Genomic DNA, 288,358 nt, shown 5'->3' on the forward strand with positions numbered 1-288,358 from the left:
ACGTAATTAATCTAGCATGGTTCTTTTTTTCTTACATTAAATTATGTTAAAAAAATGTAACCTTTTCACAATGTCTGAGCCCCCTGCTGTACTCTTTGTACACCCACGACTGCGTGGCCACTACCAACTCCATCGCCATCATCAAGTTTGCTGACGACACTATCGTGGTGGGCCTGATCACCAACAATGATGAGTTGGCCTACCTAGAGGAGATTCCGATACGTCGGTGTTCACATCACGCAGGACCTGTCATGGTCCTGTTACATCAACCCCGTGGTGGAAAAGGCCCGACAGTGTCTCTACCACCTCAGACGCTTGAGAGACTTCAGACTGCCCTCCAAGGTGCTCAGGGATTTCTACTCCTGTACCATAGAGAGCATCCTGACGGGAAACATCACGACATGGTTCGGGAACAGCACCATGCAGGACAGACGAGCTCTACAGAGGGTGGTGCGATCAGCTGAGCGCATCATCCGCACCGAGCTCCCTGACCTGCACCCGATCTACAGCAAGCGGTGCTGGACCAAGGCCAGGAAGATGGTGAAGGACCTCAGCCATCCTAACAATGGATTGTTCTCTCTGTTGAGGTCAGAAAAGCGATTCCGCTCCCTGAAGGCCAACACAGAGAGACTGAGGAGGAGCTTCTTCCCGCAGGCGATAAGGTCTCTCAACCACACCACCAACACTGATTGGACAATCATGGACACATTCATACACACTTGCACTACATATTTATATTTTCATTTCTGGACCATTGCACAAGTCACTTTAATAAGTCACTTTTTATGCATATTTGCACAACTGTCACTTTCAAATTATATATATATACTTTTTTTCTTCTATATTTTATAATATTTTTATTATGCACTTATCTGTACAGTTTATTTTACTAGTTACAGTTATTTTCTTTAGTATTTCTCTTTATCCATATATAATTATTTTTTTACCTACGTTTTTTTATTTTTTATTTTTAAGGTCAGTGGCGGTCGTATAAGCATTTCACTGCAGATCGTGCTGTGTATGACTGTGTATGTGACAAATTAAAGTTTAATTTGAATATAATTTTTGTGAATCTGTGATTACTTATAAAACCCAGAAGTCCTTACGACTATAGCAAGCTGTAGCTGTGTTTTATTTCTACGGTATTTGTTTGCAGAGTTAAAATTCTTGCTAAAGACATCTCAATTTAACTGTAATATAATACAACTTAGATTATGATATCTGTAATCAGTCTCCTCAGAACGTTTCCTAGATACAGTATCTCACAAACTGCCTCTGCTATAACATTTGTCATGATGACATGAGCACACACTAGCAATACATAAAAAATAAAAAAAAAACACGTCGTTCAGGTGAAACTAGTGGTTTGAGTGTGCCTATCCTATTTGGATTTTGGATATTCTTGGATCAAATAGCACACTAAAGGAAGAGTGTTCACTCCAGTTTAAATCTACAAGGTCTAAGAGGCAACTTGCATGGGATCCTGCTATTATACAAACACCCTTTTTGTCAATTCCTCTGTTTTATATTGGTTATTATGGATATGAACATGTGATTTTTGATATATACTGTAGTATAATAGATTAGTTGTAGATTCACATGGGAGCAAATATTTTAGCAGTCCTAAACCACCCAAAGCTTTAGTTTTATTTTGTTACTTCATGCTTATTTCTACCAAGTCATAGGAGGATATTATGCAAGTGTTTTTCTAACTAAAATTGTGACCATGACTGCACATTCAGTGATGAACCTTTCCTCTTGTGTAATAAATTAGAAACTCATTGGTACAGACACTCTTCAGAGGTGGATGAGTGATAAGATTTACATTAACTTCAGAGTAGTTATTTATGTTATGACATAACTAAATAAAGAAACTAGTGATGTTACTGGGACATAGAAGCTCTGAGGTACGTATCGAGCAGAAGAGGACGTATCCAAAAGAAGCCTCGCTTCAAGGCGGGTCACTTTCCTGAGAGTCACGTGACAGCAGGCAAACACAAAAATTGTGTTTTCCAGAATCACATAACTGACTCATTATTGGAGATTTTTGTTCTTAAATTCATAAAATCAAGATTTTTCCATTTCACACTGAACTTTATATTTACTTCTTAAATAACATATGAGGAAGGAAAATGCACACAACATCTTTTGGTTTCTATTAATGACATCAATTTATCTTATAAAAATGTATGTTATTGTACTTAAGTTCTTTTATATTTATTAATTTTCTTTCTCTCCTGCATTAATTTTCTTTGTGTTTTAATCATTGATTAATGTCTTAATTTCTTAACACTGGCTGTAAGATTTATATATTGTGTTCAAAAATTTCACAAGGTGGCTTGTTAGTAGTTGTAGTCATGTTCGTGTTTATACTTACAAAGAAAGAAAATGCCTTTGCTTTTTGTTTTTCACATTTTCTTTCTATTCTAGATCTTTAGTAAATTTTCAAAAGATTCAGAGATGGTGATTATGTGCATAAACATTCCCTTGAATACCACCCCACGGTCAATGATGAACGAAACATTACAGTATTTGTAGCTGCATGTCCATATTAATTGTGCAGCTTGCCATATTACGATCTGGTTGCTACTCAAAATTCGTCCACTAGAGGTCAGTAGAATAAACCCTTCAATAAAGCCTCATTAAATTAACCTTTAAGTAAAATAATCAGAAACAAGCCTTGACACCTAAACGAGACTACTTTTCACCTCCACTAGCGTATAAAAATCTGATTTCACTGTCTTTCATCGCTACAAACCCATTTCAAACATAAATCAAGGAGAAACTGTTTAAAATCTGACTTTAGTACAATAGAAATCAGGGGAGAGCGCGAACGCAGTCCCCCACTACCAGAAATTATGCAGTCGAGATTCCCACATTTGGGGAATTCGCAGAGGTCAACACAACCGAGAGTGCAATGGTTGAGCCTCGCCCTGGGTGAACCACCTTCTTGATCATGGTATCTCCCCTGCCAGGTAAGTATGAATTGCTGGACCATCGCCTAGCGACCACACCACAACACACACCGTTTACCATTATGGTGACAATTATACCACTGACCATTACACAAACATCCGAGTGTAAATCGCCACAACCTAAAACAAATGTAAAAATCGCTAAAGCAATGTTAACTTAATGACACACAAAGCCGTGCGGAAGTCAATTCTTTAAGCAACTGGACAGTTCCCATGATGCACTGCTGCTGAATCTATAATGAGGGGTACAAATTTCAGGAAACTGCTTCTGAAATCGCAGCATGTCCTCGAACATCACATCAGTCGGTCCGAGAGAAGCCACGTGGTGCTCAATAAGCGTCAGAAAAAACATTTCTCGCATATATCTATATACTATTTTATTAGAGTTGTTTAATTCAATTCAATTCAATTTTATTTATATAGCGCTTTTAACAATGGTCATTGTCCCAAAGCAGCTTCACAAAAAAAAAAAAAAAAAAACAGTTAGCCCCGCCCCCTGGCTTGCAGTTCAGTTACGACCTCTCTAGACATTTAAAAAGACATTAAAAATAAAGAAATCTGACCACATTTCTTCCTTAAAAGATAAATGATTATAATTTTTTTTTCTTTTTTACAAATTAGGCAAGATAATGGTTAAACTAAGTCCTTCTATGTTTTAATAATGCATTTGACAGTTTGTAAGTTTGAACAGAGGAAAAAGGCGGACAACTGGTATGTTCTAAGTGTTAGAGATTTAGTGTACTCATTAAAAAAAATTCCAAAAGCATGGATCAGCAAATTAAATAAAATGGACAATGTTTACCAGCTATCTCCTGGATCATAGAATAAACTCCTTTCCAGAATGGCTGAATGAAGTCACAGAACCAAAATACATGGGGAAATGTGTCCTTTGATGTGTCTTTTAACAGTCAAAACAAAAATCTGAGCAATTGAACATTCTATGAAGGTGAACAGCTGAAAAATTCCATTAAAAATTGTAAGAGCCATATTTCATTTTTAGGATTCTGTTGTGTTTATTTAAAGTTTATTAGTTAAGCATTCATTTATGATAATCGTAAGTTGTTCTGTGACGTCATTCCATAATTGCGTAGTTGCATGACTATTACAGTAGTCATGGTAGAAGTTGTTAGGATACGAAAGTTGTGGAGAACACAAGCTTTTGGCCGTAATAAAAAATCATAATAAGATGCAGCAAATAAGTTGTTGTAACCATAGTGGATTTATGCAAGAAAACTGTAAGAAGTGTTAAACGTTTGACGTTAAAAAATAAACGAAGAGACAAAGAATTCATGGACGTCCGAGTCGCGTCAGAACTTGTGGAATAAAATGCCCGTACACAAATGTTAGCCCAATCTATTGGACTGAATTATACCCCCATATTATTTGCCAAACCTTTGGTCACTTGTGCCAATTCCAAACGTCAGTTTCAATGGTGCCAGCAGCAAAAATCTTGGGATGTTTACAACGTGAAACATGTATTGTTCTCTGATGACACCACCTTCACTGTCTTTCCCACACCCGGGAGAGTTACTCCCATGGCCTGCACAGTCACCAAATCGAAATATTAGTGAGCCACTTTGAGGGACCGAGTCAGGAATCATTTTCCTCCAACAGCATCACGTAGTGACCTGGCCACTACTCTGCAAGAAGAATGGCTCAAAATCCCTCTGGCCACTGTGCAGGACTTGTATCTATCATTCCCAAGAGGAATCAACGCTGTATTGGCCACAAAAGGAGGCCCTACACCATACTAATGAATTATTGTGGCCTAAAACCAAGCGTTTTTAGTTTCATTGTCCAAATATACATATTAATATTTGTTTTTCTTCACTTACATTAAACTAATAATACATTTAGTACATTTTTCTTTATGTTGTGATTCAGAATAGAATGTGCAGGGTGTCTAATGCATTTATGTGATTTAAATTTAAATGTTTTTATATGGATATGGAGCTTTACTCACTTTTTTCAACACACTGCTATTATTTTGAACACCATTGTACATATATACACACATCCAACTTGTATATATACAGTGGAAATGTTATATGGTACTCAAATTTCAAACGACTCCAAGAATCAGAAATCAAGTCTGAAAAGTGCATAAAACCTTACAGCTACATTCCAACAGGCCAATACTCCTAATCTGAATTAGGAAATCTGGGTTCCAGCAACACTAGACAGAAATAACTGGAGTAATATGTAAAAAATATTTTATTATCCCTCAAAGCCAATAATGCATTATAAATAATATAATTATAATATGCTACATTGCTGATGAACAGGAGGGACTCTGCAGCAACAAGATTAAGATTCAAGATCAATCCATACAGAGTCCTAGCTGTTCATAAACCCTTATCATCATTTGAGATAAGCAGTACAATAATAGATTTGTAAATAGTAATTTTAGCACTTGTTTTCTTTGCTTAATGCAGGCCAATAATTTGACCCTTCTGAAACTGAGTTACATCAATGGCATAACCACATGTTTTCTGACATGGTTGCTCAAGAAATAAAAAAAACTACTCATTGTATCAGATAGGGTTAAATAACTTGCCAGGTAAAACAATCACTATTAAGCAGTATGGCACGTTGATTTACAGGTCAATCTCATATCACAAGCTATATTGGGGTGGGTGTCTTTAGTTTTAGTGTACACTAGCATACATTTAAAACAACAGAAGCCGTGTGGGAGAAAATTCTTCCACCTGTTGATGTTGCTGTATCAATATCAATCAGTTAACAAGTCATTAACAAAGAGAATTAAAGAAGAATTAAAGAAGATTACGCCACGCAGAGCTGGATGAAGTAAGTCAGGCTTTTATTGCAGCAATAAGAACCCAGATGAGCCAGCCTAGCCATGCCTTGGATCAGAACCAAAGCAGTGCCAAGTCCAGACTGAATTCACAGTTAAAAGCACGCTCCTTTTATACAGTTTCTGAGAGGGGGGATCTCCAGTCTCCTCCCCTGTACCTTCACCTCGTTTGACTACAGGAAAATTATAATCCATTATAATTCAGTTTTTATCAATTAATTTTTATCATCATTAAAATTACATTTCTCTTATCTTGTACCATTATGTCATACACCTCGCTATCTGACTCCTCTCCATGCTCATAACTCTTTCCCTTTATATTTACACCTCGTTATTTGACTTCTTCCTGCGCTTATCTGACTCTTACTATGCTCGAAACTTCTCTCCATTATAATTCATCTTCTTTAATAATTATTTTCTATTATCTTTACACTTTTCATATCTTTTTATAAAAATATAGGGGTGCCGCTTGTTTTCAAGGCTTTTTCCTTGTTTTTCTTTGGTATGTTCTCCATTTTTCAAGAGACCAGCCATGGGTAAGCATCTCCTTTACACTATTTTACTTATTTGCCTTATGTTACCCCATTCAATGTTTTTATACATTTTATTCTATTTTATAGCCAACTGCGACTTCTCCATTGATGACTTCATCCCTTTGGATGATTTGGACAGCCAGGGCAGTTCAAACCGTGTTCCTTCTAAGGAATTTTATTTCTATTGATGCTTTTACCCTGGCCCCTTATGTTTTGTATTTTACATTGGGCTTTTATACTTTGTATTTTATATTATTACCATGTAGAAATGCCTTTTTATTCTGTGTCTACTCTTGTTAAAATATTTTATTCACAAGACTAGCTCTGTGTCTCTGATTTTTTTTCTATTTCTTATCTGCCCGTCCAGTCTGCCCACATGGCCATCTTCACACACACACACTGTCTCGCAGGGAGATCCCCTGATTCTTTCAAGTTTAATTTCAGTGTATAGTTTATTACATAGTTCCCCGTACACCTCGTTAGCCCCTCTTTTTATCTGGTTTCTAGTGCCTTGTGCTTATCTGGTGTCTGTCATCTGATTATTTCTTCTGTCCTTGGTTTTTTTTGTTGGTTGTTCCAGGATTTTTCTATCCTCCCTTCTTTGCCCTTGGTTTTTTCTATCTGTTGGTTGTTTTTGGTTTGTTCTACAGTTCTCAAGAGACAGACCATGTATGAGCATCTCTTTATTTGGTAGATGCACATACTAGTTTATTTTTGTGTCTACTTTTATTAAACTCAGTATTCTTAAAACTGATTGTGTGTCTTTTGGATATTTGTTTATATTTTTACTTAGACATGTATACGTGTATCCAACACTTGTTTCAATCCTTCATTAGGCCAAGTCCGACACCTGGCACATTATCTTGTCTTATCTGGGTCACTCTAACCATTCCCTTACCGCTATGTTTTACAACCTGTCTGCTTTTCTCACTTAACCTTTATATTATTTCACTAAGATTAATATTATGTTGATTAATATTATCATTTTGTTACATTGCTGCATACACAAATATATTTAATTAAAATATGCTTACAGCCGTATAATAAACATTAATGATAAATGTTTTCTTGTTTCCAAAAAATTTTTTTTAACTCAATGTAAGTAAATAAATAAAGGCTTAGATTGGAAAGCTTAGAATATAAAACGTTCAAAAAGAAATGTAAAAATATAATATATAATTATTATACAAATTATAATATATTAAATTAATATGGCAAAGTCCTCATCTGGGTTTCTTGTCACTGAAGCCCCAATAAAAACGAACAGATTTTTGAAATTCCTTTATTGTTTTAGTTTTTGAAACTTCCCAATCTGTTGTTTAGTATGTTGACTGTGGTTGGTAATTATGGCTATATATAACATTAAAACGTGAGGTTTATGGATTTTTAGTGAAATATGCATTATTTTATCCATCATTCATTTAATCTTTTCAGCACTAATCAATGTATAATATTTAAATCAACATGTAGCTAAAACAGAGAATTAATGCTGATAGTGCAAAGATCGCAATATTTTATATTATATTTTGAAAAATTAAGATATTAAGCACTAAGAATAATACACTTTGTCAGGTTTCTGTCTTTATCAAGTGAAAGAAAAACAAATATTAGTCTGTTAAAAAAATAGTGTGGAGTTCAATTAGAGAGGTAAATTATTCTGTAAAAAACAGGGTGTCAAACAAGTTCCCCTTATTTAAGGATAAATGCAGAAAAGGTTGTCCTGTGCATTTCTCTCTGAAAATCAGAGTAAAATGGGTCATCCAGACATTGTTCAGAAGAACAGTGTACTTTAATTCAAACGTTGATTAAAGATGGGAAAACATACAAATAAGTGCAAAAATGATTGGCTGCTCTGCTAAAATGATACCAAATTTTTAAGCTTTAAAATGGAGACCAAAACCAGAAAGAAGTGGAAGAAAACGGAAACTACCATTCGAATAGATCAAAGAATAACAAAATTGACTCAAAGAACATCTAAAGTTACCTGTGAGTACTGTTACTATTTGAAGACAACTATGTGAAGTCAAGCTATCAGCAAAAAGCCCCCACAAAGTCCCATTGTTGGAAAAAAGACGTGCTGAAGAGGTTACAGTTTGCCAAAAAACACACTGACTTGCCTAAATAGAGATGGCGCAATATTTTGTGGACTGATGAAAGCAAGATTTTGGGTCTAGGGGCCGCAGACACTTTGTCAGGTTTCTGTCTCTTCAAGTGAAAACTAAATTGTCCAAGTTGCATTTGAATGACAATTAATATCATTAATAGATCTGAATTCAAAAAAGAACATGAAATTGTATTTAGCAAATGTTTTTATTTGGTAAAAAAAATAAAATAAAAAAAATTGAACTGTGTATGTATACCCACAAAAAAAAAATCAAAAGCATTGTTCGGGAGATAAAAGTCATTAAGTATTATTTTAAAAAATTATATATATTTACTTTTTTTTACCTAGGTGTGACACCTTAGCACAAATGTCATGTTTTGGTTGTTTGTGGAAAAGCTACGCTTTGAGGGCCATTACCCCCTCATGAATTCACACCTGTTTAATCATGAGATATAACTGTGTGCCATAGTGTTGTTTACCAAGTCATATGAGGAAGACATGGAACATGGAACCGTACAAAGCTGCGTCATATAACGTCCAGAAGGCGGTAAAAGAGGCGAAGCAGCGCTATGGGAGGAAACTAGAGTCACAGCTCCAACAGAGTGACTCTAGGAGCCTGTGGCAGGGACTGAGAACAATAACAAGGCTACGCACTTTGAGGCTACAGCTAAAGACGCTAGCGATGCTAATGCTAGCGGCGCTAACAGCTGCAGACAGGAAGATACTGCCAGTACCGGAAACGCGCTCATCATCTCCGAGCATGACGTGAGGAGAGCCTTCGAGAGAGTGAACACCAGGAAAGCAGCAGAACCAGACAACATCTCAGGCCATATCCTCAGAGCCTGCGCAGACCAGCTAGCACCTGTGTTCACTGAGATATTCAACATCTCTTTATCTCAGTCGGTGATCCCCACATGCTTCAAAGAGTCCATCATGGTTCCTGTCCGAAGAAGCCCCACCCTGCTTCTCTCAATGACTATCGCCTTGTAGCCCTCACCTCAGGAGTGATTAAGTGCTTTGAACGCCTGGTCAGAGACTTCATAATTCCTTCACTACCAGACACACTGGACCCAATACAGTTCGTTTACCGTCCCAATTGTTCCACAGACAATGCCATCCTTCATCTCCTCCACACATCACTTACTCACCTGGACATTAGAAGGGGGAATTATGTTAAAATGCTCTTCATTGACTACAACTTTGCATTTAATATCAAAATTCCCTCCACACTCACCACCAAGCTGGAGCACCTGGGACTCAGCTCATCTATGTGTCAGTGGATCTCCAACTTCCCAATTGGCAGACCACAGGCAGTAAAGATGGACGGACATGTCTCAGCCTCACTCACTCAGCACTGGAGCCCCCCCAGGGGTGTGTTCTGAGCCCCCTGCTGTACTCTTTGTACACATATGACTGTGTGGCCACTACCAGCTCAACCACCATCTTTAAGTTTGCTGACGACACCGTCGTTGTTGGCCTGATCTCTGATAACAACGAGACGGCCTACCTGAAGAAGATTAGGAATCTGGAGAACTGGTGCCAGAGGAACAACCTCCTTCTAAACGTCAGTAAGACAAAGGAGATGATAGTGGACTTCAGCACTAAGCAGGAGAGGAACTACCAGACCCCCGTCATCAACGAGAGCCCAGTGGAGAAAGTGGACAGCTTCAAATACCTCGGTGTTCACATCACACAGGACCTGTCACATTAACACAGTGGTGAAAAAGGCCCAACAGCGTCTCTACCACGTCAGACGCTTGAGAAACTTCTCAAGCTGCCCTCCAAGGTGCTCAGGAACTTTTACTCCTGCACCATAGAGAGCATCCTGACAGGAAACCTCTCAACCTGGTTCGGGAACAGCACCATGCAGGACAGACAAGCTCTACAGAGGGTGGTGCGATCAGCTGAGCGCCCCATCCGCACAGAGTTCCCTGACCTGCACTCAATCTACTGTTTGTGCTGATCAAGGCCAGGAAGATGTTGAAGGACCTCAGCCACCCCAACAATAAACTGTTCACTATGTTGAGATCAGGAAAGTGAAACCGCTTCCTGAAGGCCAACACAGAGAGACTGAGGAGGAGCTTCTTCCTGCAGGCGATATGGTCTCTCAATCACACCACCACACAGTACTGACCCACACATATGGTTTTTACACACACACTGGACATTATGGACATTCGTTTACACTAGTGGGCACTGCAAAACTAAACTTCGTGGTCATCAAATCACTCTGTCATAAGTCACTTTAAATAAATCACTTTTAAGCATATTTGCACTGCACAAGACACTTTAAATATGTGGATTGCACAACCCTGGACATTACCATTCTTTTATTACCATTTATTCTAACTCCATTCCACTCAAAAATTACATAAATATATACCTACCTACTCGTACAGATGCTTTTTTTGTTCTATATTTCTTTATATATTCATATATTGTGTATGTTTGTTGTACAGTCATTTTATTTTTAACTTTAGTTTTTTTATATTTTATTTCATTATTTCCTAGTTTAATTTACCCTTTATTTTAATTTTCATATTTATTTCCTATTCGTAGTCTTTTATTTTTAAGTCACGAGCAGTTGTCTAAGCATTTCACTGCATATCGTACTGTGTATGTGACAAATAAAATTAGAATTTGAAGAGAATTGTAATTTTCTAACTTAAGCCATGACAATTTCTTGACCTTTTTCTGACTTTAGTACAATAGAAATCAGGGGAGAGCGCGAACGCAGTCCCCCACTACCAGAAATTATGCAGTCGAGATTCCCACATTTGGGGAATTCGCAGAGGTCAACACAACCGAGAGTGCAATGGTTGAGCCTCGCCCTGGGTGAACCACCTTCTTGATCATGGTATCTCCCCTGCCAGGTAAGTATGAATTGCTGGACCATCGCCTAGCGACCACACCACAACACACACCGTTTACCATTATGGTGACAATTATACCACTGACCATTACACAAACATCCGAGTGTAAATCGCCACAACCTAAAACAAATGTAAAAATCGCTAAAGCAATGTTAACTTAATGACACACAAAGCCGTGCGGAAGTCAATTCTTTAAGCAACTGGACAGTTCCCATGATGCACTGCTGCTGAATCTATAATGAGGGGTACAAATTTCAGGAAACTGCTTCTGAAATCGCAGCATGTCCTCGAACATCACATCAGTCGGTCCAAGAGAAGCCACGAGTTCAAGACATTCATTTAAATATATTCACTTTATAAACAATTAACCTAATAGTCCAATATATATATATATATATATATATATATATATATATATATATAAAAATTACACAACCGAAATTAATAAACGACTTTATAAATTGGGTTTAATGCGGGTTTGCACAGCGAAAAAAATTCTTAAATGTGTAAAATCCCAAGCTATATTCTCATATAATTACATTAGCCCTGAATAAGCCTATCTCCCAAGTAAAATCTGGAGGCACGAACACGAGTTCACTATTTTAATCTTACATTGACACAGAGAGAAGGGGTGCACCGTTCCCGGAAGTACTGCAATACCGGGTCGATGCGTGGAGTGGACGGAGCAAGCCCCTATTCCATCTCCCTGTTCCAAAAATCAATTTAATATATGGTCCCCGGGTAGGGGACGTATCAGATATTAAACTGATAAGAACAGATACTACACTTGATCTTAGCCAAAAGGCCGAGAAGCGATGCCGAAAGTAGCGAACAACAAACGTGGGGATTCTACAGATCGGTAATCCCGAGGAAGGAAAATTATAATTTCTCTGAATATTGTATAAGCAATAGTATAAACAAAACAAAAACAGTATAAATTATGATAATTTCAGTACAAACTGAAATATTTAACAGGCGAAAGAGGCTATTTAAGTGAAACACAAGCTGAATGAATAATTAATGCACACACGAGCCAATCACAGACCGGAATAGAAAAATCCTCCTCAGTACATACTCACATTGGTTTAAATAGTAATTTATAAAACAAACCTTTAAAATGGAGTAAAATCATTTGACCACTACCAACCAACACTTCAAACTTAATGTGGGGAAAAAAAAAAAAAAGTTAAACTTCTGGTGAATTATATACCATTGCCTCTCAGTGGGCAAATGTGGCATTGCGGGAGAAAATGAGGGAAAATTAAACGCTTAAATGCTAATCACCTGGGCCCGGTTTTTCAAAAGGTTTAATCCAGATAAAATTGATCCGGATTTAGTAATCCTTTTTTTTTTTTTTTTGCGATCCGTGATCACGTAATTCAGCTTACTTTGGAGCCAGTTTTTCAAAGCAACATTGGATAGGATCAATCTGATGCAGATAGGAACATTTCAGGATCACCAAATCTGGATAACCAGTGCTAAAACAGTATAGGAAATCACAATGTAAAATTATATATATGTAAAGAGCAACAAGGAGAATAGCCAGTGTGGGGTCAATCTAAGTTTATTTTTATTTGAAATGAAAACACATTTAAAAAAAAAAAAAAAAAAAACTAAAAACAAGAAAAACCCCACCCCACCCTCTTCCAGCAGTCCGCTCATCTGAGATCTACAACACAAACACTGTACATTGAGGATATTTTATAACAAGTTTCAAATAAAGATGTATTGAATAAAAAAAAGACTTAATGTTAAATACTTCACAATAATGTGAGGATTACAGGATGGATGTTGAACGTACCAAGCCACTGGAGCAATACACCACTGAGGAGCTGTATATCCGGTTTTGCTTCCGGAAGGCTGATATAGAGTACCTTGTGAACCTTCTCAGGCCAAAACTTCAACACAGAACCCAAAGGAGTCACAGTCTGTCTGTGGAAGACCTGACCCTCATTCCTCTAATTGATTTTATGCATGTGGGACTTTCTATCAAGTTATTGGTGACTATATGGAAGTGGTAAAATCAGCTGTGTGTGATGTGGTGAGAGATGTGTCAGTCGCACTGGGCAGCCTGGTCAATGAATTTGTTTCTTTTCCAAAGGACAACCAGATTGCCCAGGCCAAGCGCAGCTTTTTTCTTTTGGGGAATATGCCCAATACTATTGGAGCAATCGACTGCACACTTGCATATACAAGCAGCTTGTGAGAATGAATGGGAGTTTATAAACAGAAAGGGGAGGCACAGCATTAATGTCCAACTTGTGTGTGATGCAGACCTCATCATCACCAACTGCGTTGTCAAGTGGCCTGGGTCTGTCCATGATGCACGCATCCTGAGGGAGAGCGCTCTATATAGAGACCTCCAAACCAACCGACCGGATGGCATAATATTAGGAGACAGTGCCTACCCACTCCTACCATGGCTGATGACTCCATTGCTTACAGCAAATACACTGACGCAGGCACGCTTCAACACTGCTTATCGCAGAGCAAGATGTGCAATCGAGCATTTAAATGGAGTTCTTAAGAGGCGCTTTGCATGCCCTAACTACCTGAGAGCGGAACCACCGAAAGCATGCAACATAACCCTTGCCTGTATTGTCCTGCAGAACATCGCTACTAAGCGCAATGTCCCTCTCTGTGCTGACAATGATGCACCTGAGCCCCTTGGAGAACCTGACCAACCTGCTGCATTATGTCAGAACGAGCAAACAGGACATGCAACGAGGGACGCAATAGTTAGACTATTTCTGATTAGGATTTGTTTTAGATTTCAAATATCAATGATTGCCATTCTTTGGTTATTTTGTAATCATTGCATGCATCACTAATAAATATTTAAAAAAACAAATATTTTCGATTGTGATGAATATATACACTCACCTAAAGGATTATTAGGAACACCAGTTCAATTTCTCATTCATGCAATTATCTAATCAATCAATCACATGGCAGTTGCTTCAATGCATTTAGGGGTGTGGTCCTGGTCAAGACAATCTCCTGAACTCTAAACTGAATGTCAGAATGAGAAAGAAAGGTGATTTAAGCAATTTTGAGCGTGGCATGGTTGTTGGTGCCAAAAGGGCTAGTATAAGTATTTCACAATCTGCTCAGTTACTGGGATTTTCACGCACAACCATTTCTAGGGTTTATAAAGAATGGTGTGAAAAAGGAAAAAACATCCAGGATGCAGCAGTCCTGTGGGCGAAAATGCCTTGTTGATGCTAGAGTTCAGAGGGGAATGGGCCGACTGATTCAAGCTAATAGAAGAGCACCTTTGACTGAAATTTTTACTTGTTACAACCGAGGTATGCAGCAAAGCATTTGTGAAGCCACAACACGCACAACCTTAAGGCGGATGGGCTACAACAGCAGAAGACCCCACCGGGTACCACTCATCTCCACTACAAATAGGAAAGATAAGCTACAATTAGCACAAGCTCACCAAAATTGAACAGGAAAAATGTTGCCTGGTCTGATAAGTCTCAATTTCTGTTGAGACATTCAAATGGTAGAGTCAGAATTTGGCGTAAACAGAATGAGAACATAGATCCATCATGCCTTGTTACCACTGTGCAGGCTGGTGGTGGTGGTGTAATGGTGTGGGGGATGTTTTTTTTTTTGGCACACTTTAGGCCCATTAGTGCCAATTGGGCATCGTTTAAATGCCACGGGCTACCTGAGCATTGTTTCTGACCATGTCCATCCCTTTATGACCACCATGTACCCATCCTCTGATGGCTACTTCCAGCAGGATAATGCACCATGTCACAAAGCTCAAATAATTTCAAATTGATTTCTTGAACATGACAATGAGTTGTCTGTACTAAAATGGCCCCCACAGTCACCAGATCTTAACCCAATAGAGCATCTTTGGGATGTGATGGAACGGGAGCTTCGTGCCTTGGATGTGCATCCCACAAATCTCCATCAACTGCAAGATGCTATCCTATCAATATGGGCCAACATTTCTTTCAGCACATTTTTGAATCTATGCCACATAGAATTAAGGCATTAAGGAATCAAGGGGTCAAACACCGTATTAGTATGGTGTTCCTAATAATCCTTTAGGTGAGTGTATATCAATTAGTAACAATATAATTTTATGTTTTTGGTCAATTTTGACAGCTGTTTAGGGGATTATTTTATGAGGCCAAACTCTTTCCACTTTGCTGTAGGCCTATACTGAAAGGCTGAATACGTTAAAGCCTATGTAATCATTGTAGCCTAATGGATGAACAAATAAAATTAAAACCTTATGAATAAATAGGATATCTTGTAAGATACTGCATGATCCAAATATAGTATTATTTAATACATGTTTAAAGTTTTCATTACATTTTGGGCATGAAATCCACACTGAATCCACCCTTCTGATGGGATCAGTTTAAACCAGATTTTTTTGGATCAAAGTGATGCAAATCCTACAAAAAAAGTTTGGAAAAACCCAAACTAAAGGTTTGATCCGAATCAAAACCAAGATTGGATTACGTGATCTAATCCGATTGTGTAATTTATTTTTTCTTTCGAAAAACCCATTTTCAAGATTTGATCCAATCAGTTATCCAAAACCCTAGTGGATTACTTTTGAAAAACTGGGCCCTGGTGCTTCAAAATCCAGGTCAGCTCGACAACACCGCCACCTAGGGGTCAGATTTAAAACAGCGCAGAAAATAAAGAGTTTCTTATGACGTTCACACTGTTTTTAAAATGACTGCAGTGAACACAACCCTGGTCCGTGAAGCTCACCTGTCCTGCACATTTTAGTGTTTCCTCAGCTCTCAGCACAACTGACGTAACTAATTTACTAATCTAAGTAAGGCTTCAGTAAAATATACTTATCTAAATTGGGCTCAAGTAGAACTAAGTCATATGGTAGGCTCTCTAAATTCTCTCTGAGGTAGTCTTTCACCCAATGGTTCACCATGTCTGCTTTTTTATGTTGGTTTGTCATCTCTGCTGCGTGTTTGTCAAGCATGCTGAGTCTTTTTTTTTGTAGTTTTTTTTTTTTTTTTTTTAAGTTTTTTATTAAAGTTTTTTTATTAAACCACAAAAAATTACAACAACAATATGCAAAATATGAAAGTACCAGATTCAGGTATAAAAGATTGAATTCAACAAATAACTATTCAAATAAACAGTTGTTATACAATATCTTATACAAAATAAGCGAACTTAACACTCACCATCTATATCTCTTTATCCTGTGTTCGGGGTCACGAGGGGCCTGGAGCCTATCCCAGGAGGCTTAGGGCAAGAGGCGGGGTACACCCTGGATAGTGTGCCAATCCATCGCACACTCATTTACACACTAAGGGCAATTTGGGAACGCTAATTAGCCTAATCTGCATGTGTTTCAGTGGCGATTTCTTTAAGACTGCAAGGGAAGCTCAGCTTCCTCTATAATGTCACAAAATTAATGGTCAAATTATGTACTATTGTATTTACATTTTATTGACTAAAAATGCGTTAGAAAAAACGTTCATCTTAAAGACGAGTTCATTCAGAATCAGTTAGATATACAGTAGCGGGTCGGCTGACTTGATTTTCTTCTCATACATTCCCGTAGCGTCACAGTGCATTTCCCCGTTGAAGCCCAGCGTCCATTGACTTCAATGCGGCTGCTTTGAACGTTTTTTTTTCAGTGCTTTGAAACTAGATGGTCATTGGATAAACGCTGTGATTATGTCCCGCCCACGGACGCTCAGCGTCTCTGGGGGTGAATGAGGAGCAAATGAGGAGTGGGCTGGCCTGGACTCCGAGCTTCTGCGTTATGATTGGAGGGTCTGTCGAAGGTTGCATCTCCTTTTGACTGACAGTGATTTTGTACTATAAGGAATCGCTGAAGCTATTCGCGCTCAGTCCCATCGCGGATTTCTCAAGTTCAACCTATTTCTTTATATTTGCTTGGCGAAATTGCTTGATTTTCATTATACAATTCACACAATTATACACCACATTCCTTGTTTCACTTTTACAGAGTTAAATATTTTTTTTAGATCGTTTATTCATTCATTCATATAGTAGGCTAGGCTAGCGTTGTGGGTGAAACTGCACACGATGGCAGACAGTGCTAATATTGTCTACCTGATTTTGGCGAAGCCATTTAAAAGTGTTCCTTACGAGGAAAAACTTAGAATTAAACAGCAGGGCAGATCAACACCCAAGATTGATTTAGTGCAAAAGATAGAGGAAAATAACAGGTCTTTTCAACTCTCCTGGTATGACAAAGTTAGCTGGCTGACTGGAAGTGCTGTGACGAATAAAATGTACTGCTGGCCATGCCTCTTGATGAAACCATCTCACGGATGTGTTTGATCAAAGGTGGGGTTTGGAGATCTGTCCAACTTTGACAGGGCATATAAAAGACATGAAAAGAGCAATAAACATGTGAGTGCATGTGCAAGATTAAGTTGCATGGGAAGGATCAGGGTTGAGTATGCAATAAATGAAGGCGCTCGCATTCAAGTGGCTAAACATAATGAAACAGTCAAACAAAACAGGGCCTTCCTAAACCGCCTTATTGATGTGACATCCTTGCTAGGCCGGCAGGAGCTGTCATTTAGGGGACATGATGAGAGTAGTGAATCATCCAACAAGGGGAATTACAGGGAGTTTACAGAAAGATTAGCTAAATATGACTCTGTCCTGTCCACACAATTCGAGTCCTCAACTGTGTTTTCTGGTATGTCCCATACTATTCAAAATGACTTGAACTCTGCTCTTGCAGCCACCATTTCTGATCAGTTCAGAGATGAAATTCAGGATGCTTCCTTTTTTGGATGGCAGGTGGATGAAACAACTGATATATCCTGCCGTGCCCAAATCTCTGTCATTGTTCGCTATGTGTATAGTGCAGGCAAAATTCAGGAGTGCTTTATTGGATTTTTTGATGTTTCTGGGGGGCGAGATGCCAAGTCCGTTTTTTAAATATTAAATGAGAACATGCAGGGCTACAATTTTAAGGATAAGCTCGTGGCACAGGCCTATGATGGGGCTGCTGTCATGGCTTCAGATCTCAATGGTCTGCAGGCCAAAGTGAAAGCAATAGCCCCCAGTGCAATGTTTGTGCATTGCTATGCACACAGACTGAATCTGGTGCTGTCACAGGGGGCTAAATGCTTGCCTGAGTGCAGAATCTTTTTTTGCATCACTCTCTGGATTTGCCACATTTTTTTCAAAATCCACAAAGAGAACATCTTTTCTGGAGTCTGCAGGCTGCCCTTCAAGGTTGCCCAGAAACGCTCCTACTTGATGGAATTTCACATCACGGATAGTGAGCACTGTGGCAAACAATTATGATGGCCTCCTGCAGACATTTAAGAACATCATTGCAGATACAACAATGGATGATGATACACTGGATTGTGCCAAAGGCTTTGTGAGAAAACTGGAGGATTTTGAGTTTGTGTTCATGTTGTACACATATGAACAAATCTTCTCTGAGACTGATGTGGTCTTTGATATTGTCCAGCAGAGGGCGATGGGTGTTCTTTACTGCACGAAAAGAATTAAATCTCTTCTTGCATTTGTCAAAGAGAAGAGGTCGGAGGGGGCTTTCTAAGCCGTTTATGCCAAAACAGCAGATCTCATCACCGTCAGCACCATCTGACCCAATTACAGGATCCCCAAGAGCGATACAGAAATCTGTACATGGCCATCCTTGATAACATCTTGGAGCAGATTCCTTGACGTTTTTCAAATTTGGAAAGCATGCTTTTCTTAGAATTAGCCAATCCAGAGAAATTTGATGAGTATTTCCAGAGGAGGCCTTTCAAAGTGTCCTGAAAAGTTATGGCCATCACTTTGATTCAGGGAGACTGAGGTCAGAACTTCAAGTCCTGTATTCAGGTCAGGACTTGCAGGGTAACAGGGGAAAGCTGTGTGACTACTTGGTGTTCCTTAAAGACATGGAGTTGGACAGTGCAATGCCTCAGCTTTACAAACTGTTCTCATTAGTGGCAACAATTGGAGCTACATCTGCAGGTGTAGAAAGGAGCTTCTCCTGTTTAAAGCGGCTCAAGTCCCACACCCAAAACACAATGGGCCAAGGCCGTTTAAGCAGCCTAGCTCTGCTGGCCATTGAGAGGACACTGGTCAAGTCACTGGAAAAGACGCCTAGTTGGTACGACAGCATCACAGACCATTTTCTTGAAAAGGAACGTAGGGCAGAATTTACTTTTAAATAAATAGACAATTTTTATGATGTAGGCCGAAAATGAGCTTCCCCTATTTGCCAGACCAGCAGCCGCCACTGATGTGTTTGGACTGTGGAAGGAAACCAGAATACACAGAGGAAACCCATCAAGTACGGGGAGAACATGCAACCTCCCTGCAGACAGATGGAAATCGAGCATGCCCGGGAATGGAGGTGCAAGGCGACAGTGCTACCACCACCACCACCACCATGCGCAAACTTAAAAATATACAAATAAATAATAACAGTAGACAGATTAAAAACAAACAAATAGACAAATAAAGAGGAAAAAAGAAAATTATAAATAAATAAACTACGAAATAGCAGTCAAAAATCACAGTGTTCAATTGACTACATCAGAATTGAGACATTAGCAGAGAAGATTTATAATTTTTTATTAGATTTTAAAAAATTCAAAAGGTTTTGCCATGGTTTCCACAAAGGAAAGGTGTCAGTTTAGCAGATTTTTAAACAAAAACATTTATGAATGTAAAACTTTGGCATCAAATATAGAAGTTAGTGATATCAGTGATATCATAATTTATTGTGACAGATAATTATGTTCTTTAATGTGAATTTGTAAGATTCATAAATAAATTTTAAAATATAATTTCCAAGTTGCTGCCGAAACGCTTGTACACTTTCACAAGTAAAAATTATTTCTGATGGTTGCAGAATGTACAGTACATAGGTGCATAATGTCCACATATTTTTCAATTATGGAATCTATGTCAGAGTTTACCAATCAGAATGTGGAACTGCTCTTTATGCTTGCTAATTTGCATACATCAACCTAGCCAGCAAACTCTAGCTGTATTTATCTACGATCATCACAATGCAAAGGAAAACAATGCTACATCATCCAAATAAAGTATATGAATTTTGTAGAGAATGTTAACGTTATTTGGACATTTTTAACACTGTGCATGACGTGATTTAAATCACTTTTTATATCAGTGCTTTAAAGGATGTTGTGTGACAACGATCTATAAGTCAGTGTCCAAAGTAAAGCTGATTCATTCACCTTTAATTGTTTTGGTTCTGCTTTGAATTAATATGTTGTATTAAAAGCTTGCTTCATAAAATAAGCAATAATAATTGCTTAATAATAGAATTGTAAATAGTAGTTTTAGCACTTGTTTTCTTTGCTTAATGCAGGCCAATAATTTGACCCTTCTGAAACAGAGTAACATCAATGGCATGACCACATGATATGTTTTCTGACATGTTTGCTTAAGAAATAAAAAGCTACTCATTGTATCAGATAGGGTTAAATAACTTGCCAGGTAAAACAATCACTATTAAGCAGTATGGCACATTGATTTACAGGTCAATCACGTATCACAAGCTGAATTAGGGTGGGTGTTTTCAGTTTTAGTGTACACAAGCATACATTTACAACAACAGAAGCCGAATAATAATTAACATTAAAGATAAATGTTTTCTTGTTTCCAAAAACAACTAAAGACATGGCCAAAACCAATTTTTACCTTACAATGCAAGGTAATAAACAAAGGCTTTAATTGAGCTGAAACAGGATTGATGCTAATTTTGTGTGGGCCCAAAGATGGCAAATTTTTCAGTCTTTTAATGAATATATTGTCTCACTTTAAACAATAATAATTACAAATGCTAATTATTCATATTCCTTTGAGTATTGATAATAAAATTGGTATAAGCTTATGCATAAGCTAAGCATATGGCCTGTAAAAATTGTTGATTAAATGAAAGCATTCCAGGTTTCAGTAAATGCTTAAAAAGCAAAAAATCTGTAGTGCCCATAACCATATCAAAGATCACAATAATATAATTTTGCAAAATTCAGATATTATAAACTAAGAATAATACACTTTGTCAGGTTTCTGTCTTTTCAAGTGAATTCTAAATTGGCCAAGTTTCATTTGAATACCAATTAATATCGTTGATAGCTTTGAATTAAAAAAAAGGACATGAAATTGTATTTAGCAAATGTTTTTATTTAGTAAAAAGATTTTTTTTTTAAAAATAGAACTGTGTATGCGTACTTACAAAAAAAAAACAAATAATTGAGAGATTAAAGGCATTAAGTATTATGTAAAATAATTTATAAATATTCACGTTTTCACCTACGTGTGACACTTTGACAGCATTACTCCCCCACACTCAGCCAAAACATGGCATTTGTATCAATTACCCCCTCATTAATGCATAATAATGAGATAATTGTGTGCCATAGTGTGTACAAGTAACAAAATCTAAAGTTTTATCCTGACCCAACTCCTCTGTTAGGCTTGCTATGGACAGTTTTGCATATGGAAAATTGTAAAAAATGTAAAAAAAAATAAAAATAAAAAAAATTTGGATAGATAAATAGCCTGCTTTTTATACTTTTTTGTAACTTTGTGCTTTTGTTTGCCAAGTCATATGAGGAAAAAGAGAACTGTGATTTTCTAACTTAAGCCATGACCAATTCTTGAACTTTCTCTGTATGTTAAATTACGCCTTATGGATATATAAACACTTTTATGTTTATCTCAGTGGACTGAGGAACAGGGGTGAGAAATTCTGATTTTACATGAATATACTTATTCATGCTCTAACCTGTAAACTAAACAATTAATGAAATGAATTACTAAATATTGTAGACCATTTCTATAGTGACATCCACTCCCAAATAATTGTACACAACCGAGTAAAACAAAATCTGACTTTAGTACAATAGAAATCAGGGGAGAGCGCGAACGCAGTCCCCTACTACCAGAAATTATGCAGTCGAGATTCCCACATTTGGGGAATTCGCAGAGGTCAACACAACCGAGAGTGCAATGGTTGAGCCTCGCCCTGGGTGAACCACCTTCTTGATCATGGTATCTCCCCTGCCAGGTAAGTATGAATTGCTGGACCATCGCCTAGCGACCACACCACAACACACACCGTTTACCATTATGGTGACAATTATACCACTGACCATTACACAAACATCCGAGTGTAAATCGCCACAACCTAAAACAAATGTAAAAATCGCTAAAGCAATGTTAACTTAATGACACACAAAGCCGTGCGGAAGTCAATTCTTTAAGCAACTGGACAGTTCCCATGATGCACTGCTGCTGAATCTATAATGAGGGGTACAAATTTCAGGAAACTGCTTCTGAAATCGCAGCATGTCCTCGAACATCACATCAGTCGGTCCAAGAGAAGCCACGAGTTCAAGACATTCATTTAAATATATTCACTTTATAAACAATTAACCTAATAGTCCTATATATATATATATATATATATATATATATATATATATATATAAGTTACACAACCGAAATTAATAAACGACTTTATAAATTGGGTTTAATGCGGGTTTGCACAGCGAAAAAAATTCTTAAATGTGTAAAATCCCAAGCTATATTCTCATATAATTACATTAGCCCTGAATAAGCCTATCTCCCGAGTAAAATCTGGACGCACGAACACGAGTTCACTATTTTAGTCTTACATTGACACAGAGAGAAGGGGTGCACCGTTCCCGGAAGTACTGCAATACCGGGTCGATGCGTGGAGTGGACGGAGCAAGCCCCTATTCCATCTCCCTGTTCCAAAAATCAATTTAATATATGGTCCCCGGGTAGGGGACGTATCAGATATTAAACTGATAAGAACAGATACTACACTTGATCTTAGCCAAAAGGCCGAGAAGCGATGCCGAAAGTAGCGAACAACAAACGTGGGGATTCTACAGATCGGTAATCCCGAGGAAGGAAAATTATAATTTCTCTGAATATTGTATAAGCAATAGTATAAACAAAACAAAAACAGTATAAATTATGATAATTTCAGTACAAACTGAAATATTTAACAGGCGAAAGAGGCTATTTAAGTGAAACACAAGCTGAATGAATAATTAATGCACACACGAGCCAATCACAGACCGGAATAGAAAAATCCTCCTCAGTACATACTCACATTGGTTTAAATAGTAATTTATAAAACAAACCTTTAAAATGGAGTAAAATCATTTGACCACTACCAACCAACACTTCAAACTTAATGTGGGGAAATAATTTTTTTTTAACTTCTGGTTAATTATATACCATTGCCTCTTAGTGGCCAAATGTGGCATTGCGGGAGAAAATGAGGGAAAATTAAACGCTTAAATGCTAATCACCTGCTCCTCTATGTAAAACCTTTCCACGTTTATTTATTGGTGAAAGGAAAAGTGGTATGCAAAATTTTATTATGTGCAATCTAAACAGTGGGAGGTTAGAATCACCGAAAACGCACTGAATACAGAATTTCAACAAAACAATTGTAGTAATTACCAAAATACATTTTTGTCGTAGTTGCAAAAGGTGAACATTAAGAAAAAAATAAACATTCAAACTAAAACATAAGCCTTATCCTCACTTCTAAATCTACGGCAAAGTAAAAGAAGTGCATCTTTACCACATGCGTCACTGAAGCGCCATTTCCCAGCAGCAGTGTATAGAGGCCTGCACGCTCATATACAGCGCTGAATAACTTCGTTTCGTTTATTCGGGACGAGCAGCATTTCCCACCAAAATGCATTAAAAGACATCCCTGTTTCCAAAATTATGAAATATATAAAATTGTCATACGTATTCAAAGGACAGTCTTGTGCGCGCGAGCCAAACTCATTTGGCGGTGAAATTATGAATAATAAAAACATTTTAAAAAATGAGTTTCAAGGTTTATCTCACTTACTGTGTTTATATTAAAAGAATAACTTTAACTACTCTTCTTATTAATCCGCGTATGCCAACATTTAGGAAAACCTAGTCTTTCGCCAAAATTGCAATCACCTGGTGCTACAAAATCCAGGTCAGCTCCACAACACCGCCACCTAGGGGTCAGATTTAAAACAGCGCGGAAAATAAAGAGGTTCTTATGACGTTCACACTGTTTTGAGACAGGGGTAGCTGCAGATCGGAGTAATGGGCGTGTCGAAAGGTCGGGGCGTGCCGAAAGGGAGGGGGCGTGCCGAAAGCTCTTCATGATTGTTTGCACAAGTTGCCTGTTTAAAGGCTAATATTAAACGCTATTGTTCTTTCTAATGCGTTTAAGTAATGCAGCCAACATAATTCTCTATGTTTTAAATTCTCTAAAATTTTATTCTTTTCCTGTAAAATATCGATATTACAAATATTCCTTTCTTAAAATTCTACTGCGTTGCCACGGGTTACTGACGTCATCCTCGTGCGTTTGAGTCATGGTCGTAGCTAAAAGGGATATATAGCTCCGACCGGAAATTAACAATAAAATGAGTTGTTATACCTATTGGATCATTTTTCACGTGTAAAACTATTCCTTTCTGTAATACGAAAAGTTTTATTGTTGTATAGTGAGAGAAAAAAAAACAACGTTAGATTGATGTGCGCATGCCCAATAGAGCTCGAGCTGTATTCCTTCTAACCCTAACTGTATTAAACCCATAATCAAAATCAAATTACAATTATTTAAAAGAATATAGTACCACAAGCTGTTCATAAAATTATTATGTAATTTTAATATTTTTGGAATATTATTAACTTTGTATTGGTTAAACAAGACCAAAAAAAGTTACAGAATTAGTAATTTAGAATGTTTTTTTTCTGTAGTTTTACTAAAAGTGAATAAAAACTAAAAACATTCTTGTTTATACTGTTTTGGTCACTGTTTTGGTTTTATATTGCTCTTTATAATGTCACTTTAATCAACTAAATGGAGAGAAATGTAATTAAAATTTTCTATATGTATGCACTGTACATGTAGAAGAATTGACAATAAAGTTGACTTTGACATTGCCTAATAAGGACAAATATGGTGTATATATATTATACACCACAATAAAGAGGAGGAATGCTAATTCATGCTGTATTAATGAATCGGTTTCTTGTAGTAGCAGTCCATGGAACAGAATCCTTCAAACTCTTGGTCAGAATAAAATGACGAGGCCTAAAACATCTGTAGCGCAAAACGGACACCGCTACAAACTGCCAACCCTTACTTTAAGGGAAAACCTGTTCGTGTTTCGTCTCACAGTAATATGTGTCTGTCGACAACAATTAAACGAACAATTAAATGAGGAAAAAATTATTTATATTGACTAACCACACCAAGCCTTACCGCCGCCATGTTCTTCCACGCTAAAATAAAGGTACTTAAATATAAATAGGATTACCGCTGATTGGCCAACGCAGAAGCTCCATTCAACAATGAGAAACCTTTTGGCACACCCCCTACCTTACGGCACGCCCCCTACCTTTCGGCACGCTGATTGGCCAACGCAAAAGCTCCATTCACCCACCAGTTTCTTTAGACATGCCCTCTACCCTTCGGCACGCCCCAACCTTTCGGCACGCCTATTGCCCCAGCCTGCAGTTATCCCTACTTGTACTGTTTTTAATGGCTACTTTTACACTGTCAGGTAAATGTGACCCAATTCCGATTTTTTGCTCATATGTGACACATATCGGATCTGTTCTATGTCCGTGTAAACAGGAAAAAAACGCATGCATTCCGATATTTCGAGATCGGACTGCAATGAACACAACCCTGGTCCGTGAAGCTCACCTGTCCTGCACATTTTAGTGTTTCCTCAGCTCTCAGCAAAACTGACGTAACTAATTTACTAATCAACAGCTTTTTCTAAATTGATGTGGGTGTAATAGAGCAGGGAAAACACTAAAATGTGAAGGGTCCTCCAGAACAGAGAGCATTTTAATAGCAAAAACTAAAAAGAAAAGAAAGTATTAAAAGCACCTGAACTATCTGTGAAAACCAAATGAATTCATGAAAAAACACACAGTTTAAACATCTGCTGTACCTTAGTCTTAAAAGTTCAGTACAACATTCTACACATAATATATCGGCTGTTTCTTGCGAATATAATTTGGCTGGTAAACAAAGAGGTGTCCACATACTTTTTTAAACCTTCTCTGGCCATAGATACACCTGTCTAGTTTAGGCTTAAGTAAAATATATTTATCTAAGTTGGGCTCAAGTAGAACTAAGTCATATGGTAGGCTCTCTCAATTCTCTCTGAGGTAGTCTTTCACCCAATGGTTCACCATGTCTGCTTTTTTATGTTGGTTTGTCATCTCTGCTGCGTGTTTGTCAAGCATGCTGAAAACACATTCACTACATCAATTTATGGTCAGAGTCTTTTTTTGAAGTAGTATTAGTTTTTTTAAGTTTTTTATTTAAGTTTTTTTTATTTTTATTAAACCACAAAAAATTACAATATGGAAAATATGAAAGTACCAGATTCAGGTATAAAAGATTGAATTAAACAAATAACCATTTAAATAAACAGTTGTTATACAATATCTTATACAAAATTAAGCAAACTTAACACTCACTTAATTACTCACTCACTGTCTATATCTTTTTATCCTGTATTCAGGGTGGCAGGGATCCTGGAGCCTATCCCAGGAGGCTTAAGGCACAAGGCCCTGCATGTCTTTGGACTGTAAGAAGAAACCGGAGTACCAGAGGAAACCCACCAAGCACAGGGAGAACAAACTCCATGCACAGAAGTCTGGCCGGGAATCGAACCCAGACTCTGGAGGTGCAAGGCGATAGTGCTAACTACTACACCACCGTGCCGCCCAAACCCAGACATACATGCAAAAAAAAACTTAAATGGGTCTTGTATGGCCTCCTGGCATGAATTTTGTTGAAAATGTTTTTCAGCAGGTAAATTTATAACTGCAAGAAGCCGAAGATATTTCAGGTAATGGAGTAAAAGAAAATCAGGTCTCACAAGTAATAAAGAACTGGTGAGAACTAAAGAGCCATATAGTATGATGTACAGTATATTATATTAATATCAATAATATTATCATATGTATCAATATATAACATATAGCAATAAATATAGTATTAAAATATTTATACAAGTTTTTCTTTTCCTAAATTATGTATAATTCTTTTTTTTAAACTATTTTTTAACGACTATAACCATGATGTCCATTGTTTTTATCTTACACCCATAGCACAACTTCAAAAATCTCTTCAATTTATGTGAAAAGTGTCAGGACAGTTGTTAAAGCACAGAGCATTTTATCGTTTTTAAGGGGTTTATAAGGTAGACTTTTTATTGAATGAGTGCTTTGTGTTTTAGAGAGTGGGAGCAGATATTAAGTCAGGGCTCTTCACTTTCAAGTGTCTCTGAATTTAACAAGGTGGGCGGAGTGGCCATTTTATTCAAAAAGCTCAATATTTCTGTTGAAAGGCTGGTGAGTAGTGAGTGAAGTTGTGATTGGAATATAAGGAAATTATATAGTTTTACTTACACACAGAACAGCCACACCCTTATAAACAACCTACAGTCCTAGATGCAAAGTTTGTATGATTTTAAACAATGAGTTAACAAAAAACAAAGGATAGGGAAAAGGTTGGTGAAGACACAAAACTAGATGGAACATTGATCATACTGCAGTTAGTAATGTTAAATTAGTTGACCCATTCCAGAGAGGAAGGCTACATTTGCTCCCGTGGTGACCAGTGGTTGGAGATTACAGAAAGGAGTACTGGCAATGGCAGACACCATGAGACATTTAAAGCACATATGTGGGTTAAGACAAACCAAACGTCAAAAACAGATTCTATTGTTATTTTATACTGTTTGTTAAATGATAAAGCCCAGAACTGAAGAAGTTAGAAACTATAGAAATGTATAAACCATTCAAAAAGTTGAAAGATTCAAAGAGGAGCTGAAAAGGGAGTCTTTTGGTAGGAACAATCTTTTTATTTTTACTTTTCTTGTGTAATTTAAAACAACCTGTCTGGCGATCAGAAATAATTATGACATTAATATTCCAAGTATATTTACAATAATTTCCTGCAGAATTGTAATGTTTTATTATGCCAGTTAAAGTCGATTCCATTAGAGCAGACACACATCTCTACAATTAAATTTTACAAATCAACAGGACATATACCAAGCAGCCATAAAATTAAGACCCAAAACATTATCCCCAGTATTATGTGCGTTCCCTTTTGCAACCTGGGCAGATCTGGTCCCTTGGGTCATGACTCTACAAGACCTCTTGGGGTGTCAGGCACCTGGATGTTTAGCAGCAAATCCTTTGGATGTTGTGGGTTGAGGTCCATATACCTGTATGTATGGTACATTCAGTGGATGCTTGATTGGACTGGGATCTGGGGAGCTTGGAAGTTAGATCATCATCAATAAACTCTTTCCCTGCTTAGCCCCTTACAACACAGGCTGTGATGCATTGAGTGTTCTGATACCTTTCTATCATGGCCAGTCCTGCCTTGTTTTTTTTTTTTTTTTTTAGCAATTTGGCTTTTCTGTGGGATTGGTCCAGACAAGGCTGGCTTTTGCTCACAACAGGCATACATCCCGTTTACTGGTATTCGATTGATAATCAGTGTTATTCAATTCACACAGTGGTTGTGGCTGATCGTTGTGCAAACTCAAAATCAGGATTGCGTACTTATAGGCCTGAAGTGAACACTAAAATGCCTTTAACCAAGTAAACATATACACATATTGACTTTATCTTTATACAATATGTTTTTAGAAATGTGTGAACTTTTTATGAATTGTTCATTTTACTTTACAAGTAATTCAGTAGTAATTAAAAATCCTGTCCTGCCCTTAAAATAAACAATCTGTCCACACCACAGGGTAAAACTTCTGGGAACAGGAGGAGGTGGTCTTACAGTGGAGGCAAGCTGAGGGGCAAGGAAAAGGCATCAGTATACCTCTGACCACATACTGCTTTCAATCGACTTTGAGTTGAGAGAGCGGAGAGGCTGAGAGAGATGCTTTGCTACTTTATATAATCAAAGGAAAAAGGAACTGCTTAACTGTTTTAAAGCTATATACCGGGGATTTTAAAAAGCAAACCTTTTTTCAAATTAGCAATTGTGAAACCACTGGGATTCCTTTTTTTTCTCAGAAAGATATTATAGAAAGGCTTAATCTGCAGGATTAACAAGGATTTATTTAACAGAATCTCAACTAAACAAAACCAGCAAAACTTGAAGAGGACAACTAGACCCCATACCACACAGTGAGTACTTGCTGGGGAGGAACGTGATGAAGTGCAGACGATGGCCACCTATCTAATCTAATTCTCATGGAATGTGGAGAATTCCTACTACAAGGCCAGGGGTTTATGGGTCATTTTCACTTATAAAGATAAAACATTTTGAACTGCCATACCAGTCTCAGTACAGGGTCTGAAAACTAGGGGAAAACAGTAACATTATATACAGACTTTCTAGAGTCTATATATGCTTCTGAATGCTTTATAAGGCTGCACTTTAGGAGACTACAATACACAAAGCTATTAGAGAATAGAGTCTGAAGTATAACAATGAAAACATTACGGGAATTTTAACATCATATTATACCAGTGTGTCGGAAAATTATCATAGGCCAAGAATTTAGCATCAAAGATTGAAGCATGACCAGTTCCCTCCCATTAAACCTTACGCAAATCAATCGAGAATGTTTTCTGGGAAAAGAAAAGAAATTGTGTGGTTCCCAGCGGCAAAATATTGTTTTTTCTGACTGGCACGTCCTGCTACATGCACTCTCAAAATGCGTGCCATTATCCAAAAGAGGCACAAATGCAGGAAATCCTTTGTACAGAATTTTTATGAATTTAAAGGTTCCTTATTTGTATTTTACCTCTTTAAAGTATCACAGTGTTCCTGCAAAAGGGATCCAACCTACTGTAGTCCCAGCAAGTGATATAAACAAGATATCCAAGATATAATAGTTTATGCACAATGTATATATAATATATATGCCTAATGTTACATTTACATTTAAAAGCAGCTTATTGTCTCAAAGAAGGGAGGTAGGCTAACTCTTACACCGCTCCATTAATTTGTGATAAGATTATATCCATGTGAATAATAGCAATTCCAGGTATGGTTTTATGTATTTATATATTTTTAAAAAAGAATTATGAATATGTCAATCACTCTAAATCTTTATTTATTTTCTCCTTGTGTAAGGTAACATAGATATAGGTGAACCACCTTAAGAGGGGAATAGAGAAACAAACATGATGTTTCATGATTCATCCTTAAAAAGAAAAATCCTTTGGTTCAATTTCTTAAAATAAATAAATAAATAAAAAGAAATAATAATAAAATAAACTGAAAAAAATAAATAAATACATAAACAAATTATCAAATAATAATAATAATAATAATGCTTTTTGGTTCCTTCTATGCAGGTTACCATGAGTATGACTAGCACCCTAGAGAAAGAAGCTCACCACCATGCTCTTGACCTCTCTGAGGAGCTCCCATCAAGCCACCATTTCCAGCACAGCGGCTCCACAGCCTCCACACCTGCAGTTGGAACTCCCATCAGTGGCTCCGATTTGGTGGTGCCTCCACCATATTCTGCACCAGGGGCTGGAGTTGGTGAGGCTCCCCTTGAGCTCAGGGGCTCTCTGGACTGTTGGGCTTGTTCAGTACTCGTAACAGCTCAGAACCTGGTGATAGCCACGATTAATGTTTGTCTGGCTGCTCTGGTATTTGGCCTGATCCTCACTCCTGTTATAGTCATGGTGGTGTTTGGATTTCTTTGCCACTCCACTGTAAGTATTTAACAATACATCATGTGACATAAGACATTAGAATTAATGATAAATGTAATTAATAAATAAATAAGTAAAAATACATGAGATTTTTAAAAATATAATTAACTGAACATTTCAGTTACATTTAGATAACTATGCTTAATTACAACAAATCTTAATTACAGTAATCAGGGTGAACATTAGTGAGGTCAGGAGAGTTCATGTCATCACAGGAGCCTACTGCAAGCTGTTCAGGGGGCCTTATGATCAACTGAGCCACACTTAGATAGACAAACAAGTAACCAAATAGCTGCATTCTTTATAATGGCTAAGTTCTTAATCTTTGCTCCTCCTTTTCCTGGTATCTGTTTAAACCTCTTACATACAACTGGCTTTATCTTTATACCCTTGCATTTCACCACTGTGTCTTTGGCATCACAAAATTACCAAGTCAGTAAAAGTCTACCTGGAGATATAGAGCTAAATGATTTAATAATAATTTTTTTTAAAAATCAAATAGTGATTATTTATATAATTTATATATTATTTTTGAGCCTAACAGCCAATAATTTGACAAATAATCTCATTAAGAGGAAGCTTATAAAAATAAAATAAAGACAATTATTTAAATTCCATCTCTGCATAAATAATAAAAAATACTATGTATATATAACCTGTAATACATTTACTCACTCACTCATTGTCTATACCTCGCAATCCTGTAATACATTTTAGCCTTTCGTGATTAAATAACTCTATATTATTTAATTATTATATATAGAGGCCCATTTTGAGATTTAGATTTTTAGAAGATTAATTAATTGTGCAGCATTACTAAAGTTACCCTTGCATTGACATAGGAATCTAATTTATATATAGGTGTAAAAGTTCTGTACAATCAAAAACAAAGTCAAAGTCAAAAATGAATACGAACATTCTTTTAATTATTTCAATTGACATTAATTTAAAAAAAGAAAGGGAAAATAGTCTGAGAAATTATAGAGCAGCAGGACATGACTACTACAAAGATTTAACCTTACTCTAATTCTAAGGGTCTTTATGGCACCAGCTCATAAGGAGAAAAAAGAAAGCACATCTGGGTTTAGAGAAGTCTTATCAGTTCACCTCCTCTCCTGTCAACCCCCACCGAGAGACATAACAAAGGATTTTGGGGGACAGTTAACAGGTTTTCTCTAACATGGTTTCACTAAACATATTCACTCAGTCACAGTTTATAATTATAAATCATGATGACATTCAAGCTCTTAAAGAATTTTGTCAAAATATATTCTAAACCTTCCAGTTCATAAGGGATACCTAAATGGCAATTTAGGACTGGTTTACTGTCTATAGCACACACAGATTCTCAGTCAAGTCTTTTTACAGTCAGTGTGTCAGGGTGCATGTAATAATGCAGCAGATACGTGTGCCTCATGTGTCTGTTCTTCGTCTGTCTGCACTTCAAAAGCACATTCTTTCAGCTGCACCTCACCTCCTAACTTCTCCTTTAAAAACATTCTTCGTTACCTTTACCAGTCACCAAGCCACACTATGTACTGAATCTAATGTAAATCCAAACACACTGTGATGTGGTGATGAGGATATTAACCAAAGCCCTTTATCAAGCTAATATATTTGTGTGAATATTTAAAACAAACTGGGTAATGTATGGTCATTAGAAAATGATAGAGCAAAGTAATATAATGGTGCAAGTATTTTAAATAAGGCTGTGCATCTCTTAATGACAATCCTGGCACAATCATTCACAAACACTACTTGCACATTACACAAACTCTGTTGGGAGTTATTGCCACATCCCGCATACATTCCTGACCTCACTCCATGCCATTTCCGAATTTTTGGGTTATTAAAGGAGTTCCTGGGAAGCCAGTGTTTCAGACATGAAGCAGGCACTCTGAGGGCTCGAGCACACTGAAAAAACTTTCTACCTTGATGGTATCCAAGCATTGTGTGAAACTGAAATGCTCTCTCTCTTTCTCTCTCAAGGTGAGTCCACATGGTACATCACCCTACTGTTCCGAACTGCTGAGTGATGGAGGCTGTGTAGCTTTGTTAATCGTGGGCTTCCTGCTCGTCACCCCACTGCTCGTACTGGCATTGGCTGCCTATTGCAGATTGGCTCGTCACCTGCAACTCAGCCTCTGTTTCATCCCTTACAGTCGTGCTGTTTACAAAAACCTGCCTGCTACATACCACCATGGCCTGGGAGGAGGCTGCTGTGGACAAGATGATGGTCAAGACAGAAAGAAGGGAAAAGTATGGGTATGACTGTGGAACTCAGTGATGGGTCTCAGCAAATTTGTCATTTGCAATATGTTTAAAAAAACACAAAAAAGCAACTGTTACCAATGTACAACATGTAACATGTAAAATAAAAATAAACATTTTACAGATCCTAGAAAAACTAATTTTGCAAGTATTTAGAGTGTATTAAAATCAATAAAAAAAGGAGAAAAATATGTACGAGAAAAAGGATGTCATTGAAAGTCTATTTTCAAATCAAATCAAATCCACACCTTAAAAATTGTCTAAGAAAAAAGGAACACATACAGTATGTTGTGTATATAATGAAGGCCAAGGACAATACAGTATGTCCATATTTCTCATTTTATTGAATTTGTAATATTGCTTTCTGTCTAGTGGACAATCTAATCCTGGCCCTTTATTACATGCTGTGTACTTTTGATCCTCTGCATTCTGTCACATTACTATAGGATGTTTTTTCTTGGAAATTCAGGTGGTTTGCAGTACAGCAGAAAACATTGGCAAGGTTTATATGTTATCCTTAATTTTACAGTCTGTTATGCCTTGTTGTTTGCAGTAAATTGCTTTTATAAACCCTGTAGCAGTGTAGTCATGTATTTGTGTTTACAAATGATCTTTTTGTTGATTGTGTTTTAAAAATATAAAAAATAATTTAGTTTCAAAATTCATTTAAAATAATGAATATGTACTTACAGTATTACACAATTAGTACACAAGTATGTTGTGTCACTTGTGGTCATGACTACTAAATAACTACATTTTAACTAATCCATCACAAGTGCCCCAAAACATTCACTTGCTCACACATAACCTGAATAAATAAAACCAAATTAATTCACAATACGTTAATTTTGTTAGAATCCCCACGGCTGCACTTGAGGCAGGACCATAAAGAAAAATATTTGAAGACACATCTGTAACAGAAGACAGATGCAAATACAGCTTACCAAACATAAAGCCATAGTAGTAGCTTTAGAGTGAGGAAATCAAAACCAGTGAGTTTAAAGACTTCTGAACTGTGTGTAAATGCACCTACTGAAGCCCTCTTTTGTTTCACTCGTAGTACAGCTGTATGTTAGCAATTGCACCAGGTGGCGCTGGCTTCCCTTTTTATGCAATATTTCTGCTCCCTGGAACAACCATCCATACAAGTAAGAACAATTTTTACCAACCCAAGCTGAAGACCAGCAACTACATGAACATTCTACAAAAAAAATCACAAAAGTCTTTCATTTACAAATTTAAAAGAAAGAGGAAATGATAAATATCAATTTCATAATTTGGTGCAAAAAATTTAATAACTTGTAGGCCTTTTTTTCCCACACTCATTTAGTTGAACGTTTGTAGTTTGTATTGGAGATTTGATGTTCAAGTCTTTGGACTTTTGATTGTGCCGAATAACAGTTACAAGAAAAAAAAACTCTTTATCTTAGTGTTACACTAGTGCTTGGATACCCTTAAGGTGGAAGACTTTCTCAGTTTGTGGGAGACATGGTGGAAATGGCTTGGTTAGGACTGTACGGGTTGTAACAATTAAGTGGTGTTTGTAAATGAATTGAGTGTACAGTTCCCACAGAGAGGTTTGTCTCTTCCGAGGTCGGCAGCAAGTTATCCACTGGTTTGTAAGGATCAAGCATCCGCAGTGGGCTCTGAGCCACATCGACCAGAATGATCATTCACAGTCTCCTTTTTTAAAATGTTTCCACTTTTACACAAACCTATCAGCTTGATAAAAGGATTTAGTTGATCATTTTTATTCACCACATTGTGTGTTTTATTTTGGATTTATATTAGATTCAATGAGAGTTTTATCATTGTACTGTGCCTTAACAATCCTATACAGGTAGAAAAGCAATATAGAAAATGATAAATGTGTTGTCTTTTATTAACTTTTAAAGAACATCTTGATATGACCATTAATCTCCTAAACTAAATGGAAACAAGGTATTTGCTTTTGTACGGAATTCAGTGAAAGATGGGTGGGCAGGCATGAACATGGAGGCTGTACTTTAAGAAAAACAGCTTAGCCCTCACACACATTCTGCTTGTGAAATTCCTCAGCTTACTGATTTTCCTGTGGCATTTATGGAAAAACTGACTTATAATCAGACAACTACCAGCCAATGTGACTAGACTGTATTTCTATCTTTCATCCAAAAGAAACAATTGGAGGAACTCTGCCCATTTCTTTCGACTGCAGCTTACAGTAGCATACACTGTCCCTATTACTGTGGCTTGAGAAGAAAGGGGATTTTTGAAGGAATTTATTCTTATCTAAGGCCAGCAGTAGACTGGGAATGCCTGTCAGTGGGAATACAATACTGAGGAGGATAATTTTGAATATTACTCAGATGAGTTAAATCACTGTCCCTTTGTTTTTATTAATACAAGATAAATAAAATGATTCAAATCTAAGATGATACTTTTTCCTTGAATCAGTATGTCCTAAAGGTTTGAAGAAATGCAAAGCCTTGATTATAGCCTTCGGCCAGAAGTACACATAAACAAGCGATTTACCATTAGCTTGTTTAAGATCTAAGACACTATGATATACAAAGTTGAAAGTTTAACCATGCCATTGGCATAAATACTGGAAGAATGTGCAAATATAAAGTATTTGCAAAACAGTCTTTTTTTCCCTTGGATAGTAGCATAGTGGTTAGCACTGGGGAGATTCAGCTCCGGAATCAAGGGTTCAAGTCTCGCCTTTGGGTCTCCATGTGTGGCGTTCTGTGCTCCCATTTCCTCCCACAGTCCAAAGACATGAAGATTAGACTAACTGGCTTTTTCAAATTGTCTATTGTGTGAGTGTATGTGCTTGTTCCCTGCAAAGGACTGGCACCCCATCAAGGGTGTATTCCACTTAGTGCCAGAGTCCCCTCTGATAGGCTCCAGGCTTTCCGTGACCCTGTACCGGATAAGTGGTATAATGAAAGAATGAGTGAGAAAGATATTTCTGACCCCAGGTAAACCCTTTGACTCAGTGATGAACTACAGACACCTCGCTTTAGTTTGACAGTGGAAACAGGTGTGACCGCTTAATTGTTCTTGCTTTAACGCCACCCGTAAGAACTGAAACACCCTAAACCTAAGTGAGTCATTCTGGATTAGTAGTACACTCATGAGCTAACCAAAGGAAGGAAGGATGAGGAGGAGAAGTGTTTTTGCTTCAGAGATAAAGAGACATGACTTATAACTTGACCTTGGCCCTTAATAGCTTGTACAGTATAAAGCATGTTATATTACATTCTTCATTTCTACTGAAGAACAAAATGCTTTTTGAATATGTTATTAATACATAATACAAAACAAAAATACTGCATGGAAAACATAAAAACACACACACACACACACTTAATGACCACAGAAACCATGCATCTCCAATTAAAAATTAATTTAATTTTAACTTATATAAAATAAGTCTTGTCTTTGTCCAGCAAAAGAACTTTAGATTTGACAAAGTCAATAATATCTTCATCCAAAACATCAACCTTTACATTTATTCTAGCTGGTTTATTTGAGTCCTTGGCCTGCTTGGACTCCTAGACTATCAACACCTTCAACAAAATATATTGTTGCTTCAATCAAAATTATAGTTCATACTTAATATAGTTTCTCAAATCCAGGAATCAAGACAGCATTTATGGTAATGTTACTAAATAAATAGGCTCCAGGCCATTTTTGAATTAGTAGGCCAAAGGAATTGTTAGTGCGCAAGTAACTACAAAATAACATGTTTAGGCTGCCATTCTCACATTCAAATGAACAATGTACAAGAACATGACAACCATAGACTTACTTAAATACAGCCAAGCTAAAAGAATCTCTTACTCAAAAAAAAAAAAGAAAAACCTGCCCGATACCAAATATGATTCTAAGGATGACTCTCATAAGCATAGCTTTTCCTACTTGCACAGACATTCTTCAACTTCACAGTAAAAATGAAACAATTTCACATTATCTCACTTAAAACTCTCATAAAACTCTTTATCCTTCACAAACATACTGTATACGTTTTTATCACTTTTTCGTTGTCCATCATATCGCATTTCAAGATCTCTCCCATTAAAAAAAATTTCATTTCTTCTTAATCTTCTTTGTTATCCATACAAACTTCTTATACATACATAAACCTTTAATCTTACTTTACATTACCATAGGAATCTAGTAAACTGAAATATTTCTTGTAGTTATGCTACTCCAAGAGTAATTCCAAATTGTAGGTTACTTGCAGTTTACTGTTGAGAAAACGTCATTGATAACATAACAGCATTCTTTCCATTTTTCCATTTTACATCCCTGTCTTTTGTCTATGGATTTTTTATGGCCATTTAAAAACCAAAAAAGACAAAGCTCACTAATCCATGTAAATAAATAATATATCATAGGAAAATATGATAATTAATAAAAAGTCAGCACGTCTAGTGCAGGAGAACAGCATTCCTGGAAGGAGTTTGTCTGTTGTGATGTATATATGCTTTCCAGGAATGCAACACTCCACCTCATTTTACTTTACTAGTAGTTTCCTTGCCTTCCTTCCATTATGGAGTAATTGTACACCTTTGCCTACATCAGATGTTACAGAGTGCTAACCTGGAAATCTGAGTATACTAAACCCAATCAGAATAATAAGAAGAGGTTACATTTGCCACTAAAATTTTCCTGGATAGAACAGGAAATTAGAAAACGGGTGACGATTGTATTAAATCCTTCAGGAGGCCTGCAGTATGACTGGTCCAGTCTGGTAGGGGTCACCCAGGACTTTATAGCGGATCTTGGTGTTTGTAACAGCTCCGTGCTTCTGCCTCAGATGTAGCCTCAGCTGGCTCTTATGACGGAAACGCAGATCACACGTCTCACACTGGCACAGTCGAAGGGAAGGAAGCAATAAAAAAAATAATGACAATAGATTTATTATGTTGTTATTATAGTTTTGCTTCCTTGGTAATCTTATAAACAAAGTACAACAAAGGACTACTTTACTGATCGTTTTTGCCTCAGTGTGTGTAGGCAATACTCACATTGTATGGTTTCTCCCCTGTGTGAATGCGCAGATGGCTCTTCAGCGTCTGCAGGTGACGGAAACGTGTTCCACAGATGTGACAAGGGTATGGCTTCTCCCCAGTGTGGATCAGAACATGGGCACGCAGGTGAGCCACCTACACACACACACACACACACACACACACACACACACATAAGTGTAAAGGCATACACAAGTTTTGAAAAATATCTATGGCTTTGTGCATGAGTTCTTTATCATGTAAGGTTTCTGTATGTAGATTATGGTAAGTGACATTCACAATGCTTTAATAATAAAGTCTAATACATTCTTAATGCTAATGTTTTTATATAGCTTTTTAAAATTTATATAATGCCTTATTTGAGTATTTAAACCTTATTTAATTATTAAAATATGTTATGCCAAACGCCAATGTCCAAAATGTTACCATGTCCATCATCTTTGCAAATCATGGTATTTTAGTCAAAGCTTGCAATAAAGTTATACCAGTACCAGAATTAATATTACCATTAATGCATATGTATGTTATTGTGTTTTTCACTAGAAAGTGATCAAACTACAAATCAAACCTATTCAAAACATGCTGTAATAGAGAAGTCTTGTTAATTACCTGGACAAATCGAGCACCACAAGTATCACAGCGATACGGCTTCTCTCCTGAGTGAATGCGGGAGTGGGTCTTTAAATTGGCTGGGCGATTAAATTGCGCCCCACAGACGTTACAGCGGTATGGCTTTTCTCCTATAGAAGCATAGTGAAAAGGCAGAGTAGTTTAATTTTTTATATCATAATACTTAAATCTTTAAGTCTTTAAGTACTTAATATAATATGTGATTTTCTTGTTTCTTGTTCTTCCTTGCTTTACCCTTGCATTCATATCTGTTTTCTAACAGTTTGCATTGCATTACTGAGACAATTCCTTGTATGTATGTGAACAAACCTGATTCTGATTCTGTTCTGAAGTCTTAACACATAATACTTGAAAGTTTGTATATGCAAATGATCCCCTGTAATTCACTTTGCATAAAGTCATATGCTAAATCCAAGTACTGCAAATGTGTCATTATAGTCCTGCATTTCACATTGAGATTGTCTGAGTAGTAGTCACCTTACCTGAGCAGGCAGTCTTTGCGCTCCCTTGAATTCCTGAATAACAAATCACTGGAGAGTGATTCTCAACCTTGACTGGAAGCTTCCCAAAAGGATGAGCATTCATTTTGGTGCTGTCTAACACAGGAGGACATGCGTCCTGATACACAGAGCAGAGGTCTAGGGACAAAGATGGATGCCAGACATTGTTATTTTTTAAATATTGTACTGTACATACATTTAGCAAGTGTTATTTTTTTATTATTAAAAAAGTAGCTTGCGCTGACCTCTAGTATCTTGTCCAACAACTGCTGGTGGTCTCTTGTAAGTATCTGCTGTTTGTGGGGCGAGTCCAGGATGGGCCATGAAGGGCATTTGGCTGGAACAAAAAATGATTTGTCAAAAATATCGTCAATATATATACAGTATATATATATATATTTTTTTTTTTCTTTTGCATATTTTATATTATATTATATATATTTATATTTTATGCAAAAGCACATAGAATCTTATAGCATGTATTCTCCAATAATGAAGTATTCTATATATTTTATAGTTCATCTATTAAAGATAATTATAATATGCAGAAATATGAATGGATGTCTTATGAATTCCATTATTAAATTGAACCTACGTTTCATTGAGACCATGTCCAGCAGTTGACCATGCCTCATCAGACAGTTTGGGTGTCATGTCTGTCCTGTCACTGGAGGAGGAGTGGTCAAAACCATGCAGCTCCTCCCCCAAACCTTCCTCTTTAATGGATGTAGCACAGAGAGGATTCAGGACAATATATTTGTATTTCTTCCAGTTACAGGCCTTAGGGTCAGGGGTAGGTCTGGATTCAGAACGTGGCTATGAAGAAATCACACACACCCATTAACATTGCTCTGCCTATACATTTCCATAGTGTTAGTTCACAAAAAAACTTTAGGCCTTAGTTACTGATTGTCATTTAAGGATTTTTTTGGCTAAACACAGTTAACTACATATATTAACACTCATACACAAAATCAACATACCTTTAATTTAGGGGAAAGACTGCAACCACTAGATTCAGCTGGTGAGTTCGGCTGACCTCTGGACTGACAGGGACTGCCTGGAGATGGAGTTTTTGGAGTGTTTGGAGTTCGGAGATCTGCTGATTCAGAGCTAGGAGGAGGACTTTGACATGTCACTGGCTCTACTGAGACTAAGGTTTCTCCAGGAACCCTAAATAGGAGCCAACAGTATGTGTTGATGTAACATAATATACCATATGTAAATTTTAACTGCAGAATACTTTTATAGGTCATTCATATTCAATATTTCAACAATTACACCTAATATTCCACTCTTTTCCCCCTTCTTCCTTTTTTACCTGGCTCGGGCGGGGTTGGGCTCCTCAATCTCCACTTCAGGTCTGGAAGGGGAGGAGGAGAAGGAGGGAAGGGCTGGAGGTGATCTACCACCAGTGCTCAGCGTGAAACTCATATGGGTATTTTTAGATGCCAAATCAACCAGATGTGGGCTTACACAGGCTTTTTCACTGCAAAGAACAGAATGATCAGCTTTCATAGTCTACAGAAAAACACTGTATAATACAGATATTAGAATTCCATGTGCAAAATATGTACATTACAGTAAATCACACTCCAATGTATATATATGTGGTAACCCTCACTGGTATTAAGAACAAATTTTCATTATTAATTATGCTTTTCTGAAGAACTGTACTCTATAATTACTTATACTCTCTACTCTTATACTCTGCATCTTGAGCCAAGTCATACCTCTTCTGTAAAAATGCTCGGCAGGTATCAGCAACATGCTCCATCTGGAGGTAGGTGGCAGCGGCGAGCACACCAGGCGCAGTGCCAGGGCTGAGAGGAAGGCGGGAAGTGTACATGAAGTCCAGCAGCAATGCCACACTACCCGCATCTAGCCCTTCTGGAAGAGACAGGGAAACCCCACGTTCTCCCACAGCTCCGGTCTTGTGGCGGGAGAACAAAGAATAGAAGAAGCCACTGAGAAGAAAGAGACATAAGACAATAAGATACCCTTCTTTTCAAGATATGATATTCTCGAATAAAGTAAAAAAACAAATTATTAGAAACATGTTCAGAAAGTCGCCTACACAGATTTTCTAAAAATAAATAAATAAATAAATAAATAAAAAATAAACCTTGCCCTGAAAACAATGAAGGAAGCATACAAAGATATAAATGGCCTCTGGAGAGCAAAGAATAATAGAACCATCTTAAAACAATAAGGCGTTTTGGTGAAAACAGGATCAGCAGGGGAAGGAAGGAAGATGAGAAAAGGAAGAAAGATGATTGGGAGCCCTGCAGATGCCGGCAAACTGACCTGCATGCTATGAGCACTGCACAGTGGGCATGCAGCCGGGCACTGCCCACCAGAAGTGTGGCATCAGTTAAGATGTTGCGATGCCGTAGCTCATTTAGATTGAGCAGAACATCATTGGAGTGGCGTGTGAATTCCTTTACGTATCCCTGCACCTCCACCACCAAGTCACGTCTGGAGGAATCCTCCTTAGCCAGCTGCATTTTGCTCATTGTCTATTACAGGAAGATATACATACATGTAGTCTCACTTTACACAATAGTGCTTATACATTTTTACAAATTTGGAGAAAATACATTGGGTAAACTTAACTTCCTTACCTTCTATTATAAATGGAGAGAAGAGAAAAATCTAGACAGCTCTGTCTGGGGAGACCAGCTCCCTACTCGTACCTACCAATAAACAGTTGTTGTTTTTTTACTGAATCTCCAATCAGTGCATTGCATACTCCAGATAACACTAACAACTTAATTTGGAACTCTTTAATGACAGAATTTTAAAGTAAAAACATTCAATGTAATCCTTTACATGTAATGAACAAAATAATAAAACAAAACTAATGAATGACAATTTCAACAAGTGGATTGCTTGTTAAAGGTTCAGAAAGCTCCATGATTTTCTTGGGGAAAAAATAACTGCAAAGCATATCATGAAATAAACCGATACTAAAGAATTATGCAGGACAATGCCACAAGACAGTCATGCATTCATCCTGAAAGTAGCAATGACTCTTAGCATCTGATGGGCCCTTAAAACGTTTACTACAGATTCATGCAAAAGCACAAAATTATCATTTAATCTTTTAAAATAAGATTTGCACTTTTCTTAACATTCTTGGTGAGCAGTATTCCCGATAGAAAAAATATACTCACTGAACTACACAAAAAAAATGTAAACATTTTTGGTAAATATATATCAATTGTTAACTTACCCCGACCAGCAGGGACGAGAACACACACCACAGTGTCTTTGTGACCTCTCTCTGCCACTGCCAATCCAAACCACACACACAGACTTCTGTGCTCTCTTCTCAGATGTTTATTACAACTGGCCAGTTCAACTGGAGGGAGGAGATCCTTTATAATGTAATGCAGGAAGTTCCATGCGGCTGGGCTGCTCATTTCCTGTGTTGGTAGAAGGCATTCTATTTACACTGATCTCGAAACAGCTTCCCAAACTCTACATGCTGATTTTAAATCATGACAATAGATTTACTAAAACTGGTCTCAAATCAGGGCAAAAAGTTAATGCCTTTCTGGATCTTTGTTTCCTTTTCCCCAGGCAGCCCACGCATGCAGTGGAAGAGCCACAGGAAAAGAAACTGGACCCCAACGTGCATCAGGTATTTATAGTTGTTTTTCTCTTGCCTTTTCTGTTTTACCTGTCTCCAATGTAAAGTGATGGCAGGAAAGGAGGATTGTGTGTTTTGGATCTGTAGCCTACCTGTTTATTTGTGTGGGTGGGTTTATGCAGAAATTGTTTTAGAGTGCGTGAGCAGCCAAACAGCAGGGTGTATGAGTGCGTGCTTGTGTACTTGTGCGTGGGCACAAATGTATTGTCAGTGGGTCACAAGGTCTAATAACACTGTCCAGGAGTTCTCTTAACCAAAGCAAACCTCCACAACCATGTTTAAATCTCTCCAGGACACAGGACCTCGAGCAAAAATACAAAAAGATTTTTATAGACCCACCAGCTCCTCAGTCTGCCATGCAAACACAAACACAGTATTATGATACACATATCAGCCAATAAAGCAACATTATTTTGTTTAAACTGATATCAGTACTTTACATTAATGCATGTGCTTCAGCATTAACACACCGTGAGTAACACAGTAAGTAACAGTTGTGTTACTTTCTTTATTTTTCAAAAATACACTAAATAATCAAGACCTGCTTAACATTTATCCGATCCATACTATACTAAAATATTTGTGGTTGCGAACTTTAAAACTGAAATTTAAGTACGTTTTTGTGAAGACCAGAGTTTAGAAAGTCATTATTACTTAAAAGTATGTTGGAATGTAATTTTGCTAAAATATGTGCACTTTAATATGAAATGAAAAAGCATTACCATGTATTTCATTAACATTTAAAAATAAAAAATCCTTATACATGTTAACCTACTGCTTTACTTGAGTAAGATTGCTTACATAAGCTACAGCTGATGGCAAAAACTTATTTTGGCAAGTCAATTAGGGTATTTAATTAGATCACATTAAATTATTTTAAAGCAATTGATTAGGGAAAGATTCATTTCAGCTTTGATTTAGTATCATAGAATGGTTTAAAAAAACATATAGCAAGTCTCTGGACAATTACAAGCTTCTGATGCCATGGGAAAATTCAACAATTCAAACAAGACCACAGGAAAAAAATTGGATCTCCAGTCCAAATCTAGATTTTCAAATCTAGATTCATCTTAGGAGCAATTTAAAGGCAACTAAATGTCTGTACAAACTGTTTGTTCAAACAATTGTACAAATGTTTTATTTCCAAATTATTTTAACCCTATTCCAGTTCATTCTCTTTTGTTGTGCCACCAAAAACATATAGCCAGAGTGGATAAATATAGAACCCACCTTCTTTGTTGAACATGAAGTCTGAAAGTGCATCAGAAAGACTGACGAAATTGATAAACAGCAAATCACAATAGTTGGTCTATGTGCTATGTAGTACAATCTGCATTCTTATTAACCAATAATGTGGTTTTACGGACATCTCACACTGAGGCAAAGTGCATGACGGCGATATTATACACATTTTCAGTTATGTCTGAATGAATATATTATTTGTTATGAGCAAAAATTTTATTTTAAAGAGTAAAACTGTTGACTGAGAAAAATAGAGTTTGAACATGAACTGGACCAAGGCTTGTCTAATGCATCATTGATAATATCCTGAAATTCACACTGGCTAATACTAGATTCTTGTTCTTTGATCCAGGTCCTGCCCTCAGACTAGAAAATCCTGTGCAGAATTGTTGCCAGGTCAGTGGGTGAAGCAAGATTACACGCCCTGCTCAGACTGCTGACATGGACTGTCGGCTGTATCGGTCTGGCTTCCTGTGACTTTGTGAATTTGTGTGTGTGTGTGCATGTGTGCTTCATGGCCCTTGTTATGGGCATAGTGAGGAAGGAAACGGGAGAGTGAAAAAAATTATACGGGGTAATACCCTTCTCTCACAACTTAAAAACAACAACTAGAGAAATGCAGCACACAGATGTACAGGAACCATGGAACCCCCTCTCCGCCCCCTACAACCTCCACATCTCCTTGATGCTTCCTGTGAGCAACACACACACACACACACAAGCTCACACTGAGCCAGGCATGAAACGCCTGCACAGGACATCCGTCAATAAGGTTCAGCAGAGAATGAGAATGGAGATGTGGGGCCCTCTTAGGTTTCCAATAGTTTGAAAACAAATGGGAAGTTACCTCATTTTGAGGTACTACATAGTTCATGGAGAGGCTCTGGCACATGGACACTCCTGGCACATATTCATTTACACATAACATTCTAAGATTGATATGGCCATTTCATTGTATATTGTCTCACTTGTTCCATTCTGCACACACACAAAATCTTTTGTCATTTTCCAAAATTATTGCACTAAACTCAGTATGACATTTATGTAAAGTTTATATATTTGAATATTTATCACACTTAAAATGATTTAGATTATTAAACAAAAAAATAACCAGAGTAAATTAACAAATGTAGTTTTTAAAATTATGATTTCATTAATTATAGGGGAAAACGATATACAAACCTAATCCCCCCCCCCCCCCCAGACTTGTTGAATCAAGAAATCACTTAAATAAAATATTTTTTTAAAATATAACCATTATATATTAAAATATAACCATGTAAAGCAGGCCTAAAATATGGCGCAAAACAAACTCTGCGTAAACACTTTAATAAAAAAGAACATCATACTAACAGTCAAACATGGTGGTGGTAGTATGATGGTCTGGGAGCAGCTACAAGGCCTGGATGACTTGCCATAATTGATGGAACCATGAGTTTTGTGCTCTACCAGAAAATGTGAGGCCGAGGCATGTTGTGCCTGAAGCTCTTGGGTTATGCGGCAGGACAATAATCTTTAACACACTAGCAAATCCACTTATGAATGGCAAAAAAAAATTTTATTAAGGTTTTGGAGTGGCCTAGTCAAAGTCCAGATTTAAATCTGATTGACATGCTGTGGCATAACAGGTTGATCATGCTAAATAAACAGAAAAAAACAATGTGTCTGAATTAAAACAATTCTACAAATAGCATATTTACATATATGATTAGTATATAACCATACGGAAGAAATACACTCACAGGGCACTTTATTTGGAAATGATCCTTTCAGATCGTGGCCCATGCTGACAGGATTATATTAGACAATTTTGCAGATTCCTGCAATTCTATGCAGAAAAAAACCCACATTCTACCACATTCCAAAGGTGTTCTGTTGTGTTTTCCCTTTTGTGATGGTTGATGTGAAAATTGCCCAAAGCTGTTAGTCCATGTGTGATTTCATGCATTTCATTTCCTACACAGTTACATGAAAAGTAGGCGTACAGGGGTGCATAATAAAGTGTTCATTGAGTGTATGTGGTTTCGTGCACTACCATGATCACTGTAATCTCAGATTGTTACTGCTCATGTAAAATATAGGCAACATCCTCGAGCAGAAACTTAAATTCTTTAACCTCTTGTTTACCTTTAACATTTTCTGCAATTAGCAAAGATGTGCTCGTTTTTTTAAAGGTACAAATAATTTAAATTATAGAGAAATTGAAATGCATGTCAACAGTAAATTCTTATCAACCAGAAAACAAATGTGATTTTCTTAACTTTAATTTGGCTAAACATGCAGTTCCGACAGTACATAACATGAGTCGGAAGTATCTTTTGGATTGGGGTGTAAAGTGCATGTGTGTCTTTGTGCTCATTTGTTTTGAGAGAGCGCAGAATCAATTGTGTACTTTTCTGTGAGAGGGATATAGAAAAAAGAGAGTAGGAAAACAACAGAAGAAGAAAAATATAAGGAGATGTGGGTCTAGGCGACTTCCAGGCATTGTGCGAATAACAGAAGAGAGGGGGTGGTCTAGGAAAAGTGAGAACATTACTGAAGGAGGTTCACCAATTAGCGGAAACTGCACAGTCTGTCTGACTGGCAGCAGCAGCACTTTTATCCAGAGCTTTGTGTCGTACCTAGTATCCCACAGCAATGGGTGGGGTAATTCTATCTACTGTATGTAACTCTGCTCCACGTCTATAACATGTAATATAATAGCATAACATATTCAGAAACATATAATCTCTATGTCTTATGCAATGTTAAAGACTAGAATATTACTAATCATATAGTTTAAACCTAGTCTTGGATTTAACAAAGTCATGCTTTTATGAATGTGACTTACAATATAGTGTAAGTCTAGATTAATGGTTAAAAATAGCTTATTACTGTATAACTGGATAACTATATAATGTGCAATATAATGTGCATTTAAGTAGTGATCACTGCAAAGCCCTAGTTTATAAAGATGATTATCTATATTGTTTGTCTAAAGAACCAGAATATGCACCAATCCAATAATTATAGCAACTAGAAATGCAAGGGGGGGAAAAAATTATAAGAATTTTTTAATGTATGTTATACATAATTTTATATCCTGGCAAAATACCACTATTGCAGCTGTTAAAACAATAACTGCAGCCAAGATACACAGCTCCTTCCTGTTGAAGTTGTTGTGGACATATAAGGACATACGAGGGCTATCCGGTAGGGCTGAAGTGGGGAGGGGAGTTTGTTTGTCCTCTTTAGGAAGGTGACAGGAGGCCAACACTTAGGGGAAAAAACCTTGACAAGAAAAACAACAAAGAGAAATACTGAAAATGAGCTTCCTTTGAAGTGGAGATGAAGCAGTGTCTATTAGCGTTATGTAGAAGTGTGTGTGTGTGTGTGTATGTGTGTGTGTGTGTGTGCATTTTGTTTTTTTATATTTTGATAGGGATCACTGATTTTTAACAACTGTAAAACAATTAACTAAAATAAACGTATCCAAACACGTATCTTGAGAATTGAGCTGAATTAGGGTTAGGTATAGCATACTAATTATTAGCTGTATTATTTATTTTGTGAGTGGAAGATCCTCACAAGGATAGGAGGATGGCATGTGTCATAACCATGAATAACATACTATTCATTGTCTCTAGAGTTTCTTAATTGTTGGAAAGTGTAAAAGTCCTTGTGGAAACTTATGAATCATTCAATAGTGACTACTAGTGACTCTCATGGGAAAACTAGAAGCAAGGTATCCACGTCAACGTGTTGTGAATTCTGAGATGTTTTTCTGCTTCCTCAGTTGTTATCTGAACTGCTGTATTCTTTTTGTCAGCTTGAACCAGTCTTGATTTTCCCTGTTGTGATAGTTGATGTTCAAATTACCCAAAACTGTTGGTCCTTATGTGATTTTATGCATATTGCATTTCTTCCACACATTTCCCTGATAAAATTAAATGTCACAATTGAAAAAAGTGAAGTAAAAAAGTGAAAAAGTGTTTATAATGAAGTGTTCAGTGCATGTAGGTGGTTCTGTGTTAATTCTGTCTGGATTCTTAGTGTTAATGAAAAGTCATGTCACGCGACGTTTAATAATAAATAAACCTAATGAGAAATCAGTAAACACATCAGAACTTTCCCCCTCAACAGTCACACAAAAAAGGGGCTGCATCTGATTGAACCTGAGGCAATCCCTCAGGATTATTGTAAGTAAAGATCCAATGGTCCACAATGGTACACTATTGCCATTTAAATAGAAAAATAAACAAATGTCTTTACCATGTGTATTTTTAAGGCTGTATTTATTTTAGTTTATTTTGGGCCCAGTGTAACAAGTATTGGCTCTGGATCCGTCACAATCTTGACCAGATTTTTTTATTCTGATTTTAAATGAACTATTTCATTCTCCACTCTAGTTTTAAATTCAATTGCCCTAATAAAAGAAAGGCAATTTATTTTATGAAGCAATTACTTTAAGGGTGTATTAAAAGACTAGATAACAGTTGATATTAGACAGTAATAGTATCAGCTCCATATACTGTATGCTGTACCAAATACATCTTTATTTTTCTACAATAAGGTAGTCAATAAATAAGTCAATAAAGTCCCAAAGTTCATGTATATACTTACACTGCCTGACCCAAAAAAGTCACAATTTCTGAAAGGTCAGATTACTGGGCTGCATCATGCAAATGAAACAACTAAGGATATTTGAAATTACTGAAACTGGATTACAAATTGTTCAATGCATTATCAAAAGCTGGAAGGATAGTGCTAAACTGTCAACTTTGTTGATAAAATGTGGTCAGAAATAATCATGAATAGAGATCTCCTAAACACTTGGTGAAGTCGTGTATATTTAATAGTGAAAGTAAGAGTATTTACATACACACACAATGTGATAAAAACTCATAGGACTGGGACAAAACCGCTGTGTGCCATTATGGTGATTCAATTCAATTCAAATGATTCAATTCAATAGCGTGCATAAAAATTGGATTTTGGAGCAATTTAAAAAAGTCATTTGTTCTGATGAGTTCAGATTGACCCTATTCCAGAGTGATGGGTGTGTCAAGGAAGCGCATTAAGTGGTGCACTTATCATGTATAGTTCCCACTGTACAAAGCCTCTGAAGGTTGCTTCAGTTGTTCAGGTCTAGGCTCAACAACATTATGTGATAAAATCATGTCATCTGATAAAAAACAATAAAATAATTAAAATAATGTCAACAATAAAAAACAATAAACAATAAAAATAATGTCATCTGATGACCTTAATCTACTAAACCAGGTTATCACATCTATGGCGTTTATCATCCCTGATGACTCAAGCGTATAAAGCGCTCAAATTGTGAAATAATGGTTCTGGGAGCATGAGGAATCATTTTTACACATGAACTCGCCACCACTTTGTGTGACTAAATGAAATCTTAGATTATGTGATGTTTTTTGTCCAGGCAGTGTATTTCTTTTTTTTGTGTGTGAATGGCAAATTATATACATGGTATTGCCTTCATATTTACTTAATGACACACCTAATTAAATACATAAATACCCTAATCTCTATTTTAGTCTTTTTAATACATTAACAACTGCAATGACATGTATTAGCTTAATCAATTTCTTTATATTTCTGGTATAGCGTTGAGACTTCTGTGAAGTCTAGGAATTATCCCAGGACGTATGATATATCCCTGACATTTCCTCCTTATATGTTATCTTTTCTTTCAGCATTTTTGAAGAGCCTATGCAGTTGATTGTTAGTGAGAAATTTCATTTTGTCCCTACACCTTTGACCATAATTTAAGGAATCTTAAAAAAAAAAAAAAAAAAAAAAGTCCTACTCCAATGAGGAATAAGTTTTACCTACACAAACCAGTGTCTTTGCTTTCTGCTGTTATGCAGAACTTTCTGCTTTACCATCATAAGACATAAGTGGTCCAATCTCTGCATTGCAGTGACTTAGGGTAACTGACATCTAGCCCTTTGTACATCCACAGTTTCTGCCCACTGGACTGCTGTTGGAAAGATATTTTTGGTTGGTAGAATATTTTCAACCCAGTAGAGACACTGAGTTGTTTGTTGAGTATGGGGCACACTCAGTAATTTTATACAGTAGTCACAAAATCCATGTCTATGGTATGTTTATCTAAAAAAAATGTCCTGGCGTTGTATATACTGTACATTACACTGTTTTAAAGAATGATTCTCAGAAGAAGCCACACGATCATAAATTTATCAAAATATTAAATGTCTAGTTGACAAACGCAAAGAGTAAGCTAGACAGAGAAAAAATAACAGTTTTAACCCCCCTCTCTTTGTCTACAGTGAGTAATCTTTTCTAGTGAACATAATAATGCCGACAGATACTATATAATACAATACATGAGAATCAGAGAACCAGAGAGTCAGAGAACCACAATTCAGAAGGGTCAAAACATTGGCCTACATCAAGCAATGATATTATCCAAACTTAAAAATGACTGGAATTAGAGTGAGAACTTGCACACATAGTATTACATCCTGAAATGAAATAGTTAACTTTTTAGTTAGGTTAATTGAAAAACAGGACTACAATTTGCTAGGAAGCATATGGATTGGACTTAGAGCAATAGAAAAAGATCATGTGGTCTTATCCGTTATCAGTTCAGATTAATCCTATTCCTGAGAGATGGCCGCATGGGTAAGAAGGGAAGAACATAAAGCGATGCACACATTATGTGTAGTGGCCACTACAAACCACTGTGATAAAGGGTTACTTAATTTGGTCAGGTCTAGACTCAGCAATGTTATGTGGCAATAAAATGAAGTCAGCTGATGACCTGAATGTACTGAATGACCAGGTTATCACATCAACTGAGTTGTTTCTTCCCTGATTTCCAGATATTTTCCAGGACTCAAATTATGTAAGAGAGGTTCTTGGAGCATAAGGAATCATTTTTCACACATTAATTTACTATCAAGATGTAGTATTTTTTTTCTTCCTTTTTTGCTTATCTAGACGTCAGAATTTGGCCCTTGCCACATTAGCTACAGTTACAATATCTTGTTAAAATTGCACCTGGAAATGTGTGGGATATATTGGGCAGAAAGTGAACATTTTGTCCCTAAAGTTGATGCGTTGGAAGCAGAAAAAATGGGCAAGGGTAAGGCTTTTAGTGACTTTGACAAGGGCCAAATTATGATGGCTGAATGACTGGATCAGAGCAACTCCCAAACTTCAGCTCAACAATACGGGGGAACCAGCAGTGTGGTAAAGGGCAGCCAAAGCTCACTGATGCACATTGGGAGCGAAGGCTGGTCAGTGTGGTTCGATCCAGTAGAAGAGCTGCTGTATCTCAAATTGCTGAAAGTTGGTCCCAATAAAAAGTATCAGAACATCACTGTTCAGGCAGCAAAAGGCTACTCAATTTTAGGTGGGTGATGATAATGTTTTATATATATATATATATATATATATATATATATATATATATATATATATATATATATATATATAAAGCCGAGAATATATTATATTAAATATATATATATTTATAGATCAAACTATCTCTGTACTCTTTAACTTCCCTCTCTATGGTGGCTGGTTTTTATTTCTGTGGATGAAGATATCTGCCATCTGTCATTCCAATACGGGATTCTGACTGTACGGTGCAGCACGCGCGCCCCTCACCGAACTGACGTCACAGGTTTAGCGCGTCGCTACGGGCCCCGGATCCACGGTAAAGTCTCTCACTGGGAGGAAGTCGATGCTAATAGGGAAAAACTCATAAACTTTACCTGCGCAGCACATCGAATGCATGGCGAAGTAACGTATGCCGTTTTGCTGTTGTTTCTCTGCCTAAGTGAGGATGTGTCCCGGAGGTGAGGTGTTATCATCATGATGGTGGTGGTGGTGTTGTTAAGCTACTGTTAGCAATGCATGCTTATGAAAACAGACAGAAGGGTCTAACAGAGATTATACTCTTTCCGATTTTGCTCATATATGCGGGACGACGAACGACTATGGAGTCTTGCGCCCTTTGTATTAGATAACAACAACAACAAGAAAAACCAAAAAAAATTAAAACTTGTGTAGTAGCTCGACGCAGTGGACTTGTAGACCTACATACGCACCAGATTTAGAAAAATTCCAAACCGAATGCGGGAGAGACAGGAATATATGGACGCATGCTATCGCTTAGGATGACGAGGCTTACACACGCTTACAGTCGGTTTAATTTCCTAGATGAGAGTCGCGTCGCGTCGGTGCGGCTGTAGACCTGGTGGTGGAATAAAGCCAGCGTTTCGAGCAGGAGGCACGGCCACGGGTAACAACAACAATACTGCATTGTTCCGATTTTACACAATAACCTCGGCGCTGATACAATCTGGTCGTGTTGCGTTGGCTTTAATCGATTTATAGCTAAGTTTGGTTTGCTAAACCCGAGCTGAAAGTGCTCCAGTGTTTCCTCCCACTGATGGTAAGAGTGGAGCGGCGACTCGGATACACACTCTCCCGGCGAGCGCAACATGTTGTTTCGGGTTCTTTTTTTTTTTTTAGGAAAGGTGTTATGGAAAAACCTCGGTCTTTGTGGTGTGTTTGTTGGCCAGCAGTCCTCGGAAGTGAGTTTGCGCCTGAGCGGCTTCAGTCGGTGCGGTGTTGGTACACAGCTCGGTTCCATACACTCCTTCTGCTTGGCCGCTTGTTTGGACGCAGGCCTGTGTCACGAGAGCAGACGTTAACCGTGTTGAAATCATTTCATAGGAGGTTATAAATCCTGTTGTGACCACATACACTAAATGTAGATATCACCTGTCGCATGTAGTCTTGTCAGAAACTGAAATGTGATACGGTTATGTTGCAAGTTTAGGCCATGTTTCCCCAATAAGCCTCACTGTTCAGATCACTGCACTCTAGCTAACAGGCTCCCAGTATACAGAATCAGAAAGAGCTTTATTGCCAAGTACATTTGCACATACAAGGAATTTGTTTTGGGTACAGAAGCTTACACACACAAATTAACAATAAGTGGAATAAGATGTAGGTATTATCAAATAAATATCAGTGGTATTGCACATTAATATCGGACAGTGGGGAGAACATTTAACTGGTAGGTTGTCTGGGCCACTTCTGTTCTGTAGCACCAACTAGACAGCAAAAGTTCAAAGAGAAGATGGCCTATATGTGAAGGGTCCAAATTGATTTTCTGAGCCCTTTTCTTCACTCTGGATATATACAGTTCTTGAAAGGTGGGCAGATGAGCACGAATAATTCTTTCGCCTGTCCGAACCGTCCTTTGTAGTCTTCTGAAGTCTGATTTTATAGCTGAGCCAAACCAAGGGAGTAAATGAAGTGCACAAGACAGATTCAATGACAGCTGAGTAGAACTGTGTGAGCAGTGTGATTCCAGGTTTTACACACCATTGTGAGAGTGGATATTATTGTACTGGTCCAGATGGATCGACAAAAAAAATATTACACAATGTTTCCGATCTTATTTGGATGTTGAGGTTTGTACACAAAGGGTCATGTCTAAAAAACAGGACAATAGCTATTGTGCCAATGGGGGATCTAGAGGAACTTTGCACCTGTGAGAGAGTTGTGTGTAGTAGGCTGAAGGCTGGAGCACCCCTGGAATTCCCCCTTTTGCTTGAGAATAGTTCCCTTTTCCTGCTTTTTTTCACCAAAGGTTTGTTGTAGTAACAACACTTTGCAAGAGTAAAGCTGATAACTGTTTACAGACATCTACAAAGCTTATAACATCATCAGGCTTCCATTTTTTATTATGTACACAGGCATAATTGATGTTTGTTTGATGACATCACACCAGAGTGTTTAGATTGTTATTTATTCAAATACTGTAATCATCAATCTGTTTATGGCTGAGAGATTTATTTTATAACTATCCACTTTTTGCACTCTTATCATTCAGCTAAATCTTTAGAACACTAACATAAACCAGATATAAATTTTTTGATGTGTTGACCATTTATCATGCATTTTAAACATTAACTCGCAGGTATTTTTCTTCTTCTTCTTTTACAACTAACTATATAAACAAATGATCTTTCAGTGTCGGTAGAAGCCTGTTATGTCCAGTCCTACCTGGCTTCCCCCAAGAACTCTAAGTAGCCCAGAGAGAACAACAGCACAGATGTCACACACTGGACCTGCTTTCTACAGACCACCCAAAAAAGGTCCACCTGACCAGAGAGCCAAATATGGTGTGTATGACCAAAATGGAGCAGCAAGTGGAAATGGTGTGTCCTCAAGGTACATAGCCGCTGGACCCTCAGGTGAGAAAGTCTTATACTTTATGTTCTGGATGCAGTTTAGGTCTACAAGATGGTGTTTGGTGAGAAATGGAATATATCTGTTTGGACCATCTGCATTACAACACGATAATAAAAAAAATATATTTAAAAAATGCACTGTATTTATTAACTTGAAAGTTGCGATTACGATTAATGAACGATAATTTTATTAATTTTTTTGCCCTCATAACACGTGATTGTGCTTTAAGTGTTGAAACAAACTGGTGGTGTTACCTTTGGGCGTCGAAACTGTTTTTCTACAGTATCTTCATCTGACTTCATTTTGTTCAGTGTCATCCTTACTGAAGCCAAAATGTGTCCAAATAACGGAGACTGCATTTTTCTTTGGTACAAGCTGCTCTTGTTGCTCAGTTGTCTCAGTGTTTAAGCTCTCCATGCTCGACATGTTGGCGAAATAACGTAACGGAGCAGGGTCACGTGACTCCACACGCGGTAATGTTTTTAAAGGGAAAGTAATCGAAATAATCGGCCTGGGAAAATTTAATCGATTATAGGTTTTAATTGTCGATTTCGATTACTTTTCGATTAATTGCCCAGCCCTATCCACACTGATAATCTCATTCTCTAAAATTTTAACATAGACATGTTGACTGATCATACATAAAATGTGTGACTGTATAAATCAGCGTCAGGTAAAAGGTCTTTTCCATTGATCCAAAAATCTGTTGTCTATAAATTCTAAGGAGCTAAGAGGCACGTTCAAACTGACTTTTTTTTTGATCTGGTGGTGAATAAACCTGTTTTGGCTTAAAGCCTCTGTCACCTCCTTTTTGTTTTCTTTGACAGTAGCACAGTGGGGAGTGGAAAACAATCAAGAATACACTCTTGTTCAAAAGTTAGTACCCTCTGTTAAATTCTATTTGTTTTTGTATAAAAATGTAATAAAAATAATCTGATCTGGCAAAGACAACCTCAGACGAACAACATAGAACTTTTTTCACAGTGCAGTTATTTATTTACAAAAATAAAAGCAATCGTCAATACTAACTACCTCTTTACTGCTTCCATTGGATTTAAGAGGGTAAGTTGTGGGATGGTGCTGCTAATAATCAACTCTGGATTAACTGTTTATCATCAGCTGTGTACAGTAGGTGTCTAAAAAGCAGAAACCAGTTTGCTGGTCTTGAGCATTTAGGTGTGTTAACCCAATGCCAAAGGGGAAACCATTAAGCAAAGGTCTTAGAGAAGTGATTATTACATCTGGAAAGGGTGGTGAAACCATTTCCAAACAATTTGGAGTTCAGTTTTATGCAGTGAGAAAGATTATTCACGAGTGGAAAGCATTCACGACAGTTGACGATTTTCCCAGGAATGGATGTCCCAACCCATTCACCCCAGGGTGCATTGCTCATATTTATTGCTCATATCACTCATATGTTTGGAAGGGTTGCCAGGAGAAGGCCTCTTCTGTCAAAAAAAATAACAGAAGCCCAACTGAGGTTTGCAAAATTGCACCTGAACAAAGCACAAGGCTTCTGGAACAATGTCCACAAGATGTCCTGGGCACCTTGCAGTGATTGAGTCGACCATGAACTCCCCTCTTTATACCAGAGTATTCTTCAGTCAAATTTGATGATATCTGTTATAGGTTGTGTGAAACAGCTGTATTAGGTCATGCAACAGGACAATGATACATTTTTGTTGAATAAATAATAGCAAGGTAAAAAAGTTATGTTGTTTGCCTAATACTAAGACTTGCTATGATCAAATTATTTTTATGGTTTTTACACACAAAAAAAAAACAGAATTAAAAGAGGATGTACTAACTTTTGTATATGATAGTATATGGACTTATTTTTTAAGGGTGATGGTGATTGTTTAACTTGACTTCAATATACAGTGCTACTAATAGATACTACTTTACTAGTTTGTTTTCTCTCTGTAAAAACATAAAATAAATATGTTGGCTGTTTAAACAAGTAATTAGTGGTTAGATAAAATGGAAGACATTGCATTACAATTCTATGTGTATATGTGATTAATTAGGTGGAATCATGCATCACCAGCACCAAGAAGGTTATTCAGGGGCGTCATCATATCTTTCTCCACAAGGAGAGCATTATTACCCCCCAGGTCATGGACCCAAAGATGACCATCTTTTCTGGAACACTCACATGACCAGCTATGATCACCATGTGAGTCCAAACCAGAGCATAACAAACTAATGGTTTACTGTATGTGAGTGTCAGTTTATGAAGAAAGACACCACTGTCATCATTTGCCTCACGCATAACTTGGGGCCAAAGCTGGTCTTTTACCCCTTTTCTAGGCCTAAGAAATTGCTTCATCTCAAATGTTAAAAAGGAAATGATTTTTAAAAAGGAAATGATCTTTTCCTACCTTATTACTGTAGATTATTATTTTAAAAATAAAATGAATAGTGTAAAATAATGTTTTATAGACAGATCTCTTTTTATGCACTGCTAAAGGTCAGATTCTGAAAGCACATTCCAGATTTTAAAACATAAAATTGATTGGTCTCTGAATTGTGGTAAGAATTTGTGCATTATGAATAAATATATTGTTTTGTCACTATTTGTTATTTTCAGAAATGTGGGCCTGATAAGCATCTTTCTAGTATTGATGCAGAGATAGATTCTCTCACGTGCATGCTGGCTGACATGGACAGCCATCCTCAGAACACAAGCACACAGGTAGCTTAGATCCTCTGTCTTATCTTTCTGACCTTCAGATTGCAATAGACATTTATAAATAATAAGAATTTTCAAAAAAAGATTCTCCCTGACTATGATTGTAACAAGATTTGCAACGGTGAAAGATTTACATTTCCTTTTGATCCACACAGCTGTATGACAACGTGCCTTACAACATGCATCTCCACAGCGAGCGCTACAAATCGTCCAACCAGGCAGGTGCTCCATCCCAGACTAGACCCTCTATGGGTTACCCTCCTCATCCTCAGAGTCAGTACCATCCTTCTCCACCTTATGCATCCACCCCAAAGCCTGAATACACCTATCCGTCCCCATCATCCTCCGCCCACAAACCTTACCCCCAACCAGTACCAGCCTCCTACACCACTGCCTCCACCCCAAGTGGGCCACGCTTTACAGTGCAAGTTAAAACCGCCCAGCCTGTCACTTATTCTCAGAGCGGGAGACAGGCGGAGCAGGCCTACACCCCACCCCCTCCTCGTCAGCATGCTACCTGCCCTGCTCCACAGGACCGCCCACATTACTCTGAAGTCCCAGGACAGGGACAAGGATGGTATCCACCACCACCCCCACCAGCTCAGCAAGCCTATGGTGATCCAGCAGCATATAAGGCAGGTTCCGGTAGTGTTCAGGTGCCAAGCAGGGTACAGGGACCACCAGGAAAGAAAGGACAAGAGCAGAGCTACCAGGTTGGTAAGGTAAGAATTTTGTAATGGACATAAAAGATTAGTTCCTGTCTGTTTTCCATTCTAGAATTTGTCCCCTTTTGCGCTTATACAGCAATAGCATCCTCTCTCGTCAGACACTAATTTTGGGTGAGGAGGCCTGAAATGCATTCAGTGTTCTGATTCATCTCAAAAGGTTTTAGTTGGGTTGGGTTCAGGGCTCTGTGCTGGCCCTCAGTTTCTTTCACTCCAAACCAGATAAACCATACTCCATAATTTTTATGCTTGCTTTGAGCATTTTTATACTGGAATTATGTTCTGGTTCCTTTAGGTCAAGTGAAAGGAACTTGTAATGCTGCAGCATACAAAGACATTTTATACAATTATGTGAATTCAGCTTTGTGGCAACAGTTTGGGGAAGAACCACACATTTGTGTGATTGTCAGAATCCACAAACTGACAATCACAAGTTTCAGTACTGATTTAATATTTCTTGTATGGTAAAACTGTTGTTCATGTTGTACCCACAGGGATCAGCGCCAAGACCTGAGGAGGAGCTGGACCGTCTTACTAAGAAGTTGGTGTATGACATGAATCACCCCCCCACAGAGGAATACTTCGGTATGGAGACTCGTGCTCTTAAAACAGAGTCATTTGTTGATTTTATAAACTTTAAACATTGATCTTGAAGCCTTTTTTACACCATTATTGTAATTTGTTTATCTTTTAGGCCGGTGTGCCAGGTGTGGAGACAACGTGCTCGGTGATGGGAGCGGCTGTATTGCTATGGAGCAGGTGTTCCATGTGGAGTGTTTCACGTGTATCACCTGCCATGCCCAACTCCGTGGCAAGCCTTTCTATGCACTGGACAAAAAGAGCTACTGTGAGAGTTGTTACATTGTGAGTCCAAATTTTTTTGTTATTCTGCACATTTGATTTTTTTTCCCCCTCTTTTCCTTTTTTTTTTCTTTTACAATACACCCCCAAAACTCATATTACTAATTTGTCTTGCATGGCCCACCACCCTCCGTCATTCTCCCAGACATTTTAACTCCTCATTTCTTGTGGTGGTTTGCCCACATTATAGAGTTTTACTCTTATCCACTGTTCTGATTTTTAACTTTGTTTTCTCATTTTCTCTTCTCAAGATCTTACTCTCTGTCTTTTTGATTACTTTCAGTTGCTTATCTGTAAAGAAAATTTTCAATTGATTCATTATCAGCTCATTGTAATGCTTTCTATTTGGCCCTTGTTTCTCGAATTTTTCTCAGAGCACGTTGGAGCGCTGCTCAAAGTGTTCGAAACCAATCTTGGACCGGATCTTGAGGGCAATGGGGAAGGCGTATCACCCGCGTTGCTTCAATTGTGTAGTGTGTGGCTGCTGCCTTGATGGTGTTCCCTTCACTGTGGATGCCACTTCACAGATTCACTGCATTGAGGACTTCCACAGGTAAGCACAACTTTAGTGGCAATGTTTGTATTTCTGTCTCTGTTTACCTCATTGGTTTTGAAATGAAGCAAAGAAAAAAAAAATCTATATATAATTTAATACATAATGTGGAACAGGGCTGGTAGCATGTTGACGAGGAGGGGCTGGGGTGTGTTTTTAATGTGATGCAATTTAGATAGAATTTAGAGTTTTAGTAATAAAATGACTGCAGTATACCTGTGCTTTAGTCTTTGTTCCCTTTTCTGCCACTGGTTTAATGTAATATTTAAAAAACAAGTAAAGTGCCATCATTTTATTATTAATTTATTTTTTTAAAACAGTCCTTTGAAACTGATCAGGTACAAGAACCAGACTGAAATGTAGAGCCAAAAACTGGCCAAACATACCAGAAGCATTAGCCCAGTACACATTTGATGATTTCTGTAGTAAATACTTGGATCAACAGGATAAATTGTTCTGTTACCTTAATTGCAAAAAATAAAAACTTTCTGGTACAAGAAACATGACTACATGATTATCACAAGACCACATCGCAAGACCAAGTGAGACATATATCCTGACATTTTTGTATCATGATATGTTGAATTTGGATATTTTTTCCCATTCCTTGGTAATCGTTTTTTTCCTTTCAAATTCGTAATACTGACTTAGATTAATTAGACAAACTATCCTAAATATTAGGTTCATTTTAAACAATACTTTAGGCAAAAAAGTTTGTAGTGAACAATTGCCTGAAGTCTGGAACTTATATAAATATCACCGCTGATATAACGCTGAGTTCTTCCCTTTGAGAAGTTTTGCCAGACTATTACTGCAGCTTCCTTCAGTTACTGTTTGTATGCACCTGTCTTCTGTCTTTTCTTCAGTAAGTTAGTTAAGGTGTTGAGGTAAGGTGCTGACTTTGCCCTTTAAAGCATTTCCTTTCTTGGTTACTTTCTGGCACATTTTGGTGCATTATCCATCAGTTTTGCAATATTTGACTGAATCTGAGCAAAATGTCTATCTACAATTGATTGTTACTTTCATCAACAATCACATCATCAGTAATGGCAACCAGAAAAGAGCCATCCCTTTCCTTTAATATGTTGTTCTCCTCCAATTATTGTGGTACAACTTGTATCTTGTTTAAGAACTGGACAGTTTTTAGAGGTTGTTTAAGCCAGGTCTCATCTGGCCTCTCTGTTTTGGAGTTTTATCTGTCTCTTTGGACTTTTAAGCCTAATTACTTTTGAGCATGAGAAAATCTTTTTTTAAACTTTTTTCATTAAAGCAGAACTTCTACACTTCACTCACCTTGACTGATTAATTTTAAGTACACTGTGGTGGTGTACAGAGACAAAAAAACAAAAAAAAATGTGTGCCTCTGTCCAAATAATTATGTACCGGACTGTACACTTGCTTTAATCCTCCAAAAAGGTGCAAACCCTTCTGTCAAACCATGTATTCCAATTAATTCAGCATGTGTAGGTCTATGGGATTATATGTGTATGTTAACCTTTTATTTTTGTACAATGCGTGTATTTGTGTGAACAGGAAGTTTGCCCCAAGGTGCTCTGTGTGTGGGGAGCCCATAATGCCTGAGCCAGGTCAGGAGGAGACCGTAAGAATTGTGGCTCTGGATCGCAGTTTCCATGTCAACTGCTATGTTTGTGAGGTAAACACACACTGTTGAAATTAATATGTTCAGCTGCTTTCCAAATTAAGCTACTTATGGGCCGATTGCTGTGACTGTGTTGCAGGAGTGTGGGTTGCTTCTATCGTCTGAAGGAGAGGGTCGAGGCTGCTACCCTCTGGACGGTCACATTCTGTGCAAGAGCTGTAGTGCCCGGCGAATCCAGGATCTCTCTGCCAAAATCTCCACTGACTGCTAACAACCACCCTGGCGTTCTCTTTTACAGCTTTTTGCGTTTGTTTATTTTGAGGGATATTCAAAGGTAGTAGGGTTAAACTATCAATTATTTGGTTTCCCCTTTTTATTAGCAGACAACGAGGCAATGAAACCATTTCACATACATTATAGCTGAACTGTATATACTCAGGGTTTATAGTTGAGCAGATAACAATGAAGTGTTTTGCATAGGCCACTTTAAGAGGGCAAGTAAAGTATAAACTTGAATTGAATAAGATGGTTATCTTACTAAGTACTCATTTTGAATATCCAGGGTGTGCATGCTCACACATGTAGTTGCTCATACAAGTTGTTGATTTCTATGAACAGTTTAAAGGGCATGATCAGGGTTTATTATTCTTACACTTATTCTTATTATAGTTTTATAGCTAAGACAAACTGTCACTGAGAATCTGTACTGTAGCCAACTATATATTTGATATCCTCAAAATGACCCAACAGAAATCATGACCGTAATGAACTGAATTTCACTAAAAATGCTCTTATTGTTAACATGTTCTCAAGTTAAGACCTGTCTTGGTTGATCCTGTGTTCTACAAACCACAGGGGTCACATGACAGTTAATTTAGCTTCTATGTTGTAACACTCCTAAGACTAAATTAACACCTTCTCTGCTGGTCTTTGGAGGAAATTTTAGACATATCAATGAACTAGAATGATTAACACCAACTTATCTCTGCTATTAATGGATGTCAACATTCTGTTTAATTCCTGAGAAGATAAATACAAGCTTTGTGTTTAGTCCAAGTCTATGCCGTATTGGCTCTTTGTCAGGATACTTTTTGCTGATCTTGGATTATTTTCTTTTGTACCCAACACTGTACCTTATTCATCTAAGATTAGCATGATGGTACAGTGTTTAAAAATAATTAAATGAAGGAACTGCAATAAGATTTTTTTTTGTTGTAAGATTGAGTTGTTCTTCATGAGAGGACAACCCCAGTGTACTGTGCAGATTGATGTGAAATATAAAATAGTACATTAGTAGTAAAGTAGCTTTAAAGTGATTTAGAGGGGATGCGTGAAAGATTTGAAGGTGATGTTTGCAGTGAGCTTAATGATGAGATATAAGACATAAGATTGGTGGTCTACAGCCCAGTGCCTACTGAAACTAAGGTTGCCACATGCTGCCGTTAGGGCAGACATTTAAAAAAAAAGAAAAGAATATTGTTAATAGCTGTTGTTTAAAAGCATTTAAAACAACAAAGAGCACCTTGATTGTCAAATATCTAATGTTGGAGTAATCAAATATTATTCAGGTACATGAGCTTTAAGTATTACAGTTTGTCCTTCTTGGTTGCGGGGCTGTTATTTGTTCAACACGTATTGCTGGTTGTTGGAATGTCATCCTTTTTGTTACTGAACCATTTTTAGTATAAATTGCTCTTGTCATTGGTTAAGCTTTTCATTTTGTCTTTGTTTAAATAAATAGATTTTGATTTGATTAGCTACCTTCTGTTTCTGTAATTATTCTGTTCAGAATAATTAATGTTAAGTCCAATATCTATTCACTCTCTAACAAAACCAAAAGCACAAAATGTCAGTATTTATTGAGTTTTAGGCTGAAAAGTCTTTGAATGGTTGTGATATTATTGACCTAAATTGAAATTTTCTTTCTAAAGCTTACCTTTGTTTTCAAACAGTTCAAGATATTCAGTATTTGCAGTATTTCATTATATTTCTGTTTTTGCTTATTCTTTGTTGTACCTTCAATTTTGTGCTTCTGCTTATCCAGTAATGTTCCTGTTTAATGTGAACACTCTTAACCCTCTGCATATGTTTTAATTTTTTTCTTGCCGCTCAGTATACAGTAACTGTAACAGTGACATCTAAATGTTTAATCCTAAATGTTTTATGGATATCCACTGATACTAATGAACAAATGCTTTTTATGCAGCAAATGTGGACCTTTTGTCTGAGTCATTACTTGTGAAACCAGCATTCATTCATTAATTATGAAACTTAAATTTATAAATCCATCCACCTGTAAAGCAAGTAATTTTAATCAGTCATGGGTGTAACCTATCATTTAATTATGTTAGGAAAAGTTAGTTATGACTTAATTTTTTTACTGGTGTCTGACTGTGAATAGAACCAATGTTTATTTACCTGTGGGATATAGGCATAAGCAACAGTTTTTGCCACAAATCACATATATACATGCACATATACACCATGATAGCTCCAGATCCAGCTCTACAGAAATCAGACTCCACCAAGCATTAGGGTTGAATAAACAGCATAAGCTAAAGCGAAAACATTGTTTTAACAATAAAACCACCATGTAACCAAAACTGCAGAGTGGCTAACAGGAGGTGAATGTCTTCCAGAAGAAGTTCCTGCAGCCAGCTTTCCGTTCCCGCTGGGTTATGGGCAGATGGCGTAGAATGCGGTTCAGTTCCATGTCATTATCAGAAAGGTTGTCATTCTCATCTGGAATCTCCAGCTCAGAAAGAAGCTTAAGTAGAAGGTCCTGTTTATAGGAAAGGCAAATTATCCTGAAAAGTGTAAGGAAACCAATAGCAAAACCAGCAGAACATTATCATATACCAAAATATTTCCTGTAACTTATATAATTATGTCCTGGTGAAAATTGTTAAATATATTTCAAATTGAAAAAAATATCCAGCCATTCATGTAAATTGATTACCTATTCAAATTTGTACATGCAGAACAACAGTCAATGTCAGAAAAGCTAAGATTAAATTAAATTAAATAATAATTAATAAAATGTATTAAACTAAAAAAAGATACAAGTAATTCTTACCTCCTCATTTCCCTTGTTTTGGAGCATATGATCCAGTAGGTCGTATCTGGGAGCTGCTCTGACTCCACTCACTAGAACAAGGAACACAACCAAAACCACTATCTGCATTTGAGAACACATCCTTGTGTTCATCCCAGAAACTCGTACGTATTACCTTACCTGGTTTACTTAAAGCAGGTCCCAGTGGTCCAGAAGCAGTATGAAGTAGGTTATATACAAATCTGACAGAGGTGGGCGTCTGGTGACATACTATTGGTCTAGAAAGTGAAAGACGTAAAAGGATGGGGTATGCACATATAGATGTGTATATTTTCAAGGTGAAGGCTTTGTGTTTGTGGATCGAGCTGTACAAGTGTGTCTGTGATTGGGTGTAACGATGAAAGTCGGTATGAGGCATATCTCAGTAGGGTAAAACCATGATAAGGTAAGTGTTTTCTGACAATTTTTCCGACACCTCATCATTAAAACCAATAAGCAACTTTCAAAATCAGCTACCTTAAGCCAGTGTCTAAAGGGAAGTAGTCTGCCCCCCCGCGCGCCAAAGAAGTCTGTGCCTGTCACACTGGATGCCAAATAAAGTCCACTGATGCAAACCCCTGTTAAGGCTAGAAGAGTGTCACTTGTGATTAGGTGTGAAGCACATTCATGTTTCTTGGTCTCTGCATGAGGCCCTTGTTACAAAGACCTGCTAATGATGAGAAGTGACTCAAATGTTAATTGGTCTTCTTTACCCATAAAAGTTATCCTGTGCCATAGGCAATACAGGGCACACACATGCTGATATACACACCTATCACAATTTAACAAGCCCCTTTTTAAAATTAAGTAAGATAAAATATTCTAATTATATCATCAAATGGATGTCAAAAGATTACATCTGGCCAAGTGTAGTTACCTTTTTTCCAATATTTCCTATAATAATCATACATTAAATGTCTGACTATGCAGCAAGACCACTAAAGATATGTTTTTAATTTCTGGCACCAAGACAGTAGGAGATCCTTTAATTTCTGAGGTGTTTTTTAAAGTGAGGTGTCCAGCACATCCCACAGATTCAGATATGGGGAAATTGGTGGTCAATTCAGTATCTTGAATTCTGTGTAATGTTTCATTTTTGAAGTGTGTCAGGGCGCATTATCCGGCCAACAGAGAGAGTTAGGGAATGCTGTTGCCCTGAAGCGATGCACTTGGTCTGCATGGATGTAGAGGGGATATATCTCAAAGCAACTTCCACATGAATGCCAGGCCATAAGGTTTCCCAGCAGATCATTGCTCAGAGCAACAAACTGCCTCTATAGCACAGGTGTGAAATCATCTGAAGAAAGGGCTGAAGTGTGTATGTGTATTTGTGTGCAGTTTTTCTTTCTAAGCAAACAGAAGCCACACCTAAGCACCACCTGCTTAATTTGTTTTTCTTGGCTTTTACTAGACTATCAGGTGTGTCTTCTGCTTGGTTGAAATGAAAACCTGTACCCACCACCCACAAAAAGGGATTCATCAAAACATGCCACCATCTCTTCTATTTCCCTGTTTCTTCTACTGCCCCATGGTCTAGTTTTGATTCGTGTGTTCACTTTGTGGGCATTTTTGGTTGTGGATGGGATCAGTATGGACACACTGACAGGTCTGAGGTAATGCAGCTCCATTCGCAATAAACCACGATGCACCATGTTTTCTAACACCTTAGAAATCAATGCCATCATTAACTTTTTCACCAATTTGTAGCTCTTTTATGGAATTAAACCAAATGAGCTAGCATTTAAATAAACCTCTATCCCTGTATTCTGATATAAAAATAGCAACAATATTGGTTTGTTATAAGTTCAGCAATAGAAGGATACATTTAGAAAATATTTAGCTTATTTTTCCAATCTCCATGTTCTGGCTCTCATGTCGGACATCACTATTCACGAACAGGACCCTGGTCCAGGTCAAAGCCATACCATACTGGAATCTCTTTATTGTTTTTTTTTCTTCTTCAGGCCTTGGGTCAGTGTGTGTGGAGTTTGCTTGGTGGGTTTCCTCCAGGTGCTCTGGTTTCCTCCCACAGTCCAAAGACAAGCAGATTAAGTTACTTGACCTTCTCAAGTTGCCTGTAGTGTGTGTGTGGCCCTGCAATTGATGTCCACCCCAAGAGCAAAACAGTATAAGCGGGATAGAAAATGATTAAATGAATATTAACGGTAAAGGAGAATACAATATTCTGCACTGAGGATGTACAGTATGTACAGTAGTTGCAGTGCTCGGTCCCTTATTTTTCTTCACTGAGGCACTCAGCCACTAGATGGCAGCAATGGACGAAAACTAAAACTAAGTCGTAAAATTAAAGCAGCGTTTAACCATTTACCAGCATGTATGACTTTGTATATATTATAAATATACTCTAAATACACATTGTATTAACCAGGCTGATCAACTAGCACATACACATCCGTTTTTGTTTATTTTGTTTTACATTTTCATTTCCTGTATAAATGTAAGTTTCAATACAATCTTACCATTGTAGAACATAAACTAATGAATAAACCAGTATGTAACTAGAATAAAATTATGTGTAAAATCCCAATCTCCAACACCAATCAAACTACGAGTATTACTGGTTTAATAAACTTTTATACTAGAAGTGTGGACTTTTACGCTAGCGGCAACCGGCTTTCAGTTTCCGGTGCTTAGCGGAAGTCGATTGCCTGTGTTTGGCTACAGTGCAGGAGTTTGTTAACTGTTTGTTGGCGCTAGTAAAGCGAGTTATTGAATTATTTTAGTTTTAAATTGCGCTAGGGTTTGTTTTTAAGATGTCTGATACATGGAGCGACATCCAGGCCCACAAAAAGAAGCTAGACTCCCTGAGAGAAAGGCTGCAGAGAAGAAGGAAGGACCCAACACAGCTGGGAGTCGGTAGGGTCGCGTTACTGTGTGAGCCTCACGCTGTGTTACCATGGAGAGTAATGAACGAGCTTACATAGAGGTTACTTATTTTACCGCATTCCCAGCTTACTTAGGATAAAACACGCGTTTCAAGGGAACGAATAGCTGTCCTGTGTATGTTCTGCGTGATCCAAATGGCCTGCAGTGTATAGATATAACCCATTCCTGTAGCGAGATGGTTTTACTCTGTGCTCAAAAATGTCTGTTCATTTCAAACATCAAGGCGTATTACGGGTATTTCATCCTCCTTAAGACACTGGAATCTTAACTCAGGATCTGCATGGCCACAAGACAGATTTGTCTCTTCCCACTTCGTACATAACAAATCAACTCCATGAAGGATTATACCCCATGTTTTGAGAGATAGCTCAGTGGTTAAGGTGTTGGACTACTGATCAGAAGGTCCAGGTTCAACCCCCTGCACCACCTAGTTGCCGCTAATGAGCCCTGGAGCAAGGCTTTTAACACTCAAATGTATGATCAGAAAAAAAGTCGCTCTGAATAAGGGTGTCTGGCAAATAATGCAAATGTACAAATGTAAAATTTGTTTAACGAGCATGAACGATAACCCCAGTTCCCAAAGACTGGCATCAGACATGCCCGCTTAAAGGTAACTAGGAAACCTTTAATATATTTTTGTGGCAGTGGTAGCTCAGTCAGCTGTTAGGGCTCTGGGTTACTGATCAGAAGGTCAGTGGTTCAAGCCCTGGCTCCACCAAGCTGCTGCTGTTGAGCCCTTGAGCACGGCTCTTAACTCTTTCTGCTCCATGGGTGCTGTATCATGGCTGAAGCTTTGACCCCCAACTTCCTAAAAGCGTTGGGAAATGAGTAGAAAAGCATCTTACTGTGCTGTAAAGTTCATGTGGCTTGTGTGTTTTGTTTGTCCCACAGGTTCCCAATCCTGTTCCTGGAGTTCCCACCTGTACATTTTGACGTTATTTTCTGCTCTAAAGAAGAGCTGGTAGTGGGTTAGTTGAGGATGGCAAGTACTCCAGGACCAGGGTTGAAAACCCTGCGTCATTATCAAATGTGCCCTGGATATTCCCCAGAGCTAGAAAATATTAGGACAATATCAGAAAAACTTTAAAATGGTTCAATATATATATAGTTAATGTGATGGTTTAACACATATTGTCAACTGAAGCTCAAAAAGCTGAACTGAAATTGAGATCCTTAAAGATACTGATTCACGTCCATTCATAATTTGAGGTCATGATTATCAAGCATGCATTTTTTTAATAAACTTAGAGAATTAAAAGTATTGCTGTTTGTCTATTGTGTGTAAATATGTTTTAAACAAGAGCTCTATTTCTTTCCCGCACTATTTTATCAGAGGTTGGTGGTAGTGATGGGGCGCCCACACGAAGTGACAGTCCAGGACCCACCATCCAAACCCCAACAGAGGTAAAGGAGGAGCGTCCGCCCGACCCTGAATTAGAAAGAAGACTTCTGGAGTACCTGTCTGAATTGAGCCTCACACTCCCCACTGACTCACTGGCCATCACCAACCAGCTCAACTCTGTATGTGTAAACATTTAGTCAGTAAGTGTTGTATGGAGATTCTAAATGTTCATTAAATATGTACAAGAGTAATATATTTCTCCCTCTTCCTGTCACTATCTCCCTATCTCCATTTTTTTGTACAGTCTGAATCACCAGTGTCCCAAGGCTGCATCCAGAGTCTTTTACTCAAATTTTCGGCTCAGGAATTGATCGAAGTTCGACAGCCAAACAACAACAGCTCGTCTTTGTCTACATTAGTTGTCTCTGTTGATCATACCAAACTGTGGGCGATGATTAGTAGTTCTACACCGCAACCTCAAAAGGCTGGTGTAAAAAGAAAAGGAGATGAAATTATCCACCAAAAGAGGGCTCCTGGCTCGTCCCCATTGCTCCAGTCGGCGACTTCCCCATCCAAAACATCATCAATCTCCTCCGCTTCAAGTTCACAGCTGGGTGGGACTTCAGACTGGAAGTCAGGATCTGTAGGAGCTGGGCCCGAGAAAAAGAGTCGGACCAATAAGGGAAAGACATCTCACTTGGATATGGAGATCGAGAGCTTATTGAGCCAGCAGTCAACCAAAGAGCAGCAAAGTAAAAAGGTCCAAAGCACTTCTTCAGCTGTTAAAGCATTGTTGACCTGTGCTATGAGAAAAACTTGATTGTTAGTGTGTGTTCATGTGTGTTTATGTAGGTGAGCAGGGAAATCCTTGAGTTATTGAACACCAGCTCAGCCAGGGAACAGTCCATTGTCGAGAAGTTTCGTTCACGCGGTCGAGCACAGGTGCAGGAATTCTGCGATCATGGGACTAAGGAGGAGTGCATGCGATATGGAGACACACCCCAACCCTGCAACAAACTGCACTTCAGGTAGGTCCAGTAGTAGACTATAGTACAAAATCTGTAGTCTCACTCTCACCTTTTTTTTTTTATAATTTTTTTTTTTTTTTTATAATTTATTTAGGCGGATCATCAACAAGCACACAGACGAGAGCCTTGGAGACTGCTCCTTCCTGAACACCTGCTTTCATATGGACACCTGTAAATATGTACACTACGAGATTGACAGCCCTCCTGAAGCTGAGAGCGGCTCCACAGGACCTCAGCCCGGCACCACTGAACTCACTCTGCATGCCGGAGACGGAGACAGCAATGTGGGGAAACTGTTTCCTTCTCAGGTGGGTGACCAACTGGTTATTTTTACAGAGATTAATGTGTGTTAAATAATCGTTGTTTTATTGGGTGCATTTCTGTCCTAACAGCTGAAGCACTTGTGTCTCTCTCTCTCTCTCTCTCTGTCTTTTTTTTGTGGTTTTCTCAGTGGATCTGCTGTGATATTCGCTACCTGGATGTGTCCATCTTGGGGAAGTTTGCAGTGGTGATGGCTGATCCACCATGGGACATTCACATGGAGCTTCCATATGGAACTTTAACAGATGATGAAATGAGGAAACTTAACATACCCATTCTGCAGGATGATGGCTTTCTCTTCCTCTGGGTTACTGGAAGGTAAAATGATGACAGTATGTAAATTACTCTGTGTGACACGAGTGCAACTTTTATTTTTGCAGTTTGAACATATGTCCAGCCATGCAGTTATAGCAAAGTCTAATTGGCCTAAACTTTAAGTGAGGGCCTTTTTTAACTTGGTTTGTGGCTGTAGTAAAAAAAAATGACAAAACCTGCAATAGCCAAAACTTAAAAATGTGTCTATAATTGAAACTAATATTGTAAGAATAAGGTAATATATTATTTTCTATTTCCATACATTGTTTTAAACCACAAAATGTGGCATTTATTTTTTTTAAACTGTGAGATTGGGAACAACCTTGAACCTGGTTGCTTCATGCACTTTTTATTCTAATATCACTAAGATTTTATTTATAAGCATTTATATTTGTAAAAAAAAAAAAAGTCTCTGCGTAGTCAGTTTAAATGCTGCTTGCTGTATTTGCTCTATAGTTTAATGTTCCTTACTAATAAAGTTATAGTACTGCCAAAGCTTAGAAATTAGAAATAAAGAAATTATGAAGTATGAACATTTACTTTTATTTAAAAAAAGGAAAGAAACAGAAACATTCAGTTGACTGGTCAGTCAGCGCTCTCTCTCTCACACACACAAACCTCAGCCACATAAAATGCTCACTTGTCTTTAAAATTTACAGCTTCTATGAATAAAACTTTGTCCTACAAATATGTTACAGTGAGCAGCTATGCAACCGATTCACAAGATGTATGAAACACCCAGGTGTAAATTCGTTGGATTTTTCTATGCATTGTAATGTATCAATCATTTTACTGTACTGGCTTTCACAGAGCCATGGAGCTTGGTAGAGAGTGTCTAAGCCTCTGGGGGTAAGTACATCTGGCTTATACTAAATGTTGTATTATCTGTTCAAATACCAGTAAAGTTTCAGTTTGTTTTTTATTATTATTATTAATTTATTTTCTCAGGTATGAGCGTGTTGATGAGATCATTTGGGTGAAGACAAATCAGCTCCAGCGTATTATTCGGACAGGACGAACTGGACACTGGCTGAACCATGGAAAAGAGCACTGCTTGGTGTGTTTCTGTGACCTTATATCCATCTGTGTTTTTATTCCTGCTTTTAATTTTTAAAACACATTTCTCTTTCTCACTCATATTAGGTAGGGGTGAAAGGAAACCCTCAAGGATTCAACAGAGGCCTGGACTGTGATGTGATTGTTGCAGAGGTAATAACAGCAAAAAATGTTATCAAATACAGTCAAAACATTTTGTCATCAGATAGTATATTCTCCATATTTTGTGTTTTAGGTGCGCTCTACTAGTCACAAACCAGATGAGATCTATGGAATGATTGAGCGTTTGTCTCCAGGCACTAGGAAGATCGAACTGTTTGGGAGGCCTCATAATGTCCAACCAAACTGGTAATAAACAGTTAATTTGAAAGTTTACTGTACAGTCTTATTGTTTTTCCCTTTTTTGTCAAAATTTCCTGTTGTTTTTATACTCTCTCTTTTTAGGGTAACTTTGGGGAATCAGTTGGATGGAATTCATTTGTTGGACCCAGATGTAGTCGCCCGCTTTAAAAAGCGCTATCCAGATGGAGTTATTTCAAAACCCAAAAACATGTGAAGACATAACCAGCTCAGAGTGATTGCTACATGTACAGTCCTCCTACAAGACTGTCAGGATTATAGAATAATTTGAAGTCAGGAAACCTTTTGTATTGTCAACCATTTTTAATAAAAAGAACTAGGAGAATTATTTCTTTTTTTTTTTACTCTTGTTTTACAAAGGGTATTGGAGTATTCTTAATTTATGTTTAGCAAATAAAACATTATACAACACAGAACATAACAGCTCATAGAACATAATAGCTCTAGCATTCTTATTATTGTTGAAAAGATAATTTAAAATGAATAATTTTCACAATCTGTTAATTGTTTAAAAAACTAAGAGGGAAAAAATTACATTAGTGTCTTGTTTAATTGCCCAATGTAACTAAATACATTAGTGTCTTGTTTTCATAATTGAAAACTATAACCGCTGAACAAACATTATAATACAAAATGCATACAAAGTGTTGTGATACACATGTTCTGGGTAGGTTTAAACACACTACTTGTAAAACAAACTTTTACCGGCTTGCTCAGACATCATGGTTATAAGCTAAGAAAGCTCTACTGCATATGGAGTTTATGCGCTAAAACAGCTGGTGTGTAGCGTTTAACAACTTTACAACTGATTAGCTTGTGCCTGTGGAGTAATTAATGTGAACTTTATTTCTGTTGAGGAAATACTTAGAAAAGGACACTTTTCCGACTGAAGTAGAAATAAAGAGATAAACATCACCCTTAAAAAGTAAAAAAAAAAAAACTTTTAGAAATTCTTTAGCAAAACACAAGAACAGACTTAAGTAACATGAGAAATAATAGTGTTATCGGTTACATAGTGACGGGCGAATTTAGCCTCATAAAGCACTGGGGCTTTCTTGAATTTTTTATACAAAGCATTGATCTCTGGAAGAACAGCGACATCTGGTGGTTTGCAGAAATTAAAAAAGCCAGCCACTGAAGCACTGCCTCTACCTATACTGTATGACTGAAATAAAATGTTTAAAAAGTCATTCAATTTTGTGTTTATGAAAAACATTAATGTAATTTTAACTTCTGCAGCAGTAAATGCATACATTGCTGCACTTGTGTTATTATATTATAAATTTGTTTTTCTAAAGTTTTTTTGATATATTAAATTATCAAGTAGCTTATAGGCTTAATGTCCCTTTGGGTCCATGCGTATTTATTCCTTAATATAAGAATTTTGTGGCTGGTGAAGGGCAGCAAAGATACCCATCTTATTTGGTGGTATGCTGAACTGCGCCCAGACTTTTGATTATTATTTTTCGGGGGCAGTAGTAGGTCAAAGGGTTAAGGCACTGAGTTACTGATCAGAAGATCAGCAATTCGATCTCCAGCTCCACCAGGTTGCCACTGTTGGGCCCTTGAGCAAGGTCCTTAACCCTAACTGTTTCAGGGGCGCCGTATCATGGCTGACCCTGCACTCTGACCCCAGTTATGCGAAGAAGCAATTTCCCTCTGGGATTATTAAAGTTCTAATAATTATTATTATTATTATTATTATTAATACTCATGATTCTTAGATAACCCAACGTTGTCTTGTATCAGTAAATAATTATATGGATGGCATTTTAGCGCTAAAACATTCAAAGCTATTAAACCAACACACTAGAGACGTCAGAAGCTTCAGACTTCATTGGTCTCGTGGTATTGGCCATGTGACAAGCTCTGAGTATCAAAAAAATTTTTACAAAAGATTTACAAAGGTGGATCAAGCTTCGGTATTGTCCGCCCATCACCACTGTTACCTACATATTGCACTGCTTTAACAGATATAAGCATACAAGCTGTGACTCTCTGTGTGTCAGAGAATTTAAAAGGAGCCGGTTCAGAAAATAATGTGATAAATACAACATACAAAGCACTTTGTGTTATCTTGTAAACATTTTTTTCCTAAATGCACACCATACTCTCTTCTTGCTTCTTCGGTCTTCCCATCCATTCATACCAGCATGAGACGACTATATTGAACAGAATTTAGGGCCATCATCTTGCAAGTCCAGTTTGTGCCATCCATGACTTCACCCAGCTGTATCTCAACAAGGGTCAGAGTTCATTTGACAATGGACAGAAGTTAGTATGTGGCATCTATTGCGTTGAAGTTGCTATCCATTTGGTGTCTAAAAGAGAGCCGAGCCTTCTGGGAAAAATATGCTTGAGGACTGCCCACACTGTCACACTCACTTGATATTGATGTAGTTGAGCAGAGACGTTGCTTTGGCTCCACTTTCGGTACTGCAGGTTCTTTAAGAAAGAACATTGGAATATTAAATAAAGATATAAATATATGGCATATATATACACAGTGGAATATATATATATATATATATATATATATATATATATATATATATATATATTCGGTATTTAGATCATCTAGAGGTTCCCCAGAGTAAGCAGATTAGTCTTTATACTAAATCTATAGCAATCTGCCATAACATTAAAACCATTAAAAACTATTAACAAAAAAACACCTAGGTGCCAGTTGGGGCACTCTGGCCCTTTGGAGCATGGCTCCACGGGGCCTTTGGTGGTGTGATATGGTGTCTGTCACCAAGATGTTGGCAGCAGACCCTTTGGATGATGTGGGTTGTGGGGTGGGGCCTCCGTAGATCTGACTTGTTTGTCCAGAGCATCCCATAGATGCTTATTTGGAGTTTGGTTTTCAGGGACCCTGGGCTCTTTGCCTGCTAGCCCCTTTGCTTGGTGGGCTGTAGTGAACACCTAGTACACTACATGTGGCTACAGGTGGCTTTCTATCATATTCAGCATTGACTTTCCTATGAATGTTTGTGCTGCCTTGGCTTTTCTGTGGGATCAGATAAGGCGGGATGGCCTTTAGTCTCTGTGGCATGGGTGGGCCCTGAATTTACTGGTATATAAATGATAACCAATGTCATTCAATTCACCTGGCAGTGGTCTTAATGATATAGTTATTTGGAATATAACCAATGAAGAAATGAACTATATATCTCAACATTACTTACTAGCTTTGACAATTTTTTCACTTATAACAAAACAGGGCATTGATTAAATGTATAATATAGTGTTTTTTTTACTGTTATTATTATTATTTCTTTATAGAAATGTTTGAGGAGCTGACATCACTGGAGGAATTGAGGCTAGGCATGTCTACTGTTAAATTTAACCTTTATGGAATGTTATAGTTCTTATATTTTTTAGTTAATTCATAAGCTTGCTTCATATCCAAACTTCCCAGGGGTAAACCCTTAGATAATATGCTTACAACATAATAAGCATGATGCCAAAAGAAAATTAAACTTCCCCCATGCTATAAACATGCCATAACGTTTAAGTAGGATTACTAGTTGGATTAAGGTGAGGCAAGAGGCAAAAATGCTATTATGCAAAAGCTGTAATATGTAAAACTATACAATATTCTGCAGCCAACACAGGGACATAAATCATGACTTTTCCTTTTACCTCATACAGTATATTAGTTCGACATGATTAACAGTTCTGTTTTAAATAATTCTAAGACACTAATTAAATACAGTTATATTATACATATAGCTCTCCTACCTGTTTCAGGAGGACACTCTTTGTCCTTGCACCGCTCTTTGCAGCGCCTGTAGAAGGGAAAGCACAGGAGCACCTTCACACCCATTCCTCTAAGCGACACCGCACAAAGAAAAGACCTGAGTAAGAAAGAAAAGAGACACCTTTAGTGAGTGTTTTGTAGAATTCTGATAAAAAAAAAACAAAAAAAACGGTCACATATTAAAAAGACCATTCATTTGTGGTGAATAAACAAAAGGCTATTCAGTCCTGATCTTATAAGAACAATTGAAATGTTTAAGGCAGCAGCACCGTGTGACCATAAATTTTGTGTTGCAAGACAATAATAAATGCCATCCAGTGTACAGTCTAGCAGTTTGCTTACTGCATTTGATTGCCAGCAAAATTTTCCAGCCCAAGTATGTCTCTAAAACTACATCAAACTAAACCTAGCCCTTAATCCCGCTTAATCCCTCTTTCCCTCTCCCAATCTTCACGAGAAATCTTAGCATAGTAATCATTCAAAATAAACTGTTCTTTTAATCTTGTTCTGGGAAATTTTTTCTTAGTTTGATGTTCTGATTACTTTGCCATAACACAGGATATTTTTGGTAGCAGTGTATTTTTAAACTATGGCCCAATTGGGGAAAAATATGTAAATCTGGCAACTCTATCAGTGATCGTTAACCTAATGGGCCTCTATTAGTGCTTGCTGCAGATCCCTTTTTTGTCCCACAGGCCCAATAATACAGCAATGGAGCAGAGTGAATAAGTGAGCGTACTAACCTTACAACTGTGCCGCATTTAGACTTACTTCTGTCACTTAGCGACTTGGAAATGTACTTCTTTGGCCATTGACAAAAGGTAAATTATTACTTTAAAATCCACTTTCACCTATGAATAAGCTACTGGTTAAGAGTAATAGTCAAATCTTATCTCTCTTTGATTGGTACGTCAACACGCTGCTAAACCCTTGATTGGCCTTACTCTACAGAGCATGACGTGTTCCCATAGTGGGCCTACTAATCTTGGTATGATAGTCTTGCAATGTTGAGAGCCATAACGTCAAATGCCTTGTGATATAAAGTAATACAGTGATTGTCATCGAAGAATCTGTAATGTGTTGAAACTTGAACCGCAAACCAGTTTTACTGGTTTACATTCAATTTACTTATCGATAAGGACACATAACTAATGCGAAATGAATCCAATTCTTTTGGATATCTCTTTCTAATTCACGCAAACCATAAACAATCTCAAGCTCTCTTCTTAGGAAATGATACAATCTATGTCAGTAATCAGGAAATCAAAACAGCTTCTTCATACTATATGAAATGTCTCTTGTTTTCTTTAGAGCTGGGTAGAGTAATATTGGTTTATCTAAAAATATACAGTTTCCCTGTAGAGTCTTGTTTTTTCCTTTCCTCTGTACCCCCCCCGCCCCTCCCCTCCCCATCCTCAATTCACCCTAGGCTATTTGGTAACCTCTCATATACCTGGCAGCTTTCTCACATATCTGATAATCTGGCACTTGATGAACTCAATTCATTCCCAGCCTACAAAAAAAAGCAATCTGGCATAATGTCAGTTTCTTTTAAGGCAAAAGTGGTAATTGTTAATTTACATTTTACATTTGACTGATGTCAAATGACTGATGACAGTCTTTGAAACTGGCAATATTACTGCAAGGTGTAGAAGGGTAAATTATTTCTCAGTACTATGCAAACAATAAAGCATAGGCTTAAGATTTTACAGTATTCTTGTAAATTGTTGAACTAAGATGGCCATATGCGCTTTTCGCATTTACATGCATCTACCTTTGCCTTTGGTATTTAATAAAAGAAAGCATTGCAGTTGCAAAGTGTTAAGGATTAGCATAGAGTGCAAAGAAGAATAGTACCATATACATATTCTACATTTCCATACAATTTTCACGGATCAATAAACATTAATAGGAATGTGACTTGTTGTCGTTTACTGCAACCCTGCGGTCATGAGATCATGCCTAGCTATTAGGACCACGGGGAGCATTTAATAATCACTAGATCCAGCAAATTTTCTATAACTATGGCTACAAAACAACAGTAAAAACATACAAAAGTTGAACATAAATGTTTAGCACCTTAACATCTTTGTTATAAATTAAAATTATTTAGGTTTTTCTTAAGCCCTTAAGTTTGAACTGAAAAGCAAAAGCAGCAAAACACCAGTTGCAATTCTTCTCTTTCTATTAGAATAAGACTAGCCAAAGTGCACGCCTCTCTGTTCTCTCTCCTATCCCACCCATTATTTAACACAGACATATTGTGTACAGTGGCTGGTCAGTGGTAAGGTATTGTAAGGCCTTGTTCATTCCCTGGCAGGACACAAGAGGGATATAGTCCAGAACACATTTGAGAAGGAGTAAAATAAATCACAACTGAGGACATGAAGTCCATAGTGAGCCAACTTTCAATTATATCTCTGTAACTTGAGTCTCGGTATGACGTGGGAAAGCCATGGCTCTGTGTTGAGCTCTTGCTGCTCAAGTAGTCATTTCCCCCCAAATTTAACTACACATCCAAACTGTTTATAAACAAAATGTCTACTTGTCTACATAACTTTGCTATATTATTGAACTAAATGGATGATCAAATTAGATAGCTTGGTCAATATTTGTTCTGTTTCCATTACAGGTTATGCTACCACAACCGAAAGAAATCAACTTGACATTTTCCAAGTAATAAGCAAATGTTTTGACTTGCAACACAACGCCACACCTACTCTCTAGTTTTAAGAATGTTCTGCAAGTTTCACTGGCTGCACAAAGTTTATACTTTTGCAAATCTCCTGCTCTGCATCTTGTTTGCATCTCTAGGACAGGATTTACATACCAAAACCATCCAATTATTAATTATACAATCAGAATTTGTAAAATGCTGTTTGGACCATGGAATAAAAAATACATTAGAATGAACTATTTAGGGATTCTTTTAAAATTTAAATTGTATTTCCATATTCCTACACTGATTACTGATTAAACTGTTTTGCATTAAGATTTTCTTAGCTATAACATTGTGTGCATGTGTCTCTTGGGAATCGAGCACTGAGCCCAGTACTGTATTGGTCTGGCTGCTATTTAAATTTTACATAATTATTTGGATACTTGCATACTAAATTTGTTCTGTTAGAAGAGAGACTTGGTGACAGTGAAACATAGGGTAGTGTTGCTACCACAGAGTTCCATGAATTGAAGTTCGGTTTAACCTCAGTTCAGGTTACAGTTTGTGTGGAGTTTCACATGTTCTCCCCAGGTTTCCCCAAGGGAACTCCAATTTTCTACCACCTTCCAAAACTCATGCTTGCTGTGTGTGTGTGTGTGTGTGTGTGTGTGTGTGTGTGTGTGTGTGTGTGTGTGTGATGGCCTGCAATTTACTAGCATCCCATCCAAGAGTATGATTGCCTTTCACTCAGTATTCAGAGAACAGGCCAAAAAAAATAAATAAAAAAACTCTAAGCATCTAAGTTTGAGTCTCGTTATGCAAACTTGCCTATGTTGGTTTGAGCTGGTGCATACCTAAAGTAAAGCTTTTTAAAGCTTCAGTTTTATTTTTGTCACTGAAGAATTTGAAACATTTCCAAAGTAATATACTCAAATAGAAATAACTAAATAACAGCACCTTCTTAAAGGGGTTAACCTCAATGCAAGTACTGCACATTTTTACAAGCGCAGAGCTCCTATCAACAGTTATTGTTATTAATACTCAATAGGTTTAGATAGGCAGCACGAATTAGTGGTTTAGTGGTTAGCACTGTCACCTTGCACCTCTAGAGTCAGTGCTCGATTGCCTGTGTGGTCTGTGTGCATAGAGTGTGCATGAGTTGTTAGGTAGCTTGGTGGGTTTCCCCTGGGTGCTCCGGTTTTCTTCCACATGCAGATTGGGCTAATTGGCGTTCCCAAATTACTAGTGTCTGAATGAGCATGTGACTCTGTGTATGTGTGTGTGCCCTGGGATGGATTGGTTTCCCACCCATTGTGTACCTAGCCCCGTGCCCTAAGTCTAATAGGATAGGCTCCAGGTCCCCAGTGACCATGTGTAAAGGACAAAGCGGTTTAGATGATAAGGTTATAATAGCAATTAATCTCGCGTGATATTGAAACACACTCAGGACTGCGATGAGTGTGTTTCAGTATTATGGTAATAACTGTCCAAAAACTGTGGGCTGAATGGTATGCATAACAAGTCAGAAGACAAACTGTCTGCATTTTCATGTTCTTTACAGCCTGCACTCGAATTATTTGAAAACGCAGGCTAAGTGGAGTATTAAACTAATAATAACAAGTGAGACGAATTGTAAATTGGAGATTCTGGAGGCACTTCACTTCACAAGCTTCTGAGCAAAAGATGATTTCCGTGTGGGCAAACGTATAGCCATGGGATAGGATGTAGGACCCATATTTATGCAAAGAAGAAGTTTTTTTGTTTTGTTTTAAAGACCCATTGTGTCTTAAACAAACACAGCACGGCGATAAGCTCATCAGCGTGTCGGGTGAAAATGTGCGCGCGGCTCCCCGCTCCATTCACACTAGCACGCGCCTCACTGCACGCGTGCTGTACGTGACGCTCGAGCCCCCCGCAGTAATGAAGGTGATTTATGCATCACGGCTTACAGTACATGCGATAAATCTAGTAGTTTTGCAATAAAACTCATCGCCTGTAATCTGAATTCACAGTCAGACCTATCGTCCAAAGCAGTTTTTTATGTGCATGTGGGTAAAGCCTGGAACATAAACGTGTCTCAGACAAACAAATCATGAAGATAGAAAAAAATAGGTCAGTTAACCATCTTATCTTATCCATTGCTATAAAATTGCTTCTATATAAAGGATATATAACAGTCACCTAATAATAAAACAAACCATCTTCATTGTGAGCGGTGTCTTTGACTGATTTCAAACATACCTTTCACAAATTATATGATAAGATTTGTTATTATTGTTATTTATATAGTAATATTTCATAAATATTTTCTATGTAATACAACAACCTTTATGTTTTTTATCTAGCATAATATTTTAAGTTACCATATTAAGTTACCAAAGACTTTAATACTTACTATGCAGTTTGACAGATTATGGATAGATAGATAGATAGATAGATAGATAGATAGATCAGTTAATTAATCCAAAATGAAAATTATGTAATCACAAATTATACAACCAATAAGCAACAAGTAAGAATTGCAGTGAGGAAAATGACTACTCTTATTTCTATGCTATAAACGTGAGCTGGTTTATAATAATGTTTTTATTTTTACAATAGTGTTTATTACTGCCCTAACCCAAATACAAGAGCAATATGATGATATGATAAAGTTTCTTGTTTGACAGACACTCCCACTCGGACACACCTCCAACAACCAACGCGAGTCAGGAATCCACAAAACACGCCTTGTGTTCCCTTTACACTACGCTTTTCATGGGCGATTGAGCAACTTTTAGGGTAGAAACAGTCATTTAAATATACACTTACCAATTTTAAGGAGCAGTCAGCAGACAGAGGAATGTGAAGTATGAAATGTGCGTCACACCGAACCAGGCTGCAGGTCCTCAGGCTGTGTGTCGCTGCGCTCAGGTCCCTCAGTGTTCCCGCTCGGAGATTACTGTCGGTCCACAGGACAACCAGCGAAAGCGTTAGGACAAGATGTCGAGTGATATAAGTGTCTGTGTGTGTGTGTGTGTGTGTGTGTGTGATCCCAGCACGGAGAGCTCTGGCGCTTTTTAAACGGATTTAGAGCGACCTCAGGCTCCTGCCCTCCCCCTCCCCCTCCTCCCTCCTCTCAATGGCGCTGTCACACTCTGGCACGCCTCCAAAGTTAAGTGATAAACATTCCCATTTCTGACAACATTCACCCATAATTGTGCTACTACTGATCATCATTTCTTATTACATAGTCGGATGTTTTACGTGCATCTCTATTTTTCTCAGCATAAGAAAGAAAGAAAGAAACCTTGTAAACTGATGTGACTGTAACAAAGGTATGTAGGTACAACTTTATTGCTATTACATAGTACAGGTACTCAGCAATGAAATGCAGTTAAGCATCCATCACAAGTGCAAATAGTAGTTCATATACATCAGTGCATATATATTTATTGTGCAAATTGTGAAGTGCAAGGTGTGTGTGTATATATATATATATATATATATATATATATATATATATATATATATATATATAGTATATGCAGATGATATTGTGCAACATGGCTAAGCAGTGAGACGTAGAACTGACTCACCTTTTCTTCCCCAGACAAGTTTTTTTTCAAAATGACCCAAACAATCAGAGAAAAGGACTTTACCCTAATCCTAAACAGTCCAATCCCTGTACCTTTTGCAGAATATCAGTCTGTCCGTGATGTTTTTCCCGTAGAAAAATGCTTTTTTTATCACTCACTCATCTTCTATACCGCTTTATTCTGTATTCGGGGTCGCAGGGACCTGGAGCCTATCCCAGTAGGCTTAGGGCACGAGGCAAGGTACAGGGTGCCAATCCATCTCAGGGCACACACATACACATACACACAATTTGGGAACGCCAGTTAGCCTAACCTGCATGTCTTTGGACTGTAGGAGAAAGCCAGAGTACCCAGCGGAAACCCACCAAGCACGGGGAGAACATGCAAACTCCATGCACACAGAGACGGGAACCAAGTCTGGTCGGGAATCACACCCGGACCCTGGAAGTGCAAGGCGACAGTGCTGACCACTACACCACCGTGCCGCCTGGCTTCTCCTTTCACCCTCTTTTTAAAATGTATTAAGGTGAGTGCTACCATCAGTCCTGTGTCATGCTTTTTAACAGTTAAGCATCCTGAGACCATTCGCGTGTGAGGTTACTTCTCAGCTAGAGGAATGAGCTTACTCAAAATTTTGCTTAAGAACACAAAGAATGCTATAAAAACATCCTCTGAGAACAACTTCTTCCAACCATTCAAAAACAGTTTGATGACAAACAGTGCATTTGGAGCATGATGGAGCACCAAGGTACAAGACAAAAGTGATAACTAAAAGGCTCGAGGAACAAAACATCGTGCCCATGGCTAGGAAACTCACCAGACCGTAATCCAATTGAGAACATCTTTAAGAGGTAGGTGGACAATCAAAAACCCACAAATTTAAACAAACTCCAAGCATTGATTATGCAAGAACGGGCTGCCATCAGTCAAGATGTGGCAAAGAAGTTGATTGACAGCAAGCCAGTGCGAATTGGTAACATCTGAGCCTTACATTGAGTTCCCTTATACAGTACCTAAATTAAAAAAATGTGCATTTTGAATTGTTTTTTGCATTCACGATTTTTACTAAACCAATGTGGTCATTTAAAAGGTGCGGTAAAAAGTACATGTGCAGTAAACATTTATGTACTGATATAGTCTTAGGCTAATAGTGTTAACCTGGAAGTGTCCATTTGGTTGTGAGGTATAAAAACAGACAATGAATTTTATTATGTTCCCTGGCATAAAAATAAGAGAACACACTGCATTCAGTGTATATTTCGCTAATTTATTTACTTCAGTAGCACCATTAACTGACAGAAAGAAATCATAACTGGAAGGTCTTGCATGAGATTTGTAAAAAAAAATGTACCAGGTTTACAAACTGCCCTTGTAGGCTCATTGACATTGTAATTCTGGCCAGTCTCACAGGAACATTGCCAATGGATTTAGTCCAATGGAAATTTTATGGAGTTGATTTCTAAAGGAAAAACTGATTAGAATGCACGCCAGTATGCCTGCTGCACAATCTGGGGTGCAGTCCAGTTTCCCTTATGGTGAGAGCCATGCTAAGGGTTAGAGCCCATTTTTAAATATTAGCTTCTTGTTATAGGAGGACAAAATTGCAATTATTTTTAACGTAAACCTTACAGATACTAACAATGGTCTAAGAGTAGCAAATTAACTGTAGTCCACTTTTATGATACAATCATTCTTCCGACATTTTTATTCTGTCTGATCTTCCACCAATCTCTTTAATATTGCGCTCTCTCTTGGTTGAATTTAATTGACAAGAAAGAAGGATGTGGTTTAGACAGTTCTGGCATGTTTCTGTACACTATCTCTAAGTGATATGCAGCAAATGGTTAATAATTAACAATGAGCTGTGGGTCCTTGATAAGGTGCAGGCGGGCCCAGTAGCTGAGCTTTATGGGTTCACTCTGGAAAGATAATAACCCTTAGGTTAGCTTTTAGAAACATTTCAGGCTTGGTCCTTTTTGATTAGAGTTGGACACATGCCTGGTTGTTTGAATACTGACTATGGAGTGTATAAACTATTAATTATGTCATGAATGTACATTAATTAAATGTAGTGCGAAGAAAGTTCTGTTGTACAGTATATTACTACAGTTTATCGGTTACCTCAGTCACCTTTAAGTGGTTGGTACCAATGTCTGAATATGGAAACAGTCTCTCTTTCTGATTTCTGAAAGCTTATTGGTCAGCTGTCATTGTGACATAATTTACAGCCCGCAAAGGACCAATCAGTCTGTCCAATATTTACCCTAGGGAGAATCTTTGGCCCTCATGTTATTCAGCAACAGGCAACCAATGGTGTCGGAGAGCAACAGATAAGAATAGCAACTGCATAAACATAGGTAGCAATGTTGGCAGTCATAATGTTGGCAGTGATATTTAGGAAATGGTACAACATATAGTCGGGCAGAAAATTACACTTTTCCAACATTCTTTCTCATTAATAAATCATCTGTTAAATAAACAAAATTATTATTATCAGCCTTACTCAATAAGCAAATCATATCTAGCTGCATCATATACAGTAGAAACCATATTTGTCTTGATATATAAATATCAACAAAGCAGAAAAACTACATCAGTAAGAAAAAAAAAGGTTATGGTTGTCGACTGTTTTTGACAGAAGAAAATGGCATGTTTAGTCCTGCACGTAATAGTGTTGTAAGAAGGGTTTACACCACCATGCATTCCTAAGCCTTAAGATTGAACCTCTGCTGAACTCAGAAACATACAGTAATTACTGGCACACTCCAGTGCAAGTCGCCTTAGACCAGTTTTTCAGTCCTGTTACCCCATCCTCATTCCCCATTCCCCCTTCCCAAGTCTTGCATTCCCACCCCACTTCCTCCTCCTTTAACCCTATCCCTGCTTATTCTTATAACCACCTCTTTTTACTTGATTGTACATTCTTATTATATACAGTACATACAAACATGCATAGATACATGTCAGATTAGAAGACACATGATATACGTTTCCTGTTCGTCACAGTGATGTTGCAATAGAACCAGTGCTGGCTTGTTTTTTTTTTTTTCTTCACTTCCTGAAAGTCTGGGTTGGCTTTTTTTTTTTTTTACCCTGCCAGAGCTTATCTAACACTAATGATGTGATGTCTCTTTAGAGGTATTGAGTCACATCTCAAGGAGCCGTGGTTACTGTGTGGTAGGCGTATTTGTGTACTACCTGTCAAAAATAGACAGGTTTGTCAGTGCATATAAAAATGACATGGACATACTGTATGTTTAGTGTGTATTAAAGCAGATTTCTCTAAATAACACTAAATAAGAGTGTATTTGTTCAGATTTGATGCAATTTGTTCAACATAGAAACGACTGTTCACACAACACCGGGCATTGTTTTCATCAGATTCATTCATGTGTGCTAACTGGACTGCTCCAGTTCTGTTCTGTTCTGTTCTGTCCTTGGATTCATCACGGAGGGTTGTGTACGTTTTGTGCCTGTGCTTTACGTGCATTGAAAGACTCCATTATTGGCAAAATAGTGAGTTTGCATTAGTTCCTTTTAGTAAACACCATTGACACTGCCAGACCTTTTTTTTTTCTCACCCTGGGCCAACATTTCTAAGCTCCCCTTTCCCTCACCTTGTCACTATTTACATTTACTGTGTGGATGTATGTGATCTGCATGAGAAAAAAACAAATAGTGATTCTTCATGTTAGCTCTTATTGACCTGTTTTCCATATATTAAAAAGAAATGAAGATATCCATATGCAAAACCAGACTACAACTCCAATCCTGACGATCAAACTAATGAAACTAAAGAACGTCAAATTAGTTTGATGGTCTAAACTAATTCATTTATTCAGATTTTACCAGCATGTAACATACAGCCATGCATTCAACTAAAATCCTTTTCATAAGGCGAAGACTCCATTAAGACTTATATCTGATAAAATACACAGAACAAGTGCACTCACAGTCCTCCTCTCCAGATATGGCTAAAGCATGCATGGTGTGTTTATGTTTCTCAGTTTGTGGAGCTTATTTAGAGTGGATACAGCTAGACAATATGTCACAACTATTAAGTCACTATTAAAGTTTGTAGCTTCCTCGAAAGTATGACTTCATATCTATAATGTGTATTTTTTCCTGGCTGTACTAAAGTCTATAAGTGCTGAAAAACATTAATTATCCAGGATTAGTTCTTATTATTCTTTATGATTACAGGCCCAGTACTGTACTTGTTTAAGCTGACCTAAATACCAAGTAAGATTTTGTCCACAGATGATTAATAACGCTGAGTACAAGATGATGTTTTCAAACACCTTACATTCAAAGTCTCTTCTGAGCTGTTTGTACAGCTGTCGCTTCTTCCTCTAGGGTGCTGCTAAACCTGCTTTCACACAGGATCTAGCCCAAACTGGTGCAGTGTCCCAGTCCGCAGCAAACACACAAACACTATTTTTGTATTATTGTTAGAAGGACTCACTTACTCTCACTCACTCATCTTCTATTCCTCTTTATCCTGTATTAAGGGTCATGGGGACCTGGAGCCTATGCCAGGAGGCTTAGGGCACGAGTCAGGGTACACCCTGGACAGAGTGCCAATCCATCGCAGTGTTGGAAGGACTATTATTGTTAAAAGAAAACCAATTGGATCAAAGGTAAAACTTATTTTATTATCCAGCCTGAAAGCTTCAAGTGCAATGTAAAGATATTACTCAAAGTAATTGTAGTCAATAATTAATAAATGTGTATGCCATATCAGGTTTAATAATTGATTACAATAGCAATATAAATAGCACAGAGTACAAGGTTAACATGAACAGAAGATTTGATCATGTAGATTCATGTTAATAAATAGATATGCTGTTTTTTTCTTCATAAGGTCTTTCATTTACAATCCTCCCTCATCCTGCAAAAAAGAAATAAACATGTTCCATTTAATGTTGATAGATAGATAGACAGACAGACATATAGACACACAGACAGATTAATTAAGCCATCTACTTGTCTCCAACCTCTTGAAAAACAACCAAAGAAATTTGATGAAATACTGTAATAACATTTACCTCTGGGGTTTTTCGACAGTCCCCACAAATACAACCCATACATCCATTAATGACCTGAATCCCAAGGAGCACAACCTGCACGACACCCAGGCCTAATATGATAGAAAAGAGAACGATGTGCCACAGGACAGCATTTTCCGGGAAAGCACAGACTGACCATTTAGATTTATCCACCAAATAGCTGGAATTACTGCAGCGAGAGAAAGAGAGAGAGAGAGAGAGAGAACTAACATGAGTTGTGCTTAATGAGTTTTTGCATTCAGGTAATTAAAATTCAGTCATGATGATTCAGAGCTTAAAATTTTAAAAAAGTGTCTACACACAAATAAAACATGTTTGTGCAGTATGTGTAAGTGTTTAACCAAAATATATGTAAAATTGTGTTTTTGACTTGAGTCCAGAGCTTAGTTACTCTTGGGGGAGCTTCTCAAATGGAGATTCCCAGTCTCCTGAGGCCAGACGGCATTTTGGTCCAATAGCTAGTGCTGCAGATGCCACGCTGGTGCTGTATACCGCCCCAATTAGACCAAACGCAGAGGAAAAGACCGAGTTCAGCATCTAAAAAAACACAGGCAGTCAGATATTAGCACACATTTGGATTAATAATATTTTAGTACTGTTCTCAGCAGTATTTTGTTCAGTTAATTAGTGCTATCCCTTTACAAATCTCAGTAACTAATATTTTGGGCTGCATTAGGTCTCAAAATTACAGATTTGCACAAGCTTGCAAAAGTAAAAGGTCACACTGAGTAATTTACTGATTTACAAAGTTGATTGATTTGTGGAATGTTGTAGGCTACATTTTACTCAAATAGCAGTTCACTTTGTTTCTGATTTTACAGCTGAAAATATTTTCTTTTTCCACAGATTCACTAAAAAATCACAACTCGTTTGGGGGGAAGTGAATCTTCTCTCCAAACGAGTTGTTTTACTCACACGGCAACGATTTCCACAGCAGCCCTTCCCACAACAACCCTTTCCACCAGCTCTGATAGCCGAACAGCTTGGACACAGCATCTTATGGAAAAAAGAAATACTAGAAACATATATATCAAAGAACATATACAATGAGACTTGTTTTATTAATATATTAATATCCATTAATACATCTAGCTTTATATTGGGTATTACTGATTAATTGTATATGACAAGTGAGATTTTATGACTTTATGACATTGGTCAAAGTTTAAATTATGACCTTACATAATTCACAAGGTCTACAGTTTAATAATTTGTTAATCATGCAAGAGAATAATAATTCAAAATCAATAAAGGAAATATAAAAAACATATATATTAGTATATTTATAATAATAATAATAATAATAATAATAATAATAATATTTAGTTAATTAATTAGTGTAAAAAGTAATAATAAATAATGGAGTGTATTTAACTCCATTATTAAATATTAAGAATTAAAGAAAGTGTAAGACACAGGAACACTTATGAGATATGCCAGTAAATAAGCAGTACTATACATATTCAAGTTCATAGCTAAGATTTTTTTATACGGCCATGGAACAGAAAAAGCTTTTTACTTACAAATAATCCTCCACCAAGAAATCCTCCCATCAGCCAGACTTGTAAAGAGATCTGATCATTTTTCAAAACATTGCCATCGGGGAAGAACAACAACAGGTTGGCTATCATACACAGAAATGCAGAGGGTAACAGCATCAGACCCACTAATCGTGCACACTTTCCTGTACACATTTTTGCCTTGCTTTAAAATCTTAATTCACCTTCTTTAAGACCCTAAAGATGGAGCCAAGACTAATGTATAAACTTCAGAAACTATCTGTGCCTCTGTGACCAAATGGTGAACAAAGTCATAGAAAGGGGAGTGTATTACAGAGCAAATGAATCTTTGTGCCCCAATGATACACAGCGGTGATCCAAAACTCCTGCATGACCTTTGATACCTGTTCATATTTACTGATCTACTATCAGTGTCATTTATGGTTTGTTATCACAAGTGAGTGTGTGTGTGTAATAAAAGGGATGCGTAGGTGACGTTACTTTAAAGTGAGTGGGAACATGGGTTTTCCTGCTGATTACTATAGCCTGCTGTTATTTTCCTCTAAAAGCTGTATCCAAACTAAATTTTTTTTTTTTTCATATGGTAACCAAATACATTTTTCAATCGTTTACAAATAATGCAAATTAAACACTATCAATACCGGAATTGTACAGTAGATAGTAACATTAAATTAAAAGTTGATAGGGGTAGCTCAGTGGTTAAGGCATTGGACTACGGTTCGGAAGATCCCAGGTTCAAACCCCACAACCACCGAGTTGCCACTGTTGGGCCCTTGAGCAAGGCCCTTAACCCTCAACTGCTCAGATGTGTAATGAGATAAAAATGTAAGTCGCTCTGGATAAGAAAGTCTGCCAAATGCCTAAATGTAAAATGAAATGAACTTCGATTCTTGTTGCATATGCATTAGGGTGGCTTTTATTGCCTAGGAACATTACAGAGATGAAATATCTTTCCTCAATGGTTAAATATTTTAGATAAAACAAATATTATAACATAATTATGGGCCATCATATTAGCCTAAAACTTTAGGAAACTTTAGTTAGGAAAGAACTTTCTTCTTTCAATTGGCCTACATTTGAATTGGCCTATATTGCATTAATTAGTTTTCAACTCTGACCGCTTTAGGTTTTCACATGATCAAAATTTTTATTATACATGCTGGTTCAAACATTAGCATGAAAATGTAATTAATTATAAACTGTAGTCTATGCCGAAATAATTAGCTGCATTTGTTTCCCTATTTTACAGAAGGCATACTTTTTTTTCAATGTTTTAATGAAAAGAATGAATATCTAAACATAAGGACTGGTAGTGAACTTCACAGGTCTGTAACACAATCTTGTCTCTGTGACTAACGATAAATAATAAGCTACAGTTCTAGCTTTAAATATAGCTGCAATAGTTTATTTACTTAAACTTTAAACTTGTCCTTCCCTTTCCCTCGACTTTCCTGAATGATTTACAGCCAGAGCTTTCCCCTGATGATTGCTGTTGTTCACAACGTGCTTGTAACTCACCTAATAAGGTAAAAGATTTACTTTTTTTTATAAAATACATATGTGTTTAATGCACACATTATAATGTTAAACAGTGCATTATTCTTTCCCTAGCTGACCCTGGCAATTTGCCTAATTTCATATTTCTATTAAATGGCATTTTAATATGAACTTCTCCGTACATGTGCCTAGTTCTGTATTAGTAAATTATTGTTAGAGCTTAACCTATGGAGTTATTTATGTGCCAAAATTTAACAAACAAATCCAGCGTTTTGCCAACAAACACAATCTGCTTTGCAAAAAAAAAAAAAAAAAAATCGACTTTCAGACAAACAAAAAGTAATGTGTACAAACACAAGTCAATTTGAGAGAAAATGCAGAGGTATAACAAATATATGCATTGTGTGTTGCAAATATATATTCTCTTTATGTTTCTCACACGTGTGCAGACAGATTTTCTTACGAAACAGCAGATGGCGCTATCGGTCAATTTACTCTATTCTCCCGAGGCCTCAAACAGAGGATATGAGCGAGGAACAGATGAGTTTCTTCCTTTAATGAACCCCTTTAGAGGTGTCTATTATATATCCAGACAGCCAGAAATATAAACAATCCACTTTCTTTAGGATAGAGCCCTGTAGGGGAATACAGTTATATCAAACCACAGTTGCATTTTAATTAACTATTCAAGGCTGAAAGAACTGCCATCATGTTTGGCTTTTTATATCCATTACGGACGTACACAACATGATACATCAGCATCTTTTATAATTAGTGATCATCATGTCGCATACGTTCTATATAACTGTATTTTTATAAGTTACAAAGTTCAGTGTAGCTAAAATAAATGTGCTCCCACAGTTTAACTTGCCCTAGAATGCATGAAAAGAAACATGGAAATTTGAACCTGTTCCAAATGGCACTTATGCCCTGCAGTCAGAACCAAATCCACATACCTCCTATAATTCATGACATTTCCAGGGTATTTCTGATTAATGTCTATCACACGATGTCCAGGAATGATTTTTCCCCAACCTCAGCAAAATTTGATGCACCAGTCTACTGGCCTGGCCCACTAAGACCAGCTCCCACAAGCAGAGGGGATCCCTGTACCATCGCATCTACAGTGTCTGGGAACGTTGGTGTTGCCATTTGGCCAATATGAGAATGCGCCTTTCCACTAGCTTGTAGAAAATTATGTGAGATACATGAAATTAGTATGCATATTTCATTTGATACCTTCATAGGGTATGCATTTTAAATACAAATTCAACTGCATGCTTTAAAAGAAAAATTTATGTTTGATTGAAAAAACATTACATTTAATCTACCATTAATAAGCTGAAAGGTCCTGCATGGATGGACGAATGTCGAGTGAGCCTCTTCAAAACACCTGTTAAATAAAAGATCTTATATAAAAAAGTTGTATGAATGTACATTAGGGCAAAAAAGTATTTAGTCAGCCACCAATAAGTGCCATTTGGAACAGGTTCAAATTTCCATGTTTCTTTTCATGCATTCTAGGGCAAGTTAAACTGTGGGAGCACATTTATTTTAGCTACACTGAACTTTGTAACTTATAAAAATACAGTTATATAGAACGTATGCGACATGATGATCACTAATTATAAAAGATGCTGATGTATCATGTTGTGTACGTCCGTAATGGATATAAAAAGCCAAACATGATGGCAGTTCTTTCAGCCTTGAATAGTTAATTAAAATGCAACTGTGGTTTGATATAACTGTATTCCCCTACAGGGCTCTATCCTAAAGAAAGTGGATTGTTTATATTTCTGGCTGTAATTTTCATCATAGGTATACCTCAACTATGAGAGACAAAATAAGAAAAAAAAAATCCAGAAAATCACATTGTAGGATTTTTTGAGAATTTATTTGCAAATTATGATGAAAAATAAGTATTTGGGCAATAACAAAATTTCATCTCAATACTTTGTTATATACCCTTTGTTGGCAATGACAGAGGTCAAACGTTTTCTGTAAGTCTTCACAAGGTCCACATGTTGCTTGTATTTTGGCAGATTTCCTCCATGCAGATCTCCTTTAGTGCAGTGATGTTTTGGGGCTGTTGCTGGGCATTACAGACTTTCTATGGGGTTGGGTCTGGAGACTGGCTAGCCCAGTCCAGGATCTTGAAATGCTTCTTACAAAGTCACTCTTTCGTTGCCCAGGCGGTGTGTTTGGAATCATTGTCATGCTGAAAGACCCAGCCATGTTTTATCTTCAATGCCCTTGCTGATGGAAGTAGGTTTTTACTTAAAATCTCATGATACATGGCCTCATTCATTCTTTTCTTTACATGGATCAGTTGTCCTGGTTCCTTTGCAGAATAACAGCTCCAAAGCATCATGTTTCCACCTCCATGCTTCACAGTGGGTATGGTGTTCATTGAATGGAACTCAGCATTTTTTCTCCTCCAAACACGAAGTTCTATTTTGGTTTTGTCTGACCATATGACATTTTCCCAATCCTCTTCTGGATCCAAATGGCCTCTAGCAAACTTCAGACGGGCCTGGACATGTACTGGCTTAAGCAGGGGGACACGTCTTGCACTGCAGTATTTGAGTCCCTGGCGACGCAGTGTGTTGATGGTAGCCTTTGTTACTTTGGTCCCAGCTCTCTGCAGGTCATTTACTAGGTCCCACCGTGTGGTTCTGAGATTTTTGCTCACAGTTCTTGTGATCTTTTTGACCCCACGGGGTGAGATCTTGCGTGGAGCCCCAGATCAAGGGAGATTATCAGTGGTCTTGTATGTCTTCCATTTTCTAATAATTGCTCCCACAGTAGATTTCTTCCCAAATAGCTCTTCACAAGCTACTTATCCAGCCTGGTGCAGGTCTACAATTTTGTGTTCTCTTTGGTCTTGGCCATAGTGGAGTTTGGAGTGTGGCTATTTGTGGACAGGTGTCTTTTATACTGATAACAGATGCCATTAATACGGGTAACGAATGGAGGACAGAGGAACCTCTTAAAGAAGTTGTTACAGGTCTGTGGGAGCCGCAAAGCTTGCTTGTTTGTAGGTGACCAAATACTTATTTATCACCAAAATTTGAAAATAAATTCTTAAAAAATCCTACAATGTAATTTTCTGTTTTTTTCTTATTTTGTCTTTCATAGTTGCAGTATACCTATGATGAAAATGACAGGCCTCTTTCATCAAGTGGGAGAACTTGTACAATTGGGGGCTGACTAAATAATTTTTGCCCCACTGTATGTACCATATATATAATTATACAACAGTTCCAACCGAGGAATCTGATTAGAAAGAGGCAAGTGGTGACAGTGGATGGTAACATCATTGGGATGTTTAACTATATGTATAACTCTTAGTTACAGGTGTTCTAGTAATGCTATTTGGGATTCTTTGCACCTCTGGAAGTTAACAGAGCTAATATTCTACATGAAATAAGTGTGAATGGAAAGAAAAACTTTTACAGGATTTACAGGACTGTGTTTTATTCTCCTCACCTTTTAGCTATATAGTACCGGTAAAATTTTTTTAACTATTTCTTAGGCTGCTTAGGCTGGAAATGTCCTACTCCATGCTGGTGGAGATTGATCTAACAGATGACAAGCAATTACCTACCACTGAGCAGACGAGCAAGGTCCTTGAAGCCTGGAATGCAGTGGAGGAGTATGATAAGCAGTCACAGAAGTTTAATCAGCTGTACAGAACACCATGTGGCAACACCAACCCAGAGACATACTTTTAATTTTTATTGCTTTTTACACTTACTTATAACATATATCTTTTAAATGATCTTCAATATTATGTTGTGTTGGTTTTCTCATTTATGCATGTTATTTAATAAAGTGAACAGTGCTACAGTAAAAGTGAGTTGTTAATTTTATATATATATATATATATATATATATATATATATATATATATATATATTTTTTTTTTTTTTTTTTTTTTTACTTTATATATTACTATTTACTGTACTTATGTATTTTGTTTTTATTTGATTATTATTATTATTACTAACTGTATATTTTTATTTTTCTTGTTCCATGGCTGCATTGAGCATGTTTGTGACAAAAGAATTTCCCTCGGGATAAATAAAGTTCCTCTTATCTTATCTTATATATGAACAGTGATACAGAAAATGTACAGAGTATTAACGAGATCTGATGCCGCTCTCTTGTGCTGAATGTACAGCGAAATTTGAATACTGGCCTTCTATAAAAATGCTCATCCAATACGTTAGTAATAACTGTTCGATTACTTGCAGATAAGGACACCAACTATGGTATACCAATGATATAAGATGCTTAAAGCAACATAAAGCACAATTAGCTTTTAAGGTGTAAGGACCTTGATTAAAATATGCGATTGATATATTGCATTTAGGAAGACAAAACATTCTCACACAAATCTTTCTTTGATAAAGTAAACTATAGTATTTAATTGATTCCATGCAGGACTGTTACAGCCTAAAACATTAAACTAAGAACAGAATGAACAGTGTAATAGCGCCATCGTCAGGGCACTTTGGCACAAAAAAACGTGCAAGTAAAACACAGCTGTGCTCCTATAATAGTGGAGCATGGTATAGAGTTTCCTCATCTAGCTCTTGTATTTGATTATATATACACTACCAGACAATAATTTTAACACTAAATGAACTTTTCCTCCGCAGCAGAGGGAGGTTTTGGCCTTGCTTTTCAGGGATAGTCTTTATGAAAGCTAGTTTCATCATAGTGCTTGATGTATCACCACAGTTAGAGGGTGTTTAACAGATTTTTATTATTATTTGTCGCAAATATATATATATATATATATATATATATAAAATATATATCGATAATTATGGCAAATGAAAATCAAAAATCTAATACCTCAAAATATCATAACATTACATTTTGAATTTAAGTAAATTACTATTCATACATTATAAATACTTTGTGTCTATTAGACTAGTTTAATACACTCTACCTCAGTCATGAGGAAGACTGCTGACTTGACATTTATCCAGAAGATGATCATCAACACCCTCCACAAAGAGGTAAGCTACAGGTGATATATGACTCTTGTCCTGCAGGTTAATTCTAGTGCTGCAACATTTCAAGGAAACTCTTAAGGGGGTCACAAGAGCTTTCATTTCATTGGCACTGATAATATATAATATTTCCTTACAGCCTCAGCTCGGCTAGGAATCATTTTTCATTACTACTTCAGTTTTTGTAGGAAGTGCTCTAAAGGTCATACCATGAAAGAGGAAATTGAATCATGCTTCTGAGAAAAGGCTAAGAATTACTGATCATTTAGCTTGCACACATTGTGAGATGCAGCATTATTCATTTTATTACTGTGGTTCCTAAAACCAAGAACTTTGCAAGTTCTAGCCTAAAAATATGAAGCCACTTGGAATTCTTTGACTTTCTTCATAATCATTAGTTAGTTAGTTTTGTTCATTTATGTTGTTCATTTATGTTGTATGTAACACTGTGGTCCAGAAGGAACATTGGGTTTTTTCCTGTGTACTAAACTGTATATGGTTTAAATGACAATAAAAGCCTACTTGAACTTGGATAAAAGGGTATGCTTAGCATGAAGGTCAATTTCATGCCAAGAAGCTGCACATTCTGTGCAGAAGTCAAATGGTTCTTCTTGTAATCGACTTTCCTTGTACACAGTAAATCAAAGAGTAAAAGAGTTCTCTGTTGTCACTTGCTGCTAGGCTGTCAGTATATTAGTTGGCCATGTAAACAGGTAAGTACATACAAACATGGCTGGTGCAGGAAATCCAGGGCATTGGTTGATTTTTCTTTCTGTTAAAATTTACAACCCACTCTTATTAAAGTTGTTATATTTACTGCTGACATCCTGTAGTTATTAACCAGCTTGAATTGGTCTGGTGAGTGCAATCCAAACCTGAAAGCTTATAAACAAGAAAACTTTTAAAAACTGTTACATTGGACATGTTGAGTTTGATCAGAAGATATTTAAGGAATAAAAGCATCTAAGGCTGCAATAGATGCCTAAATATTAATTTACACATAAAGCACACTAATGAGCCTGATATGTTAAATGGCTGGTTTGTGTGCACAGAAGTTAAATGTACTAAAATATTAAAAAGTAAAATGTTACAAAGGGTCAATGTAGAATGAACAGGACAAAGCTCCTGCTCCTTAAACACACACAAACACAACACAAACACACTTTATACTGTATGGTTGCCAACTCGTGTGAGACAAAGAAGCAACCACAGCTTCATGAATGAGCCTAGGATAATAGGCATAATATAGGCCTACTATACTGTAACTAGAGAGGTACATTTTCTGAAGAAAATGTGAGTGGAGCTTGCCGTGGCAAAACATTGGAGTCATGCTAGCAACATTCTACTCACACTAGCATCATGTTAATATGCTAATATTGTTAGCATTATGCTAGCTACATGCTAATATAATTAGGATAATGCTAGCAATATGATACTATGCTGTAGTTATCATAATGCTAGTAACATGCTAACAGCATGCTAATGATATTGCTAGGGGCGTGGCTTATGAGCATCATGATAAATGCGAAACACTGATACCATTGTGCTGGGTATTTTCTGACACACTGTGCAAGCCTCTTCAAATGTGGTCAGTTTTATCTTTTTACGAAATTCTCGGTCTGTAATATAATCCGACAAAAATTTTCTCAATATTAAATTTATATATAGGCTTTTTAGGCTGATACAATTCATCCCCCACCTCCTAACAAGAATCATACCACCCTATTCCCAAATGAGCGCACAATTTACCACCTTTTTCATGGGTCTATGACAAATGGTACGTAACTTGTTATGCACCAAAATTCCAATTATAATTCAATGGGGTAAATTTGGGCACCTTTTGGGCCCCGGGAGTAAAACTTATACCCTCCTGCAGAGTATGACACAGTTTGCAAACCATTTAACTTGTGGTAAATTTGAGATTTTAACAAAATTCTTGTTCTGCACCACAATCCATCAAATTTGGTCTATGGGATTTTTTTCCCATTGTATGTCAATGGGGCAAATTTGGGCGCCTCATGTGCCCCAGGGGTACAACTTATACCCTCTAGCCGGGTATGTTCTGACAGAGCTTGCAAACCTATACAATATGGTGAATGTTATCTTTCTATATTATTTACTATTTTACTCTGCGCTACAACCCATCAAATTTGGTCTCAATGTTAAGTCTAAGCTCGCTTCGCAAGCACCACTAATAATAATAGTATGTTATGGCCACAAATCTAACATTCACAAGTGTTATCTATGCCCTTTTTTAAACTTAAATTGAATTATGGTAGTAATGTGTATTATTATGTGTCCTTTGAAGATGTCAGTAGTCACACTATTGTTGGTGCCATTATGTGACCGTCAGAAGAGAGTCATATTATTTTACATGTTGAAGTGTGTATTTATTTTTTTATTTATTTTTGCCCCTCTATGTGTGTGTATACTGTATATGCTTTCCCTAGAGCCCTAAACTAACCCTAGGGTTTCCCCCGGGTACTCTGGTTTTCTACCAAAGTCCAATTGCAGATTAGACTAACTGGCATTCCAGAGTGTGAATGATCGTGTGATATGAGTGCGTGCTCTGTGAGGGATTGGCACCGCATCCTTGTACATCCTTGTGTACAAAGTCTTCTGGAATAGGCTTCAGGGCCCATATGACCATGTAAAGTGGTATAGAGGTTGTGCTGAAACCTTAAAAGCTCTGGGGGGCAAGGCGATGGGGGTTACAGTGCTGATAGTGCAAGAAATTCTAGGAAAGGAGAACAGAAAATGCAAAAATAAAATAAACGGAAGTCGCTTGTCAGGCAACCATATATATATAAAAAAAAAAACAAGACAAAAACATGTCGATCTTCAAACGATTTTAAAAAAGTATTATAAGTGGAATTGGCAACTACGTAATTCATATGTCTTAGGGTTAACATTTAGTGAGTCTGCTCTCGCGCCCCCTCTGGTTTGGCTGTCTGAGTTTCTAAACCCATTCAACACACGTCTCTACCCTCAGTTACAACGCACCTTTACCATAGTCGCTTCATAAAGCGGTTTACAAACCCTTCGTGATCATTTCATTTATACTCCCTGTTACCCGGGGTTTACAGTCGGTGATAAACTCGGACCCTCACGTGACAGAAACACTTGCACTCTGATGCACGCGCGGCGGCACTCCGGATGTGCGCGTGCACCAGAGCGGCACCTTCGCGCTCATACAAAAGCAATAACTCCTCTATGTACAGTTACAACACCATTACAAAGAGTAACAGTCCTACCGGGAACACCTGCGGACATGTACTCTTAAAGTATCATCATCCTAATCAGGTGAGTACGCTGTGTCCGTTTATCGCTTTAATATAAAAAGTACCGGCATGCAGCCATTACTAACATAAATAGCTTCGCTTTTACGGTAAACGCTCAGGTAAAGCTCGCCGTTTGTTTCGCTATAAGTAGAATGAGATGGAAACCATGACAACCGTCTCGTACAGCTGTCCTAAAGCGGCGCGTGACACCGCAGGTTAGAGAAGTATCGAGTCCTGGCGCTGTTTAATGACATAGACCGGTGTTCTGGGATTTTATGCTCCCTTGTCACAAAATGCTCCCACCGCGTGAATTGATAGATTCACACAACCTTATCGCAAAAATGGTACGTGCTAAGGGGTATAGTACATGTACAAAGGTGGGAGGGGGTGTATATAGAGAAATATATTCTGATAGACAAATACCCCATTAAATAATGCTTCCAGCACATTGTGGACCAAATTAATGAAACAATTCCCAAGCTTGTCGGTCACTGCATGCGCAGAACCCTTAAGTAGCAATAAATAGTAGGTAGCATGGATTGGCAGAACACCTGCTAAGAGCAGGCACATTCTCGGTGTCAAAATAAGAGCTTTACTTGACTGTCGTAGAAGAAGCAGACCAACGACCAAGACCTGCATTTTCATGCTTATTTGTTTATTTGGTCAACTTTATTGAAAATGCTATTGCAGCTAATGTTAAGCGTACAGAAATCGATCATCTCTCTCTCTCTCTCTCTCTCTCTCTCTCTCTCTCTCTCTCTGTAAAATATTACAAGTATTCACACTTTGCACTGGTAGATCATAACCAGGTTGTACGAATTGCTTTAAAATGTCAAAAGAAGAGAAGAAGAAGAAGAAAAAAAACCAGAGATTAAAAATTTATTGAAAACTGCATTTAAACTTAAACAAGCTGTCATCTGATCAAATGTTTAAGACCATAGCCCAAAAATAAACACAACAGAACTAAACATTTCAAAAAGGGTCTCAGTAGAGAGACTCTTGTAGATAACCTGAAAAAACTTGTTTCGGCATGCTTGATGCAACTGTTTCCAGGAGGCTGGTGGGAATGTTGCTCCATGTGGTGAAGATGGCTTCACGTCTGTTTTTGTAAACTTTCTTTCCCATCTATTCCCAAACATTCTCATGGGGTTCTAGATCAGCGAAAGACACAGGGTGGTCCAGAAACGCAATGTTATTGTCCAGGAAGAAGTCCTTCATCAGGCGGTTGTTGTGAACTGCAGCATTGTCCTGTTGAAAGAAGCTATAGCGCATCGCGAGAGCCCTTGCTTGTGCAGCTCAGCAATCCTGCCACGCTTAAAAACAGAAAGTCTTTTTGCTTTTGCCATCAGGAGATCATGACAGTGTGACTGTCTAAAGAACAATAACATTAAAGCCATATTTTTGCACAGATTTTAACTTTTAAAGGCTGGTCTTAAACTTTTGATCAGCTGATGACCAGCCTGTTTTAGTTCAAATGCAGTTTTTTATAAATTCCTTACTCTCTATTTTTTGTCTCTTGCTTTTGTTTATTCTTTTGGCATTTTAAAGAAGTAGTTACAACCTGGTTACTATCGACCAGTGCGAACAGTGAATACTTGTAACTTGTAAGTAATACTTGTGAATATTTGTAATTTTCCCCGGTCTTAAGATTTTCTCCAGGGATGTACTATGACTTATATATAGTATATAAAATATAGTATTTTGTTTTACACCATGTGAGTGTGACGAATATAACATCTGGGATTGTTACCAGTTAGGAATGCAGCATGGTCTGAATGCAGGAAAATACATGTAAGTGACTCGCTGTCATTCAGAAATTATATGGCACATATGTTTGAATCGAGATCCTGATTTTTTTTTCTTTTTCCTGATTAATTGTGTAGCCCTATTCCTGAGCTCCCTGTCAATCTTAATACTGTATATGTCAACACATGGCATCATACTTGACTTGGTGTCAAATATTTATTTAATTTGTGTAAGTTTCAACATTTTTATCCATAAAAAAACAAGCAATTTTCTTGGTTATACTTTCTGTACTGCATTGCAATATACACCAGCAGTTAAATATTATGAAGAAATATAAATAGGAAATTTAAATATTGAACATGGTCAAAATGAGAAATAATAAAGCAAGTCCTACTTGTATTAATACCATAAGAAAAACCAGATTCATTATTTAATCATTATTTTACAATTGTTCGGTGGCTGTACAAATGTTCAGCCAGCGTAAATCTGACATAAGTCGTCAGTCTTCTTGATGGCACACAGCATAGAAAACATGTTATTAGTATACTTACTTAAACAAAAATTTGTGAAGGTTACATTTGTGCTGTTTTTGACCTAGATCCTAATCAGTGTACTTCTATCAATGTCATAACTTTTCTTTAAAATACTTGTCTCTGTAGTGTCGGAACAAAGGTTTAAACAGATTGATTATTTAAAGAGGTTGTGAGTGGGGTTAGTAGGATAAAGGTTGTGTGAAATATTGTGTTTAATTTTTTAAAAGGTTTTGTCGTTGTGCACAAACAAAGCAAGTTTAATAAAGTTACTTTTTTGCACAGGCAATAAAATTTTGCTATTGAATATTATGAGCATTTTCCAAGAGTTAGTAATGACAAATCTCAAAAGCTAATTGAAGCTGGCATCTAATAAGTATAGTGTGTGTGTGTGTGTGTGTGTGGTTATGTGTATGTATATGTGATGCAATGAATTGTTATAGAAATGTTTATTATTATTGTTGTCATTATTATTATTATTATTATTATTATTATTACTATCATTATCATCTTTTATTATTATTATTATTCAATTCCAGATTCAAAGAACTTTATTAATCCCAGAGGAAAATTGCTTATTCTTTGTTGCAGATGCTCACAGTTGTTATCTAAAGGAAAAGTAATAAACAACTAAATTTTTTTTAAATAAATATAAAGAGTCCTTAAAACAGTAAGTACCAAAAATATGACCCAAAAGCATTTGTAAATATTGCACAGTATTCTAATATATGTATGTAATATTGTATTATTATATGTAATATAGATTACATATTTTATTGAGAAGTAATATTGATCATATTATTAATACAGGTAAGTATTAATGTCCTATTGTGTTACTGTTACTGTCAGTGAATATCCACTTAGTGGATGAGTTACAGAGAAGAGTTGTATAATTTTATGGCTGTTGGAAGAAAAGATCTGAGGCTGAAATTGCTCCTCAGGTCAGCGAGAACACTGGTCAAAATGGATTGTACTTTGGACAGAATCCTCCTCTTCGCTACTACATCCACAGAGTCAAGCTCCATGCCTAGCACAGATTCGGCCTTTTTAATTGCCTTGTCGAGTCTGTTCCTGTCAGACACCTTCATGTTACAGCCCCAACAGACCACAGCGTAAAAAATTACACTCGCCACAACGGTTTCATAGAACATCCGCAGAATGGTGTTACAGACATTGAAAGACCTGAGCCTTCGAAGAAAGTACAACCGGCTCTGTCTTTTCTTGTAGAGTGCTGTTGTGTTGAGTGACCAGTCGAGTATTATTATTATTATCATTATTATTATTATTATTATTATTATAAAGAAAAACAACAAAAATGTGAAATCACTAATATCTTAGTTAGTATCTCAGAGCATAATTCATTTATTTGTTTTAATTGAAAACACATTTCCACTATGTCCACATTTGCATGTAGATAAATAATAACCTTAACTTGTAGTTAGTCTATGTCTTTAATTGGGACATGCAGGAAATTCTTAAGCTTTGAAAACAGAAGGATTTACAGACAGTTAGATGCTTAACAGCTTTTCACCTGAATGCTTTATCTGGTGACATCATCATTTCTGGAAAGGTTTTTGATGCTATTTTTATATGTAACACTTGTCTTTTACCAGTTTAGCTTTTCAGATGTAATCCTGGTATGGCTGTGCAATGACAGTGCCATAAAGTACTTAGCAAAAAGATGACAGCACAATAATTAAAAAAGAAAAATCTATACCTATATTTATTTTTCATGGCATTCATTGAGGACAGCAAAGGAAGAATTATTTTGTACAGGGAGAACATGTACATTTAATGTGCATATGACAGTAAAACTTGAAACATTAAACTTTTAATGTATATTATGCACTCACTGGCCACTTTATTAAGTACACCTTCCCTAATTCTTAATGCCATAGACTCAACAAAGTGCTGAAAATATGAATTAAAGATTGTGATCCATACTGACATGATAACATCACGCAATTGCTGCAGTTTTCTAGGGTGGTCGGTATCATGTGAAGGCAGGATTTTGACCCACTTTTCTTTGCTGATCTGTTTGAATTCAGCCACATTACAGGGTGTCCGAGCATGAACAGCCTTCTTAAGTTCATGCCACAGCATTTCAATCAGTTTTAAGCCCGGACTTTGACTAGGCCACTACACAAGCTTTTTTTTTATTTATTTTTTTTATATTTGAGCCATGCAGAGAAAGACTTGCTGTGTTTCGGATAATTGTCCTGCTGCATAACCCATGTGTTCTGAGCATGAGGTCACGAACTGATGACCAGACATTCTCCTTCAGGATTTTCCAGTTGAGAACAGATTCATGGTTCCATCAATTATGGTACGTTGTCTATGTCTTGAAGCTATAACGCCCCAGACCTTCACACTACAATAAAAAGGGCTGTTGGTATGATGTCCTTTTTATGGAACACTGTCTTAGTTTAACTTAAAAATGTTAAACTTTCATCTCATCAGTGTACAGATATCAGGGTCAGGGGTAGCTCAGTGGTTAAGCCATTGGACTACAGTTCGGAAGGTGGAACGAATCTCACAAATTAACAGTATTTCAGGAAGCCCAGAGTGCTATTCAAGACATTAAGTAAATAACTATGTACCTAACTTCCTATAGGTCATTTTTTGTGGAAATAATTTCATTCTATCTGTTTCTCCTCCACAGTAGAGATGCCTACGCAGCAGGAGAGAAAACACCAGCCAGTTGGGCAAGTTGAAGCTCCAGATGGAGGTTGGGGCTGGGTGGTGGTATTCGCACTCTTCATGGCTTCAGCCCTAGTCTTTGGGCTCATCCGTAGTCTGGGGGTTTTCTTTGTGGAGTTTGTGCAGTACTTTGGGGAGAGTGCGCAGGCTGTGTCCTGGATCACCTCCATAGGAGTTGCCATGCAGCAGTTATTGAGTGAGTAAAACTACTGGTACAAGTGCAAACATGGACCTCTTCTTATGCTGGATATAAATGACTTCAGCCATATATCATTTGTACAAACTATTACACAGGACTATTTGAGTAAGATTTGAAAATGTTCTTAGATTGATTAATTGGAACCTTAAATTAAAATCATATGATTTGCATGAATTACTGCCCTTTTAGATTCTTTTAGAGCTTTTAAGCTGTTTGTGAAAATCAATCGTTTGTTATATTATTGGTGTTTAATTAAAAAAAATCTGACACTACATACTCATACATTTAAGAAAAATAAATGAAGTGATTTAAGTATGACAATTATAAAATGGCTGTTTAATTATTAAACATTTTTCTTGGTATAGAAATGATTCCAAATAATTTGTACTTCTTCCTTTTAGCTGTTACATTCATTGTTGTTTTGGAGTCAAAATAATTTCCACTTCTGTTTTTTAACGTTTCCATTGTTCTTTCGATGATTCCAACTGTCAGTGCATTTGAACTGCAGATGAGCTGTGTCAGGAATTGCACTCTGCACTTTGCACTTTATCGGTGATCAGCTTATTCACATTAACATAAAAAAGCCAAACTTGCTTTAAAATTTGGGAACAGACTTTTATTGTTGTTCAGTTCTGCTTACACAAACAGTTAAACAGAATTATACTAAAAGATTGAAAAATGAAGCCAAATGTTTGCTACAGAATTCCAGCTGTTATATCAATATACACAGTATAGTCTCGTCTTTGCTACAAAAGCTGGATGTGTGTTTGTGTGTGTGTGTGTGTGTGTGTTTGTAGGTCCTATTGGCACAGCTGCTTGTAATGCATATGGAGCTCGTGGTGTTGTTGTGTTGGGAGGCTTTCTTTCCGGACTAGGACTCATTCTGGCATCTCAGGCAACAAAACTCGCACATCTCTACCTGACAATGGGAATTATTTCAGGTAACCCCATAGTCTGCACAGTTTAATATATGTTTCCTTTGCACAGCTAAATATCTACATCATGTTCTTCAAATTCCCTCTTTAGGGTCAGGCTGGGCGCTGGTCTTCACCCCTACAGTAGCTTCTGTGATGCAGTATTTCAGCACACGGCGTTCTCTAGCTATGGGTCTTGGCTTCACAGGTGTAGGTTTATCCTCCTTCGCATTCTCTCCACTTTTCCAATACCTGGTGCAGTTATACGGATGGCGTGGGGCACTCTTGATTCTCGGTGGTCTCAGCTTTAATATTATGGTCAGCGGTGCCCTTATTCGACCGCTCAAACCCACTAAAGTTGTGGAAAAGGTACTTATTAATTTTCCCTGCTGATAGATTATCTCTCTAAAAGTTTTCATTAGTATAATTCTGGCCAGGTCATAGAGACCTTGTTTGGGTGACTCTTTTAGAACCTGTGCCCTGGCACCCTTATTTTCAGGTCTCATCCTTCAATGCACACATGGAAATATGAATGCAAATGAGATTTATTGGTTAACCTTGTACAAGTATAATCTGTCCATATAAAATATCTGTATATACAGATTGAATTGCAGAGGCACACATGGATGCCTTAAAGACGTTCTGGTGTTGCCTCTTGTAGCTATTCTTTTGTTGTTAAAATCTATAATTCCTACCCTTTCTTATTTCTTTCTCAGAGTAAAAGCAACAGCGTATCTGAAGGCTGTATGTCGTATTTTGAGCTGTCGTTGCTCTTGCACCGTGGCTTCCTCACCTACAGCTTGGCTGTCACATGCTTCAATGCTGGATACTTCATTCCATATGTCCACCTTGTGGCCCACAGCCGCCACGTGGGCTTTAGCGAATACCAGGCTGCGTTTGTCATTTCCAGCACTGGTGTGACGGACATTGTGGGGCGAGTGGTGGCCGGCTGGGCCTCAGATTTGCGACGTATACGCTCCATTCATCTACTGACCATATGGACAGGTTTAGTCAGTCTGTTCCTCCTCTTGCTGCCCTTCTGCTCCATGCACGGAAACTATGCAGGTCTACTGACAGTCAGCCTGGCATATGGCTTCTGTGCCGGTGCTATGACCCCACTGGTGTTTTCTGTGGTGCCAGAGATTGTGGGCATGAAACGCATGGTTGGTGCTCTTGGACTCCTGCAGCTTATTGAAAGCGTCGGAGGCCTGCTTGGAGCTCCACTGTCAGGTAAGCAGCCATTTCTAACGTCTACTGTAGAATGATCACTGTATCGGCTAAGTATTGAAGAGACTTTGTTGGTGCTTGTTTGTGTCTCATTATTACCTTTAATTAATTTTCAGTTTTGCAGGTTTGTAGAATTATAGCTAGTGTAGTATCTATAATTAAGGATTCAACCATTACAACGAGCTCAAGCTTTAATAGTACTGTACAGTATTATATACAGTATAATAAATTTATTGTATTTTCGGCACACTAGTCGAGGCATGACATATTTTAAATACACCCTTGCCTAAATCAAATCGTCCTGGAATGGCAGTAAAAAATAATTTAGCAGCTTTTTTATTTAATCTGACACTATTGTTATGAATAGGTCTATTGGGTTAAATCTCAGAGATGCCATAGATATCTGTGGCTGTGAGTCAATGAAAGGAAAACGAAAGGTGTGTATCCTTAATAGGTGGAATGAGTACCTCTCTTTCTCTGTCAATAGAAACTGCAGGCCAATCAAGAGCATTTGTTGTGTATTTTGTTAGGTACTTATGATTCGGGGTGAGAATTGGTGTTAAGAAAAATTATAGTATTGGGGGAAAGAAAAATGTATCATCTGGAATAGTCTCTGTGTGATGATGATATACAGTGCTTTAGCTATGCGTACCCAGAACAGCATTTTACCTGAATTAAAGATGAGTGTTTTAGTTATTTCTCTCTCTGCTCCTCTCTTAGGCTGGTTGAGGGACTTCACAGGTTCTTACATGGTTTCCTTTGGGGTAGCCAGTGGATTTCTCTGTTTTGGTACTATATTAACCACGGCTCTTCCCAACTTCTGTTCCTGGACTGATCCCCCACCCCTATCGTCCAAGATGATCGGAAATGAGTTCACTGATGATGATGATGAGCAAATTAAGCAGACTTTATCCTCTTCAGAGGATATACAAAACACAAACTCCACGTTTCCCGAAGCACTTCCATCTCAGAACCACATGATGGAAACGAATGTGGACATTGAAGATGCACTCCTCCCTGCAGATCAGACAGAACATAAGCCTACTTGCTGATCGGCTGATCGGAGGAGCGATATAGGCTTGTCATAGGAATAATACTGACCAAGGATATTGATGTTATGCAGCTTATACTTTTTATGGTAAAAAGAATGAACTGTGGGACACTGTTTACAGAGAAACTGTCAGTAGCATGTAAATGTCAACCTGACAGAAAGAACCATCAACAAAACTTTTTACCACCTCAATTCCCTTTGGGAACAAAGATCAAGCCAGAAAACACTTTGTGTTGATGGTTATTGTTTGAAACAAATCTGACTCAGATGCAACAGCGCCCATCAAATATGGCAAAGGAAATGGAGGAATTTACATTAAAAGTGAACCTCCCATTGGTGAGCGTGTATTGATTAATTCGCTGGCAAATAACATTTAAAGGACATTTTTTCTGAACATCTCTCACTCAACTGGTTAGCTTAGCAATAATCACTCTGTAATGCACACAGCCTGGTTCTGTATCTTTAAAGAGTATAATATCTTATGCCAACACTGAAGAACAGTTTCACAGTCTCAGGTTATACATAGTGGAAATACCAGTGAAATACTATCCAGTACAAGTGATTCCCTGAAAGCAGCCCAGACATTAGCTGAGATGTCTGTTGTATGGGGTCCTACCATGGCGTAGTAATTGCGGTCAGAGTTACATGATGCACTTGTGAGCAAATGTGAATATATATTTGAAGCGAAGCTTTCATCATTGCAGGTTTCAGTATTATACTAAACCGGCATCAAGGACACGAATTCATGCACAAAATAATTATCTAATGAATTTTCAATATTAGACTTGGTACTAAGAATAGCAGCTGAATGTACACTACCTGAATATGACAGCATACATTTGCACTATTTTTCCACACTGAAACGGAACACCCCCCACACACACCTTTAGTTTTATTTTCGGGCAACTCGAAAAAAAGAAATGCTGCCTTTGTGGTCAGAATTGTAGGCGTACAGACATGATGTGAAGATGACCTTTACTCTGGCTTTGAATAGAGGCATGTTCAGGGAACAAGGGAACATTAAGTACAATGGGTAACTTACTAACCTAAGTTTGTGTAAAAAATGTTTTGTTTTGTTTTTTTTCTTTTAAAAAGGATAAGCCAGATGGTGGCCTAAATTTTTTTACCCAAGATGTGTGTACTGCATTATGGTTTAAGCTTCCAAGACATCTTTCATTTTGGCTTAGCTGGAAAGCACACTTAATGCGCATGACAGTATTTCACGGACATTTGAAATTCTGGCACTATTTAAAAAAAAAAAAATGACATCATGACAAATAAATGTTTGAAGTCTAAAGGTAAATTAAAATCAGTTACTCATTAAACATTGTTTCAGCTTCTCTGAGGTTACTGTGACAAATCTGTCGCAATCACTAAATTAAACATTTATATGTGCTGAATGGCCCAGCTAAGCTGACTCTTTTTCAGCAGAGACATGGCGCATTAAATTTTCCAATCCTGTCTCTTTCTATTCAGTGTAGTCCATCTACTCCCATGATTAAATGACACACATGATTAAAAACCAGAGTGCAGGTGATTATATGATGTATACAAGCAGCCTAAATTTCCATGCCTGGCCATAAAACAATCATTGGATCAGAGTCTACTTCAGGTGTGCATCCTAATAGATTTTAGTAGACGCTAAACCCTAAGATTTAGTAACCCGAAAATGATCTGAAATCCGTGTCGGTGTCTAAGTGCTTTTAAATATGATACTTTAAATTAAAATGAGCTCCTTAACATATGAACCTTAATCTATTGCTCTACTCTAATCTTAGCTGCTCTACTGAAACAACTACACATAGGAAATTAGTAAACATGACTGAATCTGGCACACAAACCAGAAACTTGACAAAAAATTTTTTAAAAGGGTGGATTTTTTTTCCTTCTTAAGCATTCCTCCTAAAGACTGCTGATGGAACACGTGTGCTTGCTACTGGAAATCTTTATGTGCTAAATGATTCAATTTATCATCATTTAAAGTTAAGTTTAATTTCTTTCATAATTGATCATGTTTGTGTGTCAAGCTAATGCATTACAAGGATTCAATTAGTGACTTTTTAAAGTCCATATACAAACTCCAGGTGAGTGGAATGCAGTTGACATTTAAAACGACAGAGTCATTTGTTTGTCCCTCGCGTGCCTCTACTTTTGACTGGTTTGATGATTAGGTTATTCTGGGATCATGCCTACACATACTTGATTACATTTGATTACTGTGCATTATGTTTAAGTGTGTTTGAATTAATAATCAAATGTTACATAAAATAATTTTTTTACATTTTGTATTGTCAGACTTTATACTACTCTGTGCTCTACAAGTCTTCATATATAGGGGTAATTAACACTTTTTAGCAAAATCATTTTGGTTAGCTTTTTAGAATGCGTCAGACGAAAGAAGGTTTTGAAATCCTTCTCATAGCTGGATCGATAACGCATTTGGAACACATTCGAAGTGCAAATCCATATACAACACTCTGTGTTAACACAAGCTTATCATGATTGTGAGATACAACTCCATGTGTGTCATTTTCATACGAAAATGTAATTCCCCCTATGTATGGAGTCTTCTGAGATGATTAAATTAAAACCTGATAAACATTTTTTGTGTTTGTATTGTTTGTGATGGATAGCAGTGGTATTACTCTGATTACTAACAATTTTGAGGATCAGTCATTTGGAAGGTATATATCTTCATCATAATAACTTCTGGTACATCTCTGAGCTTAAAAAGACACATAAGCAAGCAAGTTTATTTTTCTACAGTTTCCCCTTTAGAAAATATTGTGGAAATAATTCGCTTCGGGTATGGAAACATTCATAGATAATACAATGCTTATGCAAGGGAAAAAGTGAGGAAAATAATTTTCCAGTTTTGGTCTTTAAGAAAATAAAACTTGGTGTTTAAGGAAATAAAACACTTGAAGGGAATCAACAGTTCATCTACATTGAATGCATGGTTTGGAAAAAAAAAACTGCATGTCCCAAGAAAGTGCAATTAAAACAAACTGTTTAAACTGAATAATAATCCAGTCTCTGAAACTGAGGGATAGCCGATATCTCTCAAAACATATAACAGAATTGCTCTGTACTACTTCAGATAAAAAGGAAAAAAAGAAAGAAAAAAAAAAACATGATCAGAATGATGGGACGATAAAACCAAGAGTTAACCGGCTATTGCATAGTCCTAATACCAGTGCAGTGAAGGAAAACACTGGTGATCACTGGTGAGCAAAGCTAAAACTTAAGCAGTGTTTTTTTTTGTTGCACTTTTTGCACACTGATAAACTCAGATGATCTGCACCCACTGGCCTAGTAATCATAATGGGGCTCAGGAACTAAGATCAAGGTGATAAAACAGCTTATAACATTTAGAACTGTTTTCACTTTTTGTGTCACAGTCAAGTGATCACAAGGCAAAAAAAAAAAAAAAAAAAAAAAATCAATACACTTCCAGCACATGTGTGAGAGAATAATAAGAGAACTGGTACAATCTTGCATCTTCTGGTTATGGGGTTTTGATATCAGCACTGCGTCGTTTCAGCTTCTCAGGGTTGTTGGAAGCCATTTGAGAGAAATCCCTAAAGATATCTTGATAGGTCTCATCACCTGCAGACAGTCAGAGAGACAAGAAGGAATGAGGGTGGGGGGTGGGGGGTGGGGGTTGGATTGAAAAGAAACAGAAGGGATTGAACTATTTAGCATGATCAATTTCGCAATGTGTTTAAATATCAAATTTATAATGAACATTTAAACACACTCCAGTGGGCTTCACAGCTCCCTTTCTACTGATGCCCCTGCATAGACTTTTATTTCCTCAACTATCCAACAAACCTCTCCCCATTTCAAACCTGACACCAAGTCCAAAAGCTTGGTAAAGAGTTAAATCAGGTGTGTTGGATGGAGAGACTATATATGGTTTTTTTTATCTGCTTGCAGAGTGCCACGAGGACTGAAGTTATACAGTCAATAGAATGATACACTAGTGCTTTCTTCCTCATTGCATCCAATTCACTGCATGCTTCATACTCTAAACATCTGATACTCCCATCTGCCTTGTAAAACACTCCGCCAGCACACATTAAGCAACATCTCAACCTTCATATTGTAGTCTTCTGTTACTGATTGTCAGTATGTCAATGACACAAAAATGAACACAATTATAAAAACATGCAGACATTCAGATGCAAATGCTAACACAGACAAAGACACACATTCAACATGCTCTTTAATACAACAGATGTTGTATTAAATGTTAGCGTCAAAAAAAGCATCTCTAAAGCAGCATGCAACATACATTGAGAGGCAGAAAGGCACCATGCAGTGATGTACCGATCCGTCATTTAGTATCATTCCTTAACAATACTGGTCTAAAATCCTAGACCAATACTGGATCGGATTTGTTGGTGCACTGACAGAGACGTCATCACAGGTTTGTAAAGAATTCAGCCGGGCTATTTTAAGGATGTCAGTACCAGATATTAACCAATACTCAGAGGTCTAATATTAGCATTGTGTCAGTTTATTATTAGTTCAGCTTTTACAGATAAGCTGGAGGAAAAGGAAGGAAAGGGAAGTAAAGGCGCAACACCTCGCAGGATCGATTACCTGTGACGCAGCGCAGATGACACACACTGCAAGCATGGAAACTTGGCCGTCCATCTCAGGACAAACACAAACATACGCACAGAGACAGCGAGACAAACATTTACACAGAGAGACACTGACATAGAGACAAGCTGCCATTATGAAGCTTCTTGGCAAACAATAAGAAGTCAGCAAAACTGCAAATATTTCCCCAAGTGCGTGCTTAAGAAGCATCTGCTAGTAGGACAGCCCACAATGCTTCAGCATGTTTCTCTATTGCTTTTCACCAAAAAAAAAAGTGCATTAGAAGCATGAAACAGCAGCTTATGACTATGTGACATTATCCCTTTTTTGACTTTGTTCCCCTATTCCGAACCTCATGTAAACATACCATTAGGATTTATTCATATTTACATAATGTACATAACTATATATATGGACTATGTACAATTATACAGGGCTTAAATTATACATATTAAATATTTATATTATTTTACACAAGAACTAAAGGTTTAATAGCTTTCTGTGCTGGTCGAAGGATAATAATCTACAATATAGTAATTCTGTCCAGCATTCTCTTGATTCACAGTAAAACAATGTTGACTTTGTTTGCTTGAAATGTTTTACACAACGCACAGAATTGAGAGATGGGGCAAAATGATTCAATGATATTTTAAGCATTTTTTAGGTTACCAAATTGACAACAAAGATGATTACATCCTTGAACAAATTATTTAACGGGAAATACATACCCAACGTCTGGATTTAAAGGAGCAGTGATGTCTCCTGCTGGCTATACTGGGAATTGTATTTACAATAAACCAACTAAACACTTCGGCTTTTCCTTCACTCCACACAGCTGTAGACATTCTGCTGACCTAAATATTCCTGGCGTCACTTGTTTAGGGGATAGGACCATAAACATTTTATCACCTTAGTTCTGGATGCTGGCTAACACAGCCTAGGCAAATTAAATATCTTGGAAATTTAGAAGACATTATATGATAGAATGCTCTCATGTATACTTATAGTACTGTGCAAAAGTCTTAGACACCATGTGTTTCTTAGTAGAAACTTTTCCTATTATTTTTATTTTGGGACTACTATAAAAATATTTTTATGCCAGAAAAGAATCAGCACATTATATAAGCAACCACTTCTTAGATGAAAAACAAAATGGAAGCTGCTGGGTTTGCATACTTGCAAAAGTTGTTCTGCAGAATGCTCATTAGACTTGGTAGCTAATTTCCTTAAAAACTTCATAAAATGTACCCACCACTAACAATTCCTCAAAATGCTGACACATCAAATACTGACTTTGTATAATTAATTACTTTTTACTGGACTTTATAGGTTTTTCCCTTGTTGAAGACATCCTTGCTCTAGGGAATTTATTTGCATGTGCCTAAGACACAGTACCTTTTGCACAGTACTAACAGTACTGATGATAAGCACAATCTTCTAACATCACAGTTTTTATATACCATCATATCACCCAGCTATTTGCACATATCCCCTGAAGAAGTACAGAACTTCAATCAGCATGACACATAATTCTGATTCGGCTGAAGAAATGGGTCACCTATTCGTTCTGCCCTCCTAAACCCCAACCACTAAGATGGTTTTTCAAGGCCTGAAAGCTTTTCTTGGTCTGACCAATAAGATCCCCAGGCCCGCCTCCCCCAGCACCACCCAGCCCCTCAGAGAGACCTGATTGAGCGAAGCCGTCCATCTCCCGCATCTCCTTGTTCATCTTGGCTATTCGGAGGCTGTGAAGAAAAGGAAAAATATATTTAGTCATCATTTATATATATTAACTTTTAACATCTTGCTCGGACTGAAATTATGTTCTAATGGTTATGATTCACTTTGTTATTACTTAGTGAGAGCTCTCATTTGCAAAGGTTAAGATAGATGACATTTTCCCAGAATGAAGTGGTAATTAATAACCACAAGACAGGATGAAAAAATTATAATACTTAAAACCACTTCTTGACTTACAGTGTAACAATATCAGCGTTGGCACTCTCTACAGCTATGGTGATTGGGTCTTTTTGGCTGACATCCTTTTTGTTGTAGTCAGCACCTCTTTTCAGAAACAAACACACCAGCCTGGCACAACACACACACACACACAGCTGTCAAATACTAGGAATTGAGGAGGTTAAAGATCTGTTGGACTACAATAGAGTTAGAGCTTTGTAGTGTGGGTACATTATTGGCCGAAAGCATTAAGACAACATGTCATGTGCACAAAACAGGCGACTTCACTAATAAATTATCGACAATCTAGATTTGTGTTACTAAAAACTAGTGTAAACTGGTTACATGACAATGTTATAAACTTCTTTAACCATGGTCTGGGCCATCTGTAGACCTAAACCTAAAACTGTTGGACAAGGGTGAAGAAAGCAGTCAAGAAATTATCTTCTGTATGTGATTTTCAGGAAGCAATCAAGCCGGCATGGATTAAGCAAGTGACACCAGAGACGTACAGACGCCTTTTTGACTCTATGCTCAGTCGGATCCAGCAAGTTTTCAAGAATAAAGCAATTATTCTAAGCATACTAAATATTGATCTTTTGTAGAGCCATTTCACTGCATTAAATAGTAAACTATTCTCATTATCTTAATTGTCATTATAAAAAAAAAAAAATGCATATGCATGTGTGGGGGCGCGTGTGGGCATGTGTGGGCGCGTGTGGGCATGTGTGGGCGCGTGTGCATGCGTATACCCTGTATGTCCCAGTATAGTAGCATGGTGTAAGGGTCCTCTCCCGTTCGAGTCAGCCTGGTTAACATTTGCACCGTTCTGCAGCAAGAACTCACATGCTGCCAAAGAATTCTGCAGAGACAAAGATATGCTCTTAAGGCCTTATACTCTAAATAACCTGATTACACACAAATGTGTGCATTTTAAACAGACACAAACAGCCTACCCCACAATACGCACTTTCACACTGGTCAAATGTCAGTGCTACTTCCTGTTACACCACAACTGCAAAGCCCACGTTACATTTTTTTCTGCTTTGCTCATGACGCCGACACCTCAAACTGCACAAATAAACACTCGCACACTTTCTTATAATCACTCGCTCTCACATATATGTGCACTCACCACAGTCGCTGCCTGTATGAGTGGTGTTTTGCTCTCCTCGTTTACGTTAACCCAATTAACATCAGCCCCGTGAGCTAGAGCATCGGCCATAACGGGAAAATGCTGGAGTGATGCAGAGCGGTACAGAAGAGCGCCAGGGTGAAGACCACTCAAATCCTCCTCCTCTTCCTCATCTACACACACACATGCAGAGTAAGAGGGAGTTTAGACAGGACGTCTTCTGTGTGATAAATCTATTGGAATATCAATATGTTAATGTTACGTGACAAATTAAATAATAAAATGAACCATTTTTTGTAAAACTGTGATGCCTAAAGCAAACAACAAAAGAATAGCTTCTTCTGTGTTGTTCCAATTTTAACTTTTTTAATTTTTTTATACACTTTCTCAAATAAGTATAAACATTTCTATAAACCCAAAAGAACATTAACATTTGTGTGTTAAAGCATACAGTGAAACAAATCCTACTCAGTAATTGCATCTCACTCGTTTTAGCTAAATCTACAGGGAAGTGTGTAAAAATACACAAGTTTTTCTTTTGTTGCATTTTGCATAAAAATCTTATAGTCCAATCTATTCTAATCTATTATCTGAATAATTTTATATATTTTTTTGTCAATGTGATTTCATAATTATTTGTCAAACATGAATACATTTCATCTTGGTCAGAAGAGTATGAAACATGGACATGTGAGCTACAGATTGCTTTGAAAAAGGCTTAGTGTAAATATTTTTCTGGAACTTGCAATTTCTGAGGAAATTTCACAACAAAGTCTGCATAGTGGTGCATAGTTTGCATAAAACAACATAAACTCTTTCAAGAGCCTGTATTTTGGAATTGACCATTTGCACATTGAGAGAAATTAAGTAATTCAGTTTTTTTTTTTTTTTGCATTCAACTGGAATGCAAAGGACATGTACTCATCCTCATGACATGTTTAAAAAAAAATGTAAAATACCTACAGGGATATTTTAAAACTTCCTAAATATTACAACTTAAGTCAATATAAATACATAGCACTAATCATTCTAGTTTTCGGGCTTGACTTATTTTTCACAGCAATGACTAAATCAGTATAAGTACTATACCAAATGCGGTACTTTACAAAGCAATAATAAAAATAATAACACAACAAAAACAAAACAATTGTGCATGTGATTTATCTGTGTATGTGTATATATGTGTGTGTGTGTGTGTGTGAGTGTGAGAGAGAGAGTAGGGAGAGAGAGACCTTTGGAAGAGCCAGTACTGTTCATTATTTCACTTGGGGTCAAGCCTGCAAAAAACAACACATAAAAGTTCTTCACTTGAGTATTTATCTGAAGCACCACAGATATCTTTACACATCGTACATTTTTAATTTAAACAGTTTTTGTTTGTGTTGGACAGAAACTTAAATACAGAAAATACACAGTCAACAATAGCCTCTTAACCTCTTGCAACGTTTGATATAAAACATGGTGTATTTATATTCACAAGTGAAGTGTGTGTGCATACATGTATCTTTGTATATATAACCTGTGTTTCGTGCCAGAGTGGCTCTGCTGGGTTTAGGCTTAAGGGGAGGACGTTGGCTCAGTTTGTCTTGTGTCGTTGATCGATGACGGCGTGCACTGGAGCGACGCAGCGGGGTCCCACGCCCTGTTTCAGGAAGCTTGTGGATAAATTTTTTCTCCACATATTTTGAACGTATCCACGACTCTTTATCCTGCCTAAGGAAAGGATAGAACAATGCAGTCTAACAGTCTGTAACAAAACATGCAATCAGCCACCTTCTATTAACATCTTCATAATATATGCTTATTGTACAGGGTGTCCCAAAAAATTTGACAATTTCGTAGAGATCTGTAAAAACTAACCAAATGATTAGCCAGTGATAGTGACAATGTGCTGTTGAAATTACCACCACGTTTACGTGATTTGACACTTTGTGATTTTTTTTTTCTATGGGGATATGTGAAAGAACTGGGCTTTATCCCACCTCTTCTAACAAGACTATAGGAACTGAGACAATCATGGAGGCGCTGGAAAATGTTAAGCAAGATATTGTACAGTGTGTTTTTGTAGGAGCTGGACTACCGACTTGACGTGTGTCGTGTCACAGGCGGTGCACGTATTAAGCATTTGTGAAGCTTTGGAAAATTGGTTATAATATATATATTACACACACACACACACACACACACACACACACACGTGTGTATATATATATATATATATATATATATATATATATATATATATATATATATATATAGCATATTCAAACGTGTGTGTAATTAATATATATATATATATATATATATATATATATATATATATATATACACACACACACATATATACGTGTGTGTAATAGTGTAATATATATATATATATATATATATATATATTAATTACACACACGTTTGAATATGCTGTTGGGAGTGTAATAAATACTTTTATCTTTTATTTAAACTAAATCGTTTATTTTTCAACATAAAGCCTATTTAATTTCGTTTGCCTAGGACATGTAGTTACTTAGACATTCATATTTTAAAATGATGTCAAGTTTTTTGGGACACCCTGTATTTTAAACAGCAATATTTAAAATTTAAACTCGTGCTCAAATTCACATAGTGTATTTATTGATATTCATGCCAGCAACAGCTTGTATCACTGTTACCTGCCATGTCTCTCTGATATGCATGCAGGGGAGGAAAGCATAAAGAAAAAAATTTTCATGTGATAATGTGTGTCTTGTAATGCAAGTGAGAAGGCAGCAGAGGGCACTGTAACAGTCCACACATGAAAACAATTAAATATTAGTAAAGTCTTAAATTTACGATTGCTCAACTAGCAAACACAGCAAACACATCATCATGATTCCTCACTTATATCTTCTGCTATCCGCCATTTAAAGACACTGCTTTTCTTACACACTGTAAAGCACAGCAGTATTTAAGGACACTGAGATGTTCTGTTTGCTGGTCTGCTTAATGTCTCTTTAATTCATTTGTAAATGATAACTTGGACATAAAAATAACGGTTTTGTGTTGTTGTTGTTGTTATTTTTTTTTTTTTTTTTACCTCTAGAGCGACATAGGAAATGATGTCACCTCTCACACTCCCCAGTAAACACGTAATAACATTATAGGTACCATTATTAAATAGGAACTATACTCAAAAGGGTACAGATGATTCATATTCAGATTCAACCATCACTGTTTTGCACTGAACCCATGTTGGGGTGTGATGGGTGAAGCAGAGTATAATACAGGATACACCAAGTACCTGGGACTGGAAGGGTGTGGCTTCTTTATCGTAATCTCATCAATGCGTGCCTCGTAGATCCGGTTGATAGCAGTGTTTCCCAACTCGCACATCAGCTACACAGAAAGAGCCGGAAAGACAAGGAAGAGAGTGAGTGTGGATCACTGTGTAAAAGTGTGAATAATCAAGGTCACACCTCAAACACTGACATGACACTGTGAAATGTTTTTTCTGGTGTGTTTTCTTTTTACTTTTATAAGTTCAGGCTCCCACGAGTCCAAGGTTAAAGAGCGTACTTTAGAGAAATGGACACCCAGACTCCTACAGAGACAGAAGAGATAGGTGTCTGTTAGTGATTGGATGATAATGTGCATCAGAATGAATATAAAAAAAAAAAAAGAAATCTATTAATATACACCTAAATTTATATGTAGTGATATAAACACAAAATACACTACAAAGTTGACTAAAGGTGGTCATATTTTACTCCAAAGAATCGCAATAAATACATTTTAATAACTGAATAATTAAGCACTAATTAACATTTAAAATGTGTTTAAAGTACTGAATTTATTTTAATATGCGCATGTGTCACAAACATTTCAGGAAAGGCGTGCTTAGTGACTGGACTAAGGATTGTTATAATATTTGAGGAAGAAATATGGCTGATAAACTCAAAAGAGAAGCAAGCAAACTGTAACAGATTTTGCAAACAATAGATATGAATTGGCACTAAACTCTAAATCAAATTAGAATTCACACAGAACAACAGTTTAAAGACATTCGCATGATTTACATAAACCTTTTTCAGCAACACTTCTGGGTCTTGTGCAAAAAATAAAATAAATGAACAAATAAACTAAATAAAATGTGTGCATGTTATTGAAGTTTTTATTTTGTACCTGTACAGTACCTTTATATGTTCAATTTTTTGAAGGACCAAAAAGTTCTATAAGGCAAGACATCCCTAAATGTTGTTTGTTGCAGGATTGTGCGAGTCTTTAAATATACATATACCATGTTGCCAACATTTTGGTAAAAGGTAAAGGATGTTAGCTGTTTTGAAACTGTTCGGTTTCGTACTAGAACCCCTGAATGATAGTGAAAGAGGCAGAGTGCCTTAACTGACAGACACTTAGAGATACCTCCACCTTCTGGATGTGTGTGGTCGATATCCTTTTTAGCTCATTTACAGCATCTGGGGCACAGAGTTTTAACTTCAAAATATCCGAACAAAGCTTTAATGTTACCCTTTAGCTTTGTGAACAAAAAAAAAAAAACGCAAAACTTTGAGGGTTAAAAAGAAGTTTCCACATGCATCTTGCACTAAACGACATACGCACAACAAAGCTTTTTGTCATAACTACCATGATTACACCATATTGTTACTGCATCGAACGCTAGAGTGAGGCTCTGACACGCAAGCAAATCATTGGTTTTTGGTGATTGGCTATTTTTAAACTGCCACTGAATTGTTTGAATAGTTTGCTCACTTTTTGACAGTTCACTATAAACTAGCTTATAAAATAGTTTATGATTTGTTTCGCTGCAGTTTACATGACTGCCCAAATGAAAAATGATTGTCTAATTGTTTGTGTGAAAAATATAGTATTGCAGTAGTGTTGGATTTCAATTTAAACAAAATGTGTTCTGGTTTCCATATTGACTTCTATTTTTACATATACAGCACATAGACATTAGCTCTCTATGAAAGTTAATTCAATTCAATTTAATTACATGTTATGTCATTATCACAATTAAATTAAATAGAAACAGTAAATTAGGACATGTAAAAAAATAAAAAAGTAATAGACCATGACTAACATATTGACCGTGATGATCAGGCCAAGTGTGACGGTAGATGAAAACAGGAAGAAACTGTTAGAGGTACCAGGCTCTACAGGGAACTCATTCTCATTTGGGTGACATCAGATAGTATGATCCTAAATCAGTCCCTGGTATATCTGTGTGCTATGAGATTTAAAAGTTTAACATAACATGATAGGTTTTTTAAGTTAATATAAAGTAATAATACACAGCAGGTGTTCATTTGTAAATGTACTGTAAAATGCTCGGACATGTACTGTAGCTTGGAGCATATTTTTTACATATGAATGCAAATACCATTGCATACGTACTTTGTGTGAGCCTCGCGTGTCATCGTTTGTATTACCTGTGTATTCCAGAGCAGGTGATGCAGAGTGTTATGCCCAGATTAATGGAGGCCCAGTCCGGTCCTGGTTCTCCACAGTCACAGCACTGGTTGTTCCCAGGTATAGCCTGCACCTCCTCCAAGGCTTTACAGTCCTTTCGCTCGACACCTTGATTCAAACTGCCTGACATAGAGCTGCAGCGCTCCCTCTGTCACAAACATACACACCTTATAATCATCATACATGTATATACTGAGATTGAGTCTCATGTCAAAACAGAAATGAGAGCAGATCTCTGTAAATGATATGATGTAATGAATTTGATTAAGATTGTTAGATGATTACAGCATGAATTATGAACCAGCTTTAGCTCAGTGAAAACATAAGCAAACAAACCTCAAATTTCTGCTTTATACAGAACATATGTAATTTACCCAAAATGTAGCTCTAATGCCTTGCTCAAGCTGCAGGCAAATCTGATTAGACAGACCACAAATCTGATCTTTAGGAGTGACTGTCCACACTGTTATTTGAAAGTGATCAGATCACATTTGGCTTTGTTCTGAATGGCAGCCCAAATCCCACATACTGTGTTGGTTGCTGTGGTAGCGACACTGGCGGCATGAGTACACTGTAGCGCGTGTGTTGTGTTACGTCAAATGCTGGAGACTTACAACAACAGACAGATAACAAGACAGTTAAGAATGGAGATATCACATCTCACCCTTCAGGTCATATCAGCGTCTGGTCTCGTCCAGACAATATCGGCATTCCCTCTCGTATTTCAACCATGAAACCCATAAGACATGATCATGTGGACTTGAACTTCTACATTAGGTTCCAATGTAGACAGTTTAAAAATAAGTGAGTGTGAGACACGACCATAGGAATCAAATTTAAATCTGATTTCAATCCACCTCTTTACATGGTTCAAATGTGCACAAATTTGATTCTGTGTAGTTTTTCACTGTTCAGACTACATGAAAACAATCTGACTACAAACTGATTTCAAGCTGATTCCAGTCTGATATGGCACAAAAAAAAACCATGCAGGTGCTCTGCCAGTAAGCCAAAAATCAAGAAACCATTCAACAATTGGGGGATTGGAGAGATGGAGGTGTACAATTAAAAAAAAAGATGAGCTAGAGGCACTTATCCCGAAGGAATTTTCTAATCACTTCTGCAGGTCATTAGATGAAGTCTGTTTACAGGTAGGTTTTTATTCATTTGTGAATTAGATGTAGATTTCATTAAAGCGTCCATTCAAGATTCCTAAACAAATAAACCAATCCAGAGATCAGTGTGGACTATTGAGATGAAAAGCATTGCATTTGATAATTTGGTCAAAAACAAATCTTTTCTGTATTTTGTTACAAGTTCCCCCTTTTTAATTATTACTTTATACCATGTTATTTACTGTAACTGCTATACTTATTGACAATATTGCACTTTAGTAAAATACAAAATCTGACAATTTCAGATAATAATATGCTCAAATGTACACACACTGACCTGTGTAAGCACAAGCAGAAGGTGAAACAGAGGAATAAAAAAAACTTGCGGTGGAAATTATGCATGCTCTTATCATTTGACCACATAGGTTAATAAGTCTGATAAATAAGGGCCATAGAGTGTGTAGTAAAGATCAAGACTTGATGTACGATGTCTTGAGATATTTGTCAGTGTAATCATGTAAATAGATCATCTATTGAACTATTATACATTCAATCTAATTATCTAGGAACTCTGTAGCCCGTGGAGGCCAATAGTGACCTGTGTATTTATTCCCAACCGTTGTAGGACCTCCAGTCAACATTACTATTTATATATATGATAAACACATATATTATATGTTTTTGTGCTTCATTTACAATTTACCATGTGTTTACTTCATTTGTGCAATTTTATTTAATAAATTATGTGTCATCTCCATGCCAAATTGTAAACAAATGCAACCATATTTGATTATTCTGTCATTTTAATTTCATATTATACTTAAGCCTGGGAAACGTCCCTGAATTTCTAATGATGTTCATAACAATTGGTCCAATCCACTGTGTTCATAACACTAGTATCTGTGTGCATGTGTGTGTGTATGCGCGTCTTACAGGGCTGCATGTGTCCTCTCTCCTTTCCTGAAATGCTGAAGCAATGCTGTTCTGCACAGCACTCATCCAGCCCTGCTGCTGTCGCTCTGAATCAGCCTGCAATAAACAACTCCTATACACACACACACACACACACACAATCATGCATTTATTAAACATTAAATAGCAAAACACTAACATGCACAGACAATGTTAAAATTACATGCAATGTATAAAGTGTGTACAAAAATATTTTTTACAGCTTCAGTAACACTTGACCATCAAACACAATAAACTGACACCACAGCAAACATGCTCATCACACACGCACACTCACTTGGAGGGTGAGACAACCTCAAAGCAGAACCTTCTATCCTGTTCAGCACAGGGTTTCACTGTGCACAGGCGCAAGTCTTCCACCACCACAGTGGGCTGCTCCTACACACAGAAACAAAATAAAAGGAACATTTGTGGGTGTCAAGTCAAGTCACAAGTGCTGTTATTGTACACATACACAGTAGTAAGAAAAATGAAAACAGACTTATGTTTTACCTACTTTGAATTTCTTTTGGTAGACCAGTTGGTTTTTTTGAATGGTAAACCAACGCCTAGAAAAATGAGATAGCAAACATTCATGACATTCCAACACAGCCATATCAGGGACGAGCATTTAGCACCACAAGTATTATGCTGATTTATGTGCAGTGTTACTACATTTATAAAGCCCTGCATAAAAAAAACCTGCACTGAAAAACTAGCAAGATCCTTTGCATAGCAACATTTAGGATCACAAGAACATTTTAAACATGTACAGACTGCAGCATTTAAATTAAATTCCATTCTAATAGGTGTACAGATGTTAAGGGTAATGTTAAATATCTAAAAAGTAGAGCATTGTCTTGTACCTGCTCCATGTTTTGAAGGCATTGCTGGCTCTCTTGTATAGGTAGCCCTCCATGGCAATTCCACTGTTTGTGTCTGGATTGAAGTCCAAGATCGATTCATCATAGGACTCATCCTGATACATTATTACAGTAGAAATACGTTACTATGATATTTGATCCAGAATGTTGGGTGGTTTGATGTGTGTTTCTGTGGGACTACCTTTTTCTTGATGTCACAATGTCTCTGCTCCATGTCCCTCTTTTCTCTTGCACAGTTTAAAACTAGTTGTGTACACTGACACAGAGAGAGACAGAGTCATTCTCCTGACCATTCTTTATTTTATGCACATATAACATATGACAGATTTTAGGTGATGTATTTTTTAACATTTGTTTAGGTGATGTATTACAGCTAACTATATTCAACTGCAAGGCAAAAGAATTTGGCTTTTAATACTTCCACAAACAGGAAGCAGGAAGTGTTGACATTTGGTTTCCTGTCCAGGTCAAAAGGCTTATGAGGCTTATTACTCATACATTTTCATTAACTCTTAATTTAATAAAATATATATTTTTTATTTTTTATTCAAAGATTTCACAGGATCTAGTTGCCTGACTTATTATTTCTGATAATTTTTGTTGCACATTTTTCCAATTCGTTTGAGCGAGGATGATCTTTTTCTTTTAGTGAAACCTATAAAACAGTATCTCAGTGTCCTCCTTTTTCCTGGATATTATCAAGCCATAATATTATTTTTTTCTTCTGGTCTGTCTCACATGTGTTATATACTGTATATATATATATTAAAAAATCTCTTTTCAATAACAATAATAATCAAATATATCATTTTCTAGCTTGTTACAACAGTCCATGTCAATTTTAAAGTCATCTATGCTTAAAAGATGAAGCACCATAATATAATCCTCGCACTGAGTCTGTCACCATTTCCTGTGTAGGCAGGAAGTTTTGTAGCAGGTTTTGTGGCTTTCACAGGCCAGTACAAGGTGACTGTGCTTCCTGTCTCAAACGACTTACTTGTTAGATAACCACCTCTGTAGGAAACACTGCAGCAGAGAAGAAATTTGTTGAGTTGAGAGCTCATATCTAATGCTTTTATCTTAATTTAGGGCTCTAAATTGATGGCGCTAATATGGAGTTAACTATTATTCTAATGCCATATTTAGCAATAATCTCAGCAATGCTTATTTAATTATATATATATATATATATATATATATATATATATATATATATATATATATATATAGCTTAGAATTAAGCAACATCTATGAATGTGAGACAGATGACAATACTTTGTAAAAATGTAACAGTTCCACCAAGTACTAATTTATTTGGAAGACAATGGAGTGGTTAGATGTTTGACGTGCACTGTTTCATGCTGTTGCTCAAAGCCTTCTTTCATAACCGTGTCTGATCAGGCAAAAAAACATGACCCCTTCTCCCAAAAACATAGTCTTGTTAAGAATAAATTTCATGCATGCACAGAAATGATCGATCAAAAAATAATCTGTACAAAGGTCAACCATCTTTTGGTGATCTTTGCTTCTTACCTCATCGTTTAGTTGTTTGCGATATTCCTCTAGTTCTGCGAGGGAGTGGTGACCCTGCTGGAAGAAGGCAGCCTGGGATTCCATCAGCGAGATCATCTGTTTCAACCACATAAATAAAGGAACAGATTAAATTTTAAAGAATTAGGTTATTTCTCTGGCCAGATTCTGTTCCGTTTGTATTTAATAAACATTACATCAGTAATGACTTCGTAAAGAAACATACCGACATCATTATATCAGTCTCCTTCTTGGACTCAATAACTTTAATCTAATTTGGGGAGAGAGACAGGGGGGAGATACAGGAAAGAGGAATAGAAAAAGTTAGTCATAATAGCAAAAAAATTTAAGACAGCTGAGGTTTTAGCATATGTTTATCATGTAGTTAGTGTGACACTCTCCTAGTCCTGAGACCTGAGTTCAAAATAGGTGTAAAATATCTGAAGTTTCCTAACACAATTACATCCACAGTACGGAGTCTGGCTAATTTTATTATTTGGACATCTGCAAATTGTAATGTGCAGATATTTGGATAGCTGCTATGGAGAACAGGAGATGGGGAAATATGATGTTAAGCATTGTTTCCACTGTAATTAAACATGTTTATGATTTGCTTAAAATGTTGCCGATAAAAAACGGACAGAAATTTAAAAATATATACATTTTGTAAAGGTGTACTGAAACACAGTGGCAATGCAGACATTTTCATGTTAAATATATTTACTAACAATTGAATAAGAACACAGAATGCTCTGTGCAAGCAATAAATAAGAGATGATGTGTCTGGTCCAATATGGGGTTAATCTGCCAACCAAGTTTACAGGATGTTACAGTAAATGGTTAATTTTTCGTCTGTCCTACAAGTTATATCAATATATATAAACTATGCACAAATCTATAGTGATAGTGTGAATTAGTTAACAATTCCCACTTATTAAAGTCTACACATTACTGTGCAAAATTCTTGAGCCATCCCTCATTTCATCATAGTTTGCCTTAAAGCATCATATGAATGTTTTTGTTTAATAAGCCACACAGTAGAAAAAATATCTGACTAAATCCCCAGGTGATGCTGTAGCCTCTAGCAGCCAGAGAGCCTAGAGAGCTGATTGGCCGAGCTCTCTCAGGGGAGGGACGGGTGGCATTCTAGCACTGTAAGGCATCTTTAAGCTCAAGCAAACGAAAGAGTGGATAGCACTCTCCTCCTGTTACGCCACTACCTATGGTACACGAGCAAAAGGTTCAAAAACATCTGGCTGATTGGTGTCATGTGTCTCAGGGGAAACTCATGACAGACTTCACCCTCGCTGGTGGTGCTTGGGGCCTTTATGGGAGAGTCCCCCAGTGACAGGTGGGAATTGGCTACGACTAAAATTAGAGGAAGAACAATTTGAAAAACTGTTTTTTTTTTTTCTTTACTGGTTATGCTAAATGGTTGGACTAGACGAGAGGGGAAATGAGGTTGCTGCTGTTAGATAAACAACCAAGTTTTCAATTGTATCTTTAAGCATTATGTAACCTGTTGCAGTAAATTATTTGTTTCAATTTCTTTAATTTAATTTCATATGAAGAAATGAGGGATGGCTTAAGACTTTTGCACAGTACTCTATGTCTGTAGATGAATGAACACTGTTTAATGAGAACTGTATGTGCATAGGTACTAAAATGCCATTATGTGAAAACCTGTCATTATGTTGGGCAGGATAATGGGCAGGATCAGGTGTGATAAAAGAAATCTAATAAATATGCAGTCATTTTGGATTTAAGATGAACTATGTGTTCTGAGTTTAAGATAAAACATTTTCACATCCAGGAAATGTGGTACCTGCAGTACATAGTCCAAGGTCCCTGATCTGAAGGCTTTACGGGCTTGAATAAGGGCTTGACTGGCTTCCTCAACCTCATGTGTCTTTCCCCGAGGGGCCTGAGCATTTCTGCCCAAAGCTGCCTCCAGAGTCTCACTGCTGCGCTCAAATTCCTTGCGTGCATCTTTAAAGCGTTTCACATCCCTGTAACAGACAGAAGTACCAATTTTATGACCCTATGTAATGTAATGTTCAAGGGCTATTCATATTACTGACCAAAGACAGTGTAAGCTGAGTACTGAAACACTGAGTAGAGCTGACTGGATAGGATCTCAGACATGACTAGTGCAACAGGATTGAAATAACCCTAATAAATCAGACTCAGATTGAAAAGGTTATGTGCCTTTGTGCAAGTTGTGCTAAGTAATGCTCTTATGCATAAAGTTCAGATTTCCATCTCATTGTCAAACACCATATGTTCATTTTTTAGTTCTTTTTTTCCTCCATTTTTTAGCCATGGGTCATTGGATGACACAGTATATTTCACAGTATGACAACCTATCGATACATGTAGTTTGAAACTAATGCATATGGTCCTTTTGACCAATGAGCCAAATTTTATTAAATTAAACTGATCAAACATTTGCGCAAGATCAGCAGCTTGGTCAGCGATGAGGTGGGAGGGTATATTACACCAAATCAGCATGAGTCATAAACTCACTTCAATAATGCAAAATCTATGTATCTCATATGCTATAGTTGAACACAAATTAATTTTTTTTTTTAAGATTTTCAAAAGATTACTCACTCTTTCACAAAACTCTGCAGCTTCTGTTTCACTGACCTCTGTGTGCTTTCAATGAGCTCCTGGCAAGAGAGAGAGGATGAGACAGACGGAAAGAAAATGGTAAGTGAACATGGAGACGCATCCTGAAAAAAGTGAGCATTTTTGTTAGTTACCATCAGCGACAGTGAAAAGGAGTAATGTGTGTGTTTGGCTTTACCTCCTGAGCCATGAGGATGGTGGACAGCTTCTTGGAGAATGTTTCCAGACACTTCTGCAGGGTTTACCACAAGCACACAACAACTCCATTACAGACACCTAAACTCTCACTGACAGGAAATTCATTATAAAATGCTCTAAAAATGGCACATACAAGGAGCATCCTGTTGTTATAGCTAATCTACATTGTGGTATAGTTGCTGCAGGCTATGTGCAAAACACTTACTGACCAAACATATGGTCATAGTAACATTGAAGTTCCTTTTCTTGCTAATAATGACGAATGATCACATCCTGATATGCTATTGTGGGCTACACAGTGTGGTTAAATTTGAACGAGCCTTTCCATGATGTCTGGGTTGCTGTGGAATTTATGAGAGTGAAATGCTAACTAGCTGTGCATGCCATAATAAAAATAAATAAATAAATAAATAAAAAAGGAGACTGCAGCAACTCCACAGAATGCTCCAACAGACGATGCATACCTTTAAGGTACTAACCTTAAGCATAAAGAAAGGGCTCATTTTTTTAGCCATGCCTCTCTTTTTCTTCTTTAATAATGAAGTTGTATGCTAAACCTGAACAGATTACTCACCCGCACTGTTGTGTCTTCAGGGAAGTTGTATCCAAGCTCCCTGATTCCACTTACAAAGCTCTTACTGCTCACGCAATATGTTCGGCCTGCATCCAGCATAGCATTACACTGCTTCACCAACTGTACACACCCAAACATTAACCCGGTTATATTTTCTATAGAAATCTGCTTTCAGTTAACCACAATGAAATCTGACTATGTACAGTGCATCTTGAAAGTATTCACCCCCCCTACCCATGCTTGCTTCTCTTTATTTGCTGTTTTACATGATCAGATTGTGAGGTGTTTTCTTTCCTTGCTTCTTTAATTTCCACAGAATTGAAACTAAATAAAGTATTTACGTCATCAGATTTTTTTTTTTGTTTTCATTAGAAACATCAAAAAACTGCTCAAATGATAATTATAAAACAGCTAGTTCTTTTACACTACTTCATTTAGAGAACCAGCGTTACAAGAGTATTATTTTACTAATAAAACTTTATCACTGGTATTCTTTGTCTGTATTCACTATATAAATATTTCCATCCTAGAAATAGTTCTTTACAATGACACCATTATAATACTTATTATGACAGTTGTTTTAACAGTATGTTGGAATCTCAATATGGAATCCTTTTTCCAATTGTGGTTTCTTTGGTGACCATTTTTGGTCTGAGCAAAAATAAACAAAATACATGGTCAGATTGTGTCTAAATTGTCAGTTATTTGATATAACCCTTCAGTACAATTGCTACCACCAATGTGCTTCATCATAGAAATAGTTTCCGTGGTGCTATGATTTATTAGGTTTGTGCCAAACATTATCCTTTAGCTTTAGACCACAGAATCTTTTTCCAAATTCGTTCATGTTTTCTGTAACAGTCTTCTTCAGCTCTGTAACCTAATCAGTGCTGTAGCTGGACTTGTGGATACTTCTTTAACAAATGCCCAACTCAATTTTGCCTTTGTAGTATCTGTGTTGTTCCATATTTTTCTCCACTTTGTTATAACAGTTTTCACGGTGCTCCTGACAAGGTTATGATGTATAAATCCTTCCAACAACTTCATCTTACGGCTCCACAGTCAGTTCCTTGGCCTTCATGACAGCAAAAATAATCTGATCTGCTATTTTAGCTATGTCCTCTTAAAAGTCAGAGATATTTATTGTGAAAGAATACATAGGTACAAACTGTTTACCATATTTAGTGCAAGCTTTAAATTAATTACATTTAAAAATACTATCCCAAATTTCTAGTGCTAAAATATAAATACTTATCCATTACACCATTTTCAAACAGTTCTGAAATCAGCAACAGAAAGATATCCCACTTAAATGTACTTAAATTGAATGTCGCAATACAGCAAAAGAAAATTAATCACTACAGGCCTATGCTTTCTGCAGGCCCTTTATGTAAATTTAATCGTCTTGTTACACCTGACCACAAATTTCCTGTTTTGTTCCTCATTTTTGTTTGAATTATTAAAAAAGCTAGAAGTTATAAAAGCTAATCTTTATTTTTTATTTCATTACAGTATCCATCTCAGCCGTCATGGACCACATGTGTTATGATGTAATGTCTTAGGAGGGGTTTTGTTTGTTGAAAGTGGCTTAGGGAGACACATGCCTTTACAGTTGCATATAACTTGGCATAGTTAAGTCCTCTCAGCCCCCCACTGAAGTCTTAAGCAATCTGTTTTTAATGCATTTTGGAGCATTTATACTGGCATTTCTATGTGGAAAATCACTATCCAGGTATAATTCTGAAACTCATCATGATAAAAATACAAGCAGTTCTAAACAGACTCACTGATCGATCACTCACATAAGCTCACATAAGGCTCATATATATATATATATATATATATATATATATATATATATATATATATATATATATTATATATATAAACTCAGACAAAAACATATCCACCCACAACCACAGACAAACAGATCCATGGACACACTGATACACATCTTAAATAGTTTAAACTGTCTGATGTCAGGCATACAATATCATGAATATACTCCATTGCAAGCATGGAAGTTTACACAGTCAGTTTATCCTTAGTGAGAACTTTTACCTTGATGAGGAATTGGACAAGGGACTGGTTAAAAGCCATTGAAATAGCCATTGAAATAGTAATTCCTCTTTCAGTTCATGTAAACATGTTTGAATACTATCTCTTTGCACCAAACTGGGCTGTTGAAGAGGAACGAGGGGAAAAGTGACGCTTCTCATAAATGGAGCAATTTGACAATAGGAACACAATGATTCATTAAGTTTACAGTCAACAGTTTATCTTTCATTTAAATAAAAATCATTTGACTCATTCTGGATCCACCTCACCTTTTCGAGTCGTGACTCCAGTTCATTCACATTCACCTCTACTCCCTCAATTTGCGACCTGATAACAGAAAACCATAGTAAGCATATAGGGCATGTTTTTTATTCTCCCTCTCTTTCTCTCTGTCCCTCTCTCTCACACACACACTTCAGGAAATTCACTACCTTTGCAGTACAATTCCAAACAAAACTGGTAAATTAAGGAAGGCTGCTATGTGTTTGTTTCTATGTATAACTTGGATATGAATCTACATGCGTGTGCAGGAAAGAAAGAGAAAAAGAGAGAGAAAGACTCAGTATCTTCTATCATCTAACTTGCACATGGGTTTTTGAGCATACACACAGTATTTCAGACCCTGTGGCTTCCGCTAGCACTTTCACGCAGATACACAAGCAAAGAGCAGAGCACGAGAGGAGAAAAAGAACGCTATTTTTTCCCTCTGCAATATACAGGCCTGTGTTTAACATTTTTAGACAGAAAGAATAATGGAAACCGATGAATGATAACTGCAAGCTACAATGCATTGCTTGTGTGTTTGTGATGGCAGCCCTCACTGCACAATACCAACTCTATAATTAATAACTATGGCATGTTTAATTGACTTAGCTTCTTGTTTTTACATACACCAGTGTACTCGAGATGTTTCCGTAGAGATCCACCCCTAAAAACACACTTCCTGTCTCATGTTTATCATGTTGGTATCGCTTTACTTCCTGTCTCTCCCATCCCCCACACTGGCATCACCTAGCAACGGGAGGCAGCACTTTATAGAGAAGTGGCCTGGATTATGTTTAAGTCTGAGGCTTTTCTTAATCACTATTCCAGCCATTCCATTGTCCTATCCAAATAGGCTGCGACAGGATGCATATTTGCTTAAAATGTCTTGGTGGTTCTTTGACAGAAAACAAAGAATGCAAGACACTCATATCCAAAGAGATAACACAGTAGAATGCATAGAAAGATAAGGAAAGAAACACGGAAAAAGAGAGAATGTGAGAAAGAAAGAGTATTTCTGGATTTCTTCCTTGTTGTGACCTAGTTCTATAACCCACTCCACCCCATCTCTAACTCTATCTAACTGCAACATGTCATCCACAGGACTGTACACTCACACTTTCCGCTGGGTATGATCACCAGCAAGGCAAGGGTGAATGTGTGTGTGTGTGTGTGAGTGAGAGGGGGGGGGGGGGCCCTCTCCGAACTAACCACACAGAGGCCTTGAAGAGAACAATTTAAATGATTGAACAAGGGCTACTATCCTGCATTTATTGTAGATAATGATCAAAGCAAGCTGGAAAGAATTGATGTCAGTAGTACTGTCACCATCACTTTTGTGCAATGCAGCCACACCCGACACAACATCAACTACAACCTAGTATTAGATCTTTTTAGTCACTCTCTCCTTGGCTCGAATGAACCTATAATTTGACTAAGCAGGAATGAAAAAGTTGAGCCTCCGTTTTGTCCCCACCACAAACACACAGCCAAAACTTTATTTATCAAAATCCTATTTGTCCTTCTCCTAAAACAAAACACTACTTAAAACTTTAAGCATACATCGGGGACAAGATGCTTTTCCATGTCATCAGTGTTGAGTAAATTTTTGTCCTTACAATCCCCACAATCTCATCCTTTCCTCTAACCAAACCTATTCTTTCCAGCGCCGGGACGTCTGGACCTCCCGGAACTTTGTGTGTGCGTGTGTGTGTGTTTCACTCCACTGCAATCGTAATAGTATTACCAACAGCTCCAGCAAGCTTTGCAGTCCAAAGTTACAATTTATAATGACAAAGCCACTAACACGGAGGAATATTTGCACTAAAGATTAACCAAGAACTAGAAGGACGGGGAAGTTTGTTAAACTGATTAAAAACATGCTTTAATGAGATTTAATGGAAGTTTTAAACCTATCAATTCACATTTACTCTGGTCTTAAGGAGTGACCTTCTAGATCCTGAACCTTTGCCAATATTTGTCCCAGCAAGGTGATCTTGGTATCATTAGAAAGCCCTTTCCATTGTTTCTCTAACAGAGTTATTTAAAGGCTTACCTGAACTTTGGGGAGTCCTTTAAGCACTCTTCAAATTCCATCTGGATAGTCATTCTGTCAGTGATATGATGTTTTTAAAAAATAAAAAATAAACGACAGATATGATTACTCCTTCTTGTGTCATGAGCTGTACCAGCCTGTAGCTGTCCTCCTGTATTTCACCCTAAAATCAGTCCTATTTAAACTGTGTCCAGAAATGTCGCTCTCATTATGGGCTCTCCGAATTAACCACACAGAGGCATTTACAGGCGCGTTTGGAAACTTAAACACAATCCCAGCTGAATCCTCGGATGTGCCAAACTCATACTTATGTAACAAGTACCTGACCTTACTATCCACACGTCCGAAACCGTCTGGAAATACATACATACATTCATAAAATACAACTAGTTTATATGATAAATAAAAATAAATAAATAAACGCCGAGTGCGAGTCGTCAAGAGAGCTGTCGTTCTCCTATCCAGTGCGCGAGATCATTCGCTCCATTGCGCGCCAAACTTCCGACTATTTAACCAGACTAATTGCGTGCACGCGCATTTACCGCGCTGATCTTGATTTTGAGTAATACTAATAAGAATTAAAAAAAAAACTATAATGACGTCTCCTCGGGGAATAATTACAGTCCTCACTACAGGCACTCTTCTCTCTTTCTCTCTTGAGCCTAGGTTGGTCGTTTGTTGGTCCGCCCCCCTCAGCTCGAAGCACGCGCTCCGCTTCCGGGTTTCCGCAAGTTGACGGTGAACCGGACATCACGCCTCAGAACTTAGCAAAACACACAAGAAAACGAGCCTCTGTGTACAGCATTTAAACTCTGTTTCAAATTTTACATTGCTGTGTGCTCCTATAGATTTTAACCATTTAACTAATGATCTTGATAATGATTATTAATCTTGTTAGATAGAATGCTTCAACTGTGATTAAAATATGCAATCTCATTGATCCTACTCTCTGTGACATTGGATCAGGTGCTTATATGAGGGGATGCCAGCTTATGATAGGTGACCACACACACACGCACAGAGGCAAGTTAACCTGACCAATCCACCCACACTGGCATATTGTTTTGGGAGATGGGAGGAATCAAGTAAATTTGAAACAGAAGATGAGAATTTACCCAGAAGGCAGTAACCCAAGTGCAGGATCACACCTGGGACCATAAGGCTGTGGCAGGCAGCAGTGCAAGCTTTATGATCCACCACCCAAAAATGTGGTCCTACTGTGGTCCCTTTTCCTCTAACGGATGTAGCAGACACCTTTGCCTACTGTGTACAGGGCCAGCACAGCAAGTCAGCCCACATCTCTAATTAGCATTGCAATAATGCAATGTAATGAAGACGTGCTCATCAATAAATTGTTAGTTTTGTGTAGTCTATTTGGAGATCGTTCTAGTGATCCTGGCCCAAGATTTTAACTCATTCCCAAGTTTCCCAGTTTGACATCGTTGTCATGGGAACTTTAACAGCCAGTATGCTGCTTAATGTCACATTGTTTAACGACTAACAGGATTTTACATTCTATCCTGCGGACATGGAAAAAATGAGACTTCAGAGTCTTCTGTCAGTGTACATTACGCCCCCGGTGCTACTAGGATGTCACGGTCCAAATATGCAAAGAAAAGCTAAGTGTCTCCGCCTAGCAACCACACCTTTTTATGTAACAAGGTTTAGGTAGTTAACTAAGGTCAGACTGTGTCATTTCTCAGACTAGGCTGTTTGTATTTCAACTGTCTCCGGGGTAGCTCACGTGTTTTGCGTGCTAAATTTCATCATTTTAAATGGAGAGAGTAGAGAGCGACACCTTTGCGACACTTATGCGTTTTCCTAGCACGTCCACGCCGCAGCGAGTTGTGAAATCCCAACTTTTCAGAATGCCGCAAGTACACAGCAGGTTATGTGACAAGAACCCACAAATCCAAAAAGCTTCACTCTTTTTGTCCTCCTGGATTAGCTGATGAAGTTCTCCATGTTTTCTTCACGCTTGAAGGGTGATGAAAAGCGCCACAGTAGATGCCATGACAGAGAAAGCCGGCGACTGCATTTGAAAGGAGGAAAAAGAAGCATGTCTAGCGTTTTCCATATGTTTTTAGACATAACATGTGAAAGGCTTGTTAAGACATCATGTAACTTTTACTTTAAAATCATCTTGTTATTACAGTGTCTTGTGTTTTTCATCAAAGCCAGTTTGTTTAATCAGCAGTTTGTTTATTCTGGCATGAAAATACACTGGAATGTATTTTGAATATTTATGACACTTGCATGTAAGTTGCTTTAAAGTTAGAGCTGCTTTGGTTTAAGCATCTGATTTCACTCAAACTGTGGCATTTTTTCTACTAGGTTTGAATGTATTTTGTCTCAGAGCGCCTTAAATGTAAATGTACATTTCTTGTAAGTTATAATGTGGTGGTCAGTTTAATAAAAGTCATTTGTTCATGGCTAACTGTTCCAGGGCTTTGACCTTTAATAAAAATCAGATCCCCAGATTGAAAACCCCTGGTGAATGACAATTCCTGGTGTATAGCAACAAAAAAGCTTAACAGGCATTACAGTAATAAAAAAAGCCCACCTATATATTACATTTACCTGGTGAAAAAACAAGTGAGTATCTACAGAAGGTATGTGTACCTAATTACGTCACAAGAAGCTTCTTTATACTGTCGGGAATTATCCCTATTCAGAAGCAATATATAATTGCTTTAGAAACTGTTGAGACAGGTTGACTAGCATCTACAAGTGCAAGTGTAGGCCTACCGGTTAAACCTGTTGTGCTGCACCTGACACTACGCGCAAAGAGATTATAAAGGCACTTTAAAAACACAAGGAAGTTGGAGCTGCTTGAGCCATTTAAAAACGTGTACAAATGTAAAACATAGAAGTCACATTACCCTGTGTCATCATCATATTTTTAGTCCACTTTATACTATTTGTTATATATTTAGACGTGTCTAATAAATGTATGAGAAACAAATGCATCTGTGTGTGTGTTTGTGTTTTGGTTATTTGATAGACTATAATAAATAATGTATGTCCTATTCACAATGTGCAGCTGTTATAATTGAATACTTAGTTATAAACACGACCGCATAGTGGTTAGCACTGTCGCCTTGCACCTCTGAGGTCGGTGTTCGATTTCTTGCCTCAGGTCTGTGTGCATGGGGTGTGCATGCTCTCCCCATACATGGTGGGTTTTCTCTGTGTACTCCGGGTTCCTCCCACAGTCCAAAGACATGCAGATTAGAAGTTAATTGGCGTTCCCAAAATTGCCCCATAGTGTGTGAATGCACGTGTGAGCGCTTATATGTGTGTGTGTGTGTCCTGTGATGAATTGGCACCCTATCCAGGGTGTACCCAGCCTCGTGCCCTAAGTCTCCTGAGATAGCCTACAGGCTTGTATACAGGATGAAGTGGTGCAGAAGATGAGCGAGTGAGTAAGAGTCAAAAACGCAACAAGTAGCGCCATCTGGTGGTCATGCGACAATTTGACATTTCTTTTTTTTTTAGTTTTCTTAACCACGTGACAGGCAAAACTGACTGATTTACTTTGGTTTTCTATCAAAATAGATTATCATTATGCCAGAGGTGTCTAACTAAAATCTATTCACATTTGTTTATTTCTTTAATCAATGTTTCGGCATCAGTGTGCCGACATTATATTCATATAGGCTATTCACCATATATATAGGAGCAGAGTTTATTTTCAAAACTGCGTGGTGACTTCTAAATAAAGCGATGGCATGATAAACATTAGGCAGTAAAACGTGTCTTGTGGATCGCACTAGATACGCAGGTGAAAAGAAAACCAAAAGCGTTTCACGGCCAGCTCTATTGCGTTACTCAATTGTTTTTGGCAGCTGCAGCATCCTGTTGCTGCTCGTACTGGGTTTTTTGTTTTTGTTTTTTTAATATCAGCGCGCGGATTTCTGTCCTCAAATCCCAGCTTTCTGTCATCGCTCCAGCAGAGCGTCGTGTCTTCGTGGAAGGACGGGCGGGTTCTCATCAGCTTAGACCATGTAGTAACACGATGGTCATGAATGCGTGGCAAACGCAACACCAGCACAGCGCAGGACAGGGTTTAGGTCTGGATGTGTATTAAGGCGCGCTCTGATCATGGACAGCAATGGATATAAGTAAATGTGCAGGGATAATAATAATAGTAATATTAATAAGAAGAAGAGAGAAAAACTCAAGTGGACAGCAGGGTGACTACGCCTGTGAAATATGCATGCGAGATCCCTGAGATAAATCGTCTGAAGATTATGCAGTCGCAGAAGGCGGACGTGAGAAACACGCAGGAGGAACCGAGTGCAGATTAACGGAGCACCAGTTCACGTCTCCCTGCTGCAGACTATACAGGCGCTGTGCACGCGTGTGTGTGTGTGTGTGTGAGAGAGAGAGAGAGACAGAGAACTGTGTGTGTGTGTGTGTGTGTGTGCAACCAAGGCAGGAGCATGTCGAACCGAAAGCACCGGGATAACCAGGAGATTTGCGCACGCAAGGTCCGGGAGCTGGCGCAAACAGGCCCCAACAAACACTGCTTCGAGTGCGGCCAGCCTGGGGTCACTTACACCGACATCACGGTCGGCTGCTTCGTTTGCACATCATGTTCCGGAATGCTGTAAGTACCCTACTATCGTGTTATGTTATCTTTCAGATCGCTATTACAACCACGCACAGGCCCAGTAGTGGAGTAGCATTAATATGCGCATGTTAACTTCAGTGCTGTAGGCAACAGATCCGTCTGATCAGACCTGATCCTCATGTAGTAGTAGATCACAGTATGATCATGGATAGCCAGGACAAGCCCACCTCTCACCCTGCCTCACACTGAGCTCCAGCAGACTCGCAGAATGATTCGTGCGTCTTCATTCAAGCGGTAATTTACTACATTGTCATCTTTTTCAGGCGTGCCCTCACATCGCGCCCGTGCAACGTTTCATTTCGTCACGGTTGCAGGTTTTGCATCATTAAGCCCTTTTTCCCTGCATGTCAGCAAGCTCGCTTAACGCAGCACAAGATTAGACACGCAGATTTCACATTCCCCGTGTCTGATAGTGCCATCGCAACTGTTTCACCAACATTAATCACATCATAGCTGTAATGCATTATGGTTCATTTCTGTATCATATTCCGTTTGACATTTTCGTTCCATCCTCTTCACACATCCCACACCCACCCCAGCTTGTCACTTTCCTCCTTTAATGCACTTTCTTCTGTTTCCGGCTAGTCTAACAATCCAACCCCAGCGTTTTTCCTCTCTTTTATTCCTTCCAGGAGGGGGCTCAACCCGCCCCACAGGGTCAAGTCAATCTCCATGACAACCTTTTCCCAACAGGAAGTAGAGTTTTTGCAAAACCATGGCAACGAGGTAAGTGGAGGGCGCTCTCGCGCGCAGATGATGGGTTGTAAATCGGAATGGGCGTGGTCATGTTATAGACACGCCCCATATGGCCTAATTAGATTGCATAAGACGAACTTTAAATTAAATCTATGGGCTGAAAGGGAAATTGGAAATCTTTTCTTGTAAAAAGTGTCATCTTGTGTGGGAGTGTGTGTGTGTGTGTGTGGTTTTAAACTGTTTTAGTCTGCTGCAGATTAGATTTAGCAAGATGGCCATCTAAAGAACATCTTGTATGTTCCTTTGTGCAAAATGTATGATGAGCTCATTTAAATTCATGGTAAAAATTAGTTTTTTTTTTTTTTTTTGACAGCTTTTTTACACAACTGTCTCATCTAGGTTTTCCTTAAGTTAACACAAGAGGATCCAGTTGCCACTAAGTTGTTTCCCCTAACAAGCCCATATTTTTTTTTTCACACATCTGAATATATCTCATGTTGCATGTTGTACAGGATGGAGGTGGCACGTGGTGTAGTGGTTAACACTGTCGCCTTGCACCTCTAATGTCCAGGTTTGATTCCTGGCCAGGCTCGGTTCCCCTCTCTGTGTGCATGAAGTTTGCATGTTCTCCCCATGCTTGGTGGGTTTCCTCCTACAGCCCAAAGATATGCAGGTTAGGCTAATTGGCATTCCCCAGTTGCTCATAGTGTGTGTGTGAGTTTTTCCAAAAGATGTGTGTGCCCTGCGGTGAATTGGCTCCCTGTCTAGAGTGTACCCTGCCTCGTGCCCTAAGCCTCCTGGGATAGGCTTAAGGTCTCCGCGACCCTAAATACAGGATAAAGCAGTATAGAAGATGAGTGACTGAGTGATACAGTATAGAGAATATTATGAGATAATATCTGGCTAAATAGGCCAAAAGATGTGTTGGGAGTTAAGGTGGCAATTGGATGGGAAGGATTATGTTTCCCTGCTAGGGTTAATCCTGCGCATTTAAAAGCATAGTGTAATTGTGTCAATAATTATATAGAGTTCTTTGATTTGATTGAAAGTGCTTTCATCCATTTTATGAATTTGCAGTAATGGTGCAAAGCATTCTCTGGTCTCACTATCAAACCTGCTGTTCATGCATTATGCATGAGAAAAAAAAATCCACACTAATAGAATATGCTGTATAAATTATACACCATGTGCACCCTGCATGCACAGACCATGCAGTGTGCACATGGTCTGTGACTAGCCTGTATATAGTTTTGAGTGTAAAAAGAGTTTGTTTCATCATGCTGAAAATGGATTTGCAGGATGGTGTAAAGTATGTTTGAGGAATGTTGCAGTTACTCTGTGTATGTGTGTGTGTGTGGTCAGGAGGGTATGAGTTCTTGGTCTAGCCTGGTTACTGCATGAATTTTGAGTAGAGATAAAATGGTAGAAATGTGGGGTATTTGTCAAGGCCCTGAAATACTTTAGAATTCTCACACAACATGCACCTGCATCCGTTTACTGACACACACACACACACACACACACACACACACACACACACACACACACACACACTGCACATAATACCACTAAAAGCTTTTCACTCATTACAGCAGTAATCCCTTGTGGATATGCAAATGATTTATTGGTGGGAGCTCTTTTTGTTAAAATACTTCTGAAATGCAGGTCTCAAATCTCTGAGTCATTCAATCTCCTCTGCCTGAATAAAGAGCTGGTGTTTGTAGCTGATATGGATTGTAGATATGATTAAAAATGACAAGATGATGATTGGATGGGTTTGCTGTCGGTACTGGATGAATCATATTGAATGTATATATGTACAAAACTCAATATTTACAAGGATGTGCATTATTTACTGTGTCCTTTACTATACTGCATGGTTATATGAGCTGAATGGCAATCTAAAGAGACACTATTCTGGTTTGTGTGCATGCAGGTTGGGAAAAGGATGTGGCTCTGTACATTTGACCCAAAGACTGATGGCTCTTTTGACAGACGTGACTCACAGAAGTTTAAAGAATTTCTTCAGGATAAGTATGAGAGAAAGAAATGGTGAGTTTGGTCAAGATGAATCTTTAAGTTGTATTACATCTCTGAACTAGACTATGAGGCAACTGACTGCAATATGGAAATCCTTATGGAGCATAAATTCATTTTGTAGGCATTTCTCAAAGAGTAAAGGCAGGAGGGATATAGAGCCTCCATGGAGTACAGGAGTTCAGCCTCCTGCTCAGACTCCATCTGGACACCCACTGAACCCTGCAGCCCGGCCTTCACGTGCTTTGGTGAGAGAGATGGACTGGGAGAAAACCAGAGATAATCCTATAAATAAAAGAAAATACAGTAATGTGCAAAATTTATAGGTACATCATGTTAAGCCCCTTAAAAATACAAAATAAATCATAATTATAAGCTCTGTATACTGTAGATAGCAATTGTATAAATTCCTTTCATAGTCCTCTGGCACTCATAAATATCAATAACTTCTCAGTGGTGCAGAGAGGTTTCTCCCTGGTTAGAAAGAGATGTGCTTCACATACAGTATGTGACACATCATATATAATCAGGTATTAAGTCACATTTTGACTCCACATTTATTAGTGTAACATGTCCGGTTGCAGAGAAATGGCCAGTGGGAGTTTGTTTATAAGGAGGGTTTCTGAAAAACATGTTGAAACCTATTTGGGGAATATTTAAACATGGATTCTGTGACATAATAAGAAGAAAGAAATCTCATCCTCATTTTGACACTAGGATTTTCCTGTTACCAGCAGAGTGGATAAATAGTAAAAAAAAAAATTAAAAAAAAGCATGTTTTTAAGTAACTTAAGTAACTAGCTTGGATAGTGTTTTTTAAAATATTGTTTAGAATTTAACACTTTCTCAGTTGTGTTGAAGAATCAGCATAATAAAGTATTTTTTCAACCTATTTCTTTCCTGAAATTAAAAAATGTTATACATTTTACCTACTGCGTTCTATTGGCCATAGCGGGAAAACTAAACTTTGTGGCTTAATGCCTGACTTGATATTAGAGGTCATATATTAAAACAAACTGCATTGTTTAATGTGCGCACATACATCATTCTGGAACAGGTCTGAACTAGGCACCAGCTCCTGTGAAGGGAAACTGAAATAGAGAACATTCTAGAAAATTGTGTGCTTTTTTTCTTTATCGCAACAATTTGATTAAGAAACCATATATGAGTGTGATTAGATGTCCTCATACCTGTACCTGTGACTATAAAATGTACACTGATCAGCTATAACATTAACACTACTGACTGATAAATTTAATAACAAAAATTATATATTATATAAAAAAAAAAAAAAAACTGGAGAGAGGTTTATAGCTCATCTATGCCCATGGGGACCAAAGACCAGCCCGTCTGGCTGATTCCACAGAAAAATCAATGCAGCACAAATCACTAAAAATGTCAAAACCTGTCATAATTGAAATGTACCAGAACACCCAGTGCACAGGATCTAGCAGGCAAAGTTCAAGGTTGTTGAGGCAGCCTCCAGGCTTCCCAGATCCCAATCTGAATAAGCATCCATGACATCCGTTGAACAATTAGGCCTGATCCATGGAGGCTGCATCCTGCGACCTACAGCATCCAAGGGATCTGCTGCAAACTTATTGGTACGGCACCATCCCCTAGAGGTCCTATGAAGCCTCATCCTAAGGGGCCAGAGCCAACCTAGTGGCACAAGGAGAACCCAAGTGCAATGCTCTTTTAATGTTAATGGTGTTAAACTTATGGGTGATCAGTGTATCTGTATATATTATAGAAATGTGTATGTTATTTATATTGGGCAAACAAACAACAAACAAACAGCATGTTTCTGTTAATTGGTAAAATTGAAAGTAGTGTGTGTGTGTGTCTGTGTGTGTATTTTGGCAGTCCCAGGCTCAGTTACCATCATGGGATAGAGTCCCAGCTGTGTCTCCAGCTGATGTTCGCACAGAGGTTTTTACAGCTCGACCCACTCGATCTCAGAGCTTTAGAGACCACACTATTAAAGGCACTGACTATGCACCTCTTTTTTCATCTCTACTCTTATGTTTTTCCTCTCTTTCCATTGCCTTTGTCACATTCTTACTTCTCATATCACCTCACCGCACATATTTGTTTTTACACTTCTCTTGTTTCTTTTTCTCTTAATTACACTGTTCTCCCCACTTTATTCCTCACATTCTCTTTTGTTCTCTCTTTTTCTCTCTAGGGTCATCTCATCTCTCTTCGCTCTATTTCATTCTGTCTAGTTTCTTCCATTTATCAACTGACAGCTTTCCCTCCTGTTTCTCAGATTCCCTGTTAAGTGGGATGGAGCGGCAGAGACCAGGAACAATTTCTCCAGGAATGGGACCCCAGAGTCGCCTTCCGTCTTTCCCTGCCCTTCCACGCCCTTCAGGTACACACATCCGTTTACACAAATACTAATACACATACAGTAACCATGCAAAACTTTGTCTATGCTATTTCTGAGTTTTGTCTTTTTAAACGTTTCAGCAAGTAGCACTTTCAAAAACAGCTTTACACTAGGTAAGCTGGTGAGCTTTGACAGCACGCCTGCATGTGCACGCATTACCCTGGTATTTATCTGTCTGTTGATCATTAATATAAAGCTGATAGCAGGTTGATTTTTTTGCTAGAAAAGACTCCGCTTCTGCATATTACACTCCCCGGCCAGAAAAAAAGATTTTTTATGAGTGAATAGAAATGTGCCTTTAATCGGACAATTCCATTAATCTTTCGACCCTTACTGATGCAGCAAGTAGCTTCTCATTTCTCAAACAACCATGTCTGAATCCGGTGGTGGTGGAAAATGGTTAAATTATTGCTGTGCTTCAAGCACAGAAAACAAATTGGGTGATTGCTGAAATTACTGCCATTAAGAACTCTCCAATGATGAACTTTGTGGGTAAAAAAGTGGTCAGACTAAATTTATGGATGACTGTGACCAGAGACCACTTAAACACTGTATGAAGTTGCATTTAAAAATGGCTTTAGAAATCGCAGCAATGTTTAATAGTGAAATTGAGATGATTTATAAAAAAATATCTTTTTTTTGTGTCCTCAGGACAGAATGTAAAAGTCCGCTAGCCATTAGCTACCTTGCTAATTTTTAAATACCGAGGCATCTGTTAGCAAACCCTTGAACCTTGTACAGGCTGTTAGCATTGCCATAAAACGATTATATTTAGCCTTAATCTTGAGCCAGCATTGCAGGGTCCAGATAGACTACAAAACTAATAGCAGGTATATAACTTTATTTAAAAGTAGAAATGATACACTTTATTACATTGTATTATTGCATTCCTAATTTGAGGTTGGCTGGGTTCTAATTCCCAGATCAGATCTAGACCGGAGTCCGGACTTTGAGAAGCCATGCTTTATGGAGTGGCTATCAATACAAGGTCTTGGCCAAAAACTAACGCAATCCTAGACAAAAATAAAGTGGCAAGAAAGGAAGTGGTGAAGCATTTTTTATTTCCTGGTTTTCTGCATAAATGTAAGATTTCTAAGTTGATAAAACACAATCAGTTACTTTTATGTCTTTAGTGAACACAAGCATACAAAGTGATGGAGCAAAAGTAAGAGAAACACTAGGCTTCTGGTGTTACCCAACGCCAACTGGAGTCAGGTGTTAGCAATCATGTCCAATCAATGAACTGTGAATGGAGTTGTTGTTTAGAGCTAACTCAACTTATAAAAACACTCAAAGAAATGTCAGTGTGCTAGTCACATGCATCATCAGCTGATGCCTCACAAAAAAGAGATCTCAGAAGACTTACAATCAAGAGTTGTTTATTTGCATGAAGCTAAAAGGGCTTACAGAGTAATCTTAGCCATCAGTCCATAATTAGACAAATAGCCTTCAAATGGAAATGATTTGGTACTGTGGCTACTCTCCATTTGCATGGCTTCACAGCCAAGAACACACCAAAGGGACAACACAAAATCCTGAATGAAGTAAAAAAAAAAAAAAAAAAAGAAGAAGCCTAGAGTAACAGCTACAGTATAGTCTTGAATGATTCATTTCAGCGGGATAACATCTCTGCTAGTAAGTCAACATCATGCAAAACACTGAACATGCATGGTATCCATGGTAGGACATCCTGGGAAAAGCCACTGCTCTCCAGAAAAACATCTGAAGTTTGCCAAAGATAACCTTGACATTCTATAAAACGTCTGAAAAAGTGGACAGATGACATGAAGACAAAATTGTTTTGGAAGAACCCACAGCAGCCATAAAAATAGAAGCTGCATACCAAGATGAAAACGTCATGCCAGCACTGACGTACGGTGGAGGGAGCATCATGGTTTGTGGCTACTTGCTATTGTGAAGAGGACAACAAATTCCTAAGTTTATCAATGCATCTTACAGGTTAATATCAGGGTGGATGATTGCAAGCTGAACATCAAAAGAAGTTTAGTGAAGCAGAACAACAATGCTAAACTATGAAGTAACTCTACTACAGATTGGCTTCAGAAACCCAAAATATGCCTTTTGGAGGGGTTTATTCAGAACCCAGACCTTAACCCAGTAGAGATGCTGTGGACTGACCTCAGTAGAGCCGTTTACACCAGGCATCCTAACCAGTTCTAGGTAGAATGTTAAAGATTCCTACCAAACATTGTGCAGGTCTAATCCTCAGTTACAGGTAGCACTTGTTAGAGGGTATTGCTGCCAAAGGTGCTTTAACCAACTATTAAAATACAGTTTGTCTTTCTTCACCGCAATCACTTTGTATGTCTAATGGGTGTGTTCAATTAGGACATAAACGTGATAAGCATGACTGTGTTTTGTCAGATTGGAAATATTGTTCTTGGTTATATTTGTGACTTGCTGAAAATCAGATCATGTTTCAATTCACTTACTTTTTCTAGCCACTGTAAATGAATTGAATAAAACTAAAGCACACACTAATCAAAGCTAACGGTCCAACAAAATATTTGAATGTGCATTTTTTTTGGCTGGGTGGTGTATTTACAGTATATGCTGTGTTCCATGCATGCTCCCATAGTTATTATTATTATTATTATTATTATTATTATTATTATGTATTACGTCTAGAATGTCACACTGTGCTCTCTGTGTGTTGATGTGTACCATGTGAATTTTGGAGAGACAAAAAGTGTTAGTGATATTTGAATCAAGACCTAAATGCCAGTGGTGTCCTAGTCAGGTTTGGAATGTCTGCCTTTGCACAGCCTCCACCCTCAGACTTTAAAGCACTGCATCCCAGCACCAACAGGTCAAGGACAGACACTCTGTTCTTTGACGAAAAGAAAAAAGGCTTTAAAGCTTAGATATATTTAGGATGTGGCCCATACTGGCACATTCTGCAGGTCACTGACGTGTGTGTGTTGAAGAGGGGGGAGAAAAACGATGCTGCTCTGAGATGTCTAAATCGAAAAGAATTTTGTGATTTATAACCTTGACGCTGCTACATTTTTCTTGGGCTGGCACATTGGTTTGCTGCTCTTACATTCAAATATGCAAACTGAAGCTATAAAGGTGGCACTACATTCTATAGTATTAGTCTGACTTGTATTAATGAGGCTTTGGTGCTCTTTCTGTATGCAGATACAGGTGTAACCCAGTGCTATAACAACAACAGTGTACTCTATTGCTAATTTAGTTGGGTGTTAGCCATCTTTTTCTGTTCTTGCTCAGTTGCTATTTTTGTGGCTAGAAATTAATCATGGTCGACAGGTTAATATGCACAGAATCTCATCTATTTATTCGAATCAATAGACTCTCTTGAAGAATGAATTAAATCCCTGGCTCACCAAATTTACTGCTTTAACAGGGAAGAGAAATTGGCTGATATAATGCTTTTTTACATATTAAAGTCCCAACAAACTCAGCTTTTAAAGAAAACAAAAAAGCTGATTTAGATTAGCGTAGATATCACAGATATGTGTAATAACACAGGTCTCATGAGGGGCCGCGCGAAAATGCTTTGCAGTGTTTGGAACGGGCAGATCCGCAGGCTCCAGTGTTACAAACAGGCAAAGGCGCGGCCATTTATAGACACACGGTTGCCAGGCAACGCCGCAATCAGCCTGGATATGCCTCACCTGGCGGCGTGTCTATAAAAGGGTCCTGATACCTCCGCACTTTGTGAGATCATTTAAGTAGCACCGGTAAGGTATCACAGCCAAAGACAAGTGTTGTCAGTTTTCTTTTGTGTTTTTTAAGTTCCTAAATTAATAATCCTACGCCATCTCCAAACGGGAAGGTCTTTCCGTGCCTGTCATAAGCACTCTCACAAACTCCTATTTCGTTGGCCCCCTCTAAAGCCCAGCATCAGGACTCTTATAATCATTAAAACATCTCGTGGTGTGGTTGTCCATACCGCGCCAGGTAACAGAGCGTGCTTAACCATAGTTTTTGTTATAGTAGAAATTGTAACCTAACTATTTTTACAGTAAAATAATATGCATTCGTTTTTTGCTTTCATTATTAGCAGCATCTGGTTCACCAGCATGCAGCATTTAGCAGTTTATTGTAATATAGCAGTATGTCATGGTATAGTGTAGTTGCTCAAACAAAACCTGATCTGAGTCACTATGCTGTGACTATTATAGGTCGCACAGTATCCTCAGGAGGTGGAGCACCATTCAGGACTGTCCCTAAATCTCTAAGTCTGGACTTTGGAGGTCTTGGTTCTACCCCTAGTGCACTAAGCCCTCAGGCACCACCACTTGTCTCTCAGGACAGGTATGCTGCTGTGTCTCAACTCGACCAGGCCTTTTCTGACAACACATCCACCACAGGTACAGTTGTCTTATACGAGTCTTTCTTTTGCATACCATTTCATCAGATAATGTTTTTATTATTATTATTTTATTTTTATTTTTTTGCATTATGTTGCTCATAGGATGGTTTCGAAATAAATGAAAGGGCAATTACATTTTTAAGAAATTCTTTTTACAGGGGAACATCAGGTCTTGCCTACAGCATTACTTCCAGTATAACTTGATTTTGCTATTGTTGTGTCATATTAAAAAGAAAAGCAGCAGATTCAGGGAAAAGGTTTTGTAACAAAATGGCAATATATTTAAATGCCGTATATGATTAGGGTTATATTACATTATTACTTTACATTTAAGTGTGATCATGGATTTTTGTTTCCAGCAGGTTATTTGTAAAATACTTTACTCCTGTACAAACAGGCTTGAGATGCATTTCAGTGTGCAGTTATAAGGGTTAAGCGGAGGTGGAGTACCGAAGCAAAGCTTTTGTAGGGAAGATTTTTGAGACAAGGCCATTCGATGACTCAACACTGATATGTCTTTATAGTTGCATCCACAGCTCCCTCGAGTGGCCCTCCACAACACAGCACCCTGTTCGGCAACAGACTCTCTTCTAGTTCCACACCTGCAAGGTACATAATTACTGGACTGAATTATTCGCTACTCAGTTATGAAAGCCTTCAACAAAGCAGCTCCTGTTTGTTTTGTGATGATGTAACAGATTTAGTTTTTGCATTTGAATCTAAGGATACATTTTTCTTTTCAAGCTCTCCAGGTGTCCCAGAGGTCACTTCAACTGCTCAGACATTTGCAAGTGAGTGAATTATTTCGCAGTGTGCACATTTATACTGTTAGAATTCTTTTTTTTTTCTTTTTTGACCTTGTATTTGCTTATCTGTCTTTACCTTTGATGAATTTTTGTTTGTTTGGATTTTTTGAGAAGGTCTCCTCTAGGTTTGCTTTTGCCATATTGTTTTTCTATTGTTAATAATGGATTAAATGGTGTTTTTCATATTTTAGAAAAGTATGAAGATTTAGATTTTATTTTTATTTTTTTACCAAACCCTGATTGACACTTCACTAGACTTTTGCCCCAGAGTTGTTTTGGTAGCACTTTAGGATGCTTTCACAGTAGGGACTTGGGCAGGAATTTGAGAACATTTGACCCCAATGTTTTTTTTTATATTTGCATAATGTGAACAGTGTACTGAGTCCAAGTACTCTGGCACAGCTTGAATAAAATTGGTACCTAAACACAAAAGTGGACGGTTGTTTTCAACCCAACGTCTTCAATGTGTAAGGAGAAATACTGTAATTCATTGAAGCTCTTCGAGACATGCATATACTGTATGATTAACTTCTATACAGATATAACTAATATGAAATGAGATGTAAAAGATAGAGATATCCTCTAGGATATTAGCTCTATTTTATGTCAACAAATTATGTAATTAGGCCCAATGTAATTAGGCCTTAATTGGACCTAATTAAAAAAAGTCTAATTTAAAAGTCTAATTAGTTATAAGATACTATGTTAACTGAATGCACTACATATTCCTTTTTATTATTTTCCACAGATTTCCCAAACCCGTTCTGTTCTACAGCCAGCAGTTCACAGCCAACTTTATCTCCCAGTAACCCCTTCAACAGCACAGCCAGTGGTGAGTCTTATCCCAGCTTTACTTTAAGATTGATGATTAAATGTGTAACAAATCTCTCTCTCTCTCTCTCTCTCTCTCTCTCTCTCTCTCTCACACACACACACACACACACACACACACACGGCTAGAGGGTGCTTGTTGTGTGTCATACGACTATTACTCTAATCCCAGATTTAAGATAAATTATTGGATGTTAGTAATCATTTTTAATCCAAGTTCAAACTTAGTCTCGTGTACTTGCATGACACAAGAACATCAAATTGAAATTTTTTTCAAGCACAAAATATTGCACATATAAAACTGTGATTGTGTGATTTTTTTTTTTTGCCTTAAATTGTGAAATCATAGAGATTATGTTAAGCGGTAGTGCTTAGCACTGTCGCCTTGCACCTCCAGGGGCCGGGTTTAATTCCCAGCCAGGCTCGGTGCTCAGTGCTTGGTGGGTTTCCTCCGGGTACTCCGGTTTCCTTCCACAGTTTGAAGATGTGCAGGTTAGGTTAATTGATGTGCCCTGTGATGGATTGGCAACCTGTCCAGGGTGTACCCACCTTGTGCCCTGTGTCTCGAGGCCCAGGCCCCCCGTGACCCTGAATACAGGACAAAGCGCTATAGATGATAAATGAGAGAGTGAGTGAGAGATTATGTTCTTTTTTCATACCTATTAAAGAATTATCTTCCAATATTTTAAGAAAGAAATAGTGATGTCTTTTAATCACCTTGAATGGGTGTTAGAAACCCGAAGTGTATATTACAATGAAATAAATGTCTAAAATTCATGCCGTCATGCATTTTATGAGATCTGTATGGAACGTAAGAGACACACTACAGATGGACTAGCAATATGTATAAACCAAGCAATAAGGAAATAAATTAATAAAACTACTAATAAAAATAAGTGCATGCTATGAAACCTGATTTATTTGCATCCCCAGTATGCAAGCAGTCAGTAGTCTGAGTACTGCATGTAAAAGTGATATGTGGCAGCGGTGCTTTGGCAAGTGGCCAAGCCAGTGGTCAAGAAGTACTCAGTGGGAAAATATGGCAGCTGTTTTGCCTGATGACAGGGCAGTTGTTCTTGCCATCACCATTTACTTTTTCCAGTTGTAATTCATAGGTTCATAAAGTAAAATCCGTACCTAAAGTAAAGCAGAAAACTCCATATTGTGGGCTGGGGTTGCTTCTGATCAGCTTAGAATGAAAGCCAGTGGGACAAAATTAATATTTATAATTTAAGAGGCCACAGCATTTGCTTAAATGTAATGAAATTGTGATCAGTGAAACATTCTGTGCACGTCATAATGGTGTAGATGTACACATCTTTGTTACATAGTGAAATCATTGTAATTGTGAACACATTCTAATACATATTTTAGTATACTCACATTAACCAAGCAGTTCACTGGACACACTGACTCAACCAGTAAAGTAAAAACATAGTGAGAGCAGTACTTTGTTTAAATTCTTTATTGTAAATTTTTCTCCATTTTAACAGGTGATAGCAGCACGCTCGTGTCACCCTCTCCTTCAGCTGCCTTCCCTCACTCAGCCTCCTTTCCTGCACCCACCTCCCAGAATGCTTTTCACCATGAGCCAGCTACTAACCAAGAGACAAATGGTGAGCTGGGACATTTCTTTTCCGGGCTGTCAATCACGAGCTAAATGGGTAATCTGGCCCTAAATGAGCCTGTGTCTAATGCACTTCCTCTCGAAAATGCACAGTAATGTATCTTACAGATGGTTATGTCAGTCCCACTAACTCATACTCATGCATTAGAAGTAGCTATTTTATTTTCCAATCTCTGCTGACCATTTACATAGAGAAACACACCTATACTAAAAAAAAAAAAACTAATAAAAGTAGCTCATGCATTGTTAAAAGAACTATTAGACTGTTGCAAATATTGTAACTCATACTTTTATAAGTATGAGTTATAACATTTGCAACAGTCTGATTGTATTTTCAACTATGCATGGGCTACTTTTATTAGTGTAATATAGGGGTGTAAAGGTGTATAATAATATCTCTATGTAAAAAAAAAATCACCAGAGTTTGAAATATAAAATAGCTGCTAATAAAGAGTAAAGACTTAAAAAAGACAAAGTGATTTTAGTAAATAAAGAAGTATTTTACTGTAGATTAAGATCATGTCAAGGAAAATAGTTAAGTCTAAAGAGACTTCAACTAGTGTACCAGTAGGTGTTGCTAAAGTGTTGCTTTGGAGACAGTCTATAAAATGTAAAAAAAAAAAAAGAAAAAAAGAAAAAGAAAAAAAAGTGGTTTAATAAATCTTAATCAATGCATGTTATGCAAATCAATGCAACGTGTTAATAATCTATAAGCAGAAATATTAATTTCATTTTCAATACAATCTTGCTGATAGTTGTAGAAGTACTTTGACACTTGAGTAACTTAACCATGGGCATGCTTAATTTAATACACTGAGAAATATGCAGGTCAACCACATCTGCAGACCTTCATACTTCAGCCAGGTTGTGGAGATGAACATGGGCAAAAATAAAGCACACTGCACGATTGGTGCTTTTTGCGTGAATGCTTTGCATGCATCTTTGTTTATTTTCAAACAGCAATTGTTATGCAGAGTCTGGATATATTATATAGTATATAAAAATTCTATTATTATTATGAATTCAGTTCATAAATCCATTATTAATAGCAAATGGCATTGAAAATGATTGTTAAATTGACCACCTACAGGTTTCACGTCTTTCACTGCACTGGAGTCATCTGCCTCCAAAGTCCAGCGGCCGATGTCCGTCAACCCATTTACTGTGAGTCGAACTCCGTTCTTTGATGCTGTCTGTTAATCTATGGATATATTTTCTTTTATGATCTTTTCTGTTCTATATCTTTAATAAGCCCCATTTTAATTGTTTAGTAGAGTTAGTAAAGACATTAATTTAAATTCAGTAGGTGGGTTTAATATACAGCTCAGTAATTCATTGATGCAATATCACTTATGTATAATTAAGCAATATCACATAAGAGGAAGTGCTGTATTGCTGGATATAGCACGGCTGTGCCCGACTCCTGAAATTCTTATACGTTTCCCTGTATATTTTCACTTATTCCGCTTTACAATGTCAAGTCTGTTAACTTCGGGGTTAAATCCAAGATAAAATTGATGTCAATCCATTGTCACACATCACAAGTGTTGCCCTTGATCAGGGGTTGGGGAGCGATTTAGAATTCAGCCTTGTGTTAGGAGTTAGTTAGCTTTGCAGCCATAGAACACTTATTTGGTATGACTTAGAAGCAATTATTAAGAAGTCAAAGCATTTTTTAGATTTCATAACGTTATCAGATGTGTTTTCTTGCTGAACGTGCTACTGTGACTGGTTTTGAATGTGCTTTTTGTGGCAAGCAGTTGTGCCGTCCTCAGTATGGTGTACCATACAGACCTACTTTCACCCATGCCCACAGTTTATGTCGTTTAAATCGAATATTTGGGATTATGAGTGATATATAAACGCCTCACTGGTGCTACTGTCTATTATGACCACTCGTGAAATGCCTCTTGTCCAATCAGATTATTCAGTCGTAACTAATTGTTGTATAATGCACAGTACATAATTACTATAATGGCATCTAAAATTAGGCCAAATGCACTCTGCAAGTAAGTCATTTATGAGTGAAAGCATGTAGTGTATTTCTGTGGCTTACATCTTACTTTTCTCTTCGTTTGTTCTTTCAGGGGATGGTTTACCCCACCAGAGGAACATCATTGAACCCTTTCATCTGATCCCATCACGGATTTGATGAGAGAGAGTGAGAGTGAGAGAGAGAGAGAGAGAGAGAGCAAGGCAGAGAAAGAAAGCGGGATTATGGGTGTGGAAGTGAAAGAGAGGCAGAAAGCTTGATAACGTTTCCATGCCTTCAGGAAAATCAGATAAGGAAGAAAAAAACATATGGACTGCCCATTTTCCAGAGTTTAAGTTAACGTGCGTGTATTAAAGAGTGTATCCCTTTTGTTTGAGTCTGTGTTCGTATTGGTACATGTGAATGTGTTATGTGTACACCATTTTGCATCACACACTACAAATCAAAATGTTTGTGAGCATGTGCGTCTTTGTGTTAATTTTTTATGTATGTTTGTGTGTGGGTGTGTTCATGTCATGTCATATGTGTTTAATCAAAAAGATATCTAATGGTGCAAGTGGCAATAGCAGGAATACATATACACACACACACACACAAACGCACAAACACAAACACAGCTGCTTTAACCTCCTGCCCTGTACTCTTGATAAATCATTGCTAGCCTTTAGCCTGCTCCAAACTGGCTTGCATTTTAGCAAAGATACTTGAGTATCAAGTTAATGTAATTAAACGCTGAAAGGGCAGCAACTTGAGCTTCAAATATTATTATATTATTAATATGAAGTGTGCAGTTTTATTTAGCTCTCATTTGGCAGCCAGCTCTCCAAATGCATGTTAATAGGAGAGACAGACTTAATCATATGTTTGTATATGTATGTGAGGCATACACTTATGTACGTCATCAGCCTGCATGCGCTTCATGAGCAAGAAGCTGCCTGAATGTACTGCAATTTTGGTAATTTCACTCAAAGTGTTATTTGCATTATTCATGTTTACGGACCAAATAACGTCAAACTTCATGTACTTCATGATATTTTTGCATTTGGCTCATTTAGAATATCTTTGTAACAGGAAGTATACATATGCATAAAAAAAATCTATTCATTTGTTTGTGTCAACGTGTATCTAATTGTGAAAGTTACATTTAGGAAATCAGTTTGAATTATGCTGCTTCAGGATTTCATGCAATATATCTATTTTTAAGATTTGCATTTATATTTTTATCTGTGGAAAACAAATTCATCCCTGCGTTATGAATGTAACTGCACTTCTTTACAGCTTTAAAGTGGAAATTAAAAAAAGAACGCTATCACTTTCATCTTTGCACGTGGCCTAAATTATTATTCCTGCATGACTGCAGTTCTCAAAATAGACCCTGTCTGTAGGGACTTTACTCTCCAGCAGAGGTCGCAGTTCCAATAAACAACGACTGAAGGAAACTCGTAAGTAAACTTAACTTTTGTCATACAGATAGTTTATTCACGGTATACATACTTCATAAACAACAGACGCCTTGAAAATGGACTTATCTATTCGGGGTGTCAGTAAAAGCTGATGAACTTAGCATGGCTAAAAGCAGTTCTGCAATGATTTTGAGAAAAGTAACTTTAAAAGATTGTTAATTTTACTAAAAAGGGCGACGGGTTTTGTGATTGAAATCTGATTCTGAATGGCAAGCTCGTCTTGAAGTGAAGCTCCTCACCCCTCCTCTCTGGTGCCCACACACACGCTTACACACACACATGCGCGCGCTCTTTAACTAGGGGGACGGGGGGTGAGTGACAGGCTGCGCAGTAGGAGCAGAGGCGATGCTGGCTGTCTGTCCTACTGTACACTCGTGCTATTCACACATCGACACAAGAGGCTTTCACACACTTTAACGAGCCGTTAGGTTGATGACTTTCCCCCCCTTGAAACAAGAACGAGGACACACCGTGTGTGTGTGTGTGTGTGTGGAAGCAGACGCACACGAGCGAGTCTCGCATGCACGACGAGCGACTTTTTTTTCCAGAAGGAAGGAGAGGAAAACACCGCGAGCCGTGCTCCAGTGTGAGTGAGTGAATGAATGAAGACGGGACGGGATTAAGAGAGCGCGATGGAGAGCGAGGCTCCGAGCTGCGAGGACGTGCGGAAGAGCGGCTACCTGCGCAAGCAGAAGTCCATGCACCGGCGCTACTTCGTGCTGCGCGCGGCCTCGGCGCGGGGTCCGGCCCGCCTCGAGTACTACGAGAGCGAGAAGAAGTTCCGCGGCGGCAAGGCGACGGCGCCCAAGCGCGCGCTCGCGCTCGAGACCTGCTTCAACATCAACAAGCGCGCGGACGCCAAGCACAAGCACATGATCGTGCTGTACTCGCGCGCGGAGAGCTTCGCCGTGGCCGCGGAGAGCGAGGAAGACCAGGACGAGTGGTACCGCGCGCTGCTCGAGCTGCACTGCAAGAGTGAGTCCACACACACACAGAAACACACACAGAAACACACTGTCCTTAACCACGTCAACACGGTACACCGTTGTCCTGTGCCGTTTGGGACACTGTGTGGTCACACGAGGGGCTGTTTGAATGAGGTGTTAACGTGGCAGGTCGTGGCGCCAGTCTCAACCCCGTCCACAATCTTTAAATAAATTTAAAATTGCATTTCCGAGTCAGACTTCCTGACTTGGTACTCTGCAGTGCACGTATTATTTTTCCCCCCTGTACGCTACACATTGTCAAACACGTGCTTTATAAACAAAGCTGCAGGATCAGTGCAGTAAAGTCTCGACTGCAGGGCGTCCATGCATAGAGGAGACTGCAAGCTCATTTCCAAAACATCCTCTACAAAAGTGCCATTTAGTCGTAAACACAAACAGAATCGTCTCTACTTTCGTGTTGTGCATGAAAATGCACTTATTCCTTTAAAGAGAAGTAGTTTATATTTTATTTTTTGCTAGAAAGTGTTGATTTCCCTGTGAACTTTTGGACAGCTTTTTAATTCTGATTGTTAGAACCACATTCATGCTACCAGAGCATTTAAAATGCATTCATGTTAATAAGACTCCTCTGTCATGAATTGCAGAGGTATAAAATGTAATAAGGACCAACAAACTGCTGCAGAGGTCAAAGCATTGTGCACCAGGACTGACCAAATGTGAGGGCAACAACAAAGGCCTTTTACAGGCTTATTAAAGCCTGGCCAGTGTGTCACAGTTTGTCTCGGTGCTCACTGGGCTATTACTGGCATTAAACGTGCATCTGCTGAGTTCACTGACACCTCACACTGAGGTTAAAGTGTTGTTGTGAGATCATCTTTTGACAAACAAGGGCAAAAGTAACTGCGACCCTGATGTTATGGCTTTTGGGTTTCTTATCCGTGCCGCCATACCGAGCCCCAGTGTTTATCTCGCAGCTTCAGTGATCACTTCCTCACACACTTAACCATGTGTTTGGTTTAAATACTTGTTTTTAAAAGACAGGACTCAAATCTTCGAAATAAAAACAACAACAACAACAACAAAGTCCAGAAAAAGCCAACAAACTATAGATTTTCTCTTCCAAGGGGTGGAACCCTCAAAAGAGCTTTTCACTGTGAAGAGTGATTACAGAAAATGTTTAAAACTGATTTATTAATTAAAATGTTATTCATATATGTTAAATTACATTTGAACACATCTGCACTGCATTCACTTTTTCAGGAAAAAATACACAGAAAAAGTAGAAGACATAAAACAACATACTTGACTTTAGAGAGTCTGACATGCATAATATTTGTTTGTTTGTTTTAGATATTGTATTGGCTAAGTCAACATATATGTTGTATGTATTTCTATACAAAAATAATACCTAGGAAAAAATTATGGATTATACAAATACTAAAAATGCTTTGTGTGTGCGTAGAGGTGAGTTGTAAAGAGTCATGCACTTATGTAATAATTTGTTGCTCCACCCTGATTAGAAAAGATAAAGCTCCTTCTTCATATTCTTTCTCCATTACTCTGAGTGGACTGTGTAAAATACCCAACAACGCATGTGTCGGTAGAACTGTAGTTGACTTCGTAAAACACTCAATCTAAAGCTAGTGTAAACAGAAATGAAAAGATCAGTGCACATGACATCCATAAGTAAGGCGTTCCTCATGCCTGTTTGCCCCTTGGCCTTAAGAGATAACTCAATCGAACCACATGACACAATGTTGGCAAATAATTTTTTTTTTAAATCACAGGTCAAGGTGCTGCTCCACGGCATGTGTTATATAACAAAGAGCCAAAGAACGGGTCTGATCAGATCTATGCTGTGAGCTCGAGAAGCTCTGTCAACATTGTTGCACTCTCTGTGGACTTTAATGGATTGCACTGAATGCATAAAATTATCTCATAAAGGAATACAAAGAGAAAAAGCAACAGAGGAGTAACAGGAGACAGGTTGTGGGGAGGGTGAAAGAAGGGAGATCCTGCAGTTGTTAGTCATAAACTATGATGTCTAAAAATCCAGGCATCCACTGATCTGTCTCTCAAATGTTTTGGCATCTCTCTTATGCACTTATTAGGTCTTACAATGAAATGGTCATTTCGCTTAAATTTCTTTGAAAACTCTTTAGCCGTGGGTGAATCATTGATAACAATGACCTAATATATAATTAATACTTTTTTATGCTGATTCAGTTGATGGCAAATTTGCAAGAAGACCACATAACCTATTTTTTTAATGCAGCTTGGTTTAAAAAAAAAAAGGAAAACCAGCACTGACTTTTTTCATTCAGCAACCACAGTTTATGGGGTAACCAGAGACATGGGTATGTACTGTACTGGTACCAGAGACAGTATACGCACCCCATGTCCTTGAAGACGCAACAGTAAATTATAGCTTGGGGGGCATGCGAGGCGATATTTGGGACAAATATTTTCCCATTGACGAATATTTTGAAACCCAGGCACTCTGGCTATTACTTCAGTAACCACAGTTTGAATATGCAAACCACACTGAGTTGTTGCAGGGTTTAAACTGTGGAAAGGTTTAAAGAAAAGAGGAATGGTCTGAACCAGCATGTTTGAACAATGCTGAACAATCTACTTTAGATCACAGACTAAAAGCTGCCACATACACAACGATCCACACACACACACTGCAATTGGCTCACCTGTGCATAAGGAGGGCATACAACACAGGGTAGATGTTCCAGTACTTTCTATTTGTTCAGCTGCAGGGAAATTTAATGCTCTTCACACCACTTGAATGCTCCACACACATCTAGACGTCACCGAGACCGAGACAGCATGTCTGCTCCTCTGGTATTCTGCTTACTTTTCCGTTAATGACGAAATCGTTCAGGGATATTCCATATAGTTGCACATTGTTTAAAAAAACTGTGAAATGCATTAAGTACACTGTCAAGTTAATGATGAAAGGTGATATTCTGTGGATCGTGCATGTGCTGCCGCCTTCTGTATCTGCAAGTCAGGTGCAGAAATTTACCAAATGACAGCTTGGCGCCAGAGAGGTCAGCTTGTTTACATCACACATTACCACCACATTGCCACCGCCATCTCATGGGATGTGTGTGAGAGACTCCATTGAGGCGAACTCTTTAACGGTTATACTCTTTTAGATCTTGCTCGTGTCATTAATGTGGCGGTAATTACCATCATCGTGAGTTTCTCCGGGTGCGCTGCACACAGACGCACAAAGACAGGCACTGAGCTGAAGGTGGGACAAGGCTGTACTATTTTAACTACTTGCTAAATCCTAAGCTTGCATTTGCTGCAAGGCTGTTTGCTATAGTTTGACCCTCAGCAATAGCACATTAGTGCACACCATGTCCTCATTCACAACTAAAACACGGGCAGTTCCCACTGGGTTATCTTGTGCTGGCCCGCTGTCCTGTCCGGCGATGTCTTAAGCCTTAAATCATGCCCCTTATCAATGCACTTATTTGGTCTATCAATGCACAGGTAACTTTGCTTAAATTTCTTTAAAAATTCTTGAGCCGTGGGTGAATCATTGATAACAATGACCTCATATATTATTAATAATTTTTTATGCTGATTCAGTTAAGGTTTAGAGGTTTATAGAGGCTTAAGTTGAAAACTATGTCTGCTTAAGTTTAGTACTACTATATACTGTGTTTTTATATATATATATATATATATATATATTATATTTATATATATATATCTGTGTATTTGTCTGCATGTATGATTCTGTAGTAGTAACATTGGATAATGATGTTCTTCTATTAATGTATTAAACTAAATCTCAAGTCGTGTACCTAATAATTATATTACAATGAATTAGACCTTGCATTACCTCACGCACCCACATTAACAAATTGGGCCATGCTCATGTTTGTGCGCTGCCACACTCACACCCCTGTGTGCATATACGTGTACACATCCTTAAACTGAGCTCATTCTCTCTTTTTTTCTCTGCCAGCAAATTACAAAGACTTTTCTTTTTCAGCTGTTCTATACAAGCCAGTGAGGAAAGTGAGGTCACTAGGTTCGTTTGATTGTAAGATATTTCTTGCTTGCCAGCTCCGTCCAGGAAGACCATTTTGAGGTTAAAAACAAATGAATAGCTACTGTTTTAAGGGAGGCAGTAGTCAGCCTTTCGTTGACTGGGCACTTAAGGGCAGTGCATTTCTGGGAAATGATGCCCGTGCTTACCAGACAGAGTTCAGCGATTAAATAGTTCTGACATGTTTTACTGCTTGAGCACAAACAGCCTGTTCTCAAGAGAATGCACAATTCTGGTTCTTCTTTAGGTTATTCCGAATGTTCAGTGCAAAACACAGCCAAGAGTCCAGGTTATCTGTTTGCAATTGAGAGTAATTGTGTAGATTATACTTAAGTGCCAAGCAAATGGAATGCGGTGTCATATATGAAGATACAGCGACACACAAATTCAGTTTTATCCTAGGTCTGTTCAAAAAGGAGAGTTTTTAAAAATTCCACAAGCACGTAATTTTACTAGTCTTATTTACCCAGGCTTTAAAACAGTATGTTTTGGCCAGCGCTATACATGACATGCAACATTCTAAATGACCAGAATGTTTTTATTAAGCGTATTAATAAAGCCTTATTAAATTGACCATCAAACACACACACACACACACACACATACATAAGAAAGAGGTGAACTCTGACTTTCACACAGCTGTTCCAAGTCTGCACTGTCATCAATTTTGTCCTGTATGTTTAATGAGTTTTTACAAAACACCCAGTGTAGACCCACTTATCATAAAGAAGGCTTACTCTTGGTGCACTGTTCGTCTTGCAGAATTTCACCGTTGCTGATGTGACTGGGCTACAGGTGGGCGGGTCCACTGGGGGCATTAGGTCCTTTTGCCCCCTCAATTATATAAGATAAAATTTATTTTGTACTTTTTAAAAATGTAGTTACGCTCTTATTATATAATACTACTACTACTACTACTACTAATAATAATAATAATAGTCTGCAAATAAAGGCCATACAGTTATTAGCCATTAGTTTTTAGTTAATTTTTTAATTGATTAAATGTCCCCCTAATGTGACCTCATATAGGACGATACCATTCTTCAGCTTGTTGCTCAGCTCTGCCATTCCCTGTTTGACTGAGGCGCAGCAGCCAAAGTGTGGGTTAGGAGGAGGAGGAGTGAAGCAGAGCGAGGTTGAGGTATTAAAAAAATGCAGGTATTTTTTGCCTGAGCAAAAACACACATTGTTAGACCTGTGTTAAATTGGTAAAGAAATGGAAGATCAAAAGAAAATAAAATGTATTTATTATTATAAAATAAATTATAATAATGAGGGTTAGCTTAGAAATTAAGAAGTTCGATCTACTGATCGAGAAGGTCTCTGGTTCAAATGCCAGCACCACCAAGCTGCCACTGTTGGGCCCATAAGCAAGGCTCTTAACCATTAAGTGCTCAGAGGTATAATGAGATAAAATCAGACAAAAGTCGCTCTGGATAAGGATGTCTGCCAAATGCCTTGAAATAAAAAGAAGAAGAAGAAAAACTGGATTTCAAGTCTCACAACAGAAAAGCATTTGCCACATTATCAGAAGATGTCATGTTTAAATCCTGACAATTTCAAAGCCATCTGTGCTTAGGACCCAATGAAGCAAAAAAGAAAAATGCCCACAGTATCTGGGTAGGAGAGAGGGCGTTTTATCTCTCTGTCTCTCTCTCTTTCTGTCTCTCTCTCCTTAATCACAGTGACACTAGCCAATTGTAGGAATGTGAGACCACATGTACTGTATGTGACAGAGAGTAGATAGCGCTTTCCTCCTAGTGTACTACGCTGCACTAGGAGGAAGATGCAGCATGAGCAACACTTCCAAAAGATGCGGTTGGCTGACTTCACTTATTTCAAAGAAAGAACCTTCTCGTCTTTTTAAAATGTTTAATAGCAGCTTCTGCCGTATGACTTGGTGCCAAACCCTGCAGGTAGATTTGCATCTAGAGTAGGGTGTGGTAACCCAGTATAATTTCCCAGTTAAAGTGCAATGGAGGTGCTTTGTGTGGGTGTCTGTTGGCTTTACTCTGCCAGATCTCACTAGTGGACAATGAACAGCATGTTGTCAAATGACAAGAAGTTTTGTGTTTATTTTAACCAGCCAGCATTAGGTTTGATTAAGCAGTGCCAGCTTCTCTGTGTGCGTGTGTGTGTGTGTGTGTGTGTGTGTGTCTGTGACAAACGTTGACAAAAACTGTGTGAAATGAGCCTCAGAGTCTGTGCATGTGTGTCCTGTTGAAAGAGGGAGGTGGGAGTGTGAGACAGACGGGGACACTTGGCAGCTAAGGAAAAGCTTAGAGCTCCCAGGGTTTTAAATGGAACACACACTCCTCCTTCCTCTCGCTCAGTTGCGCTCGCTCTCTCTCTCTCTCTCTCTCTCTCTCTCTCTCTCTCTCTATCTCCCTGCTCTTGCTAGCTCTTTGGGTTACACACAGCTGTTTTATTCTCTCTTTGCCACTGACTGACTCCTCTTCCTAAAAAAAACTAAACTGAAATGTCCAGGAGAGGAATCGTTCCGCAAAACAGTTTTTAAGACAGTGCCCTTGTCTCACACAACCCTCTCTCCTTTAAACACTAAGTGAACCAGTGTACACTGATGGCTTCTATTCTGCACTGATTGACTGACTTAGACGCCTCAGAGTGTTAAGACCTAGTGATTCAGGTCCCTATGGCTTTTATTCAGGGATCATTTACTTTGTCTGACCTGATTTTTCGGCAGTTTTTTTATGACTATTACCCTATGGTCTTCGCACTTTGAAACGAAGCGCTTATGTAACCGTTTTTCTGCTCCCACACCTTCGCTCCCCGAGTCTCTCTGCCTTCCTATGGTGCTGTACAGTAACACACGCACAGCTTTAAACACTTTAGCAGCACTCAGGCGCTTTACAGAAAAAACCCCAAAAGACATTAGGTTTGTTCTCAAAAGCCCATGTCTGTTTTTATTTTTTATACTTAAGTTTTAAAACATCCATAAAAATTCCACCATTTCAAATAGACATGGGGCGTTTTATTCATTTTCCACACAGATAGGATGATGACGCACACAGACCTGTTGCTGAATAACCAGACTTTTGAATAATGTAGAGACTGAATACCAAAACATGACGATTGGTCAAAGGATCTCTTTTTAAAAGCTGTGCAGCAGAAATTGCACAAAAATCCCCCACCATTTGTTTACTGCTAAACTCTGGAACAAATCGCGATTTAAAGTAAGCCTGGGACCCGAATATATTCCTGAAACATTACGTAGTATGTAAGATGTGATATTTCATGGCTTGGGTGCCATCAGGCAAGAGAGGCTGAGATGGATGCAAATACAAGTTAATAATTTTTAATAAATCTGGCACGGGTAAGTCTACATTGTAAGTCATTGCCAGAAACAGGGTTTGGTAATCAGTCAGGCAATCAACAAAGAGTATCAGAGGCAATTCCAAAACACACAAAACCATGAAACAATACATGACTTTAAAAGAAAGGGGGCGGAGGGAAACAGAAAATCAGACACAAGATTGCAAGACTTGGCAAGTTGAGATTTGTACAAACTAAGTGTCACTTTGTAAGAAGGCAAAGTCCAAAGTCTTTTCTCAGTATGTACAGTACGTTCAGTAGGCTGCCAGGGTGATTGGGAACATGTGAGTGATTAGTATTCTGGTTATTATGAACATGCAGGTGAAGTGTACCACTAAGGAATGTAGTTTGTGTCGACTATGTTCCTAGGCCGTAGTGTGTTGTCTGACATGAAGTTTGGCGTGGCATACACTACCTTTAGGAGTTAAACTACTGTTCAAGTTAGTTAAAGCAAGAACGTAGTTCAAACAAATACAGACTTTTCACTGAACTCTTCAAAGCCACAACCCTAAAGTACTTTTGTGCTATTGCTTTGGAAAGTCCACTGAAAACTTTGTATTTGTGACGGTTCCGTTCATCATACTATGTCATATGTAATGCATAGTCAGTTCATAGGTGGTTCAGTGTCAAATGAAATCGGGGCAGGTTTTGGCTCAGACAGTTGAATCCCTGGGTTGCCAATCGGAGGGTTGGTGATTAGAGCACCATGACGGCCGAGTCACCATTGTTGTGTCCTCGGGCAACAGGGCTCATATAGCCTTACTGCTGCATGCAGTGCTGGTCCCAAGCCTGGTTAGAATAATGAGAGGTTTGCAACAGGAAGTGCATCCAGTGTAGGAAGTGCAACACTGTGCCAGATCTTGCAGATCAAATGAGCCGATGTGGCAACCCCTAGGATAAAAGAGACAAACCCCAAGGGGGGAAAGAAAGTCAGTGTCGAGTGACCAAGAATCGTCAAGAATTTCAGTTTGGCACGTTCTCACGAACAGTTTGGGAATGTGGGGAAAAACCCGTATTATTTTTGTGGAAACTATTTTAACAGTCATATGCCATACGCTGACAAAATGTGCAGTAAAAACTTTTTGCAGAATTAATTTAATTAAATTAATCATTTTATTAACGTGATTCTTTTGAGCCTTACCTAGACTTTCGGTTACCTATATAAAATCATAATTCTGTTCAAACTAAAATATGCTTAAAATATGCCTTCATTGTACATTATGCGAAACCACTTTTGCACACAAAACTAAGCAAAAAATGAAGGGTTATGGGTTTTGCATACAAGAAATGTGACAGGTTCTTCAACATACCTGGAAAAAAAACAGCCAATTTCCTTATTAACTTGTACAAATTGTACCTGAGACTACTGATGGCTTTTAAGTGTTGTCACTTTTTTCCTTTTTTTTAATGTAATGCTAATCTTTTTAAAGTACCTGAGTCTTTAGCACATGTATATGATATTAAAATAGTATAGTTAATGTTCTCTTGTCATAGTAATCAGAACCAAACCGTATTGTACCATTGTTTTTTTTTTTTCTTATCTTTTTTTCCGGTTGTTTTTGTGTGTGTGTGTGTGTGTGTGTCTGTGTGTGGTCGCGTACATGGCAAATATGTGGGTTATGAGAGAGAGAGAGAATATAAAATACCAGCATGCCATGGTGAGATAGTCCAGCCTGAATGATAATCAAATATTTAATCTGATCTGGAGGTAGAGGGAGATTTGCCTTGAACATCTGAAGAAAAAGCAGTGGTAGAATAATTGGATGAAAATAAAAAAGAAAAGTTGTGTTTGTGTATGTATGTCAGATTCTTTAACATTTTTAATCCTTAAGTGATGCTTTACAGCTTCCATAATTATATCTTTATACTAAATAGACCAAACTTGTGTATACGAAGGTTGATGAAATGAAACTGTTTATTATTGTATTGTCCAAGAGAAACACAAATATAGTTACATATCATTATTGATGCTCATAACTCATCCTTTTACTTAGCGTAGTTTATGGTAAATAGCAATTTGTGTGTGAGCATACAGATTAGCAAGATTTGTGGATGGTATTTAAGTAAGACCTTCTCTATGAAGTGAATCCTAAAAATGAGTCACTTTTCTTTTTATAGTTAATATGGAGGGAGTATTTATGTTGTTTTTTTTGTTAGATTTTCAAAATGATAAGTGCTGAATTTTTAATCATTGCACAAATGCAAACTCTGACATGAGGGTGCGCCCATATACACTTTTTATTATATTTTCCAACCTTATGTAAACTGTTTCTGCACAGTATATAAAAGGAACAATGTTAAAACTAATACATAATCAGATATATTTGCTACTTTCATCTTTACAAAAATCAGCTCCTCATACGTTCTTTAAAAAAAAAAAAGAAAAAAAAGTCAGGAAGTTTCTCAAAGATATTTATGATTTGGTTTCATTTATAAATTTTAGTGGTAGTAAGAACTGACAGATTGATACTCTTTGTTGTTGGTTTAGAAAGCTTATCAGGAAGGTTCACGCAGGGTCTAGTTGAGACTAGAGGATCTGGGATCCCATTAGACGCAAGAAAGAAAATGAAGGATTTTACTTTCACGTGGGAGCAAGCGAGTTGTCAGGTACAACGCTTGTGTGACAAATGAAAACCACATTTATTACCAAACATACAACACTAAACAATGCACTTACAACATTTCGTCATTTATTACTGCCTGGTCATGCTCACGGTTTTATATATTTGGTAAAATGGAGCAAACAGAACTCATAAGCTCAGTACCTACAGGATTGTTTTGGAAGTGGCCCCAACATACTCTGGCATCACCAGCTACAGCATAGCAACCAAGTGTTAAGGCAGAGCTGAGAAGAAATACTGTACAATTTGATATGGTAAGTGAATTAAGTCTAATTAAAAATAGATTTACAGTGCACTCTGAGGGTCTGTGGAGAGACTAATGAAATGCTATAAGCAACATTGGAAGTTCCCACTAATTCCTAGTTTATTCATTTGCGGATAATACTTCTTGGTCTTTAGAAAATATTATTCAAATATCACATTTCATACTTGTGCTAACTGTGAACTTAATTGATGTAGCAAAGTTTGAGGAAAAGTCAGGGGCAGTATTAGCAGAGACACAGAGATTACAGGGACATCATGCTATGGTTCGTCCTGGGCTGAGGCGCCAACCCATCTTAGGGCACAAGCACACACTCCCACAAGCACAACAAAATCTCTGGTTTAGGTCTGATCGGGCCATATACACACTGAGTGTAAATTTGAATACAGGCTTGTCTATGGGCATTTGGAGGATTAACAGATAGCTGCGGATAGTGACAATTCCTTACACTCTTAAATTTCACATGGCCATCCTTGAGACGAAAGAGACTCTGTCCTGGATAAAAGAAGCTTCAAAAAACTATGCCATGAATTTCAGATGTCACAGCCCTGTTGCACTGCTCCACCCGTGTCAGCCCGGTTCTGTTTATTTTGCCCAAGAGCAAATGACTAAACAAACTTTTTTTTTTTTTTTTTTTTTGCTTCACTCCCAAATACCATAAAATAAAACCCTACATTTTATACATTCTAGTGAACTGTGATATTTTTAAAATATTACATCTAAGCCAACTGCTCTTAAACTGCCCAGTGGGTATAAAATGACTATAGTGGTTTTCTTTTCCATGTAAACTAGTGGCACATTACGTTCTTAGATCAAAGTCGCTAGCCGGGAGCATCGCCAGTTTCAAGTGGTGTGCTTTTGCAGAAGGATGTGAAGTAAGCACTCATTAGGTAAACACTGCACACTCTGTTAAGGAGCTCCTTCAGAATAACAGAAGAGTAGAGTGTTTGTGTGAGGTCCACGCTTTTACTGCTAGGGCTAAACATGGACCTGTCCAGTATTTACCCAAACCTTTTCTGTCCCTCTTCTCGTTTTCTGCCTCACTCTCTTGAAACTTGTCCGTTACTCGAACCAGTTTTAACGCCCCTTAATCTCACATTCTGTTCTTTTAAAAGCTTTGGAATACCAGTTTGGAAGATTTCTGCAGAAGAGAAAAGGAGTAAAGAAGAAAGATTTTCATACATGCTGCTATTAAGCAGTCTTGTGAACATTATTTGAGTCTATGATTCAAATAATGTTGGCTGCAAGCGTAACCCAAGTTCACCAAAAACTACTCACAAACATGCGCACACACAAACACAGACATGTACACACACATACACTGGATATTACTGTACTTGTGAGGTCTTACATTGACTTCAGTAACGTCCCATGTGTAAGCAAATAAAACACGTATGAAAAAGACAGAAAAGTTGGGTTCTTATTGTTTTTGGAAAAGAAGAAGGAAATAGAAAACACCTTGCAGGTTTGTTGTTTTTATTCACGTAACTGAAATGTTCTGGCAACAGCGACGGAAGGGTGAGTCAGAGCAGAGAGCAGGGTGTCCTTGCAAGTGCGTGCCTCAGTACACTTTTCTACATATGGTTGTGATTGTCTTACTGGTTTTCCACTGGAGACGGTGCGAGGTAAAAAACACAAATGTATTGAACAGTGTTTCACGTTTCTTTAAAATGCTTTCATACACCAAAATGAATATTCAGCCCGACAAACACACACACACACACACACACACACATGCACATGCACACACCCATTCACACACAAACACTTTTTTTCTGGTTTATTTAATGTGTAGTAGTTTGTCAGTCTCTCTTCATGTCTTTTCAATCTCATTCACAATCATGAACAAATAAATCTAGTGTGTAATAAAGATAAAGTGAGACCAAGCCACAAAAATCTTATTTCTATTATTACGGCATGTCATGTCATGTTATGACTTGTGGTTATAACTATTTTCCAGTAAGCCACTGGAAGTGTGTTAATTAATTATTAATTATTGTATATTACTGCAGGGTAAAAAAATGCTTTTTTTAATTAAATTGCTTTATTTTTTTACTTATCTAATATCTTTAAATCAATATGCAGGTAAAATTTATTGGGATTTCCTTTTTTTATATGAAATATTTAACCATTTTTCATTTAAATTATTATACCTTTTTGTGTGAGCATTGTGTGATTTTTCTTTTTTCTGACAAATATTTTGTTTTTTTATATTATGTGAATTATTAGTATGATGTTTGTTATTATGAATACAGAAATAAAATAGAAACTATTACATTCCCACTTAATAAATCAGCCTAGTGCCATAGAGATAATGTAAAGAAAAAAAATTAGAACCATCAGGTGCTTAGTTTAGAAAGAAAGGAAATAGGCAAAAGATGTCAGGGCGCTGCTGAAGAGGAGTTTTTCCAGAGCGTCATACAAACGAGAATGGCTACTGGCAGTATTACAATGAAACACGGCATCTGATAAGTGGCTAAATAACTTAACAGTTCTCAACAATTTTTCTTCCTATGACAGGAGACCCTGAGGTCTTGCTTTTCCATGCAGGTGGTAAATCAGAATAGGGTGGATATGAAAACCTGGACCATGCAGGCATCAGATTTTTTGGGCACAGAAATGTACCTTTTGCTTGCTTGGCTCCAAAGGTCAATGGTCAAGTGATTTATAAATGCCTTTGATCAGCTGTATAACTGTATCTAGTTCAAGTCTGTAGGTGTGTTATTAATAGTTAATTTCCTCACAAACCTACTTTTTACTGACCTTTGTCCTTATTTGTGGCATCCACTGTATTACATAAGGAGCTCTAAAATTAACAAACTTACGGTAAAACCCTGATACTAATCAGGTTGTAATTAGGTTGTTGCATCACCTTTAGGATAAGATTTTGAAATGCACTGTGTTCATAACTCCAGTATATACTGTATGAATATTGAATCAGCTTACTTTGTAAATTGGTCTGATCTTTATAAACTTTATGTTTCAATGTAGCTCATTACATAAATGACTTGTTTACGTTCTCACCACACATACTTATTTATCATACTTGAAATATTTAGAAATACTAGAATATATATTTACTGATATTTTAATAAGATTTTGATAAAGGCTTGTGGATTAAATTAATTTCTGAGACAAATGTAAATACTGATGATAATTCTTATATTTAACTTTATTTATTATCAGTATGTATTTAAAATAAGTAGGTTTTTACTGCAAATCATTTCTTTAGTCACTGCACTGATGTTTTTTATGTGTGTTATATTTTTGAATTACTCTCCTAAACTGGCAGAAAATAGTAAAATGAAGAACATACTTCTTTAAACAATGAATTTATGATTGGCAGTGTTTAGTTATAACTAGTATTTTTCCTCTGCTTTTTGTAGGTAAAGCAGTCTGTGATGGTAATTCTGGAGACTATGGTGTGCCATCGCCTGGACCTGCGTTTAAGGAGGTCTGGCAAGTTAAAGTTTGGCCGAAAGGTCTTGGGCAAGCTAAAAACCTAGTGGGTATATACCGACTCTGCCTTACAGATAAGACCGTCAACTTTGTCAAGCTCAACTCAGATGCAGCAGCTGTTGTATTGCAGCTTATGAATGTGAGACGTTGTGGCCATTCTGAAAATTTCTTCTTTGTGGAGGTTGGCCGATCAGCAGTGACTGGCCCTGGTGAGTTCTGGATGCAGGTAGAGGATTCAGTCGTGGCACAAAACATGCATGAGACTCTACTTGAAGCCATGAAGTCCCTAAGTGAGGAGTTTCGTCAACGCAGTAAGTCACAGTCTACTACAGCAGGAGGAGGTGGTGGTGCTATTCCATCTAATCCAATCAGTGTTCCATCTCGTCGCCACCACCCAAACCCTCCACCCAGCCAAGTGGGTTTCATCAGACGACCTCGCACAGAGCCACCCGGAACCACTGGAGGAGGAAGTGGCACTAGCAACAATGCCTCACCTACACCTCGCCATGCGTTATCGAGACCCTGTAGCTCCAGTGATGGCGCAAAAGTAGAGGATGGCATGAATGCCGGGACAAAGGGTGTAAATTCCTGTTCAAGTCCCACAACAAATGGATCCTGTTCTAGCACACCTATTCTCAGGTCTACGTCTGTACGTGGTCCCACACCAGTCAAGCCACAGCATGCTCTAATGAGGTCCATCTCAAATCCAGCCACTTCACCTGCCCAGAACCTCTCCTCCTACTCAGCCAGTGGGTCAGAATTTGTAGGCACAGGTCCCGGAACTACTGCTGCTGGTGGGGATGGAAATGGAAACACGTACAATCGAATGCCTCTGCGCCAGCCATCAGTTTCTGGTTCATTCAGTGACTATGGTTCTTCAGATGAATACGGTTCCAGCCCAGGTGAGCATTCTTTGCTGACTGCAACTGTTCAGACAGATTCTGTAGGTAGCTCCGGTGGGGATGAAGCTGCCAACTATATCCTTATGGCACAGAAAGGGGCATTCAATTCATTGCCAACTGACAACTCTGTGCCTCAGATTAGAAGGGTTCTGCGACGTTCTTCGGGGCGTGAATGTGACAATGAACGTAGGATGATCAGTAAAAGGGCATCTCTTCCTCCCATGGCTCTTGAGAGACTTGGCACTTATCGCAGAGGAGCAGATATAGAGATTGAGGAGGACAACTATGCTATAATGTCTCGAAGTACTAGTCGTGAGTCTTTCAGCTCACGCCAGGATTCAGAATCAGTTGTTGGTGGAACCAGATATCTGGATGTAGCTGCAGAGTCTAAAGCTGACACGGAAAACTGTGGATCAGATGGATCAACTGTTACCAGTAACGGTAATGTGGGTAGTGACAATGGATACATGTCCATGTTGCCAGGGGTAACGTCTCCTCCAGTGTCCCTCTCTCACTCGTTGTCAGTAGCAGTGTCAGACTCAAAACCTGCAGATGACTATATGGCTATGACTCCCAACAATAGTATTTCACTTCCTCAGCAGATCCACCTTCCTACTTCTAACACAGATGGCTATATGTTGATGTCGCCAAATAGCAGCTGCTCCCCAGATCAGCGTGTGGTTTCAGGAGCCTGGGTTGGCAGGAACAGTGCAGACAGTAGGCCTGGCAGTGATTATATGAACATGTCACCTATCAGTTTACGTGCCAACAGCACTCATTCTCCTCAAGAGTCTCTTACAGCATCTGAAAAACGTCCTCAGCAACCTCCCCCCAAAATGGTATATTCTTACTATTCCCTACCCCGTTCTTATAAACACAACAGCACTAAACACTTTGAGGATGGTTTAGGAAAAGGAAAGTGTACTGAACATGGAAATGGTGGGGGTCAAGGTTTTGGCAGTTCTAAAGGCACATCCAATTATCAAGAACCTGGAGTTGGACGGCACTTTTCTTTTTCCTCCTCATCATACTCGTCCAGTTCAGCTAGCAGTGAAAGTCTGGGCGAGAGTGAAGAAAGGACCCAGGTGAGAAGGAGAGCTGCAGGGGCCCAAGTAAAGGGTGGGTCTGGGGCAGCTAAACAAGCACATAGCCAGAGAAACCGTCCTCTTAGTTTGTTTGTGGATGTCTCTAAAGCCAATACCTTACCTAGGGTCCGTGAGACCCCAGCCCCGCCTGAGCCTAAAAGTCCTGGTGAATATGTCAGTATAGAGTTCAAGAGTGAGCGAAGCATTAGAGAAGTAGTTAGAGGACCTAGACAGGATGGTTCTATTCCTGCCAACTCACAACGCCCCTTGCCTAGACCTACTTCTTGTGTGGCTGGGTTCTTGCCACATCCCAGCAGCCCCTCCTCTGTTCTTTCTCCATCTGTTGCTTCAGAATATGTCAACATGGAGCTAGGAGCCTCCCCATCACCATCTTCCTTTTCCCTCACTCCGCTTGGTTTCCCTTCTTTTCCCACTCCTCCAACCCCACCTGCAACAACCCCCAAGGCTTGGGATGAGCAGATAACAATACAACATGAAGAAGAGGGTGAAGTAGAAATCGGACATAGTGGGCATCAGCCTTCATCACCTTCTCAGTCAGTGGACTTGCCTATGCTACGTGCAGACTACACAGAAATGGTCTTTGGATTGAGCTCAGACACGACCACTAGTTCTACAACAGCTAAAGAAACCCTGCTGGACAGACAAGAATCCATGGTTCCCACTTTAAGCCTGGGGCTTAATTTAGATTTTCCTATTTCCAAAGCCCCAAATCCAGATCATGGTGCTAAGGTAATAAGGGCAGACCCTCAAGCTCGACGGCGCCACTGTTCTGAAACATTTTTGGCCCCTTCTTCTTTGTCCTCATGTCCTGTAAGTTCCTCCTCTTCTATGTGCATGATCAATGATCACACCCAAGCCATAGCACGACGACTTGGTTTAGATGGCATTTTGAGCAGCAGTGGAAACTTGGTAGATATACCAAATCAACATGCCAGCCATGGATTACCTAACACAAATACTACTCAGATCTCACCCACAGAGCAAGGCCTCAACTATATAGACCTAGACTTGGCTACGAGAGAAAGCTCACATCTTGCTGTTGATGCACAAACTTCTGGCCAAACAGCAGCACGGTTATTTTCAACTGTTTTAAGTACTGGAGCGTCTGGAGGTGCTGGAGGAGCAGGAGGTCTGAGCAGCAATGCTTCAAATCTCAACACATATGCTAGCATTGACTTCTACAAGTCAGAGGAGCTACGTTCACACCAGGGCAGCAACAGCAGCAAGGACGGTACTGGTAAGAGAAGTTCTTTATTCGGTTTTTACTATTGAATATTCAACATTATGGGATAGTGGAGTAGTACTTTTAATTCCTGTCCACCTGCTGTTACAGAGTGCAGCAATCTACTTGTCTTCTTGGCTATAAGCTGGTAACAATACTGACCTCTAAGCCATGTAGCAAGTTCAGGCTATTAAATCTTTTAATATTGTCTATTCTGTTTTCTGTCAATCCAAGAAATAGGCATAAGAATTTTTGGCTTTTTATTTTTTTAGCAGTTTCACTCCGTCAGACATGCTTCACCTAAATGCTTCCCATGACTTTTTGTGTGAGGAATTGGAACCTGCTACTACCGAACTAAAATGAACTTATTGTTCCCCTAATATTGAATAAGATTGGGCCTGGGGTTAGAGACAGTAGTTATCAATAGCTGCAAGTAGTATAGCCTCTTCCCGGAGTGTTAGAAGAGCAATTGTGCTGGCTCCTTCTGCAGCAGAGAGCAAGTGTGTGAGATTTTCACGTTAAGTCGGCAGTATGGTGTGGTGCTCGGGGACTGAAGCGTACTAGCTGTGAATGTTGAAACGAAGCCAGTCTAGCCTTGACAAAGGTCTGGCCCATAGTCAGTCATATATATATATATATATATATATATATATATATATATATATATATATATATATATATGGTCATTTTTTTAGCTTCTTTTTTTGGTCTGGAATAAATAATTGGAAGAGTGCCCAGCTCAGTTTGGAAATGGAAGATAGAGAGATACACAGACAGTAATAGAGAAAGTGGGTAAGAAACAAAGATGGCACCAGAAATGAGCTGAAGTAAATAAGAGGTGGAGAGAGATAGACAGTGTGTGAGACATGCAGATGGTGGCGATAGAAGAGAGAATTTGGGTGACATTTGGCTGTTATTGGATCTGCATACATTTTGCCTTCCCTCTTTACCATGAAGATAATAATGACCAGCGTTGTGGGGATTTTCCCAGGCGAGACTCCAGGCTGGGTCTTCGTGGTGACATCTGATATGAGCCAGAGGGGGAGGTAGAGAGAGAGAGAGTCGGGGGAGTAGAGAATAGTGAAGTGAGAACAAGAAAAACAAAAGAATGAAGTGAGTATGAGAGATTGGGAGGGATCTGATGAGGGATGCCAGTGAAGTAATTTTTCTCTAGGCTAGGGAGGGTGATGTGTGTAGGTGTTTGCTTTCTTTCATTCTATATGTCTATATATATCCTGATTGCTGGGTCTCAGGGGGCATTCAATTCAATTCAATTCAATTTTATTTGTATAGCGCTTTTAGCAATTTTCATTGCCGCAAAGCAGCTTTACACAGTCAAAAGAATTATTTAAGTTTGTATGAAATGTGAATTTGTATGAATCAAAATGGTCAGTTTGTCCCTGGTGAGCAAGCCGAGGGCGACAGTGGCAAGGAAAAACTTCCTGAGATGGTAATAGGAAGAAACCTTGAGAGGAACCAGACTCAACAGGGAACCCATCCTCATTTGGGTGAAACAGAAAGCAGTAAATGATCTGCATTTATACAGTGTGTAGGGTGGGAGGCAGTTCAGCTATAATAGCTGATGTTAATTGATGTTAATATGGAGTCCAGGTAGTTATTGAAGACCCAGGTAGACTTGTAAGAAGTTCCAGTCATGAACTATCGAACTGTCAAGTCCCCAGAGAAACAGTTGCCAACACCAGTCAAGGCCAGAACCATTTTCTAGGTAGAGAGATCATTCCCAGACACCAGACGCATCCCAGAGAGACACACGGGGCATCCATGTGACGAGATCTTCAGCCAGAAGCGGGGCACCAGGATGGGTCAGACAGGTCCGGAGGGCAGAGGGAGTCTGGATCACTGGCAGCTCAGGAACGACATGTGTAGCTCGACAGAGAGAGAGAGAAAGAGTGAAAGGGGGGGACAGGAGGAAATAGGAAAAAGAAAGAGGGGGGGAAAGAGAAGAAGAGGAGAGATGGCAGTTAGGTATGGTCACAGTCACACAATGTATAATGTGAATGTATATTAACTGTAGCGTGCAAGCAGAGACTCCGGCAGGACTAACTATGACAGCATAACTAAAAGGGAGGAGCCAGAAGGAAACACAAACATGAGGGCTTCCTGACATGTAAAGCAAACAATCACCTCACCGTCAGCAAACCTGAGTGATCAATGAGAGTGAGGAAGACAGCATCCAAACATACCAGTTTACCATAATACTCTACGTCCATGAGTCCCCCAGATCTGCTCCTTTACCTATGGCAAATCTATTTATAAAAATGCTCGGCTAAATAAATAGGTTTTTAGCCTGGACTTAAACACTGAGACTGTGCCTGAGTCCCGAACACTATTTGGAAGACTATTCCATAACTTTGGGGCTTTGTAAGAAAAAGCTCTGCCCCCAGCTGTATTTTTCATAATACGCGGTACTGACAAGCAGCCTGCATCCTTTGATCGAAGTAGGCGTGGCGGATCGTAAGACACTAGCAGTTCGCTCAGGTACTGCGGCGCGAGACCATTTAATGCTTTATATGTCAAGAGTAGTATTTTAAAATCAATGCGAAATTTCACAGGGAGCCAATGGAGTGAAGATAAGATAGGGGTGATGTGCTCATATCTTCTGGTTCTGGTGAGGACTCTCGCTGCTGCATTTTGGACTAGCTGGAGCTTATTTATGCATCTAGCTGAACAACCAGACAGTAAGGCATTACAATAGTCCAACCTAGAGGTGATAAAAGCATGAACTAGTTTTTCTGCGTCGTTTAGCGACAATAAATTTCTTATTCTGGCAATATTTCTGAGGTGAAAGAATGCTATCCTGGTAATATTATCTACATGTGCTTCAAATGAAAGGCTGGAATCAATAATCACACCAAGGTCTTTCACTGTTGCATTTGATGGAACAGAAAGGCCATCTAAAGTTACGGTATGATCTAAAATTTTACTCCTAGCTGTATGCGGTCCTATGACTAGAACTTCTGTCTTATCCGGATTTAGCAGAAGGAAGTTAGTTAGCATCCAATTTCTTATGTCCTGCACACATTGCTCAATTTTAGTAAGCTGTTTTTTCTCATCAGGTTTTGCTGAAACATATAACTGTGTATCATCAGCATAACAATGAAAACTAATACCATGCTTACGGATTATGTTGCCCAGAGGAAGCATGTAAAGGGAAAAAAGCAGTGGACCTAAAACTGAACCCTGCGGAACGCCAAACTCCACTAGAGAACATGCAGAATAATCACCATTTAAGTCTACATACTGATAACGATGGGTCAGATAGGATCTGAGCCAGGAGAGGGCTGTACCCTTAATTCCCACTACATTTTCTAATCTGTGAAGAAGAATAGCGTGATCAACAGTGTCAAAAGCTGCACTGAGGTCAAGTAATACAAGCATAGTTACACAACCCTGATCAGAGGCCAAAAGAATGTCATTTACTACTTTAACGAGCGCCGTCTCTGTACTGTGATGAGGCCTAAATCCTGACTGATACAGTTCATGTATGCCATTCCTATGTATATATGAGCATAGCTGCTCCGCTACTATCTTTTCCAGGATCTTAGAGATAAAGGGGAGGTTTGATATTGGTCTGTAACTGGACAGCTGACAGGGGTCGAGGTCAGGTTTCTTAATTATTGGTTTGATAACTGCTAATTTAAAAGATTTTGGAACATATCCAATGCTGAGTGAAGAATTAATTATTCTCAACAGGGGTTCTATTATTGCTGGTACTATCTGTTTAAGAAAATGTGTCGGTACAGGATCTAATATACAGGTTGATGAATTTGAAGAAGAGATGAGTGAAATTAGTTCATTCTCTTCAAGGGGAGTAAAGTATTCTAGGTTCTGGTCTGACATGGCTAGATTAACATCTGCATCAATTACATTGTTCGGTTTCAAAACCTCAATTTTATGCCTAATATTTACAATTTTATTATTAAAAAAGTTCATGAAGTCCTCACTATTGCATAATGTTGTTGTGGAGATTTCTGCAGTGGTCTTATTTCTGGTTAATTTGGCTACAGCATTAAATAAGAATCTAGGATTATTTTTATTTTCTTCTATAAGAGTGGAGAGATATGTTGATCTAGCTACACTAAGAGCTTTTCTATAGTTCAGGATGCTCTCCTTCCATGCTATTTGAAATACTAGTAATTTAGTTTGACGCCATTTACGTTCTAATTTCCGAGCGGTCTGTTTTAAAGTGCGCGTGTGATCGTTATACCAGGGAGCAAGTTTTTTATCTCTAATAATTTTTCTTTTGACTGGAGCTACATTATCTAGGGTATAGCGAAATGTCGACTCTAAATATTCAGTCGCCTGATCGAGTTCTGTGGGGTCAGACGGTGATCTAGTCGAAGTTGGGAACTCTGGGAGATTAATGATAAAACTCTGTTTGGTAGTTGATGTGAATGTACGTTTCATATGGTAGCGCGGCGCTGTGTGTACATTATTATTGTGACACACTTGCAATGAGACAAGATAGTGATCTGAGATAACTTCAGATAGTGGTATTGTGAATAAATTTCTTATACTTAATCCAAATAATATTATTAAATCTAAAGTGTGACCTGCTTTATGAGTGGGTCCTACTACACACTGATTTACTCCTACCGAGTCCAGTATAGACATAAATGCAGTTCTCAGAGGGTCTTCTGGGTTTTCAAAATGAATATTAAAATCTCCAGCAATTAACACTTTGTCTACAGAAATGACTAGGTTTGAGAGGAAATCTGCAAATTCACTAAGAAATTCCGAGTACGGCCCTGGAGGTCTGTAAATGACAATTAGCGGGATCGACTGAGCTGACTTAATATAGTTAAATACACTTATGTTACTATAAAGGATTTCAAATGAATTAAATTTGTGTCCGTGTTTTTGTACAATAGTCAAATTATCATTGTGAATAACTGCGACGCCTCCTCCTCTACCAGTTAACCGAGGCTGGTGTATGTAGCTGTATCCAGGAGGACTAGCTTCATTTAGAGCTACATACTCGTCCTGTTTAATCCAGGTTTCTGTTAAACAGAGTATATCAAACTCCTGATCTGTGATAATTTCATTAACTATAACTGCTTTAGATGCGAGAGATCTAATATTTAACAGTCCTAGCTTCAGATCAGAGGTGCCGGCTGCGCATTCAGTCTGATCCAAGTTTGTGGTCTTTATGCTAATTAAATTACTAAAACAGACTTTCTGAGTCTTTCTAAATTTGTTTTTAGCTCGGGGAACAGACACAGTCTCAATAGAGTGAACCCTGAGTGACGACTCTATGCAGCTAGCAGACGGTTGGTTTAGCGTAAGGGATCTAATGTTGAGAAGTCCAAACTTTAGAGGTAGACTTCGATTACTTATTTGGGCTTTTTCTGGTTTAATGGTTACCAGATTGTTTCGGCTGGATTTAACGAATTTATTCTTTTTTCTCACTAATCGGGGAATAGACACAGTTTCTATAGTACAAGCTATGTGTGTGCGTCTATTAGTATGGTGGGTTGTATTGTGGCTGATATCTAAGGAATCTGAGGTATGACTTACCGCAAGTCAGATGGTTCGTAATGTCCTGGAGATGTTGTCAGAGAGGACCGCTGCTCCAGCTCTGCTAGGGTGCAGGCCATCTGTGCGGTAGAGCCTAGGACGCTCCCAGAAAACATTCCAGTTATCAACAAAGGGTAATCTCTGTTGTTGACACCAAGATTGTAACCATTCATTGAAGGCAAATAATCTACTGAACCTCTCGATTCCTCTCTGAAATGTCGGAAGTGGTCCAGATACGACGATCTTTGTCGTGGGTGATGTGCTGTGGACCTTCTCAACCAGGCTCCTGAAGTCCTTCTTTAGGATCTCCGTCTGCCTCAGCCTGATGTCGTTGGTGCCAGCATGGAGAACCACAGCTCGAATGTTCTTCCTCAGGGCCGCAGGCACCTGTGCAGCAACATCAAGAACACGTGCACCAGGTAAACAGCGCGTGTACGCCTTACCTTTAGCTGTGGTAGCACGCACGTGCCGGACAATGGAGTCTCCGATGACCAGCGCGTCGTGTGCCGTCTCACGGAGAGGAGCGAAGCGGTTTCGGGTTGAGATCTCGAAGACGGGTGGTGGCGGAGGAGGAGAGGTCCTCGCCCGGGGCTTGGCGCGCGTCTTCCGCTGCTGAAGTTTCCAGGCCTCGTGGTATCCCGGCGCCGGGGTGAAGGAAAGCTGGGCAGGCTGCGTTCTCGGTGCGTTGGACCTGGGCAGAGAAGCACGCGGAGTAGAGGTTGTCGGAGAATTCTCATGCCGAGAATTTACCTGAGACAGGTGAGCGTCGGTCCGCGACGATTCCAGCGTGGCTTTCCGCTGCTGTAGCCGGGCCAGCTTCACCTGTAGGTCGCGGATCAGCTTCTCCACGGCCTCCATCTCCAAGTCCACCGAGTGCAGCTCCAATGTCTCCTCACCTGCACACAGGGGCAGAGACCCAACCGACATGGTGTCTAAAAATAGAAATAACCGGTGCGAAAGAGCGTAAACAAACTTGTGATAGCCGGGCTAACGGGCTAGCGATGCTAATGAAAAGCCGGCTAGAAGCGGTGTGTTGCAAAACTATTAAAACTTATACGATATAAACTTATACGAAAACGATATAACACGCGTTTCGAGTGAATATATTATAAGGTAGTATGAAATACTTATCTGTTATATGTTTACTCTTCGTAAGGGGACGAAAAAGTAGAAAAATTGGTCAGTCTGGCGGAGCTCGGGAAAAAGCAGCCAACAGCAGCCAATCCATGGAGCCTATCCCAGTAGACTTGGGGCATGAGGTGGGGTGTCAATCTTTTGCAATATTTTCTTACATCTAATTAATTATTGCATAAAATAAGGTACATCAAGGGACTGCGATTTTAGTTGGTAAACATTATATACATATTCCAGTCAGCTAGGGTGACTAATGACATCCTTAAAGGAATATTGTAAAGATGACATCAAGGGGACGGCAGGGGTGCTGCCTCAGTCACCAATCACTTTACTGCATGCTCATCCTTTATCATCCTATAATACTTGCTCAGATGGTCATATTGGGTGGCAAATTATTCCTGTATAATATAATGTGAGCCTTTAACTCTTCCGGCTCATTGGCATGAATTAGTTTTATCCGTAATTTTGAAGCATATTATCTACATTGTAACTTCTATAAAACTGATATGTATTGTGCTGTCCACACAAAATATCTGCTCTTAATATGCAGATAAAGATATATATTTTGTGCATTTCTTTCCTTCTAGAATGGTATTTTCTAACCACATTTAAATATGTTAGGAACTAAATCTGGCACACACACACACAAATACACTCACACGCACACAGAGGGAGACTGTAAAGTTCTGGCTGGTCTCCACCTCACTACAGCACACACACGTGGCAGCAGCAGTGCAGCGGTGGTGCCACGTGTGTCCTTTCAGTGTATCCAGGACTGCTATGGTTACTGAACTACTGGCACCAAGGGGGTTGATGCCACCACAGAGGTGGAGAATAAGCCAAACCGATTGACAGCTGTGCCACAGCTGTAAGAGTGCGGTCTGAACCCAAACCAGGTCGAGATAAGTGAGGCAAGGTGAAGGTTATACAACCCACACACACACACACACAAGCATACACACAGTGCATTTACTTATTTTGGTATGTTGGTTTTAAAGTGAAGCAGTGAGGTTGACTTGCAGTGTGCCAGCTTAAATTTAATGGTATTTATATCTTTATAGGGTGAGCGCTAGAGGAATTTCTGCCAATCAACTGTCCACTTAGTTATGAGTTGCAACACCTATGTGTGTGTGTATGCTGACTTGACAGTTGTCCTGTTTGTTCAGAATTGGCACCCTTCACGAGGTGGATAAGTCACAGAAGATCATCGCTAAAAAGGGCTGGCTGGTCACACAGTGTTGTATGAAGTCATATTCATGGATAATTTACCGGAAGGCAAAAGTATGGTAGGAAAAGGTGCACAAGCAACAGGTATAACTGCAGACTTAAGAACATTGTCAAGCAATGCTGATTTAAGAACTTGGGAGAGCTTCACATGTAGCGGTGTGAGACTGGAGTCAGAGAATCAAGAGCCACCATGCACAGAAATCTTCAGAATTTTAGCTACAGCTGTTTATTCATAGATTCAAGCCACTCGGGAAACAACAAATAGAAACAACAAGCCCAAGAAGCGTTTTTGCCTGGGCTACAGAGAAACAAGCTAGACTGTTGCTCGAATGCACAGTGTGTATGTACTGTATGCATGTATATACACACACACACACAGACACACACACACACACACACATATATATTTATATATATATAGGGTAGCCCTGGGACCTATTATCATCTATTAATGGCTTGCTTTTACTTTTCTAATTAATCAGACTGATGATTTTCCCTAAATTTGTGTTTTTTGAAATCTGGATTAAAAATGTTCAGTCTTATCTCCCAAGCACCATGGGAAATTAACCGTAGCATAAAATTCATTGTTTCCCAGTAATAATTTTGGAGTTGCACCAAATCCCTTTGCTTCCATGACTTCTAGCTTGCTTGTTTGGGTCCACTTGGAAAACGTGAAGACGTCAACAGGGTCGAAAATCATGCTGTTCAAAAATAAATAACCCCTTTAAATAAGTCTCCTTCCATGCTCCAAACTCACATCCAACTGCATTTTTGCCCAATTTTGGATAGACCCCCACAATACTGTCTTGTGCAGATTTGCAGAAGATAAGTCTAATGCAGAACCATGCATAAATAAACTAAGTCTAGTGCAGATTTTAAAAGCAGAAGATATTCATTTGTAAATTTTAAAGTTTTTTTTTTTGTGGCATGGCACAAAAAACGGGACTTTCCCATAGAAATAATTTTAGAATAAAAGTTATCTTTTGTGGTGGTGGTGTTATGGTAACTGGCTACTGTTATACTTTAGGCTACTTTGTGCTGCATCATGTAGTGTGTTATAACAATCCTGTATTATTTCAGGCTAGATATGTGACATGGTGACCTGTCAATAAACACAAACTCCATTTCTCAGAACTCGTTGCCAAATAACTAACCTCAAAACATATTATCACCTGTTACTTGTCTCTTTCCCCAGACTTCTAATCACACACACCTGTTCCCTGTCACTGGTTTACTACAAATAGGCACAGCGAATCTCAGCTCGCTGTGAAGTATCACTTCTACCTAATCGATACTGACTTGACTAGGATTATTGAGTGCATGCTGTTCTGGTGTTGACCCTGTTTGTTCAGTTTCTTGAGTTTGCTTTTGCTATTCTAGCCTATTCTGGATTTTGCTATTCTTCCCCTGAACTGTTGTTGTCTGCTTTGTCATTGGCCTCAATAAACCAATAAACCTGCAGTTGCATCCTAACCATTGTGCACGTCTGTCAACAGGATTATTAAGTAAAACTATCTGTTTTTTCTCCATTATTTAGGTCAATTAAATTAATTGAAATAAAAAAATAAAAATAACTGTGAATTCATTTAATATTGCTAGTAAATATTTCCAGTAACTGTGCTTTTTAGAAATTAAAGTACTTCCTGGAGTACTTTCTAGCAAAAACTGTTTTGCTAAACATACAAACTATTAAAAATGTAAACACGATACACGTTGTGAACTTTAAGGTATAGATCTATAGTCTAAATAGCTTTAATCATCAGTGCTCTGTAATAAAATGGCATTTTGTCCAGTTATGAAAAGATACATGATTCTGCATTCCCAGCTGAACATTTTAATCCAGAATTTACAACATTTCTAGTCAAATTATCTCGTATATCACATCAGTGACAATCAACACTAAATACATTTTACGTTAAAGCCATAGCGAGAAATCCATTCATACCCTGCTAGTCCTGAAGGACCTGAATCCAGTCCGTAGTAGCTCAGGACAAGATGGTCTGAGAGCAAGGAGGGGTGATGAGAGGAAGGGATGATGGAGATAGAAGAGACAGAGAGGGAAAGAGAGAGAGGGTATTACATTTGACTATTCATAAGTGTCCCTGAGGCAGACTAATTTATGCATGGTTCTGCATCCTGAGGCCTTGTGGTTGAGAACTTTTGGGTCATTCAGTACGCTGCCCTGCCTGCTGCACATTGAGTTCATTCACTGTGAGTTAAAGATGACTGTGTTTAATATTAATTATGAATAAAGCTGGGTGGTAAGTAATTCAGGATTTTAAATCCATCTTTGCCAAAACCGTAAGCTTGCTGTGAGGAACTTGAAAAGCACTTCTCGTTTTCAGCACCTACTGAAGAGTATAAAAAATATATAGTTTATGCTATAACATTACTGTGAAGTTTGATATGGTTAAAGCAGTATGCATCCCGACGTGGACCAAATGGCCAGAGGTGTCTAGGATGGTATCATCATTTGGTTAGTCTGATCATGGAAATAGATGTTTGTCCCCTTTATTTTAACCAAACTTTATTTGTCTTAAATTATTTATATGACTTGCATATTTATTGTCCATGCAAAGTGTATACACTGTAGATAGAGGTATATGTCAGGGCCATAATGCAGAAGTCTACAGACAAATAGGTGTTGCTTTTTCTTGTTGAGAATATAGCAAAACACAGAACTGGTACATTTAACTGTTTGTATCACATCATCTGTGTTCACTGCATAAAATTCCAAGTCTAAGGCCATCACTCCTACAGGATGTCAGTCAGTCTGTGTGTTGCATGGCAACATGAAATGCTCTGTCACCTTTGGCTACATTGGAAACTATTTTCATTGGCATAAAAAACTATTTTGCCAGATCACTTTTGAAATGTCACGTTACTGGAAATCAATTTCTAATTCATAGAACAGCTATATAAAATTAACACTGGTACAAATGGACTTTTGAGGTTCCTCCCCTCAGTGTGCCTAGGGACAGAAATACTGTGACCCCTGTAGTAGAGCATGTGAGTGATAAAATGCCCTTTAAGTGTCAGTACAGTACTGATACAATTATCCTCTAAATTGCCCCCACAGTAGAGCAAGCATGATAAAATGCCCTTTAAAGTGCCCCCACTGAAATGCAATTGGAATTAAGTGCCCTCTGTGGTTCCCCCATTAGGGAGTAAACATGGTGAAGAGTTCCTTAAGTGGCCCCCCACATTTGGGAAAACATGATAAAGTGCCCTCTAAGGCTCCCCCAAAGTCGTGTCTATATGCTCAGCATTAACTTGATTGTCATGGCATTATTGGAATTTAAATGTGTTAATTATTAAGTGCTTAAGTCAAAAATATACAAATGACACATCTAATATTTGATTAAATGTTCTGTAGCAAGTTTCACCTTCAGAACCTTTTGGTACAATTAACAAGCTTCAGGCTTATTTGCAGTTGGATTGTTGGCCCTGCCCTTTAAATATAGTTTACAGAATTTCAAAGACGTTGTGGACCATCTGAACCAATTTCCTCTCAGCTGAGGGTGAGATTTTGGGTCCTTATCCAGAACATTGTAATGTGGTTACTCAAAGAGTATTTACTCTTGTACCAGTTGTTGCGGTTAGTTTTGCTGTTTTATTTAATGTTGCACTTGTTAAAATATAAAAAAAGAGGCTAAATATAAGTTTAATATTAGTTTCTTACATTTGTTCTGCTGGACACAGTGAAGTGAGACCTCTTGTACATGTTCTAATGTTATTTTCTATCTGCTGAGCCATTTGGAGGGCAACTGAATATACTGTATATCTTACGCTGGAAATAGTTTACACTGTTAAAACATACATGTTACCTACAGCAGGTATTTGTTTCAAAAGCTTTATGTTGTGAAAAAAGTGAGAGTAGGAAATTTGTGTTTCTTGTCCCTTAATTTGCTATTTTGTAAAGATATTTAGTTTTATTCATTCATATATTTCATTTAAAATTTGTATTTATTTTATATATTTATTATTTATTATATTGTCTGGAAATGTCAGAATTTGTACATTATTTCATCATTTTGTCTGGCTGCCTACATAATTTCTTAAAATAAATAAATAAATCAGACATTACGATGAAAACGTTACTTAGTACTTGAGTAGTCTTTTCACCAAATACTTTTTTACTCGTACTTGAGCAATATTTTTCGATGACTACTTTTTACTTCTACTTGAGTAATATTATTTTGAAGTACAGCTACTCTTACTTGAGTACAATTCTTGGCTACTCTACCGCCTTCTGGTTGGAACTGACCTTGGAATCTGTAGTTGTTTAGAATTGGCTTGAAGACACATTTTGACTCTATTAACCTCTTTCTCAGATCTGCACCGAGCTCCACAGACTTTTCCCAGTCAACTCTGTGTTGGTCATTTCAATGGGTGCTGTCAAACAAACCCTTTTTATGTTATCACAGAGCCCACAGAGACTTTCAGCACCACTTAACTAATAAGATAAGTGGGTGTATGTATATTTGTGATCCTGTATGTATGATTTTGACTCTGTTCTTTTCATCTATTAAATATGCATGTTGTACAATCTTTCTGCCTCAGAGTTTGTATATACATGTGTATATACATGCAACTGTACCAAAGTTATGCAATGGCTGTCATTGCTAGTTAATTGCTGGTGTAGCCTTTTTACTCTACAGCATATAGTAGAATTATAGTAAGGCTATGAATATCAGCATACAATGGCCTTCCTTAAGTGCATTCACATGGACCCTAATATTTCACTAATCATCGGAATGATAGACGAATCAGAAAAAAACTGCATCATGTAAAGACCTCAATCGCAACGGTTTGACCCGATCTTGCCCAGCCAGAATTAATCTTTAGTCTGAATGCAAGGTTAGTGTAAACCTTTGATAATCCATTCAGTAAGTAAATATTAGCCATGCAAACACTTGATCCGATTGGTTCTCTCTTGTCGGAATAAATATATTCTTTTTGTGCATGTTTGCTCCACATGATGGTAACATTAGGTGACTTGAGTTTTCAAAGGGAGAATATAGCTTCCATTCCTGATTGGTAAAATCTGTGAGAACAACTCTATCCTTCCTGTGTTTATTTTTATCAACTGTGTCTTTGGCTGAGGACGGAGCACTGATTGGCTTTCCATTTTATACATAATAAAGCATCTAACCAATGATAGATGAGACTAATGTCTTGTAACCAAACAAGGCAGGATTTCCTGGAAAAGATGGGAAACCTAACCTAACCTCAGAGCTGGAGAAAAATACTTGTGTTACAGTTCAGGAAGATTAAACACTTTAAAGCGGGTAAAACCACTTTGCACATGTTAAAAAAGTTATATTGTAATAAAATGCGTTGGGCATTTAAACGCATATCTTATCGGATCAGCGTCCATGTAGAAGGTAATTCTGGAATATCCATATTTAAATATTGTCCACTAAATCATAGCTATTAAGAGTGAGAGAAAATTAGGTAATTGGTTGGTTGGGTGAGTAAGGTTGCTTCAATGCTTTATCCAATCCATAAGCAAGCAAATCATATTTGCTGCTATTATGTGTTTTCCTGTAAGGTATTCTCACACACATGGATGCATTTTGGAAGGCAAATACAGATTGTTTTCCTTGTCTACACCATGTGGAACTTATCTTTTAGCCATATTTACTGTAGCCAAAATGATTCCTTTTTGATCAACTTCCAACAGCAGTTGTTCAACAGAAGCTGTGGTCACACCAACACACATCCGTAACCACTAGCCACTGGTAAGGTGATAAGAATAGGCCTGCAAGCAGAGATGATAAACTGCCCTGTGATTCAATAGGAATATTTCAGCAGATATTGAAAAATGAGTTAAGCAATAAAGGACAAAGGAGAGAGAGAGCGAGAGAGCAAGAAGACTGAGTTGTTGTGGACTTTGATTTCTCCTTGCGTTTGCGTCAAAGGAAGTGGGATACGCATGGTTGCCGTAGCAATGCTGATGAGTACAACTTTCCTTCTCCTCTTACTTGCTTTCATTCACTCTCTTTTCTATTCTTTTCTCACTGTGCTTTTTTTTCCGAACAGCTTACTCTATTCAGTTATTCCTTGCTCTTGTTTGGTGTATTTCAAGTTCATCCCTATTAACCGTTTTTCTGCCGTTTTTCTCATTCCCTTGTTTTTCACAGATCGTTCCTCATTTTACTCTCTTTACCCAGCACAAAACAGCATGTGACCTGCCACTCAGCATGCTTCATGGTTCGTGGACTGTCTAAGCAACTGTGCTGCTTTTGTTGTTGTGTTGTCAGGGTCTCTTCCATCGCGTGCTGAACTTGGTGCGGGTTTCCCTGAAACCGTCTTGTAAGCATATGTGTTTATGACAGTGTGTGTATGTGTGTGCTTGTGAAGCAGCCGCAGTAGCCAACCTGATAGTCCTCATTCCAGGAGTGGTGGGGAAAAGAAGTAAGACAAGAAGTACAAGGACAGGTCGAGGGTACAGGCAGATGCATTCTTCTAATGTGACTTAAATATTTTAGTGTGTTTGTGGCCAGACAAGTGGAAAGACTGTTTGTGTATATTGTAACCATAGTTGATGACATCATTGTGTACAGAACAGTATAAAGCCATATGGCCACCATGCTGTAACACTGAACAATTGTCTTTGTGATGTTTGCACAATGTTCTAAAAATCTGCAGATATAATGGCAATGAGCATTCCCTTGCTAACGTTTTTGTTTGGGAATCAGTTTAATTAATTACATCGAAAGTTATTCGAGTAACTAACATTGGCTTGTGTGCCAAACATTATTCTAAATATTATAAATTATTTGTTTAGCCAGCCAGTTTTTCTGCATATTTTAGCTAGTTGCTAGTTGAGTCAATTAATTAAAGCAGCTAAGTCATATTGTTATAGACAATTATAGGTTTATGTGTTTAAGAATCTATAAGTTACATTAATTTAAATAATAAAATGTTTTTTAAATGTAAAAATACTTATATCCTATATGAAGGAAAATAATTGTAATTCTGTTATTATCATAAAATGCTGCATATTGCAAAAAACAATTTGAAAACAATTCTACAGGGACCTTTTTTAAAATTCCTTTCCAAAAGTTTATGCTACCTGAGTTATACCTTTAGTAAGGTGTAACCTAGACCAGTTATATTAAATTAAAATTTGTTGAGTTCCATTGGCATAAATAAAATACAGGCTTATAGTAAAGCAACTAAAGGAGCAAGGAGTGAATAGCAACAACATTCAACTATTATTAATTAGTTCATGACTACATATAAGACACATCAATTGGAACTGAATGTGTTTTATATTGCAATACAGCTTCACATTACCACTTTTGGTTTTGCTCCATACATTCGTAACAGATGAGACATTTGTTTTGCGGTAAATAAGTCACACATTAAGGTTAAATGAAACCAGGAATCTTTATGATCGGTGTTAAGATTGCTGTCACAGTTAAACAGTGAAGTGAAATATACTGTTAGGTGTAGGCATGGCAACACATACTATAACTAACTTTGTGGAAATACCTAAGAATGTTAGGTATGCACGTGTGTGTGTAATGTCTCAATGCTGTCTCTTCATTCTCTGTGGCCTGAAGCCCAACTGGCAATGTTTGCAGTTGGTGAGTCAGCAGTCATACTTTTAGCCACAGAACATTCTGTGTGTGTGCGTGCACGTGTGTATGTGGAAACTTGCACTGTGTGTGTTGCGTGTATGTGTGTGTGCGTGCACTTATTCTCTCTCTTTCTGAGTACATCTTGCAGGGTCAGTTCAATTGAGCAGCCAATAAGAACACAGCTTGCATGGAGACCCACTCCACCACAGTTACACATTTAAGATTGTGCAACTGTGTACAGAATCGTAACTACTGGATGCGTGTATTTCTATGAGTATGTGTATACGTATGCATTGTGTTCCTATGTATTTTGATTACTGAAAGCTGAGACCATGTGCTAAATGTTCTGCTACATTTGGCCTGGTCCAGGTCCAGGTTTTTCATGACAGTCTCTGTCTCTGTTTATACCTCACGTTCCCTTTTGCAAGTCCTGAGGTTGCTTAAGTTCTCTGTTTCTGTTTTTGTAGAGTTACTCAAGTCAGGTCTCATGTCACTCCTCTGAAGCCAGTACTCTCTCCAGAGAGCTCTTATTCGGAGATCAAGTACCCCTTTAAGACACACACACACACACACACACACACACACACACACACACACACACACACACTTACACACAGTGATTTTCAGTTGCACAGTCATCACACAAACAGATGTCTATATATAGCACTGGGTGTCACATCGAGATTTCAGGATATACTTGGTACACTTTTCAGAAATCTCTTAGCACTTCTGCCTCCACATGCTTTTATCACTTCTGCATTCACGCTACACATTTTTACATGCTTATTTTACATGCAGGCATGTCTTCTTTTTCATATGAAAAAGTTCTACGAATCACAAACTGTAATGCTGTCGAATAAAGCCAACACCAGACAAACTGCCAAGGGTTCAAAAGTGTGTTTGTCTTCGAAAGCTAACGAATCACTCGATCCACCCTAGTTATACATCACTGTTTAGTGCTTTCAGAAGTTCCTTTTTTCCTTGTAAAACTACAATACTTTGATAATACTCTGTGTTCAGAGAAAGCAAGGATGGTTTTTACAGCTGATGGGAGAGGTTTAGCAATCAATCATCTGTGCTTTCATGCCCTTTTAACTGTAAGTGAGACAGTATAAAGCACTTTGCAGCTGTGATGGTGTCTGAGATTTAACTTTAAGTCCCAGGCATCATTGCAGACTCGATTCACTGTGGTCCTGTTTTTTTTTTTTTTTTTTTAAATAATAGGACGCTAGAGACAATAATACAGGTTTAATCAATAGCACAGATTTAATCAAGTGTACTCTCTGGTGGAATTTTCATGGGGAACAATATGATCCTTATGTAAATTCAGTTAGTGCAAATCTTAAGTATTTTTCATGCTTACTGTCATTCATCAATTTCCACAAACTGTTTTTTTTCCAGATCAGGGTATCGCATGCACACACACACACACACACACACACACACACACACACACACACACACACACACCTACATGCGCTTTAGAGTAGTTCAAGTGCTGGCATGTTTTGTTGGAAAGTTGGAGGAAACCTGAGAAGAGAGAGGAATCCATCTCAGACATGGGGAGAACATGCAAAAATCCACACAGACAGTAACCTGAGCTCAGAATCAAACAAGGCACCCTGAGGCTATGAGGCAACAATGCTACCCTCTGCACTACTGTATTTGCCTTAAAGCTTACACCATAATGTGTGGCTGATAATGATATAATTACGCTCTCAACTAACTTCTAATAATAATTAATAATTTAGGTGCATTCTTTTACTCAAGATTGGTTATACTCAGTAATTATTGTAATTATGTTGTAAAATTTAGCTCCTATTTCACTTATTCATGCCTGTTATTACTATGAGATATAACAGAACTGATCACCTCATCTATACACATAATAAAACTGTAACGTTGGCGTGTCTGTACATTGAAGATATTTCCCCCCCAAAAAAAAATTATCTTTAGGGGGGGGTCTTGGCAAAAGAACACATCAAGATCATTTCGGCATTTTTTGTCTGTCTGTTTTTGCACACATCACGTAAAAACTACTGAACTAATTTTAATAAGGTTTTCACATGTGTATTTGGCTAAGCTTGAGGTAACACATACTGTAGTCTTTGAAATATTGTAATCGGCACATGGTAAAAGAATATATGCTAATTCGAACTTTAAATTGAAATGCCCGTATATCATTAATAAAATCGAGATAAGAAAAAAAATATATTACATTTTAAATACATTTTAAAATACGCACTTATGTGTGTGCATTTGAAATCTACTTAATAAACGCGATCTCACACTTTCATTCTGCATACTTCAAGGTAACATGTCTAAACTTTAGTTCATTCCAAAATACAACCAATGGCGGTGTAAATTTTTTTAAAACATTTTTAAAACACTTAAATTCTACTCGAACGAAGTCCAGGGCACATCTAGTTTTAAATATAGTGATGGTGTTTGAGAGGCATTATCGGAGATGTCTCTCAGCCTAGTCATAAACTATTCACCCTTTTCCCATAGGGGCAGATACTATAGAGGTCATAGTGCTCGTACAAAGGAACTGAAAATAACTTTTTAACGGTCACTGTTACTATACTGGACAGCTGATGCTCTATAACCTCTACACTATTGCACACTATTGTGTCTTTTTCACTTTATGTTGCACTGCCGTATTTGCTGTGCAACTTTGCACCATCCATTATTTATAATGCTGTTATTGCACTACTGTATATTCCACCCATATTTACTCTATATACATTGTACTATATATATATAACATATTAACATATATGTCCTATTTATAATGCCTGCACCTTCTTTAAATAAGACACCCGCTCTCCTGTATATGTGACATCCATAATGTTACTACATTTGTTGTAAATACGCCACTTTTGCACAGCTGGTTAGATGCTATCTGCATTTATTGACTTTGTACTTTACACAGTAAAAAAGTTTAATCTTACCTAATCTAAACTAATCTTATCTTTAGTGTGATTTTAAATACATGTTTGAATTCCAGCATTTCGTGTAGTGTTTAACATAATGTATATAGTATGTATATTGTATAACTGTAATTATATACACTTAATTGTGTCAAATCGTTAATTGCATTAACGAAACCAATATGAAGTAAAATAAATAAAGTAATTCTTTTTTATAGAATCCTGAATTTATTTATTAAATTTAATACATGAATGTGAATAAGAAAGTAAAAAAAAAGTTTTTTTGAAACTATAAATCTAAATAATAATCATGATTACTGATATTATTGATTTGAATCATTATAATATAATTGTAATCTGGTCAGAAAGTGCATCCGACATAAAACGTGCTGGGTTGCATGTGGATCGGATGATCTGCTGTGGCGACTCCTTGACGGGAGCACCTGAAAGACAAACAACAACAACAACTGTAGGACAGTGTACTGTTCTCATCTCCTCAACATGGCTGCAAAATGATGTACCAGACAGTGCTAAAATGAATAATCAAAGCCATCTATAGTCAGCACTTATTTTTATGAGGATAGTTGTCTTAGACTGATTGAGGACATGTGACTCCTGAGGCGATCATCCATACGCTCACACACACACACACAAACACACACACACACATATTTTCTTTGTTAAGTATGTCTCAGGGCCTCAAAGCTGATTATATCCACTAATTTATTGGTCAAATAGGTAGATGTTTATAATGTGTGCCTATATACATGCGCGCATAGATGCAGCATTTGTTTAAATTAACTTTTAGAAAAGACCAATACATCATTTTTTCTACATAATCTCTTTGTTTTCCAATACACTTTGTCCTTAGTCAACAAGCTTCCGTGTTTCCTCATTAAAAATGTTTTAGGCTGAGCTGCGAGCCACAAATTCACTGCTGTCCTCACTTCTTCATCAGAATCTTTATCCTCATAGGGCTGCTTTTAGGGAACCAAACAGGTGAAAGTCTGACAGAATAGGAGCAGGACGCTTTTATAGAGGATGCTTTAACACCTTTAACAAAGTTTTTGTAGAGTGTCGACGGTGTGTGTAAAAGTGTGTAGTTGTGCATTGTCATGTAAGATTACAACACACTTGGCTAGCAGTCCACTGCTTTTAATCCGAAGGTTAGGCTTTAGCTCTTAAATAAGCGTCTCACTTTAATTGTGTAAAATAATCAATTTTCCAGCTAAGGGTTGACAGCAATTTTTTTTTGTTGACAATTTACCCTTAGGCTTGTAGTAATAAATCTATGTCTCGTCACCAGTAATGATTCTCTTTAAGAAACTTTCACCTAACTTGGAGTATTGGCCCAAATTACAACATGTCTGTTCAAACCACAAGCGGGATATTGTTTTTTCTGCATTTTCACAGTTACAAATGATCTCATCGAACATGTTCACAATTGCACAGCAGTGACTGGGGAGATAGAAGCCTTGAACAGAAAGTCTTTATAAGACAGTGCGGCCAACAAGCGTTTTATTATAAACAAAGTGAAGATCATTTTTGAATTGTAGATAAAGTAAAAAAATTGATGAGCAGAGAAAATAAACTGCATAGTAAAAGTGCAGCATTGGCAGTCTTCACACAGCCTGAAGCGTCTATGTACACATCAATCATTTTAAACTTCTCCAGCCGGCTTTGAGACACTTCGAGTGTTCTGTTCAGAATGCTGTGTATGTCTAAGTGAATTCAGGGAATACCCCTGGGCGGAACTGGTTGTATCTTGTTAGAGGTTTACACAAGAACCACTGAGAACAGGGCGAATTAAATAACACACCTCTGTATTTGATCAAGCAGATAACACTTTTTACAATATGCACTGATTTCACAGTCAATTGTTTTGCGAAATAAATTGCTAAATAGAATTAACACCTACAGGGGCAGAAGAGGTTCCACCTGAAAAGCATTCATGAAACAAACATCATTATATTTATATACAGTATGTATCATAATTACTGTTCTGGATGTTAGGTCACGGGTTTCACTCTAACCAAGCTGCATTTCCTATTTAGGTCATGTAGCAGATGCAGCATGAATATGAAATTAAACATAAGCCATGACTATTGGATTTCGAAAGGGTCAGAATGAGTGTTGTATTATCTGAAGGTACAGACGTCATAAATGTTCTACTTTCTGGATTTTCGAGTTACTCTACGTCCTTTTCTGAGCAGCCAGAAAATCGCAATGTTCTGTCTTACTCCTAATGACTGGTTATGGCTTGGGTCTACCCTGAGATAAAAGACAGATGAACATAAAAAGAAATGTCAGCTATGCAGCTTTTTACACAATGATAAAATTTAGATGTAACACAAAGCCGTCTTACTTAATGCTTCCACAATAAGTACAATCCCATCTACGTATTTCAGTTTTTTCATAGTTAGCACATTGCAGATGGATTGCTTTCACTGTTTCTGGCAAAATCATAATATGTTTAAGATCAGATTTTTTTGTTCCTCTAAAAATTTTAACATGCAATATCGTTTAGAGAAATATGGTGCAAACAGACCAAAAAAAAAATTTTAAACACAGCAGCGAATTTGTAACGAATTACTAATTGTCTTTTGCTTATTAATTTGCTACCTAGCTATCTAATTGTCAGACATGTGATTTACCTATCATATACAGCAATGTTTGGACTTAATCGCTTGGATGTCCTGGATGGAAATCTATATTTAACATATTGTGTTAACAATGTATTGGCCAGCAAGTACTGCAGATGAATTTAGCCTTCTCTGCTAGCCAGGCACATGGCCAACATGCTTTCCACAAATGTGCTGTAGTGCTTAAGTAATCTTGTGTTCTCTTTAAAAGCTGCCATGTTCTTGCTTCGGGCTGCCATTTCTGTGTCTTTTGTTTGTTTGTTTTTTTTAAAGTGTGGTTTGCTACGGATCTCTGAGTGAATACATATGAAGTTTATGTAAATGCCATCCCAGCAGGGGAGAGCTGAGCGGAGAGGGGTGGAGAGGAGCTTCTACTAATTACACAGAAATAATTACACAGGTATCTGATGCAAATGACTAAGCAAGGCTTCAAGACAACACATTATTTTGAGACATTACAGTTATAAGGGTCAACATGCTTACATGGTTTAAAAAGGTTATAATCATTCAGACATGTAGAACCAATTCATTTTCATACTGTTTAAACAGTATTAGTACAGTCTAAAATTTCACAAATACACTATGTGCAGATATTATCTCTTTATAAAAAATGAAGTCAGTAAAAAAGAAAAAAGTAATAAATCAGTTATCTAAGTAAATATGTGTGTAATTAATTACTCACGTACTAGAGTAATGTGAAGAGTACATGTACATGTTTATTTGTTCTGCAGTGACGGTCCTGCAGAAAGGTTTTATAAAAAAGTACAATATTTTATCCCTTTTTGTTAAAGAAGAAAGGCACAAATTTCATTTAAAATCCTATTTCATTTTAAATATTTTTTTTCATAGAAATGGCAGAGATCTACCCTAAATAGTCACATGCAACACATACATGTATGTATTTGTCTCATAGTTTAAGTACACTTGACACTTATTATAAATCATATTAAACACTAGGTATAATAATTTCTGTATGTTTTGCAACTGCAGGTGAAACTTTTAGGTTGTATAAAGGCACTGCTACCCTCTCTAGTTTCAGAAAGGCTTACTCTCACAAATGTGTTATGATGTATCACAACAGTCTTAGCAGTTCTTTATATCACCATGCTTAAAAATGACTCAGCAAATCATAACAGCCGAATAGAAATGTGTGTGCAGGGTGTCAGGAACCGAATTCGGCATATTTCTGTGAGCAGAACTCAAGTAGCATGCACTCAATTCTTCAGCAAATATTTTGTGTACTAGATCTGGGAAAGCATTAAAAATCCACATTGAAATTTACTAAAACTAAAATTTACACACAATGCTGTGCAAACGTTTTAGGCCTGCCCACATGTATTCATATTAAATTAAATTAAATTACATTATGTATATTAAATTACTGAAATGGGAACAAATATTTTATTGAAACAAGCTGCAAGTACCTAAAGATTAAATTTTAAAATGTTTATATAACAACCTTAGCAGCAATCTCATTTCCCTCTTGTCTTTTTTAACCACTCAGCATTCAATATTAATATTATACTAATTACCGGTCTGATCATTTGTCATCATCTGCTCCTGTTTCTCAAAGGTTCATGCCATAAGTTAGATTTGTTTGTGCTTTTATGATTCATCGGACATGGTACAGACAAAAACATTCCTCTGAAACTGGTCAGTTACAGATAATTGGCATTTTATTATAGTCTGTGTCCGCGTGCACATGTGCATTTGTGTGGCTGTGTGAGAGCGCCTGGTGAACACTTGCGATGTAAATTCAAGCTTTTTATCAGTGAGTCAGATCATTTGCCTCAAGACCAATGACAGCAACCTGTATGGCAGAATATGATTTTTAAGATAATGCAAATGACAAATACAGTAAGCATCTGTATATTTATGTTATGTCTGCAGTGTCTGTGCTGCAGTGTCTGTGCTTTATACCTTTTAATTCATTACAAATCATGGCCTTTCCCCGGATATCTGTAATGCACTCCTTCAGGTTTGTGATTAAAATAAATATTTTATAGTGGTGGAAATCACAATCTACAGATAAATCCATGATAAAATCTGCTATACGAATTATGGAGTTCTCACTGTCACTTTAATTTAGTGAATTTAATTCAAATCTCAGTAGTTTTAAGACAAGTGGACTTATAAAAGATGTCAAAAATTTAGGAATAGAAATCTTACATTTAAGATTACATTTGTAATAATAAATCTTGCCAGCCGGGCTAGTGGTGGCTCATACGGTTGAGGTTTGCTGATCAGAGAGTCGGTGATTCAAGGCACACCACTGTTGAGCCCTTGCACAAGGCCCTTAACCCCAACTCAGGGCAAAGACCAAGAAAAATCAATCAATTAATCACTCAGTCTTTCAAGGAATGCAGGAGGTCCTACTTGTCACGGTGCCTACATGCGACAAACAGCTGAGATACAAAAATAACTTTCTGGTTAAATATATAGTATAATTATATACTAATATACAGATGAGCCTAAAAAAAATTATACACACTTCAACACGAAAATATATATGCACAAAAAAAATCAGTGTGACATGATGGCATTAAGAATGGTGCAACTACTAAGTGTTTTTACTAAAAGAGAGCTAGAAGTGGCAACTTGCTTGCAAACAACACATCACTAATGTGTACATAGTCCGAAATTGAGAAGTCCTTATTCAGCATTTCTTTATCTTGTAGTTGACCAATGGTGGACACACTCTAAGCTCAAACCTTGCAAAATACCATCATAACCATTAAGCAACAGAACTCTTCCCAAATCAAACGAGCTTCTGGCAGCATACCTCTGCTGACTTCAGCACTGTCAACACATGGCATCCCGAAGGCACAGCAGTGTCAAAGCATGGAGACTTTATGTTGAGCTGTGCATCAACCGCTCTCACACACTACTGCCCCTTCTGTACTGGCCATGTAAAATAATGTGTAATCTGTCCCATGCATTTGCATGATTACGTGATTGCATGCACATCAGGGTAAGAAGGGAAGTTCATGCAAAGTGCCTACTGTAGAGGCCTCTGGAGGCAGTGTTATGATCTGGGGTTGCTTCTGTTGGTCAGGTCTAGGCTCAACAATGTTCTGTGACAATCAAATGAAGTCAACTGTCTGGCTGAATGTACTAAATAACCGGGTTATCACATCTATGGAGTTTTTTCTTGGAGCATGAGGAATGATTTCCAGTAATCAAAGCTAAAGACAATCAAACTAAATACATGTGTGTCTAACTTTTTTGGGGGGGCCAGGCAGCAAACCATGTCACCAAAACCATGAACATCAGCCACAAAACATCCCCGACATGACAACAAAATAAAGAGTTGACTATTACAGTATACAGTATGATGGCCCTGTAGAAGAATTGTGTTTCTACACTGTATTGTGCAGCAGAAGTCTTTACTGATGTAATGTAGAAATACAATTAAAGGAAATAAGTGTAGTGTCATTTGTGAAAATCTTATTTCAAAACCATATAAACTTACCTAAACCTTTCAACCACAGCAAGCTTTTAAGCATGTCAAAATTTTACAGATGCAAAATGTCCCAGATTTATTTCATGTGGCTCTTCCACTGACGGAAGCTTTTATCCCAACCTGCTTAGCAGACTGTAACATCTATGCTGTTTCAGATCATCTGTGTTTGAGCTGGATTTTATCATTTATTTTTATTATGATAATTATTTTATTATAATTAACATTTAATTTGTCGTATAATATATATATATATATATTTTTTTTTTTTTACATATATTATTTAAACTAGAGGCATGTTATTAAACTTGGAATTCTAACAAATTCTACTTCTTAGAACATTCGTCAACTTTTTTTCCAATTTAAAGGAGTTCCATGTGAAACCAACCAGTGTCCTTTTCTTTGAAACATCATTTGCCCTCTTTTGCATGCACAAATTCCATGATTTGCTAGCGCTACTGTGAATAAGGGAGGAGTGAGATTATTCCATCTCTCTCTCCCATAGAGCACCTTTCCTGGACTCCTGGCCACAGAGGGCTGAAGCATAGTTTTAACTTGCGATCTCCAGCTAAAGGGGCTAATGCTTTTTTTTTGTTTTTGTTTTTTAACTGCTGCTGATGCATGCTTCTAGCTTACGCTGTGTTCTCTGATATTTTAAATATATATTTTATCCCCAGACATGCTAGAATAATCAGATACCCATAGTTTTATTTTTTTAAAGTATGCAACAAAGTTTGTTACAGTCTTTTTTTTTATCTATCTTTAAGCATGTTCAAAGAGTAAAAAAACAACAACAATAAAAAGGTCATTGGTGAGTCTGGGAGCAGACTGTTTCTTACACAATCGACTACAGTGGAAATCATGAAATGGTCATTTCTAACATTAACAGAATTGTAGTTGAGTTTAAATGGAAGAGTAAAACATGAACAGAGTCATGACCTTCTTGACCTGGCCTCTCTGAAAGACAGCTTTGTGCTGTCTAAAGACATTTGATGTGAACAACTCTCTCATTCTATACCTATGCGAGCAGTTTCTTTTAAAGATGCTAAATTAAACACAATTAAGTATTAATAATTTATTAATAGCTAAATCTTACTTGCAAAAAAAAAAAAAAATCAACAAATATTGGTGCAACCATGTCTGCATATTTTTATTACTAATGTGTGTGTGTGTGTGTGTGTGTGTGTGTGTGTGTGTGTGTGTGTGTGTGTGTGTGTCTTTTTTTAGAATGTGCTACATGAACTTCTTACCCACTTTTCTTTACTCTGTTTGGCTCTTTCACTCACTTGACGCCAAATAAGAACATTGCATATTAGTGAGCATACAAACACACACACACACACACACACACACACACACACAAAGTACATTTCATACGCTGAATGGTCAAACTTGATCTTGTGTCAATGTCACTTCTGCTATGAAATTTAAGGAATGACTGAGCATGCATACACACAACCTCTCTCACATACGCCAGAATAAACAAAATAAGGTATACATCATATACCGGAATGCCTTGTTCGTGCCAGAGGTCTGAGGAGAATGGCCAGATTAGTTAAGCTGATAAAAAGACAGTATCTCAAATAAAATTTCATTACATCCCAGATATACTGAAGAGCATCTCTGAATGCGCAACACATTGAACCTTGTTGCAGAATGGCTACAGCAGCAGAAGACTACCCTCGGTCCCACTCCTGTCAGCTAAGAACAGGAAACTGAGGCTATAATTCACATGGGCTCACCAAATTTGAACAATTGAAGATTTCAAAAGCATAAGGGACCCTTAGTACCAGTTGAACATACCTGCCTACCTAAGTACTTTTGCTGACAATATCTATCCCTTTATGACCCCAGGATAACAGATCGTGTTACAAAGCTAAAATCATCTTAAAATAGGTTCTTGAATTTTAAAATGAGTTCACTTGATGCCTCCACAGACCCCCGATCTCAGTCCAATAGAGCACCTTTGGGATGTGATTCACATTATAGATGCCCAGCCAACAAACCTGCAGCAATAGCATGATGCTCTTATACCACTATGGACCAAAATCACCATGGAATGTTGTGCCACCAAGAATTAAGGCAGTTCTGAGGATAAATGTGGGTCCAGCGCAGTACTAGCAAGGTGTAATTAATTAAGTGGCCAAAATGAAATTAACACTGCTACACACCAATACTTGGGACATTACAGTTATGCAAGGCAAAAATTAGCACTGTTACTTTATGGCTTGCACACACACAAACATACACACACATAACTTTGGTAATTAAAAGGCGGACAGATAAAACATGTCCCAGGGCAGAAAGAGACACACAGACACTTAGAGGAAAAGCAAGCGGGAGGATTTAACCACTGTAGAGACAGAAAGAGAGGTCGCTCTCAGGGGTATTGTTATATCGATCAGTGCTCAGCTTGAAATGAAAGCAGTTAATGCAAAGATGAATTGAGCAAGAAAGGCTTCCATTTCAATTCTCACAGCTCTTAAGGAAGGAAGTTAATCCTTCTGTTGAATAAAACCCCACGTCAGTGCCAAAAAACACTACAGCTGCTCTGTAGACGTGTAATCTTCAGCTGTCCATTTTCTGTGAGCGAGTGCCCACTGTACCAACAGATTTCTTGGGTGGAACCTGATCTTGTCTTCTGTTGGTATAGCTCATCCAAGAAACAACCTGTCGTGCATTTCTGCTTGGCACACTTATTGATCTGCTCTTATCCGAGTTATCAAAGACTGATCCTGCCAGCTCGGACCAGCCTGGCCATTCTCCTCAAACCCCAGATTAAGAAAGTGTTCTGCCTGCAGAAATATTAAGTGTATTAAAGATGCTTTTGATTGAAGTGTTGGCACATGTCGCAGTACATATGTGTGTGCCAGTTTTATGTGTCTTCTCATGATTGTGAGAGTCACTAAGTTGCTGTGATTTGCATAGTACAGCGTGTTCTGATCTGACTAAATATAGCATTGTAAGAGAAGGAACAGAGGTGGGGGAAGAGGGGTCTTTTTAACATCTAGATGAGAGGGCAAAGCAAAACACAACATCAGTTCTTAGTCCATCAAAATAGTCTTGTTTATTCCCCCTCTCTCGGGACTAATTGATCTGTTTTCCATCTTGCATAAGCACTTAGGAGGTGATAGGCTTTTAAAATCTACCCCCCTTGTGCTCAGATTTATTGGTAGATCAATCAATATACATCGTTAATTTGACTCAACATGTTGGCAATAACCTATTTGCTTTTTGTATGCAAATGCTGTTTCCCCAAATGGCTCTGTTTGTGTCAGAATAAACTTAAAGGAATGTACAGATGCTTTAAGGTTTTTGTGTATTTGTTCATTGTTATGAATTTATTATTATTATTATTATTATTGTTTTTTAAAAAAATGTCCTGGCGCTCTTGGTAGCTTAGTTTCACAGAAGCTCGGTGGAGAAAGTGCTGTATTGATTTTATGATTGAATGCAAGTACAGACAGGTTCTGACATGTGTCTCACTTGTGCTGAATCCATACGATCATGTGAGACAGTGTTAAAGTTCAGTACACCACTGGTTTGTCTAGTGTGATTGATGTAAACTAATCAAGTGCCTGTAGAACTTTAAATTTGTCTAAAAAATGTAACTAAATAATTAAATAAAACAAAAATGTGAAATTTAAAGCCATTCAGGCTTTATTTTCTCCCTGAAGTCAAACATTCATACATGGGAGGCAAACCCATGTTAAACTGGTTAAACTGAGAGCTATCTGCTGGTGAACTGACATAGACAAAGCCACAGCAGGGTGCTTTTACACAGACCCAAATATTCCACTAATAATCAGAATAATAGCCCAATCGAAAAATGCGTCATGTAACCACCATAATCAGAACATTCTGACCCAGTTGGAAAGAAAAATTTCAATCGGAATAAAATGGGTGGTGTAAGCCTTTGATAATCTGTTCGATTCCGGGCATTTCAGGACAGGATATTTAGCTTCCATTGCTGATCAGTAAATTCCATGAGAACAACTTTTTCCCACCGGTCTTTATTTCAAACTTATATGCTTTGTGTCTCTGACTTGAGAAGGGGCAATTATTGGCTCAGATTTCACACGTAGTAAAGCGTCTAACCAATCTGAGATGAGACTGACTTCTCGTAACCACTCATAATGCTGAAGGCGGAATTCGTTCAGAAAGATCTAGGGAAATCTAACCTCAAAGTTGGAACACTTTATTCATCTGTTTTATTTCTGGCAGATTAATTATTTAAACCAGGTATATTCAAATGAAATACTTCAAGACATGATGTTCATGAAAATGTAACTACTGGAAAACAGTAAATACGGTCACTGGTTTCATCATAGTCCCTCCAACACTCCCAAAGCTCACTGAATGCTTTGAGAACCTGTAGATCTTACTAGAGTTCTTTTAGAGTACTGTTATAATATTTGGTGCAATTCCAATATAAATTAAGTTTTAAAATTATGAGTGGCATTTGAAAAAGTAGCGATTATTGAAGTGTGTAAATTAGCTTGAGGCTGTGTGCACACACCCTGGATGTTTTGCATTAGTAGCCTGGTGAAAATGTTCCGATCAAATTGTTAATGCTATTTTTCTGAGTTCATGTTTAAGATGAAGTAAACATCATCAGCGTATTAACATCACAAACCCAACCTTAACTGTAAACAGAGAGACCAAACCTCTTTCAATATCACATAATGTTCTACACAAATTAGCCGACTACATTCCCTGCCCTTGGTTTGTTTGTTCGATTTTGAAATCACTCTCACACAATAATGAGAGAAAATGACAGGATATTAGTCACAGGAAAAATAAGGAGCGGTGGAGTGATAAAACCCACACTGTTCTTTTGTTTAATGAAGTTTGATATTCATGGATTTGAGTTTGACCATGTTTTTAGGCATTGTAGATTTTTTAATGTTCCTTCGGTGACGTCTGTGTGCTTATTGCCCCTGATCTTTTGCACGCAAGTGCATTTAGAGACGTACAAGCATGGTCATGGTTTTATGCTCGCCTTCAGGTACACCTGTCGTCAAATGTAATATTCTTTTTAATGTTGACACAAACACAAACTCTGGCTTACACGGTTAATGTATGTCATCTTGGCCATCTGCTATTGGCTTAATGTGTACTTGACCCTTGTTTGTTCAGGTTAAAGATGCTATGAGAAAATGTTGATGCTTCCTATTGATTTCTATAATACAGTTCTGCTCTTAATAAAGGTGATTATGTGATGTAGGGAAAAAGAATGGCTCTTGCGCTTGACACAAAATCGTTTCTTTCTGTGTTTACCAAGACCAACTGCTCAGTAAATTTTATAGATATAATCTCTTAAAGATGAGTCTTAAAGAAAACCTCAGGTAAACTGGCTTTAAGGAAAATAAAATTGCGAAAAATCATAACAAATATAATATCCACAATCTAGAACTTTTTATTGTTTGCACCATTTTTGTTTCAGATGCTAAATCTAACCCAAACCTTTCTCTTCTCTCTTTTTTTTTCAGAGTGTTGAAGTATTGTCCTGGTTCTCTTGGATACCAAGGAATGAAGTCCTAGAGTTTTCCTTGACTGTTGAAACAAACAGGCAGCAAGAGGCATGAGTGTGTGCGTGCGCACAAGGTCCAGCTGCCTCTTTGACACTTTGGAAAAAGACTGATAAACCATTTCATTTCTGTTTTTAGTTTGACTTGTTGCTGCAACCAGGAGTAAGTGCCAAAAGAACTCTCCTTGCTGCCCAGATTGGTTTTGTAACAAATAAAACCCATAGCCAATCAGAGGACAGAATAAAAAAAACGCCTCCCTAGAGATAGCCAATCAGGTACGGCCATCAGGCAAGTGAACACTTAGGCAAAAGGATTCAGTCGAACAATGGAACTACAGGGATTACAGTTCTTGAATTATGAATAGCTTGAAGACGTGTCTCTTGGTTTGATTGTAGGTTTTTGAAAGAAGCTTGATTTTGACTGAGGAATTGCTGGAAAGGCAAAATCCCCAAGAGAAAGATGTCTAACTACAATTCTGATGATGGTGATGCTCTAAGAGTCTGTGCTGTGATGTTTAGTTAATTAGTATAGCAGCTTTCCCAGAAGCCTCAGTACTGAACTCTCTCACTACTAACTGTGTCTTGCTGATTGCTTCTCACAACCCTGTCTATAGATCTCACCTCTCCCAGTTTCCTGACTCTTCTCTCCCGTTTTGCTTCATTCTTTGACGTTGTTTCGCTACTTCTGGCTTTTTATTTTACGTTCAATTTTGATGTGATTTTAATGTCTCAACTATGCAGGAGTACTTCAGTGCCTATCTGTAATTTTACACTTCTCTCATGTTCTTATTCAGCCTCTGCTCCTACGGTAGCATGTAGCCCAGTGCGCTATTTTTATCTGTACTCTTTAGGGGTGTTTCTCCACGATGGTACCTGCTGTTACTTACCTCATGCAGACATGCTAGCTGATCCAGTCCATGGTGGACTGTACAAATTATGTTTCAAATAGGAATGTGAAAAACATTGTCAATCTTAAGAGTTCTGAAGATGTTACGCTTTGTCACCGATTTCAGACCTTTGCTGGTTTTCTTGCAGTGTTTAAAATCATCAGTGTAAAAGGTGGTAACATCTCTGTTGGCATGAAATACCAGCCTCCATATTGGTCGATGTAATCAAAGGCAAACAGTGCCAAAGTTCGAGTATACGGAACTCTGCTTATAGTTCTCTAATGTCATGGATAATTTTATAATGCTTTTCTGTTTTTCATTTTCTGGCATTATTCTATTTTTTTTAATTCAGCTTTTAATGGTGGCTAACTGCCTTGTGAAGATCATTTTCAGTTTTACTATATTTATGTGTAGGGAGAAGGCTGTTGTTGCACAATGACCTGCCTCTAAAAAGACATTTTAAGTGTAAACCTCAATATCACACGCAAAATATGCTTACTAAATCATTCTTTAAATACACAGACTACACAGTATGATTATATGTATACAGTTTATTTACTAAAGAATACACAGAAGAATTCAGTTTTAGCTCATGCTAAAATGTATACATGCATATTTTAATATTCCTGTCGTTTTAATGAGACAAACTGTAAACACCGAAGTGTGAGATCGCCTGACCTGATAGTGAGTATCAGAGTATCAGTTCCCTGATAAACACGGAAAACGTTTTCTAGCCAGGGACCCATTTGACTGTAAAATAAATTTTACAGGCTCTCTTAGCGCCCCTTTTTTTCTATGACAATACTCCAAGTATTACAATATAAGACTTACTGAAAGCATGCTTTAAATTCTTGAACGGAACACCATAGGTCCAAGTTAACATTATTTATATAAGTGACTTTTTAGCTTTTAGGGCTTAAATTTTACTTTTCAATTCAGTTCACCAGTCTAATAGACCAATACCAGAAGAACTCAGTCATACATATAATAACTGATAATGGTGGATTTGTGATTGTGATTGTAAAAAAAAAAAATAATAAGCACATTGTTATTAAGCTTCTGATTTTTATCAGAGGCCCAGTGATTAAACAGGTAGCATATAGAGTATTACAGCGACCCAAACGGAGTGCCCTTATAACCAGTATTACATTTTGAAAACATAATAGGGTCATACAGAAAAAAATGTCTAACAAGTGTCTTTCAGCGAGGCCAGGCATGGAACAACAGACATCCTCTCCCTCTATCTATCTTTAATTCTACAACAAATCCATGTACAAGGATATACCTTATTGTATATTGAGAGTAACACAGTTGATTTTGCTACATCAGTGTAAAATATCTTTTTGTATTTTCGGAGCATTCCCACAATATGTTTTGCTGCTGGTTCTACTAGTTTTTTGGGGGTTGGGAGTTAGAGCTTAGCACCTGGGTTAATGTTGATTTCATGTGCTAGAATTATGTTTCCTGTGAATTAGAGTCGCTTGTGTCATACTGCAGTGTGAGCTGCCCATTTGTGTTACTCATGTGTTCATGATTCTCTGTTCAGGAAATTATAAAAAAAGAAAAATGCAAACACTGAATGTGTTCAGAGTGATTTATAAGATTTATTAGATATATTAGATTAAATATAAGATTTATTGTGGTCTACACACTACCATTTTGAACCCAGGGCATTTAAAGCGGTATACATTTAATGTATTTAGGTTCATGCTTAACATCTCAAGGCAAATCTCAGGTTACAAGTTTACCAAAGACAAATAACTAAACACTCTAAAACATGCCATTGTTAATACATAAAGTATCATTGTTAAATTTAAAGTGAAGCTTGTTAACATAATGTGTGTTATTAACTTAAAAATTATTTTAAAAACAAAAGAATGATCATTTCTAGCTGCTCTAGTAGAATAATTTAATTCATGACCCTTCCACAACATTACATATAAGTATAAATGAATAGAAAAAACATATTCAATTAACACAGGGAAAAAAACATTGTACTACTGTGGGGGAATAAAATAAGTTATGGAGGTATGTTTTGCATGAAACCATACCAAATAACTCTTTCACCATCTCCCTAGCATTCCTTACTTCATGAGTATTAAAATGTATGTATGACAAATGCTTTGTTTGTTAGACAAAAAAACTCAAAATACTCTAATTAGCATAAGCATAGCAGAAACTGTCAGAAGTTTTGCAAATGCATCATTGCTGGTTTGCTGCTATTTTAAATATTATGATAATAATATTATTGAGATGAAATTGCACTGATATTAGCGAGCAAGTTAAAAAAAATTACAGCTACATTTATAGAAACTGTCCTCTACTTGCTGCTTAATCTCAGTTTCTCTCTTCATAAAAACGATAAGTGCATGTACAGACATATAAACGTGTGTCTGTGTGTGGGTGTGCATGTGCGCACGATTGAGGGTGAGTGAGTGTGGAGTTTAATGTGCCAGATGGCATTCTATGGACAGAGATAAATTGGTATCATGTCCACAGTTGTAACAGTATCTCAGGTGAGCTGCACACAGCACGAACAGCAAGCAATCAAGCAGTAAACACCTGGACCTGTGTTTATGCCTTCTTTCTAACCCCAAGTTTCCAAACCAGTGCAAAATTTTTGCAGTTTGTCTCTTGAGAATGCAAGATCTAGACGACACTGTTAGGTCTAACTTCCCACCAGCAAAATAGCTTCTGGAAAATTATAAGAACATGTACCTAAACCGCCAATTTCAAGGCAGCCACTCATTTCCAGAAAACAGCACCTTGTAAAGCCACACACAACATTACAGCAGCAGCAGCAAAAAGCTGACCCAGGTGTATTTTTACCCGGCCACCTAAGAGGGCAGCATGGATCTAAAGGGATACTGCTTTTGACCTGATTACACACATTTCTCATTTTGTTTTTTTCTCCTCTTCAAGGTGCCTTACAGACCCTGAGGCCCCTTGATGGTAGACAGTTAGTCTAGCAAATAGCTATTTTTGCAATCTGATTTAGGACCAGCAACTTTCATGGGGAATATCAGCCTCAAATCCAGTGAACATAAAGAACATGAAGGCATCACAATGAAGACGCAAAGGGTATACAGGAGTATTTCTGTCGGCGATCACGTACATGAACATAAACCCTCAAAATTATTTGTATTTGTATCAAGTATAGAAGTACAACTCTAAATGTTTTTAAAGTCTAATAATCAAAGTACAAAAAGATAAAAAGCAATACATCAATATTTGTGTTTTTATGCAGCTTCTAAAGACATAGAGCTGTTTCTAGGTTTGTGGCACAATTTTTGAAAATCAATAACTTTTTACCTTTGTCTTAGTTTCTTCCTGAGTCACTGAGCCTGTATACATGTGCACATACAGCCAGTTGAGCAATAATGTTAAAAATTTAAAGAAATGCTTATCATATACAGTACAGATTAGATTAACTAAATGTCGTAAACTAAAAATGTAATAAATTAACCATTTGTGTTCAATTGTAGCATTGCTTTCCCAAGAATATTTTTTAAGATTCAAAAGTAAGAAAAAAAAAAACATGAAGCCCATACATTCCGTAAAATTCTAATTGTAGTTTAAATATAAAATATGCATTATCAACGTGATCAGTGTTAATATTTTTAAGCAAATAAAAGTATATTAATCTGCTGTTTCTTTTTCTAACAATTATACATTTCTGTAATTTCTTTGTGGATAAACATGTACCAACAATTTGATAACAGAAGAGTCAATTTTTCATATGGAAACCATAAATGTATTAAATTTTATTATTGAAGAGGTAGAGACTGTTTGGAACATGGAAACCAACATAATTAAAACAATCCACTGATTGTTTTTAACACTTACATAACCATTTTTTCTTTTATTATTTCTTGCCTGTCTATATATCCAAACTGAAGTTTGTTTTTTATCTAATCCACTGACGTGAAAAAAATTATTCAGAAGTTTACTTGCCTTCAAAACTGTCATGACGGCTTTATAGAGCATAAGTAACAGACACACCTCAATACCAATTGTTTAAAGGAGATTATTACATGTTTTGGACACCTTTAGCATTGTTTTATAATGTGAAGACGTTGGAAAAAGAAGGTGTGTCCAAAATTTTGTCAGGTATTGTAGAATTATTATTAAGGTTCACCTTTTAATTTTAATGCTGTTGTTATTTAAGAAGAAAAAATTATAGCCGTCATTTCAAGCCACACAACAGCACACATTTAGGACTAGCTGTACTTCAGGAAGTCTTCCTGCTTTATTGCTTCCGTTTTGGTTTACACAGACAGGAAGGTTACAGTGTATTTTCCTGCTTGTGTAGGTGTGTGCGCTGGAAAGAACCCAGAACATATTTAAAACAAGTCTACATCTTCAGTTTATATATTTTTTCATATCTAACTTGGTGGCATGCTGTTCTACAGAGACTTTGAGCTACTTTCCATCAAATTCTACCTATTTTTCATATATTACAGATACCACAAGCTAAGCAAGTGTCAGTAGCCACAGGTCAGTAGAGCCCAGCAGCCACAGAGTGCATGGATATTGACTGTGACATTAGCCGCAATCTTATTCTAATGCATTTCAATACCTGATCTTTGGTGCACTTAGCTTATCTGCCTATCTTTGCAGAAGGAGACACATAGAAAGGTTTTATGTCATGTGAGTCTCCTGCTGAAAAATACAGCTTTGTCTGATCTGTTACCAGCTGCCAAAACACAGGCCAAGCTGGTGAAACGGATATGCCATGCTGGCCAGATGGTAAGTTTTTGCTTTTCCGTATTGCTTGACAATATGTATCGATATTTATCAATATGTATCAATTAACTCATGTTTAGAAATGTTTCATCATATGAAAAATAAATTACAAATATTTAATAAATTGCCTTTTTAGAAGTTTTAAGGATGGTAAATAGGTTTTACAATATGTAGATAGAGTCATTTCAGGTCTCACTGTAAAGAGAGAGAGAGAGAGAGAAGCATGGCGGTGGGAGGGGTAAACATTTTAGGCCTTTAGTTTTTCCCCCAGGAATTGCCTGAGAACCCACAGGCACATGGTGCAGAATCTCCCTGCAGTTGCGTGTGTGTGAATAAAAGAGCATGAGAATACGAAGGAGGGGTGGGAAAACGACAGCATGTTCTTACACACACAGGAGGGAAATACGCGATGAGCCCTGTTTCAATCCTCCACCGCATTTCCTTTTTTCTGCACAAAATCCCACCATTCACTTCCTTTTTTCCCCCTGAAATGTCACGCCATCATTCTCTAACTCCGCACATGCACGCGCTTTTCATTGAGAGGACACGCACACAAAACTTCTCAAGGATCTGGAATGTTCCACTTTCCAGGCATTTGTGGGGGAGGGGCAGTAATCCAGTGTACAATGTATGTAGTCATGATTGACAGAAACACCCCCAAACACGTTTTCCCCTTCGCCCCGGCCTCACGCTGAGGACTGCGTGTAGAAGAGGGGATTTCTGCAGAGGCTTTCCCTTTTGGAAAACAAGAGTCTGGGGTCACACTGATGAATAGGGGCGGGGCAGCGCTCACGCAGCTCACGCGCACACGCTTCTACCCGCCGTTAATGAACAACAGTTCAGTTGTTTGATTAACTGATTTTTTGGAAGGAGATTCGTTCATTTTATTACTAGTATATTACGTACTTTACACGCCAAACATACAAATTTATTCTTATTTTATATATCTTTCATCCATAAATGATCTCTTTCCACAGTTTTATCTTCTAATGTATATCTTTTTTGTGTTTGTTGCACAAAAGCCTCACAGCAATGTTCTCACTGGACAATCGTCCGTATGACTAATAAATCTGATTCGTAAACCTATAAACAATTTACACTAAACATACCTTTTTATTTATCAATGAGTCAACTCATGAGTAAATATTAGCCTACAATAAAAAAATCATTGTCATTAGTTCATATTTGATTTCTGCACATATCTATGCTTTTTATAAGGTACAACAAACAGACCCATAGTACTGACGAAAAACAAAAATGAACCCAAAGAACTCTTTCTCTTCCCTCAACAGCTGAACAGTACACACACGCCATCTAGTGGTTTTGTCACGCATCCTGCATCAAGAAGGATGAACGAGAAAATCGCTCATCTCTGTCCATCCATACGTATAGAGCTCTCTGCCTTTTTTTTCTGTCGAAATAAATCAGATATGATTGCTGAACATATTGTTTTTATTTACAAAAAGCTCAGAACAGCTCTTTTAAAAAATAATATATGTTTTATGTATATTTATATAAATAGTATTATATATTTATTATAATAATATATTTATTAAAAAGCTCTTTTTTTGAATAATTTCTTTTTGTTTTGTTTTACTCTTTAGTTGTATATATCTGTAAAGATATACTGTATGTATATATATTTTTTTATTATTTATTTATTAGCCAAATAAATTGATAAAGTGATTGATTCAATGTATCAAAAGTAGGCTATATGTGAGTGCTGTTACTGAAAACAGCAATTATGTTCATAAAGCAAAGAAAAAATGTGTTATGCTTAGTGCTGCACTAACACCTGATTCAGGAACAATTAGTAAAGATAATTTTAACAGAGAACACAATTTATTAATTGTCTCATGTTTCAATACCCATTAATTAAAAAGTGAAACTTTTATGCATATTTAAAAAAAAAAAAAACAGTGTTGATTAAACACTCAAGTCACCTAAATCAAACTCGACCTATAGAACCACTATATAGTGTTGACCCAACACTTTGGCTGTTTATCCAACACTAGGGATTTTGTTGCGTTTAATTGAGCTTTCCCTTATTTTCTAAATGTATATAAAATGATTAAAATTTGGAACTAGTGTTTTTTAAACACTACATTCATTTATTTATTTATTAATAACGAATTGTATAAACAAATAATTAATTTATATATCTTTTTTATTTGTTGGTTGTTTGCCTTCTAAGTTTTAATTTATTTGAATTTATCATTTAAAATGGTTACTGCTACAGTATGTTATATGATAGTTGCATTTAATTTTACTTTTGTAGTAAAAAAAAAATGTTTTTTTTTGGTTTGTTCCGTTTCTTTTTTTCTCTAAAAGGTACATTCTCAGAGCTATTTTGATTTACTGTTCTTGGTTATTTGACACAGTCATGGTATTTTATACTGCACTACAGTGCTTCATTAGTTCATCCTTCTGTATTTATTTTATTGACTTCACCTGGCCTTGTTTTTCCCTAGTGCAATTTCCTTAGTGCAATTCACAATCTCATTTAAATCTAGCTGGTTGGCAACACTGTTTGCTTGGATGTTTGCCTAGTTCTATATTTGTACATTGCTGATTTAAAATTCTAAAATTGGACAATATTGAAGCAAAGAAAAGAAATGTATACAGTCTGTTACCGCCATTGCAGATATCCCAGAGCCCTGGGTGATTAGATGCTGTTCTCGACTACCAAAGTGCTCAAAGCGCTGATGATGCATTTGCTAATAATGTCAATGCTGATCATGCATTGTAAATTAACATTTTCTCATGATTTTCAATAATCGTAGTAATTAAAAAAGTTTTGTGTGCAATAAATCGTCTTCCAATATGCTGTCAGTATGACTACAAAGTAGTAGTATTGTATATATTTTTATTTAAACCTAAGTAAAAAATATATTATTTCAATGAATCAAGCTGATTAATGTATTTTGACAAATCTGTGAGAGGTGGATTTATAGAATTTTGCAAAAATTCCCTGAATTTTGTCCAGGGTGTTTCCCACATCGTGCCCTAAGTTTTTTTGGGATAGGCTCCAGGCCCCAGTGTTCTTGCAAGATGATGTTCTATGTCCTTGAGTGTTTATACTTTTTGTCTGTATTTAGTGCCTTCTATGTGTCTCTGCCAGTGGTGAGATGGACGTGCAAATTCCCCCACTTCAGCATGATGTGTTCTTTTGTAGCTCCTGGTACTAAATGTTCTTTACTTAATAAGGGTTTAAAAGTTTACAGCAACTGTATTAAAACCTCTAGATCCTGTATTAAAACCTGAAGACACTGCGCTGACATATGTTAACTTTTATCCAGGATTGGCAAACTTTTTAATCAGCATGAGATGTGGTATATCAGGGTGATATCTACTAAACTTCTGTAAGTTAGGGACTGGTTAGGCATTATTATACCCATACAAACAATAATTAGTACAATTAGAGTACAAGTACTAAAAGTACAATATTTGTTTAGTATATTGTTCCTGATTCGAGGAAATTCCCAAAGGTCCTTTCATGGTCAGAAACCTTGACATGATACTGATGAGTGGGTGCCTAGTCTTGTTGTTGTTAGTCTTTCGGCTGCTCCTGTTAAGGGGTCGCCATAGCGGACCAACTGATCTGCACAAAAACTCGGCACAGGTCTTATGCCCGAATGCCTTTCCTGGCACAACTCTCATTTTACCCAGGCTTGGGACTGGCACTGCATCCAGTGGCTGGGGTATAAGCATTGACTGGCCATCGAACCCGGGCCTTTTACTGAAACCTATCACTGAGCCACCTATCACTGAGCCACTGAACCACTGAGTGGTTGCCCAGTTGTCTCCTATACTGACCAATACTGATTCTCTGTCACAGAAATTAGAAATGACTCATACTGATTACGATCACTGATTACTGGTGTGTATGGGTTACTGGGATCTTCCATTTAAAGTTTTTTATTTATTTTGTAGGTATTGTTTATTTAGGTACTATTTATAGAAGTAAACAAGAAACTATTCTAAACAGCAGTGCACAAAAATCATCTAAAGATCTAAGAAAGTATCATAAATTTAAAACTCTTATTTATTAGAAGGCAACATATGCATAATTCATTCTCTTATTATTTCATGTAGATTATAAAGAAACTAAAAGCAATAGAATTGCGTATGCTCGAATAAACAGCATTCCATTTTAGCATCTCACAAATGCACAGAAATGTGACTGTCCTACTATACTCACTTGTTATAGCATGCAGCACTTGGAACAAGGTTGCTTCAGTGAATCACAAATTGAAACCTTTCAGTAAATAAACACACGCATCAATCACTTTGTATTTGGCAATCAACCATGGCCTCTCAGTATTAAGCAGAAAGGGCAGGCATTTCTTAATAAATATCAGAATTTCTACATTTTTAATAGACAATCTGCTCCTCTTATCACCCACAATCTATCCAGCCCTGGGGAATAGTAACTCACTATCGGCCCACATGTGTGAAGGGGTAAGGTAAACCCAGGCTGCCTCAGCCAGAGCTAGGAACTGCTTTTAATTTCTCTCTTTATTATTATTTTTGTGGTAATGGCCTTTTAGTGTTTTTACCCTCTGCAAAGTTAGACTCATGCTTTTCGGGGGCTTCTGCTACAGGTGGTAGTCGCCTTACAGGCTTTAGCTGCTGCCTTTGCGGGTAACTTTTTATACCCAAATTATTCATGTGGGTCGTTCTTAAGTGGCGAAAAGTTTTGTTGCGTCCAAGCTTTTCGCTGACATTTCCCATGTGGTTTTGCTTTGAAAAAACTTTGTATATTGCAAGTTTGATGTATTATGAAGGGACTTGGTAATTTTCCCAGACTGGTGACATGTTAATGTGGCTGTCAACATATTAATGTGATTGACCAAATGAGAAACAACGATCTGCAGTTGATCGATCGGAGCACCCTTTAAAAATATGTTGCTATCTTTGAGGACAGTGCTAAGGCAAGGAGTTTCTTGACACATCGATTAACATACTCAATAGGTTTAAATAGAACTGCTGACATAGGCAAGGTCAATTTTTGTAAGAAATTGATTCTCATACTCCTTATTATTTATTTTGTGACATATATCAGTCCGTTTATGAGCCAGTGCAACATTACCACTAACTTGTCCCTTGTACCCAAAACATTAAACCCAATATTGTGTGGGTTCATCTTCAGCAGCAGAGGCAGCTCTAACTCCTCCGTCTGTTAAGCCCCATACATGGTGGGCTGTGATGCACTGACCAGCATTGAGTTTTTTTTAGCAATTTGTGCTACATTGGTTTTTGTGTAGTTTCAGACCAGACAAGCTTGCCTTTGCTCCCTATAGGCATACACGAACCTTAAATGCATGTAATCCTGTTTACTGGTATATAACTGATAACACTAATAACTTTAAACTAATTAAGACTAATTAAGAGTCAATTAAATGCATTGACTCTAATGCATATCCTTTTGGGAAAATCCTAAAGACATGGATGAATGTCTATGTGGAAGAGAAAATCTATGCAGAACGGTTTTTCAGTCCAAATAGAAACACTATTGCTTTTAGTAGACGTCAGAGCTTTCTGAATATTTGACATGAGTGCTGACAGGTTAGGAATAGTGCCAGCCGCATTAATAAACATTACAGGAATTGTGAGTCACTGTAAGAGTTTTTTTTCTCCCTTTTTTTTTTGTACATTATGCTTCTGAATGATATTACAGAGAAAATCTTACATTTAAAAATCTCTTACATTATCTCAATCCATATGCTGAGCTCTGCTGTACTGAGAAATATATTGAGCTAGTTCATGCTTTCACTGAATACAAGTTCTCATTCTTCGGAAGATTACTTTAAAAGCACTTAATGCTGACAGTTCTAGAGATCATTTAGCATTGATTAAAATTTCCCCTCCAATGTGGATATTTGCTGGTCAGCAAAAAAAAATCCCCACAAAATGTCACATAAAACATTGCAAAACAATGGTAAAGAAAGATTGTCACAATACTTAACAAAACACTGTTCGAATGTTGTCGTTTATCTTGAAAAAACAGAAGTTCAGCATCAGATACCAGACTGTAACTTGCAAAAGGGAAACAAAAGACTACTACTACTTTATAGTAGCTCATTATTGGCTATCTTATCAATAGCTGGTTCCTGTATATGGTTGTACTTGTTCTTTCTGTGACAAAGAACATGTGCTTATAAGACGAATGTTCCTGATTGTTCTTACAAGATGTTTGCCTGAATGTTCTTCACTTAAAACGATTTTAAAGGTCACACATTTTACACCTTTTTAACAGTTTAACATAGGTCTCAGAGGTCTCTTAAACGAGTGTGTTAACGGTCCAGCTGAAATGCCATTCAGAGCATGCATTCTGGAAAGCTTTAAAATCCCTTTGTTACTCTCCAGTTCCAAAAGAACCATTTCAGTAGACATTTTGACACAGACATTGAAAGTTACTAAAATCCACATGCAGCCTTCGCCCACTTTTAGTAATTTACACTGAACCCAGAAGTCCAACATAAAACCACATCTATTGTGACATATAATGTATTAATCAGATCTACAAACCATTGCTTGCAAAATAATATGAGCATATGAACTGCCTGCTGAGGTGTTTTTGCTAGATATATACATTAGCATCATTCACATTTCACAACCAGTAAAGGTCCAACCAGTAATGATAAGGCAGAATTCTTATAAACACCCAAAATGCAGAAGGTGTGTTTTTGTCAGATTATATATTTCATTTTATTGTATCTAGAATAAGGCCAGTGCTGTCAGTTGCACTTTAAAACACTTAAATATTTTATGTGAACAAAAACTAATGTACCTGCACTGCTGATCAGTATCAATCTCAGCTTATCTTTCAGTTCATTGTTACTGTTTTACTACAGTTTTAGCTCTATTCTGTATGGCATCGCCATTTGCTGGATGTACTGTATGGCAAGTATGTCCAAACCACTCTATATAAAATATCAATGTTTTAGCTGCTAACTGTTGACTGTATATATTAATTGAACAAGCCAAGTTACCACCATCAGAAGGTGGGTTGCTACTCCTCTTAAAATACCTCATTACTACCACTCTTAAATAATTGGTGTAAAATATTTCACATAAATTCCCTGGAACATTTTGATTATTCCTCATAATTATTCTTAAAGGCCAAATATTTATCCTGCTTTGACAATGGTAAGTTCAACAGGCTAAAATGGCAATACTTTTATCTTGGGTGGAGCTGAGCACCAAACTAGAGAATGATTTATACAAATGAGTCATTTATTTCTTTTTTTTCATGTTTTCATATGATTTAATAAAATTAGGGTAAGGCTTACTAATCTCTTCAAGCACGACTTACATGGATGAGTGGATTTTTTTTTCTTTCAGATTTTGGGTGTGCACACATATTGGAGACATTTAAACAACCACCATGTGAAAGTTCAGAAAAAGGGTAAAAAGTGAAGTAAAAGAAATTCTGATAAATAGATGGGCTTTAAAGGTTTACGTCAGCTGTATTTAATACCAAACAATACACTGATATTTGCTAGTTTTTCCATATATACTGGGTGTATACATATTGGAGATTATGTGAGGGTCCAAAAACAATTAAAAAGTGAGTTTTGCATTACAGATGACCATTAAAGGTTCATGGTAAGTGTATTTTCAAGTAAACCCTATACTGACATACACTTCATGAGGTACTTATCAATTCATCAATGTGCTGGAAAGATTTTGGTCCATATTGACATGATAGCATCATTCAGTTGCTGCACATTTGTGCACATTCATGATGGTATGGACAATCTCCTATTCCAACACATTCAAGAGGTGTATGCCAATTTTTACATCAACATGGTGCTAGGTAGCTGCTAAATAAAATTGTACAAATAAGGGACAGAGCCTCTCATGTTGACTTTAGTGATTTTGAATATAGTTTGGTTAGGACCAGATAACAAGTGTCTAGACCTTACTGTATTCATATGTTTAGGTGTGTCGATAAAACAAATGACTACAGCTTTAGTATCAGTGATAACATTGATATGACTTTGGACTGATTAATACAAGTTTAAACTGACTTTGGACTGATTATTACAAGTTTACACTGCATTTTAATTACATTAACCAGTCCAAAAAACTTTTGCTTACTCCCTGAAGTACCTTGTTTTGCATGGAAATGTTAATGTAACCTGACCAGCAAAATGTTTTTTAAAGGTTTTTTTATGGCTAAGAATATATTTATAAAAATACAAGACAACAGCTTTATTAAAAAGTAAACAATTTAATAATAATAAAAAATAGCATAATAAATACAAATTAATATATAAAATAAGCAAATGCAGAAAAATACACAGCATAACACTAATTAGAATTCATGTTTTGTTACTTAACACAAGTCAGAGTGCAAGTCAAATATACACCTGCAGTCCAATACATAGCTATAACAAATATAGCTCCTTTTCACAGTATGAAAACGTTTAGTACATAAACTGTTCAATACAAGTTCATTCAAGCTGGCAGAAGTCAGAAATCCTATGCTCCCTTCTACCAGCACTTTTCTTTATTTACATCCGCCTGCGGCTATTTGCTTTCTCTCAATGAAGCCTGCTGGGGAAAGGGTCCAGGATTTTCAGGTGGCTCTGAAAAGAATGATCCATGCGTCACCCTTTCACCGGTCTGCACCCACGTTTATCAAGTCAGGCTTGTTACATCATGTAGCAAGCCATCAGGGCCAGATCTGTCATTTCACTGTTAGTTATACACCCTGAAAACAGAAAACAAAGAAGCAAGTCAGTGCTTATTTATACTGAATTCTTAGGAACTCATACAATCAGCTCAGAGTTATGAATAGTTATGACACTGGATCCCATCCCTGGTCCAGGAGAACCTCAAGCTGGTGTGTTAGAGCAGGGAAAGCATTACACTGAGCAGAACTATTTGATTGGAGCTTGGATTTCATAACTGCCATAATTCTACACCTGTTCGTTTTTCACAAATTTATCAATTTCAGTTCTGGAATTTCTCCAGTGGAAGCCCAGGGTTAGGGTTAGCTCAGGTTTTATTACTACAGGACCAGGGCTGAGAGAGCCAGTAGGTTAAGACTAAGGTTAATTACAGGTTAGAACGATGACATCACACCTATGAACATCAAAGCGATCAAAAAAGTAACGTGAAACTCCAGTAACTATGATGAAAGACTTGGTGACTCACTCACCTTGCCGATTCGACCCTTTTATTCTCTTATACAGGCTCTTGACTGACTTCCACAGTCTTCCTCTTTGCGTCCTGGGTAAATCATCTTTAGACTGGGAGACTGTCTCGGGTCTGGGCTCTTCATCATCATCCTCCCTGTCGCTCGCGCTCTCACAGAGGACCCCTTCCTCCTCCAGCCGGACGAGAATGTCCTCGTCCACAGGGAGGATGCCTTTCAGTGTGTCCTCGCTCAGACTCAGAGGAGTGCTGTGTCGACAGAAGGCGCAGATTATCCGAGATCCGGACTCAGGTTCTTCGCTTCGACACCCAGCGAGAGTCAGTAGGCAAGTTTCACAGAAGCTGTGTTTACAGTCCAGCTGCCGGGGACAGCGACGGCCAGCGTCGAACAGCCGGAAACAGATCCCGCACTCGAGCTCGGACAGCATCGTTATTTCTGTTGTATCTCTGTTACTGTACTGCTGACTAATGGGGAAGTTGAGCGAATCTGTCTGGGGAAAGCCGCCGGGGGTGTTTTATAAAGGCGGCTCTAAACAAAAGAAACGTGTGCGTGTGGGCGGAAATAATGGACCAACGTCTGAAAAAGGAAGAAAAGTTCACTAGCAACCCACGCCAAACATTGCTAAACACCATGACGTCACCGACTCCGGAGTTTCGATGCCTCGTGAAGCACGTTGGAAATGTCGCCTGGAGTTCGTCACTACGTCACCGAGTGCTGGCGTGCTGTTTTAACCCCTCGTGTTGTGTCTGTTTGTGGCTCACACTCATAATGTTCCCGGTCACTTTCGGACCAGAATCATTTTATTCCACTCTAAATCCACAATAATACATATATTATCAGCGAATGTTGTATTATCAATTCGAGCTCTTGTAAACTTTAAAAATGTTGAACTTGTATTTGCTGTGTCTGTCCTGCAGGCCTCATTTACCTCAGAAACATGTAAATCGGTCAGATTTGACCGGAACACATCGTGAGGGTTAAACTTATTTCTGTTCTCCAGGTTTACAAATTATACAGGGTGAACATAAAGTCTGTCCAGGATTTCATTCATATATTAAACAAAACCTGTGCTTAATACAAATACATGGTTCATTGCAAATTATGTGTAAATTTGGTCTATGTAATGTCACATGTTTCTTTCACAGTTTTTACAATATGATTGCATATAATCAGGAAGGACCTAATGCTCACCCTGTTTTTACAAACCCGATTCCAGAATATAGATAACATATCAAATGTTGAAAGTGAGACATTTTGAAATGTCATGACAAATATTAGCTTGTTTTGGATTGCATAAGAGCTACACATTCCAAAAAATGATATGTTTTCTCAGTTTAAACATTTGATATGTCATATATGTTGTATTCTGAATAAAATATACAAATTTGAAACTTCCACATCATTGCATTCTGTTTTTATTCACAATTTGTACAATGTCCCAACTTTTTGGAATCGGGTTTGTAAATGGAATGTTTTATTTTTTTGGTTCCTTGCCATCTTGGATAAGGAGGACCTTGACCTGGACATGGTCTGCTCACTACGGCCTTTCAAACAAGTACTAAATGTATGTATTAGTCAAAATAAACAGATAATCCGTTCATTTAATTTTATTTGATTCCAAATGCCATAAAAGTGGTTGTGTTTACTCCGGCGATAGTTTTCCTGATACATACAAAAAGGACAGGACATCTTCTGCTTTTGATTCCAGTTAAGTTTTCCTTATTAATTCACTTTATGATTCATTACAATCACAATTCTTCTTTGTAATTGCAGGGGGTTTTCCATGGCAGTAATATAATACTCTCATTTTTGTTTACTTGCTTTTTACTGTAAATTTGCAGGAAGCTGCTTGCTGCTCACACATGTCCTAACACTTTTTTCAAAGCTCTGTATCAAAACAAAGCCTTTTTGCCCCATGCTGACTTCCCCAAATTTACCTGCTTCTTTCTTCCCCTCCCACGCTTGTGGGTGTAGCTATGACAGTAATTTCTGGATCTAACTGGCTTGGCTTTTTCAGTCCTTTTGGCCCTTAGACAGTCTTTGTCTTAAATATTTATGACTTCATTCTTCAGGAAGTGAAAGTGAAAAAAGGGCTATTTATGAAACGTTTGTATCCAGTGTGGATTCTTAAAGGCGCAGAAGCCCTCTGATTTAATTGATATCAAAAATTTTTTTTTTTCATATTTACCTTAACATATTCTTTCAAATTTAGATTTTTTTCCATGACTTTTAAAACACCAAAAAAAAAAAAAAAAAATTTAAACCACCCATGGTCTGTTAATGTGTGATCATTTGCTAAACATGTTATTAGAAGTGGAAGCACTTGAGATTTCAAGTGCCTGATTTGACTTGGTCAACATGAGGGGATGGGATGTCATGCTTTGATACTTTTACTTCTGGGCCACAAAAAAACACAAAAATGCTGAAACCATAAGGTCAAAAACAGTTAAACCTGACTTATCAATTACCGAAAGTATAATGTCCACCCACACTGCTCATGTTACAAAGAAATAACCTATGAACACTTGGCAGCTGAAATGGTAACCAACCTTGCGGAAAACTTACAGGAATTCATTAACTGCTTTTATAATGATTACCCAAACACAATAATCTCTCTTTCCCTTGTGGTGCAATTCTTTTTACGGTCTCTTGAATTAAGTAAAATAAACTGTAGAGTAGATAAAGAAATGGGTCTGTAGAATGTAAGTAGAATATGAACTTAAAATCACAACCGTGTCAAATGATGATGAGAACTGTATATTAACCACAGATGAAATTAAGCATCAAAATCATCACTGCTCACTCTCTTAGAAACAAAACCATCTCTAGGTAATGAATGTCAGGGAAACTCGCCCCCCGTGGTAGGACACAGTTCATGGGCTCAAGGGAATGGAAGAGAGGCAGAGAGAAAATGAGCTTAAATATATTCCAAAACATGCATGTGCTCATAAAATCATGAGACTTGACAGAGGTGACATTGAATGCTGTGTATGTTCTTTCTTTTAATGTGACGTGTAAAAATGGATTTGTGGCTCAAATGAAGGATGAGACACAAGGCTTCGCTGGAAAAGTGGGCCCAGTAAGTCTATGAAAGGTAAATTTAATCTCTTTCTTAAAAGAAAATGTAATCTGCTGGTTTGACTCTTAAGATCAACTGACACATTATTTTAAATTCTGCTTTAATTATAACAGTTAATATTTCTAAAACATATTGTTGCTGCAGAGGCTGTAATGTACTGTTAATTTATATATCGAAAAGTTTTCTAATTATAAAATGCTTGACACATTTGATACAAAATTGTGTATAGATTCAGAGTTGGGAAACTGCCAATTGCATGCTTTGCAGTCACGCTGACTCTATAGGGATATGTGCTGCTAGGTGGCTCTCCCTTTGAGTGATGGTTGCGCTGGTAGTGCCAGTGTGAATTGAGGTTTGGGATTATCAGTCTAAAACAGAAACAGAAAACATGCAACAACTAACAGTACTCCAGAGAATCCAATTTATGGTTGTCTATTCGGGCAGTACCTCTCCTATTACACTTCCTAACCAAAAAAAAAAAAAAAGTCATATACTGTTTAAGATTTTATTCATACAGCACACAATGTGGTGGCCAGTTCATGTTTGAAAATGATTTCTCGTGTTTACAGAACCATTGTTTCATAATATGAGTCATAATATGAATATGCCAGTGCCATCAGGGGACATTCCATCTGGTCATTTAGTACATTTAGGTCATCAGCTGATTTTATTTTATTGCCACATAATGTTGCTGAGCCTAAACCTGAGCAACTGAAGTAACCCCAGATCATAACTCTGCCTCCAGAGGCTTGTACAGTTGGCAATATACATAATGTGTGTATCGCTTCTTGTGCTTCCCTTCTTACCCTGATGCGATCTGGAATAGGGTCTGTTTGAACTCCTCAGACCACATGACCTTTATCCGTTGTTTCAAAGTCCAATCTTCATGCTCCATAGCAAGTTAAAGCCTTTTTTTCTGATTAGTCTCACTAACGAGGTTTTCTTATGGTGACTCAGCTGTTTAATGTAAATCCTGTGTTCTCATCACATTGTGTGTGTATGAAAATGCTCTGACTTTCACTACTAAACATACTGTAGATATGATTTTTATTAGGATGATTTTTTTTTCAACCATGCAATCTGAAGTGTTTAAGTGAAATCCTTTCTTCATTTTTGTTCAACCACATTTCTTCCACAAAGTGGTTGAACAATCAGCACTATCCTTCCAGGTTTTGATAATGTTTTGAAGGGTTCTTAATCCAACTGACCCTTCTGAAATAGTGACTTTTTCTGGCCAGACACTGCATATTCATATACCCATTAACAATAAGCAATCCCTGTGTCAGCACATACTACATACAAAGACACGTACAGTAAACATTTTTTACACAATTCATTGCGGACTGCATTGTCAGCTGTTTTCAACAGCAGGAAATAAGAAAAGGACATTTGTGGTTAGAGTTATGAAATTAATTGCAGTCTTGTTAGATCCAGTTAGCACAAGCCATTACCAACGTTATGAGGAAGAGTATTACATGATACTCCTTTTTTTTTTTTTTTTACAACTCTGTCTAACAAACAGAGTTTTTTTTGCAGGTTCCCAAATCACAATAATAGATCTTATTCTGAGAAGTCACTCCTATAGTCTAACCCCATGTCAGTGGCACCAGTACCTGTTACAACATCTGCCAAGGAGGAAATCTCTGGCAGTGGGGACTCCCCAGAGGTGGAATGCCCAGTGTGCTACCAGGAATATGATCAAGATCGCAAGCTCCCACGTATGCTGGAATGCCTCCATGTCTTCTGCACAGAATGCCTCCATAACATCCAGCTGTCCCCTGTCCACCCACCTGACCCCAACAGCCCTCCTTCAATCTCCTGTCCCTTGTGTCGCCACTCCACTCCACTAGAAGGTGGTGATGCACACACCCTCCCTTGCAACTCCCGTATCCTTGCACAGCTACCTCCTGTGACTTTTCGCCTGCCTGTGTCAGTTTCCACTCGGCTGGCTACTGTCACTCAGAGGGTGATCCTGTCTTTGGAATCACGGGATGCTCGCTTTATTATTTTACCCACAGTCAGCCTACGGGTGGAGCAGATGGGCGAAGGCTCAAGCACCATTGCACCTGAGTCCATAGCAGGTACAGTAGAGGGGTTGAGGAGGAGGAAGAGCCTGATGTGTGTTCAGATGTTGGTTGTGATATTCTGGATGCTTTTTGTCCTGGCCTGCGTGCTGGGAGTGCTGTTTGGGCCTAATTTGTTTCACAACTGAAAAACAAGAACAAAAATCATGGTATAAAAAAAATGACTGTATCATATGCAATTAAATGTTTAATCAGCAAAATAATGCAGATAAACATATGAAACCTCAAGATCTATGGTATATCGTGTGTGTGTGTGTGTGTGTTATTTTTAAATACATTTGATACATTGTACTTTGGCATACACTGGGATCACTAGTTACTACTTTAACATAGTGCAACCTTGATTTCATTATTAAATTCTTTCAATTAATAAAGTGTGCATTGGTTGTCAAAAATATTGGAATAAACTGGAAAACAATGTGTGATGCACTCTGTAGTCATTTTCTCAGTTTGCAATGTCAAGTTTTTCTTCAACCAGACATTTATTTCACATATTTAAATTAATTTCAGATAGAAAAAAAATACTAAATTGTCATTAAGGAATGTCAGATCATTTTACTCATTATCCATTCACTACTATTGCTACCAAGCGAGTTAAATACTATGAAATGCTGCCCTCTAGTGGATATCATAGAGGCGTTTATATTTTACCAGATGAAGATTTTTTTTTCTAGTAATACACTTTCACATTTCATTTCTTTTTTTTTTCACTACAATGCACTGAACGATGCAGTGATGCTTTGGTGTAACTTTAACATGTTCAAGATTGCTCAGTGTTCACTAGTCCTACTGATACCAGTGGATAAAAACGTCCAAACCCAGTATAACTTGTGTAACACATTTACTGTACTGTATGTTTTGTGGCTCCACCAGAATTGAATGTTTCTATGAGTATGTGATAGAACTAATGTGGTTTTAAAATGCATCCTTACTACGGAGTCACATTTTCTGTCAAATAAAAAAAATGGAAGTTATTACATTGTTATTGAATTTTGGAGCCAACAATTACATTAAAAAAGGTTTCAAAAATTTTTATTGAATACAATTGTGTGTCTATAATTGTGTGTATACTTTCTAAATTTTAAGTCAATGAATTGCAAGGAATAAGTAAAATAGCATGCTAGAATGACACCTAATTAAAAGATTATTTAATTTGTTACTCGGTGCTTAATGACCTTATTGTGTTGGTTGTTATATTTCTAATTCTGAAGCGGTTTCGGTCAGAACAGCTGAAATATAAAAACAATGATACGTAAGTCAATATAAGTTAAATAAGGACAGATGTGGTAAGGTGACTGCTGCCACCATGATTCATCTTTGTGGCCACATTTATACTCATTGAATCAGTATGAAATTATATTATAGTGAATGAACTAAAACACAGGACATCTATATTGTGTAACTAAATACATCTTGATGTTAAATTGATGGATTTTTTATTTTTATAAATTTGTGGACTATTAGCTATCATTAGATAATAATTAGTCAATGTACTGTTAGGTATTCCATCTCCTGTTATTTAAGAGAAAAATATTGAGGCTGTTTTTTTTTTATACCAATGAATATCCTGTCAGTTCCATAATTATCTGGACAGTGAAACAATGTCTATATTTAACCTCTGTAGACCATGTCAGTGGATTTAAAATAAAAAAAAATAAAAATAAAGGTGTGTTGAAAGTGTAGATAAATATCTAAAATTAGTTTAAAAACCTTTTAAGGAAATAAAGACATTTTTCAAACTCTCTTTATTTTCTAGGCATTTGAACAACTTAAAGGTGACAATCAAGTGATGGCTAATACAAGATTAACCAGTTAGGAAGATTAAACTGATAGGAAAAAAGAGGTACTGTATGAAGAAGTAATCAAAGGGTTCATGTTACAAAGCATACCACACCTTTAGTCAAACATGGTGGAGACAGTTTTATAGCATGGGCATTTATGCTTATTTATCAGGTGACTGCTAATAGAAGAAATCTGAAGTGCTGATGCTAATAAATGCTACAAGACCGATAACCAGAGTTTCACAGTCCAGATGGATAATTACAGAAAAACATGCATGAAAAAGTAAACAGAGGTGAAAAAATGAAATGTTCTACTTAATAAAGAAAGGACTGAAAGCAGAAACACCCACATGCAAGCTGCGGTAAAGGCCTGGCACCTCAGGGGAGGAAGGAAATTTTACAAAGATTTTGAATGCAAGCATTAAACATAATCCTAATATTTATGATTGTTAGTTTGTCTAATTACTTTTAAACTTGTAAAAATAGAGGGACTTTTTGGTAACCCCTTTGAATTAATGATTAAGGTTTATACATCAATTGCTTCTTGGATACTTTATGTCAAAATCATAGTGGTGGTGTAAAGAATTAAGTGAATAGTTTCATGTTATCCTTTTGGACCTGCGTGTGTTATCCACAGTGAGAGTGTATAACTCCAGAAATATAAGGTTGACAACAGAACTGCTCTGTAAACAGTACTTTTTTATATATAACTTTCAAACATTGGCAGTGTATAACAGACTTTTATTTGTAAAATAAACACAGAAGAGTCACAAGAAAAAATGAATTATTGGGTAAGGTTTATGAGGAAATTATTTCCAGCTGGTGGAATGTAGAACCCTGCTTTTCCCCTCACCTGGAACATTACAAAGTTTTGATGAATTAATAACTTACGGCTTGAGTTCATGTTTGCCAAAATCATTAAATACTTAATTAACTAATGTAAAATTATGGGTATAGCAAAGAAGGGGGAAAAAGCAACAAGCACTAAAGTACATTTTACAAATAATCTTTTTTTTCTTTTACAGTACACTGAATGCAAAAAAAAATAAATCTTTAACCTTACTTTTAGAATTTAGGTTACATGGTTTTACAGATGCTTATTCGCTAGCACAAGGAGCAAAAAAGGTCAGGTGTGTAAGTTATGATATGAAAACTAAAATAATAAAATGATATTTCTTGATGTTAAAAGTTTATAATTTTTGCCATTTAACAGATTTCCTTGTGTTGTTTTATTTAAGTATATTTTAGCAATGCAAAAATACAGGGTCAGTGGTTGCTCAATCGGTTAAAGCTGTGGGTTACCTGGGCTACTGATCGTAAGGTTGGGGTTCGAGTCCTAGCACTGCCAGGCTTTCACTGTTGAGCCCTTGAGCAAGGACCTGCTCCAGAGGTGCTGTATCCTGGCTTACCCTGCGCTCTGACCTCAGCTTCCTAACAGGGATATAATTAAATCTTATTCTCATTTGTTCATTTCTGTATATTTACTGGTAATAATAAATGCATACAGTATATCTTTTCATTCCCATCTCTAGATCAGTGTTAAGATCTTGTAAAAACATTTTTTCCCCTGATACCTGGTCTCAGCAAACTGGCTGAGACTTTTACCTTCTTTAAATTTTTCATGGCCTAAAAAAAACTTGTCAAAGTAAATATACAGTGCATGCAACTTTTTAAGTAATGGGCAACTCAGTAAAGCACATTTAAACATACCAAGATGTCAACAGCAGTGCAAACAAGCTAATGAAGGCAAATCAGACTTTAATATGCAAGCCCTCCGCTTATGGATTTTCACTTTGTAAGTACCATGTAATAAACAAATCTAAAAAAAGATTTTTACTGTGAATAGATATAGAACACTTATTATTTCTTTTTTTAACAAATTGGATTTGTTAAAGAGTCCTTGTTCCTCATTGATCTATTCTTATGGACTGCATATACTCTATTTGGCACCCCTACTTGCATTAAAATACAGGGCATAACATGGTAAAATTAACCTTCACATGTTTCTTCACATGTAATATACTATGATAAACTATTTTTCGGGTAAGCCTTGTGGAAACCAGTCGCATCTTGTATTATAAATCTTTATAAAAGCATCTAACCTTCTGGAAAGGCTTTCTACTAAATTTTGAAGGGGGGCTGAGGGGATTTGTTCTCAACTCAGACACATTCATGAGATCAGGTACTAATGAATTAGGTCACAGTTGGGCACAGTTTTTTCTTAAAAATATACAGCAGGATTGAGTTCAAGGCTCTGTGCAGGCCACTCAAATTCTTCTATGCCAAACTTGGAAAACCATGTTTTTATAGATTTGCTTTGTGCAATGCTGGCACAGGTTTGGTCGCCTTAGTTCCAGTGAAGGTAACATTGCATTTACATTTACATTTAGCTATTTGACAGATGCTCTTATCCAGAACGACTTACAAAAAGTGCTTTGAAGTTTTCGGCACTGGATAGATACTTACACTGGGTTACTAGGTTATTACCTAAGTGCCATCAGTTATTACAGCATTCAAGGACATTCTATGCAAATTTTGAGGGTCAGGATAGGTTTTTATAAACTTTCGGACATAAAGTGTATCAGTAGGTAAAAAAAATTCTGTATGTATTAGGTGAACATTCTGTCTGAGGAAAATGTCCACACGATAATTCACGAACACTACTTTTTACATTATAGGAACCCAGTTGTGAATCACTGCCATTTACACATGTTTGGGCTATTAAAGGAGTTCCTGGGAGGCCATTGTTTCAGACATGAAACAGGCAGTCTGGCAGGACTGTCCGATCATGGCCCCAGTGCAGTGAGAAAACTTTCAACTTTGATGGTATCCAAGCACTAGTAAAACATGTAGCATGGAATTATATAGAGAAATAATGAGAGTTTTTTACTTACTTATCATCTCACTCAATCACTCATCTTCTATACAGCTTTATCTTGTATTCAGGGTCACAAGGACCTGGAGCCTATCTCAGGAGACTTAGGGGATGTGGTGGGGTAGACCCTGGACAGGATGCCAATTCATCACAGGGCACACACGCACACACACTTACACACACACTGCAGGCAATTTGGGAATGCCAATTAGCTTAATCTGCATGATTTTGGATTGTGAGAGAAAACTTACCAAGCACAGGGAGAACATGCAAACTCTATGCATTTTATTTGGTATTGTGCATAACACACTGGCAGGAATCAAACAAGGCCAGTAGGGGGGTGGGGTGTGAGAAGCCGAGAGTGCTAACCATTAAGCCACTACGCCACCTAAAGGTAGTTGTTTATCTCTCATAAAGGTGTTCTGTTATTCTGTGCAATCAAAAGTCCTTGTTTGACCTGAACGTTTCTCGTGTGTCTAATTGGGCTACATTTATTTTTATGACTGTACATAATCAGGGAAAGATTTTATGCTCAAGTGTATGATTGACTTTTTAAAAAATCCAGCTAAGGGAATTTATAAGTTAAAACAGTGATATTTTCATATGACGTGGATTATGCATGATTTTTTACTACTTGTGCATTTCTGAGTGCAGTTCGCTGCAGTGACTTTGGGAGACATCGGGAATGCTCGGTCTAGGTAGGGACTCGGGAACCGGTCGGGAGCGCGCGTGCATTTGGAGCTCCGTTACGTCACGCGCCGCGTTGGCCTGCGCTGGAGAGGAGCCGCACGAGCGCCAGTTCCCCCTCCACTGGTGTTGTTGGAGAAAAGTTGTTGCGGTGGGAAGCTGGCCTGGGCTGCCCGAGTAAAAGTAGGCGTCTCTTCTTATTCTCGTTTAAAAGCAGACATCCGTAGAGTAAACCAAAATCGCCGGGATGCGTTTTCGACTTTGAGGCTGCGACAGAGGTAGGGATTTAGTATTTAAACTCTCTTTTTTTGTTGTTGTTAAAGCTTTGGCCGAAGAAGTGTTGCTCGGTAGGCTGCACCTCGGGTCGCCCCCTCCTCCTCCTTCTCCTCCTCCACCTCTTGTTAGCTAGCCAGCGTTAGCCGGTTAGCTCCCTAACATACTTCTGAGGAACAAGAGGGGGGAAAAAAAATTTTGGGCTGGAGAAATGGCGGAAACCAAAATAATTTATCACATCGACGAAGAGGAGACGCCGTATCTGGTGAAGATTCCCATCGCGGCGGAGAAAATCACTTTACTGGATTTCAAACAAGTGTTGAACAAACCAAACTACAAATTCTTCTTCAAGTCTATGGACCAGGACTTTGGGTAAGTGAGAGAGTGAGTGGGGGCTCAGTGTGTGTGTGTGTGTGTTACCGTGCAGAGGATGGACACGAGCTCGCCAAGCCTAGCGCTACAAAGTAACCAGAGAAAAACGTTACGCTCTTTTATTCCTGTTCGTTTTAAATAAGAGAGAGAATGTGTGTGGTCGAGTGTTACACTGGAAGGAAGAAAGAAAGAAAAGAATCCGTGGTTTGTTTTCACAGGAAACGCTGACAGTTTCACGGGCATCGGAGAGACCGAGCTTTTATAGTGCATTGTTTCAAGGTAGAAAAGTATCAGTGCAGGAATCTTCTGTTTACATGAAAACAAAATGCACATCCGAGCTGCGTGTCTCATTTTAACTGACTGAACAGCTGAGTTTAGAAAAAGTGTAGGTTTGCTGAAAACCGATCTAATTAGCATGATGTAGAGTATTTGTCTTATTTGTTTGGATTAAACGTCAGACCGAGTACAGTAATCGACACAACATAAATGATACAATCTGTGTGTGTGTGTGTGTGTGTGTGTGTGTGTGTAAAGGACAAGCGGGATGCAGCCTGGAGAAAGAAAACACTGAATCATGAGCTGACTTGGGCACATTAACTTTGTAGACTACATCTGTAGGGGGGGGGGGGTGCTTTTTGGCAAGTCTCTCTTGAAGGAAAGTTCAATTCCTCCCCTGTTTGTCATATTGTGAATCCTACTTTCCTTACTTTTGAGGGTGAACTGCAAAAATCCAGGCTCATTCCTTCCCCTCTTTATCCCGAATTTGGCCTAATGAAGCTCATCCCGTGGACCTGTCAGAAATGTGTATCTCCAGGTCCAAACGTAAACCGTTCTCTAATGTGGACAATCTGTGTTCGCTAACTAGACAAAAGCTTCTATAGTGAAGAAAAGATTTTCTCCAAAACCCATGCCTTAGTAAAGTTAACTACTTTTTTTTATTAAAGTGGACTACCATTTATAAGTAAGTTTTGGAAGTTTGTTTATAAGTCAGGGATTATGTACAAAATCAAAACATTTATGTTTAACATGGAAAGATGCTGTTAAGCACCTTTCCGTGTTAAACATAAATGTTTTGGTTTTTCTATTAACTACTACCTAGGTTTAATTTGCAGGTTTCTGGGAAATTAAACAGAGACAAATTATTGTAAAAAAAAAAAAAAACTATGTTCAGATGGCCCACCAGGCAGCCATAACATTATGACCATCAACAGGTCACATTGATCACCACCTACACCAGCAAACTGGTGACAGGATCATGGGCATCCAAGGCTTCCCCATGTCTGTAGGGGCCAGATGCCAGCCTGCCCAATTTGATCCTGCGGCAAAATTAGCTTAAAAACCACAGCGCATTCCCACACGCGGCCGAGCAGGCAAAGAGCTTTAGACTAGTATCCCTGCCTTGAAACTTCCCAGATCCCAGTCTGATCGAGCATCCATGGAATGCAGTTGACAAAAAGGTCCAATCCATGGAGTCCCCACAATGCAACCCGCAGCACCCAAAGGATCCTCTGCCAACGTCCTGGTGCCAGACACCACTGGATATCACCAGAAGCTTTTCCAGAGCCACTTCACTGGCACAAGGGCAACCCACATCCTGGGTGGTTTTAATATAATGGTTTTATTGTCATAGCTGGTTGGTGTATATTAGTAAAGCAGAAAAGTACATTGTAGTTGGCCAGCATCAAAGGTTTAGTACACTTGCTTCAAATAACACCATTATGAGTCATATAAACTCTTGGGGGGGAACTTTTTGGAAGATTATACATCCCTACTTAGTGTGTATGTGTTGATGCATTGCATAGACTAGATCTCCTTTTTTTGTTCATCCAGAGATAATTGAAGTTTAGGGTAATTTCATCAAGCTCTTTACCAAAACAGACAGTTCTGTGTCACAGCTACTCAGTAATATTTTGGCACCACATACTTATGAGACTTTTAAATATTATTCTTACATACAGACAGTTCTGACAGTAGGGTCCACTGTATTGTTTTTGAATTCCTACAACTCCATCTACTATAATCAGTGTTCCTTAATCAAAGTGTTGCAGGGGTTGTCAGTAAGAGTTCACTGCTTTGTCTGCATTAGTAAGGTTCTTCCCTTTAGGCAAAAATAAGGGTGATTTCACATGAGTTACCCAGAATCGTTTCCAAGAAGAGACCCCAAAGTCTGGCTCATTTTGATTTGTGAGAACACAAGTTTTCTGGGCTCGAGAACCGTGGCAAGTGTCCCAGTGGAATGCATGGTCAGGCATACTCGGGCACTGATCGAATCAGATATAAAAGCCAAACGTTACCTGTTCACGTAACTGGACAGATGTTTACAATTCGACCTTATCACTACTGTCTGTCTTTTCCAAAGTCTGTGTGCATGTAGCACATGCCAAACACATCCTCTGCCCTACAGGGCCATAGCTGTTAAAGTAGGAAGGTGCACAAGGCACACTGAAATATTAATATTATTGGGCGTAGCGTGAAGATTGACCTCCTAGTTCCCTTCTTCTCTTATGTGTTTAAAAACGTCTCGCAAACAAACTAGATGCATACTTCCCCCTGCTGTCCCTAAGAGTCCCCTACGAATACTACTAACACTGGAAAATGGGAACGGGAAGCAATCGTTCTTGGGCACAGCACAAATCAATCGTGCCAAGTGTGAAACGTTCTAAGGGTACCTACCTGTAAGCATCCTTAAAAGCAGAGGGTGAAAATCGTAACACGTTGCAACGTTCAGGGATGACCGGAAGTGTGCCATTTGGGACACGGATGAATAGCATAAATAATGAGCCTTTAGTAAAGGGACCGGTTAAGTAGACGTAGAGAAGTAATAATTAAAGCATTTGAATTTCAAGAATAGTTTGTATTTCCTCCTAGTTGTTATCTGGTTGCTTTGTGGTGTCGAGTAGCATGGGCCTGGTGTGCGTGTATGTGACGTGTGTTATTGTTGAATTGTAGAACTGCATAGATGGGCTGTAAGGTGATAGGGTGGTGGAGGGGAACGTAGAGAAGTAGGTTCTCTCTGATGCTGCTGTTTTGATTTGCTGTGCGCAGAGCCAGCTGTCAGCCTGCCTGTGTGTGGTAGAGAAGGGTTGGAGCGGGGTGTGTGTGGCGTCGGGGGTGTAGTGGAGTTGGAGAGAGGCCATTTGCTGGGTGTCTGGGCAGAATCAACACGGAGAACGAGACAGAGAAGGGCAGAGCGAGAGAGCATGTGAGAGGGAGAGAGCAGGAGAGAGACGAAAGGATGGGGGATGGTTGCCGATGGTTGCCACTTTCATCTTGTCTCATTCTTAATGTATTTTCCACAGCACTGTAGCCTTGGATTTGAGCAGGATCATTCCTCTCCCTCTCTCTCTCTTCGATGCATATCTCTGTTCCCACATTCTCTTGTGCTTCAGTCTATTTTTGCACCACCGTATCTCATAACCTAGATTTGCACAGTATACTGGTATGCATTGAGCTTTCAAGTATGAGTGATCAGGACTTTTTGCACCCAAGATCAGGTGATAAATGCCATTTTGTACAAATGTACATTCCTTTGTTGAGGATTTTTGTTTTGTGACATATGTTAACCTCCTTTCCCGAGAACAACAAAGTCTGAGTAATGTAGTAGGAGATGTGTCTTATTTCCTTAAGTGTTTCAGTATGTTTAAAGAAACAATGGTCAATCAGGGCAATGTTGCTTCGTAGCATTCTAATATGCTACATGAAATAGACTGCTGCAGATTCGATTAGGCTGCTGTGGACTGGGAGGAATGTGGCATCAGCCTTGGTCTGCAGCCTTATACTGCTATAAAACTAAAAAAGGATCAATTTCTGATTCTGATTTACAAGCTGTTATGCAATAAGTTGCTAAATACTCCAAAATTTGTGAATCTGCCCTCATGTGCACATGATGAAAACATCCTTGTTTGTGTGTGGGCGTAATTTTATTAGCAACAGACTGAACACAAGGTCACAGCCGGTAACGTCTGGATTCAATGCCTTTCACACAATGATGCTCCTACTGAAGTAAAAGCCACAGTGTGATTTTATTCTTTATCACCAACATGATCTGTAAATTGTTAGCTGTGTTAGCATGCGCCATCCTATTCCACCAATAATCAGAATAATAACCCAATTATTCTCAGTTGGAACAGACTGAACAAATCCTGCTTGATCAGAATGAATTGTTAATCTGAATGAGAGGCTGGTATAAGCCATTCATAATCCATTTAATAGGAGAATATTAGCCAGACACTTGATCTGATTGTTTCTGTCACATTGACATAAGTATATTCTTTCTGCACTCGTTTGCCTCACATGCGTGGTAAGATTTGCTGATGCGTTATGCTTCATTAAGCATTAATTAACATTAAGCTTCCATTCCCAGTTAGTAAACTTTGAGGGATCAACTTTCTACCACCAGTCTATATGTTCATCCACTGGGTCTATGACTGACAAAGGGCCACAGATTGGCTTAAATTTCACTTGTAGATGAAGATGACATCTATAAGTGAAGCACACTTGCATGCACATGGCATGCACATTACTTAAGTACATTAGTTTGAAGATTATTTAAAATAGTTCTAAATCTATAAATAAAATGTCCTAGAAATGCAAAGTGGATTTACAGCCAATATTCTAAACCTTATTTAATTTTGAAAGTTAACCCAAAGATTACTTAAGTGCTGCGCTAAACTTATGGAGGTTTAAACCTGTTATCAGTCCATTAGCTATACATCTGGCCGGTTTTATGTATCCAGGTAAATTATGTTTGGACTTTCACAGAAACTTTTCGAAAAATTAGGCTAGATTGCTGGGTGTGTAATATGACTACAATTACGATGATTAATCATTAAGATGATTACTCTCTCCCCCTGTCAATCACAGCGATACTAATCATTTATTCATATATCCAATGAGCTCATGGTTCCTGATGAGGGCAGTTGGTGCTTCCTCAAAGAGAGATACTTTGTCATGTGATTTGCAGTGAGCAGCAGTTTGGGAAGATGCAGCGGCTGGTTTCAGGTGTCTCTGACGAAGTAAATGCCAGCCCATATCCTCTCCAGTTGGTTCAGGTGTGGGCTCCTGCAAGCTGGTGGCAAAATGGGCAAAATGTTAACAAAATGGAGGGAAAAAAAAGAGAAAAGCATGGACGCTTAAAAATCAAAACAAGACTCTGTGTTAACATACTAAATGGGTGTATTTTTTTTAGACATGTATTACCTGCATTAATAAAGCGTGTTTAATGCATATTATACTGTATTGTGTGTTAATTCTTATGTGCTACTGCAAAGCATCAAGTTATTCAGTAAGCAATCTGATCATTGCTGCATTTAAACTTTGACATTTCTGTACATTTTGTAAACACAGGCAAAATACATTTTTAAGATTTGAAGACACTTTTTTTAAAGGGTTAAAAGTCTTGTAAACATAGTTGAGAACCCGTGCCTTAGTGCGAAAAGACATTCCAAATTAATACAAAACCCTTCTGACTAATCACCTTTATCCTATGATGAGGCATTTCCCTCCTGATGGGAGTGTTTCCCTCCAGGATTATTGTGTGTTGTTAAACCAGCATAAAAATATGTTTGCAGAACAACAACTACAACTTAAGGAAGAATTTTCTTATGTTTGTATAAATGCTGTATGCTGGAAATGTTTTAGAAATTATCTACTCTGTTAACGAAGTTCTATGTAAATTTGCAACCATCACACCCATTTTTGCCTCTAATCATCTGCTGGTTTCCACCCACTGGCCTGATCTTACATGCCATACATCAGCTACCATCAGGGAAAGGTGAAGACTAACATGCTTCCTCTGAGACACATGAAGCCAGCCAGCTGTAATCAGTATATAAGCTGTTGCTGGCTTGAAACAATGGCTCAGTTTGATTTCTTTTGCTAAGTTATCACATGCTCTAAATGCAGTTCATATTAACTGACTCAACAAAATTGTACATGCAAAAGGAGAAAAATGTCTGCAGAATACTCACTGTTGTGAGGGGTGGATAAGGGGAAAAGAATGAGAGTATTCTTAACTTTCTTTAAGTTTCAACACTGGAAGTGGAAACCTTGGATTAGTGATCCTTATTAAGCATTAATTTATCCGACGCATTATCGTAATAGCCATTATTATCAGTTCTTTACTAATTGGTCGCTATTTTCTTTCCAGAGTGGTCAAGGAAGAGATTTCTGATGACAACGCTAAGCTGCCCTGCTTTAATGGACGAGTGGTTTCCTGGGTATGTACCTGACTCAGCTGTATCATCTTTCCTGCATTTCCTTGCTATTCTTGTTTTTTTTTAGGAAACAGAGTGTACTGTATTGATGTGCATCTTATGTTTGCAAATCAAATGCGTGAAAAAAATCACTAAATATCCCAATTATTTGGTTTCCTCAGCATTTCATAATGAATAAGTTGAATTTTAAGACTGTCCCTAAAATATATAGTGAATTAATTCCAATCAAAAGCAGATGGGTCAAATGTGTTGTGTCTGGTATCTCTCAGGGTTTGTTCCTATTGCTATCTCAGGAAGTGTTATCCTTGCCCTTAGCTTGATCATCAGGGGAAACCTAATAATTGATTTCTACATATTTCAAACTCATTTCCCTGGATTTTCTTTTTAGTCTATAAAGCTGCTTTGCGACAAGGACGTCATTAAAAGCGCAATATGAATAAAACTTAATTGAATCGTATTAGAATAATTTAATAATTTACTTCACACTGAAACAATCTGGTAGATCCAGAATGTTTGTGTCTTAGGCTAACCTTAAAGAGCTCTAAAAGTGTTTGTCTCGGTCTTTCACACGGAGTCTGAAACCCAGCCTGCACTAGAAGCTTCCAGTGAAAAGCATGTTCCCTAATCAAAAGGCCTGGATGAAACTAAACCCAGCGAGACAGAAACGCTATACCGGCATCAGGATATTTCATGTTCATTGGAGAGAGAGTGCACAATAGCACAGAATCCATTAACCCTATTAAAAGAGTTGGTCAGTGTGTGGGTCTTTCCCCCCCTTTTTTTGAAAGGTCCAAAGTCTCTTAGCCAACTCTTTAAAATAATTTATTTTATGCTTTTAAGTAGAATCTTTTAAGTAGTAGTGCTATTAATTAACATTTCTTTTTTTTTTTCTTTCCTTTTTTTTACACATTTTCATTATTGTAAAAGTAAAGCTAAGCAGCGCTAACAGCCTCAGGGAACACCAAGTCATTTCTTGTATGCTGACAGCTACTGAAAAGCTGATTTATTTGTAAGTTTCTTTTTTCCATAGACACTGGATATTTGTGACCTGCAGCCCTGTCTTTGCAGTTGCTTATATTTTTAATAAGCACATACACTTATGATTTAGCCAAATAGCTGTCATTTACCAGTAATATTTTTAATATGTGATCACAAAAAATAAATTATTTTATTAATTACATACCCTATAGGTCATATTCCGTATGCCAAGAGTACACATCTGCACAAACAATAGAAAGAACATGTTTTCTACTTTTTGTTCCACCCCATTACTTGGGTTTCTGAATTATTGGGTTAGACAAAGTGCTCATTTCTGTTTAGGTCATAAATACTAATGTTTAAGTTCTGGACAAGGTTTTCCCTGGGTTTCATGGAAAGATACAACTTAACAATTGAAACAACGTCAGCCATCAGATTTCATTCTGCTGCAACTGAAAGAAATACTGCAGTGTTTCCAGCCTAATAGTTATCCATCTGTTGCTCATGTAAGATTACTACTGACAGTAATGACTGGCCAAAAAACAAGTATAACCTCTAATTACTCGAAATAACGAACATTAAAAGTCTAAGGGTAGCTAAACCTGTCAGTACATTTTTAAAAGACATGATTATGAGTTCAAAAGTACACTCACCCTGCTTTAAAGTTCTTCTGAGTTAAAGGAACAGTGGTCACAAAGTGAAACAAAATAAGTGTAACATATTGTTTCCGTCATCACCCTACCATATTCAAAAGCGTTCAGTAGTCAACCTGAACTAAACACAGTACAGGAGACAGTCACACACAGAAAGTCAGGATATTCTATTTATTTTTTGGTTAAGTACTATTTACAGATGTGTGATGTTATGGTCAGTGTTGAAGATCATTTATTCCCAGAAGCTTTTTTTTTTTTTTAAATCACTTCTTTGATTTCGTGCTGTGTGTTTAAATGTGAAATGATTGTGTGCTATTCTTGAAAAATTACAAGCTCACTCAAGCTTTTTCCCTGGCTCCAGGGAACATGTGGAAAGTGACTGCACATAGTAACCTCTTTCCACAGGTCTAATGAATGCTATTTAAATTTCAGTTTAATACATATAGTTAGAAAGCACCTAAACTAACCCTCGAAGCTCGATCTGGTCAGTAAACACAGGTTACACCTCAATAACATGTTAAAACTCTCTCTTCAACTACCAGCCAGCCTCCCAACTTCACATGGACTTTTAAAATGATATGTTTATGAGGGCTGAATTCTCATTGATCTCCAGTATTCCTCGTAGATGACATTATCTCTGTCTAATACAGGCACAAATATGTGTAAATAATGCATTACATGGATGAGCTAACATACCAGTATTTGAACATTTAAATGAGCTTACGTTTAGAAATAATGCAGTTTTATTTTTATTTTTAGCTTGTGTCCTCAGATGTTCCTGCAGCAGAACCTGCGCCACCTCCAGTGGAGGTCCGAGCTCAACCGTCACCTCCCCCTCCCCCTCTTCCTCCTCCACCAGCTGAGAGGACTGGGGGCATCGGAGACTCAAGACCCCCCTCATTCCAGTAGGCGTCTTCTCAAGCTCTCTTAGACCCTTTTACTTAAATATTGTTGACCCATGGATTTGTACCTGGCACACTATCATGATCTCAGTCAACAGTGTTATTTAAAGTTGGTGCAATGAAGTTAGAACTTTTGCATGTATACACTCCAACTGTGCACCACTGTATGGGACTTTGCCCACACACCTTGCTGGCGCAACTTGCCTGTTTGCCAAAGTTGGAACAAATACTTATAAATATTTAAGTTAGTATAGGTGTGTAGGGATATATTTCTTTCTTCTTTATTATTAGCAAGCTTTACAATCAACATTCTAAGTACTAATAGTTAAAAAAAAAAAAAAACTAATAGTTAAAAATAAAAAAAAAACAAGTAGAAGACACAATTATTTAATTAATTCATAATAAATATTTTATTATTATTGTAAATGGTTTTGCCAGTTGATTTCATGATCTTTTAGTTATGTAGATCTCTACAGTAAACACTCCACACACTAATAACAGTGTTGCTATGTTTTACTAATAACTTGCAGCCTTAAGATCATCTTTGATCATTATACAGTTTATACATGTTACTTAAACTCCATGACATGAAATGAATGCATGTTTGTGTTTATTTGGTGCTGTAGTCCGAATGCTGCAGGCAGTGTGGAGACGCTGGATGAACAGACAGAGACTGAGTCTGTCGTGTCCTTCAGGAGAGAGAGGCCTCGCCACAGAGAGAGCATGGAGCATGGTGAGATATGTCCTGTGTCTTGTCAGATATAAACCGTTGATGAAAATTTTAGGAAAAAATCACATAATCTTTTGTGTGTTTTTTTTTTTCCCTTCTTTTTTTTTTCCTCTTTAGGGTCACGTATGAATGGCCAATCACGCATGGAGAGGCATTTGGCAGGTTACGAAAGTGCCACTACAGTCATGAGCAGTGAACTAGAAACTACCAGCTTCTGTGATTCCGATGATGATGACACCATGAGCAGGTACGAAGCACAGGAATAAATAAAGAATGACGCATGTTACACTTCTTAAAAACTGACACTAATGAATTTGTACAACTTTCAAATGCTTGTGTTTCTGCTCTCGGTTTGCCTGATGCTGAGGTTATTTTCTCTGTGCAGGTTTAGTAGTTCAACAGAACAGAGCACTGCCTCTAGACTGTTAAAGCGACACCGCAGACGCAGGAAACAACGTCCTCCAAGGCTGGAGAGGGTACTCCTCACTTTTATCATCAGATTCCTAGTTCTGGATTTTAGGCTTTTCTATTTTTCTTATTTTAAATATTACTTTTGCAGGCATCATCTTTCAGTAGTGTGACAGACTCAACTATGTCGTTGAATATCATCACAGTCACCCTCAACATGGGTTAGTAGGTTTTTATTGTATTCAGATTAATGGCATTTTCTTTTGGGACAAATGTGTTTTTTAGTTTTATTACCCAGTATTTTATGGTTCAATTATAGTAATGCACATTAATATGCTGATGTTTCCTAAAGGTGTTTACTGGTCACCAGGAGCCTGTCTGTTTATTGATTTCCTTGTCTGTGTGTATATGTTTAACAGAGAAGTATAATTTCCTGGGCATCAGTATTGTGGGACAGAGTAATGAGCGAGGAGATGGAGGCATCTATATTGGCTCCATAATGAAGGGCGGAGCAGTGGCTGCTGATGGGAGAATCGAGCCTGGGGACATGCTGCTACAGGTAAGAGAAATTGTGTGTGGGTGTGTTTGGGGGTGAGAAAGGAAATGAGAGGCAGGGAATATTTGAAATTTGGTGTGGGTGTGACTAATTACTCAAAGATAATTCCTCTTTGGGTTATTGTTTTAAACGATCTGGACTGGTTTTGGGTGGGTGTATGTGAGGTCACATGCCGAGCACTATATTAGGTACACCTACTTATTCACGCAATTATTAGCCAATTGTGTGGCAGCAGGGCAACGCATAAAGGAGTTTTTTTTTTAATGGGTTCATGGAGGCAAAGCAGTGGTGTGGGGAATGTTTCATTGGCACTCTGTGGGCCTGTTAATACCTATCAATCAACACTTGACTGTCACAGCCTGTTTCAGTATTGTTGCTGACCATGTACTTCCCTTTACGGCCACTATTTACCCATTTCCCAATAGGTATTTTAGCATGATAATTCACCATGTCACAAAGTAAAAGTCATAAACTGGTTTCATGAGCATGACAATAGGTTCTTCACTGGCTTTTTCAATTACTTCATCTGAACCTGGTAGAACACCTTTTGGGTGTGCTACAAGAGGATATTTACAGCATGAAAGTGTATCTGAAAGGTCTGTAGGAATTAAATGATGTAAGCATGTTAGAGAACGTCAAAGGAACATTTCTAACATCCTGTGAAATCTGTGCAATGAAGAATTTGCATTATTTAAAGAGCAAAGTGAGGTCCTAACCAATATAGGTCCAATGCTTAGTAAGTGTATAATATAAATAGAATTTTCAACCCTGTGAGCTAAAGAAATATAGATGGACAGTGAAAATATAGATAGGCCTAAAGTGAAATATAATTAGGCTCAAATGCTTATACATAATGAAAATTGAGCACATAGATAAGTTTGGTAAATATGTTGTAAATGGTCAGCTCTGCATTGAAAGTGGTTTAATGTTATTATATAGAATTAATGTGAGGTTATTTTTTATTTCACAGGTGAACGATATTAATTTTGAGAACATGAGCAATGATGATGCGGTCAGAGTTCTACGAGAGATTGTGCATAAACCAGGGTAAGGCATCTAACTGTTGTTAGTATTAAAGACACATTAATGTGTAGCGTTACATGGCTTATGTGTTTCCTAAATGCATTTCAGGCCCATCACTCTAACAGTGGCTAAATGTTGGGACCCCTCACCTCAAGGCTACTTTACACTACCACGTAGTGAGTCATTTCAAATTCAATTTAAAATTGAATTGCATTATATTATGTGATTTTTATGAGGATCAGTTTACCTTGTATTGCATGTTGATTGCATTTGTTGCTTAGCGCATCAGCTTGACAGGAAGTACATAAAGAGAGAAGAAATGCTACCTGAAGTAAGAGGTTTCTTGTTTCCACTCTTTTTGCCAGACGAGCCTATTAGGCCGATAGACCCTGCAGCCTGGGTCAGTCATTCAGTAGCCATGACAGGAGCATACCCACCTTACCCAGGCAGTACAATCACATCCAGCTCATCTGTCACTGAGACTGAACGTATGTATATGCTATATCTAACTCCTTTTAATGTTAGTTGTTATCTTTTCTGAGTTTGTCAGTTTTTCCTCAATTTCTTATATTCTAAAACATGTTTTATGCCAATATATTCTGATTTTCCTTATTTTTTTAAGACTAATGACTTTCACATTTTTGTGTCTCATGCTGTTCTCTTTGTAATTTATTGATAGGTTTTGATGAGTTTAACCTATCTCTTCACTCTGATATGGCATCTGTGGCAAAGGCCATGGCCTCTCCTGAGTCAGGTCTTGAAGTGAGAGACAGAATGTGGCTAAAGATCACAATTCCTAATGCCTTCCTGGGTAAGGAACATGTTTCAAATGAGATCCTTTTTCTATTTCTGTATTAGAAAACAAATGGTATTGGTTTGCATACTGTAGGAATAAAGTTGAGTTTATTTTCTTTGTTTACTACAAGTTAGAGACACTATTTGCTTGTATTGGATAAGCAATGCCAATTTAACAGGCTCAGTAGACAATGATGATATGGTGTGTGTGCAGGCTCAGACGTGGTTGAGTGGCTCTATCATCACATAGAGGGCTTTCAGGATCGCAGAGAGGCTCGTAAATATGCCAGTAACCTCCTGAAGGCTGGTTTCATTAGACATACTGTCAATAAGATCACTTTCTCTGAGCAGTGCTACTACATCTTTGGAGACTTCAGTGACTGTGAGAACTGTGAGTGTGACACTTTTTGGTTTCCTGAAACAGAATGGTTAATAATGTTTATTGTGAAATACAGAACTATTGTTTTTAATCTGTGATCTTACATGGAAGAGAAATGTAATTCATGTTGTTTATACTATACATATGATATAATCTGTAAGTGATCAAAAGCATTGATCAATTCTCTGTTCTCTTCTTTAATCACAGACATGGCCAACCTGTCCCTCAATGATAACGATGGTTCCAGTGGAGCTTCAGACCAAGACACACTGGCCCCTCTGCCATTACCAGGGGCGACACCGTGGCCTCTTCTCCACACTTTCCCATACCAGTACCCACACCCGTATTCGAGCCAGCCCCCACCATACCACGAGCTCTCCAGCTACAGTTATGCTCCTGGCAGCACGGGTAGCCAGCACAGCGAGGGTGAGAATATTAATCTCTAAACTTTTTGCTGCTCTTTGCTGCCAGACTGACATGTGTAGATGTATGCGTTTTAATGACTTATGGGTTCATTTACTTTCGTTTGTGCAGGGAGTCGGAGCAGTGGCTCCACTCGAAGTGAGGGAGAGCGGAGGAGGGGTAGTAAAAGTGGCAGTACCGTGGCTGGCAGCACTCGTGATGACAAATCTCCCAATGGAGGTGGAGCTGACTCGCGCTCAGGCAGTGGCAGCGAATCTGAATACTCAGTGCGTAGCAGCCTAAGGAGGGACCATGGCTCAGCCACACCAAGTGAGCACAGTCATGCTAGTCAGCGCTCACATCATCGGGCACCGCCCCCACACCTCGCTCCATATCCACCTGGCATTCCCATTCCATACAACCCGATGATGGTAATGATGGTACCACAGCACCCACATCCACACCCGGCCCTGGGAGCTCCTCATCCTCAGACAGCTGGCACAGCGCTACACCCAGGCATGCCCCCACCCAGTAATCCTGGAGGACCTCCTGGAGCTCCACCCACACGTGACCTGGCATCTGTCCCACCTGAGCTCACAGCCTCCAGGCAGTCTTTTCACCTGGCCATGGGAAACCCCAGTGAGTTCTTTGTGGATGTCATGTAGGGAAAGTTTGCACAGGATAAGCGCATCTGTGTGGGACGGATGAGTAAACCAGTGAGTGCTTGAATTAATGAATGAAACCTCTATGGGACTGAATCATATAATAACTGTGAGCTGCATTCAGTAAGCGACTGAGGTGTAACATTTGGTATTGCTGCAGGATAGCTCATCTATCCTTGCCAGCAGGAACAGGGTTTCTGTAAAACCGGACGTCTTGCACAACTCACATTTAGCACATCAAGTAATTTTAAAGTCACAACAATCTATGACAGGGTCTGGCCTTCCTAAATGCGCAGTCTTCTTTTTTGTTTCTCAATAAAACACCTCTAAACATTTCCTGAAACTTTCTTTCCTGCAGTTATTTATGAAATGATGCAGGGAGCACTATACTCTGATTATTATAGGAAAATATCTGAGGCCTCTTTATATCCTATGAAAATATTTGCCTTGGCAAAACCCATCCTTTCCAAACACTAGTTCTTTTGATCTCTAAATGTGTGTTTTGGTTTCTGCATAAACTACCTGCAGAGGTGTGTTTTTGCTTGTTTAAATAGTACAGCTCATGAAAATCATGTTTTCCATTACTTTTCAAAGAATAACTAAAACAACAAGCAGACAATTTAACTAGTTTTTTTTTTTTTTTTTTTTTTTACAAAAAAAAAAAAAAAAGAATCTAGTTTATAAAGGATTCTGGATGTTTTTGGTAAGGCAGCTATAAAGTGGTATTAGTAAGTTGTATTTCCCCAAATCCTTGCAACCATGAGCTTTCACAGCTAAAATGTTTAAATGGAAGTGGAAGCTTTTTTCCATTATGGCAACTAGTACTGAAGGTTTTTTTACAGTTCTGCACAGTTTACTGTTCTTTACAGTACACCTTTTCAGTGTGTTAAATCCATTAATAAATAATAGACTAATGTGAAACAGGGTTTGAACTGCAGGATTATAAAACAGTCTTTGACGGTCATTTTCTCTGGTACTGTGGACTAAAGTCGGCTGAAGAATAATCATGGTAAAAAAAGTTTACCATTAAACACAGCTGCATATGTTGACAGAATGGAGTTGGTACGGCCAGTGGTACTCAGAGAGGGAGAAATAATGCCAAAAATGGTACTCATGCTGGGTAGAACAGACAGTTTTTAATACTTTACATAATTCACATTTCTACTTATTTTTGTTGTTTGTAGACTGACAAACATAATCATTTTTGTATGAATGAATATATGGATATAATCAAAGCATACAGGTGCTAAATGAAGATTAAACAGAACAGTGCCACTTTTGGTGCCATGTTGTTTATTGTCACATTTGTGTTTCTTACTCAAAATAAATTTGTAATAGAAGAGAACATTCTGTATTGAAACTTCTTTTTTATGTGTATTTGCCTCACATTCCCGCGTCATCCAATTATATGTTACATGACTTCTTGAAAATCCAATATTTAAACTAAATACACCGTAAACATTTAGCAGGCTTTTTTGCTCATTATGTTGCTTTATTTTATGGTCTATTTAACATAGATTAGTGTTTAGATTTGTATTTTAAAGCAATCTTTATTTTATTTGATTATTCTTATAGCTGGTAAAAGGCTACAGGTCAATCCTTTCATGATTTTGCTTTCTGTGTATAAACAAAAATATGCCAATACACAGATTGCTTGTTATTAGACATAATTAAATGAGTGACTACGTTAGTACATGATGCTCTGGGGTGAACTGGATTCTATCCAGTATGTATTCCCATTATTTGCTCAATGTTCTCAAGATAAGCTCTGGATCCACTGCCACACTGATCAGGATAAGCCAGTTACTGAATATGAATCAGTCAACAAGAGGAAATCCGTTTTTATGTCAAAGTCCTTCTGTTATAAGTGGCCACTCACGATGTAGCTGATACCCTACACACTTTAAAATTCTGGGACGAAGTTACCAAGAGTTGAGACAGCTGGTGATAGCCTTATGCACAAAGGAGAAAGGGGAACTATTAATACTGTGGTGGACACTCTGTGCTTTTTAGCAGCTGTCCAATGTGGCTTGTAGGGCTCAGTAAACAGGTACATACAGTATATATTTAATGCACACTGTATGCATGTATGTGTGTATATGTATGTATGTGTGTGTGTGTGTATGTGTATATATATATATATATATATATATATATATATATACAGTATCTCACAAAAGTGAGTACACCCCCCACATTTTTGTAAATATTTTATTATATCTTTTCAAGGGACAATGCTAAAGATATGAAACTCTGATAGAATGTAAAGTAACTCAACATAATGTCTGAACTGCTGGCAACAAAAGTAAGTACACCCCTAAATAAAAATTCCCAAAGTGTGCCCAATTAGCCCTTTTCCCTTCCCGTTGTCATGCCACTTGTTAGTGTTACAAGGTCTCAGGTGTCCTTGGGAAGCAGGTGTGTTAAATTTGGTGTTATCGCTCTCACACTGGTCATACTCTCAGACATTTAACATGGCACCTCATGGCAAAGAATTCTCTAAGGATCTGAAAGAAAGAATTATTGCTCTACACAAAGATAGTCTAGGCTATAAGAAGATTGCTAACACCCTGAAACTGAGCTGCAACACTGTGGTTAAGACCATACAGCGGTTTAAAAGGACAGGTTCCACTTAGAACAGGCCCTGCCATGGTAGACCAAAGAAGTTAAGTGCACGTGCTCAGCGTCATGTCCAGAGGTTGGCTTTTAAAAATAGACGTGTGAGTGCTGCCAGCATTGCTGCAGAGGTTAAAGGGATGGGAAGCCAGCCTGTCAGTGCTTAAACTATATGCCGCACACTGCATCAAATTGGTCTGCATGGCTGTCGTCCCTAAAGAAAGCCTCTTCTAAAGATGGTGCACAAGAAAGCCCGCAAACAGTTTGCTGAAGACAAGCAGACTAAGGACATGGAATACTGGAACCACATCCTGTGGTCTGATGAGACCAAGATAAACTTATTTGGTTCAGATGGTGTCAAGCATGTGTGGCGGCGATCAGGTGAGGAGTACAAAGACAGATGTGTCTTGCCTACAGTCAAGCATGGTGGTGGGAGTGTCATGGTTTGGGGCTGCATGAGTGCTGCTGGCACTGGGGAACTACAGTTCATCGAGGGAACCATGAATGACAACATGTACTGTGCCACACTGAAGAAGAGCATGATCTCCTGCCTTCAGAAACTGGGCCGTAGAGCAGTATTCCAACATGATAATGACCCCAAACACACTTCCAAGACAACCACTGCCTTGCTGAAGAAACTGAGGGTAAAGGTGCTGGACTGGACAAGCATGTCTCCAGACCTAAACCCTATTGAGCATCTGTGGGGCATCCTTAAACATGAGGTGGAGAAGCGCAAGGTGTCTAACATCCACCATCTTCATGAAGTGATCAAGGAGGAGTGGAAGAGGATTCCTGTGGCAACCTGTGAAGCTCTAGTGAACTCCATGCCCAAGAGAGTTAAGGCAGTGCTGGAAACTAATGGTGGCCACACAAAATATTGGACATTTTCATTTAGGGGTGTACTCACTTTCTGTGCCAGCAGTTCAGACATTATTGGCTGTGTGTTGAGTTATTTTGAGGGGACATCAACTTACATACACCATTATACAAGCTGTACACTGATTACTTTACATTCTATCAGAGTTTCATATCTTTAGCATTGTCCCTTGAAAAGATATAATAAAATAGGGGTGTACTCACTTTTGTGAGATACTGTATATATATATATATATATATATATATATATATATATATATATATATATATATATATATATATATTAAAAAAAATAAATAAACACTGGAAATATATCAGTCTATGTGTAATGAATTTATATTATATAAGTTTCACTTTTTCAGGTAAAATAAAAACAATTAACAAAACAAAGTCACTCTGGGACTGAAAGGTGTATGGACAGATGAAACGCGTAGGACTATCTGATACAAGGTTCAGTGGCCCTTATGGGTAGTTTACATACAAACATGGTGACTGAGTGGTTATGGCAGATTCTGTCCTCCTGTGTGGAAGGTAATAAGAGATGTAACTCTGATTCTGATAACTTCAAAGTTTTTAAATTATTATTTTTTTCCAGTTAAATAAAAACGCCCATGAGTTGAGTTAGTCATATACTGTACATTTCCTATTCAGGTTTATAAATAATCATAAGCTCAAATAATGCTCTCTATCCTGGTTCATAGTAGTTGTGGTTAGTAGAATACTTTTTCGGTTTCGTATATGATCTTTCATCTTCCATACAATCCGCTAATCACAGATTTTCAAATAAATTGTGTGATTTTGTCTGATTTCCCATAAGCCCTCTAGTGGACAAATAGTGCACTACATTATTCGCGTGTGTGCGCTCAGCCATGTGGGTCTCTGGCTACTGATCATTTCCCCCAGTTTCATAAAACCAAATTCCCAAGACCCCCTGGAGTAATTCCAGAACAGCATATTATTTTAACACAGTATTATCATTTTTTCTATAAAAGTACTAGTTACATAAAGTTTCGGTTCAGTAGGAAAGTAAGGTTAAAAGACATTTATAAAAATTTTACTTAATAATTGTTTAGATCTTTAAATAAATTGCACCTATTGAATGTCCACTCATACTGCAGTTAATAAAATGATAAAGTGCTTGAAATGTTCTTAGTTAAGTGACAATTCAAAGTCTAAAAGAATGAGATATTTTATAACGTTCAATCCTATTTATTTATTTATTTATTTAGATAGATAGATAGATAGATAGATATTCTAGTTTAAGATGTACACTGATCAGCCATAAAACCATGATCACCTACCTACTATTGAGTAGGTCCACTTTTTTTTTGCCACCATAACAGTGATGCACTGTGTGTTCTGAGACCTTTCTCTAACAAAAAGCATTAATTCTTTTCTCAATTTGAGCTGGATCAGACCAGGTTCCTTCCACTGCAGACCAGGAACATCCACAACAGCTGCTGTTTTGGAGTTGCTCTGACCCAGTCCTCTAGCCATCATAACTTGTCAAAGTCTTACTGCTTTCCCATTTTTTGTTCTTCCAACACATCAACTATAGGAAGAAGGATTGGCACCCCGTCCCGGGGGTACCCCGTTTTGTGCCCTAAGCCTCCTGGGATAGACTCCAGGCCCCCCACGACCCTGAATACAGGGTAAAGTAGTATATATGGTGAGTGAGTTACTGTGAGAAAGGCCAAACTGTAATGGCTAGACAATTGGGTCAAATAAAACTGCAGCCCTTGTAGGATGTTCCCAGGCTGCAGTGGTCAGGACATACCAAAAGTGATCCAAGGAAGATAAACTATTGAACTTGCCAAGGTTCACTGATGCACATGGGGAGTGAAGACTGGCCCATGTGGTCCGATCCAATGGAAGAGTTACTGTAGCTCAAATTGAGGAAAATGTTAATGGTGTTCCCAATAGAAGGGTGGCAGAAAAGATCATTATTGTTTAGGTGGCAAAAGAGGACCAACTTAATATGCAGGAGGTCATAATGTTATGGCTTGATCGGCGTAAACTGTTCATTATTTTCCCTTAAAACAGGTCTGGGATCAGTGCAACTTTAGAGCCACGGTCTGGCCCCGCCCAACTTCCGGTACATGAGCTCCTATAGTGTCGGCATATCTAGGAAAAGATAAACTTTTAATAAGACTTGCACGTAATATTGCTTTGTTATATACTGTATATAGTGCGACTGAAGCTGGATAAAGGCTTTAATTAATTGTATTGCATCTGTGCAAGTAAATTATATATATATATATATATATATATATATATATATATATATATATATATAAGGAAGCAGAATCCGTTAACAAGTCGTCCGCGTTACTGTTCATATTAATCCACCAGATAGATAAAAAAATAAATAAAATAAAAATATGTAAAATAAAACGCAAGAATGCAAGCTATTTTTTAAAAGTTGAATAGTGGTAGCGGTAGTTTAGCGGTAGCACGAATTGATGGGCATGGCGTTTGTATGCGCATGCGCAGTAAGTCACACACGTATGACAGAATAATAGGAAGAATTTACTGAACAACCGCCAGCCTTTCCAAGTTCGTTCAAGTTGTCATTTGTGAGCTTGCTGTCTTCGGACATCTGCAGCAGTTTAACGTGAGTGCCTTGAGAGACATTTCCGGTTCCAAACAAGGTAAATAAACAGTTATTTTCCAAGCTAAAAGCTAAAGGCTAATCATGCTGGTGCGTAAGGTGACTCAGAATGCGGCGCTGTGTAACGCTGTGCTCCGACTGCCCCAGTCCGTGTCTGGGTGAGTCCATTACTGGGATTATACTCATTAAATGTATTTATATGTTGTTGTTTAAGATAGCTAGCATGTTCTGTTGTTCTGTTTATCAGGACACCGCGCCAAGCAGGAGCTGTCGTAGCTGTGCAAGGTCTGCGTCGTTATGTTAGCCAGAGCACCGAGGTAAGGAGGATCAGATTGTTATTAACTTAAAGTTTAAATTCCACATGCTCTTTTAAAAGACAAATTTATATTAATAATATACACCTCATGAAGGGAAAAGCATGTGTTGTTGTAACGTGTCCTCTTGGCATGAGTGTATGTGTGTGTCTGTCCTGCAACCGCCACTTGGAGGCGCGAGGAATCTGGGGCAAAGTTCACCTCCAGTTTCTATCACCACTGTACACAGTACACACCAGGTGCTTTGAATGACATGGAAACAATTCAGAATGTCATATAATAAAGATACGCTCTCAAAGTGGGTGGGAGACAAGGAAACGCACATTAGAAGAAAGAGAGAGAGAGAGAGGGGGGAAGTGGAAAGTGCTTGGTGTCCTTGCCAGTGCTCTCTGGTTCACTGGGCAGCCTGTGAGTGTCACGTTGTATGCAGGACTGGTCTGTATTTAGACCGTGTGTGAAGTCATGGGATTTGTAAACCTGCATGACTTTGCCACTAAGAGCCATCATCTGAGCCAACATTCACAATGTAAATGTATAAAGGAAGATGGACTTTCAGCACCGCACACTCTTCTCTTCACCTGCACTTTCCTGCCAACTACCGTAGATAGATCTCCTGATCATACTACACCTACCAAAATGGAAAGGTGAGCGTGCTTCGTCTAAGACGTGAGGCCGGCCAAACACATTTTTTCACCTGCTGTGTCACGTGCAGCATAACGCCCGATTTGACCCGGGTGTAGAGTTAAGCCGTAGATTAGCTTCATTTCCTTCACCTGGATTGTTTCAGGCGCAGAATGCCTTGACTTGAGTTTGGGTCTGAAAGGAAATATTCATGAAAGTGCTTCCTGATTGGTAGGTTGAACGGTTTTCAGAAGCTCTTAATAACAAAAGCAGCCTTCGTCAAAAATAGACTGGACACATCTTTATTGAAGCAGATCTGGGACACTTTAGAAACACCTCACTGATGAGACGATGTCACTGTCTTATCACTCTCTCTCGCTTTCTCTCTCTCTCTCCCACACACATACACATGCATGAGCTCACTGGCAGGGATTGACAAGGACACAGACAGTTTTGCTCCCTTGGCTCCTCGTCTTAGAAGAGCGTAGCATGCTTGGGATTCAAATGATGTGCCTAATGCTTTTATGTTTCCTATCTATTTCTTCCTCTGTTTTTATGCTAATTTCTGTCTTTCAATTCATAGGCAGTATTGGAGAAGTCAGCAGCCAGCAGTGATGTTGGCACCAAGGCTGAAAGAGTGGACAAGAAGGCTGTCGCTATGGTACGTGTCTGTTCCTCCACACTGATTTTTAGAATGTTCATGCTTTTAAAAAAATAACATTTCTTTTTCTCTTGTTAAGGAGTCAAAATCCTTTGCAGTGAACATGTTTAAAGGGCAGATCAGTACTTCACAGGTGTTCCCCTTTCCCACAGGTAAACTAAATTGCTGTTCTTGCGATGTTTTCATGAAGTTCATGCACTAGTATTGTCACTGTCGTTTTTTAGCATTATTATAGTGATAGTAGTTATTCATTCTATTCATATGTTTCAGTGCTAAATGAGGAGCAGTCTGAGTTTCTAAGGGAGTTGGTCGGACCTTGTTCAAAGTTCTTTGATGTGAGTTCTGTTTCATGTTTAACAAATCAATGAGAGTTTATAATATTTTTTGATGATTTTTTTTTATCCACTGTACTTTACATTTTGCATGTTAGTATTTATCTTTGCATATGTTACAAATGCTGTAGGAGGTGAATGACCCAGCTAAGAATGATCAACTAGAGAAGGTAGAGGACAAAACCATGGAGGGGTTAAAGGAGATGGGAGCTTTTGGCTTGCAGGTACCTGCTGAACTGGGTGGCGTCGGCCTCAATAACACACAGGTGAGAAGAAGCCAGTCAAGGACGTTGACAAATAAGTAGTGTTACCAGAAAGAGACCAGCCAGAAAGAATGAGTGTTAGATATAATGTTAAAGATTTTAATTATTTCTATATAAAAATAAATATTAAATATATTGTTATTATACATATTTATCCAATTTAAAGACGATGCAGTCATAAATATTTACATGAGAGCATTGCTTTTACTGCCTTTTTACTGTGACTGTGTGCAAGTTTAAACAAATAAAGGAAAAAGTATTAAACTATTTTACATTTATGAATTGGAATCAGAGAATCATTGTGACTAGTCTACTGAGCCAAAACAGCAAAAAAACAAGAAAGATAGGCTGAGAGAAATTCCTGTGTCTGTGATTTCAGTATGCCAGGCTGGTGGAGATTGTGGGCATGCATGACTTGGGTGTGGGCATTACTCTTGGTGCGCACCAGTCTATCGGTTTTAAAGGTATTCTCCTCTTCGGCAACAAGCAACAGAAGGAGAAGTACCTTCCCAAGCTGGCTTCAGGTGAGGATGAAACAGCAGTTACACTGCCTGGTCAAAAAAAACAACTCGACACATATTTAATATTTCTTTCAACCAACTTTAGATTTGATTAGGCTGTGCAATGTGCTCTGCCATAAGGGTGGAAATATACTTGCTTTTAGTTGTGCATACGTGCATGCATGATGGCTGCCTTACGTATTCTGTGCTTGTTGGGTGCGTAGTTTTCTCATGTCCTGAGAAATTAATATGCCTGTGCACGTCTGCAAGATGCAATCTGTGTATAAACTCTAAGGGGAGTGTCGCAGGCACAGCAAAAATGCATCAAAGGCTCCCCCACCTGTATGATGTGTTTTTACTGCTGCACGATGACAAATAAGGGTGTCAAAACAGTTGGTGGGAGGTAAGTACTGTTTTAAATATTGAATTGGAAACTAAGCTCAAATGTCTCTGTTTGTTTATTTTTTGCAAAACTGTCTGATAGAATTCTCTGATGTGCCCTCTGCTGGAATTCTCTTGCAACGTGCATAGTGTATAATCAAGTGTGTGAACCAAAGCTCTCAGGAAGTTACTTGTTGTCGCTTCGTGCGCTTCATTTCTTACCCTGACGCGCATTTCACTCTGAAACAGGGGAAATCTCAACTCATCAGCCCATATGATAATTTTCCATTGCCCCAAAGTCCAATCTTTATGATCCCTAGCAAATTTAAGCTTTTTTTTCTGATTACTCTCTCTTACAGGTACTTTTGTTATGTACACACAGCAGTTTAGTCCCAATCCTGTAAATTCTTAGCACATTGTGTGTTTGTGAGAGAAAATGTTATAGCACTTTAAAAAAGCACTATGGTCTGGTTTTTAATTTTGTGTGTTGGACAGTTGTTTTCTTTGCATGATGCAGGCCCCTTTTGTAATGCCTTTTTTTTTTTTTTTTTGGCCAGGCAGTTTGTAGTGTTGTCAACTACTGTTTTTTCTAGAAACCGTAAGCTATTACAGGCTTGAATATAGTTAATTAAGAATGTTTTGTGGCTATATGTTTGTATGTCACTTGATCTATGCAGTGTATTGCAGTGTTAGTCAATTACAAACCAAATCCTCAAAATTTCTGAAATTTTTACTTGACATTTTCACTGTTCAGTCATAGTCAAAGGTAGTGTAGGTTACACAGACTTTGTATTTTATTATTTGTCTTTTTAATAAAATAAAAAAAAAAATAGGGTGTAATCTGTCATTTAGCCATACTTACTGTTAAGTTTAATCCAGTAGCTTTAATATGGAATGGTGTAGCCTTTAAATATACTCTGCTGTTTGTTTAATTCTCAATTTTTGTTGGTATTTTCCATGGCGCTAGAACCAAGACCATTCAATTTTATCTCCAGAAGAAGGCGCTAACTAACAACTTTTGTAACAGAACATAATATTGACATAAATGCATTCTGCAACTTGATAAATTTATAAGATTATCATAGTCATTTTATTGTGTTTATCCATGTATTTACTTTTTTTTTTTTTTTTTTTTAAAGCCCACACTTAATGACATAAGCCCTACAGTATGTCGTCATAGTGTCATCATATCCCCCCCCCCCCACCATTTGAGGCTTTTGGGGGGTCTTAACATGCTCAAAAACTTATGACAATTAGCAGACCGATTGGAGTTTGCTGCAATTAGGATGTCTGAGAAAATCTCACACAAGACTTTGCTCCGTAATTTATACACACTTGCACGTATGAGCATGGGCTCAACTCAACAGGAAGTCAGTTTTGTATTGATTGCAAATTGCCCCCAAAGGATTTTGATCTCCTCTGTCACATTGATTGACATCACATTAAGTGATATCATAGTTATGGAGATCTAAACATAAAATTACCTTCTTTTTTAAAATAATGTCATAACGGTTTTAGTATGTCCCTTTTAAATGCATTTGCCCGGTGTGCCCATTCCCTTCCTGGAGCTGGTACCGGAATGGCGGGGTGATTGGCCATCGCCGGTGCATTTTTTTTTTTTTTTTAATTTTAAAATTTTTGGGGGGGGGCTATTCCTCCAGGTTTTCTTCTGTTTACTGCTATTTATTTTATTTAATGTACAGTTATAATATAGATGCATTTTTTTTTTTTTTTTTTTAAGGTGAACATATTGCTGCATACTGTCTGACTGAGCCATCTAGTGGCTCAGATGCTGCCTCTATTAGGTCTGTTGCTGTGCCCTCACCCTGTGGAAAGTACTACACCCTTAACGGAAGCAAAATTTGGATTAGGTATGTATACGTGTGCCCGTGCAGGTGCCTTACTTTAACAGATACTACATGCAGACGTAGGTGTTATTTCAGATATTCCACCACCAGAGGGCATCTCTTCTTGTCATACACCGTACATAGTGTACAGTACCGATGGAAAGTCTTCAGACTCTTTCAAGTTTTCCAAGTTTTGTTATGATTCAAACCCATCTTAAAATGGAATTAAATAATTGTTCTTATTCTATAAAAAGCACTCCACAATGTGAAAGTAAAAACAGGCATTTGGAGTGTTTTAAAAAATTCATAAAAAGATTCATAAAAAAGATTTACAGTACATAAGTATTCAGATCAGTCATTTAAGACCTGGTTAAGGTACCTTTGGCAGCAATGACAATTTTAAGTGTGCTTGTGAATGATGCTACAAGCTTGGCACAGTTTTCTTTTGGAATTGTCTTCAATTCTTTGGAGTAGAATTTTTGAATTATTGACACTCAACCATGTTGGCTGGGGAGAGTCAGTGCACAGCCATTTTCAGGTCTCTCCAGAGTTGCTCTATTGGGTCTAGACTTTGGTTGTGCCATTCCAGAACATTCACAGAGATGGTTTGAAATGTTTTTTATTGGCAGTATTCTTCGGGTCGTTATCTTGTTGAAATGTAAACTGTCGCTCCAGCCTGAAATCCTGAGCACTCTGAACAAGGTTTTTACTCAGGATCGCTCTACAGTATATTTTTCTCCATCCATTTTTTCCCCCTCTCAATACTGACTAGTCTCCTAGTCACAGAAAAAAAATCCCCACAGCATGATTCTGCCACCATCACGTTTTGACTGTACCCTTTATTGAGGAATGATCTGTTCGGCCACTGTAGGACTTTCCGCGGGTCCTTCTGTAGGACTGTCCATCTAGACAAGAGAACTCAGGATCTCATTTTTATTGACAAGGGGTTATTGGTTACCCACAGCAGAGTTGCACCAGAGCTCAGTTGTAGTTGCCATAACAAAGAGAATTATGTAAATGGAATATTTCAGTTTTTTTTTTTTTTTAGGTTAGTACTGCGTTTTTTTAATTTAACATTAAAAATGTAAGAAAAACACATTTTTCATCATCTATCTATAACTATGCAAAATTGTCTGTGTTAAAACATATTGCCGTTTACAGGTGTATAGTTTTGTTTGTATTAAATTATAATTATTAAATTGTCTCCTGCCACAGCAATGGAGGTCTGGCTGACATCTTTACCGTGTTTGCTAAGACTCCAGTGAAAGATGAGAAAACTGGAGAAATGAAGGACAAGATCACTGCTTTCATTGTTGAAAGAAACTTTGGAGGAGTCACAAAGTGAGTTTAGTTTAAATTTGCGTTACTTGTGTTGACAAAGTAAGTCCATGCTCTTGTGTAATTCTTTAACAATTAAGTCAGATAGCAGAGGGCCAACTTGATGTGGGTAAACATGAAACTGGTAAGGCTTGCCTTAACAGTGGCTTTGTATTTTACTTAGTCTGCCTTAGCCACGCTTTAGTACAGGATGTTTTTGTCTGTAGTTTTCTGTTGTCTATTCGTTCCTAATTGCCATGTTGATATTTCAATCTCTTGATAATCTCTTAATATTTGCTTTTATCATCTCACCCTCTTCTTTTTTCTTGTTTCTTCTCCTGCTCCCTTTTGTGCCCATGTCTTGATTAAGTGGCCCTCCCGAGAAGAAGATGGGCATCAAAGCCTCAAACACTGCAGAGGTGTACTTTGACAATGTCCGTGTTCCAGCGGAGTGTGTTCTGGGTGAAGTTGGAGGAGGATTTAAAGTGGCCATGAATATTCTCAACAACGGGCGCTTTGGCATGGCTGCAGCGCTCGCAGGAACCATGAAGGGTGTTATGGCTAAAGCGGTGCGTTACTCTTTATGTTTGCAGAAGATGTATGATTTGCATTTTGTAGCTAATCCATGAATGGTTTAGCTGCATCTTGAGGTTGGATTAATATTAATTTAATTAATCAATACAAAATTACAAATTATGTAACGTCAGTCATGTTATTGACAATTGACACTGTGTTTTAGGCTTAAACAGTCTTTAAAATGTTGTATATCTGAGCTTTTTCAAAAAGAAAAAGACCCCCGCCTCCCCACACGTGCAGCTGTTTTATTTATTAATACTGCAGTTAACATATGTCACATGGATTCTGATTAGACAGTGTTTGAATTAGCTTTCATTTCGCTTCAACAGTAAGAATAGCTTGTTTATTTGGCACCGAGTTTATTGCCACATCCTCTCTTGACAGCCATAGCACCCTCACTTCCTCTGTATAGGGAAATTCCCCAGCCTACATTTCACTTTGTGCTACTCACCCTACAGTGAGTTGACATTCTGTGCTTTGTTTTTTGTTTAATTTTATTCAGTGTCATTAAGAGTAACCCTAAATATTAAAAGGCTTCTCATTTGACCCTAGTAATATAAACATTTTGCTACAATCATTTAACAAGAAATGCCATTTCTTGGATGGACTATTCCACATAAGTAGACTTTTCTAAATAAGTTTTGGAAGATTTTTCTCGTAGCAACCCTGGAGAAAAGAACACTTAATTTTTCATTTGTTCACACGGAAATGGGAAAATCCAAACTTCCCCCGAGAATATCTAGTTATTCCTGTAAAAGTGAATTGGAAATCTAGAATATGTTTTGGCAAAAGTAAATACACACCCATGACTGTTCTCGCATTGTGTACAAAACAGCACGCATGAAGTACCGGTCAGATGTATAAACAGTGAGTGTATGTAAGATGTGTCAGCTTGAAATTAGTAACCTGTATTAATTTTTTGTTCCTTAATGAGTTCCAAATTTTGGGGGAGTTCCTTAGTCAGTTACTGCTATCACAAATTAACAGATTAATTTTAGGCATAAGCAAGATTAGTAGAAATTGTTAACGACTTTTAAAGGCGAGAAACCCCCCCACAAATAAAGTACAGTTTAAATGATTTAACATACATGAACTAAAATAGACTCACCAGCAAAAAAAAAAGAAAATAGAAAGAATTCACAGACCTACTAATATTTGTTTACGGAATTAAACAGTCTTCACATGATGTGGGTAAAACATTAAGAACAGCATTACAGTACCAGCAAGACATGCATCTTTTTTCCTCTATTCTCATTTCTGCTCCGTTTTGACTCTTCTTTGTTGTGTAAAGCAGCCATTTCCAAACTTAAGAAAGTCGTGGCCAAATCTGAGCGGTTCACCCACACTTTTAACACAAGACACTTGAAATTCTAAATATATTAGTTACATATACAGCCATACACAGGAGGATATGCAGTGAAATGTTTACATGATTGCTGGTGACCAGAATAATTAAATATTTATAAGGTAATAAGGTAGCCTACTTAAATCAAATTCAAGCTAAAATAATACTGAAATATGGAAATTATACAAATAAGGATAAAATGTGTAGCAAATTTAATGCAAGCATAAAATGCATAAATACAAATAATAATAAAAGAAAAAAATTACAAAATGTCAATTGAATAGATAAATTCAAAAGAAAATATAAAGTAGAAATATTTAGAGATGTGTAATAACGTACTGTTTTAATGAACAACAGTAATAATGGCATAAGGATGGGTGACAGCAGCAGTAATGATGGTCAATTATAATGCTGCTAATTATTATGATTGTCATAGTGTCTATGTGCAAAACATGAACAATCAGGTAGTCGTGTTGAAATTAGTTCATTTGCAATGTGTAAATACGAGATTAGTGGGTGTCGTCTGTGATCAGAACACAAATAGCCTGCGGGAAGAAGCTTCTTCTCATCCTCTCTGTGTTAGTCTTCAGGGTGTGGAAGTACTTTCCTGACTGTAAAGGAGAGAACAGTCAAATAATTGGGTGACTGTCTTTACTATGTTCCTGGCATTGGTCCAGCACCGCTTGCTGCAGACAGGTAGTGCAGGTCAGGAAGCTCAATGCGGATGATGCTATCAGCTGATCTCACACCCTTCTGCTTGGCATGGCGCTGAGGTCTGAGCTACAGGGCGATAGTTATTGAGAAATGCATAATGCGCTTTCTTTGGGACAGGAACAATAATGTACTGTTAAACGCATGTGGGGATTAGGACATAGAGAAGTTAAATATCTCCATCAGCACTAGTTCTAGCTGGTCAGCGCAGATTTCAAGAACCCAACCTGAGATGCCGCCTGGTCCTGCTGCTTTCCTAAAAACTGGTCTCATGTCATGGTCCAAGATGATAAATGTATTTCCCATGCTGGCATTCTTTATCTGTCTGCCGCTATTAACACTACTAGCGGTGATGGCATCAGTAGTGCCGTTTGTCCTGCTAGCAGCAGCCCCGACGCGGGCTTGGAAGGTATTCAGCTTGTCCACCAGAGACATGTCCATGGTCATCATTTTGGATGTTGGCATTTTATGGTCGGTTATTGTCCTGAGCCAATCTTGAGAAATTCCCTATAACTGTATATTTTTATTTCATGAACAAAACAATAATTTGTTGCAAGGTAATAATCCGTCCACCTACATGTCATTTGTAAAGCAACAAATGTAAAAAAAAAAAAAATGTAAGTGTAAACAATAAATTGGTAAGCCTGTATTTTGACAATGGGATGTATGAATTATTATTATTCCTCATTAATAATAACATCTGATCAGATAAATTAAAAACATTATGGAATTTAATGCCTGCATGCGAAGCATAGTCGATATACAGGGATCATTATCTATTGTCGCCCATCATCACGCATTTATTGGATTTTGACCAAACTTTTACATAGCCTTAATGAGGAGGCATGGACTTGCTGTTCGGCGTTTAATTGTACAAGATCTCTCCCAGCCCAGGTTTTAGTAATATCCCGGCCCCTCTTTTCAAAACATTGATGTAAATCTTTGCTGCGTTCTGTGCTCAGTAATTACATTGCCCCAATGCCTTTTAATTAAATATTATGTAACTTGCAAAAAGTAACAGTAACAAAGTAACTTGCAGTTATTAAGATAATAGAAATATTCTAAAATGCATATCTCTCTCTGTGTCTATGTGGCTGTATGCCATAGGGCTTTTTGCAGGCAGGCAGGTTTAAATTATTTATTATTTTACATTATTTTTCCATGACACACAGTATATAGGGCTTATGTCAGCTTGGGCTGACATTTTTAGCTGGTTACCTGGTGGAAGACACAGTCTATTAGTATTTGTAAGTTAACCCAAATATCACCATTTATGATCTATAAATGTAAAGTGTTCTCAGTTTAGCTAGATGCACGTGAGTTTGTGGTTCTGACATTTTGGCACACACTCCGACTCAGTCTCTAACCACACTGACAAAGACACGCCTGTGAGACACACAATGTCTGTATACATGTCAACTTTTTTTTTTCATGTCAGCCAATGTGATAGCTTTTTGTTTCACTCCTTGTGAGACGATACACTGAATGTTTCAGATCACTAAACAACAATTCTTATGACTTTCTTTGCTTCAGAGTAAAAAACTGCTAATTATTTATTTTGAAGAGCTGAACAAAAACTACAATTAAAGCTACTGGTTGGCTACAGTTGTCAAGATAGTTGTTTTTTTATGATCTACATTAAATATAATACAATATTAATAAGAAAATGTAAATTTTAGGGCTGCAACAACTAATCGATAAAATCGATAATTATCGATAATGAAATTCGTTGTCAACGAATGCCGTTATCGATTAGTTGGGCTGCTCATGTCACTGAGGCGCGCGACCATAAGATGCACAAATACACACAGATACACAGCCGCTCGCGCAATGGAGGTTACAGAAAAAAGCGCGCGCCCCGAGTCCTCCAAGGTATGGGAGTGATTTACATTAAACGCCTCTAAAAAGACGGTAACCTGCACGATATGCAAGACCGAGCTTTCATGGCATGTCATGCACGAACACGTAAAAAGAAAATATGTTGGTGTTACGGATGGCGAAACGTCAGCAGGGTCAGTAAAAACTGTATCTTCATCGTGTAAAAGTTGAAGTGCTTTAAGTTTAAACTGTTTGCTAACTTCGGGACAGTCGCGCTAGATCTGTTCACGTGCTACTCGCTAGCATCACATTGCACAATCACCGCATGAGCAATAGTGATTAGTTAAATGATGCTATTTTAGATTAATTAATTTAAACGGTGCGAATAACAGTAGAATATTACTTTTAGTGATTGTTGTGGTTTTCAGCGAATGCAAATAACAGTATATTTGTGGCTATTAACAATGTTTGAGAGAAATGGTAATATTGTGTATCTGGAATGAATTTTAGATCTTTAAGTCCATCTCAAAAAAAATTGGAGCAGAAACAAAGGTGTTGCGTTTATATTTTAGTTGAGTGTGTATATATATTCATACTGTATATATTATATACTACATTTAATTTAAGGTTTAAAATGTCAAAATTAAAGATTATTAAACTCTTTATATGGCTTTTGCATTTTTTAAAGTTTATTTTTATACATAAATAATACCCAGATTTTTTTTTTAAATATATAGTTATAAGCAAAATATCAAATTAAAGAAGCGGTTAGGTCTTATCCGATTAATCGATTAATCGAAAACATAATCGCCCAATTAATCGATTATCAAAATAATCGTTAGTTGCAGCCCTAGTAAATTTCTCATAAAAGACACACAAAGAGGCACATACTGTATGCGATATTAGGGGTGGGAATCACCAGGGACCATCTGATTCGATATCACAATACCCAGGTCTTGGGTTTTATAAATATCCCGATATAATATAATTAAGATTTTTTTTTATGATTTTGTTACAATTCTAAACAAACACGTGATGCTGTGCTGCCTGCTAATGTGCACCACCTGTAGGTTTATAGAGGAAGAGCAATGTTTTACCAACTCGAATGCAAACATGTATATAAATTTCTAAATACTTTTTAAGCCCCCCATCTATACCAACTATGGTATATTTTAAGATGAAAAAGACTTCTATGCTTAAGATCTCTTACTAATACTGTATTGTGTGACACACATACAGCCCTAAAACGAAATAAAAAATATCTTGCAACCTGTAATGGTTATTAATAGAAGAAAAAGATGCCTTGCCAGGTTCAAACCCCACAACCACCAAGTTGCCACTGTTGGGCCCTTGAGCAAGGCCCTTAACCCTCAATTGCTCAGATGTATAATGAGATAAAAAAAAAAAAAAAGTCGCTCTGGATAAGGGCGTCTGCCAAATGCTTAGATGTAGATGTTGAACGCAGCTGTAACCACTGATCCATTTGTCTTGATACCTTACCTCTGTAGAGCTTATATCCTGATGAAATTGCTCATTACTTACTACTCAACTACTACTTAAAAAAAGCATCCAAATGTAGTATAGGTCTATATATTACTATGTATTTTAACTTGAGATACATTACTTTCAAACCAAGATTTGCTTCTTGTTGTTTTGGAAACATTTTGGTTGTATGCAAGTGATAATGTGCTGTATGACTGCATGTAAATGATTATTCTATTAAACCACTGGCTGCTTTAAAATAAGTATATAAACTATTTTCATTTAAAATAGTGTTTAGTATTGTTTGGAGATTTACTTAACACTTTTGTCTTTTAATTGCAACAAAAGAAAAATACTTGTTTCCACTCTCATCAAAGGAAAAAAAAGCTCTCGTCTTTATAATCTACTGGCTCTACAGTTACACAGACTTTGACAGTTAAAGCACCAAACCTAAACTTGGTAAAGCATTTGTAAACACAACACAAAGTGTTGTTTAAGATGACTCGACATTATCAGATGTGTTTTCTCGCTGAAAGTGCTTCAGTGACTGATTTTGAATATGGATTTTGGTAGCCAGTTTTTTGTTTTTTTTTTCTCTGGCAGGCAGTGGTATTAACTATTGCTATAACATCTATGATCCGGAGTGATACATAGAGTTAAATGTCCCAGTGGTGTTACTGTCTGTTATCATCACTCGTGGAATGCCTCTCGTCCAACCAGATTACTTGTTCGGAACTAATTGTTATGATATGTTATATGTAAAATATTTACATATGTTTTTAGATATTTATTTCCACCCACCTTTTACATTTGTTAATTTCTCTTTCCCAGGTGGACCACGCTGCCAACAGGACACAGTTCGGTAACAAAATCCACAACTATGGAGTAATACAAGAGAAAATTGCCAGAATGGCCATGATGCAGTATGTCGCAGAGGTGAGTTAGGCTGATCAGTACTGATCGTTAACATTTGTCTGCCAGCAAAGCAGCTTCAGTCTGTATTCACAGTTTAGTTTGGACTGAACTATGTGGTTTTCAATGCATGAAAACCATCAGAGCAGAACATTCCTGAAATTTTGGATGGAGCCAAGAATAATCTACCTGGTGTAATATTAAGCAGGAAATGTTTGCAACAATCTGTGGTGACAATGAATGTATTATTCAAATAGCAGACTACTAAAAGAAAATAAACAGCAAAAAGTTTTCATACTGTACTTTACCTTCATAAATATCTGCATGTGAAATCATAATAATAGGGGAAGTTCACATTTTAAGATCAAGTAGGGTAAAAATATAGCTTGCTTAGTTACTTTGGCCTTTCCCCTTCATTTCTGGGGAAAAAAAACATCATCTGTTTTATTTTAAAATGTCTAACTTTATTTCCCTCTCTGCATTTCTCTTTTGTACTCATCAAAGTCAATGGCCTACATGGTGAGTGGGAACATGGACAGTGGAGCAACAGATTTCCAAATCGAGGCTGCCATCAGTAAAATCTTTGCCTCTGTGAGTTCTTTACACATCATAAAATGACCAAGAATAACATGCATTCCAGTTTACACCAAAACAAGTATTTATTATAGGCCTGTGGCTGACAAAAAAGTAAATATTTCACAGATTAAATGTCAAGAAATGTTTTCAATAAAAAGCCTTAATATTTTATTTTTTTTAAATAAAATTAAGTAACTTTAAAGATTGCTATAAGATTAACTAGGCTTTGAAATGTGCTTTGTCTGCATAAATATCAGCATCTTAAGTGTTTTTTTTTTTTGGGGGGCAATGTTTGCAAAGATGTTTGGTCTGATAAATCTTAAAATGCTCTTTTTTTTGGTTTCTCAGGAAGCAGCATGGACTGTGACTGATGAGTCTATTCAGATTATGGGCGGAATGGGTTTCATGAAGGTAAGCTTTTAATATTTTTTTCACTTGCAGATAAAATTTCAGTGTATGCAACACTAATGATGTTAAAAATAATATAAAAACTGTTGTCACTTCAGACTGTATTTAATGGCACAAAGCCAGAGTTATAGTTTTTGTGTGAGTACACCTGGCAGGTGGCATGTGTGTATCAAATGTAAATAAGCCAGCCTTTAAAAAGTGTTGGTGGAAATCACCTGGAAGAAGAGATGTTGAGCTTGTACTGCCATAAGTAAATATGTGTTTGGGATAGGACATCTTACATAATTGAAACAATGGTTAAGGTTCAAATAATAATAAGGCAAGCAAACACAGTGTATTGTTACATAAAGTACACAATAACCCTAACTCTAGCTTTACTCTGAAATACACCCACATGATGGAAGTGGAACAGAAAAATGTCTGGGGGTAATGGAAAACATTGTAGGTGTCTGAACTATAAACCCCTCCATATGAGCGTAGGGGTTCAGAAAACCTTTAACCACTGAATTTGTTTCCAGCATTGCATATGAAACCTCACTTGTAGTTAGCAAAATATGGGTCATGTGCACACACTGATTTTTTTTTAACACTGTGCTAATTATTTTTGACTAATAAGTGTCCACAGAAAGCAGGCAGAAAGAACCCTTAAATGGAGTGATTTGAAGTTCACTCATGTGAATTGTAGAAGTGTGCAGAGCTGAGGCAGAAGTGAGCATCTCCTTTAGATGATTCAGCAAATGTATTTCTAAAACCGGGCATTTCTTCTTCCTCTTTATCTCTGTTGTTGTGCAAGGCTGTCTATCTCGCCACATCTCACTTGTTTCTTTGATAGCGAGATAATAAGAAGATGGTGTTTGTCGTTTGCAGTAATTATGTTCCAGTTTGGGAATCTGTTGATAATTTGTCTAATAAATCTAAAGTTTATTATAAACTGTAAATCAAGACTTTGCTCAGCCTTGCATATAATAAAACTAAATGTGTGCACTTGCTTACTGTATTGTTAGGGTTCTGTTGCATTTCCTGGTGTTGTTGATTATTGTTGCACCACATTACTTTGAAATTTCAAATTTGGAAATACCAGCAGCTCTGATGGTGTATCAAGCTCCAAGGCAAATCACAGGTTTGTTTTTATATGCTCACTGAACAGTTTATTATGAACACTACAGTCGTGGCCAAATGTTTTAAGAATAACACAAATGTTAGTTTTCACAAAGTTTGCTGCTAAACTGCTTTTAGATCTTTGTTTCAGTTGTTTCTGTGATGTATTGAAATATACAGTAATTACAAGCACTTCATACGTTTCAAAGGCTTTTATAGACAATTACATGACATTTATGCAAAGAGTCAGTATTTGCAGTGTTGGCACTTCTTTTTCAGGACCTCTGCAATTCGACTGGGCATGCTCTCAATCAACTTCTGGGCCAAATCCTGACTGATAGCAACCCATTCTTTCATAATCACTTCTTGGAGTTTGTCAGAATTAGTAGGTTTTTGTTTATCCACCCGCCTCTTGAGGATTGACCACAAGTTCTCAATGGGATTAAGATCTGGGGAGTTTCCAGGCCATCGACTCAAAATTTCAACGGTGCTCCATCGTGCTGGAAAATGCATTGTTCTTCACCAAACTGTTGTTGGATTGTTAGAAGAGGTTGCTGTTGGAGGGTGTTTTGGTACCATTCTTTATTCATGGCTGTGTTTTTTGCGCAAAACTGTGAGTGAGCCCACTCCCTTGGATGAGAAGCGACACCACACAAGAATGGTCTCAGGATGCTTTACTGTTGGCATGACGCAGGACTGATGGTAGCGCTCACCTTTTCTTCCAAACCATCGGAAAGAGGCTTCATTGGAGAATATGACTATGAATACTTTCTGCAGAAGATCAATCTGTCCTTGATGTTTGGAGAGAAGTGGCTTCTTTGCTGCCCTTTTTGACACCAGGCCATCTTCCAAAAGTCTTCGCCTCACTGTGCGTGCAGATGCCATTCCTGAGCAAGCTCTGCACTGCTGGCACTCCGATTCCACAGCTGAATCCTCTTTAGGAGACAATCCTGGCACTAAGGTGCAATCTTAGTAGCCACAATATCCTTGCCTGTGAAGCCATTTTTATGCAAAGCAATGATTGCTGCACGCATTTCTTTGCAGGTCACCATGGTTAACAATGAAAGAACAATGATTTCAAGCATCACCCTCCTTTTAACATATGATCTCCAGCCTTGTGCTAGTCAACATTCCCACCTGAGTTAACAAGACGATTACTGAAATGATCTCAGCAGGTCCTTTAATGACAGCAATAAAATGCAGTGGAATGTTTTTTTTTTTTTTTTTTGGATTAAGTTAATTTTCATGGCAAAGAAGGACTATGCTATTCATCTGATCACTCTTCATAACATTCTGGAGTATATGCAAATTGCTATTATAAAAACTTAAGCAGCAACTTTTCCAATTTCCAATATTTATGTAATTCTCAAAACTTTTGGCCACAACTGTATATTAATCCTGGGTAGGGGTTCTTGTTTTCAAAACCTCATTTGGATTCCACAAGGACATTTTGGGCCATGTTGACATGATTGCATTAAACAATTCTTGCATATTTTTTTATGTGCTCTTTCATGCTGTACATCTCCCATTCTAACACATTCCTAAGCTGCGCTACTGGTTTCAGACACAGTTCCTAGAAGACCACTGAAGGACAATGAAATCTTTGTCATGTTTATGAAACCAATTTGAGATGACATTTGCTTTACGGATTGGTCTTTAAGCAGTCTGACTATTCTCTGTCAACTTCTATCAGCAAGGCATTTCTGTTTGCAGAACTGCCCTCCTTGCCTTTTTGTCTTTGTGTTATTCTGTGTGAACTCTACAGATTGTTACGTTTTATGATCAGAAGTTATGAGCTTGAGTTAAATATCCAAACCAGGTTGTCTGACATCAACAATCAGGCTAAAGTCAAAGTCACTGGTCTCGTTTTACCCCATTTTGATGGCTGATATGAACATGACCCAAGGTAGCACGTCCTCCTAGCATGTTTTTACACTTTGCCCTGCTTTAGCCCTGCTTCTGATTGGCTCATAATAAACAGCTTTAAAAGTGTTTTTTATATATATATATATATATATATATATATATATATATATATATATATATATATATAAGCAAAGCAGATGTTTATTTAGCATTTCTTGAAGGAGGTTCAGATGTCAGCTCTTTTATATAATCTTCAAGTTACCAGCTTGAAGTGACTCAAATCCATTTTTTAGGGGGGTTCTTGCATGGCAATGGAGTAGATCGTGTTTGGCTTGTGCTCTTGCCGAACTCTTGTTTTTTGTTTTTTTTTTTATATATAAATAAGCGCTTTATTTTACAAATCCATTTTTTTACTATAATGTGTGCACTTGTGCAAGTGATTTTACTTAGGGCTGTCTTAATGCACAAATCTGATGTTTTTCAGATCGAATCCGAGTCACTAAATATATATATATATACACTAAGCAAAAAAAAAAAAAACGTCCCTTTTGCAGGACTGTGTATTTTAACAATAATGTTGTAAAAATCCAAATAACTTTACAGATCTTCATTGTAAAGGGTTTAAACAATGTTTTCCATGCATGTTCAATAAACCATAATCAATTAATTAACATGCACCTGTGGAATGGTCGTTAAGACCTTAACAGTTTACAGAAAGTAGGCATTTAAGGTCACAGTTCTAAAAACGCAGGACACTAAAGAGACTTGTCTACCGACTGTGAAAAACACCCAAAGAAAAATGCCCAGGGTCCCTCCTCATCTGCATGAACGTGCATTAGGCATGCTGCAGGGAGGCATGAGGACTGCTGATGTGGCTAGGGCAATAAATTGCCATGTCCGCACTGTGAGACGCCTAAGACAGCGCTACAGAGAGACAGGAAGGACAGCTGATCATCCTCGCGGTGGAAGACCACGTGTAACAACACCTGCACAGGATCGGTACATCCGAATATCACCCCTGCGTGACAGGTACAGGATGGCCACAACAACTGCCCAAGTGCTCAGACTGTCCGCAATAGGCAGTTTATAAGGAGGAGATGCACTGCAGTACTTCAAGCAGCTGGTGGCCACACCAGATACTGACTGGTACTTTTGATTTTAAGCCTCCCTTCATTCAGGGACACATTGTGAAACATTTTTAGTTTATGTCTTATGGTGTTGAATTTTTTAGTGTTCATACAAATATTTACACATTACGTTTACTGGAAGTAAAAACAGTTGAAGGTCAGAGGACGTTTCTTTTTTTGCTGAGTGTATATATAAAAATAATAAAACATCCTTTTTTTTTTGTGTGAGCAAAGACATATTGATGTGTGCATGAGTGCCGTTTCACAGGACAGACTGATGTCCAGATTAGAGTCAGATAAGTGTCAGTTGAGGTTTCTTGGTAACATGACTAGCTGCATTTCTTGCAGTTAAATGTTAAAAATGCATTTTTTGTTTGTTGGTTTAATAGGTGTAAAACACTTTGCGATCTCCTGCTGTGGAAAAGTACTAACTTTCCCATGACAGCTCATTGGGTTTTATTCCTTATATATTACCGAAATACATGCAATACTACATTCTGGTGCACCAGTATTATAACCTGTTTTTGGGGAAGTTGGAGTTTTGTTAATGCTTGATATAACCTTTACCATATAAACCACTTAAACAATTGAAATGGGGAATTTCACTTTGACTTGTAATTTTAGTGGATGTTCTCCAATTTAGGTGTGTTTTAATCCTGCGTTTGCTCTTTATCATGTTGTCTTGATGCAGGACTCTGGTGTTGAGAGGGTGATGAGAGACCTGAGAATCTTCCGTATCTTTGAGGGCACCAATGATATTCTGAGACTCTTTGTGGCACTCAATGGCTTCCAGGTAATTAGGGAAGAGACTTACTGACAGGAAGATGAGCAAGCACCTGGTAAACATTTCCTGTAGAAACTGAGAAACTGCATTTGAGGTTGCAGACAAGCGGTTGTTGACGGTTGCTACTGTTCATGCACAACTGTAATGCCTACAAGTGCCAGGCATTTGTAAAGCTAAAAAAAAATGTGATGCATTTGCAAACTATATTTGCAAAATGCTTTAACATTCATATAATGCAAAAGCTATAAAGCTAAACTGGTTTTAAACAGTAATAAATATTACACAGCCATGATTGTTTTAAGTGATGGGACATGACATCAGTAAAAATATTTAAAATGTTATCCTTGTTTGTAGAATGCAGGAAATCAGCTGAAGGATTTGCAAAAAGCTCTGAAAAGTCCATTCAGCAATGCTGGTTTGTTGGCTGGCGAGATCACCAAACGTGCCAAAAGGTGACGTGCTTTTGTTGTCTTTTAAGTTACAAATTTAAATGATTAGAAGAGAATTAATACCTACAAATACACTCTGTCTTTATCTTGCAGAAAGGCTGGCATGGGTACAGGCCTTACGCTGCAGGGAAGCATCCATCCAGAACTGGCTCACAGTGGTGATCTGGTGAGACAGCTGTGACACACTTTACAGTTTCAAGGAAACTTTTTATATGTTTTCTGATAATCTTACAACTTTATCACATCAAGCTGCCCTTTAGCCATCTGACAAGCAGCATGCGTTTAAAAAACAAACAAACAAACAAAAAATCTGATTGGTTTATCATTGGTTGGCATTTGTTGTCAGCGTTTCACATCATGGGTTGCTTTCACACGAGCGACTCGTGCCTGGATACGAGTACACCTGACCCCAAATTCCAGTTCATTCAATTACTCTGAATGATGTACACCTAATTCATTGATCCGGTTCCGGGTCTACTTGAAAAAGAAGGTTTTAAGTGCAGTACCATAGTACCCTTAACTTAATATTTTGTTGCACAACCTTTTGAGGCAATTACTGCAATCAAGTGATTTCTGTAACTCTCAATGAGACTTCACCTGTCAACAGGTATTGTGCCCCAGTCCTCGGGTTTTGCTCCAGCTGTCTCCGGTTTGAATGGTGCCTTCTCCAGAATGCATGTTTCAACTCTTGACACAGATGTTCAATAGCATTTAGATCATGGCTCATAGAAGCCTGCTTCAGATTAGTCTAATGTTTTGTTCTTAGCCATTCCTGGGTGTGTTAACTGTGTTTTGGGTCATTATACTGTTGGAGGACTCATGACCTACGACTGAGATTAAGCTTTCTGACAGTGGGCTGCACATTTTGCCCCAGAATGCCTTGATAGTCTTGAGCTTTCATTGTATTCTGCATGGAATTCAAGACACAATGTACCAGATGCAGCAAAGCAGCTCCAGAACATAACCGAGTCTCCTACATGTTTCACACTAGGTACAGTATCGTGTTTAACTTTGTATCATATTTGCCTCTGTGAACATAGAGCTGATGTGACTTGCCGAAAAGTTCCAGTTCCAAGTTCGAAGGACATTCTCCCAGATGCTTTGCGGCTTGTAAATATGAATTTTGGCAAATTCTAGTCGCACGTTTTAATGATTTGACGCATCCTCGCTTGTCTTCCATTAAGTCCACTTTGCCTCAAACTGTGATGGATGGATGGTGCGATCTGATGCTGATTTACCTTTGTTACGATATTGGATTTATTTGTTTTGTGTGTCTGGTTATGCTTGCTTTGTCTCTACGTCTCTGCTGGTGGTGGGATAGGGTGTGTCATCCCTTGTTGTTTCAGGTCCCACTTTCTTCAGTGTGCCTGTAAATCTACTGGTTGCTGCTCTGCCTGTTCTTTGTTGGTTCCGCCTCCTCCCAGATGATTTGGTCCTCCAGGCAACCCAGAGGCCTACTTAAGGCCTTCAGACCACCATGCTACAGACCTTGTTTTTGCTTACTTTGGAGTTTTTGCTTACCTTGGAGTTTATCTCTAATCACTTTGGAAGTTGTTCTGGGCTCTTTGATGACTAATTGAAGATTACGAATGGTAATCAGTTTTGGCTTCAGTCCTGTGGACCTTAAACTTATAAATAATGTGTGCAGCTGTGGTCACAGGAACATCAAGCTGCTTGGAGATGGTCTTATAGCCTTTATCTCGAACATGTTTGTCTATAATTTTCTTTCTAATCTCCTGAGACAACTCTCTTCTTAGCTTTCTGTTGTTCATGTACAATGTGGTACACTATTCTACCAAACAGCCCAGTGACGACTATTCACACTTTAAATAGGCAGACTGACTGATTACAAGTTTGAAGACTCCTGTGATGCTAATTACAGAACACACTTGAGTTTAACATGTTGCTATGGTCAAATTATTTTCAATCTTTTTAAAGATTTAAAGATTCAATTCAAAGATTCAAATAATCTTTCTTGGGGTGCCATCTTTTTGTCCAGCCAGTTTTAAAAGCAATGTCTGATTTTCACTAGTTAATTTTCTGTAATTAAAAAAAAAAAAAAAAAAAAATATATATATATATATATATATATATATATATATATAGGGGTAACAAATATTTTGCATAAATATGAGCATAAAACAAACTTAAATTGCTTATTTTATATATATTACCTGTAATGCATTGTAGCCGTTTGCTATTAAAATCCTTTTGCGTTGGTCCATATCATGATTTTCGATTTTTCATGCAATTAATTGTGAAGATTTAAGTACAAGCATAATCAAATGTCTCCAATTTGATGTAAGATGAGACAAGTGTACTGTCCTTTGGGTTTATTGGTGAATTGCAAACTAACTACCTGCCTTCTGTCACCTGTTGTATTAGTGTATAGATGCGCAGATGTAGGTCATAATCAGGCATGGTACGAATCCTGCTTAATATGAAAATTTCCATAGATTTCTAGTAACTTTTTTTCCTCCTCTGTTTTCTCAGACAGTGAAAGCCATCGAGCAGTTCGGGGCGGTGATTGAAGAACTGCTTCTAAGGCATGGCAAAAGAATCATTGGTGAGAAAGAAAATGTTTCCAGAGTTTTGCCCACTTATTGTATTATTAAACAAATATAAATGGCTGTTTATATATGAGGAACATCTTAAGTAAGATAACGAAAATGTAATAACGTTGTTGGAAGTGCTGACGGTCTGTCTTTACAGGTACTTTACATGCTGAATGTAGATTATTTCATCCTTGTACAAAGACTAACCTTGCAATTTTGTGGTAATGTGCATGTTGATTTCCTTTCTGGTCTAGAGGCAAAAATGCGAGCTTAAAAAAAAAAACCTTCTGTATTGAATCACACATCTCAGATATGCATGTGTGATTATAGTTTTTCAGCTTGCACAGTCAGCATGTATTTTCCCATTTGTTTTCAGGTCTTCGAGACTTCCTTTTCTTATAGATTTGATTTCCTTGCAATGAACCCTATTTTTTATTATAATTTTTTTTTACAGATGAGCAGTTTGTGCTGGATAGAGTTGCAGACTGTGCTATTGACTTATATGCTATGGTTGTGGTGCTGTCTAGGTAATGCTCAAAATGTCCCTCTCTCTTTCTCTTATTTAGCATACACACAGCTGTAGGAAAAAGTGTGTGACACATGTTTGCTCTTCTCCTCTCCCCCAGGGCCTCTAGATCCTTGAGTCAGGGTCACTCATCTGCCCAGCATGAGAAGATGCTGTGTGAAACCTGGTGCACTGAGGTTAGATGTGTTTACGCCGCTTTGTAATTAAATCCCTGTACTGTTTCAGATGTTTATTTTTTTCCCTCCTTTTTATGATTTCTTTTTTTTCTACTGCTAGCCAAGTATGTAATAAAGTAAATCCCAATACAACTAGGGTAACTAGCATTTTATCAAAACTTCTTCTCATGTTCATTTTTTAGCTCCCTCATCACTATATTAAATTGCAAGAGGCTTTGCTAACTCTTCTGTCTTTTTCCTTATTAGGCTCATGACAGAATCATGAGAGATATCAAGTTCTTGAGGTCAGGCACATCCAAGCAGATCTTCAAGAACCTGCGTGCCATTTCTGCAGCTGTAGTAGAGAATGGCGGAGTGGTTTCTGCTAATCCCTTAGGCTTTTAAAAAACATTTTTTCATCCTCAACTGTCTTCTACTGCCATCAGCCAGTCGTAATCTAATTAGGAATTTATATTTTAGGCTCAGTGCTCCCAAGCTGGGCAAGTGGAGCAACCTCGTGGATAGATGGATAGATAATTACTTTATTCATCTCCATGAGAAAATTCATGTACCACTAAAAGGCTTACTAGTACCAGTCTGTTAACTTAATAATTAATAAACTGAATCATCAAAGACAAGAAAAGTATGTTTTTGAATAAGAAATGTTTTGGAAGTGTTTTTGTCTGTAACTGGTGTGTACAGAACATAAGACATTGACTAATCAAAAAGGGATTGAAGGGATTTTAACTGTTATCTTGCTGTATAATTGTATAGTTATGTTGGGCCTGGTTCACCATTGTTTTTCCCATCAACAATACTCACCGTACATAAGGCTTTATATTTTTAATGTAAACTAGGACTGTCTTTGGGAGTTTTGTTTCTAATGTATTTTTTGCATAATGACTATCCCTTGAAGCCTTCTTGCAGTCAAGCTGTTTGGAAAAAATAGCTGTAAGTCATTTGGGTGTTTTTTGTATTTGGTTCATCACAAATATCCTCTATCCTGTACTCTAAGGTACTGAACTGTCAATGTGCATAACAGTATAATTCCTTTTATTTTGCCTATTGTATTACATGTAGGATTTTCTGTTCCTGTTGTGCACAATGCCTGAAGATCTACATATCTGTAAAATCAGTAGTGAAAGCCTTAATTGTACTCCATCTGTTTGTCTGTTTAGAACAGAAATTGCAGAACTTAAGCAATATGTTTATTACAAAATAACAGGACTACACACAAATGCATAAAATTGATCAGTGCCTGAAATACACTTAAAGTAAAATAAGATTTGTTTGAAATGTCAACAGCTTTTTGCAAGATGTTTTACAATGTACCAGTGTCTCTTGGTTAAAAATAAATAAACTTGACATTATTAAATAAATGAAAAATTAAAGAGAATTACAGTGCACTTAATGATGAGTATTTTAGTTAATATTAAAGAGTAGCTTCAAATTGGTATGTCTCAGTATTGCTTATTGAACCCCATAGAATTTTTATAGTCTGGGAAGTTTTGACACATTTTTAAATTAGCCAGATCTCGTTAGTGGTTTGAGAACACCTAATTGGTTCTCCTTCTGACTGTCTAAATGACCTCTCTAGTTGAGAGAGAGTTAAATTGACGTGAAAAAATACTGGTCTTCTTTCTTAATTTTATCATTGGTCCTTAATAAGTTGATTGTCAAATGTAAGTGCAACTTCCCATCATATGAAATATCCCATCATATAGGTACTTTTGACTAACTTAGTAGGAAGGGCGAGTACTTATGAGTGCGAAGAATGTTAGTTTGGAACAGCTGAAATGCAGGTGGACGGGAAACCCGTGAATTCTAATGAAATTCTCCATGAAAATCGCTAAATACTTGGATAATTCTATAAAACAAACTTGCACTTTATCAAAAGACCTACATTATGCATATTATATAATTGTTGCTCTAATGAATGCACATTGATCCAAAAGCATCAACAGTGGTGCAATAAGGCTTTCAAAAGGACATTTTACTCCACATAGCTGCCAAGTCCTTTAAAAGTCTATTTCTTTGGTGTCTTGACCATTTCACAGTTGAGTTCATGTTTAAAAATCCGTGAATACTGTACAAATCCACTCTGTAGCTGTATTAAATCCAGTCTCTGTGTACTGTCCCTAACGGTCACACAGTCGTCTGTGATAATTCTCTTGATAAAAGTGTCTCAGATGTCATTCTCCTTTCCCTGAAACAAATGCAGAAAGTGTTTTTGTTACGTTATTTTGATACTCATTTTCTTTTCAGGCTACAGTATTAAAACTGCTACTTATTACACACACACAGCAAAATACAATATGGCATTTTGTTCCCACTACAACAAAAATAGCAGACCATTTTGTGTTAACTAAAACCCTCTTATCACCAGCTCTTAAAAATGTCATTATCAGATGTGGGTCTGTGGTCGTGTGATGGTCATGGTAGTGGTAGATGGGTGTATTGGGGGTGGGGTGGTGTAAACAACAAGACAGGTGTATTTGTACAGTAAGTAGCAAACTGAAAGTGTCATGGCAAACTCTAAAACTCAGGCACGCTAACTCATCATTCCTGTATACAGCATTGAGGGGCCTGAAGCCTATCCCAGGAGACTTAGGGCACAAGGCAGGGTACACCCTGGACAGGGTGCCACGCCATCGCAGGGCACACACACATACACACACACTCATTGACATACTATGAGCAATTTAGGAACGTCAGTTAGCTTGATCTGCATGCACGGAGAGAACATGCAAACTCCATGCACACAAAGGCGCGAATCGAATGGAACTGCTGGATGTGCAAGGTGAAAGGGCTAACCACTGTGCCACCCTTAAAATCTAAAACTTACCCTCACCCACTCATCTTCTATACCGCTTTTTCCTGTATTCAGGGTCGCAGGGACCTGGAGCCTATCCCAGAAGGCTTAGGGCATGAGGCCAGGTACACCTTGGACAGGGTGTCAATCCATCGCAGGGCACACACACACACACACTATGGGCAATTTGGGAACGCCAATTAACCTAACCTGCATATATTTGAACTGTGGGAGGAAACTGGAGTACCCGGAGGGAACCCACCAAGCACAAGAGAACATGCAAACTTGCACACAGAGATGGGAATTGAGCCTGGCCCGGAATCAAACCCGGACCCTGGAGGTGCAAGTCGACAGTGCTAACCACTACACCACCGTGCCACCCAAATCTATAACTAAAATAATAAAATATAAACTAATACATTATGAAAGTCTAAAGATACAGTAGATGAATATATAGACTATTATTTTTTTTTTACTTTCTTTTTATGAAATTGCTTTAAGTTGTTTTATTATCTCTAAACGTTGCAGTGCCTGGAATCTGAAACAGAAGCCAGTTTACAAAGTTTTTTACTCTAGTAATTCAAATTAAAATGTAGGCTTAATTTTAATGTTATTGCAAATAAAGGATTACCATTGTGTACCATAGAGTACCGTAGTACAATACCATATTCTTTAATAAATAGACTGCCTGAGTAGACAAAAGTTTACTGCTAAACTTTTAAACATGATGGAAAGCTCATCATGAAAACATCTATGGGTATATATATATATATATATATATATATATATATATATATAAAGATATCTTTCATCTTTTGTTTTGTACTGTATTAACTAAGATGAGATTTTAAAGATTCGGATGAACTTTTCATCTCCCACCCACCCACCAGTTATGTGCCTTTTGAGATGGAGATATATATGTGAATATGTGAGTATGTGCTCCATACCGTTTGTGGGGTTGGCGACCAGGGTGGGTGAAACCGACCGTCCACTCCAGAAGGCTCTTGAGTTTGCAGGCTAGACAGGGGAAGCGCAGGTTAAGTTGCTCCAGCAGCTCCTCTTTGCGCAGTCCGTACACTATAGGTGCGATACACTGAGCCAGGCTGAAGAACACGAACGTAATCACGGCAAAACGCTCTTTGGTGTCTATCGTGATCGTTCCCTTTCCCTTGAGGATCTCCAGCACGAAGTTGCTGAAGTTTGGCAGGATGTACACTGCGAGCTGCAAGCCGTGCAAGGCGATGGTCCTGCACCCGGCCCGGTTCCTCCGGTTCAGCACGCCCAGGCGGCGGCCAACGCACAGAATGCGCACGTAACTGTACAGGATGAGGATGGTGCAGATGGAGATGAGTAAAATCTTGTGCACTCCTCCGGTTTTTAGCTGATCCCGGCCGCATGTCGGATTCTGGATGCTGGTCGCGTTCTCCACCTTAGAGAACAGGCTGAGAGGGATGATGGAGGCGAGCACCCACGTGACCACCCCAAGCAGCCAGGGCCAGTGCTTGAAACGCACGCTGCTGTACTGGAGCGGGAAGCAAATGGCCACGTAGCGGTCCAGGGCCATGGCCGTGATGGTGAGGAGGATGTTGGACGCGGTGGTCGCGAGCACGGTGATGAGCGCTGCGCATGCGGGCGCCGGCAGCTTCGCGCGCGCGTTCATCTGCAGGTAGAAGATGAAGCACACGGCGAAGTAAGTGGTGGCGGAGAGCAGCAGGTGGAACACGAGCACGAAGCGCGCGTGGCTGCGCAGACGCTGATCCCGCAGTATGGTCCAGTTGATCAGGAGATTAAAGAGGAACAAGATCACGAAAGCCACCGCCGACGCACAGACGCGAACGTGGGTGTACGTGGCCATGCCCGTGTCGTTTACCGACGTGTTAGCCATCTGTATCCCAAAATAAAAATGAAAAAAAAAAAAAAAAGTTACCTTAAGTTATCATCGTGCCATAAGTCACCTCGCTCTACGCGGCTTCGCGTCTCAATCCGCATCCATTCGGTTCCTTTCGCTTTTACTCCGCTGTTCCAGTCAGTCTACACCCGCCCGTGCTGTTTATTTTAAATCTCTTTCGTTTAAGAAGGAAGTGCTCCGAAATAAACCGCTCTTCTTCTTCTTCCTTTCTAGACTCTGTGTGTGTCTGTGTGTCTGTGTGGGTGCGCGCGCGTGTATAACCGAGTGTGTCTCGGGGTGTGTGTGTGTGTATGTTTGTGTGTGTGTGTACGAGAGAAAAAGAGAGAGAGCGTAATTTTGCGTTGTTCTCCAAACACTTCCTGTTTGCAACAGTATTTATTAAGATTATTTTACTTGCATTAACATTCAACTCGTGTCCACGTTTTAAGATTGTGTGGACTGCTCGTGGCACCTGACCCATCACATGATTAATCTCAGTACTCTCGTTATACAGTAAACGGGTTTCTCAGGGGGTTTTAAAACTAAACCTAGACAAAAGTATTAAATCATTGGGTTTTTTTCAGGTTGTGTCTCTGGGGGAACGGAATGTTAAAGGTCACCTGTTGATTTCTGTATCAGTGTCTCCAGTACTTAAATAACAAATCTAAAACTTGTGATGTTCGTTTTAAGGCAGCACAGTGGCTCAGTTGTTAGACTTAGACTTAGACTGCATGTCCAGGGTTCGGGTTCGAATTCCGCCCGGGGTCTGTGTGCTTGTGCATGTTCTCTCTGTGTTTGGTGGATTTCCTCTGGGTACTCCGGTTTCCTCCCACAGTCATGCAGACTAAGCATTCCCAAATTTCACATAGTGTGTGCCCTGTGGTGGATTGGCACCACATCCAGGGTGTACCTCGCCTCAAGCCCTGCATTGGGTCTCCTGCCACAGTATAGACGGTGAGTGAGTGAGTGAGATGAGACGACTGTTTATTTTGTGACTTCTGCATTACTGAGTCAGGGAGTTTTTTAGATTTTAGACTTAACATTTTTTTGCGTTTTCCATATTTTCATACATTGCAAGTAAAAATGCTATATGCAACAAAATGCTATAAAAATGTTTGTATGCAAGTACAAGTTGCATGTTACATAATGTACCACTTGTCAGGCAAAAAAACATAAGAATGTCAGTTTTTTTTAAAAAAGAAGAAGCAATTGTGACAGCAAAAGTCTTCAAAAAAAACCGCTACAGATTCTGCAAGATGATTAGAAAAAAACCTTACCAACCAATTTCCTTAGAAAACAGCACAAATTGCATCTGAAACTACTGGTGCCTTTTTAATGCTTATCATAACACACATGGTATTTGGTACTTTTTATGGTTTACAGCTTTTTCTATTGATTTTCGTGTGTATAAAAATGTTGAATGCTTTTTTTTTCAATGTTTTTGCTTTACAGATCTAACAAACAAAACCACTGAATGCTATTAAAAAGTGAAATCCTTGAAATTTGTTGAATTTAACTTTTTGAGACATGAATGTTCTCATATGAATTTTTTAAAATTTTTCTCCCAGTGACTTGGCTTGGGTGATCCTCATATGAAGACTGTTAGGTATAATACTTTTGTCAAACCTCTTGCCGTTTAAAGACATTGAATATGTTAGTTATCAGATGCTAATGAAGAGACATTGAAGAGAAAATGCGATACATAGCAGTAGAGTCCCAGACTCAGGAGGTTAATGCCCTGTGGGTTGTGGAGAAGGGCAAATCACTTCCTTTTCAATTTACTGAAGAAAATTATCTTTTGCAACAAAAACTATTAGATTTATCAATGTTATACAGTATACAAACAAATATAGACTAAATATATAAATAATAATGATAATAATAATAATGATAAACAAGCAAATAATAATACTAATGGTAGTAGGAGAAATACTACTAAAGCTTTTAGTGGAATTAGTAGTAGACATCACATTTACATTTGTGGCATTTGGCTTAGATTGCCTTATCCATAGCATTATACAGAAGTGCTTTGAAGCTTCTATTAATAAACGCATTCCGGCTCACTAGGTTATTGACTAAGAGTTTCCTCAATCTAAAAACTCTGTTGGAAACTTCTTTTTTTTAAATTCAGTATTTAAGGCAAAGTTTAGTTGTTTAGATATCTCAGCTGTTCAGAGATGTATAGAAAGCTAATTTCACCACCTAGGGGCCAGAACAGAAAGATTCTTGATGCATGCTTTCCTTGTAACCTGGAAGATGTTGAGCAGTGTCTGGCTTTGCAGCAGTTCAGATATAAAGTGTTTTAAATCTGATGTGGGCAGCTAAAAGATGCCAGTGTAAAGAGTATAGTAATAGGTGGGAGTGGAAGAATTTAGGAAAAACAAATCATGTAGCTTCATTCTGGGTCAGTTAGAGTAGTCGAAAGGTACACAATGGCAGATCTGCCAGGAAAGAGTTGCAGTTTTCCAGGATAGAAATGACAAGGGATTGAAGAAGCACATGTTGGTATTTGTGGATAGACAAAGATGTATATTTCTGATGTTGCTATGGAGAAATTAACAAAAGCATGTCAGTATTATATAGTATATGAGAAGAAAAGAACAATTGATCTTTGCCATTGACCGTGGTTACCTTAAGGTTTTATGCAGTAATCCATAGGTGAGATCATAAAGTTGTTAGAGGATTACAAGATTCTGATGGGGAGATAAATCATCTGCAAAAAATTTACTTCCAGCTAATGAGGTGCCATTCAACATGTTAAGTCTGCTACAATTGCACACGCACGCATGCACAAACACACACACACACACACACACACACACACACACACACACACACACACACACACACTAACGGTAACATTGGTCTGTCGGGAAAACTTCTTTAACAAGAAATCTCTCTAATGACACATGCTTTTCCCTCCTTTTGAGGATTTCAAGGAAATCCTGATGTTTTATTGGTGTTGAACACATTAATTTCCCACACTGCTACAGCCTTTTCAACCTTTTTCTTCCCAATCACTATACTTGGACAAAAAAAATGCTTTATTCATAATCCAAGGGTTACTGTACTGACCTTTGTGAGCAGGCTCACAGTCAAGGAGGGTAAAGGGCTTAGATGACCTTGGCTCATGACCGTGGCTGTCAGTAGTTGTTTATTTCTTGTTTCCTCAGGATGGGAATAACCATGAATGCAGCAAATATATGACCAGATGTTATGGAACCACTGATGATAGTAGTGAAGAAGGGGATGAGGTCTTGTGAGATGTTCTGGCGTATTGGAAGAACTTGGATGCAGTGGGTAGAGGAGGAGGGGTAGGCAGAAGTGGATGACGTAAAGAAGTAATAATGAAAGTTTTTTTATGCACAGTGGCATAATGGTTAGCACTGTTGGACCTTCAGGGTCTGGGTTCTATTCCCACCTTGGGGTCTGTGTGCATGGAGTTTGCATGTTTGGATGTTGCTTGATGGGTTTCCTCCTTGCTAGAGTGAGTCTATGTTCTAGGCTAGCAAGGGACTCACACAGACTTCCGCTACCGAGTCTCTTCATTGCCAACTTAAGCTCACTCTCCAAAAAATTGACAAGCTGGAACTTACTATGACCATGCAAAAAAATATACAGCACTGCTGCACCATGGTAATTACAGATATGTGGCTACAGTACATCCGACAATCCTGGATGAGGCTATCCAGCTAGCAGGGCACACAATACATTGGCCAACAGAACGAGCAACTCCAGTAAGAGCAGAGGAGGGGGACTGTGTACACAAACAATAGCTGGTGCACAGATGCAAAGACCACTGACACTCACTGATGCCCAGACCTCAAATATATAACTGTAAAGTGTCGCCAATTACTATATGCCAAGGGAATACATGGTTGTTATTATTACTGCAGTTAATATTTCTCCTCAAGGTAACTTGCTAACTGTTATTAGCAAGTAATAGTGTGCCCATCTGGACGGAGTGCTTGTGATAGCTGGGGACTTTAACCGAGCAAATCTGAAGACTGTGCTGCCTAAATTCTGCCAGCATGTACTGTGTACCACTAGAGGTGAAAATACGCTTGACCAGGGATATGCTTGAACTGAAGAGAGGCATCAGAGATGCCGAAGCAGCCTACAAGAACAGGATTGCCATTTTGACAGCTTGGACCCATGATTTGCATGGCAATGGATAAATATATGTTCACCTTATACATTGCGTGACTGTGACCATCTTTCCTACTCTTCTGCTCTCTCCTCTTTTCTCTCATCATCTCTCTCTCTTTCCCTCTCTCTTTCCCTCTCCGTGTCTCTCTGTCGAGCTATACACGTCGCTCCTGAGCTGCCAGTGATCCGGTCCCTCTCTGGCCCCTTTACCATCTGACTCGTCCTGATGCCCAGCTTTTGGTTGGAGGATGCCCAGTGTGGTCTGCCTGAGATGCTTGTGGTGACTGGGGAATGGTTGTCAGCTGATGCTGACAGCTGTTCTCTGAGTACTTGTGACTGCAGTCGCTCAATATTTCAGGACTGGAGTTTCCAACAGTCTACCTGAGCCTCCAATAATGAACTGAACTCCATATAAACTTAAACACATCTTCTGTTATACTGAACTTCCAGCTTCCTTACACACAGTATGACAGCAGATCCATCCCTGTTATCCGTTTTTAACCCAAATGAGGATGGGTTCCCTGTTGAGTCTGGTTCATCTCAAGGTTTCTTCCTACTGCCATTTCAGGGAGTTTTTCCTTGCCACTGTCGTCATTATCCTTGACTTGCTCATCAGGGACAACCTTATCAATTTGATTCATACAAATTCACATTTCATGCAAACTTAAATAATTATTTTGGCTGTGTAAAGTTGCTTTGCGGCAATGTCAATTGTTAGAAGCGCTATGCAAATAAAATTGGGTGAGATAAAATTTAAGGGATACAACACACCACAAAGCATTACAAGTAACAATAACACCTTAATCACCAACAACAGTGCTGCACTAGCAGAAGAGCTCAATCATTTCTTTGGCTGCCATGGACAAGACATTACAGGGACAGAGCCATACAGGGACAGAGACAGCACTGGCTACAAATATCCAGGCACTCACCCTGCATGCTGCTAAGGTATGACATATCAATATACAAAAAGCAGCAGTCCCAGACTGCTCAGAACTGGGACTTAGAGACTGTGCCATGGAGCTGGCAGAGGTCTTTACAGACATGTCTCCATCTGTATCAAAACTTCCACAGTAGTACCACTACACAAACACTCTGTAATAACAGGACTTAACGACTACAGGCCAGTGGCAAAGATTGGTGATAAAACACATCAAGACTGCTCATCCAATCAATCTGGACCCACATCAATGTGCAGACAGACCCAACAAATCAACAGATGATGCCATCTCCGTAACCCTCCACACTGCTGGATAAAACATTTGGAACCTACAGTATGTAAGGATTTATTTTGGGATTACTCTTCTGCCTATTACCTTTAGTACCATCCTTCTTCCAAACAGACTGTTTCACAAAATGTCCAATTTATATCTCCATCATAACATCTGCATATGGACACTGGACTTGCACCCACCATTCATCCTTCGTTTCTAAACTTCCAACCTCCATACAGAAGTACCACAAGGTTGTGCTCTTGAGCCGTGAATTCTTCCCTTTACTCTCACACCCATCAGCTGCTGTCCTTTTATCACTGCTTCGTGGAGAGCATCCTGACCCATGGCATCCTTGTGTGGTACAGTAGCAGTTCTGCAGCTGATAAAGAGAATCATCAGATCTGCAAAGAAAACTGTAAAAACACAACTACCAGCCCTGCAGGACATTTTTATTCCAGAAGGTAAAAATAATTTGAAGGACTGATCTCACCCATCACACCATGTGTTTGAACTCCTTTCCTAAGGTAGGTGTTGCAGGTCAGTTCAGAAAGTTCGAACTACTGTAGAACAACCAGGCTGTCAAATAGCTTCTACTCAAAAGTTGTTGCTATATTGAATGCCAGTCTCAAATAGGTCCAATAATTACCATTATCTATGCAAGCATACAGTATGTGGCACTACGTGTATATGTCCTTTTTATTATTATTTGTATTTTCTACTTTTATTATTATTATTATTATTATTATATTTTTTTTTTACTATTTTATTTGTGATGTTCTTACCCTGTGCCTCAGTTTCGTCATACTTGTACAATGACAATAAAGGGTATGAATCTAAATCTGATTTTCCCCCCAAAAGCCCACATTGCTTGTAATGTGTGAACGCGCATGTGAATGTTGACTGGAGGTCTTTCCATGGTTGAAAATGGGAATAAATACAATGGGCACAATTGGCCTCCACGGTCACTATTTGGCCTACAGAGGTTCCTAGATGGACGTATGGATGAAATATTTAAAATAAACATTTCTATGAAAGATATTTTGCACTTTAATTCAACCATTTTGTTAGTTTCACTTTGTTCTCTCTCTCTCTCTCTCTCTCTCTCTCTCTTTATAGAATTGTTTTCAGATCACAAGACACTTGTTCTCGCTCGCTTTGTGTATCGTTGGTGTATGATGTAACAGCGCCATCTTGTGTGCACGATGCTCCTCAAGCAAGTTAAAGTCTTTTAATTCTTCTTAAATTATTATTATTTCCACCAAGGAACGTTATCGCTAATTAAGTAGCTTTAGGAAAACGCCTACCAAATAAGGTAGACTTCATCTCGAAATATAAAGACAAATACGTTTTTCTTTGAGTCAAATAAGGACGGAAGTAAGAATTGTATGGAAGTATTATTTTGTAATAAAAGCAGAAAATACAAGGACAACAACAACAACAACAATAATAATTTACATAACAGCATTAAAAGTCTGTTGCAGTTTTACAGTTTTATAGAAACTGGGTTTTCTGTCTCGCTGTCAAACAACTAACAACGACAACAACATGGCAAAGTGTAAATAAAAGATTTTATTTCTATATTGTTGAACATTTCGCCAAATTTTCGTTTTACAGTCAAAAATTAAACACAAAATCAATCTGCGCTCTTGTTTTTTTTCTGAAGAAACGAAACCTATAAACTGAACCTTGACCTGCGAAACGCTTCATTTCCCCCGAAAATCATCTTACACAAGTTTCGGTTAACACCTGGAGGAATGAAGCGTTTTTATGTCGGAAACGTGAAACAAATCGGTTACTGATGGTTTACAGAGCATGGGAAGACATGCATCATGAAGTTTTAGGAGTTTTGCATCTGTAGAATGCAAATGATCAGTGACGTTCATGTAGTGAGGTGTAGGAGTAGTGTAGTGTAGCAGAGCCAACCTCTTCTCATATACTATAGGGCTACAGAGCTCTGCACATTCTTTCGCATAGAACGTTTTTTCCCCCTTCATTTAAGAACTGAAGGTCTGGTTTCGTTTTAAGTAAGAAGATCTGCAGAACTGAAAGCCCACAACGAGTGAAAGTAAGGTAAGGGTCTCAAACACTATTATTTCTATTATTATATCTCTTTAGCTTATGGATAATTGCAGTTATGGATTTTATCTTAATCTTCATGAATGATTACATTGGTTTGTCTTTTTGATTTCTTTTTTTTCTTTCTCTCTTTTTTCTTTTCTTTTTTTTTTTTTTTTGTAAAAGAGATTTTTAGAAATATCAACACATTTTAACCTTACACTGCTACAGTTGTACCAGTACAGGGTAACGTTTCAGAAAGTATCAAAAAACTCACTGAAGTGTACTTTAACATCATGCTTTTTAAAAATGAAACCTTTTAATACTATTACTACTACTACTAATAATAATAATTAAAAACTCAGAACCAATTTGTTTGTTAACTTCTATACATATACTGTACACATACATATATAAATATATTTTATTCCAGGCCGGATAAGCAAATCCAGTAATAGTATTTAGGTTATGATGAACAATCAAAAATTAGACAGCAAAAAATTCCAGTCAAGCAGGAAGTGTAGCCATGTTCCAACCTTAAGGTTGTATGCAGGTCACAGTAATTAGATCCTTTATACTGTAATTTTACTATTTGTGTAAATAACTCGATGGTAATAAGCACAAAAAGATTAACCTATTTAATGCCATGTCATCTGCACATATTCACCAAAACCAGACGGAAGAAGTTTACAACTAAAATCAGATGTGCAATTTAAGTTTGCCCATGCCCCTGATAGCCTCAGATTTCCGTTTATTGCTGACAGAAGTGAAACCCCACGTTGGTCTTATGCTGTTTTAGCCCAGCCATTTTAAGGTTTGAAGTGTTGTGCATGCTGAGATTGTGAGTGATTATATGAGTTGCCATATCCTTTTTGTCAGCTTACTAGATTTGTTTTTTTTCTTTTACACCATTCTATTTAAACTCTATTTAAAGACATTTATTTATAAAAAATCTCAGGAGAGCACCTTCTGAAATACACAAACCATAGTTATGGAAATTTACATTTTCACTTTTCTGTGTGCAATACAGATCTTTAATAGGGGAAAATCTTCTGATTTATTTAGAGTTTTCTGATTTCAAAGCATGGTCAACATTAAAACATACAGCAGATAGCCTCTCTGTGCCAGCGCCTATTGAGTTGATCAACATGGATGGAAATGGTGCTCAGTGCAGATTTGAGAAGAAGAGAATGTTAAATTAACAGAAAAGTGTGGAATATCCCTTGGAGCCATTTTTAAACAACTGCAAATGTATAGTTCAGTTTCAACAACTTTATTGCCAAGGTCTGGAAGAAGACCCAAACTGTCACCATCAGCTGAGAGCAAAGTGGTTCTGATGTTCAGGAACCCCCACGGCACGAGGCACATTCCTGCCATGAACTAAAATCTGCAGTGTCCTTGTCTAAATTCAAGTTTTACATGGCAATGGACTGAAAGGCTGTCATCCAAAAAAGATGGACCAGCTCCAACATGCACAAAAATCAAGCTAAATTAATGTTGACCATATAGACAAAGAAAAAGCCTTGTGGAGAAGAGTGTTTAAAAGAAGTATGTTTGGAGGAGTGAGGCATTCAACTCCAAGAACACTGTACTAGTTGTTAAGCATGGTGGCGGCAGCGTGAGGCTTTAAGGCTGTGTTGCTGCCAGTGGAACTGGTGTAATACACAAAATGGACGGGGAAAGTGAAGACGGTCGATTGCCTCAGAATTCTTTAGCATAATCTCAAATTATCAGATAGCTAGTTTGAAACTTTGACAAAAATTGGAGCTCCAACATGGCAACGACCTCAAATGCATATCATAGATGTTTGTGGAATGTACAAGGCAGGCTAACTTTAAGATTTTGGATCCTCAACTCTAGTAAAGATCTGTGCCAAGAAACCAACAAATTTATTTGAACGTTATCAAACCTGCCAGAAAGAGTGGTCAAATATTCAAACAGATTAAAATCTGTTAAAGGTGAAACTTGCTCAGGGATTTTCAACCATATATTTGTGAGCTATATGTATAATTTTGACCATTATTTGATTTCATAAAACTCAGAATAAATAAATAAATAAAATATGCGCCTTTGCACTTTTGGTTTTCTTTTAAAGATGCATGTTGTACAATCATTCTTTCCCCCCAAACAAACCCAGTTTGAAGAATTTATTGAAATGCTTTTGTCAATTTCTGTAACTGTATATATGTACGTATATACCTGTTTATATACACATAAAATACATATTAAACATTTAAAAACTATTTTTAAATCCTTGGAAATATCCCCATGAAGTTCATCTGTACCAAGAGTTAGGTTATCATATTTCAGGCCGCAAAGGGTCATTTAACATACCTAATAGCATACCCAGCTATTTACACTTGTAAGCAAAGGTTTTGTCAAGGCACATACACAAATTCTGGAAGTCAAGAATTGTCAGCTGATGACATTTTTAAAGCATAATAAATTCTTTGACTTTTCTACATTGCACTGACACTCAACACCCATGCAGTCCTCTAAGCAGCTGATTAAGGAGTGGAAAATAAAGATAATTAGTTTAATCAGATACAGGCTATAAAAAGACATGAAAACAAACCTCGAAACTAAGGATGTGCAGGTAGATTAAACAGGAACAGGAAGGGTGGTGCACCTTTTTACTCTGCAACATGGCGTGCCCAAACATGATGCACAGGGAAGTGTCATAAGAACAAAACCTTTGCAACCTCGAAACAATAGTCTGTGTTTGAAATATACAAAACAAGTTATGGATAGGCCAGAAGCATTTTGGAGACAATAACCAATTACCAAAGGTATGTGGAGAAAAGAAAAAGGAACAGCATTTTGCAAAACCTCTTCAACTGTTAGGCATGTGGTTGATCTATTATGCTTCAGGATTGTGTGGCAGCTAATGGCACAGTGAACAATTCTGAAAGCTAATGTGACACATTAAACCATTCAAGAAACAAGACCTAAAAATACACTCACTTTTACAATAGAACAATGATTTAAAACATTATCTACCATGAATTTCTTCAAAAATGACGCCAAAGCCAAGATCTTAAAAATACTATAATATTCCTTAAAAATTCAGGAAATATCTCAGACCTGAAAACAATCTTTAAGAAAAACTGAATAGCAAGAAGAGGAAAAAGAGACAATTCTTATCATAAGAAGAGAGAGTCCCAGATGGTTACAAACTTGTAACCATGTAAACTTGTTGTAACAGGTAACTTGTTGTTAAGCTGTGATATCAGATGTTACTAAATAGTGACATACTATAAAGAAGTATAAAGTAAACGTGTATAAACATTTGCAGAAAAAAAAAAAGTAAGACATTTTGCTCCAGACTTTGTGCTCTGTACTTGTTTTGACTTCAGTAAAACATGTAATTAGGTAAAGGATACTTCATTACTTAATTCGTACTAAATCCTTTTGGCTAGCTAAAAGCATGTATGGTATGGTTTACACTGCTTGGCCAAAAGACTTGCACGGATTCCTGAGATTTGTACAGTGTATGATATGCTTCATGTGCTTCCCTTTTTACCCTTATGCACCCATTGCTCTGGAATAGGGTCAGTCTAGACTCATCACACCACATAACCTTTTTTCATTGCTCCAAATGCCAATCTTTGTGATCCCTAGTAAACTGAAGCCTTTTTTTCTGATTTTTCTCACTAATGATTGGTTATCTTCTGACCACACAGCTGTTTAGTCCCAATCCTTTGGGTTCTCATGATGTATAGAAATGCTCTTACTTCTTTTTTACTATTAAACATTGTTGATAATTTTACCATTTATTTTTAACTCCACTAAGTGTTTAAGTGATCTCCACTCATGATTTTTCCTTACCACATTTCTTCCACAAAGATAATGGTTCAGCACTATCCTTTCAGGTTTTGAAAATGTGTTGAAGGATTCTTAATCCAGTTCCTGTTTTTTTTGCTTGATGCAATTCAAATGGTAATTTATTATTTTTTGGCCAGGCAGTGTATTAGAAGAAAAAAAAATAGTTGGAATGGGTTGGTTGGGTATAGTTAAAAAAGGCAAAGTAAAATAGTCTTATCCTAAATTCTAGGTACTTCTATGTACTTCTCATTGTGCAAAATTGAAATATGATTCACTCTATATACATTTATGTCAGTTGCAGTAGTAAATAATTTTTAACCTTCAAAAACAGACTGGCAGGTTTGGTTGGCAGGTTTGGTTGCCAGAATACTTCTGTAAAAAATACAGTACAAATTTAAACAACTTTAAAAACATCCTGTAAATTTTACAGCATAATAAGAATAACTCTGTAAAACTAAGCTAAAAGTATAAGCTATTAGAACTTCAGTGTTGTAATATTTAAATTTTATTACTGTAAACTTTACATTAAAAACAATTACTTTTACATGTACATGGCATTGAGGCCTTTACACTACACTGTAAATACATTACATTTTAAAACAATGCTAAAGGCATCTAAAAAATATTATTTTCCCTTGAACAGTTGATACTAAGATGTGTCTGATATCTAAAGGTAAAATTAAGCACGAATCATATTATGGCACGTATAACCCCCCATGGTGTGCAGTCTTTGTGTTCCAGAGACGCATCAGCCCTGCAGTAAATAAATTGTCTTCCCTTTTTTTTGCATTCAATAGTGGTAGTAAATGCATCTTAGATGAATGCTTTTTAGGTTTTATTGTATGTGGTAATTAACAAATAAATCAATTTATATTACCAAATGTTGTTAGCAATTGCTTACCTAAAATTAAAGACCTGATGACCAGCTAACTGTCTATAAGTAATAGAAAAACAATGCCATTTTATCAACGTGCATCTTATTTGTAAACACCCTCAAATTTCAACTGACGCTTCATAATCTACACATTATAAAAATATATAATTTTTTTATGTTTTTTTTTTTTTTTTTAATTCAAATTTCACATGCAGACAAATTGTTCTAATATTTAGGCCTTAAATCCACAGCATGAACAGTATACTGCATGTTTACTACAGTTTCTTGCACCTAGCACAAGCTAAGCCCACTTTATGTAGTACAGTGAGCATAAACAGGAAAGTGAAGATAAGTAAATTATAACATGACATGACAGTCATTTTAAGACAACACTTAATCTTTATGCAATCTACTTTTTTCATTTCTCGTCTATGATACACTTTATGATTACTGAACAGGGAGTGTTTTTGGCTGACAGTTAAAGCAGTATAACTCAGAGTAAACAAAGTGTAAGATACTCCACCTTACAAAATGTTATTTCTTTGAATTAATAAGTTGGGCGGAGAGTTTTGCTGTATAGTAAGACAGGCAGACAATTATGTGGGATTTAACCTAAAATAATATTATCACTGAAAATATTGTGACCAGTTTATTTTTAGCTTTAACCTTTAAAATATTTCTACAAACTTTTTCCATGACAAAGATGGGTATTTACACTAGCGCTTTTTAAATGACAGCTTTTCTGTGTTTAAATTATAGTAGTATGTAAATTCTACAACGGAATATGATTATTTTATTAATTATTCTAATTTTAAAATTAACAGTTGTGTTTAGTTTAGTGTTTGTACTAAATATGACCATAAATTAAACACTCATTCATTGTTTTACTGTTTACAATTCTTTAATGGCATGATTTTGCTATTTTACACCATATTCCTATCAGTTATAATGACACTTGACGATTTTAACAGGTTAAAAAATAAAAAAAATCGGTTATTAACTTTAGCTTTTTTGCCAAAATAACCATGGTAGTAAATATACATTGTTTTTCTTATTAATACTTATTAATACTTTAAAATAACAGTTTTGTTGGTTTAGCCACAGAACGACCCCATCTTGAGTCAATGTTCAAATGTTACAGTTGCTGTTCAGTCACTCTCTCATCAATTGAGACAGGAAGAATAAAACTGCTTGCAGAGTAGCAAATGTTTATCTTTATTTATTGTTATCTTTATTTACGCATTTATTGTATAACAGATATTTGTATTGTACTGGTATGTATTCATGAAATATTATGAATAATAATATTTATAATAATATTCATAAATAATAATAATAATATTTATAAAATATGATTAAGCTACTAACCACAAATAATATTATAAACTTATTTAGTTTATTATTTTAGCACACAGCCATCTAAAACTGGCAGAAAACAAACCCTCAAGGCTGGCACCTAAATCAATGTTGCTAGCAAAACAATTCCAAAATTCGACTGCTTAGGTTGGGGATGGTTGCAACATAAAAAAAAAATTAAATCTATATAAATACTTCTCAATCAATTTATTTCCAATAAATGCAGCAGCATATGTTGAAATTGTCTTCTCTTTTTTTCTTGTGGGGGGGCAGGGTACAGGCTGCATTCAACATTTATGAATACATCTTAGATTAATGTTCTTAGATTAATGTCATTAAGGTTTTATTGTATGCGTTAATGATTTAACATGAATCTGGTTAAAGTTCTTGATTGTGGGTATGAGTTATTGAGTATGATAACAACACCAAATTTCATGCCAAGCTATTACTCAGACAAAAACTTTTGTACTTGGGTTGTAGTTATAACTAAATGATTAGAATCTTACACTTCTTCCTCTTTTTAGTCATGGCCGTTCAACAGCAGGTAACCACAGTGGTGACACACTCAGCATACAGTTCCGGTACCTGGACCACTGGTATTTGTGACTGCTGTTCTGATATGAGCACGTGTAAGTCATTTTTCTGCAAGACATTTACACTTTATTGTGAGCATATCTCCCTCTCCATATTTATTCTGTTCATGCATAAACTCACATGGATATAAATAGAGTTGCCTTTCCACTTCTTATCTTTCAGTTTGTATGTTTTCATACCGCATTTGGTGGCGCCTACTGTGACAATTTCCGCCGTTTTATTTCAGATAAAAAAAAAAGATTTCCTCTTTCTCTGTTTGTGAGGTCTACATTGATTTTATCTCATATTACAAGAAACTTGTTTAACAGTTTACTCCCAATGCTAAAATTGAACAAAAAAGACAAAGAGAAGGGCCTTTCTAGCCAGTATAGTTTATCTTCTGGGCCACTTGTTGATGTGCTAGTTAGAGACCCAACAGAGATGTTATGTGCAGGGTGCAGACAGGCAATATCTACTACTAGGACTCGGTTAGCAATGACAATATTAGTACAATAATTATATAAGCATGCTGGATTTGATATGTCAATATTTAAGTTTACTTTGCTGCACCAACTCCAGTACTACAGAGTGTGGTTGTCTTCCTCTATCATACAACAGCTACAAAATGGGAAGGGTAAAAGTGAACATGCTTCTTCTGACATACCACAACTTTTCACAATTCGCATCACTGCCACTGATGGCTGTTGTATAAGGATGCAAGCTCTAC

The 288,358-nt window shown here is 37.8% G+C and overlaps 16 protein-coding genes, 2 long non-coding RNA genes and 5 other non-coding genes across 32 annotated transcripts in view; 11 read left to right on the forward strand and 12 right to left on the reverse strand.

The window, feature by feature from the left end:
- Positions 1–2,818: 2,818 nt before the first annotated feature.
- On the reverse strand, positions 2,819–2,983 carry LOC128532091 (U1 spliceosomal RNA). The gene has a single exon (XR_008361265.1). It is a non-coding gene; the product is annotated as a U1 spliceosomal RNA (small nuclear RNA).
- Positions 2,984–11,143: 8,160 nt separating this feature from the next.
- Positions 11,144–11,308, reverse strand: LOC128531847 (U1 spliceosomal RNA). The gene has a single exon (XR_008361221.1). It is a non-coding gene; the product is annotated as a U1 spliceosomal RNA (small nuclear RNA).
- Positions 11,309–11,926: 618 nt separating this feature from the next.
- On the reverse strand, positions 11,927–12,117 carry LOC128531859 (U2 spliceosomal RNA). The gene has a single exon (XR_008361223.1). It is a non-coding gene; the product is annotated as a U2 spliceosomal RNA (small nuclear RNA).
- Positions 12,118–22,202: 10,085 nt separating this feature from the next.
- On the reverse strand, positions 22,203–22,367 carry LOC128532023 (U1 spliceosomal RNA). Its single transcript, XR_008361249.1, has one exon. It is a non-coding gene; the product is annotated as a U1 spliceosomal RNA (small nuclear RNA).
- Positions 22,368–22,983: 616 nt separating this feature from the next.
- On the reverse strand, positions 22,984–23,174 carry LOC128531863 (U2 spliceosomal RNA). The gene has a single exon (XR_008361224.1). It is a non-coding gene; the product is annotated as a U2 spliceosomal RNA (small nuclear RNA).
- Positions 23,175–29,234: 6,060 nt separating this feature from the next.
- Positions 29,235–33,397, forward strand: tmem88b (transmembrane protein 88 b). The gene is made up of 3 exons (XM_053503085.1): positions 29,235–29,516; positions 30,696–31,064; positions 33,054–33,397. The coding sequence occupies exons 2-3, from the start codon at positions 30,702–30,704 to the stop codon at positions 33,333–33,335; spliced, it is 645 nt and encodes a 214-aa protein (XP_053359060.1). The 5' UTR covers positions 29,235–29,516; positions 30,696–30,701; the 3' UTR covers positions 33,336–33,397.
- A 3,314-nt stretch (positions 33,398–36,711) lies between these two features.
- bcl6b (BCL6B transcription repressor) lies at positions 36,712–42,820 on the reverse strand. The gene is made up of 12 exons (XM_053506660.1): positions 42,722–42,820; positions 42,111–42,182; positions 41,794–42,005; positions 41,220–41,453; positions 40,808–40,975; positions 40,470–40,659; positions 40,082–40,302; positions 39,732–39,823; positions 39,469–39,624; positions 38,966–39,096; positions 38,354–38,491; positions 36,712–38,193 (listed from the first exon to the last, which is right to left on the reverse strand). The coding sequence occupies exons 3-12, from the start codon at positions 42,000–42,002 to the stop codon at positions 38,044–38,046; spliced, it is 1,689 nt and encodes a 562-aa protein (XP_053362635.1). The 5' UTR covers positions 42,003–42,005; positions 42,111–42,182; positions 42,722–42,820; the 3' UTR covers positions 36,712–38,043.
- Positions 42,821–51,989: 9,169 nt separating this feature from the next.
- trip6 (thyroid hormone receptor interactor 6) lies at positions 51,990–63,276 on the forward strand. 4 transcript variants are annotated; one of them, XM_053499607.1, is made up of 10 exons: positions 51,990–52,076; positions 54,411–54,633; positions 56,659–56,807; positions 57,222–57,326; positions 57,479–58,045; positions 58,543–58,633; positions 58,743–58,912; positions 59,284–59,462; positions 60,996–61,116; positions 61,202–63,276. In XM_053499607.1, exons 2-10 carry the CDS (start codon positions 54,429–54,431, stop codon positions 61,331–61,333), a joined length of 1,719 nt encoding a protein of 572 aa, XP_053355582.1. In that variant the 5' UTR covers positions 51,990–52,076; positions 54,411–54,428; the 3' UTR covers positions 61,334–63,276. The 4 variants fall into 4 exon arrangements, with proteins under 4 accessions (XP_053355582.1, XP_053355574.1, XP_053355598.1 ...); XM_053499599.1 differs by having other exon boundaries at positions 52,037–52,218; XM_053499623.1 differs by having other exon boundaries at positions 52,037–52,218; positions 57,479–58,036.
- A 275-nt stretch (positions 63,277–63,551) lies between these two features.
- sst5 (somatostatin 5) lies at positions 63,552–64,303 on the reverse strand. Its single transcript, XM_053505940.1, has 2 exons — positions 64,139–64,303; positions 63,552–63,844 (listed from the first exon to the last, which is right to left on the reverse strand). The coding sequence occupies exons 1-2, from the start codon at positions 64,268–64,270 to the stop codon at positions 63,677–63,679; spliced, it is 300 nt and encodes a 99-aa protein (XP_053361915.1). The 5' UTR covers positions 64,271–64,303; the 3' UTR covers positions 63,552–63,676.
- Positions 64,304–66,817: 2,514 nt separating this feature from the next.
- Positions 66,818–71,813, forward strand: mettl3 (methyltransferase like 3). Its single transcript, XM_053503152.1, has 11 exons — positions 66,818–67,033; positions 68,397–68,584; positions 68,710–69,165; positions 69,258–69,433; positions 69,528–69,741; positions 69,885–70,072; positions 70,880–70,918; positions 71,018–71,126; positions 71,213–71,278; positions 71,361–71,473; positions 71,570–71,813. Exons 1-11 carry the CDS (start codon positions 66,931–66,933, stop codon positions 71,679–71,681), a joined length of 1,764 nt encoding a protein of 587 aa, XP_053359127.1. The 5' UTR covers positions 66,818–66,930; the 3' UTR covers positions 71,682–71,813.
- Positions 71,814–73,174: 1,361 nt separating this feature from the next.
- Positions 73,175–80,928, reverse strand: LOC128529698 (uncharacterized). Its single transcript, XR_008361072.1, has 3 exons — positions 80,719–80,928; positions 75,230–75,345; positions 73,175–73,930 (listed from the first exon to the last, which is right to left on the reverse strand). It is a non-coding gene; the product is annotated as an uncharacterized LOC128529698 (long non-coding RNA).
- On the forward strand, positions 75,462–87,489 carry LOC128529705 (uncharacterized). The gene is made up of 3 exons (XR_008361073.1): positions 75,462–76,069; positions 85,997–86,125; positions 87,401–87,489. It is a non-coding gene; the product is annotated as an uncharacterized LOC128529705 (long non-coding RNA).
- On the reverse strand, positions 86,120–88,413 carry tm4sf5 (transmembrane 4 L six family member 5). The gene is made up of 5 exons (XM_053503164.1): positions 88,078–88,413; positions 87,470–87,550; positions 86,946–87,091; positions 86,534–86,723; positions 86,120–86,376 (listed from the first exon to the last, which is right to left on the reverse strand). Exons 1-5 carry the CDS (start codon positions 88,246–88,248, stop codon positions 86,359–86,361), a joined length of 606 nt encoding a protein of 201 aa, XP_053359139.1. The 5' UTR covers positions 88,249–88,413; the 3' UTR covers positions 86,120–86,358.
- A 9,330-nt stretch (positions 88,414–97,743) lies between these two features.
- On the forward strand, positions 97,744–109,127 carry slc16a13 (solute carrier family 16 member 13). Of its 2 annotated transcripts, none has more exons than XM_053480662.1 (6): positions 97,744–97,898; positions 102,815–103,048; positions 103,849–103,992; positions 104,078–104,334; positions 104,682–105,195; positions 105,913–109,127. In XM_053480662.1, exons 2-6 carry the CDS (start codon positions 102,820–102,822, stop codon positions 106,242–106,244), a joined length of 1,476 nt encoding a protein of 491 aa, XP_053336637.1. In that variant the 5' UTR covers positions 97,744–97,898; positions 102,815–102,819; the 3' UTR covers positions 106,245–109,127. The 2 variants fall into 2 exon arrangements, with proteins under 2 accessions (XP_053336637.1, XP_053336715.1); XM_053480740.1 differs by having other exon boundaries at positions 102,818–103,048.
- Positions 109,128–109,693: 566 nt separating this feature from the next.
- acap1 (ArfGAP with coiled-coil, ankyrin repeat and PH domains 1) lies at positions 109,694–132,318 on the reverse strand. The gene is made up of 23 exons (XM_053480847.1): positions 131,673–132,318; positions 129,625–129,682; positions 127,298–127,417; positions 126,704–126,757; positions 126,508–126,566; positions 125,720–125,903; positions 124,121–124,165; positions 123,898–123,993; positions 122,546–122,620; positions 122,347–122,459; positions 121,998–122,049; positions 121,779–121,879; positions 121,463–121,574; positions 119,375–119,562; positions 117,453–117,522; positions 117,223–117,317; positions 115,468–115,661; positions 115,181–115,225; positions 113,949–114,121; positions 113,566–113,675; positions 112,832–112,942; positions 112,541–112,599; positions 109,694–109,852 (listed from the first exon to the last, which is right to left on the reverse strand). Exons 1-23 carry the CDS (start codon positions 131,723–131,725, stop codon positions 109,752–109,754), a joined length of 2,268 nt encoding a protein of 755 aa, XP_053336822.1. The 5' UTR covers positions 131,726–132,318; the 3' UTR covers positions 109,694–109,751.
- Positions 132,319–135,488: 3,170 nt separating this feature from the next.
- On the forward strand, positions 135,489–152,371 carry agfg2 (ArfGAP with FG repeats 2). Of its 3 annotated transcripts, XM_053505035.1 has the most exons (14): positions 135,489–136,284; positions 136,941–137,034; positions 138,941–139,056; positions 139,166–139,289; positions 140,908–141,028; positions 141,314–141,418; positions 141,517–141,549; positions 145,606–145,794; positions 146,321–146,405; positions 146,541–146,587; positions 147,351–147,434; positions 148,927–149,049; positions 150,151–150,224; positions 151,148–152,371. In XM_053505035.1, exons 1-14 carry the CDS (start codon positions 136,118–136,120, stop codon positions 151,193–151,195), a joined length of 1,410 nt encoding a protein of 469 aa, XP_053361010.1. In that variant the 5' UTR covers positions 135,489–136,117; the 3' UTR covers positions 151,196–152,371. The 3 variants fall into 3 exon arrangements, with proteins under 3 accessions (XP_053361010.1, XP_053361027.1, XP_053361019.1); XM_053505052.1 differs by lacking the exon at positions 136,941–137,034 and having other exon boundaries at positions 135,490–136,284; XM_053505044.1 differs by lacking the exon at positions 141,517–141,549 and having other exon boundaries at positions 135,491–136,284.
- Positions 152,372–152,784: 413 nt separating this feature from the next.
- On the forward strand, positions 152,785–202,954 carry si:ch73-335l21.1 (insulin receptor substrate 1-B). The gene is made up of 3 exons (XM_053496754.1): positions 152,785–153,491; positions 167,144–170,461; positions 200,465–202,954. Exons 1-3 carry the CDS (start codon positions 153,149–153,151, stop codon positions 200,470–200,472), a joined length of 3,669 nt encoding a protein of 1,222 aa, XP_053352729.1. The 5' UTR covers positions 152,785–153,148; the 3' UTR covers positions 200,473–202,954.
- An 11,410-nt stretch (positions 202,955–214,364) lies between these two features.
- Positions 214,365–215,856, reverse strand: si:ch73-335l21.4 (E3 ubiquitin-protein ligase-like). The gene is made up of 2 exons (XM_053512366.1): positions 215,308–215,856; positions 214,365–214,857 (listed from the first exon to the last, which is right to left on the reverse strand). Exons 1-2 carry the CDS (start codon positions 215,729–215,731, stop codon positions 214,799–214,801), a joined length of 483 nt encoding a protein of 160 aa, XP_053368341.1. The 5' UTR covers positions 215,732–215,856; the 3' UTR covers positions 214,365–214,798.
- A 2,364-nt stretch (positions 215,857–218,220) lies between these two features.
- On the forward strand, positions 218,221–220,724 carry si:ch73-335l21.2 (RING finger domain-containing protein). Its single transcript, XM_053512342.1, has 2 exons — positions 218,221–218,398; positions 219,920–220,724. Exon 2 carries the CDS (start codon positions 219,978–219,980, stop codon positions 220,593–220,595), a length of 618 nt encoding a protein of 205 aa, XP_053368317.1. The 5' UTR covers positions 218,221–218,398; positions 219,920–219,977; the 3' UTR covers positions 220,596–220,724.
- A 5,216-nt stretch (positions 220,725–225,940) lies between these two features.
- On the forward strand, positions 225,941–240,501 carry dvl2 (dishevelled segment polarity protein 2). Of its 2 annotated transcripts, XM_053501366.1 has the most exons (16): positions 225,972–225,993; positions 226,134–226,455; positions 232,604–232,673; positions 235,061–235,206; positions 235,830–235,936; positions 236,051–236,180; positions 236,319–236,409; positions 236,493–236,562; positions 236,761–236,900; positions 237,868–237,944; positions 238,029–238,096; positions 238,202–238,408; positions 238,600–238,731; positions 238,930–239,106; positions 239,302–239,520; positions 239,629–240,501. In XM_053501366.1, the coding sequence occupies exons 2-16, from the start codon at positions 226,295–226,297 to the stop codon at positions 240,159–240,161; spliced, it is 2,328 nt and encodes a 775-aa protein (XP_053357341.1). In that variant the 5' UTR covers positions 225,972–225,993; positions 226,134–226,294; the 3' UTR covers positions 240,162–240,501. The 2 variants fall into 2 exon arrangements, with proteins under 2 accessions (XP_053357350.1, XP_053357341.1); XM_053501375.1 differs by having other exon boundaries at positions 225,941–226,455; positions 238,286–238,408.
- A 5,645-nt stretch (positions 240,502–246,146) lies between these two features.
- acadvl (acyl-CoA dehydrogenase very long chain) lies at positions 246,147–270,281 on the forward strand. Of its 2 annotated transcripts, none has more exons than XM_053491895.1 (20): positions 246,147–246,420; positions 246,525–246,578; positions 247,780–247,857; positions 247,937–248,009; positions 248,128–248,192; positions 248,321–248,455; positions 248,832–248,976; positions 251,075–251,204; positions 252,396–252,521; positions 252,868–253,066; positions 259,261–259,365; positions 259,846–259,932; positions 260,266–260,328; positions 265,108–265,209; positions 265,555–265,652; positions 265,743–265,815; positions 268,143–268,215; positions 268,659–268,731; positions 268,831–268,906; positions 269,153–270,281. In XM_053491895.1, the coding sequence occupies exons 1-20, from the start codon at positions 246,346–246,348 to the stop codon at positions 269,288–269,290; spliced, it is 1,968 nt and encodes a 655-aa protein (XP_053347870.1). In that variant the 5' UTR covers positions 246,147–246,345; the 3' UTR covers positions 269,291–270,281. The 2 variants fall into 2 exon arrangements, with proteins under 2 accessions (XP_053347870.1, XP_053347863.1); XM_053491888.1 differs by having other exon boundaries at positions 246,147–246,419; positions 246,509–246,578.
- A 234-nt stretch (positions 270,282–270,515) lies between these two features.
- Positions 270,516–273,899, reverse strand: zgc:194312 (uncharacterized protein LOC794943 homolog). The gene is made up of 2 exons (XM_053491911.1): positions 272,645–273,899; positions 270,516–271,091 (listed from the first exon to the last, which is right to left on the reverse strand). The coding sequence occupies exons 1-2, from the start codon at positions 273,580–273,582 to the stop codon at positions 271,031–271,033; spliced, it is 999 nt and encodes a 332-aa protein (XP_053347886.1). The 5' UTR covers positions 273,583–273,899; the 3' UTR covers positions 270,516–271,030.
- A 6,823-nt stretch (positions 273,900–280,722) lies between these two features.
- LOC128529589 (cornifelin-like) overlaps positions 280,723–288,358 on the forward strand; it is a 10,422-nt gene continuing 2,786 nt past the window's right edge. The window contains exons 1-2 of one of the 2 annotated variants that reach the window (XM_053503099.1): positions 280,723–281,013; positions 287,583–287,687. In XM_053503099.1, coding sequence (XP_053359074.1) covers positions 287,585–287,687 — 103 coding nt within the window. In that variant the 5' untranslated portion in view covers positions 280,723–281,013; positions 287,583–287,584. Of the gene's footprint in view, positions 281,019–287,582; positions 287,688–288,358 lie in introns of both variants that reach the window. The other variant, XM_053503097.1, reaches the window with a different exon arrangement.

The sequence above is a fragment of the Clarias gariepinus genome, chromosome 1 (assembly GCF_024256425.1).
Source record: "Clarias gariepinus isolate MV-2021 ecotype Netherlands chromosome 1, CGAR_prim_01v2, whole genome shotgun sequence".
NCBI classification, from domain to species: Eukaryota; Metazoa; Chordata; class Actinopteri; order Siluriformes; family Clariidae; genus Clarias; species Clarias gariepinus.

What these genes read in the sequence shown, in the direction of transcription:
- tmem88b (XM_053503085.1), top strand. Translation starts at nt 30,702, where the DNA reads ATGAGTATGACTAGCACCCTAGAGAAAGAAGCTCACCACCATGCTCTT. An exon ending in GATTTCTTTGCCACTCCACT is followed by an intron (nt 31,065 to 33,053) that starts GTAAGTATTTAA and finishes TTCTCTCTCAAG; the next exon opens with GTGAGTCCACATGGTACATC.
- bcl6b (XM_053506660.1), bottom strand. Translation starts at nt 42,002, where the DNA reads ATGAGCAAAATGCAGCTGGCTAAGGAGGATTCCTCCAGACGTGACTTG. An exon ending in CCCAACCCCGCCCGAGCCAG is followed by an intron (nt 40,660 to 40,807) that starts GTAAAAAAGGAA and finishes GCTCCTATTTAG; the next exon opens with GGTTCCTGGAGAAACCTTAG. An exon ending in CAGGGGAGAAACCATACAAT is followed by an intron (nt 38,194 to 38,353) that starts GTGAGTATTGCC and finishes CGACTGTGCCAG; the next exon opens with TGTGAGACGTGTGATCTGCG.
- trip6 (XM_053499607.1), top strand. Translation starts at nt 54,429, where the DNA reads ATGTCCAGTCCTACCTGGCTTCCCCCAAGAACTCTAAGTAGCCCAGAG. An exon ending in ACTGTGAGAGTTGTTACATT is followed by an intron (nt 58,913 to 59,283) that starts GTGAGTCCAAAT and finishes AATTTTTCTCAG; the next exon opens with AGCACGTTGGAGCGCTGCTC. An exon ending in TCAACTGCTATGTTTGTGAG is followed by an intron (nt 61,117 to 61,201) that starts GTAAACACACAC and finishes ACTGTGTTGCAG; the next exon opens with GAGTGTGGGTTGCTTCTATC.
- sst5 (XM_053505940.1), bottom strand. Translation starts at nt 64,270, where the DNA reads ATGAACACAAGGATGTGTTCTCAAATGCAGATAGTGGTTTTGGTTGTG. An exon ending in AAAACAAGGGAAATGAGGAG is followed by an intron (nt 63,845 to 64,138) that starts GTAAGAATTACT and finishes TCCTATAAACAG; the next exon opens with GACCTTCTACTTAAGCTTCT.
- mettl3 (XM_053503152.1), top strand. Translation starts at nt 66,931, where the DNA reads ATGTCTGATACATGGAGCGACATCCAGGCCCACAAAAAGAAGCTAGAC. An exon ending in AAGAGCAGCAAAGTAAAAAG is followed by an intron (nt 69,166 to 69,257) that starts GTCCAAAGCACT and finishes GTGTTTATGTAG; the next exon opens with GTGAGCAGGGAAATCCTTGA. An exon ending in TGCAACAAACTGCACTTCAG is followed by an intron (nt 69,434 to 69,527) that starts GTAGGTCCAGTA and finishes TAATTTATTTAG; the next exon opens with GCGGATCATCAACAAGCACA.
- tm4sf5 (XM_053503164.1), bottom strand. Translation starts at nt 88,248, where the DNA reads ATGTGTACAGGAAAGTGTGCACGATTAGTGGGTCTGATGCTGTTACCC. An exon ending in TTCTTGGTGGAGGATTATTT is followed by an intron (nt 87,551 to 88,077) that starts GTAAGTAAAAAG and finishes TTTTTCCATAAG; the next exon opens with ATGCTGTGTCCAAGCTGTTC. An exon ending in TTTGAGAAGCTCCCCCAAGA is followed by an intron (nt 86,724 to 86,945) that starts GTAACTAAGCTC and finishes CTCTCGCTGCAG; the next exon opens with TAATTCCAGCTATTTGGTGG.
- slc16a13 (XM_053480662.1), top strand. Translation starts at nt 102,820, where the DNA reads ATGCCTACGCAGCAGGAGAGAAAACACCAGCCAGTTGGGCAAGTTGAA. An exon ending in CCACTAAAGTTGTGGAAAAG is followed by an intron (nt 104,335 to 104,681) that starts GTACTTATTAAT and finishes TTTCTTTCTCAG; the next exon opens with AGTAAAAGCAACAGCGTATC. An exon ending in GCTTGGAGCTCCACTGTCAG is followed by an intron (nt 105,196 to 105,912) that starts GTAAGCAGCCAT and finishes CTCCTCTCTTAG; the next exon opens with GCTGGTTGAGGGACTTCACA.
- acap1 (XM_053480847.1), bottom strand. Translation starts at nt 131,725, where the DNA reads ATGACTATCCAGATGGAATTTGAAGAGTGCTTAAAGGACTCCCCAAAG. An exon ending in CCATCCTCATGGCTCAGGAG is followed by an intron (nt 126,567 to 126,703) that starts GTAAAGCCAAAC and finishes CTCTCTTGCCAG; the next exon opens with GAGCTCATTGAAAGCACACA. An exon ending in AACGCTGATATTGTTACACT is followed by an intron (nt 112,600 to 112,831) that starts GTAAGTCAAGAA and finishes TTTTCTTCACAG; the next exon opens with CCTCCGAATAGCCAAGATGA.
- agfg2 (XM_053505035.1), top strand. Translation starts at nt 136,118, where the DNA reads ATGTCGAACCGAAAGCACCGGGATAACCAGGAGATTTGCGCACGCAAG. An exon ending in TAGAGACCACACTATTAAAG is followed by an intron (nt 141,029 to 141,313) that starts GCACTGACTATG and finishes CCTGTTTCTCAG; the next exon opens with ATTCCCTGTTAAGTGGGATG. An exon ending in TACTAACCAAGAGACAAATG is followed by an intron (nt 149,050 to 150,150) that starts GTGAGCTGGGAC and finishes GACCACCTACAG; the next exon opens with GTTTCACGTCTTTCACTGCA.
- si:ch73-335l21.1 (XM_053496754.1), top strand. Translation starts at nt 153,149, where the DNA reads ATGGAGAGCGAGGCTCCGAGCTGCGAGGACGTGCGGAAGAGCGGCTAC. An exon ending in GCTCGAGCTGCACTGCAAGA is followed by an intron (nt 153,492 to 167,143) that starts GTGAGTCCACAC and finishes TGCTTTTTGTAG; the next exon opens with GTAAAGCAGTCTGTGATGGT.
- si:ch73-335l21.4 (XM_053512366.1), bottom strand. Translation starts at nt 215,731, where the DNA reads ATGCTGTCCGAGCTCGAGTGCGGGATCTGTTTCCGGCTGTTCGACGCT. An exon ending in AAAAGGGTCGAATCGGCAAG is followed by an intron (nt 214,858 to 215,307) that starts GTGAGTGAGTCA and finishes TTCTGTTTTCAG; the next exon opens with GGTGTATAACTAACAGTGAA.
- si:ch73-335l21.2 (XM_053512342.1), top strand. Translation starts at nt 219,978, where the DNA reads ATGTCAGTGGCACCAGTACCTGTTACAACATCTGCCAAGGAGGAAATC.
- dvl2 (XM_053501366.1), top strand. Translation starts at nt 226,295, where the DNA reads ATGGCGGAAACCAAAATAATTTATCACATCGACGAAGAGGAGACGCCG. An exon ending in CACAGTCACCCTCAACATGG is followed by an intron (nt 236,563 to 236,760) that starts GTTAGTAGGTTT and finishes TATGTTTAACAG; the next exon opens with AGAAGTATAATTTCCTGGGC. An exon ending in AATTCCTAATGCCTTCCTGG is followed by an intron (nt 238,732 to 238,929) that starts GTAAGGAACATG and finishes GTGTGTGTGCAG; the next exon opens with GCTCAGACGTGGTTGAGTGG.
- acadvl (XM_053491888.1), top strand. Translation starts at nt 246,346, where the DNA reads ATGCTGGTGCGTAAGGTGACTCAGAATGCGGCGCTGTGTAACGCTGTG. An exon ending in ACAAGAAGGCTGTCGCTATG is followed by an intron (nt 247,858 to 247,936) that starts GTACGTGTCTGT and finishes TCTCTTGTTAAG; the next exon opens with GAGTCAAAATCCTTTGCAGT. An exon ending in ATCACCAAACGTGCCAAAAG is followed by an intron (nt 265,653 to 265,742) that starts GTGACGTGCTTT and finishes TTTATCTTGCAG; the next exon opens with AAAGGCTGGCATGGGTACAG.
- zgc:194312 (XM_053491911.1), bottom strand. Translation starts at nt 273,582, where the DNA reads ATGGCTAACACGTCGGTAAACGACACGGGCATGGCCACGTACACCCAC. An exon ending in GGTCGCCAACCCCACAAACG is followed by an intron (nt 271,092 to 272,644) that starts GTATGGAGCACA and finishes CATTTGTTTCAG; the next exon opens with GGAAAGGAGAATGACATCTG.